The 272,722-nt window shown below is 37.0% G+C and overlaps 43 protein-coding genes, 1 long non-coding RNA gene and 9 pseudogenes across 60 annotated transcripts; 36 read left to right on the forward strand and 17 right to left on the reverse strand.

Annotated features, from left to right (window-relative positions):
- Positions 1 to 3,309: 3,309 nt before the first annotated feature.
- LOC147274684 (phenylacetaldehyde oxime monooxygenase CYP71AN24-like) lies at positions 3,310 to 5,275 on the forward strand. Its single transcript, XM_086256355.1, has 2 exons — positions 3,310 to 4,277; positions 4,517 to 5,275. Exons 1-2 carry the CDS (start codon positions 3,342 to 3,344, stop codon positions 5,132 to 5,134), a joined length of 1,554 nt encoding a protein of 517 aa, XP_086112481.1. The 5' UTR covers positions 3,310 to 3,341; the 3' UTR covers positions 5,135 to 5,275.
- An 884-nt stretch (positions 5,276 to 6,159) lies between these two features.
- LOC147274685 (phenylacetaldehyde oxime monooxygenase CYP71AN24 pseudogene) lies at positions 6,160 to 7,294 on the forward strand (annotated as a pseudogene).
- Positions 7,295 to 7,710: 416 nt separating this feature from the next.
- LOC147274686 (phenylacetaldehyde oxime monooxygenase CYP71AN24 pseudogene) lies at positions 7,711 to 8,328 on the forward strand (annotated as a pseudogene).
- A 268-nt stretch (positions 8,329 to 8,596) lies between these two features.
- Positions 8,597 to 11,175, forward strand: LOC147274687 (phenylacetaldehyde oxime monooxygenase CYP71AN24 pseudogene; annotated as a pseudogene).
- A 2,906-nt stretch (positions 11,176 to 14,081) lies between these two features.
- On the forward strand, positions 14,082 to 16,014 carry LOC147274688 (phenylacetaldehyde oxime monooxygenase CYP71AN24-like). Its single transcript, XM_086256945.1, has 2 exons — positions 14,082 to 15,163; positions 15,362 to 16,014. Exons 1-2 carry the CDS (start codon positions 14,222 to 14,224, stop codon positions 15,977 to 15,979), a joined length of 1,560 nt encoding a protein of 519 aa, XP_086113071.1. The 5' UTR covers positions 14,082 to 14,221; the 3' UTR covers positions 15,980 to 16,014.
- A 3,739-nt stretch (positions 16,015 to 19,753) lies between these two features.
- LOC147274689 (phenylacetaldehyde oxime monooxygenase CYP71AN24 pseudogene) lies at positions 19,754 to 20,408 on the forward strand (annotated as a pseudogene).
- Positions 20,409 to 24,154: 3,746 nt separating this feature from the next.
- On the forward strand, positions 24,155 to 25,231 carry LOC147274690 (quinolinate synthase, chloroplastic-like). Its single transcript, XM_086256780.1, has 2 exons — positions 24,155 to 25,020; positions 25,099 to 25,231. Exons 1-2 carry the CDS (start codon positions 24,223 to 24,225, stop codon positions 25,213 to 25,215), a joined length of 915 nt encoding a protein of 304 aa, XP_086112906.1. The 5' UTR covers positions 24,155 to 24,222; the 3' UTR covers positions 25,216 to 25,231.
- A 103-nt stretch (positions 25,232 to 25,334) lies between these two features.
- On the forward strand, positions 25,335 to 25,973 carry LOC147274691 (phenylacetaldehyde oxime monooxygenase CYP71AN24 pseudogene; annotated as a pseudogene).
- Positions 25,974 to 27,143: 1,170 nt separating this feature from the next.
- Positions 27,144 to 29,101, forward strand: LOC147274692 (phenylacetaldehyde oxime monooxygenase CYP71AN24-like). Its single transcript, XM_086257096.1, has 2 exons — positions 27,144 to 28,103; positions 28,358 to 29,101. Exons 1-2 carry the CDS (start codon positions 27,171 to 27,173, stop codon positions 28,973 to 28,975), a joined length of 1,551 nt encoding a protein of 516 aa, XP_086113222.1. The 5' UTR covers positions 27,144 to 27,170; the 3' UTR covers positions 28,976 to 29,101.
- Positions 29,102 to 36,137: 7,036 nt separating this feature from the next.
- LOC147274693 (phenylacetaldehyde oxime monooxygenase CYP71AN24 pseudogene) lies at positions 36,138 to 37,621 on the forward strand (annotated as a pseudogene).
- A 3,578-nt stretch (positions 37,622 to 41,199) lies between these two features.
- Positions 41,200 to 44,924, forward strand: QS (quinolinate synthase). The gene is made up of 7 exons (XM_086227998.1): positions 41,200 to 42,112; positions 42,191 to 42,475; positions 42,707 to 42,925; positions 43,065 to 43,244; positions 43,461 to 43,967; positions 44,364 to 44,528; positions 44,620 to 44,924. Exons 1-7 carry the CDS (start codon positions 41,315 to 41,317, stop codon positions 44,701 to 44,703), a joined length of 2,238 nt encoding a protein of 745 aa, XP_086084124.1. The 5' UTR covers positions 41,200 to 41,314; the 3' UTR covers positions 44,704 to 44,924.
- A 987-nt stretch (positions 44,925 to 45,911) lies between these two features.
- LOC147274695 (manganese-dependent ADP-ribose/CDP-alcohol diphosphatase-like protein) lies at positions 45,912 to 47,756 on the forward strand. The gene has a single exon (XM_086257544.1). It carries the CDS (start codon positions 46,455 to 46,457, stop codon positions 47,415 to 47,417), a length of 963 nt encoding a protein of 320 aa, XP_086113670.1. The 5' UTR covers positions 45,912 to 46,454; the 3' UTR covers positions 47,418 to 47,756.
- A 720-nt stretch (positions 47,757 to 48,476) lies between these two features.
- LOC147274696 (high-affinity nitrate transporter-like protein) lies at positions 48,477 to 49,985 on the reverse strand. The gene is made up of 2 exons (XM_086227972.1): positions 49,448 to 49,985; positions 48,477 to 49,301 (listed from the first exon to the last, which is right to left on the reverse strand). Exons 1-2 carry the CDS (start codon positions 49,575 to 49,577, stop codon positions 48,820 to 48,822), a joined length of 612 nt encoding a protein of 203 aa, XP_086084098.1. The 5' UTR covers positions 49,578 to 49,985; the 3' UTR covers positions 48,477 to 48,819.
- Positions 49,986 to 51,441: 1,456 nt separating this feature from the next.
- LOC147274697 (uncharacterized) lies at positions 51,442 to 54,712 on the forward strand. Its single transcript, XM_086228356.1, has 7 exons — positions 51,442 to 52,501; positions 52,939 to 53,153; positions 53,331 to 53,498; positions 53,624 to 53,756; positions 53,845 to 53,916; positions 54,083 to 54,226; positions 54,317 to 54,712. The coding sequence occupies exons 1-7, from the start codon at positions 51,442 to 51,444 to the stop codon at positions 54,436 to 54,438; spliced, it is 1,914 nt and encodes a 637-aa protein (XP_086084482.1). The 3' UTR covers positions 54,439 to 54,712.
- A 781-nt stretch (positions 54,713 to 55,493) lies between these two features.
- On the reverse strand, positions 55,494 to 57,471 carry LOC147274698 (uncharacterized). Its single transcript, XM_086227970.1, has one exon. It carries the CDS (start codon positions 57,129 to 57,131, stop codon positions 56,145 to 56,147), a length of 987 nt encoding a protein of 328 aa, XP_086084096.1. The 5' UTR covers positions 57,132 to 57,471; the 3' UTR covers positions 55,494 to 56,144.
- A 1,691-nt stretch (positions 57,472 to 59,162) lies between these two features.
- On the forward strand, positions 59,163 to 61,777 carry LOC147274699 (uncharacterized). The gene is made up of 5 exons (XM_086257219.1): positions 59,163 to 59,577; positions 60,044 to 60,220; positions 60,307 to 60,393; positions 60,510 to 60,643; positions 61,402 to 61,777. The coding sequence occupies exons 1-5, from the start codon at positions 59,317 to 59,319 to the stop codon at positions 61,505 to 61,507; spliced, it is 765 nt and encodes a 254-aa protein (XP_086113345.1). The 5' UTR covers positions 59,163 to 59,316; the 3' UTR covers positions 61,508 to 61,777.
- Positions 61,778 to 63,353: 1,576 nt separating this feature from the next.
- WNK3 (WNK family serine/threonine-protein kinase 3) lies at positions 63,354 to 67,597 on the forward strand. 6 transcript variants are annotated; one of them, XM_086257217.1, is made up of 8 exons: positions 63,358 to 63,691; positions 63,872 to 63,909; positions 64,077 to 64,304; positions 64,397 to 64,620; positions 64,723 to 64,880; positions 65,731 to 65,914; positions 65,994 to 66,125; positions 66,238 to 67,595. In XM_086257217.1, the coding sequence occupies exons 1-8, from the start codon at positions 63,605 to 63,607 to the stop codon at positions 66,984 to 66,986; spliced, it is 1,800 nt and encodes a 599-aa protein (XP_086113343.1). In that variant the 5' UTR covers positions 63,358 to 63,604; the 3' UTR covers positions 66,987 to 67,595. The 6 variants fall into 6 exon arrangements, with proteins under 6 accessions (XP_086113340.1, XP_086113339.1, XP_086113338.1 ...); XM_086257216.1 differs by having other exon boundaries at positions 63,359 to 63,691; positions 65,991 to 66,125; positions 66,238 to 67,594; XM_086257215.1 differs by having other exon boundaries at positions 63,360 to 63,691; positions 65,985 to 66,125; positions 66,238 to 67,594.
- A 1,684-nt stretch (positions 67,598 to 69,281) lies between these two features.
- On the forward strand, positions 69,282 to 70,998 carry LOC147274701 (elongation factor Tu, chloroplastic). The gene has a single exon (XM_086257218.1). It carries the CDS (start codon positions 69,401 to 69,403, stop codon positions 70,850 to 70,852), a length of 1,452 nt encoding a protein of 483 aa, XP_086113344.1. The 5' UTR covers positions 69,282 to 69,400; the 3' UTR covers positions 70,853 to 70,998.
- Positions 70,999 to 72,612: 1,614 nt separating this feature from the next.
- LOC147274702 (protein DEHYDRATION-INDUCED 19 homolog 5-like) lies at positions 72,613 to 77,870 on the reverse strand. Its single transcript, XM_086257084.1, has 5 exons — positions 77,655 to 77,870; positions 74,997 to 75,139; positions 74,594 to 74,671; positions 74,283 to 74,497; positions 72,613 to 72,994 (listed from the first exon to the last, which is right to left on the reverse strand). Exons 1-5 carry the CDS (start codon positions 77,731 to 77,733, stop codon positions 72,883 to 72,885), a joined length of 627 nt encoding a protein of 208 aa, XP_086113210.1. The 5' UTR covers positions 77,734 to 77,870; the 3' UTR covers positions 72,613 to 72,882.
- Positions 77,871 to 83,228: 5,358 nt separating this feature from the next.
- BIR6 (Pentatricopeptide repeat (PPR) superfamily protein) lies at positions 83,229 to 85,336 on the forward strand. Its single transcript, XM_086227535.1, has one exon. It carries the CDS (start codon positions 83,247 to 83,249, stop codon positions 85,137 to 85,139), a length of 1,893 nt encoding a protein of 630 aa, XP_086083661.1. The 5' UTR covers positions 83,229 to 83,246; the 3' UTR covers positions 85,140 to 85,336.
- A 221-nt stretch (positions 85,337 to 85,557) lies between these two features.
- On the reverse strand, positions 85,558 to 89,210 carry LOC147274704 (pachytene checkpoint-like protein). Its single transcript, XM_086227488.1, has 14 exons — positions 88,965 to 89,210; positions 88,764 to 88,827; positions 88,521 to 88,627; positions 88,206 to 88,273; positions 87,925 to 88,028; positions 87,736 to 87,840; positions 87,541 to 87,630; positions 87,375 to 87,450; positions 87,195 to 87,264; positions 87,029 to 87,099; positions 86,827 to 86,917; positions 86,189 to 86,316; positions 85,928 to 86,056; positions 85,558 to 85,841 (listed from the first exon to the last, which is right to left on the reverse strand). Exons 1-14 carry the CDS (start codon positions 89,089 to 89,091, stop codon positions 85,701 to 85,703), a joined length of 1,371 nt encoding a protein of 456 aa, XP_086083614.1. The 5' UTR covers positions 89,092 to 89,210; the 3' UTR covers positions 85,558 to 85,700.
- A 1,808-nt stretch (positions 89,211 to 91,018) lies between these two features.
- On the forward strand, positions 91,019 to 91,981 carry LOC147274705 (uncharacterized). Its single transcript, XM_086228607.1, has one exon. The coding sequence runs from the start codon at positions 91,247 to 91,249 to the stop codon at positions 91,679 to 91,681; it is 435 nt and encodes a 144-aa protein (XP_086084733.1). The 5' UTR covers positions 91,019 to 91,246; the 3' UTR covers positions 91,682 to 91,981.
- A 937-nt stretch (positions 91,982 to 92,918) lies between these two features.
- LOC147274706 (uncharacterized) lies at positions 92,919 to 93,497 on the reverse strand. Its single transcript, XM_086228608.1, has one exon. The coding sequence runs from the start codon at positions 93,475 to 93,477 to the stop codon at positions 93,112 to 93,114; it is 366 nt and encodes a 121-aa protein (XP_086084734.1). The 5' UTR covers positions 93,478 to 93,497; the 3' UTR covers positions 92,919 to 93,111.
- Positions 93,498 to 95,441: 1,944 nt separating this feature from the next.
- LOC147274707 (pentatricopeptide repeat-containing protein At5g66520 pseudogene) lies at positions 95,442 to 97,763 on the forward strand (annotated as a pseudogene).
- Positions 97,764 to 98,025: 262 nt separating this feature from the next.
- LOC147274708 (Protein kinase superfamily protein) lies at positions 98,026 to 102,135 on the reverse strand. 6 transcript variants are annotated; one of them, XM_086255949.1, is made up of 7 exons: positions 101,376 to 101,830; positions 100,969 to 101,104; positions 100,355 to 100,445; positions 99,951 to 100,146; positions 99,115 to 99,239; positions 98,850 to 99,008; positions 98,026 to 98,741 (listed from the first exon to the last, which is right to left on the reverse strand). In XM_086255949.1, exons 2-7 carry the CDS (start codon positions 101,097 to 101,099, stop codon positions 98,433 to 98,435), a joined length of 1,011 nt encoding a protein of 336 aa, XP_086112075.1. In that variant the 5' UTR covers positions 101,100 to 101,104; positions 101,376 to 101,830; the 3' UTR covers positions 98,026 to 98,432. The 6 variants fall into 6 exon arrangements, with proteins under 6 accessions (XP_086112075.1, XP_086112073.1, XP_086112072.1 ...); XM_086255947.1 differs by lacking the exon at positions 101,376 to 101,830 and adding an exon at positions 101,912 to 102,135 and having other exon boundaries at positions 98,029 to 98,741; positions 100,313 to 100,445; positions 100,969 to 101,099; XM_086255946.1 differs by lacking the exon at positions 101,376 to 101,830 and adding an exon at positions 101,912 to 102,135 and having other exon boundaries at positions 98,030 to 98,741; positions 100,313 to 100,445.
- Positions 102,136 to 102,791: 656 nt separating this feature from the next.
- NBR1 (ubiquitin-associated (UBA)/TS-N domain-containing protein / octicosapeptide/Phox/Bemp1 (PB1) domain-containing protein) lies at positions 102,792 to 107,166 on the reverse strand. The gene is made up of 7 exons (XM_086255943.1): positions 106,941 to 107,166; positions 104,871 to 105,991; positions 104,645 to 104,774; positions 104,298 to 104,549; positions 103,976 to 104,125; positions 103,233 to 103,856; positions 102,792 to 103,096 (listed from the first exon to the last, which is right to left on the reverse strand). The coding sequence occupies exons 1-7, from the start codon at positions 106,962 to 106,964 to the stop codon at positions 102,986 to 102,988; spliced, it is 2,412 nt and encodes an 803-aa protein (XP_086112069.1). The 5' UTR covers positions 106,965 to 107,166; the 3' UTR covers positions 102,792 to 102,985.
- A 615-nt stretch (positions 107,167 to 107,781) lies between these two features.
- LOC147274710 (protein NBR1 homolog) lies at positions 107,782 to 108,875 on the reverse strand. Its single transcript, XM_086256220.1, has 2 exons — positions 108,737 to 108,875; positions 107,782 to 108,488 (listed from the first exon to the last, which is right to left on the reverse strand). Exons 1-2 carry the CDS (start codon positions 108,782 to 108,784, stop codon positions 108,114 to 108,116), a joined length of 423 nt encoding a protein of 140 aa, XP_086112346.1. The 5' UTR covers positions 108,785 to 108,875; the 3' UTR covers positions 107,782 to 108,113.
- A 682-nt stretch (positions 108,876 to 109,557) lies between these two features.
- LOC147274711 (C2 calcium/lipid-binding and GRAM domain containing protein) lies at positions 109,558 to 114,670 on the reverse strand. Its single transcript, XM_086256217.1, has 9 exons — positions 114,012 to 114,670; positions 112,004 to 113,206; positions 111,698 to 111,880; positions 111,340 to 111,623; positions 111,019 to 111,135; positions 110,592 to 110,854; positions 110,297 to 110,471; positions 109,913 to 110,185; positions 109,558 to 109,822 (listed from the first exon to the last, which is right to left on the reverse strand). The coding sequence occupies exons 1-9, from the start codon at positions 114,355 to 114,357 to the stop codon at positions 109,610 to 109,612; spliced, it is 3,057 nt and encodes a 1,018-aa protein (XP_086112343.1). The 5' UTR covers positions 114,358 to 114,670; the 3' UTR covers positions 109,558 to 109,609.
- Positions 114,671 to 117,424: 2,754 nt separating this feature from the next.
- On the forward strand, positions 117,425 to 119,327 carry LOC147274712 (uncharacterized). 4 transcript variants are annotated; one of them, XR_015124181.1, is made up of 3 exons: positions 117,425 to 117,574; positions 118,928 to 118,978; positions 119,112 to 119,327. XR_015124181.1 is itself a non-coding variant. In XM_086256218.1 (3 exons), the coding sequence occupies exons 1-3, from the start codon at positions 117,608 to 117,610 to the stop codon at positions 119,150 to 119,152; spliced, it is 1,212 nt and encodes a 403-aa protein (XP_086112344.1). In that variant the 5' UTR covers positions 117,585 to 117,607; the 3' UTR covers positions 119,153 to 119,327. The 4 variants fall into 4 exon arrangements, 1 of the variants encoding a protein (XP_086112344.1); XR_015124183.1 differs by having other exon boundaries at positions 117,446 to 117,574; positions 118,938 to 118,978; XR_015124182.1 differs by lacking the exon at positions 117,425 to 117,574 and adding an exon at positions 117,585 to 118,737.
- Positions 119,328 to 122,341: 3,014 nt separating this feature from the next.
- Positions 122,342 to 123,168, forward strand: LOC147274713 (uncharacterized). Its single transcript, XR_015124185.1, has 3 exons — positions 122,342 to 122,583; positions 122,687 to 122,758; positions 122,891 to 123,168. It is a non-coding gene; the product is annotated as an uncharacterized LOC147274713 (long non-coding RNA).
- Positions 123,169 to 127,094: 3,926 nt separating this feature from the next.
- Positions 127,095 to 132,789, forward strand: LOC147274714 (protein argonaute 1B-like; annotated as a pseudogene).
- A 3,089-nt stretch (positions 132,790 to 135,878) lies between these two features.
- On the reverse strand, positions 135,879 to 138,014 carry LOC147274715 (C2 and GRAM domain-containing protein At5g50170-like). Of its 2 annotated transcripts, XR_015124184.1 has the most exons (5): positions 137,411 to 138,014; positions 137,138 to 137,320; positions 136,727 to 137,063; positions 136,344 to 136,646; positions 135,879 to 136,238 (listed from the first exon to the last, which is right to left on the reverse strand). XR_015124184.1 is itself a non-coding variant. In XM_086256219.1 (3 exons), exons 1-3 carry the CDS (start codon positions 137,754 to 137,756, stop codon positions 136,840 to 136,842), a joined length of 753 nt encoding a protein of 250 aa, XP_086112345.1. In that variant the 5' UTR covers positions 137,757 to 138,014; the 3' UTR covers positions 136,679 to 136,839. The 2 variants fall into 2 exon arrangements, 1 of the variants encoding a protein (XP_086112345.1); XM_086256219.1 differs by lacking the exons at positions 135,879 to 136,238; positions 136,344 to 136,646 and having other exon boundaries at positions 136,679 to 137,063.
- A 3,354-nt stretch (positions 138,015 to 141,368) lies between these two features.
- LOC147274716 (transcription termination factor) lies at positions 141,369 to 143,827 on the forward strand. Its single transcript, XM_086227852.1, has 2 exons — positions 141,369 to 141,678; positions 143,628 to 143,827. Exons 1-2 carry the CDS (start codon positions 141,535 to 141,537, stop codon positions 143,781 to 143,783), a joined length of 300 nt encoding a protein of 99 aa, XP_086083978.1. The 5' UTR covers positions 141,369 to 141,534; the 3' UTR covers positions 143,784 to 143,827.
- Positions 143,828 to 144,877: 1,050 nt separating this feature from the next.
- Positions 144,878 to 146,208, reverse strand: LOC147274717 (Octicosapeptide/Phox/Bem1p family protein). Its single transcript, XM_086227851.1, has 2 exons — positions 145,989 to 146,208; positions 144,878 to 145,845 (listed from the first exon to the last, which is right to left on the reverse strand). Exons 1-2 carry the CDS (start codon positions 146,131 to 146,133, stop codon positions 145,364 to 145,366), a joined length of 627 nt encoding a protein of 208 aa, XP_086083977.1. The 5' UTR covers positions 146,134 to 146,208; the 3' UTR covers positions 144,878 to 145,363.
- Positions 146,209 to 152,557: 6,349 nt separating this feature from the next.
- On the forward strand, positions 152,558 to 154,785 carry LOC147274718 (Concanavalin A-like lectin protein kinase family protein). The gene has a single exon (XM_086257125.1). It carries the CDS (start codon positions 152,710 to 152,712, stop codon positions 154,726 to 154,728), a length of 2,019 nt encoding a protein of 672 aa, XP_086113251.1. The 5' UTR covers positions 152,558 to 152,709; the 3' UTR covers positions 154,729 to 154,785.
- Positions 154,786 to 155,118: 333 nt separating this feature from the next.
- Positions 155,119 to 158,559, reverse strand: FRO8 (ferric reduction oxidase 8). The gene is made up of 8 exons (XM_086257316.1): positions 158,194 to 158,559; positions 157,903 to 157,996; positions 157,630 to 157,815; positions 157,305 to 157,542; positions 156,780 to 157,107; positions 156,427 to 156,685; positions 155,664 to 156,340; positions 155,119 to 155,555 (listed from the first exon to the last, which is right to left on the reverse strand). The coding sequence occupies exons 1-8, from the start codon at positions 158,348 to 158,350 to the stop codon at positions 155,374 to 155,376; spliced, it is 2,121 nt and encodes a 706-aa protein (XP_086113442.1). The 5' UTR covers positions 158,351 to 158,559; the 3' UTR covers positions 155,119 to 155,373.
- Positions 158,560 to 160,611: 2,052 nt separating this feature from the next.
- Positions 160,612 to 163,062, forward strand: LOC147274720 (U-box domain-containing protein 52-like). Its single transcript, XM_086227636.1, has 5 exons — positions 160,612 to 161,117; positions 161,463 to 161,581; positions 161,736 to 161,854; positions 162,095 to 162,276; positions 162,570 to 163,062. The coding sequence occupies exons 1-5, from the start codon at positions 160,826 to 160,828 to the stop codon at positions 162,593 to 162,595; spliced, it is 738 nt and encodes a 245-aa protein (XP_086083762.1). The 5' UTR covers positions 160,612 to 160,825; the 3' UTR covers positions 162,596 to 163,062.
- Positions 163,063 to 163,852: 790 nt separating this feature from the next.
- On the forward strand, positions 163,853 to 167,996 carry LOC147274721 (P-loop containing nucleoside triphosphate hydrolases superfamily protein). The gene is made up of 10 exons (XM_086256814.1): positions 163,853 to 164,187; positions 164,310 to 164,890; positions 164,990 to 165,169; positions 165,262 to 165,423; positions 165,510 to 165,664; positions 165,977 to 166,069; positions 166,184 to 166,269; positions 166,355 to 166,581; positions 167,327 to 167,554; positions 167,634 to 167,996. The coding sequence occupies exons 1-10, from the start codon at positions 164,132 to 164,134 to the stop codon at positions 167,732 to 167,734; spliced, it is 1,869 nt and encodes a 622-aa protein (XP_086112940.1). The 5' UTR covers positions 163,853 to 164,131; the 3' UTR covers positions 167,735 to 167,996.
- A 6,347-nt stretch (positions 167,997 to 174,343) lies between these two features.
- LOC147274722 (spermidine copper dependent amine oxidase 2-like) lies at positions 174,344 to 180,298 on the forward strand. The gene is made up of 12 exons (XM_086256584.1): positions 174,344 to 174,889; positions 175,366 to 175,475; positions 175,575 to 175,880; positions 176,309 to 176,421; positions 176,504 to 176,834; positions 176,914 to 177,129; positions 177,249 to 177,485; positions 177,861 to 178,046; positions 178,883 to 179,023; positions 179,271 to 179,539; positions 179,679 to 179,760; positions 179,901 to 180,298. Exons 1-12 carry the CDS (start codon positions 174,646 to 174,648, stop codon positions 180,033 to 180,035), a joined length of 2,370 nt encoding a protein of 789 aa, XP_086112710.1. The 5' UTR covers positions 174,344 to 174,645; the 3' UTR covers positions 180,036 to 180,298.
- Positions 180,299 to 180,710: 412 nt separating this feature from the next.
- Positions 180,711 to 182,787, forward strand: LOC147274723 (uncharacterized). The gene has a single exon (XM_086227431.1). The coding sequence runs from the start codon at positions 180,758 to 180,760 to the stop codon at positions 182,570 to 182,572; it is 1,815 nt and encodes a 604-aa protein (XP_086083557.1). The 5' UTR covers positions 180,711 to 180,757; the 3' UTR covers positions 182,573 to 182,787.
- A 1,175-nt stretch (positions 182,788 to 183,962) lies between these two features.
- On the forward strand, positions 183,963 to 186,300 carry LOC147274724 (uncharacterized). The gene has a single exon (XM_086257067.1). The coding sequence runs from the start codon at positions 184,101 to 184,103 to the stop codon at positions 185,937 to 185,939; it is 1,839 nt and encodes a 612-aa protein (XP_086113193.1). The 5' UTR covers positions 183,963 to 184,100; the 3' UTR covers positions 185,940 to 186,300.
- Positions 186,301 to 190,797: 4,497 nt separating this feature from the next.
- On the reverse strand, positions 190,798 to 192,754 carry LOC147274725 (uncharacterized). Of its 2 annotated transcripts, none has more exons than XM_086255921.1 (3): positions 192,254 to 192,754; positions 192,029 to 192,158; positions 190,798 to 191,889 (listed from the first exon to the last, which is right to left on the reverse strand). In XM_086255921.1, the coding sequence occupies exons 1-3, from the start codon at positions 192,384 to 192,386 to the stop codon at positions 190,983 to 190,985; spliced, it is 1,170 nt and encodes a 389-aa protein (XP_086112047.1). In that variant the 5' UTR covers positions 192,387 to 192,754; the 3' UTR covers positions 190,798 to 190,982. The 2 variants fall into 2 exon arrangements, with proteins under 2 accessions (XP_086112047.1, XP_086112046.1); XM_086255920.1 differs by having other exon boundaries at positions 192,029 to 192,199; positions 192,250 to 192,754.
- A 15,150-nt stretch (positions 192,755 to 207,904) lies between these two features.
- On the forward strand, positions 207,905 to 211,344 carry HDA6 (histone deacetylase 6). Its single transcript, XM_086256490.1, has 6 exons — positions 207,905 to 208,492; positions 208,953 to 209,393; positions 209,520 to 209,662; positions 210,473 to 210,563; positions 210,661 to 210,794; positions 211,076 to 211,344. The coding sequence occupies exons 1-6, from the start codon at positions 207,956 to 207,958 to the stop codon at positions 211,131 to 211,133; spliced, it is 1,404 nt and encodes a 467-aa protein (XP_086112616.1). The 5' UTR covers positions 207,905 to 207,955; the 3' UTR covers positions 211,134 to 211,344.
- Positions 211,345 to 213,242: 1,898 nt separating this feature from the next.
- LOC147274727 (S-adenosyl-L-methionine-dependent methyltransferases superfamily protein) lies at positions 213,243 to 215,646 on the forward strand. Its single transcript, XM_086227534.1, has 2 exons — positions 213,243 to 214,296; positions 215,507 to 215,646. Exon 1 carries the CDS (start codon positions 213,288 to 213,290, stop codon positions 214,290 to 214,292), a length of 1,005 nt encoding a protein of 334 aa, XP_086083660.1. The 5' UTR covers positions 213,243 to 213,287; the 3' UTR covers positions 214,293 to 214,296; positions 215,507 to 215,646.
- Positions 215,647 to 223,196: 7,550 nt separating this feature from the next.
- LOC147274728 (Tetratricopeptide repeat (TPR)-like superfamily protein) lies at positions 223,197 to 225,643 on the forward strand. The gene is made up of 2 exons (XM_086257567.1): positions 223,197 to 224,969; positions 225,514 to 225,643. Exons 1-2 carry the CDS (start codon positions 223,319 to 223,321, stop codon positions 225,531 to 225,533), a joined length of 1,671 nt encoding a protein of 556 aa, XP_086113693.1. The 5' UTR covers positions 223,197 to 223,318; the 3' UTR covers positions 225,534 to 225,643.
- On the reverse strand, positions 225,534 to 227,068 carry LOC147274729 (disease resistance protein RPM1-like). Its single transcript, XM_086228357.1, has 2 exons — positions 225,675 to 227,068; positions 225,534 to 225,588 (listed from the first exon to the last, which is right to left on the reverse strand). The coding sequence occupies exons 1-2, from the start codon at positions 227,066 to 227,068 to the stop codon at positions 225,534 to 225,536; spliced, it is 1,449 nt and encodes a 482-aa protein (XP_086084483.1).
- Positions 227,069 to 232,344: 5,276 nt separating this feature from the next.
- Positions 232,345 to 233,541, forward strand: LOC147274730 (protein LATERAL ORGAN BOUNDARIES pseudogene; annotated as a pseudogene).
- A 6,722-nt stretch (positions 233,542 to 240,263) lies between these two features.
- Positions 240,264 to 240,893, forward strand: LOC147274731 (oleosin H2-like). The gene has a single exon (XM_086228359.1). It carries the CDS (start codon positions 240,264 to 240,266, stop codon positions 240,891 to 240,893), a length of 630 nt encoding a protein of 209 aa, XP_086084485.1.
- An 840-nt stretch (positions 240,894 to 241,733) lies between these two features.
- On the forward strand, positions 241,734 to 245,292 carry LOC147274732 (lysM domain receptor-like kinase 3). The gene is made up of 10 exons (XM_086256148.1): positions 241,734 to 242,403; positions 243,236 to 243,421; positions 243,525 to 243,658; positions 243,766 to 243,855; positions 243,932 to 244,037; positions 244,162 to 244,313; positions 244,437 to 244,534; positions 244,660 to 244,798; positions 244,896 to 244,994; positions 245,101 to 245,292. Exons 1-10 carry the CDS (start codon positions 241,734 to 241,736, stop codon positions 245,263 to 245,265), a joined length of 1,839 nt encoding a protein of 612 aa, XP_086112274.1. The 3' UTR covers positions 245,266 to 245,292.
- An 801-nt stretch (positions 245,293 to 246,093) lies between these two features.
- On the forward strand, positions 246,094 to 249,620 carry LOC147274733 (AP-1 complex subunit mu-2-like). 2 transcript variants are annotated; one of them, XM_086256741.1, is made up of 12 exons: positions 246,094 to 246,200; positions 246,345 to 246,568; positions 246,759 to 246,905; positions 247,029 to 247,091; positions 247,180 to 247,356; positions 247,443 to 247,546; positions 247,923 to 248,030; positions 248,191 to 248,287; positions 248,466 to 248,563; positions 248,819 to 248,960; positions 249,076 to 249,198; positions 249,289 to 249,620. In XM_086256741.1, the coding sequence occupies exons 2-12, from the start codon at positions 246,440 to 246,442 to the stop codon at positions 249,385 to 249,387; spliced, it is 1,287 nt and encodes a 428-aa protein (XP_086112867.1). In that variant the 5' UTR covers positions 246,094 to 246,200; positions 246,345 to 246,439; the 3' UTR covers positions 249,388 to 249,620. The 2 variants fall into 2 exon arrangements, with proteins under 2 accessions (XP_086112867.1, XP_086112868.1); XM_086256742.1 differs by lacking the exon at positions 246,094 to 246,200 and having other exon boundaries at positions 246,230 to 246,568.
- Positions 249,621 to 251,473: 1,853 nt separating this feature from the next.
- Positions 251,474 to 257,040, reverse strand: TAR2 (tryptophan aminotransferase related 2). Its single transcript, XM_086257313.1, has 6 exons — positions 256,945 to 257,040; positions 255,760 to 256,821; positions 253,899 to 254,202; positions 252,431 to 252,711; positions 252,002 to 252,306; positions 251,474 to 251,905 (listed from the first exon to the last, which is right to left on the reverse strand). Exons 2-6 carry the CDS (start codon positions 256,050 to 256,052, stop codon positions 251,718 to 251,720), a joined length of 1,371 nt encoding a protein of 456 aa, XP_086113439.1. The 5' UTR covers positions 256,053 to 256,821; positions 256,945 to 257,040; the 3' UTR covers positions 251,474 to 251,717.
- Positions 257,041 to 262,569: 5,529 nt separating this feature from the next.
- Positions 262,570 to 266,549, reverse strand: LOC147274735 (uncharacterized). Its single transcript, XM_086257118.1, has 3 exons — positions 266,243 to 266,549; positions 265,550 to 265,780; positions 262,570 to 263,876 (listed from the first exon to the last, which is right to left on the reverse strand). Exons 1-3 carry the CDS (start codon positions 266,396 to 266,398, stop codon positions 262,764 to 262,766), a joined length of 1,500 nt encoding a protein of 499 aa, XP_086113244.1. The 5' UTR covers positions 266,399 to 266,549; the 3' UTR covers positions 262,570 to 262,763.
- Positions 266,550 to 267,670: 1,121 nt separating this feature from the next.
- LOC147274736 (galactinol--sucrose galactosyltransferase-like) lies at positions 267,671 to 271,181 on the reverse strand. The gene is made up of 4 exons (XM_086227725.1): positions 269,906 to 271,181; positions 269,162 to 269,339; positions 268,535 to 268,902; positions 267,671 to 268,321 (listed from the first exon to the last, which is right to left on the reverse strand). Exons 1-4 carry the CDS (start codon positions 271,139 to 271,141, stop codon positions 267,755 to 267,757), a joined length of 2,349 nt encoding a protein of 782 aa, XP_086083851.1. The 5' UTR covers positions 271,142 to 271,181; the 3' UTR covers positions 267,671 to 267,754.
- Positions 271,182 to 272,722: the final 1,541 nt, after the last annotated feature.

The following is a 272,722-nucleotide window of genomic DNA, read 5'->3' on the forward strand; positions in this document are numbered from 1 at the left end:
TAAGGATAATCTTTGACTATCAACATATAAAATGAACGGTTCAAATTATTAAATTAATGAACAATCATGGTTTAATAACTTTAATTATAGTTGTATTATAAAAGTTGTATATATACATATACATTTATGTTTTATTATAGTTGTAAATTTGTAATGTTGTATATAATTTTCAAAGTTTATTATTTATGGTATTACATAGTATAGTTTACACTTTACACTATTACTATTTACTAATATTATAGAATTATATAATAACTTAATAAGCATATTAATAATTTATTAGAGTAAACAAACGAAAAACCTATTAAATATGTTATGATTCACAAATTAGACAAATAAACTAGTCAGCTCAGTTGGTTGAGAGTTGAAATTTGTTCTATGAGGTCTCAAGTTCAATTCATAACATAGCCAAAATCCTATATTTTTTTTTATTGAAGATATTAAACGGGCTTTGGGCTTTGGGCCGGGCTTTGGGCGGGCCTAAGCGGGCCGGGCTTTGGGCGGGCCGTGGGCTTCAAGGGGATGGCCCAAGCCCAACCTAAGAAATTTTCGGGCCGGGCCGAGCCGGCCCAAATGTCGGGCCAAATCGGGCTTCGGGCCCAATGGGCCGGGCGGGCTTCGGGTGGGCTTCGGGCCCTGGGCTATTTGGTGAGCCCTAAAAGGCGGTTTGGATCCTATAGTTCAGGATAAGTATCAGGTGCAAGGCAAAGCAATCAAGCTGCAGAAATGATGGCCACAGGTTTTGCTTTCCGGAGCTTGGCTACTTGTATTTGGGAGGATAGGCCATACTGCCTGACTGGTTGTTTGTTTGTTAGATATTGAAGGGACTGAAATGTGACCCTATTTTGTTCTTTCATTGAATTTTCTTTGGATTGAAATTGAAATGGAAACAAATAAAGTTGGTGTCAACATCACAATCTCTGTAAGCAATTATTGTATGTAACTATGTAACCATGAATAATTGTTTAGAACATGCAGAATTGCTCTATAAGAAAGACTCAGATTTCAAATTAAATCTTGACAGGTCCACTACTAGAGTATATATTTCCACCATCAAATGTGATTGTATGTCATAAGACCAATAGACGAACTCGTTTCTTGATTAACTTGATCACAAGCATTACACGGCTCTGGTCATATACCACCAAAATTCTTCGTTATTATATAATCGTGGGCCATTTAGAAAACTGAACTACAAGGGCTCAGATTTCAGGTGTCCTGCAAAAACTATGGCAATGGCTCTATCACCACTGTTGAATCAAGCGTGTCAAGAGATACAAAGGAGCACTCTCTTCAATCCTTTCCTGGTTTCTCTTCTTTTTCTTTCTATTTTCCTCTTGTTTTCACTCACTAGATCAGGTGGGAAACTCAAATTACTCAAGGTTACCAATAATTGGAAACCTTCACCAGCTAGGTACACTCCCACACCGCTCTCTTCATGCTCTCTCTAACAAGTATGGCCCACTAATGCTACTACACTTAGGCCAAGTTCCAACACTGGTAGTTTCATCTGCAGAAATGGCCAAGGAAATCATGAAGACTCATGATACTGTTTTCTGCAGCCGGTCCCAGTCTACGGCTGCAAAGATATTGCTCTATGGATGCCAAGACGTGGGGTTTTCTCCTTATGGAGAGTACTGGAGACAAGTTCGGAAAATTTGTGTTCTTGAACTTCTGAGCCTTAAAAGGGTGCAAGAATTTCAGTATGAAAGGGAAGAAGAAGTTTCTGGACTCACTGTTCATAAGAAATCTCCTCTTTATTTGGTGCCAATACCATACTCCGCATAATCCCCTTCATCCAGAGGTTTCATGTTTATATATTCTCTTAAACTATTTGTTCTTTGTTTTTTGTGATATTGTCCATTATGATTGAATTAAAAGAGAGACTTTTTCTTTTTGAGATTAAAAGTTAAAAACTATAAAGTACAATTCATAAAAATCAACATTGCAAATTTACAACAGCTCACAACTGACTACTGGGCATTATATTGCATGCAACCAAAAATATAAGCTTTATATTTTTAACACTTGAGCATTTTAAGTTTTAACACTTGAGTTTAAAATGGAATACTCAGTAACTCAAATACAAGCCTACAACAACAAATGAAGTCAAGTCTCAAAGTGATAAATCGTGGGTGAGTGTGTATTGCTAAAAAAAACCAAAGAACAAACCCAGAAAATGAGATTGAGAATTCCTTTTCAATCTCAGAATCCAAAGAGAAAAGAAAGGATTGCTTATTATTCTTACCTCCACTCCTTCGCAGCTGCACAGGGTAAAGCTCATAGTTAGAGAACAAAGAAGGAGATCTGTTTTTTTTTTTTTTTTTTTTGCCTAGAATAAAGGAGATTAGAGAGAGAGAGAGTACCTAATTAAAATTGGACTTGTTTTTGGTCAAATTAAATTTGGACTTTCATTTTGTTTTTATTTGTTTGGGCCTTTACTCTAAAGAGAGCCCAAGGCAAGCGTTCTACTTACCTTAGGTTTGGGCCCATCCTGATCTAGGCTTATTTGGTTTTTTTTTTTTTTTTTTTTTAAGTCAAAAATTAAGTTATAGGGTAATTTTGCATCACACTCGGTCATCCACACTTGTCCGGACTAATTTTATATTACGAATTATTTATGTGTAAGAATTTTTATTTGAATATACTTCTAGTGGCATAAAGAATTCTTATATGCAATCTTATTCAAACCAAGTGTGAATGCGAGAATCACTCTTAAATTATATTTATAAGTATGCAAAATGCTAAGATTCCATCTTTTTCTAATGTGACAATTGGAATAAATAAATAAATGATGAGAAACAAGTTGAATTCTATATGTGCTGTCTTGCGCATTGGATGGCAGGTTTTGCTTTCCCTAGTTTGTCTTCATGTACAAAAATAATTGCTGCTATTATAATCATAAGGTATACATCAATTAGTTAATGTTTAGAATCCATCTTTTTATAATGTAACAGAGTTGGAATAAATAAATGATGAGAAACAAGTTGACTTCTACGCTGTCTTGTGCATTGGATGGCAGGTTATCCTTACCCTAGTTTGTCTTCATGTACAAAAATAATTGCTGATTTTATAATCATAAGGTATACATCAATTAGGTAATGTGATTTTTCTGCATGATATGTACATGTTAACTTGCTGGGAATGGGATTGGTGAGAATTATTATATATATATGGTGAGAGTTTCTATAGAAGCATCAGTGTGCATCCGAGAAGACACTGTGTATTGTTGTGTGATGTGATTTCTTATTTGAATCTCAGTTTTTAATTGCACCTATAAATCCTAACTAGAACTGCTCTATAATTAAGAAGACTAAGATTTCAAGTGGCCTGTCAAAAATATGGGAATGGCTCTATTACCACTGTTGAGTCAATTGTGGCAAGAGCTACAACGGAGCACTCTCTTCAATCTTTTCCTGGTTTCTCTTTTCTTTCTTTCTATACTCATTTTGTTTTCACTGACTAGATCAGGTGGGAAACTCAAATTACCTCCATCCCCAACAAGGTTACCTATAATTGGAAACCTTCATCAACTAGGCACACTCCCACATCGCTCTCTTCGTGCTCTCTCTAACAAGTATGGCCCTCTAATGCTACTACATCTAGGCCAAGTTCCAACCCTGGTAGTTTCATCTACAGAAATGACCAAGGAAATTATGAAGACTCATGACACTGTTTTCTGCAGCCGGCCCCAGTCTACGGCAGCAAAGATGTTACTCTATGGATGCCAAGATGTGGGGTTTGCTCCTTATGGGGAGTACTGGAGACAAGTTCGGAAAATCTGTGTTCTCGAACTTCTGAGCCTTAAAAGGGTGCAACAATTTCAGTATGCAAGGGAAGAAGAGGCCGCAGAATTGGTCAGCAGGATACGCAAAGCGTGCCTCAGTGAGTCTCCCGTTAATCTAAGTGAGATGCTGATAGGAACCTCCAACAACATAATGTCTAGGTGTATTATTGGACAGAAATTTGGGGAAGAAGATGGTAATAGCAGGTTTGGAGAGTTATCAAGAAGGCTCATGATGCAATTAGGGGCTTTCAGTGTTGGAGATTTCTTCCCTTATTTGAGATGGGTTGACAGTCTTAGAGGCTTCATCGCAGGTTTGAAAGCAACTGCTACAGGATTAGATGGATTCTTTGATCAGTTGATTGAAGAACATAAGACATCAAAGAGAGATGGTGATCAGCCTAAGGATTTTGTGGATATTCTCCTCCAACTTGGAAATGATGGCATGGCTGAATTTGAGCTCGCTTCAGACAACCTGAAAGCAATCCTACAGGTCTCTCTCTCTCTCTCTCTCTCTCTCTCTCTCTCTCTCTCTCTCTCTCTCTCTCTCTCTCTCTCTCTCTCTCTCTCTCTCTCTCTCTATATATATATATATATATACATATATATATGTATCTGTCACTCACATACTCACTTAATGCCTGTTTGTGCTTCTATACAAAGCACTTTTTTGTTGGTCATGTTTCATTGGTATATTGGCTGAAATACTTGTGGTCTTTATGGTGATTTTAGGACATGTTTGTGGGAGGAAGTGATACAACTTCAACAGGGTTGGAATGGTTAATGACAGAACTTGTGAGGAATCCAAGTGTGATGGAGAAAGTCCAAGAAGAAGTAAGAAGAGTGGTGGGGAAACAAACAAAGGTGGAAATGAGTGATACCAATGAAATGGAGTACATGAAATGTGTCATCAAAGAAAATCTAAGACTTCATCCTCCAGTTCCACTTTTACTTCCTCGAGAAACAACTGCTGGTGTAGAATTGGGAGGTTACTATATCCCTGCGAAAACAAGAGTGTTTGTCAATGCATTTGCAATCCAAAGGGACCCCAGATTCTGGGACAGGCCAGAGGAGTTTGTCCCAGAGAGGTTTGAGGACAACCCAATTGATTTCAAAGGCCAGGACTTCCAGTTCATTCCATTTGGTGGAGGGAGAAGAGGGTGTCCTGGACTCACCTTTGCAGTTGCTTCAGCTGAATATGTGGTTGCCAACCTTCTATATTGGTTTGATTGGAAGTTGCCTAGTGGTGGTAGTGAATTGGCTGAGGCCTTGGATATGACTGAAGTGTCTGGACTCACTGTCCATAAGAAATCACCTCTTTATTTGGTGCCAATACCATACTCCACATAATCCCCTTCATCCAGAGGTTTCATGTTGTTCCTTATTTTTCAATAAGAAGCAGTTGTTGTGATAATGTATGATTCTGATTGAAATAAAAAATAAATAAATAAAACTCAGAATGACTGTGGTTTTCCACTGGTGGCATGAGAAGTACAAGAAATAGCATAATTGATGCATGTAAGTGTAGTATCTGTTGAACAGTAAGAATAAATGGGTATATAGAAATGGAAGGAGAGATGAAGCAGTACAAATTACATCACTCTTATCTTGTGTTGATTGGTCCCTTTAATTGGTCATAGGCTATGAATGATCCATGAACTCTTCCAAAAGTTCATTTTCATATTTAATTACTTGTAATTAATTAATTTGTTGGGAGTTTTAGAGAATAATAATGGTCATACCTTCAGTAACCCTTTAATTGAACCTTTTTCTTTGTCTTTTCTTTTTTGGGTTCTAAGTTGTACCTCTTGAAACTCTCCTAATAAGCTAATTTTGTTGATTGATAGTTCTTATGTATTTCAGTATTCTCTGATGTCAATTGCTTGTCTCATGGCCAAAGTTTAATTAATATTGTAGCAGGCACTTTAAGCATTTCTATATTCAGATAACAATACAATACCTCTAATAGCTGTTTAAAGGTCAGACATATATACATACCTCCATACATAAACGCAAGCATCCAATACTTCAAAGGTTAGCTGCTGCTATATATGACTGAGGAGCAGAGGGTGTTGATAATTTTATGTACTTAATTTCAAGCAGAGGAAATGGGCGTACTACCACATTTGCACCAACTGTGGCTAGAGCTACACAGAAGCTTAACCTTCAACACCTTCCTCCTCCTCCTCCTTTTTTATTTTTTTCATTTTTCTCATGTTCATCAGCTACCAATAATTGGTAACCTTCATCAGCTAGGCACACAGCCACACCGCACTCTTCGAGCTCTCTCAGATAAATATGGTCCTCTGCTTCTCATGCAATTAGGCCATGCCCCAACTTTAGTGGTCTCATCTGCAAAATTTGCCAAAGAAATTATGAGGAACCATGACATTGTTTTCTCCAACTGGTCGAAAACTACCGCTGAAGACATTTTGTATTATGGCTGCACAGACATTGGGTTTGCACCCTATGGTGACTACTGGAGACAAGCTAGGAAAATATGTGTTCTTGAGCTTTTGAGCCAGAAGAGAGTGCAGGCATTTCAGTTTGTGAGGGAAGAAGAAGTTGCAGTGTTGGTCAGTAAGATAAGAAAGGCAAGGCTTGCTGGGGCTCATGTCAATCTGAGTGAGATGCTGGTTGCAACCTCAAACAACATAGTTCTTAGATGTGTGATTAGGAGAAAGTTTGAGGAGAAAAATGGTAAGAGCAGATTTGGAGAACTCTCAAGGAAGGTGATGGAACAACTCACAGCTTTCAGTTTGGGAGATTATTTCAGGATTAATTGTGCGCCTTAAAGCAACCTTTAGAGCATTGGACTGTTTTTTGAATCAGGTGGTTGAAGAACATAGGGCAGTGAAAGCAAAAGGGCATAACCACCAGTACTCTTTCAAGAAAGACTTTGTGGATATTCTCCTCCAACCCCAAAAGCATGGCATGGATGGTTTTGAGCTCACTCAAGAAAACCTCAAAGCAATTCTGATGGTCCCTCTCTCTTTCCCTCTCTATCTCTATATATCTAGATAAAGAAATTATTTTTTTTGTCAAATATCCGGCACGTTGCAAGCTAGACTGTAAATTTGGACTATGTATTCAAACCAAAATCTACTCAAATTGTCGGTCTGGGAACATAACATAACGTACCAAAGTGTTTGATAGAACATTCCCTCTATCTAGAGAATCATCAAAGAAACTCTAAGACTTCACCCACCCGCTCCTCTTTTGTTACCTAGAGAATCATCTGTCTCTGTAAAATTGCAAGGTTATGACATTCTTCCAAAAACTAGAGTTTATGTCAATGCATGGGCAATCCAAAGAGACCCCAAGTTTTGGGAGAGGCCAGAGGAGTTTGTTCCAGAGGAGTTTGTTCCAGAGAGGTTTGTGAACAGCCTGATTGATTTCAAAGGACAAGACCAGTTCCAGTATATCCCATTTGGTGGAGGAAGAAGGGCTTGTCCTGGTTTGACATTTAGGATTGGAATATGTGATTGCCAACCTCTTGTACTGGTTTGATTGGAAGGTCCCAGATGGCAAAATGGGGAGAGAGTTGGACATGAGTGAAGTCAATGGCCTTACTTTTTATAAGAAAGTTCCTCTTCTTCTTGTTCCAGTACCATATTCATTGATTCATCACTTGAGAGAATGATGATGGGCATATATTAGGGATTGGTAGGCATGAGTAGAGTAGGACTTGTTATCCAGAAAATTATGGTACTACTTAACCAAAGCTATATACATTAGAGAAATTAAAATAAGTTGGAGATTCTGCAAATATCTACTACATAAATCAACATGTAACTATGTAAGGATGTTGATCCTGATTTGTGCTTCTATACAAAGCACTTTTTTGGTGGTCATGTTTCTATACACACACGCGCACACAACGATGTATATTGGCTGAAATACTTGTGGTCTTATGCTGATTTTAGGACATGTTTGTGGGAGGAAGTGATACAACTTCAACAGGGTTGGAATGGTTAATGACAGAACTTGTAAGGAATCCAAGTGTGATGGAGAAAGTCCAAGAAGAAGTAAGAAGAGTGGTGGGGAAACAAACAAAGGTGGAAATGAGTGATACCAATGAAATGGGGTACATGAAATGTGTCATCAAAGAAAATCTAAGACTTCATCCTCCAGGTCCACTTTTGATTCCTCGAGAAACAACTGCTGGTGTAGAATTGGGAGGTTACTATATCCCTGCGAAAACAAGAGTGTTTGTCAATGCATTTGCAATCCAAAGGGACCCCAGATTCTGGGACAGGCCAGAGGAGTTTGTCCCAGAGAGGTTTGAGGGCAACCCAATTGATTTCGAAGGCCAGGACTTCCAGTTCATTCCATTTGGTGGAGGGAGAAGAGGGTGTCCTGGACTCACCTTTGCAGTTGCTTCAGCTGAATATGTGGTTGCCAACCTTCTATATTGGTTTGATTGGAAGTTGCCTAGTGGTGGTAGTGAATTGGCTGAGGCCTTGGATATGACTCAAGTTTCTGGACTCACTGTCCGTAAGAAATCTCCTCTTCATCTTGTGCCAATACCATACTCCCCTTGATCCCACTCCATCCAGAGGTTTCATGTTTATATATTCTCTTAAACTAGTTCTTTGTTTTTTGTGATTGTATTGTCCATTATGATTGCAATATAAAATTAATCTTCAATTATCAATCTATAAAATTGTTTAAATAAAAGAGAGAATTTTTCTTTTTGAGATTAAAAGTTAAAAACTATAAAGTACTATTCATACAAATCAACATTACAACAGCTCACAAGTCACAACTGACTAGTGACATCTGGGCATTATATTGCATGCAACCAAAAATTTAAGATTTATATTTTTAACACTAGAGCATTGTAAGTGTTAACTTTTAACACTTGAGCATTGTTAGCTTCCTAGCTTGTTTATTCTTCTTCAATCCAAGGAAAACCAATCAAGCTGCACATGTGATGGCCGCAGGCTGTGCTTTCCGTAGCTTGTCTTCTTTTATTTGGGAGGATAGCCCCACTGACTGGTTATTTGAAGGGACCCCAATTTTGTTTCTATGGTTTGAAATTGAAATGTTAACAAATAAATTTTGTGTCAACATCACAGTCTCCGAAAGTAGTAATTGTACATAAACAATAAATATGTAACCATGAATAATTGTTTAGAACCTGGGGAATTGCTCTATAAGAAAGGCTCAGATTTCAAGTGGCCTGCCAAAGTTATGGCAATGGCTCTATTACAACTGTTGAACCAGTTATGGCAAGAGCTACAAATGAACACTCTCTTCAATCTTTCCCTGGTTTCTCTTCTCTTTTTTTCCGTTTTCATTTTGTTTTCACTGCCCAGATCAGGTGGGAAACTCAAATTACCTCCATCCCCAACAAGGTTACCTATAATTGGAAACCTTCACCAGCTAGGCACATTCCCACACCACTCTCTTCAAGCTCTCTCTAAAAAGTATGGCCCTCTAATGCTATTACAGTTGGGCCAAGTTCAAGCCCTGGAAGTTTCATCTGCAGAAATGGCCAATGAAATCATGAAGACTCATGATACTATTTTCTCCAGCCGGCCCCATTCTACGGCTGCAAAGATATTGCTCTATGGATGCCAAAACGTGGTTTTTTCTCCTTATGGAGAGTACTGAAGACAGGTTCGGAAAATTTGTGTTCTTGAACTGCTGAGCCTTAAAAGAGTGCAGCAATTTCAGTATGCAAGGGAAGAAGTAGTTGCAGAATTGGTCAGCAGGATACACAAAGCGTGCGTCAGTGAATCCCCTATTAATCTAAGTGAGATTCTGACAATAACCTCCTACAACCTTATGTGTAGGTGTATTCTGGGACAAAAGTTTGTGGAAGAAGATGGTATTACCAGGTTTGGAGAGTTATCAAGAAGGTTGTCTATGCACCTTGCGGCTTTCAGTTTTGGAGATTTCTTCCCTTCTCTGAGATGGATTGACCATCTTAGAGGCTTCATTGCAAGTTTAAAAGCAACGACTACGGAATTAGATGGATTCTTTGATCAGTGGATTGAAGAACATATGACAGCAAAGAGAGAAGGTGAGCCTGATATGAAGGACTTTGTGGATATTCTCCTCCAACTTCTAAAGGATGGCATGCTTGAATTTGAGCTCACTTCAGACAACCTGAAAGCAATCCTCCAGGTCTCTCTCTTCATCTCTTTCAATCAAATGGACTACTTAAAATGTGTCATCACTCATCAAAGAAACACTAAGACTACATCCTCTCTTAGTTCCTCAAGAAACATTTGGAGTTGTAAATTTGGGAGAACACTATACTCTCATCCATACGTGGGACATCCACACCTGGTCTGGACGGGATCCTATACGGGGTGCCAATCCTATTCAGGAAGCTTGTCAAGACTTGATCCTATATGGTAAGCCGGGAACCTATATGAAGTTGGCATAACGGAATCCATATATAGGATCCCGTCCAAACTAGGTGTGAATGACCCAAGTGTGTAATTGTGTATGCAAGAATCACCCACTATATCCCCAGCGAAGAACAACAGTATCTGTGAAAGCATTTGCAATCTAAAGGGACCCCAAATTGTGGGACAGGCCAGAGGACTTTGTCCGAGAGAGGTTTCGGGAAACTTCAATGATTTCAAATGCTAGGACTTTGTCAAAAGAAATTATACGACTATATGACCCATGTACCATTTTTATACTACATAAAAATCACTGAAAGAAAGTTGCTGGACCGCATACATATGCATAGTACATCCAGCAAAGGCGGTTTGGATCCTATAGTTCAGGATAAGTATCAGGTGCAAGGCAAAGCAATCAAGCTGCAGAAATGATGGCCACAGGTTTTGCTTTCCGGAGCTTCGCTACTTGTATTTGGGAGGATAGGCCATACTGCCTGACTGGTTGTTTGTTTGTTAGATATTGAAGGGACTGAAATGTGACCCTATTTTGTTCTTTCATTGAATTTTCTTTGGATTGAAATTGAAATGGAAACAAATAAAGTTGGTGTCAACATCACAATCTCTGTAAGCAATTATTGTATGTAACTATGTAACCATGAATAATTGTTTAGAACATGCAGAATTGCTCTATAAGAAAGACTCAGATTTCAAATTAAATCTTGACAGGTCCACTACTAGAGTATATATTTCCACCATCAAATGTGATTGTATGTCATAAGACCAATAGACGAACTCGTTTCTTGATTAACTTGATCACAAGCATTACACGGCTCTGGTCATATACCACCAAAATTCTTCGTTATTATATAATCGTGGGCCATTTAGAAAACTGAACTACAAGGGCTCAGATTTCAGGTGTCCTGCAAAAACTATGGCAATGGCTCTATCACCACTGTTGAATCAAGCGTGTCAAGAGATACAAAGGAGCACTCTCTTCAATCCTTTCCTGGTTTCTCTTCTTTTTCTTTCTATTTTCGTCTTGTTTTCACTCACTAGATCAGGTGGGAAACTCAAATTACTCAAGGTTACCAATAATTGGAAACCTTCACCAGCTAGGTACACTCCCACACCGCTCTCTTCATGCTCTCTCTAACAAGTATGGCCCACTAATGCTACTACACTTAGGCCAAGTTCCAACACTGGTAGTTTCATCTGCAGAAATGGCCAAGGAAATCATGAAGACTCATGATACTGTTTTCTGCAGCCGGTCCCAGTCTACGGCTGCAAAGATATTGCTCTATATATGGATGCCAAGACGTGGGGTTTTTTCCTTATGGAGAGTACTGGAGACAAGTTCGGAAAATTTGTGTTCTTGAACTTCTGAGCCTTAAAAGGGTGCAAGAATTTCAGTATGAAAGGGAAGAAGAAGTTTCTGGACTCACTGTTCATAAGAAATCTCCTCTTTATTTGGTGCCAATACCATACTCCGCATAATCCCCTTCATCCAGAGGTTTCATGTTTATTTATTCTCTTAAACTATTTGTTCTTTGTTTTTTGTGATTGTATTGTCCATTATGATTGAATTAAAAGAGAGACTTTTTCTTTTTGAGATTAAAAGTTAAAAACTATAAAGTACAATTCATAAAAATCAACATTGCAAATTTACAACAGCTCACAACTGACTACTGGGCATTATATTGCATGCAACCAAAAATATAAGCTTTATATTTTTAACACTTGAGCATTTTAAGTTTTAACACTTGAGTTTAAAATGGAATACTCAGTAACTCAAATACAGTCAATTTAGGGTTTTAGAATCCGGAAATAATTCTGTCCAATTCAAAGCTTCCATAGTGCTCTCCCTCGGAAGCAAGGAATGGGATAGCGGAGAAGCAAAAAACATCTCATGTTCAGAAAAAACAACATCCATGGTAACATAGTACTTACCAGTAGAAGGATGCATGAAAACATCTGTATCCCTTTTGTAAGGGATGATAACCCACAAAAACACACTTGAGAGCACATGGATCAAGCTTAGTACGCATATGCTTCTGTAAATGCACAAACACGACGCAACCAAAAACCCGGGGTGGAAGTGTAAAATGTGAAGGAAGAGGTACAGAGGATGCCAGTGTATCTAACAGCGTCTGAAATTCCAAAACTCGAGTAGGCACACGGTTGAGAAGATAAACAGCCGTGGTAATGGCTTCCTCCCAAAACTGTGGCCCCATATGTGCGCCAATAAGGGCAGCCCGCGTAATTTCAAGAATCTGTCTATTTCGCCGTTCAGCCACACCATTTTGTTGTGGGGTGTAAGGACACGTGGTTTCATGCAAAATACCATGAGTCTGAAAATAAGTGCGTAACTCCTGATTAACGAATTCCCCACCATTATCAGACCGAAGCACTTGTAAATTTGCAGAAAATTGTGTCTTAATCATTTGGTGAAAAGTGCGAAATATTGCAGCTACATCACTCTTATGTCGCATCAAATAGAGCCACATCATTCGAGTGCAATCATCAACAAACAAAACAAACCAACGAAAACCAGAAGAAGTAGTAACAGGAGCAGGTCCCCAAACATCTTTCCACCCATTACCAATTGGTTTTGGATTGGATGCTCTAATTCTATCATGGTCTTGAGCCTACAACAACAAATGAAGTCAAGTCTCAAAGTGATAAATCGTGGGTGAGTGTGTATTGCTAAAAAAAACCAAAGAACAAACCCAGAAAATGAGATTGAGAATTCCTTTTCAATCTCAGAATCCAAAGAGAAAAGAAAGGATTGCTTATTATTCTTACCTCCACTCCTTCGCAGCTGCACAGGGTAAAGCTCATAGTTAGAGAACAAAGAAGGAGATCTGTTTTTTTTTTTTTGCCTAGAATAAAGGAGATTAGAGAGAGAGAGAGAGTACCTAATTAAAATTGGACTTGTTTTTGGTCAAATTAAATTTGGACTTTCATTTTGTTTTTATTTGTTTGGGCCTTTACTCTAAAGAGAGCCCAAGGCAAGCGTTCTACTTACCTTCGGTTTGGGCCCATCCTGATCTAGGCTTATTTGGTTTTTTTTTTTTTTTTTTTTAAGTCAAAAATTAAGTTATAGGGTAATTTTGCATCACACTCGGTCATCCACACTTGTCCGGACTAATTTTATATTACGAATTATTTATGTGTAAGAATTTTTATCCGAATATACTTCTATTGGCATAAAGAATTCTTGTATACAATCTCATGCAAACCAAGTGTGAATGCGAGAATCTTTTTTTTTAAGTCAAAAATTAAGTTATAGGGTAATTTTGCATCACACTCGGTCATCCACACTTGTCCGGACTAATTTTATATTACGAATTATTTATGTGTAAGAATTTTTATCCGAATATACTTCTATTGGCATAAAGAATTCTTGTATACAATCTCATGCAAACCAAGTGTGAATGCGAGAATCACTCTTAAATTATATTTATAACTATGCAAAATGCAAAGATTCCATTTTTTTTCTAATGTGACAATTGGAATAAATAAATAAATGATGAGAAACAAGTTGAATGGCATTGGATGGCAGGTTTTGCTTTCCCTAGTTTGTCTTCATGTACAAAATAATTGCTGCTATTATAATCATAAGGTATACATCAATTAGTTAATGTTTAGAATCCATCTTTTTATAATGTAACAGAGGTGGAATAAATAAATAAATAAATAAATAAATAAATGATGAGAAACAAGTTGACTTCTATGCTGTCTTGTGCATTGGATGGCAGGTTATCCTTACCCTAGTTTGTCTTCATGTACAAAAATAATTGCTGATTTTATAATCATAAGGTATACATCAATTAGGTAATGTGATTTTTCTGCACGATATGTACATGTTAACTTGCTGGGAATGGGATTGATGAGAATTATTATATATATGGTGAGAGTTTCTATAGAAGCATCAGTGTGCATCCGAGAAGACACTGTGTATTGTTGTGTGGTGTGATTTCTTATTTGAATCTCAGTTTTTAATTGCACCTATAAATCCTAACTAGAACTGCTCTATAATTAAGAAGACTCAGATTTCAACTGGCCTGTCAAAAATATGGCAATGGCTCTATTTCTATTACCACCAATGAATCAAATGTGGCAAGAGCTACAAAGGAGCACTCTCTTCAATCTTTTCCTGGTTTCTCTTCTCTTTCTTTCCATACTCATTTTGTTTTCACTGACTAGATCAGGTGGGAAACTCAAATTACCTCCATCCCCAACAAGGTTACCTATAATTGGAAACCTTCATCAACTAGGCACACTCCCACATCGCTCTCTTCGTGCTCTCTCTAACAAGTATGGCCCTCTAATGCTACTACATTTAGGCCAAGTTCCAACCCTGGTAGTTTCATCTGCAGAAATGACCAAGGAAATTATGAAGACTCATGACATTGTTTTCTGCAGCCGGGCCCAGTCTACGGCAGCAAAGATGTTATTCTACGGATGCCAAGATGTGGCGTTTGCTCCTTTTGGGGAGTACTGGAGACAAGTTCGGAAAATCTGTGTTCTCGAACTTCTGAGCCTTAAAAGGGTGCAACAATTTCAGTATGCAAGGGAAGAAGAGACTGCAGAATTGGTCAGCAGGATACGCAAAGCGTGCCTCAGTGAGTCTCCCGTTAATCTAAGTGAGATGCTGATAGGAACCTCCAACAACATAATGTCTAGGTGTATTATTGGACAGAAATTTGAGGAAGAAGAAGGTAATAGCAGGTTTGGAGAGTTATCAAGAAGGTTGGCAATGCAATTAGGGGCTTTCTGTGTTGGAGATTTCTTCCCTTATTTGAGATGGGTTGACAGTCTTAGAGGCTTCATTGCAGGTTTGACAGCAACTGCTACAGAATTAGATGGATTCTTTGATCAGTTGATTGAAGAACATAAGACATCAAAGAGAGATAGTGATCAGCCTAAGGATTTTGTGGATATTCTCCTCCAACTTGGAAATGATGGCATGGCTGAATTTGAGCTCACTTCACACAACCTGAAAGCAATCCTACAGGTCTCTCTCTCTCTCTCTCTCTCTCTCTCTCTCTCTCTCTATATATATATATATATATATGTATCTGTCACTCACATATTCAATGCCTGTTTGTGCTTCTATACAAAGCACTTTTTTGTTGGTCATGTTTCTATACACACGCGCGCACACAATGATGTATATTGGCTGAAATATTTGTGGTCTTTATGGTGATTTTAGGACATGTTTGCGGGAGGAAGTGAAACAACTTCATCAGGGTTGGAATGGTTAATGACAGAACTTGTGAGGAATCCATGTGTGATGGAGAAAGTCCAAGAAGAAGTAAGAAGAGTGGTGGGGAAACAAACAAAGGTGGAAATGAGTGATACCAATGAAATGGAGTACATGAAATGTGTCATCAAAGAAAATCTAAGACTTCATCCTCCAGTTCCACTTTTAGTTCCTCGAGAAACAACTGCTGGTGTAGAATTGGGAGGTTACTATATCCCTGCGAAAACAAGAGTGTTTGTCAATGCATTTGCAATCCAAAGGGACCCCAGATTCTGGGACAGGCCAGAGGAGTTTGTCCCAGAGAGGTTTGAGGGCAACCCAATTGATTTCAAAGGCCAGGACTTCCAGTTCATTCCATTTGGTGGAGGGAGAAGAGGGTGTCCTGGACTCACCTTTGCAGTTGCTTCAGCTGAATATGTGCTTGCCAATCTTTTATATTGGTTTGATTGGAAGTTGCCTAGTGGTGGTAGTGAATTGGCTGAGGCCTTGGATATGACTGAAGCGTCTGGAATCAGTGTCCATAAGAAATCTCCTCTTTATTTGGTGCCAATACCATATTCCGCATGATCCCCTTCATCCAGAGGTTTCATGTTGTTCTTTATTTTTCAATAAGTAGCAGTTGTTGTGATAATGTATGATTCTGATTGACTGTGGTTTTCCACTGGTGGCATGAGAAGTACAAGAAAATGCATAATTGATGCACGTAAGTGTAGTATCTATTGAACACTAAGAATAAATGGGTATATAGAAATGGAAGGAGAGATGAAGCAGTACAAATTACATCACTCTTATCTTGTGTTGATTGGTCCCTTTAATTGGTCATAGGCTATGAATGATCCATGAAATCTTCCAAAAGTTCATTTTGATATTTAATTACTTGTAATTAATTAATTTGTTGGGAGTTTTAGAGAATAATAATGGTCATACCCATGGAGTGTAATTTCGATTTCGAGGAAATTTTCATGAAAATTTCGATTTCGAGGAAATTTTCGTGAAAATTTCGATTAAAATTTCGATAAAATTAGACAAAAACGACGGAAATTACTATCAAAATACAGAAATTTTGAATGAAACTTGACCATATATATGTTTATTTAACATATTATCTACTACATAGATAAAAAAATATTTAAAAAACCAAATTATATAGTAGGTTTCATGTGATATAAGATAAATATAATGCGCGCTGGATGCAAATACTATTAGAAAAATGGGTCACTGATTAATAATTATATAAATAACACCTCATACCCTAAACCCTAAACTATATACCCTTTATATACCATATATCATGTAAGGCTATAACCCTTCATATACCCTATACCATGTAAGGTTATACCCTCTATATACCTTATAAGGCTATACTCTTTATATACCATATACCATATATTATTAAATTTACTCAACTCTACCTTCTAAACCATAAACCATCAACAATAAATCACTCCCTAAACCCTAAATTATATTAAACTTATATACTTACAAACTTATATAAAATTATAAACTTAAATACTCCATAGTGATATTTAGTTTATAAACTTATATAAAATTACTAAACCCATATTATAGTTTTTCTAAAAAAAAAAAAAAATTTATAGTTTAAATTGTTTTAAACTTTTAATTAGGTTTTATTACATTTTTAATACCCTAGTGTCTAACAAAAAAACATATTTATAGGTAGGCACAAAAACGAAAGAACTGGTTCTTTTTCCTCCAAACTTAAATTTTTTTTTTGGTGCCACTTAATACCCATTTCTTAGCATCCAAATTTTTAAAAACTTCTCATTTATAAAGCACAAGTATTAATCCAGATTTTTTATTATTTGTTTGTGGAAGAGAGTGCACACTCCACACAGGCACACATGCAATTTTGGCTTGGAGATGATCAATATATGAAATTAAAGAAAAGAAGTTTAATTAAACAATTTAAACTAGCTAGCTAGGTCGTGGCCGAAAAAACAAAAACTAGCTAGCTAGGTGTGGTGAGTAATCTTAGGCATGAATTATGAGCCTGACATTTGATCACCGGCAAGGCAACATGAAAATGACACGTTCGACTTGAAAGTGACTAGCTAGCTTAGCTAAGGATGCAGACACAGGAGTTTGTGGTTGTGTATGGCCCAAATACAAGCCCTCTTTTACGTGTTCTTCAATCTTGCAATTATTCAAAGTCCTCACAAGTGTGTACCCTCAGTCCCTCACTCACTCACCTTCAGCCTTTAGACCCGAGCTCTCTCTCACTTTCCTCACCGTGCCTCCTCACCAATCGAACTGCCACCGTCCGGCGGCGATGGTAGGCGAGACCACCGGCCATCTCTTCCTTCTTCTTTCCTTTCCCGACCCCAACCTAACCCAGGCAGAGCCGAAGGTCTACTCATGCGATCTCCTAATCCCAGCGGCTTCGCGGCCCAACTCCGAGCTCAATGGGTTCCTCTCTTCGAGCTGAGTTGATCCATGGCCTCCCTTTGCCTCGAAAACCACGCAAGTGGAGTTTTGAAGCTGGAAAACCCGCGACCTTCTCTGTCCGATTCCAGAAACTTTAGCGGCGGGATGAATTCGAAATTTCTACGAAATTTGGGTGAAATTTCGCCAAATTTCGCTGAAATTTAGGTGAAATTTCGTCGAAAGTTTACAAAAATTCACGTGTGGCAGCTTCGAAATTTCGGCCGAAATTTAAGCAAAATTTCGCAGAAAAATTATCGAAAATTAATGGGTATGTTATAAAATTTCAGGGCTCCCCAAAATCGAAAATTTCGGCAAAATTTTCGAAATTTCATTCCTTGGTCATACCTTCAGCAACTCTTTAATTTAACCTTTTTCTTTGTCTTTTCTTTTTTGGGTTCTAAGTTGTACCTCTTGAAACTCTCCTAATAAGCTAATTTTGTTGATTGATAGTTCTATGTATTTCAGTATTCTCTTATGTCAATTGCTTGTCTCATGGCCAAAGTTTAATTAATATGGCTCAAGTACATTTACATTCACCAACTATAGGGTCCATTTCAAATTGGTCTACGAACTATAAAATATTTTAAATTTTCTCATTAACTATAGGGTTCATTTCAAGTTAGTCCATGAACTATAAAATATTTCAAATTTCCCCATTAACTATAGAGTTCATTTCAAGTTGGTCCACGAACTAACAAAAACATACAGAATGGTAGATAAAATCGGGTTGACAAAAAAACTGAACCGAACCAGATTATTTATATATATTTATATATTTTATATTATATAAAAGTTATATATATTGAATAAAAAAGATGTAAGTTTTTTTTTGCACATGTTAGAATTTGAACCCATGACCTTATTAAGAGAGTCAAAGTATGAATTCCCACTACACCACTTAAACACTTATGAAATTCAAGTACATGCAATATATTTATAGGCATACTGATACTTGAAATATAATAATTTATAAAATTAAATATAGTTTATATATCATTCCTTTTTTTTAAGATATTAATTTAGATCTCTATTTAAATATTATCATTGCAAAAAGTCTAAAAATTTTACTAGTTTATATTTTATATAATTTATAGTTTCTATATTGTAAACATATTACTAAAAGTCCAAAACTATAATTTATAATTTATATACTAAAATTATTAGAGTATAGGGTTAATTTTTAAGGTATAAGGTTTCAGACTTTATGGTTTAGTGTATAAGGTTATGGTATAGAATACGAAGTATAATTTTATAAATTATTATATTTCAAGTATCAGTATGCCTATAAATATATTGCATATACTTAAATATCATAAGTGATTAAATGATGTAGTGAGAATTCACACTTTCACTCTCATCAAGTGGTCATGGTTCGAACCCAGCATGTTCCAAAAACACCTTATACCTTTTTTATTCAAAATATATAACTTTTATTTAATAAATAAATAAATATATATAAATAATCCGGTTCAGTTCGGTTGTTTTGTCAATCCGTTTTTGTCTACCATTTTGTATGTTTTTTGTTAATTCGTGAACCAACTTGAAATGAACCCTATAGTTAATGGGAAAATTTGAAATGTTTTATAGTTCGTGGACCAACTTGAAATGAACCCTATAGTTAATGGGGAAATTTGAAATATTTTATAGTTCGTGAACCAACTTAAAATTGACCCTATAATTGGTGGATATAAATGCACTCGTTGCAACAGGCACTTTAAGCATTTCTATATTCAGATAACAATACAATACCTCTAATAGCTGTTTAAAGGTCAGACATATATACATACCTCCATACATAAACGCATGCATCCAATACTTCAAAGGTGAGCTGCTGCTTTATATGACTGAGGAGCAGAGGGTGTTGAACATTTTATGTACTTAATTTCAAGCAGAGGAATGGGCGTACTACCACATTTGCACCAACTGTGGCTAGAGCTACACAGAAGCTTAACCTTCAACACCTTCCTCCTCCTCCTCCTTTTTTATTTTTTCATTTTTCTCATGTTCACTAAATCAAGTGCCAAACTTAACTTAATTACCAAAGCTACCAATAATTGGTAACCTTCACCAGCTAGGCACACAGCCAAACCGCACTCTTCGAGCTCTCTCAGATAAATACGGTCCTCTGCTGCTCATGCAATTAGGCCATGCCCCAACTTTAGTGGTCTCATCTGCAAAATTTGCCAAAGAAATTATGAGGACCCATGACATTGTTTTCTCCAACCGGCCGAAAACTACCGCTGAAGACATTTTGTATTATGGCTGCACAGACATTGGGTTTGCACCCTATGGTGACTACTGGAGACAAGCTAGGAAAATATGTGTTCTTGAGCTTTTGAGCCAGAAGAGAGTGCAGGCATTTCAGTTTGTGAGGGAAGAAGAAGTTGCAGTGTTGGTCAGTAAGATAAGAAAGGCAAGGCTTGCTGGGGCTCATGTCAATCTGAGTGAGATGCTGGTTGCAACCTCAAACAACATAGTTTTTAGAAGTGTGATTGGGAGAAAGTTTTGAGAATATGAGAATAAGTTACAATTTTGGGTGGTAAATCAATAATTAATCTATTTATTTATTCACATTTTCTTCAAATAAAGTTGAGAATTGGCCCATAGTCATTAGTCAGACCTATGATCCTACTATATATCTTCCTATTTTTCTGCTTTTTAGACTAAGAGGGAAGAACCCAAATGGCAAAATCTACCCACCACTATCTCAATAAAGTCTTCCATGCTTCTTTCACTCAGTCTCCTAGACTGCCATTAGTGCAAAGGGTAGACTTGACCCCTTTTTTAAATGCAAAGGGTAAGAATCAAAGAAAAGTGCATGTTCGAAGTGCATGAACATATACTCGTTCATGCACTTCTGTTATGGAAGGCACGAGGAGACTTTCAGAACGTCTACATGATCAACTTTTCTTCTTCCACCTCTAGGCTACGTATGCACTGCTCTTTCATTGTCTCATGTGCTAAGAAATTGCATGCAAGCCACAAAATTGAAAATTCTATATTTAGGGGAAATAAGATGATGACATAAATCAACATTCAATTCTAAAATGTTTGGTGGAAATGATTCATGATTTGGTGGTCAATGATAGCAAACGTTGCACCCATTACAATGCGACAATTGTGCATATATAGTGCCCCATTTTTATTTTATTTTTTGACTGTTCTCTCCTTTTTGTGGCTATAGTTTCCTTTAAGTTTGTCCCGGCTCATATAAATAATTGATGGACCAATTACTTATTCGGTGTAATGGTAAATTCGAATTTTTCTTTCTTCAACAATAAAACAGAAAGAAAAGAAAACAAGATTAACGTAAACCCCACAATACATATATGTCATACCAATTGATTGTTCGTGTACTAGTCATGCATGTTGTCTAAACTTCCAAAGCTTTCCCTCCATGTTACCAAACCACATGTGGACTAGGTATCCCAACAAGTATCTATCAAAGCCCCCAACTTCTAAACTATTTTTATGCTCTTCACTATATATACCTTCGTTGTAGACTTGTAGTTGAGCTAAATCTATTCCGGATTCTAGTACAAATTAGTAGAAACAAAATTAGCAAAGAATTTAAATTCAATTTGACTTGGTAATATCAGAACGCTTAATCCATTTAGAACCATTGTACATTAATATGCACAAAAGTGTTCACCTAAAAAACTTAGGAGCAAGTGAGAAACAAAATACCAAATGGTTGAATTTAGTTCCAAGTGAAAAACAATGCATCAATAATGGCTGAATTTAATTCCAAGTTTATCAAGTAAGTGCATATGCACATCATTAATTAATTTATTAATTACCAAACTGAATGGTTAATGTCGAGAGATGATTTTTGCATCTATATTTGATCTTGAACGAATTTTATATAGGAATCTTTTATGTTAATTTTATATAATTAAGAATCTTTTTATATGTAGAGAATTCTCCTATAAAATTCTGTTAAGATAAATATTTTGTATAAAATTAATATAAAAAATTTTCATATATAATTTCGGCTGGTTTAGAATCTTTAGATGTGGATGACCAAGTGTATCGGCAGGAATCTCTGGGATATGGATAGTCACATCTAGGGCTGGGTTGGTTTGACCGAAAAACCGAGACTGCACCCGAAACCGCTCCAACCGATGCCGAGAATAACCGTACCGGAAAAGAACCGTACCAAGTTATCGGTTTGCCAACCGAACCGGTATATTCGGTTTCGGTTCCGATTCTCAGATCCTAGAACTGTCGATTTACCGAACCAAACCGAACCGAATATATATAACATTTAATTTAAATATTACATTTTTATACATTTCTATACCCTAAAATACCTTTCTATAATACATTTTTATAATTTATATAACAAATAAATAAATTTATAAACCCTAAACCCTATAATTAATAATTTCTATGTTTTTTAATTTATATAATACATTTCTATATAAAAACTAATTAAAAATACCCTAAACCCTACTATTATATCATATCCTAAACAATTTATACCATATAAGTATAAACTAAATACTAAACCCTATATCATATTCATATATCTCATACCCTAAACCCTAAACCCTATTGTGTATTTTAAAAATTTTAAATCTTATACCTTATAAGGCTTATTATATCCTATACCAATATACCATATACAAAATAGTTTAAACTAGTATTAGGTTTTCAATTAAAATAGTTTATATGTGTTTTAACTTTTAATTTGTGTAATTAAAATTTTCATACTCTAAATTGCTAAAAGCCTAAAACTCTACAAACTAAAAATAAAAGTAAAAAAATGAAATTTGGCTTAGTGATGGTTCGACCTCAAGACCACAAGGGAAATGCTGGTGCCTTATCCACCAGACCACAAACTTTTTATACTTATGTTCTTCCAATATATTTATTTATACATATGTTAGATAATAAAATTAAGGCTTTTTTACTCAAATACCACCTGAACTATAAAGGGTGTGCTCAAATACCACCCAAACTTTTTTTCTTGCCAATTTACCACCTGAACTTTCACATATTGGCCAATTTACCACCTACCGTCATTTTAGTTAAATTTTCTGTTTATTTCAAGGGTATTTTCGTCATTTATATTAAAAAAAAAAGCATTTTAAATATTAAAAAAAAAATCTAATTAAACCCCCTAAAAAAAAAAAGGGTATTTCCATTTTCTATTTTTTTAGTTTTTAATTTTTTTTCTAATTATATTTTAAAAAAAGTTTTTAAAATAATAATATTTTTTTATTGTATTCAAGGGCAAAATGGGAAGTTTGAGAAATTTTTTGATGATTTAACAGAAAAATGGATGTTAGGTGGCAAATTAGCACATATTAATAATTTCAAGTGGTAAATTGGCAAGAAAAAAAGTATGAGTGGTATTTGAGCACACCCCCTATAGTTCAGGTGCTATTTAGGTAAAAAAGCCTAAAATTAATATACAATTCACACATTATGTATAAGTCAGTAAGTGTTTAACCTACTAATGTCTTCTTCTTTTTCACATTTGCGCCGCCGCCACTATTATTCTCTCTCTCTCTCTCTCTCTCTCTCTCTCTCTCTCTCTCTCTCTCTCTCTCTCTCTCTCTCTCTCTTTCCTCTCCTCTCCTCTCCTCTCCTCTCCTCTGCAAACCCTCAACTTCCCCAATCTCCAAACACTCTCTCAACTCTCAAGTCTCAACCCATTTGCAGGTACTCAAACCCAAATCCATTCCCCATCCCACCCGACACAAAACTCACGAAAATGCTGTCTTCAATGATCGGTTTGGCCATGGACGACGTCTTGCTGGGAAATTTTTAGGAAATTTTGTTGTTTGGGCTGAATGTGAAATTATGTTGTTTGGGAAATATTTCATCTTTGTGGTTTAATTTTGCTTCTTTTAATTGCCCTTCTGTCTCGCCACCTTCTTGCTCAACCCACCACCGGTCAAGGCCCATTCTGAGCCGAGCCGAGCCGAGCCAAAATGCCGGTCTACCCGAGTGCCGGTTTACCGGCAATCCAGTCCCGGTCCCGATAGACAAAAGGGCCAACCGAGAGGGTTTGGTCCGGTCTTCGGTTTGGGCTTTTCGGCTCGGTAACTGGACCGAATCCACCCCTAGTCACATCACACTACAACATGCTAAAGAGAGAGAGGGAAGTGGGTCCAAAATGCCCAAATATTCCAAATATTGGGACTTTTGGTTTATTTTTATAAAATTGGCGCGCAGTTTGGTATGGGTGGCTGGCTAATGCCTTCGGGTGTTCGGGGCCATACCTTCAATTTCGATTTTATGCCCACCTCGGAAACCCACACATATACATATATAAATGCTCTGCTTCTTTGCTTCTGCCTCCCCCACTCAAAGCCTCGCACTTTAAGGCTCCCCATACTCTCTCTCTCTCTCTGATGGATTCTTCTTCTGCAACAACCATGGCCTTGAGAGCCACCTCCTCTTCTTCATCGTCTTCATCTTCTTCTTCTTCATTTTTCTCCATCTCCCCAAACCATAACAAGCCCAAGTCACTCCCTTTCAAGCTCCAATCTTTCAAACCCCGCCAACCACCCTTTTACAAATCCCTCAAATGTGTGCAGTCCCCACCGCCCGACCCAAACCCATTAACCCACCCGCCCAAAAACCCTAACTCCCCCTTCTCCTGCTCTGCCGCCACCCTCTCACCCTCCTCACAAACCACCGAGCTCGTCCCACTCAAGCTCCACCTCCTCATCTCCGAGTTCCAGTCCCTACCCGACCCGGTCGACAGAGTCAAGCGCCTATTACACTACGCGGCTCTACTCCCTCCGTTTCCCGATTCGGGTCGGGTCGACTCCAACCGCGTCATGGGCTGCACGGCCCAGGTGTGGCTGGAGACCCATATGGACAAAGAGGGCAAGATGAGGTTCTCGGCGGACAGCGATTCCGAGATCACCAAAGGGTTCTGCTCGTGCTTGATTTCGGTGCTCGACGGCGCGACGCCGGAGGAGGTATTGACGGTCAAGACTGACGACTTGGGGTCGCTCAATGTGGGCTTGCCCGGTGCGCAGAGGTCTAGGGTTAACACTTGGCATAATGTGTTGCTCAGTATGCAGAAAAAGACTAAGGCTTTGGTCTCCGAGCGACTGGGGAGGCCGCCGTTCGAACCGTTCCCTTCGCTTGTTATCACCGCCGATGGGATTCAAGCAAAGGGTAGCTTCGCCGAAGCCCAGGTCAGCATGTGGTTCTTTTTGGGTCCTAAAATTTCATTTCTTCTTTGTGCTATTGTTTGAACTCTGTTTTCATTGCAGGCGAGGTATTTGAACCCAGATGAGTCTAAGGTTGAGGAGCTTGTTAATGTGTTGAAGGAGAAGAAAATTGGGGTTGTTGCACATTTTTACATGGACCCAGAAGTTCAGGGTATTTAAACTGCTGCACAGAAGCATTGGCCTCACATTCATATATCGGATTCGTTAGTAATGGCGGATTCAGCTGTGAAGATGGCTAAAGATGGATGCCAATTCATCACAGTTTTGGGTGTTGATTTTAGGACATGTTTGCGGGAGGAAGTGATACAACTTCAACAGGGTTGGAATGGTTAATGACAGAATTTGTGAGGAATCCAAGTGTGATGGAGAAAGTCCAAGAAGAAGTAAGAAGAGTGGTGGGGAAACAAACAAAGGTGGAAATGAGTGATACCAATGAAATGGGGTACATGAAATGTGTCATCAAAGAAAATCTAAGACTTCATCCTCCAGGTCCACTTTTGATTCCTCGAGAAACAACTGCTGGTGTAGAATTGGGAGGTTACTATATCCCTGTGAAAACAAGAGTGTTTGTCAATGCATTTGCAATCCAAAGGGACCCCAGATTCTGGGACAGGCCAGAGGAGTTTGTCCCAGAGAGGTTTGAGGGCAACCCAATTGATTTCGAAGGCCAGGACTTCCAGTTCATTCCATTTGGTGGAGGGAGAAGAGGGTGTCCTGGACTCACCTTTGCAGTTGCTTCAGCTGAATATGTGCTTGCCAACGTTCTATATTGGTTTGATTGGAAGGTGCCTAGTGGTGGTAGTGAATTGGCTGAGGCCTTGGATATGACTGAAGTTTCTGGACTCACTGTTCATAAGAAATCTCCTCTTTATTTGGTGCCAATACTATACTCCGCATAATCCCCTTCATCCAGAGAACAAACCCAGAAAATGAGATTGAGAATTCCTTTTCAATCTCAGAATCCAAAGAGAAAAGAAAGGATTGCTTATTATTCTTACCTCCACTCCTTCGCAGCTGCACAGGGTAAAGCTCATAGTTAGAGAACAAAGAAGGAGATCTGTTTTTTTTTTTTTTTTTTTGCCCAGAATAGAGGAGATTAGAGAGAGAGAGAGAGAGAGAGAGTACCTAATTAAAATTGGACTTGTTTTTGGTCAAATTAAATTTGGACTTTCATTTTGTTTTTATTTGTTTGGGCCTTTACTCTAAAGAGAGCCCAAGGCAAGCGTTGTACTTACCTTAGGTTTGGGCCCATCCTGATCTAGGCTTATTTGGTTTTCTTTTTTTTTTTTTTAAGTCAAAAATTAAGTTATAGGGTAATTTTGCATCACACTCGGTCATCCACACTTGTCCGAACTAATTTTATCATCCACACTTGTCCGGACTAATTTTATATTACGAATTATTTATGTGTAAGAATTTTTATCCCAATATACTTCTATTGGCATAAAGAATTTTTGTATGCAATCTCATACAAACCAAGTGTGAATGCGAGAATCACTTTTAAATTATATTTATAAGTATGCAAAATGCTAAGATTCCATTTTTTTTCTAATGTGACAATTGGAATAAATAAATAAATGATGAGAAACAAGTTGAATGGCATTGGATGGCAGGTTTTGCTTTCCCTAGTTTGTCTTCATGTACAAAATAATTGCTGCTATTATAATCATAAGGTATACATCAATTAGTTAATGTTTAGAATCCATCTTTTTATAATGTAACAGAGTTGGAATAAATAAATAAATAAATGATGAGAAACAAGTTGACTTCTATGCTGTCTTGTGCATTGGATGGCAGGTTATCCTTACCCTAGTTTGTCTTCATGTACAAAAATAATTGCTGATTTTATAATCATAAGGTATACATCAATTAGGTAATGTGATTTTTCTGCACGATATGTACATGTTAACTTGCTGGGAATGGGATTGGTGAGAATTATTATATATATGGTGAGAGTTTCTATAGAAGCATCAGTGTGCATCCGAGAAGACACTGTGTATTGTTGTGTGGTGTGATTTCTTATTTGAATCTCAGTTTTTAATTGCACCTATAAATCCTAACTAGAACTGCTCTATAATTAAGAAGACTAAGATTTCAAGTGGCCTGTCAAAAATATGGGAATGGCTCTATTACCACTGTTGAGTCAATTGTGGCAAGAGCTACAACGGAGCACTCTCTTCAATCTTTTCCTGGTTTCTCTTCTCTTTCTTTCCATACTCATTTTGTTTTCACTGACTAGATCAGGTGGGAAACTCAAATTACCTCCATCCCCAACAAGGTTACCTATAATTGGAAACCTTCATCAACTAGGCACACTCCCACATCGCTCTCTTCGTGCTCTCTCTAACAAGTATGGCCCTCTAATGCTACTACATTTAGGCCAAGTTCCAACCCTGGTAGTTTCATCTGCAGAAATGACCAAGGAAATTATGAAGACTCATGACATTGTTTTCTCCAGCCGGGCCCAGTCTACGGCAGCAAAGATGTTATTCTACGGATGCCAAGATGTGGGGTTTGCTCCTTATGGGGAGTACTGGAGACAAGTTCGGAAAATCTGTGTTCTCGAACTTCTGACCCTTAAAAGGGTGCAACAATTTCAGTATGCAAGGGAAGAAGAGGTGCAACAATTGGTCAGCAGGATACGCAAAGCGTGCCTCAGTGAGTCTCCCGTTAATCTAAGTGAGATGCTGATAGGAACCACCAACAACATACTGTCTAGGTGTATTATTGGACAGAAATTTGAGGAAGAAGATGGTAATAGCAGGTTTGGAGAGTTATCAAGAAGGTTGGCAATGCAATTAGGGGCTTTCTGTGTTGGAGATTTCTTCCCTTATTTGAGATGGGTTGACAGTCTTAGAGGCTTCATTGCAGGTTTGAAAGCAACTGCTACAGAATTAGATGGATTCTTTGATCAGTTGATTGAAGAACATAAGACATCAAAGGGAGATGGTGATCAGCCTAAGGATTTTATGGATATTCTCCTCCAACTTGTTGATGGCATGCCTGAATTTGAGCTCACTTCAGACGACCTGAAAGCAATCCTACAGGTCTCTCTCTCTCTCTCTCTCTCTCTCTCTCTCTCTCTCTCTCTCTCTCTCTCTCTCTCTCTCTCTCTCTCTCTCTCTCTCTCTCTCTCTCTCTCTCTCTCTATATATATATATATGTATCTGTCACTCACATATTCAATGCCTGTTCGTGCTTCTATACAAAGCACTTTTTTGTTGGTCATGTTTCTATACACACGCGCGCACACAATGATGTATATTAGCTGAAATATTTGTGGTCTTTATGGTGATTTTAGGACTTGTTTGTGGGAGGAAGTGATACAACTTCAACAGTGATGGAATGGTTAATGACAGAACTTGTGAGGAATCCAAGTGTGATGGAGAAAGTCCAAGAAGAAGTAAGAAGAGTGGTGGGGAAACAAACAAAGGTGGAAATGAGTGATACCAATGAAATGGGGTACATGAAATGTGTCATCAAAGAAAATCTAAGACTTCATCCTCCTGGTCCACTTTTGATTCCTCGAGAAACAACTGCTGGTGTAGAATTGGGAGGTTACTATATCCCTGCGAAAACAAGAGTGTTTGTCAATGCATTTGCAATCCAAAGGGACCCCAGATTCTGGGACAGGCCAGAGGAGTTTGTCCCAGAGAGGTTTGAGGGCAACCCAATTGATTTCAAAGGCCAGGACTTCCAGTTCATTCCATTTGGTGGAGGGAGAAGAGGGTGTCCTGGAATCACCTTTGCACTTGCTTCAGCTGAATATTTGGTTGCCAACCTTCTATATTGGTTTGATTGGAAGTTGCCTAGTGGTGGTAGTGAATTGGCTGAGGCCTTGGATATGACTGAAGCGTCTGGACTCACTGTCCGTAAGAAATCTCCTCTTTATTTGGTGCCAATACCATACTCCGCATAATCCCCTTCATCCAGAGGTTTCATGTTGTTCTTTATTTTTCAATAAGAAGCAGTTGTTGTGATAATGTATGATTCTGATTGAAATAAAAAATAAATAAATAAAACTCAGAATGACTGTGGTTTTCCACTGGTGGCATGAGAAGTACAAGAAATAGCATAATTGATGCATGTAAGTGTAGTATCTGTTGAACACTAAGAATAAATGGGTATATAGAAATGGAAGGAGAGATGAAGTAGTACAAATTACATCACTCTTATCTTGTGTTGATTGGTCCCTTTAATTGGTCATAGGCTATGAATGATCCATGAAATCTTCCAAAAGTTCATTTTGATATTTAATTACCTGTAATTAATTAATTTGTTGGGAGTTTTAGAGAATAATAATGGTCATACCTTCAGTAACTAGGGGTGGACGTTTAAACCGGAAACCGAGTGCACCGAATCGAACCGGGGGGAAAAAACCGTAAAAAACCGCTTTGACCAAAACTGGTCAACACCGGGTCAAAACTGGACTGGACCGGTCCAATCCAGTTCCGGTCCGGTTTTTCACTTCCCAGAATATATTTTGACCGTTTAATTAATATGTATTTTTTATTTTTATATATATTTAATTTTTATACACATTTTTACACGCATTTTTACATACATTTTTACACATATTTTACACATTTTAGATAATAAAATTAATATTAACTTAGCTATATTTTAGACCCTAAAATATATTTTATATAACCATATGGCATATTATTCTATATATATAATAATGTTTTAGTATATAATTTTAGTTATACTTTTTATAATAAAATTAGTATATTTTTTATACTCTATAATCTATATACTAAACCATATATAGTATATACTAAAATTATTATAGTTATAGGATATAGTATATAGTTAATTAGTTATAAACTTCTAATAGAGGAAATTATGTATTATGGTTTAGGGTTTAAAGTTTAAAAGAAACCCTATAATCTAATAATATATACCGTAAACTCTAAAAGTAATGAGTATATAACATTAATAACTAGGGGTGGGCGCGGTGCAGTTCAACTCACTTTTCCCCAGGAACCGTGCGCCGCGCCAGACATTAATACACGGTGCGGTTCGGTGCTTAAACCCGTGAAAGAAATAAAAAAACCAAACCATTCAAGGTGCAGTGCGGTGCAGTTCTCCACCGCGGTTCTGGGCCTAATGGGCTATTATTCAGATTAGCACTTTTGGGCCTCACATTTATTTTTTTAAGCCTAAGCCCAATTATTTAATGATGCAAACTCATCCTAATTAACAAGTTTTGGCAACAAAAAAACAAATTTACAAGTTAATTCAATGAACTTAACCAAAAAGACTCACACACTAAACTTTGCTTAACCTGCTTAGTACTTAAAACTTAAAAGTTAAAAACAAAATCAATTATATAAGTATACAACCAATGACTACAACTACAAGTTAAGAACCTGTTTAAAACAAAGTTACTAACTAAAATTATATACTAAAACATTATTAATTTATTATTATATTATATATCTAGAAAATAGGTCATACGGTTATATAAAATATATTTTAGGGTCTAAACCCAAAATATAGCTATGTTAATATTAATTATAATATTTTATTAGGGTTTAGGGTTTATGGTCTAAAATGTATAAAAATGTGTACAAAAAGTGTATAAAAAGTATATAATAATGGTATAAATATATATAAAATGGTGTATATATATATATATAAATATATTTTTTGCAAGTATGCGGTGCGGTTCGGTTCGGTGCGGTTAAATAAGGTGTAGAACCGGAACCGGAGAGAACCGGTGCGGTTCGGTTTTTTTTTGCGGTGTTCACTTTTTTTGTCAATGCAGTTTTTTGGCGGTGCGGTTCGGCCAGTTTTGGCGGTGCGCGGTTAAAATGCCCACCCCTACTAATAACTATATAAGTATATAAACCCAATTAGACTCATAGTCAACTATAAGTCTATAACCCTATACCCTAATACAATTATAACCATATACCGTAAACTATATTAATTAGTTAATTACTCTATACATATATTATATATAAGTAATAAGTATATAAGTATATAACATATATAACTATATACCCAATTGAAATCTCAATTAGACTCATAGTCAACTATAACCCTATATCCTAATACATTATAACCAAGGAATGAAATTTCGAAAATTTCGGCGAAATTTCGCCGAAATTTTCGTTTTTTTGGGATACCGAAATTTTATCACATATCCCTTATTTTTCGTAAAAATTTCGACGAAATTTTGGTAATTTCGCCAAAATTTCGCTTAAATTTTGCCCGAAATTTCGATTATAGAACTGGTATGTTTTTGTAAAATTTCTCCAAATTTCATCGAAATTTCGCCGAAATTTGACGAAATTTGGGCGAAATTTAGCGAAATTTCGCTGTAACTTACCGAAGTCACAAAGCCCAATCTTCACTAACAGTCTAACACTCTAGCAGCAGCCACCAGAGGAAGAGAGGAGAGGAAAGGCGAGCTGGCCTCGTCGCCAAATGTCGTCGGAGGCGGCAGATCGGAGGGTGATTGAGGAGGGAAGAGAGAGAAGAGATTGGGGAAGGAGAGGATATCGGGGAGGGAGAGGAGGAAGGAGGAAGGAAGAAATCATGGAGGGAAAGGGAGGAGAGAAGACTGCGCAGGTCTGGGAGAGAGAAATGAGGGAAGAGGAAGTCACTGCAACTCTGCAAGGTGGAAAAAGTCACGGGCAAGGAGGGAAGGAAAGAAAGAAGAAAAAAGAAAAGGAAAGGAAAGGAAAGAGAAAAAAAGAAAGAAAAAAAAAAAAAAAAAAAAAAGGAATTCATGGCCGAAAAAAAACATTTTGATTACGCACTACTGCACTAGATAAAGATCATAAGTCTAAGACTAGTCAATGTTATACATTATAGCTTTTTGTTTTTTTATTTTTTGACCAAATACATTATAGCTTTTGACTACACAATAGTAGGCACTCTAGTTTATCATTGACTATTCAAAATATATGTAACTTAAATTATGTTTCTCAATCAAGATGAATGACACATTCATACTTGTATCTATTTGATCACGCTGGATTTTAAAAAAAAAAACAAAAATTACTCATCTTCATGAAGGAAAGAAAAAAAAAAAAAGGAAAAAGAAAGAAAGAAAAGGCTTTAGGTTTGATTGGGGTTTGAAGCCTTTGGGCAATTGGAAAGAAAAAAAAAAGTTTGAGATTTCGTTTGAGGTTTGGTTTGGCTCTTTTGAAGTTTCTCTTAGTTGTTTTTAAATCCTAAACCCCAATACATTTTTATATAAAAAATAATTAAAAATGCCCTAAAAGGCTTAAATTATAATATCTTATATCATATCATAAATAATATAGAGTATATAAGGTTTAGTGCATAGATAATATAGAATATACTAATTTCATTTATTCATTATACTAATTTCATATAACAATATTTACTTCCAGCGCGTATTATATTCATCCTATATCACATGAAATCTATTATATAATTTGATTTCTTCAATATTTTTTATCAATATATTAGATAATATGTTAAATAAACATATGGTCAAGTTTCATTCAAAATTTCCGTATTTTGATAGAAATTTTCGTCGTTTTTGTCTAATTTTGTCGAAATCGAAATTTTTATCGAAATTTCCACGAAAATTTCCGTCGAAATTTCCATCGAAAATTTCCTCGAAACCGAAATTTTACTCCTTGATATACCCTAAACTATATTAATTAGTTAATTACTCTATATATATATATATATATTATATAAGTAATAAGTATATAACATATATAATTATATAAGTATATAAAACCAATTGAAACCCCAATTAGACTCATAGTCAACTATAACCCTATACCCTAATAAAATTATAACTATATACCCTAAACTATATTAATTAGTTAATTACTCTATAGTCTCTATACATATATTATATATAAGTAATAAGTATATAAGTATATAACATATATAATTATATAAGTATATAAACCCAATTGAAACCCCAATTAGACTTATAGTCAACTATAACCATATACCCTAAATTATATTAATTACTCTATACATATATAACATATATAACTAATTAACTATATAAGTATAACTATATAACCACAATTGAAACCCCAATGAAAATTAAAACCCCAATTTAATTACAAAACTCAAACAGACTGAAGTCACTAAACAAGTAAACGGTCAAACTGTTTCATTTTGACTGACTCGAAAACTTCAAACTCAATTCAAAGACTCGAAGTCTGAAAGAGTGAAAGACTGAAACCCTCAGGTCCCTCACGCCGCAGCCCGAGCCCGCAGTCACTCACTCACTCAAACCCCCAACTCGGCGACTCAGACTTCAGACAGCAGCCTGCAAGCCCGCATACATCACGCCGCAGCCCACAGTCACGCAGACCGCAGTCACCCCTCAGTCACGCCGTCGCGGTCTTCCTCACGCAGTCACGCCGTCGCGATCTTCCTCTTGCAGACAGCCCTTACCTCTTTTCCCGTCGCCGTCGCCGTCGCCGTGGCGATCTTCCTCTCACGACCAGTCCGTCGACTCGTCTCTTGATCTCGCCTCTCGACCCGTGGGTAAGTTCTCTCATCACTCATCACTCATATCTCAGTATCTCGGGTTAGATTTTGGGTTAGATTTAGGGTTAGGTTTAGGGTTTGATTTGGGGATTTCGGGTTTGATTTTCTGATTTACTAGATTTACTGATTTTTCTTCTGTTTTCTTATTTGGGGTTTAAGAATCTGAGCATTGTAGCTCAAAATTAAGTTAAACAAACTTTGGGTCAAGCTTTTATAGTGTATTTGATGGTTAACTGAGATATTAAGCCTATGATTATTACTCTAAGAGGAAAAAAAACGAAATGCTCATCTGGGTTGATCGATCTTTCAGAGGAAATGTGTTCTTAACGCTTAGACTGAAATGATTCTTTTTCCTTTTCAAAATGATGGCCATTATGTTCTTTAAGGGTTTAGGCTGAACTCTGTATTAAAGTGGTAATATCTGTATCTTTCTATCACCTTCCTGGTTACTGGCTAGCATGTCTTAGTATGGTAATATTCTAAACATGGTATGTGTTTTTGTGATATTGCAGAAAGCAATCTTTGTAATTTCGACGACGAGTCTGATTTGGACAATGGATTGAACCCAAAAGATGGGAGCGTAGAGGGTTGCCTTTGGGCCGGTGAATGCAAGGACAGAGAGGAGTGTGGCCCAATGTGTGCTACCATGTTGATGGGGATTTTAAAATTTTTTTTGGCCCAATAGTGAGGCCCAGTCCCAAACAGTAAACTGGACTGAACTGGAACTGTTCCAGTTCAGTTTGGTCCAGTTCTGAGCCAAAATTTTCAATTCTATAGTACTGGACTGGACTGGATTAGTTATACAGTCCAATGTACAGTTTGGGGTGAGCACTAGACTGTACTGGACTGTGCCCACCCCTATCAGTAACTCTTTAATTTAACCTTTTTCTTTGTCTTTTCTTTTTTGGGTTCTAAGTTGTACCTCTTGAAACTCTCCTAATAAGCTAATTTTGTTGATTGATAGTTCTATGTATTTTAGTATTCTCTGATGTCAATTGCTTGTCTCATGGCCAAAGTTTAATTAATATGGCTTAAGTACATTTACATCCACCAACTATAAGGTCCATTTCAAATTGGTCCACGAACTATAAAATATTTCAAATTTTCTCATTAACTATAGAGTTCATTTCAAGTTGCTCCACGAACTATAAAACATTTCAAATTTCCCCATTAACTATAGAGTTCATTTTAAGTTGGTCCACGAAGTAACAAAAAACATACAGAATGGTAGACAAAATCGGGTTGACAAAAAAACTGAACCGAACCAGATTATTTATATATATTTATATATTTTATATTATATAAAAGTTATATATATTGAATAAAAAAGATGTAAGTTGTTTTTTGCACATGTTGGGATTTGAACCCATGACCTTGTGAGGAGAGTCAAAGTATGAATTCCCACTACACCACTTAACCACTTATGAAATTCAAGTACATGCAATATATTTATAGGCATACTGATACTTGAAATATAATAATTTATAAAATTAAATATAGTTTATATATCATTCCTTTTTTTAAAGATATTATTTTAGATCTCTATTTAAATATTATCATTGCAAAAAGTCTAAAAATTTTAATAGTTTATATTTTATATAATTTATAGTTTCTATATTGTAAACATATTACTAAAAGTCCAAAACTATAATTTATAATTTATATACTAAAATTATTCCCGTTCGGGAGGATTGAACATACTTTCTGCACCCGCGACACCTCTATCTCTAAAGAGAGACAAGCTGGCTTGTTCTGCAACGGGACAGTGTTAAAAAACAGCGTTATCCCGAGAAGCGTCGTCAGAGTATAGGGTTAATTTTTAGGGTATAAGGTTTCAGACTTTATGGTTTAGTGTATAAGGTTATGGTATAGAATACGAATTATAATTTTATAAATTATTATATTTCAAGTATCAGTATGTCTATAAATATATTGCATATACTTAAACATCATAAGTGACTAAATGGTGTAGTGAGAATTCACATTTTCACTCTTCTCAAGTGGTCATGGGTTCGAACCCAGCATGTTCCAAAAACACCTTATACCTTTTTTATTCAAAATATATAACTTTTATTTAATAAATAAAAAAATATATATAAATAATCCGGTTCGGTTCAGTTTTTTTGTCAATCCGGTTTTGTCTACCATTCTGTATTTTTTTTGTTAGTTCGTGGACCAACTTGAAATGAACTCTATAGTTAATGGGGAAATTTGAAATATTTTATAATTCGTGGACCAACATGAAATTGACCCTATGCTTGATGGATATAAATGTACTTGTTGTAGCAGGCACTTTAAGCATTTCTATATTCAGATAACAATACAATACCTCTAATAGCTGTTTAAAGGTCAGACATATATACATACCTCCATACATAAACGCATGCATCCAATACTTCAAAGGTTAGCTGCTGCTATATATGACTGAGGAGCAGAGGGTGTTGATAATTTTATGTACTTAATTTCAAGCAGAGGAAATGGGCGTACTACCACATTTGCACCAACTGTGGCTAGAGCTACACAGAAGCTTAACCTTCAACACCTTCCACCTCCTCCTTTTTTATTTTTTCATTTTTCTCATGTTCACTAAATCAAGTGCCAAACTTAACTTACCACCATCCCCACCAAACTTACCAATAATTAGTAACCTTCACCAGCTAGGCACACAGCCACACCGCACTCTTCGAGCTCTCTCAGATAAATATGGTCCTCTGCTTCTCATGCAATTAGGCCATGCCCCAACTTTAGTGGTCTCATCTGCAAAATTTGCCAAAGAAATTATGAGGACCCATGACATTGTTTTCTCCAACTGGCCGAAAACTACCGCTGAAGACATTTTGTATTATGGCTGCACAGACATTGGGTTTGCACCCTATGGTGACTACTGGAGACAAGCTAGGAAAATATGTGTTCTTGAGCTTTTGAGCCAGAAGAGAGTGCAGGCATTTCAGTTTGTGAGGGAGGAAGAAGTTGCAGTGTTGGTCAGTAAGATAAGAAAGGCAAGGCTTGCTGGAGCTCATGTCAATCTGAGTGAGATGCTGGTTGCAACCTCAAACAACATAGTTTTTAGATGTGTGATTGGGAGAAAGTTTTGAGGAGAAAAATGGTAAGAGCAGATTTGGAGAACTCTCAAGGAAGGTGATGGAACAACTCACAGCTTTCAGTTTGGGAGATTATTTCCCTTATCTGGGATGGCTTGACCTCCTTACAGGATTAATTGTGCGCCTTAACGCAACCTTTAGAGCATTGGACTGTTTTTTGAATCAGGTGGTTGAAGAACATAGGGCAGTGAAAGCAAAAGGGCATAACCACCAGTACTCTTTCAAGAAAGACTTTGTGGATATTCTCCTCCAACCCCAAAAGCATGGCATGGATGGTTTTGAGCTCACTCAAGAAAACCTCAAAGCAATTCTGATGGTCCCTCTCTCTTTCCCTCTCTATCTCTATATATCTAGATAAAGAAATTATTTTTTTTGTCAAATATCCGGCACGTTGCAAGCTAGACTGTAAATTTGGACTATGTATTCAAACCAAAATCTACTCAAATTGTCGGTCTGGGAACATAACATAACGTACCAAAGTGTTTGATAGAACATTCCCTCTATCTAGAGAATCATCAAAGAAACTCTAAGACTTCACCCACCCGCTCCTCTTTTGTTACCTAGAGAATCATCTGTCTCTGTAAAATTGCAAGGTTATGACATTCTTCCAAAAACTAGAGTTTATGTCAATGCATGGGCAATCCAAAGAGACCCCAAGTTTTGGGAGAGGCCAGAGGAGTTTGTTCCAGAGAGGTTTGTGAACAGCCTGATTGATTTCAAAGGACAAGACCAGTTCCAGTATATCCCATTTGGTGGAGGAAGAAGGGCTTGTCCTGGTTTGACATTTAGGATTGGAATATGTGATTGCCAACCTCTTGTACTGGTTTGATTGGAAGGTCCCAGATGGCAAAATGGGGAGAGAGTTGGACATGAGTGAAGTCAATGGCCTTACTGTTCATAAGAAAGTTCCTCTTCTTCTTGTTCCAGTACCATACTCATTGATTCATCACTTGAGAGAATGATGATGGGCGCCATATATGAGGGATTGGTAGGCATGAGTAGAGTAGGACTTGTTATCCAGAAAATTATGGGACTAATTAACCAAAGCTATATACATTAGAGAAATTAAAATAAGTTGGAGATTCTGCAAATATCTACTACATAAATCAACATGTAACTATGTAAGGATGTTGATCCTGATTTGCTATATCAAAGATGTTGAACCAAGATCTCTATGTGACAATTTCTTATTTGCTGTAAATTAATATAAAAGGTCTAGATTTTAGTTTAACTATTAACAAATAAAATAGTGTCCCTCATAAGTCGAGTTATAAGAAATTAGGATAATAGTTTTTTAGGGTATAGCCGTATAGGGTATAGCTGCTAATATTTTAGGGCAAAATAAATTAATTTTGACCTTGGTTTCTTATTTTCAAAAGAGAAGACAATCTATTTTGGGTCATTACGGAAAGTTATACTTGGGCTTGAAGCGAATTTAGATGGGCCTTAAGCAGTAACATATAGTTGCCCCGGCCCACGAGTCCTAGTTGGTACAAGGCCCATGTGAAAAGGAATTCCAATACTACAATCCTCCAAAAAGACATATAGAATGGATTGATGCCATAAATCACAGTTCGATTAAAGCCAATACAGACAATGAGTCCAATTGGATGCAAGTTTTCTACAACAGGGATTTGATTTGAGGGTTTAGTGTAAATTTTTTAAAATTAAAATTTTTAAAGTTACAATGAAGCAATCTAGATTTTGTTTTTCTGAAATTATGAAGTAATTTAGATTAAAAGCTCAAATATGAAATAGCACATCTTAAATTTTTCGACACCAATTCATTATTGATTTAATATTATTTCTTTCAATAATATTAGAGAGATTACAAATTTGGATTCCCCTCCATTAAGATATAAGAAAATCAAAATATCCTTCAGCCGACATTATAATAAACATCACAATCTTCTTTTTTTTTTTTTTTTTTGAAATCATAGCATTACACGTAATATCTCATTTTCTTTTGGGCCAAACAAGTAATGTGTCCCATTGTACTGTCATGACTCACACATACTTACATAGACTAAATCAAAAGCTTTGAGGGTTATCCATGCATCTTGTCTAGCACTATAATGCCAATTACAAACTACTCAATAAAAGTAGATAACTAACTTTGTCCATCCACAATTGTGAACAAAATATATCATGTAGCCTATATTGTGAACAAAATATATCCCAACAAAGCATGTCGTCATGATTCGCAACCACAAACCATGCGAGCAAGAAGAAACCACTTGCTAGAAAACAATGGACTCGATATCTTCCAATATTTTATTAAATAATTTATTAGTATATATATTTTGGGTCAGCTTCATACGCCACACTATTTTACATACCATTTTTACACCCCTTTGATAGGGCGACAACACAGTGCAAGCACGATGTTAGCACACGAAATTCCAACAAATATCAATTTTCAATCATCATGCCGGCACTGTGTGGATTCCAATTGACTGCAGCAAATATCGACTGCAACATTGTTTCATCATCATGCCGAATAAATGTAAAAATAATATGTAAAATGGTGTGGTTCATGAACCTGATCCATATATTTTAATATCTTATTTGTTAGAAAATAAGATTCCGAGTGAGTTCAAATTTTCATAAATTATTTACATTATTTCTAAAGATAAATTTAAGTAAAGGCGAATGGTCTATGTCATATAATATAATTTTTTTTTTTGTTAATTTATCAATTATCCCTCAACAACTTAATTTATTTGTTCATATTTTCTTCAAATAAAGTTGAGAATTGGCCCATAGTCATTAGTCAGACCTATGTTCCTGCTATATATCTCCTTTTTAGACTAAGAGGGAAGAACCAAAATGGCAAAATCTACCCACCACTATCTCAATAAAGTCTTCTATGCTTCTCTCACTCAGTCTCCTAGACTGCTATTAGTGTAGTAGACTTTACCCCTTTTTTAAATGCAAAGGGTAAGAATCAAAGAAGAGTGCATGAACATATACTCGTTCATGCACTTTTGTTATGGAAGGCACGAGGAGACTTTCAGAACTTCTACGTGATCAACTTTTCTTCTTCCAACTCTAGGCTACGTATGCACTGCTCTTTCATTGTCTCATGTGCTAGGAAATTGCATGCAAGCCACAAAATTGAAAATTCTATATTTAGTGGAAATAAGATGATGACATAAATCAACATTCAATTGTAAAATGTTTGGTGGAAATGATTCATGATTTGGTGGTCAATGATAGCAAACGTTGCACCCATTACAATGCGACAATTGTGCATATGTAGTGCCCCATTTTATTTTATTTTTCAACTGTTCTCTCCTTTTTGTGGCTATAGTTTCCTTTTAAGTTTGTCCCGGCTCATATAAATAATTGATAGACCAATTACTTATTTGGTGTAATGGTAAATTCGAATTTTTCTTTCTTCAACAATAAAACAGAAAGAAAAGAAAACAAGATTAACGTAAACCTCACAATACATGTCATACCAATTGACTGTTCGTGTACTAGTCATGCATGTTGTCTAAACTTCCAAAGCTTTCCCTCCACGTTACCAAACCACATGTGGACTAGGTATCCCAACAAGTATCTATCAAAGCCCCCAACTTTTAAACTGTTTTCATGCTCTTTACTATACCTTCCTTGTAGTTAAGGATAAGTTATTTTGTATAACCGATATATTGACACGTGGTATAACCAATTTATGTGTTATAATATGAATGAATGTTATTAATACTATACCCTACTAATATAAACACATCATCCAATAATACCCTTACACGTTGGATTAGTTATACTACATGGCGATATATCAGTTATACCTTATAATTTTTTGTAGTTGAGCTATATCTATTCCAAATTCTAGTATAAATTAGTAGAAACAAAATTAGCAAAGAATTTAAATTCAATTTGACTTGTTGATATCAGAACGCTTAATCCATTTAGAACCATTTTATATTAATATGCACAAAAGTGCACCTAAAAAACTTAGGAGCAAGTGAGAAACAAAATACCAAATGGTTGAATTTAGTTCGAAGTGAAAAACAATGCATCAATGGCTGAATTTAATTCCAAGTTTGTCAAGTACTATGCACATCATTAATTAATTTATTAATTACCAAACTGAATGGTTAATGTCGAGAGATGATTTTTGATTTTTTGCATTTATACTTGATCTTGAAGGAATTTTATACAGAAATCTTTTATGTTAATTTTATATAAGAATCTTTTTATATGTAGAGAATTCTCCTATAAGATTCTGTTTAGAAAAAATTTTTGTATAAAATTAATATAAAAAATTTTCATATATAATTTCGGCTGGTTTAGAATCTTTAGATGTGGATGACCAAGTGTATCGGCAGGAATCTCTAGGAAATGGATTGTCACATCACACTACAACATGCTAAAGAGAGAAAGGGAAGTGGGTCCAAAATGCCCAAATATTCCAAATATTGGGACTTTTGGTTTATTTTAATAAAATTGGCGCGCAGTTTGGTATGGGTGGCTGGCTAATGCCTTCGGGAGTTCGGGGCCATACCTTCAATTTCGATTTTATGCCCAGTTGCCCACCTCGTAAAACCACACATATACATATATAAATGCTCTGCTTCTTTGCTTCTGCCTCCCCCACTCAAAGCCTCGCACTTTAAGGCTCCCCATACTCTCGCTCTCTCTCTCTCATGGATTCTTCTTCTGCAACAACCATGGCCTTGAGAGCCACCTCCTCTTCTTCATCGTCTTCATCTTCTTCTTCTTCATTTTTCTCCATCTCCCCAAACCATAACAAGCCCAAGTCACTCCCTTTCAAGCTCCAATCTTTCAAACCCCGCCAACCACGCTTTTACAAATCCCTCAAATGTGTGCAGTCCCCACCGCCCGACCCGAACCCATTAACCCACCCGCCCAAAAAACCTAACTCCCCCTTCTCCTGCTCCGCCGCCACCCTCTCACCCTCCTCACAAACCACCGAGCTCGTCCCACTCAAGCTCCACCTCCTCATCTCCGAGTTCCAGTCCCTACCCGACCCGGTCGACAGAGTCAAGCGCCTATTACACTACGCGGCTCTACTCCCTCCGTTTCCCGATTCGGGTCGGGTCGACTCCAACCGCGTCATGGGCTGCACGGCCCAGGTGTGGCTGGAGACCCATATGGACAAAGAGGGCAAGATGAGGTTCTCGGCGGACAGCGATTCCGAGATCACCAAAGGGTTCTGCTCGTGCTTGATTTCGGTGCTCGACGGCGCGACGCCGGAGGAGGTATTGACGGTCAAGACTGACGACTTGGGGTCGCTCAATGTGGGCTTGCCCGGTGCGCAGAGGTCTAGGGTTAACACTTGGCATAATGTGTTGCTCAGTATGCAGAAAAAGACTAAGGCTTTGGTCTCCGAGCGACAGGGGAGGCCGCCGTTCGAACCGTTCCCTTCGCTTGTTATCACCGCCGATGGGATTCAAGCAAAGGGTAGCTTCGCCGAAGCCCAGGTCAGCATGTGGTTCTTTTTGGGTCCTAAAATTTCATTTCTTCTTTGTGCTATTGTTTGAACTCTGTTTTCATTGCAGGCGAGGTATTTGAACCCAGATGAGTCTAAGGTTGAGGAGCTTGTTAATGTGTTGAAGGAGAAGAAAATTGGGGTTGTTGCACATTTTTACATGGACCCAGAAGTTCAGGGTATTTTAACTGCTGCACAGAAGCATTGGCCTCACATTCATATATCGGATTCGTTAGTAATGGCGGATTCAGCTGTGAAGATGGCTAAAGATGGATGCCAATTCATTACAGTTTTGGGTGTTGATTTTATGTCAGAAAATGTCCGGGCAATACTTGATCAGGCTGGCTTTGGAAAGGTACTTCCTTGTTTTTGTTCATGTGTTAGTCATTAGGAAATGCAAAGCATGTACTGTACTTGTTAAGTTTTTATGGACTGAAAGGTTCAATGGGTCTTCAGTTTACTGCTGTATATTTATCTTACTGCATGGACCAGATGTGGTGTGCTTTATTTATTGTAGAGTTAACTGGACCTTGAATTGGTGCTGCATATTAGTGAAGCAGTTAATGAGTTTGTTCCTTTGATGCAGGTTGGTGTGTACAGGATGTCAAATGAACGCATTGGTTGTTCGTTGGCCGATGCTGCATCTTCCCCTTCTTATATGAGTTATCTTGAGGCAGCTTCTAGGTCCCCTCATTCTTTGCATGTTGTCTACATTAATACTTCTCTAGAGACAAAAGCATATGCTCATGAGCTTGTGCCAACAATTACCTGTACTTCTTCAAATGTGGTCCAGACCATTTTGCAGGTTGGTGGTATTACAACCTTCATCTCAAATCTCAATCATATTTGAATTCTGTAATGTTTCTTATTAGTAGATTAAATAATGCTCATTTTCAATTCTTGCTATTGTACTTTCTGTAATACCAAGTCACTTCTCTCTGTAGGCTTTTGCTCAAGTGCCAGATTTAAGCGTATGGTACGGGCCTGATTCTTACATGGGTGCAAATATTAGAGAATTACTCCAGCAGATGACTAAGATGACTGATGAAGAAATTGCTGAGATTCACCCAGAACACAATAAAGACTCAATCAGATCTTTGCTATCTCGCCTGCATTATTTTCAGGTATGTATATTTTCATGGGCTGTTGCAGAGCTATGCATAATACATTTCAATTTTGACTTGAGGGAATGTTTTTAAGATGTTATATATGGTTTGATGCTTGAGTCCTGCCTCTGCATTTTGACTTTGTGCAGAACTGTTTACCTTGCATTTTCTGATTATGGTTCTCTTCTCTTACCATTTATATAATCTGCTGACAAAGCGATTTTCTTGTGTTAGGATGGGACATGCATAGTACATCATCTATTTGGAAATGAAGTTGTGGACAGGATAAACGAAATGTACTGTGATGCATTTCTAACTGCTCATTTTGAGGTCCCTGGAGAAATGTTTTCTTTGGCAATGGAAGCAAAGAGAAGAGGAATGGGGGTCGTGGGTTCCACCCAAAACATACTAGATTTCATAAAACAGAGGGTTCAAGAGTCTTTAGATAGAAATGTCAATGACCACCTTCAGTTTGTGTTAGGAACGGAATCTGGAATGGTGACTTCAATTGTTGCCGTAGTTCGCAATTTGTTAGGTTCTGCAGAGTCTGCGGGAGCAAAACTTAAAGTTGAAATTGTATTTCCAGTTTCATCAGACTCGATGACAAGAACATCATCAAATTCTTCCCCAGGCCTTAACCCCATTAAAGTGGGTGATGTCATACTACCTGTTATACCGGGAGTTGCTAGTGGGGAGGGATGTTCAATTAATGGTGGATGTGCATCCTGTCCATACATGAAGGTTAGCATTTTCTTTTTTAAAATTTGTTTTATTAATAAGTTCTTGAAGGTCAACACGTTACCTTTTTGAAAATAACTAGTCTACACTGTCTCATACTCTCATATCTGTGTGCATGCATGCATGTATGTTAAATGGGATATGGTATCTGCAGACTGCATTTCATCTCAAAGTAACACCTTAACACCTGCCCTAGCATGTTTTTCAGATCCCACATAGCGGGACATGGTTCAAGTCAGGGTCTCTTTTCCTTGAGATGCATGCTTGGTTTGTTGTAGAATGACATGACCTGTAAATGATTTGATTGGAAGATATCCCAAAACATTTTTGAAAATTATGCGTAGGATGTTTTCAAGAAAATGCCCTCCTAAGTTTAGTGTTTGTAATGTGATCTGCCAGATGAATTCTCTCAGCTCCCTCCTGAAAGTTTGCCACCAGCTGCCTGATGAGGCAAATAATATCCTTTCCGCATACGAAGCTGGGCGATTCAAACTGCAAACTCCCAATGGAAAATCAGTTGCGGATGTTGGGTGTGAACCAATTTTGCACATGAGACACTTCCAAGTTAGTTTCTCTGGACTTTAAATACCTTACATTTATATATAAGGACCTTCTTGAGTTCTTAGATTCACCTCCTTGATCTCTTCTTTTGCAGGCCTCTAAAAAACTGCCAGAGAAGCTTGTTTTTGAGATCCTTCATCCGTCTAGTAATGGGAAGTCATTGTCGTCGTTAAATTGAGTGAAGCTAGCCCACATGGCACATAAGAACAGCCTGAATTGCAAGCTTTTTCTGAATAAGAGGAAGGTTTCCTTCAAGCAAAGTTTCTTTGTTGTATTGTTTTTTTTTTCTCTTCTTTTTCATACAAGGGTCATGTAGTTTATCCAATTCAATTGCTCACAGCATAGTTCTGTTTCCACCTAAAAAAAAAGTTATAATAACAGTGATATTTATTTATATTTGCAAGTGTATGGCTCTCAGAACAGTGACATTCTTTATTGATTGAGTTTCTAGTATTTACCAAACTCGTCACTTTGCTTGAGAACCCAATTCAATATTCCTTTTTAGTTTTTGATTGACATTCTTTGTTGTTGAAACACCTCCTAACATTTAGCAAAGGGGCCCATGGGCCATGGTCCAATAACGCAAAGGAGGCCTATGGGCCCAATCTCTGTCAAAGGTCGGGCCCTCACCTCCCCAAAAAGATGGGTAATAATATGAGCCAAGCCCATGATATTGAAGTATTAATCCGTATCAAATATACAGATTCCTTTTTCATCTACAGTAGTTAGTTGACTTTAAATAAAACAACAAATAATTGGTTAACTATCTGATTCAACTCAAGTAATCTGTGCTCCGTACAAACTATATAATTGGTTTTTGTTGGATTGGCTCACCAGAAGAACAGCAATAAGGGGCTCATATTGCGCCACGTCACATCTCCCCAACGGCTAAACCAAAAATTGTCGGTGAGATCGAAATGGCAATCTGGTAAATTCCACCGCGGTTTGCCGCGCTTGACCCTCGTGAGTCGTGGCCGTCAATGAATAAATGAAAAATAAATATTGAGTGTACAAAGAGAAAAGTGGGGTGTGAATGTGTGATTGTCAATTGCGTAGGCGACAACAAAGTTTGAGTCCGACTCCAATTTAATTTCTTATTCGAACTTGCTTTCCTCGTGTCGTCTGGATCAACACGGCGTCGTACTGGCCCTGTCGTTAACTTACAGCCTCTAAGTTTTATACATCATCTCTTAGATTCTGAGACTACGATAATCGCTTTCCTTCCTCGTCTCTCAAACAAACGAAGAAGACACCACCTTTTCACACAGCACACAGTCGCTCGCACGTGGTACGCTCCTACATCTCTATTATTATTATTTTTTTTTATTGTAAATTTTTTCAAATTTTTAAAGGAGCTGTTGTGGGCAATGTATAAAGGGCTTGGGTTTGTTTTGGGTTGTAGTTGTTGGCAATGTGTGTATGTTGATAGTTTCTGTTATTTTTCTGTGGTTATGTAATTTTGGTCTGAATTGTTCTTGGTTTTTTCTGAAAACTATATATTTTGTCATGGGTACATCCAAATTCTGGAAATTGAACAACAAAGAGAATGAATTTTGAATTCAAGAGAAATTCTGAGGTTTATTATAGTAAGGTTTAACTCACATGCTTGATTTTGCAAAGATAATATCTAGTTTTCAAATTCTTTAGTGGGATACTAAATAATAATTCAGTATGTTCTGCTATATGTTTTTAGAAGAAAACATTAAAACTTGCCTGGTAGATGTTTCCTGCATATTTTGATTCTGCTGATGATTGTGGCCCCATAAAATAACTTGAAACAATGATGGTTGATACTGAATTTAGTCATTAGTTGGCAGGATAATAGCTAGTTAATCTCGTATATTGTATGCACATCCGAAGTACTCACACTGCAACGAGCTTGAACAATTTGTTCATGATGTCTCATAGGATTGTGCTGCAAGCTACACAATGGGCCCTTCAAATGGTTTAGCTAGTGCACAGGGGAAGCAACCTCTATTTTCTTTTGGGGTAATCTCGGACGTCCAGTATGCGGATATTCCTGATGGCCGTTCTTTTCTTGGTGTTCCACGATACTATCGAAATAGCATTGTTTTACTGCAAAGGGCAGTCCAAAGATGGAATGATCACAAGAAGCATAAGTTTGTGATCAATTTTGGGGATATTGTTGATGGGTTTTGCCCAAAAGACCAATCCTTGAATGCTGTAAGGAAAGTTATTGAAGAATTTGGGAACTTCAGTGGCCCCATCTATCATATGATTGGTAATCACTGCCTCTATAATCTTCCCCGCGACAAATTACTTCCATTGTTGAAGATCCCAAGTAGTGATGGTCGTGCCTACTATGACTTTTCACCAATCCCAGAATTCAGATTTGTGGTTTTGGATGGCTATGATATCAGTGCCATTGGTTGGCCGCATAATCATCCAAAGACAACTGAGGCTTTGAAATTCCTTCAAGAGAGGAATCCGAATTCAGAAAAGAACAGTCCAGCAGGACTGGTAGGCCTTGAGAGAAGGTTCCTTATGTTCAATGGAGCTGTTGGAAAGGAACAATTGGAATGGTTAGATGGCATCCTTCAAGAAGCAACGAAGTTGAAACAGAAAGTAGTGATTTGTTGCCATCTGCCTTTAGATCCTGGGGCATCATCCAAAGAAGCACTTTTGTGGAATTATGATGAAGTCATGAGTGTGATACACAGGTACAATTGTGTGAAGGCTTGCATTTCTGGGCACGATCACAAAGGTGGCCACTCAATCGATTCCCATGGAATACACCATAGAGTTCTTGAAGCTGCCCTTGAGTCCCCTCCTGGGACAGATGCATTTGGATGCATAGATGTTTATGATGATAGGCTATCACTTACTGGTATTGACCGAATGGCGAGCACTGATATGCGATTCAATCCCTGAGAAGACTTATGTGAGAAACAGCATCAATAAGTTTGTAATTAATTCTCTTGGTGCAGAGTGTATGTTTAGCATAAGGCTGCTAAGGGCGTGGGATTAAATGGTTGCCTGCATATATTTGGGAGAGTAGACAAGATTCCCGTGTTCTGTATTTGACTGCCATCACCAGTTTGCATGTGTGTTTTGCAAGATTTAGTCTGCTCTCTGAACACCACAATCCATGAGCATTTGTGATTGAACATTTATGCGCCTGAAAGGTGCTAAAATAAAATTTGCGCCCATGAGCCATGTAATGTAACTTTTTGTACTTTATATATACACATATACTTTTTTTGGTCTTAATACTGATTCCCGTAAGAGGTTCTGTATGTTTGCTACTTTCAGAAGATATAACTCTAAGTCTCTAAGCAATCATCAAGTTGTGAAAAGGCAATTGCAGCTTGAACAGCACGTGAACAAGTAATTATAGAACTGTCTTTCAGGTTCAATTTAGAACCTTTTTTAATTACCACTTGGATGAATGCTTGCACTGAAGGTTAACCCTTGCTTGATGTGGAAGATGTTGATTAACCATTTAAGTTATTCACTTCCTTTTTGTGAATGAGGAAGTAATTAATGTTCTCAGATTCTTTGCAAGTGAGAGTGACAAATACAATGGTGGCTACTAAATGAGCTGACCGTTAATTTGGTAAAAAAAAAAGCCTCATTTAGCATAAAGCTTTGGTGACCAATTTGGTTTTTGTTGCAGTTTCTGAAGTTCCCGTCTAAGAAGCAAATTTATCTTCATGAAATGTTTCTGAAACCATTTTGCGACAGAAGAGAAGTCCCATACAAGTGGGGAGCTGACATTTGACTTAATGGTTTCATATAGATTTATATACTCTTCATGGAATACTAAATATAAAGAAAATGCAAGTTTAATCGGCCGATTTAATTTTATATGCTCATTATGTTATTCACGATTTTATAATATTTACTTATGCGCGTAAATGACTGTTATTTTAAATAATCGTCAATTTTTTATGAATGCGAAACCCACACTAACAATGACATTCACCAACATTGCAAATTTGACAAAAGGCTTTATTGATATTATCTTTGTTTTTTCGAAAGACCAATTTCACCATACCCGGTGACCGGTGTAATCTTTTCCTCATTACCATCTCTGGTCAATCACTTTCTTAACTAGTAGGTCAACAATCCAAACCACATTCAGACCCCACCATTTGATCACTCTTTTATATAACAAGGACAAGATATAAATTCAGTCAAAAAAAAAAAAAAAAAGGACAAAATATAAATCATGCAAGCCTCTACAAGTAACAACCTAAAGTCTTTTTTTTGGCCATCACTACAACCCAAAGTTTGAAGTCTGAACATTGACCATTACATATACTTTTCCTTTTCACTTGGACGACTTTGTCCTTCTCTTCTCAGCAACAAAGAACCCAACCAAGGACACAACGGAGAAAGCACTGAAGCAAACCGACGCAATATCCAGAGACACGTGGCGTCCGGTGATTGCCTGGACCTCAAACAAGTTGGAGTCTATGCCAGCGCTCGTTGTTTGACCGTAAGCCACCTCAGCACCCGCGGCGTCGAAGGCGTAGGCGCGTATGAAGTACGTGGCGGAGGGCACGTCGCGCTCGATGGTCCACTCGAAGCTCTCGTTGGAGGCGCCGCTGTACGGCCTGTCGACGATCTTGAACTGGCAGGTCTTGTCCTTGGAGAGGTTGTCCACCGTCTTCCTCCACGCGCGGTCGACTTGGCTCTTGGGCGCGTAGCAAAACTTGACCTTGATGGTCTTGTAGGCCGAGTCTGTTCCAGCTGGGAAGCTCTGGTTTAGACCCCATGAAACGCTGAGTTTGTCTTCCCCTGTTTTCAGAACTGCAAAAATTCATGAATTACAATTAAATTTAGTAAAAGAATCAAAATTTAAGGAAACCCAGTAGAAAAATATGGTTTAGGGTCAGAAAGTTGGAGAATTTTCATGTGGGTGTTATATACATATACATATTTATATATATATATACCTTGTCCTTCAAAGTGTGAAGCAGTGACTATGAGAGTTTGTTTCAGAGTAGTTAAGAGAACCCCATGAGAGGTTTCTGCTAAGCAAGAGAGAAGAAGAAGTGAAGCCAAGAGAACCCCAGGTGCTGCCATCTCAGACTTCGCTGGTTTTTAATTGCTTTCAGCTCTCTAGCAAATCACCAAAGGTAGAGAGAGAAAGAGTACAGAATATGATCCTAAAAGTGATGATGATCAACTGGTACTTGGGGTTCTATTTATACGAAAGTACAATTAAGGCCCAAAAATGAAATATTAGAAAAATCTGACAATTGGGTTTCTCCAACGTATGCAGAAAAGGTCAAAACGCCCAAAGTATGTGCTAGATCATGTGAGATTAAGGAGCAAAACATAATATTATAATATGCTGAAAGTGGCTCTAAAGTGCACTGAAGGGTTGGGTTATGAAGGGTTTGGTCTATTAGATTAGAGTTTTAATGACACAAGGTTTTTGGGTTGGATGTGTTTGGGTTTTTGTTTATAGATTGACTTGGAGTACTTTCAATTTGTTTAATGTGTTCAAATTATGCGGTGGATGAGAAGACATGTACATGGTGGCCTGGCCTCATATTCATTCTTGTTTGTTCAATATATTGATGTCAATGCTTATTAAATTTCTATTTTTGTCCTCTAATGTCTTGGAAAGGGCAAACAAACGAGAAGCCAAGGATTTGGGGGACCAAGAAGGTTTACAATTATAGAAAGCCTTGGCTGATATAATGTTGAGCAGATATTAAAAAGTCATACTAAGCAGAGTTGTCAAGTGAACAGCAACTTGAGTGACCAAACGCGAACTCCAAATTAATTTTAAGAGCGAAAGAAAAACAAAGAAGTAGTACACTGAATTTTATAAACAAGTGGTCAAGGCAAGATGAATTTCCTAAAGTAAACTAAGAAAAAAATATCTTTGCTCCAATTTTATCATAGCATCAGATCAGAACACCCACTTGGGATTTGAGAAATCTTATGCAATTGGGATATGTTTAGGTGTTTGTGAGAGTCAAACTTTTTAGCTAACGCGATGTCTTTGATAAATGTTATGGGTGTTGAGATGGGTGGTTTTGTTTGGAGGTTGGGCTTTATTTGGGTTTTGTATCATGTGTTTTGTTGGGTATTAAATGTGGATTATGAAACTGGGCTGTGTTCTCTTGGGGAAATGCTAAAAGGACGTTGTTTGCTTTTTAAACCCCACGTAAGAAGTTTTAGAAAGAAAACTATAGTGCATATATATGGGATTTTGAATGCTCATTTAGAATTTCTCGTTCTCTTGGGTCAGTTTTCCACTATCATTCTAATGCTCAATCTAATGATCGGGTGTTCAAAAATCCAATAAAATTGTTGGACAGTTGCAAGCACATGTGAACTGACCAATAATTTCAATCGTATTTTTGATTTTTCAAGATACCCTTTTGAGCTGGAGTTGTATATACATGTCTTTGGAATTGGACCTACCAAAATAAGAATAGTGGACTCGAGTCTTTTTGGGCTAAACCCAAATCATGCAGGTCCCTACGTTGTCATTATGCATGAGTTTCAAGTAAAGCCCCTAAGAATGATTAAGACTAAAACCCAAAGGCCCATAACTCATAAGAAACACCATGTTCAATTGTTCAGTACAAGCATTGTTTTGATAACTACTCATATCTATTGTATTTACGGAGCAAATCAATATCACCAATTTTTGTTTTGGTCCGTAATCAATATCACCATTGAAAGACGAGAATGAAATTAATCATTAATATAATGTACGAAAAGCGAAGTGCAGACGAAATACATGTTATCTTTGCCCGCATGGTTTTGGCATAGTAACGATATATACAGTCACAAACACACACAGAAAAAGACACCCGCCGAAAAATGCCGGCCAAAGTTCCCAGCTTTCCTAAGTACTCTCTCTCTCTCTCTCTATCCACGTAATATATATCTGAAACTCGGAATTCTATTGCGGACTGAGCTAACAATGGAAAGGAGATTCAGCAGAGAAAGCAAAGGGGGGCCCACACTACTCACCATGCAGCCAGAGCTCCGTCGTACTAATAAACCGCAGCAACACGTCGCCCCGCCAGTGGCCGACCTCACAGACTTTATGAACGACATGTTCTTCGGCACCGTCAGCACCGAGAGTAAAGCTTATAACTTAACGGGCAGCGCCGTAAACGACGAAGACTTTGACGTCGTCGACGACGACAGTCCTCGGACTAGTAGTCTCCCCACAAACAGCAAAATGACTCAGGAGTGGTTAGAAGAGGCTCGCCGCATTGTGGCCTCGTCCCCTACGCGCGGCGGCGGCTGTGACTCACCCTCGCGCCTAGCTGCTGGCTCACCGCGGTTCGCGGTTCCGCCTCACAGCCAGGGGAGACTATCAGTCTCCTCGTCCAGCGCGCTCGATCGGAGGGACCCACTCTCTCGCTCCGCCAGAAGGTACAGAGCAGCCGAGAGCTTCAGCGGAGAGATTCTATCCAAGTCAGCCAATAAGCACAGCCGGAACAATTCCCAAGTACTCGAGTCCACGCCAAGCTCTGGATCGCCCGCATCGGATTCTTCCCCTGCTTCCGCGGTCCACAAGTGGTTCTCTAACATCCTCAAGCCCTCCAATCCCTCTCAGCCAAACCACCAAAATTCCGATTCTACCCCCCAAACTTTGGTTCCTCCTCGCCAACCGGTGCAGCGCAGGTCGCGATTCCAGAACGATCCTTCGTCGCCTCGCCCGCAGGGGATTCCTGTCCCTTCACGACGGTCGTTTCAAAGCCCAAAAACGTCGGCCGACATGCAGGTGCTTTCTCCGCCCAAAAACCTCGTACCCTCGGCCCAGCGAAGGTCCATATTGTCGTCTACTTGTTCGGTTGAGAAGGTTGGGTTAAAGCCCGATGTAATTGGGTGGCCTAAGGATGAAGCCCAGGCCCAAGACCAAGGGCTTGATCCTAATGGGTTTCTCAAACAGCAAAGGGACAAAATTGAGAAGGTTTTGGATGGCCAAGCGAATGCCAAGGCTAGAATCGTACTTTCCGACCCCTCCAATAGTAAGTAGTTTTTTTAATATCACAAATCTTTATAAAATGGGTAACACACTAGAGGATAAGAGAAGCAACATCATATTCTTTAAGTTTAGACCACATTCATTGACTATACAATTTAATATTAACGTGTTAATTAACAATTTGTCATAATAATCAGCATACGGTTAAACAAATTATGTGTTCAAATCAAATTAACTAATTAGATTATGTGTTAAGTGGAGTCTACTTGGTACATAAATTATTATGACCAGTTGTTAATAGACACATCAATTGCCAATTTTTAACTAAAATGTGATCCCTCCTCTAATATTACTCTAATTCATGTAATAAGTACATATGTCACATTAAGTGGTGAATCAATGTAGTCATAAATCAAATGTGGGTACATAAATCAACATTACAGGAATAATGTGTTACTATATGTTGTATTGGAAATGCAGGTACGAGTACAATGGTGGCAGCAATATGCTATGCATGGCTACTGGAGAACAGGGTGAGGAGGGAGAATAAGAGCAAAGGGAACGGAGAGGATGAGGAGTATGTGGTGGTTCCTGTGATGAATGTGAAGAGAGGGAGGATGTGGAAGCAAAGAGAGGCTGCTTGGCTGTTTTACCATGTTGGCCTTGATGCCACTTCATTGCTCTTTGCTGATGAGGTACTCTTCTATGTATGCTTTGCTTTACAATGCCACATACACACAACATAGCCAATTGACAAAATATTATGCATACTCTTTTGGGCTTCATTCTGGCTATATATGTTTTATCTTCTTTTGGCATTGTTGCTAAATGCAATGAGAATAGTTGATTTTGTTGATGCAATTTGGTTGCAGGTGGACTTGGACAGTCTAATGATGGTTGGGAAGTTAAACATCCTTGTCGTCGGGCAAGACGTCCTAAGAAACAATGGCGAGGTTGGATCTCAGTGCACCATTTTGACAGATAATTACTGTGAAGATGCCTATGATCTACTTCAAAACCCTCTGCTCAAGAAGCTTTTGGTAACTTAGATAAGCTCTTTCTTAAAAAAGAAGCATTTTTCTTTTTATTTCCCTTTTCTAATGCAATCACAAAGGACTGGTCTCCATTTGATTAGGGGTTTCATGAGTGAGTTCCTGTGTTGCAGCTTGCAGGTATATTGTTAGACACTCAGAATTTGAATGCATCTACTCATTCGTCTATGACAAGAGACGCAGAGGCAGTTCAGTTGCTATTAGTTGGCTTAGCCTCCAATTACAGGAATTCCCTTTTTGATCAATGTAAGCTTTGTTTGCTTCTCTATAGATCATCAATTAAAAATGTGTATCTTGAAATTACTACAATCCAATTTCTGTGTTTCTCTATCAGTGACACAAATACAAAGAGGCAATTCCTTTCTTGAAGCTTTGCGGCAAAACTATGGGAAGCCTCCTAATGAAAGTAAGCTATTGATAATTTTATACGTACAGCTCCTGAACTGTTATGGGACTCTTTTACTTGCATGATAAAATGAGCATGGTCATTGAAACCCCTTGCTTGTTCGCTTGTTCTTGCATTGTTGGATGTTTGATCCTTTTTTTTTCTTTATATTTTTGGATGACTACAGGTGGCAGTGACAGCAGGGAACAAGTGGAGAAGAAGGTTTCAGAGGGGAAAACAGTCCCTATTTCTCACCATGAAGCCATCATCCAAAATTCAGACAAGAATTCTAATGATGCAAGAAATGCAAAAAGGGTTTCACCAAAATCAGGTTACACTACATTTAAATGCTCATTTACTATACTTTCTTAACTGTTATTTTTCCTTTCATCCCCAAGGCTTTGACATCTTTCCCTTGTAGCTAAACCAAGTTCTGCACCAACCCAATCCCCTTCAGCTGCACCTGCACAAGCAGCACCTGACGCCTCCCGTGGAAAGAACAAGTTCTTCCTTGCAAAGTGGTTTGGTTTTGGATCAAAATGAGGACAAACATCAGTGGCATTTTGTTAATTGTAAATTTCATAGAAGAACATGAATTTTGATCACACCAGAAGAAAAGATGAAAATGATTTCTTAGGTATCTGCTAGTTTTCATCAAAAGGGAAAGTTATAATTTGGTCCTATATTGTTTGTTCTAGGAAGAGGAAGATTTGAAACTACATCACAGAGTTTAGCAAGTGAGAATGTAAAATGTCTTTGTAGCTGTGCCTATTCTGTTATTATTTTTGTATCAGACAATAATGGTGGGAGTTGTTAAAAGTTTTAATATGTATTATTGGTAACATCAGCTTGTGCTATTATTCAACCCTGCTTAACTAATTTTGATGTCATTGTTGTTCTTGTTCATGATGATGCTGACATGCATCTTGTGTTATCTTGTTTTCTTCGAACAAATGCTTTGCTTGTCCCTACACAAAGAATATATCTACTGTCGATGTTTGGTTAAAGTGGATATTGATGTTGAGTCCAATGAATTGTCATTCTAAATTCTCCAAGTAAAAGGGAAAATCATTATTTGCTCTCAGTCTTGTTTTGTAATAGTGCCATTTGAAAGTTGAGTGTGAATATGCTCCTTCATATGCTATGAAAAGCAATGAAATGATATCTTCTTTGATAAAAAGCAAATATTTCTAATGGAAGGCAAGACAGTCAAAATAGCATAACTTGAATAGTTGATGAAGTCCAATCATTTCCCAGGGTGGAAAGTAAGTTTTTGTCTTTTAACTTCATTTCTTTTCCTCTTCAATCTAAATGTGTCCTCCTCCCTAGCCTAGTAGCCTCAATGAGTTGGGCATCTTTGTGTTTATTCCATTTTTTGTCTTTTTTTTTTTTTTGGGGTAATGGGAAAGGGGAGGTGTTAACTAGTTCAGGTCAAAAACATTAATATCAAGCGTAAGGACAGTGGAAAAAGAAAAAGAAAGAAATAGATAAAACTATATATATATATATATATGTATATATGTGTATACGGATATATATACATATCCATAGACGGTGCAGATAAGCAAACTCTTGCAATTAGTGATTCAATCATCATTCATCATCAACAGCCACACTTCTGTCAAATGTATCAGCGTTCTATGCCAGATGCAGACATTCAGTAACCTTTGAACATATTATTTACATTTCTTTATATAAAACTTTGGAGACATACATGTTGGTAGAAAAAAGTTTGAATGAAATATTGCTCAATTATCAAGATCAGATCAAGAGAGAGAGAGAGGAAAGAGAATTTGCATAAAAATAGGTGGAGATGCCTCTAGATGGGGAATTATTGGGCATGTGTGTGATACAATCTGTCTTAGCCAGTTATGCCCATTTGCTCAATCCCAGCTGGAACTGACTCCCAACTCCTATCTTGGTCCCCACCTCTTCCTTCTCAATCCAATCCTGCCACTCACAATCCAATCTGCATCTTCACCTTTCCATGTTGTCCCGTGTCCTTGAGAAAACTTCAATGGAACGGTCGTATTTGTTTTATGCGTCCATCTCTCTGATCATGACAAGTTGAGAGAGATAGACACATTGGGCATATAGGATGGTCCTATAGAAGTTTTTCTCATGTCCCTTTGCTTGAAGACCCTTTTAATTTCCCAGCCTCATTCTTCTGGTGGTGGTGAAGAAGATAATGATACTATCAATCTACCATAAGGCCCATAAGGGTGATAACTGAAAATGATATATTCCTTTTATTCAACCTTCCAGGCATAAAGAAACAAGGAAAACTCAGATGACCCACTTGCACTAAGCCCTTCTACTGACCCAGAGCTCCCTTTCTGAGATGACAGTGGAGTTGATGCCAAGGAAGAGAAAGGTGGGGATGACGATGAGGACCTGGACAGTGGTGACAGAGATGTGGAAGACAAAACTGGCTTGAAAATAAACAATGCATGCCTTAAACCAGGACTAAAGAGCCAGTCATGGACATCCCAATACACTTCTATTCTTAACTTATTGATATGAATGGACTCATTACCTCTGAATTTCCATTGAAGGTGCTTAACATGAACCACCAAATGCCCATCTACTCTAATCTCCAATTCTGGCTCAACCCCATTTAAGCAATTGCCATTGTTGCTCATGTTCACACCAGCAGCTGCTCTGTTCTTGCATTCAATTGAGATTTCATGGAACCTACCCTTCTCATAAAACTTAGCTTTTGTGGAGAACTTTTTCTTGCCAAAGATGTGTTCTTTCTTGGAAACCAAAATGGGATCAACCAGAGCAGGCCTATAACCTGTTTTCCTATATGCATCTTTTTTGAGATCACCAAGAAGCAACACAACCTCTTCATCACAAACCACTGCAACATAGTACTCTGACTTTGGCTCTGTCCCACCATTGAATTTTGCAGCCTTGAGGTCCCAGAAGATGTCAACTGCTTTGTCATCCACTACAAAGCGCTTGGAGCCTTGCTTCCTCCAGAAGTACCATGGCTTGAGCTCAACTTTGCAGCTATGCTGGCTTTCTCCATCTGGGCCTTCCACAGATACTGACAGGCCATGGAGCAACAAGTTCTTGCACCAGGTGATTGTGATCAAGCGGCACTGATCAGCAACCTTGGCTCTGTACACAGACATGTAGACACTGTGGCCTGACCTGGTCACAGCTGATGCATCATCAATCAGCTTCTCACTTGATGAAAAGCAAGCAGGAATGCCAATATGGTCTTGCATAGTTGTTGCAGATGATCAAAATATCAGTAGCTGGTTGCAAAGGCCAATTTGGAACAACAAGATGAGAGGAACAAATTGGAGAGAGTTGAATTGTGAAAGGGGCGAATTTTAACATGGGGGGGAGAGAGAGAGAGAGAGAGAGAGAGAGAGAGAGAGAGAGAGAGAGAGAGAGATCTTAGTCACAAGATGAATGACTCACAGATGCTGCCAGAGGTGTTGTTTGGCTGCATTAATGGGATAAAAAAATGAATTCCAAACTGGCAGATGGACTGGCAATGAGTGAGAGTGAGTGTAGAACCAACCCTTTTTATATATTCAATTATCTGCACCTCTCCTAACCCCTGTTACCTGGACTCTATATTTTATTTGTCTTTAAAAAACATAAACTTTATTGAATCCGAGGTGGTTTTGCTTCTGCTTCACTTAAAAGTACTTATTTCCATGCATGGTTAAAAGCAGAAAGGCCACTTAATCACCAGATTTGGGGTTCAGATGACCAGTCAAAACTATAATAATATGGTGAATTGGGTTTTCCCATGTGGGTGTTGATTGTTTATTGTTTGAATATGTTGGTAAAGTTTGGATGTGGGAGATGTGTAACTTTTCAACTTTCTTCCTTCCCTTTGTGTACAAAGATGTGTAGGGAGAGGAATCTAGGGGGTGGCGACAATTGCTGAGGAGGAAAAAGTCTTTAGGAATCTATTGCTTGTAGCTGTAGATCTGGTCCAGCCTCTCTCTGTGTCATGCAGCACCATAGGTGCCCACTAATGCTTGCATATATAAATGCTGGATAATGAGAAAAAAATAAAATCAAACAAACATACAAGATTTATGGGGCAAGAATTTATGTGCTGTTATTCTATCAACTTGCTACAACCTATGATTGATGTTGATCATTCACCTTTAAGTTTCATGTGTCTATTTCTTCTCTTCTTCTTTTTCTTTCACATTCACATCAATAATTGAAGAAATTCCCCCAACAATGGATAATAATAAATAAGTAAAATGGGGATTCTTTTATTTTCATCTTCAACATTATGATGGACTCTAACTTAGTTCAACATTTTGATGGGATTTTTACTTTTTGTTACTATTGGTTTAATACACGGACTTCTAATATATTAAAATTCAGACGCATTGTTATGTGAGATTTATACTTCAAATTTCAAGTGCAGAGATAAATTCTCGTAAGAGTTAATTACACTTACACCCCCTGAGGTTTATCGTCTTTTCACATACACCCCCTAGGGTTTCAATAATTACACATACACCCCCTGAGGTTTCAAAACTATTGCATATAACCCCCTACAAGAGAAAAAAATAAATAAACAAAAAAGAAAATATTTGTATTGAGGTTGAACCTTACACCTTGAGTAATCTTATTAGGTCATTTTATCCCTTAGTATGCCTTTTTGTATAATTTTTCATCATTTTTTATCTCACTATAGGGGGTTATATGCAACAGTTTTGAAACCTCAGGGGGTGTATGTGTAATTATTGAAACCCCAGGGGGTGTATGTGAAAAGACGATAAACCTCAGGGGGTGTAAGTGTAATTAACTCATTCTCGTAACTATTAGAGTTATAAGCCTCGGTAGAAGAATTACTCTCACTCTTTTGATGTTAAGGAAAGTGTATATTGCTAGACCTTCTAATAACACAATATATTAAATCATCTCAGTAAAATCGGCAAAACTTAACTATTAATAAATTAAAAGTACAAACAAAAACAATAAATAGAAATAAGGAATGGAAGAAATTTTACTATTAACATTTAATTTGGTATGGGTTATAAAAAAAAAACATTTACTTTGGTATGTATATGTAAAAAAAAAAACATTTAATTTGGTATGTAATTAAAAGGGCAAAAAGAAAAGGGTTTAGGCCCAGAGTCTTGTACTGGGGCAGATCAAATTGTTGATCCAAATTTTACAGAGGCATTATACAACCATTGGGCTCAAATGGGAGGCCTTAGGTCGTTGAAAATACTGAGGGCATTTTCGTCCATCTACCCTGAACATAAACCCCAATTCCAAACGACCGCGGGTTTTTGGTATTGCTACTGAGGACGAACTCGGTAAGGATCATCCCTCTCCGTTTGGATCCCTAGGAACCCAAAAGAAAATTTTGACCCTATTTTCTTGTCCCCTCACTTCATTTTCTTAGTAACCAAACAGAACATTTGAATGCAGACTCACTTTGTAAAAATGCAATCTTTAAGTGCGAGCATCCGATTGGTCCAAAGGCAGAGAATCGACAGCTCTAGAATTGCCCATTTCAGATCAATTATGGCTAATCCACCTAGCGGTGGTGCTGGGTTTAGCTCGTTGGCTTCTGATGGTTCGGTCTCTGCCAAGATATTTGGGAATTCATTGGGGTTTGGGTCTTCCAAGGGTTCCTTATTTCAGTCTCTCTCCAAGTTTGCTTATCGATCTTCGGCCGAATTCGTATGTTTTCGACTCATTTTAGCCTCTCTAATTGCATTTTAACATGTTTAGGAGTTATTTACTTTGAAGAATACAGTATAGTTGTGAATTTTAGCTTAGTTTTCTGTTTAAAAACACTTAATGTTCCTTGTGTTCTATTGAGCATAGTTATAGTGGGTTGCATTTGAATATTAGAACCATTGTATATGAATGAGTAGTTGGGTGCTGGTTCAATAAAGAAAAAAGGTTTTTATTTTTATTTTTATTTTGAGGTATTACATAATTTGCATTATCACTCGTCAATGTACACCGAGATCATAAGTAATAACCTTTTTCATGTAATATAGTTGAATTCATTTGAAGAGCAATATGTTTTTTTCCCCCAAACGTAGAAACTTTTTATGATGCTTTTAGTAGTACTCTACCAGACAAAATGGGCTCTCAAACTGAGACATTAACATCCTCTAGTAATTCCTTGTTATTCAAGAGCCCTCGACCAGGCTTTCAACGGGCAGCAGTTTCGCCTCCTTTCCCAAGCAGGTGCATTACAACAGCGAGAAATCCTGTTGAATCGGCTACTCAAGATTCAACACAGTCTGAGTCTGATGTAGCTCCCCGCATCAAATTCAAGAGGCTCGATAAAACTGCCAAGCACATAATGCAGGCATGCATCTATCAGTTGCTATTGATAATAACAAATAACACATGTTCTCTTCCTGCTGCTATATTTGTTGATTTTATACTTCACAGATTCTAGATAAGGAAGCTCTAGAGGAAGTGAAAGTGAAAAGAGAAATACCAGATATAAAGCCTGGTTATATTGTGCAACTCAGAGTGGTACGATGTGTTCTTGTTGAAGAGATAGTGCTATAATGTTCTTTTTGTTGTAGAGGGAGTTTTTTAGGAGATTAAGTCGACTTTATTCTATTCAATGATCCTCCATATGTGAACAGGAAGTACCTGAGAATAAGCGACGTGTTTCAGTCTTGAAAGGCATTGTGATAGCACGGCGTAATGCTGGTCTAAACTCTACATTTAGAATCAGGAGGCTAGTGGCTGGTGTCGGGGTTGAATCTCTCTTTCCACTGTAAGAATTCTGGTGTTTTTTTTTCTTAACTATATATGGCCCCTAATCTGTATTATCTTTGACTTGCTGCCTTGAAAACTTGTGATTTTTGTTAACTGGATGTCCTGGAAGTGTATCGAATTGTTAACCTAATAAGTTGTTAATTCTCAACTCGGATTATACGGTTATTGGATGCTTGTACGACATTATGCATACAATTTTGATTATATTTTGTTGGAACCATTCTCTTTATCACTTTCCAATTTTCCATTGTGGATTTATAGCTTAAATAAATAAAGAATAGTTTTTTGTTGATTGTTTAACAAAATGGTTCTTAAAAAGTTTGGAGCTTGTAGAAAGGTAATAGTATAGAATTATCTAATTAAAATTGTGTATCATTTAAAATTTTGTTCCACATTAGGATTATCTTCCTGCTGATTAATGTACTCACATCGAAAAATAAGAACTAAACATGGTCAGTAGTAGATGCAAATTTTGTTCTGGTGTTCAAGAAAAACATTGCTAATTACAAGCTCTGGTGTTCAAGCCTGTGACATTGATTTGTGAAAGACTTCAACTCAAATTCTAGATTTTAAGACATGATTATTTTGTATGCTTACTGGGTACTATTTTTTTTTTTTTTCCTTTTTTCTTTTATTTATACTAATTTCTGGTTATTTTAGAGGAGTTGGCACATGAGATGTGCTGGGCTGCCTGTTCTTATCATCGGTTTCATAGTAAGTATATAATGCTCTAAGTCTCTACACAATGCATGATAGGTATTCACCTAACATAAAGGAAATAAAGGTGCTGGACAAGAAGAAAGTGCGGAGGGCCAAGCTTTATTATCTTAGGGACAAAATGAATGCACTCAAGAAGCAATAGCGATCTCTATGGCTTAGTTGGAGATAAAAAAGATGTTCCCTGGCAAAGATGGTCTCCATGTATGACTTATAGGTCAGAAATGTAGCAAAGTTTTGGTGTTTTTGTTTTCCTCATATTGTTCTTTCTTTTGAGACAAGTTACTAGAATTGTTTACTTTGCGATGTTAAAACTCTGTACTCAGGTTGAAGATTATGTTTTCAAGTTGGCATAAATGTGATTGTTACACAAGTTGATGTATTTCCTTCAATATGGACCTTATCTCTTTGCACATGTTTGGTTTATAGGTTGGCTAACATCTGGTTGTATTATACAGAATTTTCCTTGATTAACTCTTAGTCTTAACTCTCAACTATTTATTATTTGACATATTAATCAACGTCACATTCCCACTTTAATATCCTCTGTTTTAATACTATATCCACTTGGGTCATATCCTACTTAAGTATGGTAGGTCCCTTTTTGGTGTGGCCAGAAGTCAAAGGAACTCGCTCTTTGAGCAGTGTTGTTCAAACATGCTATAAGAAACCACTTTAATTAGGTTCATGTAGTTAACAAACAATATTTATTTCGATAAATTTTGTGATTTGTTTTTTTGAAAAAAAAAATTAGATCCCTTCATTAATAGTTTTATTGGGTTGAGTGTATAACTATCCAATCAACCCAAGAAAACCATATAAATATTTTTTGGTTGAGAAACCATACACGTAATGAATAAGATATATAGTAGAGAAACGTCTAACGTATGCAACACGAACGTGTATGATGCCTTTCGTTAGATCTTTTGCTAAGAAATTGAAGTGTTCTATCTTGGAGCATCATACTATTTGGTAATAATATTCCATACAAATATTCCCCAATGTTGATCAAAATTGATCTTTTGGGAAATAAAAAAGAGAGATTTCTATTTAGATTTTTTAGTTTTATAATATACTCACTAAAGTCTTATGACTTTTAAATTTTTAATTAAAGCCCAATAATATTGTAACGATTTTATGTTACATAATATTTGTGTATTAGTTTCTAATTTTTTCACACATATTAGACGGTGAGTGTTCGGCAATGCATTTTTACTTATTCCTCAAGCTCTGGTTTGTCGGTTTTATATTAGGTTTTAACTTTAAGATTTTGGGCTCCGCCCAAAATTCCAGAGTTAAAACCTAATATGCAGCCTCCACAAACTATATTCTATATCCTAAGAATGTATAAGGTAAACTCGTACCCTATACCCTAAAAAAAAAACAAAAGACATATTTATTTGACAAGACAATGGTCAAAGAGCTTTATTTAGAAAAAAAAAAAAAAAAGCCATAAATTTTTTTTTCTAAATCAGAAATATTGGAAGGACTAAAGTCTAATTTTTCCAATAAAAAATTGTAATTATTAGTAGTGATTCTAGTGAATCACCCAATAGGAACATGTTCAGTATACTTATTTAAGCATGCGTTTTATCTTTAAGAGACCTCGATGTTATTAATAATAAATCATTCAATTATACATTGTAAATTGTTGGTCACATTTTCGATATAAAAATTAACTTCATTCACACTCATAATTTATACTGAGCAACACAACTCTAACGATTGGTGTGTAACATATACAAATTAAAAATAAAATTTTGTTAGCCCGGATTAAAATCCCTCTAAGAAAATAAAAGGCGCGTAAAGAAGGCGCGTAGGCGTAGCACATTGGTGGCACAGTAGTCGCACATGACCACAAAGCCGACCTTTACATCAAAAATCAGAGATCCAATTTCCAAATAAACAAAGAAATAAACAGAGGATTTAAAAGGATTGAAGGGTGACACAGTCAGTTGTTGTTGGTTCATTCGCTCTCTCTCTCTCTGCCCATCCAAAGGCTTCTCTTTCTCACCCCCACGCTTCTTCGTCTTCTTCTTCTTCTTCTTCTTCTTCTTCGTATTCCATTCGGGTCGTTGTACTTCAACCGCTGACTCCGGCTTTTTTTTTTTTTTTTTTTCTCGGGTTCGAATTCGGTTCGGCTTAGAATTTGATTCCGACCCCAACAACGAAATTGAGGTGTTTCGGGTTCGATCTAAATCCATTCGTTTTGTGTTTTGAGTTTGATTCGAAAGGCGAAACAATGCCACAGGATTTGTCTTCGGACCAAGACACGGACGATGCGGATGCTGAGTTCGTTGAGGTCGATCCCACTGGTCGCTATGGTCGGGTCAGTACTCGCCACTCATTTACTTTCCATTTTCATTATTTGATTTAGCTGCTTCACTTATCACGTATTTGGAAATGACTCAATGCTTTCAAGTCTAATACTTTAATAAAGTTGTGATTTGGGTTGATTTAATTTGACGCTGTGAGCACTGGTTTCTCTGTTATTTTGCTGATTTTGCAGTATAAAGAGGTTCTAGGAAAAGGGGCTTTCAAGAAAGTGTATCCTGATGCTCTTTTTTAATATTGGTTACTTTTTGTTAATGTGAATTTGTTGATTTTTAGTTGGATATTTAATGCTGTATGCACCATTGTTACATTAATATCATTTTGAGGCCCAATTCTTTGTAGAATTTTTGTGTGTCCTTGATCGGTATGTGGGAATTTAGATATCGAGCATTTGATGAATTGGAAGGAATAGAAGTAGCTTGGAACCAGGTTAAGGTGGCAGATCTATTACGCAACTCCGAAGATTTAGAGCGCCTTTATTCCGAAGTCCATTTGCTTAAGACGTTAAAGCACAAGAGCATAATCAAGTTTTACAATTCCTGGGTTGATACCAAGCATGAGAATATTAACTTTATTACGGAGATTTTCACTTCAGGAACATTAAGGCAGTGAGTTCTCTATGATCTATTGGCCTTTAGTTTTTGATGTCTGTAATTTCTTCTAGCTTTTATTCAGTGTGTTAGCGTTGAATATTATGTAGATACCGGAGGAAACATAAGCATGTTGATTTAAGGGCGTTGAAGAAATGGTCTAGGCAGATCTTAGAAGGCCTTTGGTATCTTCATAGTCATGACCCGCCAGTTATTCACCGAGATTTGAAGTGTGACAACATTTTTGTCAATGGGAACCAAGGTGAGGTGAAAATTGGTGACTTAGGATTGGCTGCTATCCTTCGCCAGGCTCGTTCAGCTCACAGTGTTATTGGTGAGGATTATAAATATCATCATTATCTGTTTCCTTACGCAATGGTACTAGTGCACAATCTTTGGTATCAGAACCAACAATGTAATTGTTTCTGTACTTTAGGTACTCCAGAGTTTATGGCGCCAGAGCTTTATGAAGAGGAGTACAATGAGCTTGTAGACATTTATGCCTTTGGCATGTGCTTGTTAGAGTTGGTAACCTTTGAGTACCCATATGTTGAATGCACCAATGCTGCTCAAATATTCAAGAAAGTGACATCAGTAAGCACTTTCTTGACCTCTACCCTATTTAAATTGATACACAGTTTGTATTGTTCTGTTAAATTTGTTTGTTTGTTTTCGTTATCATGATTGAGAGCATTTCTTGTCCTTGAAAGTTATATGATAAAGAAAGTGTCAACATGTCACTATCACCAGATCTGTTAGGCTTTCGAGTGCCTTAGATAATTTCATTTAGCCAAATGTGATGCATGATTCATTTATTTTGATTCTGATGCATGATTTATTTGTTTTGAATGTGATGCATGATTCATTTCTCCTGATTGTGATGCATGATCATTTCTTTTACTAATCTCGCTAGAGCTACTATTTTTTTTCCTCTTGCTTAAACTGTGGTGGATTTTGAAGGGCATGAGATTGAAAATTGTTGCAGTATTGGAAATTTCTAAATATTTAAAATATTGGTTAGCTTCTTCATACATGTACATTCAGTCTATGTCAATTTTTCTATACTAGTGCTTGTCAAATTTCAGCAACATTTCTGCTGAAATCATATGTAATTGCCTGTTAGGCTTTTGATATGAGTAATTCTGTTGACTTATCACTGTTCTCTAAAGTTTAAGATGTTAGGATGTTGGTCAACATTTAATTTATACTGTTAACACTTCCCCTCACATTTGTATCTTTTCCCACGACTTGAAAGCTTAATACTTAAAATTCTAGATAAATTAAGAGGTTACCGTTATAGGGATTCAAACTCAAGATCTATTATTCTGGTACCAAGATACAGTTTGTTAGTTTTCCACTGTTCCCTAAGCTTAAGTTGTTAGATGCTGGCTGACAATTATTTACATTCTAGCAATATATCAGTTTTTTTTTTTTTTTTGGGTAGGGAATAAAGCCAGCATCATTGGCAAAGGTGACAGATCCTGGAGTTAAAGCATTTATAGAAAAATGCATTGTGAAAGTCTCTGAACGTTTGCCTGCTAAGGCACTTTTAATGGATCCTTTTCTCCAATCAGATGAGGATCGTGAAAGTGTATCTCGCTCTCTACGACCCAAAACTCATTATTCAGGTAAACTTGAGTTGTTTCTCTAGAGCTCAAAGGATTTTTGTCTTATTCTCCTCACATTGGGACCTGTTAGATGCAGAAGGCAGTTCTGATCAGAATGATTTTGGAACAAAGGATGTGGATCCTTCTCCTGAGACGAATAGAGACTTCACGGTGCAAGGCCAGAGGAAAGACGACACAATATTTCTCAAACTACGAATAGCAGATTCTACAGGTTATCTTTTCTTTCTTTCTCAATTTTCTAGTTTATTTAATTTTCAGTCAAAAATAATATTTTTTATTATGATGTACTTCTCTTAAATTGAGAAAGTTTCCACATGGCCCAGGTCATTTTCGAAATATCCACTTCCCGTTTGATATTGGGGAAGACACTGCAATTGCTGTTGCTAGTGAAATGGTTGAAGAGTTAGACCTGACAGATCAAGATGTTTCAACAATTGCTGAAATTATTGAATCTGAAATTCGATCCCACATTCCAGATTGGCCAGAAATTTCTGGAGATAATATTGATGGTGATATCTCAACTTCTGATAGTCATGCTTCTGATTTTAAGGGTGATGCTTCTCCCTTGGTAAATGAGTCCATGCCTTTAAGTAGTCTTTTATTGGAAAGATTGCCTTCAGGCCGCAAGTACTGGTCTGACTCACCCAAGGCTGGAAACTCTCCAGTGAGGCCTGGCCTTTCTAACTTGTATTCTCCAGCAGATTCGGATTTGGCCACTGCTGGAGGTACTGAAGATAATGAAAATTCTCTTGGTAGCGATGGAGAGGAAGATGATCCGAATGGTGCTGGTGATTCTGATTCACCAAATGGTGGTATTCATGATGCTGCTACTGATCTACATCTTAGAAATGGAGCTTATCCATTTGAATCAGAAGAAGTCAAAATCATTGCCGAGAAACTTGAGAACCTATTGGTAGAACAGAAAAAGGAGCTCATTGAACTCAAGAGGAAACATGAATTAGCAATATCAGACGTCTTGAAGGAACTACCTCCAGTTTTGTATCAAAAGGTTTTAGATATATGTAAGAAGAAGATTCCAGACTTTAAAATGTGCAATGAGGCACCCTGCTAAGCCAAGCAATTTGCAGATTCAGCTTTTCTTTGCGGTGTCATGTCCCCAATTCCAGTGATTGGATATATGGATTATTCTCTAGTTTTGCCAGTAACAGATTGTAGAAATCTCACAGATGTTTTATACATCAGTAAAGTTGGGAAGCATGAGCTAGTAGCTGTAGTTTATGCTGCTGGGTGCGAATGAGAGACATTGGTGGTAATCTGGATCTAGCCAATTCATAGCCGGGAGGACAATCATTCTTGTTATCTAGGTCAGCTTTGAGAGCCACCCCTGAAGCCCTAAGGATTCAATTCCCACAAATTATGTGATTCGGCTGAGGTAAGACATCGGTCTGATAAGTCACATACCTGTGTAATACTAGTTTTCCTATGCCTAAAGATCAACATGCTGTCCTACTTAGTGTAATACGGCCGTACGGGTCATTAATATTTGGAGTGTATACTTGTACAGATAATTCATTTACTTTTTTTTTTTGTCTCACTGTTTGTTGAGCAAATGTGATTTTTAAATTTTAAACTTTTTGGTGTTACTCATTTGTGCTTCTTAAAAATTGTGAGGATTGATTAACTGGATGTTAAATTATTGTTGTGGGAAGCTTACTTTTGATGTGTCTTTGTCACTGTATCTTGTTGATAATCAGAATTGAATCTGGTAATTATCCTGCCTGGGTTATATTGTTGTATTGCATATTTCTCATGTATAATCATATCATAACATTCAAAATTGAGCTTTGTTTTCTCTGCATTCCAAATTTTTTTCACCGGCCAAATTTGAGGTAGGTTATAGGTGCTCATGACACATTTTCTGTCGTAGATTTTGACTCCGCGGTGTTCCCAAAAGTTGAGGTGTTTGAACCAATTACGTGGCATAAAGGGAGTCTGGCTTTTTGGGTTGCCACCATGAACATAAATCACCATCAGTCCATTTCTTTTGACTGCTACTATTTGTACACATTTTCCTTCTCATTTACACGGTTACACCCCTATTTCTTCTATATTTTCTCAACGCCCACCATAATATTTCCAAAAAACCCACACTGCATTAAAAAAAAAAAAAACCCAATACTATAACCTACCCCGTCTGTAGCCTCCCACACACTGCTGGACTCCGCCGTCCTCGTTGCCGGCACTGCTAAGCCTCTCTCTCTCTCTCTCTCTCTCTCTCTCTCTCTCTCTCTCTCTCTCTCTCTCTCTCTCTCTCTCTCTCTCTCTCTCTTCGCGCTCTCACTGGTAGACTGAAAGGATCGACGGCCTCCCTTTCCATTCAGTTAGGAGGGAAAGTGAAAGAGAGAGAGAGAGAGAGAGAGAGAGGAGGGTGCCGGCAGCATGGGGCTCGACCGGTGGCGATGAGGGCGGTGGTAGGAGGCCGGCAAGGGGGTGGTTGGTTCTTGCTTTTGAGTTTTTTTTTTTTTTTTTCATTCAAAAAAGTCTTTAAAAAAACAAAAAATTGTTGTCCTTTATTGTCTTTTGAAATTTGGTGAGATTGGTAATTTCACAAATTGAATAGAGAGGGTGTGTAAAGAGAAAGAAATAAGTGTGTATAATTGTATATAGCAGCACTTTTTCTTTTTTGTGAGCCACAACCCCACCAGATCCATACTTAACCTCTCGGAGATCTCGAGCCTCAAATGAGTTTTAGAGCCTCTATTGGGCTCTTTTGAGTTTTGACCAGTCTCTCACTAACATCGGAAAAATAGTGATTCCTTGGCTTGATGGACTCCTGAAAACCATTTGAAGCTGGCAGAGCAGAGCAAGGTTTTCAAGCAAGTTTCTTGACTTGTGCTGTTGTTATGTTATGAATTCTCACATAAATTAGTAGGCTTGAGTTTTAAATTTATCAGTCTTCATTGCTCAAATAAATGAAAGAAAACGTACAAGTGTACAACCTTCTTGTCCAATTTACGGAAAAGGATAATTTTCTTTAGAGGAAATGGGTTTTATTATAAATTTATACTCATATATATCAATACATGGCAAGATTGGTAATTCACGAAATTTTTACCAATTAGCTATTGAACTTAAGACCTACTGGAATAAAGGAAGACAAAGTGTCTATCTATTAAACCAAATGATCATTAACAAAGATTCCGGGTGAAATTTTTTGTCTTAAAAAAAATAAAAATCGCATCAAAGAAAAGAAAAATTAGGATCAGGGGTTTTACACGTGTGAGCATCTAGCCCTAGTTGCACAGAAGCAGTGAATTACCAGCAGTGACCCACAAGACTAATCCCTCCAAAACTGAGGCAGAGAAATGGATAGAACAGCCATATGAGGCCCTGTTTTGTCTTCCTAAAAGGATAACATATCACTCCCTCTTGAGCTCTCACTTCTCTCCTCCATCTTCAATATCCCAAAACCCCAAATCAACCAATTCCATCTCTCTCTCTCTTTCTGAGGACCCAAAATCCTCCATGGCAATCTCATCGGCAGCTGCAGCCTCAGCTTCCTCAAAGCTCACATACCCGCATGCCTCTCCACCACCACCCTCTTCAACCCCCACCTCTTTCTCCATCAGACCCTCTTCCAAACTAACCCACCTCTCCTCCTCCTTCATCAACCCCTCCACCATTCTCCACCTCACACCCACCACGCGCCACCACCAGCACCACCGCCGCCGCTCCTTCACAGTGAGAGCCGCTCGCGGCAAGTTCGAGCGCAAGAAGCCCCACGTGAACATCGGCACCATCGGCCACGTGGACCACGGAAAGACCACACTGACCGCCGCCCTAACCATGGCCCTCGCCTCCATCGGCAACAGCGTGTCCAAGAAGTACGACGAAATCGACGCCGCCCCGGAAGAGCGTGCACGTGGAATCACCATCAACACCGCCACCGTCGAGTACGAGACCGAGAACCGCCACTACGCCCACGTGGACTGCCCCGGCCACGCCGACTACGTCAAGAACATGATCACCGGCGCTGCCCAGATGGACGGAGCCATTCTTGTGGTCTCCGGCGCCGACGGGCCAATGCCGCAGACCAAAGAGCACATCTTGCTGGCTAAGCAAGTGGGTGTGCCCAACATGGTTGTGTTCTTGAACAAACAAGACCAGGTTGATGATGAGGAGCTTTTGCAGCTTGTGGAATTGGAGGTGCGTGAGTTACTTTCTTCCTATGAATTCCCTGGTGATGATGTGCCCATTATTTCTGGTTCTGCTTTGCTAGCTTTGGAGGCTTTAATGGCCAATCCGAGTATTTCTCGTGGTGAAAACCAATGGGTAGATAAGATTTATGAGCTTATGGACTCTGTTGATAGCTATATACCGATTCCCGTACGCCAAACTGAGTTGCCATTTTTGTTAGCTATTGAAGATGTGTTTTCGATTACTGGTCGTGGGACTGTGGCCACTGGCAGGGTTGAGAGGGGTACTATTAAGGTTGGAGATACCGTGGATATTGTTGGTTTGAAGGACACAAGGAGCACTACTGTGACTGGTGTCGAAATGTTTCAGAAAATTCTTGATGATGCCATGGCTGGGGATAATGTGGGGTTGTTGCTTAGAGGTATTCAGAAGATTGATATTCAGAGAGGGATGGTTTTGGCTAAGCCTGGCACCATTACCCCGCATACCAAGTTCGAAGCAATTGTGTATGTGTTGAAGAAGGAAGAGGGTGGTAGGCATTCGCCCTTTTTCTCAGGTTATAGGCCACAGTTTTACATGAGGACTACTGATGTCACTGGCAAGGTGACTTCGATTATGAATGATAAGGATGAAGAGTCCAAGATGGTCATGCCTGGCGACCGTGTCAAGATTGTTGTCGAACTCATAGTTCCTGTGGCTTGTGAGCAAGGAATGAGGTTTGCTATCAGAGAAGGAGGGAAGACTGTCGGAGCTGGTGTTATTCAATCCATAATTGAGTGATAAAAAGAAGGGCTGGCTTGGCAGTAATTGCTCTTCACTTTTTTTTAGTGGTGTCAAACTCGAATTCTCAACTTAATTTATTTAGTTTTGACATGTTCTGCAATTTGCACAATCAAATGTTATATATTTTGTAGGTTCATTCGCCATTCGCTCTGCTTTGGTTTCTACTCTAGTTGAATAATATTTTTGTGATGATTCAATGACTTTGATTAAACAAATTACCAGAAACTTTTTATTGGCATAAAAAATGAGATGGTGCACTGGCAGCAGACACAAGTCTCCTTTTAATCAAGTTGCTACATTCATTTGGTTTGTGCTCATGAAACAGAAGCTGCGATTCTTGGATTGGTTAATTTGAGGATCATCATTCAATACAGATACATTGCACTTGAGATGCTCTTCATTTACACAAGTCATTTCTTGTGAAATCAAGATATTGAGAAACAAACCTGGCATATGCCCTCAAATACGTATACTGATCTTTGTAGGTTCACCTACATTGGTAAAATGTTTTCCAAAGCTAACATATGACCACTTGTGTTATTTGAATTTTCATATCAGATTCCTGAAGTGCTCATATTTGGCTTGGTTTATCATTCTTTTATCTGTTTTCTTTTGGAGGTTTTCTTTGTACTTGCATCCTCTTCCAAGGTAAATATTTCCATTTGAAAAGAAAATATGCGCTGCAAATCTGTAGAGGTTGCAGTAAATAATAATTTTTCTTTTTCCAAATGAAAAGCTTAAGGAGCCATAGGACTCAATATGCCTGTAGTAGGTCTCAAGCAAGTGAAAGTACACATCCTGCATTGCATATGCATGAATATGACCCAATGAATAGTTGTCCAGTACACTGTAGGCCGGAAAATTTGGTGGCTGAAAGTAGTATAAGCATGTTGAGCTGGTAAAGCACAAAACTCAGGAGTGAGGGGGATGAAATGGCTTTTTCTTGTAATATGATGTATACGATAAATCTAAAGAATCATATTCGGTCCTGTATTATATGTCATATCCGTCAGCATATGTATTAATACAACAGAAGAGGAAGCATCTCATGAAGAACATAGGATATTTAAGACCATTAAGGCATTAGTCAATTGCCAGATGCTTAGGTGCCACTCTTCCCTTGGTGGTGAGATTGGTTGAAAACAAGACATTTTGAATTTGAAATTACGACATCGATCCATTCTTTTCTTTCAACTTATTAGTTTATGCTGGGTTTCAGCAGTGTCTGAAAAGCCTCGTCTCTTTCTGATCTTCTTTCCTCTATCTCTTAATTAATGGTAAACGTAGTGTATGCTTGCATATGGCAAGAGGGAACTGACCAAAATACAAGAGCTTTTATTACCAAAAAAAACCAAAAAATTAGATGAATTGCAACTCCCAGTTGGACTTGCTAGGAAAATATAAAAAAGATTTTGCATTCCATATTTGATCCCAAATTGTTCGCATTACTACTCCCAGCAATCATCAAGAGCTAGTTTAATTATGCAATACTTAGGTTCTCACCGGTCAGAACGTTATCATCTTTACATTTTGAGACGGCTCAATCAAATTATTACGTGTGTCAAAATAAAATTTTCTAGCAGATTTGGCATGCCATGTGTGTGTGAACTTAAAAGTTTGGCCATGCGATAGCCTAAAAGTAGGTCAACCAAAATTCGATGCACATGCATGGATAACGAATCCGCTAACCCTAGGTCAACCAAAATTTGATACTCATGCATAGAAATGAATCCACTAACCCTGTTGTACTCTGCTCATTATGGAAAGTTGGCCTTCAAGATAGGCCGAGGCTACCAAAATAAATAGACACAAGGATAGAGTACACAATGTATACATATTGTCTTATTGTAGACGAGCATTGTCCATCCAGAGACAACTTCTGTGTATTACCTAATATAGAAACTATATGACTTCCTAAAACCATGCTCCACTGTGTAAATTCAGTGCCTGATTATAGAGCATCCTTGGTGACTGATGAGAGACTCACTCTTCCGCATCTTCCAGAAAGTTTTGTACTCCGAAAGAATTCATAGATCCAAGAATATGGTGGATGCGATCAACTGTTGCACGAATGCCGCTCGCTGCCTTCTCTCTTCTTTATCCTTCCCACAACTTTCATCTAGTGAAGATGGCTCAGTGCTACACAGACAAAATGCATCAGCAAGAGGGCATCAACAGGCCTATTCTCATAAAGCATGTACTTTTGCATTACCCTCACCAAGATATTTTATTTGACATTATCACATATGTTGAGATTAGTTTGCTTCTGACAAAAAGAAAAGATTAGTTTGCTGAAACCGGTAGAACTTGCAGCTAGTTCATATCAGTTAGGACTCTACCCAACAAAACAAATCAATGGAAATGCAAGAGTAATAAAGGGAATGAATTACATAACACGTATGGTTCATTCACATTCCTTGTCCAACCAAAGGGGCATTAATAACAAATAGTATAATGAACCACTTAATGACAAACATCAAAGTGAAACAAGTGAAATGATTGTGGCTTAAACTAAACAACTTAATACTCCATTTATTTGAAACGGATGGGAAAGAGCACTCTTCAATCTATTGGATGACATGAGAGTTGACGGAAATCGACACATTTTTTGCATGTCATATCGGGGACAAAGATATGCAGATATTGGCAGGGTTTCCTATTTTTCTCTCTCCTGGAAAACTGCCTAACTGGTACAATGGCCTTCTGACTGTCCTTAACTCTTGAGGGAAAATGTGCAGTTAGAAGTTGGTTGGAAGAGAAGATAGCATCATAATTCATAAGTACAGAGCCGAGGTAACAAGAAGCACTATCCCATAATTCTCAGAAGATTAGGAAACTTTTCACATTTTTGCAGTTAAGAGGAATCAACCAAATATTTAGAATGACAGCAAATTCATAAGTAAATGTTCCAATGAGTGAAAATAAAAGATTAAATGAGAGGTTGAGGGACAAACGCAGGCAACAAACGAAAGAGATGCACTTATATTTTGGATAACTTAGCCCTAACATAAACAAATAATATAATACTCTACACGGGAAAAATAGATAACTTAACAAATTTGGAACTCTCAATGAAGAGCTGAGTTGGAAGCAATGTACGCCTTACTTAAATACTTGCAAACAGATATTAGGGTTAGGAAATCTGAGTAAACAACAAATCTTTAAATATTATATAAAAAAACCCTTTCGTATCATTGGAACATAAGAGTTATTAGGTATGATGTTCAAGCACTTCCTATATAGTTTCTGCCTCATAAAATCATGAAATCCCTGGGTTTTTCCCCATTTGCCTTTATATCACAACTTACTAATTTATAATATATGGTGGATGCTTATAAAAAGATTTCTTAAGTTTGCAATCCCAGTAAAATCTCACAACCACTAATATGCTATAAATTAATTCCATAAAAGAAAAAGAGGAGTATACCTTTTCATAGCAGAAGTGATAGGGGAATCGATATCGGAACAGACATCTTGCTGAATACCTTTAGGGTCTGAAAAGGACATATTGCAGATAAATGGTGAGAGGAGAGGATCGGGTGCGGATTCATGTGCGTATCCCCTTCCATTTTTTAGCAGCGCCTTCCCAAGCATTGCTGAACTACCAGTCCACAAGCCGGATTTTTGAGATTTTCTCCTATGCTGAAAAGCACAGATGAATCCTTTCAGGTTCCAACATTGCTCAGCAAGCTTATACACTAAAGCAACTATATTATGATCTAATATTGCTTATAATACCTTGAAGGAGCTTGCATGCTGCACCATAAAATGTCCAATTACATCTTTCCCTAGATTCGCTGCACAAAGTGGACAAACCTGGAATAGCGAGATTAAAGCAGCCATCAGCTTCAAATTCTCACCGAAACATTACAAAATGAATGCAGATATTTATAATGTTCACTTGCATCTTCCCTTGTTTGAAATTTTTATAAATGCTGGAAGCCTTTCCATTTTCCATTACAATAAATGATGCTATGTACTTTACCAATTAAGTCCATCAGTTCCAAGCAATATCTTGTTTGTAATTGAGATGTTCACCACTCTTCAGTAGATAGTTCATTAATGACTAAATAATTGATAACACTAAATCTCCTTTATAAAATCATACACAATAAAAGATCAGGTAAAGAAGAGCACATACTGCATTTTTAAAGTCAAAGCAGTGTTCTTCCTCCAAGTGGATGCAGAGCAATGGGACCTCAATATCCACATAACAGAAAGGGCACGGAAAACAAGACTTGGCATCGTCATCTCCTTCGGAATCATCCAAGGCCATATGATTATCTGTTTAACATATACATAGAAGACAGAAGATGGATAAATAGGAGAGGTGAGAGAGAGAGAGAGAGAGAGAGAGAGTTGTTATGTGGATCCAGCATTGAACAATTAAGTGACAACCGCATTCATGTTGAGTTTGAGTGCACCAGGGTTTTGAAGGGAGGAAAAAACCTCAATTTCACCAATACAAAACAATAACTTCAATAATCAAAGAAAATGGATTTAGCAGCAAGAGATCAAAAGCTTTGAAAAGATTGCTCTCCTCTCATATTTTTAGGGTATGTAGATGCACTTGGCAATCCTAATCTTTTATAAGCACAAAGACAGTAAACACTACTTAAGTCATACTCATTAAAACAATATCGCAAATGGTCAGGCATTTAATCAGAGGATCAAACACATGCAAACACACACATGCACAAACACAAGGACACATAGATAAATATGGAAATTCTAATTCTTAAAACAAACACTACTTGACTCTTCCCAAGGAGATATCGGGGCAGAGTATAAAGTGCATAAGCTATAAAGTGATGAATCAGTCTCAACTACCATCTGTAAATGGACTTTCATTTTCGTCTATGGGTTTGTTTAAATCAAACCTTAAATTTCTCACCTTCATTCCCAAGGAGACAAAGTGCAGAGCCTAATCAATATGCGTAAATCTCCTTATCTATAAACTGTAAAAGCTATGAAGTGATTAACCAGTCTCAACAACCATCCGTAAACAGATTTTCATTTAGTCTATGGTTTTTTTAATCAAACCTAAGTTTCTCAACATTCAACAATTAAACATGAACAGTCATGATAAGTGCACCAGGGCTTTTGAACGGAGGAAAAAGAAACTCAATTTCACCGGTACAAAACAATAACTTCAATAATAATAAAAAATGGGTTTACCAACAAGAGACCAAAAGCTTTGAAAAGATTGGTCTAATCACACATTTTTAGGGTATTAAGAGGCATTTCAGAATCCTAATATTTTATAAGCACAAAGACATTAAACACTACATAGGTCGTCCCAAAACAACAACATCTCAAATATTCAAGCATTTAATCACAGGATCAAACACATGCATACACGCACACATGCATGAACACTCACACAGACACGTAAATAAATATATTAGAACAATAGAACCCGAACTATCTCCAAAATGCAGATTTTACTCAGTCTAAAAGAAACTACTGAATCGAACACTTTCAGCTCACATTTGGTGATTAAATATGGCAATTCTTAAAACAAACACTACTTGACTCTTCCCAAGGAGACAACCGACAGAGCTAAACAAATATGCATGAATCTCCTTATCTATAAGCTGTATAAGCTTTAACCAGTCTAAACTACAATCTGTAAACGGATTTTCATTTTACTCAGTGGTTTATTGGTTTTTTCAATCAAACCTCCAATTTCTCACCTTCATTCAAACCAATTTTGGAAGTTGGGTCCTCAGCATCATCTTCACCTTCAAGAACAATAACCCTAGAAGCATCAACCCCAGGTTTTTCCTCACCCTCCCACTTACTATCAAGCATGAAGGAACTCGAATCTGATGTCTGGGATGGAATATTTTCTTGTTCCCTCATTAACTGCACTCTCAGCCTCTCAACAGCATTCAGAGAATGCTGAATTGCTAGCATTTTTAAATCCAAATCAAGAAGCCTTTCCTCCATATTAAGCTCTTCCTCCACCACTTCACCTTCCTCGTTGCTCATATCTTCTTCATCTCCAGTGTAATTTGTCATGCTGATAGATCCCCTTAATCTCTTTTTTGGGGGTCGATTAGCCTCTAATTATATAAGATTGGCAGCCCAAATTATTACTAGAGTCTTCTAATCTATGGCCGCTTGTTATAGGAAATACCATCTGGCCAACCCTATATCTCTTCTGTAATATTATATACATAGAAAGTTTTTAATTATATAACAAATATAGAAAATTAATAGGATTCCCTAAAAGATAGAATGAAATCTCAGATTTTTTGGTCCTTTCGATTTTTCAATAATAAAAACTGATAGATTTCCATCTAGTCCCACAAGAAAAATACCCATATATTCATGAATAAGTGAATAACATTGTTCTTGTGAAAATTCAAGCAAAGTAGTTCTTTCAAAACATTCTTTAACAAAACAATTAGTTAAAAAAAAATATATATATATATATATATCCAAACCCAATGCGCAAGTTAATGTAGGCGGTGCTTAAACAAGAAACTAAAGGGAAACTAAAAAAATTGAAATTTCCTAAATCCAACCAACCAGTAAATCATCATGTGAATAAAATCAACTAAAAAGTCTTCAACTTCAAGCCCAACCCAGTTCTTGATAACTCTCAAACAAGACATTACTTTATCAAACATGAACCAAACGAAGCTGCTGACATCAGCTAGCTAAGTACCCTACTTCAATTTCCGAAAAAGGAAACAAAGAAATCAAAAACAGAAATGTTGAAGAAGAAGAAGAAGAAGAAGAAGAAGAACCACATGGAAGCAAAAACAAAAATGAAGAAAATCCCAAGTACCATAGTGAAGCCTAGCAGCATGAGCAGCAGAGAGGCTCTTAGCAGCTTGAACCCTGGAAGCCCACGAGTCAACGTCCATGGAGTCGACTTCCCGGCGACCCAAGTCAGCTTTTTTCCGGCGAGAAAGTGTTGGAAACCGTCTTATGAGAAATGGGTTTTTGGATCAAAGCAACTTTTTTTATCCTTCAGATTTTGGGGTGTGGTGATGTTCTGCTTACTCACTCACTTCATATATAGCTCTGAGTACACTGAAAGCTTTCCTGACACAGAAAAGCTTGGCCATGGATATCTGACACGTGGAATATTATTCAGTAAATTAAATCAGGCTTTTCTTTGTTCAGTTAAATAATTGTACATGTTTAATTGCAGAGCTGCAGTACTTCTTTATCAAGTTGTCATCTTTTAGCATATAAAGTACTACACAGATTCAGTGAACACCATGATTTTATTCTATTTTTAGTTTTATTATTATATATTTATGTATAAATTGACATGTATTGAAGCAGCATATGAATATAAATAATTAATTAATGACATTTTTAATGACCACAGAAGAAGAAAAGAGAAAAAAGATTTGGTGTATATGACTCGTGTGAAATACTATTTTTCACATGGAACCTTTTGGCTCTCTTGAAGGAAGCTAAAGATGTGGATGTTAAAATATTTTTTTTGGGTACTTTATCTTAGTGTGAATGACACGAGTATTTTTGTTTGATTTGAGTTTTTGTATTTTTTTAATTAAAGAAGAAGCAAAGAAAGAAGTCTGCTGACTGTTGCCCTTCATTAATGTTTCTGTGTGCAAAGCCAATGTGCCTCTTAGACACCAATTCTGTCACCCAAGATTTAGAAAATGTTCATTAAAAGAAACTTTCATTAAGATATCAATTTATTTCATTTGTGACCTAATTTGACCATAACATATATGTTTATTAGGACCGTGTTTGATAACGTTTCGGACCCAGACGGGCATGTGCTTTCTTAAAAATAGCAGCGTAGATTACTTTCATCTTAATTAACTTCTAATTTTCCAGGTTTTTCGAACTCGTGCTCTAACAAAATATAGAAATTAATTAATTACATGATTAATTTTAATTACAAATCGGAGTGACGAGAAGTAGTTTGAGACCAGACAACCTAACAAGGTGTCAAGGACATAGGCAGGCATGCGCTAACATGTTGGACAAAAAGTTGCTTTGGTCTGGTGAGCGAGTGATGAGTGCATGGACTTGAACTTAGGGCAGTGCATTACACCTAGAAAAAGGGCCAAACAACAAAGGCTAAAAGATTGTGGTGGGACATTCTCTTATAAAGAGGACCTCAAGCTCAATATCATACTGAGTCTAATTTCTGAAAAGGGTTTAAAAAATAATCATTCTTAGAGACTAGTGTTACCATTAATTAATTTAGTTTTGGGTTCTGTTGCTTGCCATGAAAGGAACTTCCCCAAGAAGGCCAAACCTAAAGAGATGAAAGAAAAGGGACTGATGGAATCAGACTAGAAGTGGGTCCCATTAGTATTCTGGGCTATTGGGCTCCACATGATCCCTTTAGAGGTTAGCCACAACTAGTCCAAAAGAATGTTTGGCACTTAGGAAGGACTCACCCCAACATTTGAGAAATGGACAGGCCCAATCTTAGACTGGGCCAAAGGTGTTCATGGGCCATCAATAGCTTGAGAGAGAAGTAATGGACTTTTTGGCAACTATGTCTGTTTGAAATGGAATCAAAGGATCAGTAGGGACAACTGAAAAATCATGAAGGAGAAGTCACTGGCCTTTTGGCATTTATGTCTGTTGATTTGTTAACACTAAACAGTAAACACTATGCTTTCATAAAGATAAATTTTTGCATGGACCAATAAAGATGTATATATTGATTGTCCCTTGTTCTGCCTCCATGTTCAAACTTTAAGACAGAAAGAGAGTGGGAGCACTGACAGGGCTAAAGTCATTCTAACAATTGACCTTTGATGAGTTTAGACCCAGGTAGATATGTATGGCTTGAAATTTAAGGCTGGAAGCAAAGTGAAACTTTGCACTTTGTTTAATATTGGTAGGGAAGAAATGCAATAGCATTGGTGCCACATGTCATGTTATCATTGGCACTACTAAGTCTATATCATGAAGCAGAAGCACCCAATAGACAGACCATCATATATATGTATCCTTATTCCCTTGTACCTACTACTAGCTATGGCCCAAATTGGCACTTTATTTATCTATCATTTACCATCATCCAGTAAATAAAAAAAGTAGAGAAATATGAATGATTACAGTACCCAAGAAAAAGCTTTAATATGTTTTAAGCAATGCAGATCTCATAGCTGGAATAAATATATTATGTCCAGAGATCAGTAGGCACAACACAAACCCATAGTCAACCTATTTATGCTTTTCATGATCATTAAATACACTGAAAGAAAAGAAAAGAAAAATGTGCTCATCATCATATATAGGGATATGTCAGCCAGTCTTTGTGCAATAGTCAATCTGTTTGTGTTAAATTAAAGGAAAAATATTTCAACAGTTGGTCAAGCTTTCTGCAGAGACAGAAAACCAGCACCAAATATAAATATTGGTCCCCAAACTTAATCAGAGTAGCAGTTCCACCTAGCAATGGCAGAAAACCACAGCTCAGTGTCCCTTTCCTTTGGGAGGCTCTTTAATTTGAATCATAATTTGACCACTGATCAACAGAATAATAACAAAAACAATAAGAATAAGATCAAGAATGACAACATGGAGATCTATAAGTATAAGCTAGCTAGGCATGTTAATTTGTCAGAAATGTGAACTAACCCAATTCAAGTCTATCTAATTAAGTCAGAACTGCATGATACATATATATGAGTCATATATGCAAGCCATTCAAAACCAGACAGCTTCATAATTAATGGCTTATGGACTACTGGGTACTCTTCACTGTACAGTCTGTACTATTACAAATGTAAATGGAAATCAATGTCAGAACTACTATTGTAGGGTCTGGCAAATAAATTATTCCAATGCTTTGAGCCACAGACACTGAGAATTAATGTGCCAACTAATAAAAGGAACATTAATTATACTATCAACAACATTAATTTCGTTTCATATTTTTGGGATACATACATATTCACAGAAGCATTATGAATCCAAAAATTATGAACCTTGGAAGTACATTACAGTAGCCATAACAATATACTTGTTTGTAACATAAATATATATATATATATAGATAAACTACACCAATTATATAAGTTCAATCTCAATCCAACTCTAAATCTAATACATCAACTACAAGAAAACATGTAATTAATGGACTCTATTAATACACATACTACACCAAATCTTACAAAGCTGATAATGAGAGCAGGACAATCAGCAACATGATATTTGCTGCATATACTCAAAAACCAAAAAGATATAAAACTGAAAGGAACAAACAATAAAAAAGTGATCGGACCAGGCAAGCTTGATTCCCCATAAATGGATGCTATCCATCTATTATTCTTGGCTTGGAAGAGAGACCTCAGAGTTCTTCAAATGGAAGTTCCAAGAAAAACCCATATCAGGAAAGTGACAGAGAAGCCTGAATTGCTTCAACTGGACTGCCATAATGAACAGGTGCATGACTGCCATGCCAAATTCAAAATCAGCAACAAACATGGTGATTAACTGATGAGAAACAAAAGAGAGATGTGTTTGTGTAATAAAATTTAGTTGAGTGAGAGAAAGGGGAGGCTCATAGAAACAGAACAAGCAAACACATAAGTTTATACATGGGCAAAGCAAAATGTATATATATAGGAAAGCTTTAATGTGCAGACAGATGAAATATTGCAATACACGCATACTGTAGAGGGCTAATCTTATATTCCCGCATGCAGGTTTCTTCTCTTTAATGAACAGTGCAAAAGGGCACGTTTCCACAGGAAAAGGAAAGGCAACAAAGAAAGAGGCATTTGGATTCTGGGGGGTTGTTGTATATCTTTGAAGGCAAAGCATGGTGCCCCAAAGCTGGGCCTCCCTATAAAAAGCCAACCCCTTCAAAAGGGTCTTTATCTACGGCCTTTGAATTTTTGGCTCTTCTGCTCTCTTTTATCTTTTGGTCGGCTATATGGCTTGTGACAAAAGGGTTATAATTTTCTTTTTGTTGTGCTTTACATATGCTTTTGTGCACTGTTTGATTTTGGGTTTGCACTGTGATTTTCAAATTATAAATATCAGAAATGTTAGTGATGCATGTATATATATGTACCTGCATTATGTTAGTCATATGCGGGTACATGATATATGGAGGAGGACTTCAACTGCAACACAATCACGTACAGTAAAGGCTCCCTTTTCCCTGAAACATATATCATGGCCATGTAAATGGACTTGTGGATGAAAACACCTATTGAGGTCTAGAATCTACAAGCAGTGAATGTGTGGTAATTGCCTATTGGGTGAAGATGTACTTGTAGTCTAGATGTGGTCTAGATGTGTTATGTTTCACAATATATTGTGGTCTAAATGTTTTATGTTTCACAATAATACCACATCTTCAAGACCATCAAGACGACATCTAAACCCCATTAATTAAGAGACATTTAGACCGCAGCTACGTACTATGCAATATGTCAATGACATTTGTGGAAGCCCTTCCACCAAAAATGTATACATTTATCAACAAAATATATCCTCCTATCTAGGAAAATACTGCTTCAACCCACTAAATTATAATGTAGAGGCATGGGGTATATAAATTTCTCCACGCCATAAAAATTCTCATTAATTTGCCGTAGTAATTCAGTTTATTCATTCATATTTTATTTTAAAGAAAGATAATATGCTCAATAAAATGATTCAAAAAAACTAAGTTATGCAATTTGTTGTATTTTTCCAAGCTATGAAAAAAAATTCATGAATCCACAACTGCTTGTACAACTTCTTTTTTTTTTTTTTTAACAACTAATGTGGCATATCATTAGAAAAATAATAATATTGTAAGAATGTCACGTAGGTTAGGTTGGGAATGAAAATTTGGGATACACAGCATTGTCCCTCTATCCATGCTTTAGCTTAGGAATGTCAGAAGGAACAACAGCATGCTCATGCATGTCTCTATCTATCAAATGGCTAATCTCTTCCAATCCGACGGCCATTTTGTAAGTTTCCCATCGAAAGGGAATAAAGGACCACCGTTGTTACTTGTTATGTTGCGTAAGCTGTACTGAAGCGTTTCCATTCGTAAACTTTAGGACCGACCTACCTTCATCTCCTATAACAAACTGACACGTGTAGTAACATTTGCCTCGCACGCCGGTTTGGAAAAGGGGTGGCTTTCCGGTTCACTTGGATGCAACTTCGCGTGAAGGACAATCAAGGTGGAGCCCAGATCGCCCACCCCCACGGCCATGGTGGGCCGACCATAGTGTTTATTGGGCTATACTGAGTTTAGAGCCCCATTCAGAACAAAAGCCCAATTGATGTCCAAGGTTTACCCACATGTATTCGGGTCAGCCCAAACCACTCTGAACCCGAAAATCCAAGCCTCAGAGACTTAAACCCTCGAAATCCCCTAACTGAAATCACCGGCTCTATAGCTTCAGTGAAAAGTTGAGCAGCTATGAATCGAGCAAAGGCAGCATTTCTCACTACCCTCCGATTCACCAACTCGGTCGTGCTGAGTAGGTTCTACACCACAACTCGGCCTCTCTGTTCGCAGGTGACTCAGTTCTCTCACCTCTCTCACTTTCTTTCAAATCAATCTTGCGGTTCTCATTTCCTCAATTCCCATCAAAAGCTGTTCTTTTCCTCGACGCCTAACTCGGTTCTGCAACTCGTTTTGGCCAACCAGTGGTCCAGTGAGTTAGAGAACGAGTTATCCGAGTCCTACCCATCACTGACCCACGATGCAGTAATCTATGTTTTGAAGAAACTTGATAAAGACCCACAAAAGGCGTCGGATTTTTTTAGCTGGGTCTGTGAGAAAAATGGGTTCAGCCCAAGCTCTTCAGTGTTAAGCTTAATGCTTAGGATTTTAGTGCACAAGGATACAATCAAACAGTTTTGGATCACTGTGAGGGAAATGAAAGAGCAAGGCTTTTACATTGATGTGCAAACGTATTTGGCAATCTTGGAACAGTTTAAAAGGGAAAAGATGGATAGCGATGTTGTGACTTTTAAACATTTTTATGAAAGGATGGTTCAAGATAATGGTACGGATAACGTTGTGAAGAAGGTGGCAGATGTTGTTTTGGGGTCAGAGTGGAGTGAAGGGATTGAGAAAGAATTGGGGGAGCTCAATGTAGTGTTATCAGATAATTTTGTCATAAGGGTATTGAAGGAACTTAGAGTGTGTCCATCAAAAGCTTTGAGGTTTTTCCATTGGGTCTGTCAGTGTCCTGGTTACGAACACAATACTATTACATATAATGCAATTGCAAGGGTTATTGGACAGGCTGATTCAATTGAGGAGTTTTGGAGTGTGATTGAGGAAATGAAGGGTGCTGGTCATGAGTTGGATTTGGACACTTACATAAAGATTTCAAGGCGGTTTCAGAAGAGCAGGATGATGGAGGATGCGGTGAAGCTTTATGAGTTCATGATGGATGGCCCTTATAAGCCTTCTGTTCAGGATTGCAGCGCGCTTCTACGGAAAATCTCAGTAAGTAATAGCCCGGATTTGAATTTGGTGTTTAGAGTTGCAAATAAATTTGAGTCTACGGGGAATACACTCCCTAAAGCTGTTTATGATGGGATTCATAGGTCTTTGACAAGTGCAGGCAGTTTTGATGAAGCAGAGAATATTATGAAGGTTATGAGAAATGCAGGGTATGAGCCAGACAATATTACATACAGCCAACTGGTCTTTGGACTTTGTAAGGCCAAGCGACTAGAAGAAGCCTGTAAAGTGCTGGATGAGATGGAAGCAGATGGATGTGTTCCTGATATCAAGACTTGGACCATTTTGATACAAGGGCATTGTGCTGCCAATGAAGTCGACAAGGCACTGATATGTTTTGCAAAGATGATGGAAAAAGCCTGTGATGCTGATGCTGATCTGCTGGATGTCTTGGTAAAAGGATTTCTTAGTCAGAGGAAGATAGATGGCGCCTACAAATTGCTTGTCGAAATGGTGAAGAATGTTCGTTTGAGACCTTGGCAAGCAACATACAAAAATCTTATCGAACAACTTTTAGGAGTCAGAAAACTTGATGAAGCATTGGAAATTCTTCATTTAATGAAGAAACAGAACTATCCACCTTATCCGGAACCTTTCGTCCAATATATATCAAAGTTTGGTTCTGTGGAGGATGCTGCAGAATTTTTGAAGGCATTGTCTGTGAAGGAATATCCATCCTCTGCGGCTTATGTCCATTTATTTAAGTCATTCTTTAAGGAGGGTAGACACTCTGAGGCCAAAGATCTGCTTTATAAATGCCCTCATCATATTCGAAAGCATGGCGAAATTTGCAAACTTTTTGGTTCTACAGAAAGCAACCAGACTACCACTTGACTTGCAAATTTGTTGTAGTGTTCTTGGTCAATCACATGAAAGCTGTAACGTATGCTTATTATAGAACACAATTGGAAATTATTAGCCTTTATTCTTTTTCAGTGTTAGGCCACTTGGTACTTGGTAGTTGTTTACAGGAGAAATTCTAAATGTAACGCCCCTCATTTGTTCGTGTTATGAGAAGAGGACATGTTTCCTGTCTCTGTCTATGCCTAGCTTTCCATGACTTGTCTTATAGGGTCTTACGTTCAAAGGAAAATTATGATGCTTTAAATCTAATGGATCGACTAATTTTGCAGACAAGATTATCGAAGCTTGAATATTTGGATCCAAAAACTCAAGCGTGGTATAACCAATGGTGGCTCTGGCATAATGTAGCTACTCGACTGTTCTTATGACTATTTGACTATCCGACCAAAAAATAAATTATTTGCCTATATTCATCATCAATTCATCATCACAAAGGGAAGCTGCTAATGTACGACAATTAATTAGATTTAAAGTCTATCTTTTGCAGTTAGCATAAAAATACATTGTTTACAAGATATGAAATTAGTCGATTCAATCAGGTAGCTCAGAACGCTCCCTCCGAGCTGTATCTATCATTGTACACAAGAACTTGCTAGGGTCACAACTGTAAGGATTTGCAAGAGCCGCATGCGCTAGGAACGGAAGCTTTCTTAAAGATCGTCCACTCAATCCCTGAGTAAAGCAGAGAAGCAAAATTAACTATCAAAGAGACTAAAAAAGGACTTAACTTAGAAGGCATTGAAGAATAAGTTCCAGACCTCGCATGATTCTGCAGCTTGTAGCAATTGTTTGCACAGGTATAGTGGTGTCTGGGCATCCTGAATCTCCGGCATATTCAATTTCTCTTTCAAGCTAGCATAGTTAGGAAGCACGAGGCTTTGAAAATCCTAAAATTTACGATGTTCATTAGGCATGGCTTCAATTTGTAACTTTCCCACATTAGCACTCAATGAAGAAGATTGATATATTAAAGCTTTAATAAATATGCTATCTGAACAAGGTGAGACAGACATATGCACCTCAAAATTTGACAAAATTCCTGTTCGTACAAGTTCCTCCAAGCAGGACCTTAGGATTTCATACCGTGCTTGCAGAGTTGGGGGACCAACATATGCTTTTATATCAGCTCGATCGACAAATGCGATATCTGCAACCCAAGAAATGGTAAATCCATACATACTAGGAGTCCTAGGACAGTGAGTTTTTTTTTTTCTTTCCTTCCACATAGCAAATGAAATATATCAGCGGGGAAGGAGCAAGGAAGATACAAAGTGCTCTCAGCAAACAAATGAAGTGAGAAAGAACACCAACAATAATGAAGCTAAAAAATTCGAATCCATAAAATAGGTTGGCAACTTGAGATGAGGGGTCCACAATTTCGCGTGTCACATTCTTATTAATAAACCATATAAATCTGTTCCTATAGCTCCTTGGAACCATAGTGGACTGACAACTGATGAGGGATAGTATTGGCAAACCAGAAATAGACTAAACTGATTTATATAGGGGAAAAAAAAAGTACATTTATCTTTGCAAACTATACATGACCACTCCAAGTTAAAGATAGCAAATAGAAAGCAAACCCAAGGAGAAGTTAATTCACCATGCAAGGCTAAAAGGTAAAATTCATAGGGTAGGAAATTGATTGTAGGCTTACCAATAGCAGCGGTTATGTTGGATGTTGTCAGAATTATCACATTTGGTGCTGATTTCAATTTGTCCAGCTGAGTTAGTAGCGCATTCACTACCTGGCATGACAATTTTGGGGTGCTAGTGTGAACATTATCCAAAATGTTACTCTAAAAGTTCACAAAGCTTAGAGAGTTGACTGGAAGAAGAGAAAGGGGAGAGCATGGTACCCGAATAGAATCTGAAGGTTCAGAACCAGATAAAGCAGCTTTTCTAGCAGCAGCAAGGCTTTCAACTTCATCTGCAGCATGACCATATATTTATGATTATAAGCCAGATGGAAGAAAGATGATCTGAGCATTAAATCAAAAATCACAGTAAAATAATAAATCTCACCAATCAAAACAAATACCAGATTGTTTTCCTCCTCTACCATCTCCTGAATTTTTTGGAAAAGCTTTGCAACCTAAAATTGAGAATTTTTTTCATAAAAACAGTAAACCACATGTACCAAATCCAACTGCTGTTTACCAAGAGCAGAAGCATCTTTCAAGAATTATAGTATCACCTACATACCAACTTGCCACTTTCAGAGAACCATTTACTGAATAAAGAATGTGCATTAACTTCAACCAATTGGCACTGTGGATATCTGTTCAACATAAAATAATGAGTCTGGCAATCTACACACATCTATTTAAGTAATATATGTTCATTGGAACAAAACAATACATCGACAAACCTGGAGTTAAACCGAATAGATAATTTTTGAGCCAATGCTTTACATAAAGAAGTTTTCCCAGTGCCTGGAGGTCCATGTAAAAGAACAATGCTGCGAAGGTACAAAATCAATTATAGGTGCTAAAGAGAATTCCTCAGAAATCATAGGGTTATAAACATGTGTGTATATATATGAAATCAACAAACACTTCCTTACCGATTCCATGAGACAAGGAAAGGATTGACACCCTTTTCAGTAAAAAGCAATGCACTAGCTGCATACCGCAGCAACCTTTGCTTGAGACCAGATTCATATATTAAGCTGCAAAAGCAGATGACCATGCCACAACATCAGTTGATTTCAAACTACTAATAGGGGATAAAGTTAAAGAAGTTGCAAACTAACCTTTCCCACATGCCATCGAATTCCTTTGCAGGAAGAATCCACTCATTGAAGGTAGAAGGTTGTCCATCCCCACTTAATTCCTCACATGCTCCTTCTTCACTAAGCTGACGAAGCAAATACCAGCAAAAGAAAGTATGACTATTTAACACTCAAAACAGTTAAGAATGCATTAAAAGTAAGTACACCACAAAGAAAAACTAGTTGAAACTTGAAAATAAATAAATAAAGCAAAGAAAATTGATACACCTACTGCCATGCTATACATGAGCACTGCATTTCACCTGAAAAACATGCACCACGGGTTTCACTTGCCAGAACAAAAGGATATCATGGCTCTGCACCCACTCATCTACAAAAACAAACATTTCAAGCATCAGAACTGGTGAAAACCTGTAAACCAAATCCTCCTCCTCCTTTACATAGTTGGTAAAGAACTAAAGAACTAAAACTAATTCTTGCAGTCAGATTTCATTTGTCAGATGAAAAATTGCAAAATTGAATATGGTTTATCATCAAGTTTCAAAATTTCTTTCCTTTGCCTTTCCTTCAAGATTTTCTAACCTCAGGGACTAAATTCATAGGTGAAGAAAAGATACCTGTGTCGCAAACACAGATTCTCTGCACATTTTCTGTTAGGAACGGATCATCAAGTGGAACCGGAACAGGTCCATCAACATAGCTCAAACTCCTCTTTTCAAGCATTCTAACCATTTATGAAGAAAAGAAAAGCAAATTACATTAATCCTAAACAGTCATTGCAACAAACATGTATAAGGCACAATTAAGATACAAATGAAAATCATAATTCATAAATTGAATTAGTGAGTTTAACGGCACACCTCTCAACGGCTGACCGTACATCGTCGATCCGAGCTGTGCTGGAGGGCTTTAGGCAGACTTCAACTGAAAGTCACAATCATTTTTCTTTAAAAGGAACTAAATTTACAATTAAATCATCGAAAAAACCTTAAGTTGGAACAAGATGAAACTCAAAATTAAGAGCAATGAGGGAGTGAAGGTGAAGACGATGTCATACGGACCTGAAACGAGGAATTTGTCTGGGGGAGGAGTAGGAGAAGGAGCTGAGTCTACCGTGACGACGCCGTTCTGGTCGGAGATATCGGCGTCTGGGGGGTTTTGCAGAGAGATCTCCATGGGAACACTCATTTTTGGGATTACGAAGCTGAACGCATCAGACAGAGGATCGGTACCAGCTTTGGAAGAGACGAGCCAAACCCTAGGGCTCAAGAGAAATCCGGGAAATTTTCCTTCAAAATGAGCGGGAAAATTTGAACTAGTCTGTCTGTGTCTATCAAAATGCTATAAAAATATATTAATATACTTCTGATTGTATTAATACTTCATATAGGCATATACAGTCATACAGATATACTTCAAAAGTAAAGAGTGGTACTATTATTTGCATACTTTTTTTTTTAGTGCTGTTGTTTGCACACCCTCACCAACTTATTTTTATAAAATTACTTAATTGATACAAAGAAAAAATATCTAAAGGACAATTCACATTATTTGAAAAAAAAAAAAAAAAAAACTCTCTTTACACACCCCAAACCCAACACTCCTAAACCACAACTACACACCCCACCTCAATCTCAACTCCAACCACAACCAAAACACACCCCACCTGTGACCCCACCTCTATCCCAAAATTGTCGACACCCACCTCCTGCCGTCAACCTGCCTTCATTGCCTCCATGCATGTTCTCTCCACCATAACCATTGGAAGTTGGAGGCATGCCCTAACCTAAAATTTTGAATATGAATGTAAATCTAATGCTTTCTTATCTAATTTCAATTAATTAATTCATTCTAATACATTTTTCGTCAGTTTGCGATGATTTGGATTGAGGTTTTTTAGAGTGCAATAGTGAATTTTCTAGTTATTTATTTTTTGATTTGCAGGTTGTTCAGCACTGGTCTGCTGAATATTTCTGTTTCGTTCGGTAGTAAGATGTTGAACCTTTCAATTTCGTTTGATAGTAAGCTGCCGAGCGAAACTGAAAGGTTCGACAGCTTACTACCGAACGAAATCAAAATGTTCAGTAGACCAGTGTTGAACGACCTGAGAAATTCTATAACTCAAACCCGAAATTTCAATCTTGAAACCCAGAAAACTCGTACTCCAAATTATCTCAAAAAAAAAAAAAAAAAGGTCTTAAGATGGATTAACCAATTTAAATTTGATAAAAAAACCTAGATTTGCATATGAATCAAAATAATTTAGCTTAAGGCATACCTATGGGTTGACAACAATGGCTATGGTGTTGTAGTAAGGTAGTGAGACCACCAACGGCGGATTGACGGTGGCGAGTTGACAGCGACTTCAACGGTTGAGTTGACGGCAGTGGTGGCGGCTCCGATGACGATGTTGGTATATAGGGGTGTGTTTTTGGCTAGGATTGGGTGAGCGTGAGGTTGGGTATTGTCTGAAAGGGTTAAGTGAGTGTGTATTGTTTGAATGAATTGGGTAGGGTATGTAAGAGAAATTTGATAAGATTAATGAGATTGGGGGTATTTTGGTAATGAGAGAGGTGTGTTAAAGAAAAATTTTACATTTTAAAAGATGGTAGGAGATATGTAGAAGAAAAGTGTGTGCAAAAAGAAAAAAAAAAGTGTGCAAATAACATCTTTTTTTTTTTTTTCTTTTTAAGTTTTTGGATAATTTTTTTTATGGCAAGTTTTTGGATATATTTGCATCCATCACTTGAGACAACTGAAAATTATGAAATTTGTTTTGTTACATTATAATTCGCCTTTTTTTTTTTTGGGAAGGGGCTTAGGGTTTAGGGTATAATTAAATTATGCATTCATTTCTAATCCAGGTTAGTATCAAATCTTTACACTTATTTGGTTAATTTTTGTTACATGTTAATTGTGGTCCATAATTACAACTAAAGTTTGACTCTCATTATCTATTTTTTATTAAAAAAGAAAAGTATAACACCAAATGTTTTGGAAATCGGAAATTGCCCAGCCCATTTTGTAGTCCCAATGATATGTTTTCAGCTCACATTCATTTAATCAATATATATGAGAGATAGAGGGACATGTCATTGGCACCTTAGAATAACCTCTTGAAGTTTTGAACTTCTCATATGTGAGTGCATGAAGGTGTGCTACAAGCCTAGAAGCTTATCTTGAGGTGCATATATTATTTCCCAAGATAAAATCCTTGTGTCACAAAAAGGATATGGTTCCCAACTTTTATTCTCTCTAGTCTTTTCATAGCAGCAATGTGAGGCTCTAAGTTCCCCAAGATAACATGGCCCATACAAGACTTTGTTAGAGAAAAAGAATCATCATGAAGAAAAAGTTACTACAGCCTGAAGATGACCGAGAACTTGAAATCCTCAAGGCTGTGGCACAAGCTTGGCAGAGCCACTCCGGCAGCTCTAGGCCCATGACTGAATTCGACGCCCACCAGAGAAATTTCAAAGGCAAGCCATCTCGGTTCAAGCTTGAAGCAATGAGAAAATCATCATCAGCTAGTGAGAGTACTGGTTATGCAACATGGGACTTTGGACAATCACTATGGGATGCTTATGAAATTGTGACCGTGTCCAAAAGGTTAGAAACAGGGTTAGTCTTTGATAACCCATTTACTGAGCAATATGTTCCGGTTCGAGTTCAAAGGACGCGTAGGGATAGCAAGAACAGCCTTAGAAGCTTGTTCGATAAAATGTCTTCAAGGAGATTTAGTGAGGATGATATTCCACATACTGATGATGATACTTGATGCTGGTCCTTCTTGGGTTTTGTAGCCTAAGTATTCTTGTTAATGTGAATTCCATTTCAATTTTACTACTTTAACAGGAGGGAGGGGAGGGGAAACTTTTATTTGGGTGCACTGTGCACATAAATTTTGACACTAGGAGTACCTCAAAAGAAAGAAAAGTCTAATTGTACTTTTTTTCTTTTATTGTTGGACAAGCACATTTGGAGGTTGCCATCAATCTGCATATCTCTGAACTTATAGAAAAAGAAAATCATATATACTTGATATTGCCCTGCAAATTTAGGGTGTTTTGGGTAGAAATTTGTGTTGCAATGTTGCTTTGTTTTTTTTTGGCCACTGTGTTGCAATGTTGCTTAGATGTGTTGTAACATGCAAAAAATCAATCTGCATGTGAAACTAAAGTAGTGCTGCACATGGTAACTTTGGCAACCGTATCAATAATGCTTATAATGCCTTTTCCAAATTCCTCTATGTGTTCTTTATGGCCTTCTTATCTCTTTTTTACTCACAACTCTCGCTATATCTGTACGCAATCTGGTTGTTAGTTTTGTGTTTTTATTTTGTCTGTGCTCTACTGGGAATCATAGATGATGGGTTTTAAAATGACCAAAGTTACAAAACTATGTTCAGAGTTATATACCATCTTTTATCATTATCAAAATAAGGCCTAAACCACATCTTTTGGGAGGAATGAAATACCCAACAAGTGGAGAGCTATAATTTAATTAGATTCTCCTTATATGCATAGTCCTGCCTTGTTGATGTAGAAAATGATATGTTATTCCCAGCAACATTATGGTGGACCTGGAACCTGGGAGATTCAGATACCCTGCCATGGGCTTCAGTGCTCAAAACAAAGTATTAAGGAATTCGATCATTCACAGCTATTTGTTTTGATTCTGCCGGTGCAGTCTTGTTTTAATGATTCTAATGACATACATATGATTAATTCCAGATCCTCTTTCTATAAGCAGAGGGATGGCTCAATCAAGCCAGTTAATTTGTTGTACTTATGACCTACCAAATATAACACTCCTAAAGTCTGAAGGGTCCTGATTCTTTTTTGGAGTCCAATATTGTACTGCATTCACTTGTCTCTCTAGTGGTATGCTATTCATTTCTTTCAACAGCAGAAGTGAAATTAAATGGGAGACCACATCTCTGATGTTCATATGGAAATTTGGATTGTTTGAGGGCAACAGATCAAAACTATGAACAACAGCAGCAACAACAATAATAATAATAATTTACTTTTTATGTAATAAGTGAAATGCATTTAATATGGACATGGCATCCTATAAGAAGTTCCACATCATGTATTAAAGATCTAAAGACATGCAGGCACTTTATTTATAAAAGTGGGGGTGTAGGTAGCACTGGTTATGATGAGTAAATATGTGCCTGCCAATCAACCATGACCAACAGTAACCTCAACGTGCTTTGAAGGTTTTCCACTTGCACAACTCAAACCCCTTGTGCTTCTGCTCGATGTACTTATCTGCTTCCACATCAATAGTCTCTTCAAAAACCACACAATTACCATTTATGTCACACTGTGTGACTCTCTCAGTCACTTCAACTCGCTTATGAACCTCAGGCTGGTGCTGGTGGTACTGTTGGTACTGACCCCCTCGCTCTTCCTCTTCTAAAGTGACATCTTTGTGGAACATGGCCTGCCCACGTGGGTAGTGAGGGACCTCAGTGAGGACACTAGGTGCCCTTGCCACCCTCTGAATATGGGAGTAATAGTCTGACCCATTTTGGTGCTTGGCAGGGTACTCGTAGCTTCTCCTCATTGTTGTGCAACCACAAGTTGAAGTGTTGGGAGAAGCTTCAATTTATAGTTGGATATGGTTTTGCTTTATTCTAAAATGATAAGGCTAGCTTGCATCTAATTCTCTAGCTTTTTGTCCCTATCAAACTGTTGATTCAACTATTCAAGCATATGAATATGATATGGTGGAAAAGGAGGTGAGCCAGAAATTGGGTTCTTTTCAAGCTTTACAAATATCTTCAAGGCATATAACATAATGGGTCTCCGGATAATTTCCATTTTACTGATGCTGAATCCCAAACTTTTCTAGATGCTCAGGTAGCTATATGTCATGTATCTCAGCCAGTGTTTTCAGACGCAAAAACATGACGCGAGGCGTTTTAGTCGTAGAAGGCGAGGCGTAAGCCTCAACGCGTTAAGGCGTAAGCTTTTTGGGATATATTTTTTATAATAAAAAAAATTATAAATATATATAAACATATATAAATAGGTAAATATATATAAGTATATATATAGAACATAAGACCAAACCCATGCTATAAGTATATATATAGAATATAAGTATATATATAATGCTTCCATAGACATAACATTGTTCTTGTAATTGATGAATGCAGATAATGGATCATGCTCCCTAAATATAATCTTAATTAAGTGAGATTTCACTATTCTCCCTCAGTCCCTTGGTTGACAGAAGGAAGTGTTTACTTCTGTTACCAATTACAAGGCTGAACCCTCGCGTATATATGAGTAAACATATATATAAATAGTTATATATAGGTAAATAGGTAAGTATATATATATATAAGTATATATATAGAACATAAAAAAATTAATATTTTAAAATGTTTTTGAATTAAAAAATAAATAAAAATTCTTCTACCTCCCTTCCCCCCCACCCTGCGCATCCCCCACCCCAAGGTCCCCAACCCAGCAGTCCAGCACTATCCCCTCCTCGCCCCCACCCCGACCCCCACCCCCGCCCCACCCCATCACCCCTTCACCCTCACCCTCACCCAAGCCCAACCCAACCCCCTCCTCTTCACGCGTGGAACCAGGAGGCACTTCCAATCCTTCACGATCTCTTTGGGATGTCTTCTCCGATCTTCTTGGGGGAGAGACTGCGCGGACCGATTGGGGGGGGTGAGCGAACTGGCAGCGCCGACGTCGCCTCTGGTGACTCAGACGTAGACGTCCACCACCTGCGATGGGTTGAATTTTGGCGGCATGGGTTTTGCGCGACGGCGTACGCCTTCAACGCCTTGCCGTCGCGAGGCGTACGCCTTCAACGCCTTTCCGTCGCCTTTCAGTCATTTTACACAATCCGGCGATGTCGTGCGCAATCGGCCGCCGCCTCGCCACGACTCGCGCCTTGAGGCGCGCCTGAAGCTTGCCTTTAAAAACACTGATCTCAGCGACCTTCAAGCATGTGGTAAGAGGTTGAACAAGACCACAATAGATTTTCACATTAGAATAATACAAGAATTAATTATACTTATACCCCTGAGGTTTCAAAACTATTACATATAACATTATAATCCCCTACAAGAGAAAAAAATAAATAAACAAAAAAGAAAATATTTGTATTGAAGTTGGACCTTACACTTTGAGTAATCTTATTAGACCATTTAATCCTTTAACATGCCTTTTTACATAATTTCTCATCATTTTTCGTCTCACTATAGGGGTTATATGTAACAGTTTTGAAAACTCATGAGGTGTATGTGTAATTGTTGAAACTCCAAGGGATGTATGTGAAAAGACGATAAACTTCATGGGGTGTAAGTATAATTAACTCAATAATACAATATCAAATCACTTTTTAGTGCCCAACAATTATAATTGATGAGCATCTAAAAAGAATACGACGAATACTAAAATAATCAGAGGACCAACCTAAAAAAATAAACTTACAAAATAACCATTCAGATCATTGAACCATATTCTAGAATGACCCCAACTCATTGGTTTGGTGTGTGGTTTTTTTATGTCAGTGATATATTAGTCTTATGGAGAGAGTAACATTTAAGACCATAACTGCCAAAACTCAAAAGCATAACAAAATGGCATTGACAACACTCCCTGTCTCTCCCGCCAAAACCATAACTGCCATTCCCCAATTCCCACAAAATCCTAAAACCCTAATTCTTCAACAATGCAAAACCACCAGAGACCTCAACCAAGTCCATGCCCACCTTATCAAAACCCGCCTTCTCCTCAACCCCGCCATCACCGAAAACCTCCTCGAATCTGCCGCCATTCTTCTCCCCAACACCATGGACTATGCTCTCTCCATTTTTCACAATATCGACCAACCCGATTCGTCGGCTTATAACATCATGATAAGGAGCCTCACATACAAGCAAAACCCTCTTGAAGCCATTCTTTTGTTCAAGAAAATGCACGAAAACTCAGTCGAACCCGACGAATTCACTTTTTCTAGTGCATTGAAAGCTTGCTCTAAACTAAGAGCATTGAAAGAAGGAGAACAGATTCAAGCCCACATTGTGAAATGTGGTTTCAAGTCAAATGGGTTCGTGGAGAACACTTTGATTCATATGTATGCGATTTGTGGTGAACTTGAGGTTGCTCGCCGGGTGTTTGATGGATTGCCCGAAAGGGATCGTATGGCATGGAATTCCATGTTAGCAGGTTACGTGAAGAACGAGTGTTGGGATGAGGTCGTGAAGCTGTTTCTTAAAATATTGAAATTGGGTGTTGGGTTTGACGAGGTTACCTTGATTAGTGTTTTGACAGCATGTGGGAGATTGGCTAATTTGGAACTGGGAGAGTGGATTGGTGAGTATATAGAGGCAAATGGACTAAAGGGTAACCTTGCATTGGTGACTTCTCTGATTGATATGTATGCAAAATGTGGTCAGGTGGATACTGCAAGAAGATTGTTTCATCAAATGGATCGAAGAGATGTTGTTGCGTGGAGTGCCATGATTTCTGGTTATGGTCAAGCAAATAGGTGCAGGGAGGCGCTTGATCTGTTTCATGACATGCAAAAGGCAAATGTGGAACCCAATGAGGTTACCATGGTTAGTGTGCTTTACTCCTGTGCTGTACTTGGAGCTTTGGAAACCGGTAAATGGGTTGAATTTTATATAAAGAAGAAGAAGTTGAAGCTCACTGTTACCCTTGGAACTGCACTAATAGATTTCTATGCAAAATGTGGGTGCATAGATAGTTCAATTGAAGTATTTAATAGAATGCCTTCAACCAACGTCTTCTCCTGGACAGCAATAATTCAAGGTCTTGCTAGTAATGGACAGGGGAAAAGGGCTCTTGAATACTTCAAATTGATGCAGGAGAAGAATGTCAAACCAAATGATGTGACTTTCATTGCTGTTCTTTCTGCTTGTAGTCATGCAGGTCTGGTTAATGAGGGTCGAAATCTTTTTGTCAGCATGAGTAAAGATTTTGGAATTGAATCGAGAATCGAGCACTATGGTTCTATGGTTGATATACTGGGTCGAGCTGGGTTGATTGAAGAGGCATATCAGTTCATTAAAAACATGCCTATCCAACCCAATGCTGTTATTTGGAGGACATTATTGGCTTCATGCAGAGCACAGAAAAATGTTGAAATTGGTGAAGAATCATTAAAACACATAAGCAGTTTGGAGACCCCTCATAGTGGGGACTACATACTTCTATCAAATATCTATGCATCAGTAGGAAGGTCTGAGGATGCTCTTAGGGTGAGAAATCAAATGAAAGAGAAGAGAATAGAGAAGGCTCCCGGACGTAGCCTGATTGAGTTGGATGGAGTGATTTATGAGTTCCTTGCTGAAGACAATGCATGTCCACACTCAGAAGAGGTTTACAATGCAACTCATGAAATGATGAACCAGATCAAGGCAGCTGGTTATGTGCCCAACACAGCAGATGCAAGACTAGATGCAGAGGAAGATGATAAAGAAGCTTCAGTGTCCCACCACAGTGAGAAGCTGGCCATTGCCTTTGGTCTTATTAGGACAGCTCCTGGCACTACACTTAGAATATCCAAAAATCTTAGAGTCTGTACGGACTGCCACAATGCAACAAAGATAATATCGAAGGTATTTAGCAGAGAAATTGTTGTTAGGGATTGGAACCGCTTCCATCATTTCAAAGAAGGGTCTTGTTCCTGCAATGACTATTGGTAAACTGTACAACCTCTTGTATTTGAGATCTATTCTATATAGGATTATCTAGTTGATTCTTATTTGCAGACATGCAATTCCAACAGTATTTCAGATGTTTGTAAGTTAAAACCAATGTGCCAGTTAGTCTTTATTTAATTGATGTTTATGATATTGATTGAGCCAATTTTTGGCATTTGTCGGGATACTACTACATCCAATTTTTGTTCTTAGTTAAGATGTGAAAAATGCCCTCGAACTGTCTTAATCTACATTCTGAATGACTCAGGTGTATGAAAGTAGTTTCATGTCCATGTGTTCAAAAAGACAACGGGAGAAGAAAAAAAGTATCTATAAAATTAAAGGTGCAGTCAACCATGCCATGTCACTGTGGAAATAGCTTCTGTCTTGTTGGGTTGGGGCCTCAGTTTTGGTTGAATACTTGCTAATAAGTTATGACTAGAAACATTATTATTATTATTACATATAATTAAAACTGACAATCTACGAGAAACATCAGATGATAGAGAGACAGGGATGAGTCACTCGAATTGCAAGAGGCAGGTGTATGACAATATAAGTGTCATTCTTTCTCTCTTTACAAAAAGTTAAAGTCGGACATCACAAAGACACCCAACTCCAAACTATTAGCTACTAGATGTTAAAGATTATTGATGGGAGCTAAGTACCTACATATTGACTAGATCCAAAGTAGGGTATTCATCTGACAATTGGACTGAATGAAAATGAACATTGATCAACTTAAAACATTTACCATGTTATCGAAATGTACTTAATGGGACTACATTCTATTGTTTAGAAGATCTCCTCTTCAACTATTCAGCAGTCAATAACACTGGTTAAAGCAGAAGAAAAACCCTTTTGGCTCGTTTTCCATTTTCCCTTTGGGCGTCTCCCCGTCATCACGTACTGCCATCAAGGAGCTTGTCCCAGGAGACTCTGGTGGCAAGACAGTGTTCTCAGTGAAAATCCGAGAAGGAATCGCGGGTTCAGGAGGAGATATGGTGTAAAGATAATCGAGTAGCATTTGAATTATTTGGCTGAAATTAGGTCGAGCATTTGGGTCCTCCTGCCAGCACGAAGTTAAGATGGTATTCAATTCCTCTGGGAGGTTCTCAGCAGTAGGCCTCACATTCTGAAATGGAAAGTACCTTTACATCATCAGTAAAATTAAGCAGTACCAGGAAGAACTTAAGAGAATGATTAATGTAATCAATTATTAAGATGGGGAAGATATATTTACTTTAAAAGCAGCTGCATATGCTGCTTGGAGATTTGACATGCCTTCAAAAGGCAATTTGTTGTATAAGAGTTCCCACAAAACAATTGCAAAACTATAGGCATCCACTTTATGATTGTAATGCTTCTTCTCTCCCTGCCTTAATGTAACAGTACTGTACAACTGCCCCCAATAGCAACTCAAATAAGCAGGTAGGTTTAAGTGTGATACAGAGAGAGAGAGAGAGAGAGAGAGAGAGAGAGAGAGAGAGAGAGGTGGCAAGTATTACCTCTGGAGCCATCCAACGGTATGTCCCAGTTTCTGCAGTCATCATCTCTGTTAATGACTCTTCTCTTGCTAACCCAAAATCTGCCAGTTTAACTGTTTTGTGGTCTGCAGTCAAGAGTAAGTTTTCTGCACCCAAATTATAAAGAATAAGTAAGCAAATGAAGAGTGAAAACCCATCATCAATAATTAGCTTACTAGATATATTTTCCCAATTCATGTAAATAGGTAATTATCACGCAGAAAAATGTACAATTTGAAAACATAACATAGGAGGACATAACATACAATTTGAAAAAATATCTTCCATCCACATCTATCCATTAAACCCTGCTAATGTTAGGTCAGTCATTGCATAGGAGGACCTAAAGAGATATATACAGAGAAATCATTCACCAAGCCAGAAACTATCTAATAAATGGTTATCCTCAAAGGGCCATCTTAATAAAAGTACTATGAAATAGAATTTGGCAACTTAAATGTATGAGTATCTACTCTTAATTTGTCATATCATCTATGTTTCAGAATGAATTCCAGCTTGACAGTATTGGCAGTGATGAATTCTGGCATGGTAATGCAAACAAGGTCAATAGTAATTAATACCAAAAGAAAGTTGGGTGATTGAGCAGTTATGGCAGACAGAGGTCAGAAGATATTGAATAATAGCTTCAGTATAAAGAACCTATCTATAGAAGTCTGAACAAAGTCAGAAAACAATAAATTGTAAGACATTCAACTTTGATGTATAGAGAACTCTTATACAGTTTATGAATCCAGACCTTCTAAAACCTAACCATGTAGAATCCAAAGGGGTTAAGAAACTGGGAAAGGAAAAATTACCAGGCTTCAAATCACGGTGTATGATCCCATGAGAGTGCAAGCATTCCATTGCACGAGCAATATCTAGTGCAAAACCAACAGCAACACGTATGTCCAAACACCTTGGCCTCATGTCCAGACAATATCTACGTAATGTCCCTCCCAATAAAAGCTCAGTAACTATCACCATTACAGGCTCCTTGCAGGCACCAATAAACTGTTGAGAGACAAGGTAGCTATATTAATTGTCAGATGTTGACGCAACAATTTTGATATTCATGACTACATGGTATAACTACTGTCACCAGTCACCACAATGATTTACACACTGGACCTGAGGCAAATGACCACACAATCCTAATTATTTTCAAACGAAACCCAACCTTCACTAAATTTTTATGTTGAACTCTAGATAACATTGCAACCTCTCTGGCAAACCGTCCTTCTCTCTTGGCGATCTCTTCTGGAGTTTCTCCTTTATGAACAATTTTAATCGCGACAGTCTGGTTTTTGTATCTGAATGGAATCGAAAAAGCCGAAACCTAAAGGAGTGAGATAACTGCAGCATAACAGGATGCAAAATTGAACTATAATTACTTGCAATCTAATCACTCAAACCAAATTCATAAGCAATTACTAAACTACAATTCAGTGAAATCCTAACCATTTCCATGATCCTATCAAAATTTGAAAATGATCATAAAGCAGATTAAATGTACAGCAAAACACCAAGAACATAGCTTAGCATGCAAAACAAATAAACAAAAAAAAAAAAAAAGAGACAAGATTTTGATATTCCCACAAAGGAATGGGAAAAAAGAAATTGATAATTCCCAAAAGAAGAACTTTATGGTTTCCAGAATCTATAGAAAGATGAGCCAAAACTTGCAAATCTAAACAATATTCCTCTCAACCAAGAGAAATGGCAACTCGCAGAAATGGCATTACCCAGAAATCAAGACAAGCAAGGTTTTCACTTATACAGACCCAACAATTGAAGTGACAAAAATCGAAACTTGAGTAAACCAATACAACTTACTTGCCCTCATACACTTTGGCATGAGCTCCCTCTCCAATTCTTGGCCCAACAAACAGGTGCTTAGGATCAATCAGCCATTTTGCATCCAATCTGAACTCATCAGCTGAGTAAAACCTACTCCCAGATTCCATCTTTTCTACACAAGGAAAAAATTCAACATCTATATCTGGGAATGAACTCTAGCACCGGTCATCCATATCATAGCAAAATCATATATCAGAACCCAAAAGGGAAAAGCTTTGAAAAGCTCATTCATTAACTCAGTGAATGGATAAGCTGACATGAAAGAGAGAAACTACACAAAGACATGTCCTGCAGGTTGCAGTGTGTGTTGTGCTGCTAAACACATCTCAAGAATAAAAAGGGCTAGAGCTCAAAACTCACAAAGGAAATAGTGGATAACTTACATGTCCTTAGAGGAGGCAAAAGTATGCAACCCCACATGTTCTACCAGAGAGAGATTGTGACAGCAAACCCCAAAACAAAAGCTCAATGCCCAAAGAGATTTTCTTGAAAACTTTTTATGGGGAAAAGAGAAGGATCCCTCAGAAAGTGAAACAAGGGAAAGGGAACCAATAAGCAAGCTCTTCCCAGTGAAAGCTAGAGTATTTTCATTAAAATTCCATGACCCATCATTGAGATTAATTAAATGGGGTCGATGGGTTTATAAGTTTAATTAATCTTTGTGGGCACAGAACTTCAGTCTTGATCTGCAGACGGAATCGTGGGAAGGGATTGAGTCTATGTTTCAATTTAAGAATTTGGCGTGTGTGTGTGTGTGTGTGTTGTGAGAGAGAGAGAGAGAGAGAGAGAGTTGTGAATATTGTAATAAAGTCTGTGGGAGCCATAAACTAATCAAGAGCACATGGAAACTGATCTTGTCAACATGGGAGTAAAGCCGCTGATAAGAAATGCCTGAACTATAGTTTATTCTAGTTCCTACCTTTGTTTTACTTGTATTTCACTTCAATGAAAGCTAGGCTAGAGGTAGCCCCCTTTGGCCTTTGAAGAACTATCTCTTTACTGAAAACGAAGAAGAAATGGGACTTCAGCTTTGACCCTTCCAAACTGCACAAATGTTCTTATATAGATTCACAACATGTGTACAAACTACAAAGCGACTGTGGAAACGAAATAGAGACTATAGAGTTGTGAGAATTGTTTTTTTCCCTAAACACTTTCTCGGCATTCGTGAAATCACTTTAATAAATTCCCAAGATTTTCTGAGTGCGAACAAATCACATACATAAATTCGCAAGATTTTTTTAGTGCGAGCACAATTACATTAATAAATTTGCAAGATTTTATGAGTGAAAGCAAAATCTCATATTTCATAAATTCATCAATACTTTTGGAACAAGCGTAAAATTATATTCATAACACTTTTCGAGGGAGCATAAAATGACATTCATAAACTCATAATCCAAAAAATAAAATCAGGAATTCTAGTGAGGTCACCCTGGAAGGGAAAACACACAAGAGAGAATTGTGATGTCGCCCTCACAAAGAAGAAAAAACTGTGGCCCCTAACGCGAGGAATGGGGGCGGTTACAGACGAGAGAGAAGCGGTGGAAAAGAATAAAGGGAAACCTGGCCTGTTGCTAAAAGAGCAATCTAAGCAGAGCACAAGGCTTGCCCTTCCTGACAAATCACTAGAGCAACAGAGACTATTAAAAGGACAAGTGACTTGGACAGTTCGTATTGCCGTGCAAGACTGGTAACTCCACCTTTTTATTTACAAGGGCACCAGACACCTTTGCCTCAGCATTGCCTAGCCCAAAATTACAAAAACGCTGTGCAACATTCGTAAATATAGTAGTAAATAGAGCAATAGCCGTATGATTTAGATATTAAATCCATAACTTGGATATCAGTACCAATACTAATTACATACCAAGATAAAAGATGTACAGGTCCAAAACAAAACAAAGCATATCATAGTGCATGGCAAATGCCGGTCCATTTATTTCTGATATATACTACTATAGAATAACTAGATTTATTAGCTGTCATCCGTCTAAACCAGCTTCTTAGTTGCCTCCCCATTGATAAGATCCAGAACCACACGCTTGATACTCCCATTGTTCTTCACAAGCAGCTTCTTGTTCATTTCAGTATCCGAGAAACCCTGCACAAAACGATCATTTTCAGAAACAAGGGCTCTGTAATTCTCACATGCACCTAAAATTGTAAAAGGAAAGACAATGTCTAAATGCGAGGGGACGGTGGGGTGGGGGGCATCATGTTTGGCTTATACAACTTACCATTTCCTGCAGCTCTTCAAGGATAGGATCCCAGTCAGCAACCTCACAAAGATCATCCACAGACTGCTCCAGGTCGTACTCATTCCTACGCAGAATCTCCTTGTTCAGATTGACCTGCTTAAACCCCATCTCCTCAAGCTCCTTAAGGAGGGTGTCTTCCACGGCATTATTTGCACTGGTGCTTTCAGATGGTACTGGAACATTAACAACAGGGGATGATAAGACGGCATTATTTGCACTGGTGCTTTCAGATGGTGCTGGTGCATTGACAACAGGGGATGATTTAGGGGAGGGTGGAGCTGATTCAAAGACATCAACAGTGGGATATGACACCGTTGAAGAAGCCGCTGGCTCAGCAGGGGCAGGAACATTATGCCCAACCAGCAAGCTATCATTTATAGGAAAGTGGAGGTCCTGGTCATTTTCGGGCTGCTCATTTGGCATGGGCTTCACTGGCTCCTTGACTGAGCTAGAGCTGCTAGGCTGGAGAAAGTCACTGCCCACAGCTGGTTGAAGATTGACATCCATGTTTTCAGGTTCTTTAGAGCCACAGATCTCAGGGGGAAGATTCAGGTTCAAACCTTTAAAGCTCTCAGAGAATGAATCCTTCAGGGAAGGATCAACCTGCACAAGAGAATAAAAGATGAGTAAGACTTGTCTTCTGGAAAGTGTCCACCTGAATGGATAATAGAAGTAGAGGTCACAAAAGAACAGTCCTATCTGCTTTGTAATGAAGAAAATACCTGGATAAGAACCCAAACGCGTTGCCCAAACTTATGGCCAGATGGAGATGCCATCCTCCAATATGAGATGTATCGGCCTGGTGACTCGGGTGCAATAAAATCAACAGCAATATCAAGCTCACTGTCTGCAGGTAGACCATGCGCAGGAATCTGAAAATCATCGAGAAATTAGAAAAAGCCCACAAATAAAAAATCTAAAATGAAATTGAATAAAAATTAAAACCTACAACACAAAAATAAAAAATAAAAAATGTAAAGGCAAGAATAAGAAGCTAATAAACATGACTCAAACAATTCCAAAACAATGTCAAAGTTATGCCACCTCTATCTCAACTGAATCTGATTTGCTAAATCGGTCTCCGCCAATCCACATGAGTTGTGTTCCTTGAGGCCAGACCAAACCACCATTGTTGCGCATCCGCCATATTTTGGTAAATGGAGTAGATGGGGATATTAAGGTGCCATCCATTACGTTGACATCCAAAACGAAACGGCTTTCAAGCTTAGGTCGACCTGGCTTCATACTACAACCTCTCAAGATTTTCGGCAATACTGGGGGACCAACCCATGGAGGCTGTAATTAATGGTAAAAGGAACATCAAATACATGGCCCAAAAAATTGGCATAAAAATCTGAAGATAACAAATGATATGAGAGGGATCTACATACTTGCTCATACAACCCCTTGTAAGGCCGTGGATGGCGATAAGACACAGGATGATCAATTCTAATGTAATCCGCCAAATTACCCATACTTAAACTTGAGAAACAAATACGACAGAGGTCATAATCTTCTTTCCTGCAGAAAAGAAACCACAAATAGCATCAACAATGAGAGTTCAAAAACGTTTCTATACTGTTTTAAAATCAGAGATTTTATAAGTTCCTTTCTTACACTATGGACTTGAACCGAGGACCAATTATTGGATGACAACCACAGCCATCACAGCGAACGCCAGTGTGGAACATTCCACCCATTGATTCAGAGTGATTTCTTTTAGCAGAATGCATTCGTTGCATACATGGCTGATATGCAACAGGAGCAGCAGGGTCAGCAGCTGAGTCATTTTCCATAGGAATCCCTGTAAATGGGCATTTGTTGAAATGTTTAATACTCGAAACCTTAATATGACTTTCAGGGTCAGCAGAACTTGTGGACGCACCACAACCAAGAGACTTCCCATTGAGAAGATTATTGGTAACCTTCTTGGACTCCTTCCTTGATCCAACTGGTGCAAAATTCATGGGTGTGGGTCCAGATGGATTTGAATCAGCAGGAAGGAAATTGAGATCAACACTAGGGTACAGTGGAGCTGACACCCCCACAACCTTGGCCACATTTACAGCATCTGACACCTGACTTTTTTTGGAGCGTGATTCCTCAAATGTAGACTTCAAGATGGGTTCAGACATGCCATTATCTTTCGAATCATTTAAGCCAGCAGGAGCAGGTGGAGCCAAAGGACTCTTAGAGGAACCACTCTGCGTTGTTGAATCTCCACCAACCTGAACTTGGGAATCTGGAATCTGATTGGACAGTCCCATCTTTGAAAAGCAGTCAACAAGTTCCGCAAACACTGGACTAGAGGATGCAGCTTTTGAAGCCAAGTCAATCGGCAACTTCGAAAGTAATTCACGAAGTGGCTCTGGCAACGACTTCAAAACTTCAGCAGCTCCATTGTTCAAATTCAACAAAGGAGATGGGCCTTGGGGGGATCTTAACGGGGTAGAGCTTCCACTTGATTTGGCATAAGATAGAGCAGCTTTGTCATTTTTCATATGTACATCAATCCTCAAGAATTTCAGATGCTGCCTCATCGCATCACGCAGATCATCATCATCAACAAGAGTTACCAAATCACCATCTTCATCAATATATGTCATAGTAATGTCAGCATCAATGGGAAAATTAAAAAGAATGAAGATTTTAGCTCGCAATCCACTCATGTCAAGATCCAGTTGATCCTTTTCATCAAGGCAAGCATTGAAACGCCTCAGTGTATCCCCATATTTAACCTTTAGCACAACCAGTGACATGTTAGAAACATTCAAAAGTAAACAAATAAACATAGAATATAATTTGATTACATCACGCTTTTGAATGACTTGATGTAAGTAGCAAATTTATTGTTCATACATTGAGAAATTTACCCATGCAACATTCAGCTATTAGGCTAGAACATTTAGAACATCAAAAAAATCGTACATATTAAATTAAATACAATATTTATCACCTGTTAAGGGGGTTTGGCAAATTTATAATATTTTGTTATCATATAGTGGGAAAAGAGGCTCAATACTTAGCAATTACAGTGATTACACAAAAATAATACTTCGAAATACCAAAGCACCCAGAGTTAACCATTCAGAATTGAATTAAGGTTATTAAACACACACATCAAACAAGAACAGGAACACAGAGAGAGAGAGAGTGGATGAGAGAGATCAAAGTTGAATAACTCCTTTTACAAGTAATTTTATAAAACCTCATAACGAACAATAGTCATATTGACACAAATTTTGTGCAAATGGAAAAATTAAAAAATTGTCCATAGATCCTGAAAACCGAAAACAATTTTTTAAAAATTCAACCGACTTATACCAAAATAATCAGGGTGAGCTAGATTAACCATTTTCGCCATCAAAAGAAGACCCGTTATCACTCCGATCATTAAAAAAAAAAAAAAACAATCTTTCCCAGAACAAAAGAAAAAAGAAAAAGATTTAATCGAACAAAGATGCCATGCATCAGAAATTTTCATATTCAAAATTATCGTTTTATCGTCTCTTTCCAATTAGACAAGCCAAAACTAAAAGCTTCAAACTTCACAGTCACTCCAGCTCCCAGCTCCGTTTTATGTCAAAATTCCCAAATTCCCCATGCTTTTATCAGTAAGCAAACAGAACGTAACCAAACCCAAACAAAAAAATCAAATTGGAGCCATAACAGTTCCAAAAATCGCACCTTGATCACCATAGTAGACGCCATAGCTGCAGAAACACAGAGGTTGCAAGAAGAATAAGCGTCCAGTGAGCCGCAAATCCAAACTTAAACTAAAACCCTAACCCTAGAAAATTATATAGAACCGTTCAGAACGAGAAAGTCGGGAAAATCAATCAAACCCAAGCGTACCCGTAAGCCGCTATTATCTCCCTATAGCAGGCTGCCTCTCTCTCTCTCTCTCTCTCTCTCTCTCTCTCTCTAAAAAGCAATTGATACGGTGCGTATTTATATAATGCTTTTGGCTTAGGCGATAAGAAACTGATTGACTTTTGGTTTTCTTCGCCCGAAAGATAACTATGGATTTATCAAGGGGATGTCTTTATCTGCTGGTTGCGAGATCATCCTAAATATATGGAACCTCATACGTGGACTTATGCCTGCCACTTGTTCTGTATTATTTGTTTTTTAGTTGCCGCGTGGATGAACGCAAATGAAAAGTATATTAAAACTTGGATTGGAATTATTACGCAAACAGAACATGTCTTGGAGCTCACATAATATGGGCCTCACGTGAGTCCAAAAAATTAAAAACAATTGAGATTTTTTTTGGCCAAGGAAAAATAAAAAAACAATTGAGATTAATTGTATTATTTTTGTTATGTAATAGAGAATCCAAATCTAACCGGTTAAAATTAACTCAATTATGTTACCTTTTCTGAGTCCCCCTACCCCACCACTTATTTTGTGACTTAATTAATAGCATTTTTGTTACATAATGGATTAAAAGTAAATGAAATGTAAATTCTTATTATTTTATGATAATGAGAGAAACTCATTGACCCATTTCATTGATGTCCCTACAGAAAATTTAGAATGCAGACAATCACTTATTCACTTACAAACTACACAAAACTAGGTAATGAGTGTTTGACAAAATGCCAAATTGCTTTAGCAATATCAAAAGATGTGCTATTTAGCCTATTTGTGCTTTGCCTCTTCCCTTACCAAAATTTAAAAAAAGAAAAAAGAAAATTATGTATGATGATTATGAATTCGAATCATTAATTAGGCTGATTCGTGATCACAACACCAGAACAAACACCTGTGTGGCATATCATAAAACGTTACCACACATGGGTTAAGACTAACTGGGTAATCCTGAGTATGACTTGCAGGGACATCAGACCTTGTAGCCTACTTGGTCTCCTTGTTATCATCATCATCCTTCAAAAGAGGCTCTGGCTCATAACTTCCACTTGGCAATGGAAATTGGGCTTGGGGAGACCTTAAAGAAGCACGACTTCTACTAGGTTTACCATGGTCAACGTTCATCAGCACATCAATCCTGAAGCATCTCAGCCGTTGCCTCCATGCTTCGTGCAGATCATCGTCATCAACAAGAGTTACAACATCACCATCTTCATCTATATATACCATAGTAATGTCAGCACCAAGGGGAAGATTGCAAAGACTACAAATTTCCTTTTGCAATCTACCCATGTCAAGATCCAGTTGCCCATTCTCATCTACATGTGCTTTGAAATGCTTCATTCTATCCGCAGCTTTAACCTTTACAACAATTAGAAACATATTCAGAATTAACCAAATAAATATATATGGTACGTAAGCTTATAGTCTTAGAAAACCCAAGACCAAAGCTTCAATCTTTACACCCATTCAAACTTTTCTCAGCAACCAAACAATTACGGTCTTAGAAAACCCAAGACCAAATCTTCAATCTTTATACCCATTCAAGCTTTTCTCAGCAGCCAAACAGAGTATAACAAACCCAATAAAGAAAGAAATCAAATTCTTACCTTTGAAGTTCCAAAATATCGCACATTCATAACCACAGTAGACGCCATAGCTCCACATCAATCAGAATAATAAGCGTCCCAGTCGGCAACAAATCCAAACTAAAGTAAAAGGGAAACAAAACCCTAATCTAAGATTATAAAGAAGCCTTCAAAACCATCAAACATCAATCAGAGCTTATAAAGACTAAAGTCTAGTCTTTGAGCTTTTGATTTTTCCCTTGTAAATTTTTTACCACCATACTTGGCGGCAAGAAAATACTGGTTTTGGGAGAAAGAAAAAATGACAATGTATATCAGAAAGAATCAAAGTCTTCGTGGTTTTTATTTTTCTCATTTCATTATTACCAACCAAACGTGACGGCAAAAAGATATACTTCTTCATAGTTGGGCGGTGAGAAAGTATTGTTGGTCCCAGAGAAAATAATAATATTCGTTGATGCAAAGTGTGAAAATTATATTGATTATTAAAGAAAAAAAAGTGGGCAACATATTATGACAAAAATGTTTTGGACGTCAATGTCTGCTGTTTTGAGTCTTTTTTATATGTCTCCTATGTACCAACAGTTAAAAAGACTTTAATTTTCTTTCTTAAAGTCCTGCGAAAGAAAATTCAAGCTTTTTATTAAATGTCTTGCACAGTTGCAGTGTTGCACGTTCCGAAAGTTAAAGACTTCAAATTTCTTTTACGAGTTAAAAGAAGAATTATAGTGTCCAAAAGTTAACATGTTGTATTGTATATTTTTTTTCTTTTCTGAAATTGAACCATGTAAGAAAAAGAAAAGCAAAATTTCTTTTAACGAGTCCTGTTTTCAAAAATTCATTGCTAATCTGCTATGATCCAATTTATCTGAATGTTTGGAGCTGAAGTATGTGTCAAAGTGAAATGTCCGGCCGATCTGCAAAGAGAATCTCCCTCTCTACGAATTCAAACATTTCCTTCAGTCGATGAGCAAATTTCCCAGTAATGTTGTGTGTGATCCTTTCCTGAAACTTTGTGGTTTTAAGCCAGGTGACCCTGATAAAAACATTGCATTTACATGCATTGTGAGCCAGGGCAGATTTCTCAATCTGGTACCTAAAATGAACCTGCATGAAGAAAAAAGAAAATCTATTTTAGTACTCAAGGAATAAAACAAATGGAGCAGGGCTGGCAATTCTCATTTCCATGTCACATACACGAAAGTGATCCGCAAATGGAACACCATGCAGGGCCATAACTTCGTCCACGATCCATCCTTCTTCGTTTGCACTGGGAGACTTTTCTTGTCTGCATGTGACCTCTCCTCCAAAGATCGAGACATGGCGATTGAACCTGTACGACATACGTCGCTCAAAAACATCCGGCTTTGTAGGTTCCCATGGGGTAGTTGTATAGTTAAGGCATCCTGATTTCTCCATTATTTTTTGCTCAAACTTTCTTCCCTCGAACATTTCCATCAGCGATTTTGTCTGCACCATTGTCCACATGATCTCAATAACACTACAAGAAATTTAATAGGACTGTGGAAGAAGCTTAATTTCAACGCATTTTCATTATAACATATCATGTTGACAACTTACGTTAATAGGTAGTTCTGCAGTATAAAGTTTGGACATCTTTGCATCCTCAAGAACGAGTAAGGATTCAGTGTCTTCAAGCATTATGGGCATTTCTTCTTGATCATCCAGCTCTTCATCAAATTGTGCTTTCTGATCAGGACTTGGTGTTCTTGTTCTCCACAAGGCCATTATTGTCCTGCCAGGAAAATACAGTCAATTATCAAATGCCTTCTATTGCATAAATACTTTGGCAAAAGGGAAATCACCATGTCTTAAATGTTTTGTTGACTGTATATATAGTTTTCTAACACTGTACCTGCTGGCTGAACTGAATGACACAAATGATTGGAGATAAAATTTAAGCCTGCCTTCTTCATCTTGACACTTTGCGCCATGCCCTGCATCAAGACCTCGATCCTTTTTCAGAATAATGACCAGCAAAGGGCTACCCACAGATGATAGGGATGGGGGAAGCACTTGGATATCTTCAATATCCTCCCAAAGAAAGAAAAATTTTGTCTTGTGTCCAAACAAGTTTGAATAAAACCCAACTATTCTCGCAGATAGAAAGAGTCGTCCCTGCACCAAAAAGCCATCATAATATATCTCTATGTCCAAAAATACTCATTTCTTTCCACCTTGTGTATTTGTTGAGAGTCAAGAACTATGAATTGTGATTGTAAATTCTTTTTATTTTTTACAAGCAGTGGAATAGCATCATAGAACCAAAGCAAAGGCGGTACCTGTAAAGGCATTTTCCTCTTCAGGTAGCATGTAAAATCACTGATAAGAAATTCTTCTGGTGGCAGCCCAAACAATTTCTGAAATGTCGAATTCCTATGAGGTGATCGTAGATTCAACTGTCAAAAACCAAGAAAAGAGTTTGATCAGCATCTACAGTAGAAACTAGGCTCAATTGTAGGTTGAAGAGAATGCATAAGGCACCACAAAACAACCAAAATGTAACCTATAAGTGGGAAACTCCAGTGCATGAGAGTTCTGGACTACCATAAGTTAACTCAAGCATATAAAAGAAAGAAGAAATTGTGAGACAAAGTCCTCACCTTCTTTCCAACTTCCTTTTCCATTTTGCTCATGTACTCCCTAATTGTTTCGACTCCTTTGTTATTGTCCAAAAAGATTCTTATGTGCAACTTTGACTGAGAAGACTGAGCAAGCTTTCCCTCAAGGGAGACCCACATGTCCGCGAGTTCAGTGGCTGAGTGTTTTAGGAAATTGATCTCAGCATGCCCAAGTGGCATAGCTTGATCAAAAGGGCCATCAAAATCAAAAACTTCCACATCTAGAACTGATGGAGGTTCTTCCATAGCATCAAACTCAAGTATCTCTGCATCATTTTCCCGAGAGCCATAAGTAACGATAGAGGTGTAAAGAAATTTACAAAAGAAGAGAAGTCCTCACCATTCCATTGGGGATCAATAGTTTGAAGCTTAACAGAGCTTGTTCTTGTTTTACCATTGCAGCTGAAAACCACATAGGGATCAGAAAACCCTGATGAATCCAAGGACGCTAAGCTGTTCCCTTCAATCAAAGCAACAGTAAGAACCCAACCATCACCTTGGGATTTGACTCCACGATCACTTCCTGTTAAAATACATGGACAACATGAGTAAATTCTGGGACAATGTTGAAGATGTGGCATCAAGTGTGAGGGTGTTTTAGACTCAAATAGTTTAGTAAAGTTCAGATGTAAAATGATGTTCTTACCTCTTTGCAACCTAGCATGTACAAAGTGTAGAACCATGTAATAAATGCGCTCCAATTGAAGGACTAGAATTCCGCATGTGATAAGCTCTCCAACACTGTCTGGCAAATCAAGTCCATCAAATTCCAAGCCTTGGAGTTTACTGGGATCACAAAGTAGAATATGCACCAAGATATACAGAACCATAAAAGTAGTAGTAACTAGAGTGAGATTCCAGAAGTATTCAGTTGCCAATTCCCAATCTGATTGGTGTCCTGCCTGCATACTTGCGAGGACATGATCCTTGTCCGACAAGTCTGTCGAATCCATCATTTTAAAATTCTGAGCCAGCAAGCTGGAAAACTGATCGAAACTCTCCTTTAGTCCCTGTCGAACTCCTCCTTCAATCATACCTCTCATGAGTGTGTTCTGGATAAAGTTAATTCCCCAGGATACCACAAGATGGGAGGATTCTTCCCCTGAAGGTAGCTCTGGTCCAGGCATTATCTTGTAAAGCAACTCAAGCCTGAATGAATTTCCATACGGAACTTCAGGTGTATTCACACTTACCAATACAGCAAATTCCCTTCCATTTGCCATGATATACGTTTGCTCCTCTGTGGCTTTAACAGCCTTAACTAACTTTGATGCGGCCTTTATGTAGGTAACAACTCGTGTCAAACATGTCACCTCTCCTGATTTCCATGTCCAAGGCCCCTCCTGTACATCTGTTGTCCCCTGAAGTTCTGCTAGATCTCTCCTAAATTGTGAGTTTGGGGTAAAAAGAGATGCATTAAGATCATTTTGGGAGACAACATATGCCTGATCAATAAGAATGCCCCCTTGCAGATTCACTGGCATTTTTTGTTCACTTACTCTTGACTGCATCATCTCAAGAGACTCTTCAAAGCTACAACTAGAATGATGTTCCTCCTCATGATAGTCAGATACCATACTAGACAACTCTGAAGAATCATCTGCTCTTGAAGCTTCATCATTCTTATTGAAAAGCTTGTCCAAACGTCTAACAATAGCCTTCATTAATTGTTTCCCTTCTGGTATCTTTCCACATGGAGATTTGGAGCAAAATACACCATGATATGACACAAATGGACTGTCCAACTCTTTAGGCTCCTCAATGCTTATATTTGAATTGGAAGAAAGGACGTGATTAGTGGCAGCATCATGGCCTTTCTCATGCAGAGAAAGAGTGAGAAAAATTTTCCCTGCACACGCAGTGCAAAGATTCTAGGTAATCAACATAGAGATCTCTGTTGATGCTAAATATGCTAAATTGACAATAATGCACCACATAAATGGCTGAGCCAACAACTTCATTTCACAATGCCAGTCAACTCAAGAACCAAAGGTGATAAACTGCAGACTACCACTCAACATTTAAGAGGCAGAAAACTATACTTGCCGCACCGCTACTGAGATAGTACGGGAAAATGACACCATAACTTTTTAAAAAATAAATAACACATACTTTTATCACCTGATTGAATTGAGAACAACAAAGAGAATTCCAAAGCTTACATGATCATCACCCTTGAGACAAACTAATGTACATAAGAAAACTAATGTCTAAAAGCTATGAGAAGACAACAACCCCACTAAAAGGGTCAAACTGGCCCAATTTTCATGGGATCTTCAAATGCACCTGCATAAATAAATTCACCATAACTCATTGTGCAATTTGTGCTTATACTTTTTCCAAACCATTATCCACTAAAACATGTGAAACAGTTATTGGCAAGCAAACCAGCATCTCTCATCATGTTCATAGTAATTCCATGTTAATGGATGTGCATCTTATTGCATAAGAAAATGACCCTTCTAATCTTTTAATTGGAAGATTAATAAAATACAGAATGCAGAAACATCAATGTAAATCCAAGTTCTAGATTTCTAATTAATTGTATGAATCATCAACTAAAATATTAATCTACGACCAAAGCCAACAAAAACACAATCTTGAAAACCATTGTTGAAAGACAACTAAACAAAACAAGACATAGAAGCACTGACCACAATCTCTATTGATGAACTTGCCACTCTTGGGTTTTTCAAGAGAGTACCATGCGGGCGGCAAGGTGCAATTTTTCTCAGAAGCAACAGACCCGACCGGAATTCGAACCCGACCCATTAAGTCAGAGCCATTGAACAACCCGGAATCATCATCATGGTAAAAGACAGACACAGCAAGCTCCTCATTCATATCATGGACCCTGAAAACAAACTCTTCATTCCAAACTGGGTTGGTGGTATTCCTCAAAATCCTAGTCTTGGACTTGTGCTTCCCAACCTGAAGCTTCACATAGGACTCCTTCATAAGCAAATCCTGAGCTTCCATCACATACACATAAAGCCTCATAGCTAAAGCTACAGAACTAATCCTCTCCACAGTTTCTGAGCAAAAAGACAGAGAAGGGTCCTAAATAGAAGTGGGTTTGAGTGCGTTTAAGAGTTGGAGAAATGGGGTGTTGTTGTTGATGCTTAACAAGAAGAAAGTGTGACATGGAAGCCATTAGAAAACGTGGAAGCAAGAGAAGAAGGACACGAAGAAAGTGAGAAGAAAATATGGGCTAGTGGGAGTCACTGAGTCGGTTTTGGTTTGCGTTTGGAGAAGGGAAGGTCAAAAATGGCATGGGGCTCATTAATCAATTCTTCCAATCGGTTTGCTCTTATCAGCTTTTATTGTTCTTTTTGTAGGTGAAATTTGTGGCGCATTGTTTTATAATTTTATGCTTGTTTTCTTCAGTGAGGCTTTCATTCCCCCTATCTGTTTTTGAAGTTTTTATATCCTAGCTTAGTTGTGTGTATTATTGAGCTGTGAAAATATAAATTATATTCTTAAATGTATGGTAAGTGTAAAAAATATTTTTAGAGTGTTTGATAAATTTTAATATTAGAGTGATGTGGGTGTGTAAAATAACTAAAATAGACATGAAGCTGTTGTAAAAATATTTTTTTACACATTTGTTTGACAAAAGACACATTTTTACTTGTATTTATACATTTTTTTTAAATATTTTTACTAAGTTTCATTAAGCTTAAAAAAATATCAACCATAGTATAGATTTCATGTTCTTAACACAAATTTTAAAACTAATTCAACAATTGCATCCACCAGGACCACCACTACCAGTAGCACTAGTTCAATCTTCTTTATCTTTTTAAAAATATTTGAATGTTATTTAAATGTCATACAGTGGAAGAAGAATCCTCCAGTAAAAACAAAACAAACCTTGATCTAAAATTCTCTCTTCCTCATTGTCTATTGCAAATCTCTATCCTCTGCAAATATCTTTCTTCTTTCTTTCTTTTTGAACCGCTTTTTGAACCGTTTTTCTCTTGTATTCTTCCTTCTGCAAATTTCTTTCTCTATTCTTCTTCTTCTTCTCCACTTCAGTTCCATTGTGAAAAGGTTTTCTTTATTATTTATTAATTCTTTATAGCTTTACATAATCTATAAATTATGGAAGAACTTAAACAAAAATAAAGAAGAAGAATAGAAGGAGAAAAGATAGAAGAGAAGTATATGGGAAAAGAAGAAACGCTGAATTGAAAAGAACGAACATAAAGGATATATATTATGTGACTTATGTCAAATGTGAAAAACAACAGGAATATTCTGGATATTTGAAAAAATTCATTAAAGTAAATTCTAAAAGCAGCCGTCTAACTTCTTATTAAAATTGTTGTGGCTGGCCCATAGCTTTGAAAAAATCTAATATTGTCTCAATTACCAAACGGACTTTGAAATTAAAATTGTCAAAATAATTGATTTTAGCCCTAAATAAGCAGTACCAAACAGAATCTAAAAGGTGAGGAGATAGGGACAGAGGCACAGAGCCAAAGACCACTTTTCTTGTGGTTATGGGCCCTATGGCTTTGATGAGGAATCAAATGCCTTTTATTAAGGTTTTATTTGTTTAAGGCCCTGTCAACGTAGATTTTGTTTGACTTGGCTGTACATGTTAAAACTTAAAACACAGGTAAATATAATATGAAAAAGTAGATATTTTGCGTCAAGAACTATGATTCTTCAAGTGTTTCGAGTAAAAAAGTTAATTAGTAGTCTTATTACTCTTATCTTTAGCATTCAAATTGTTTACTTTATTTTTAATTGGAAATTTTCAAATGAAATTTTTTATGATTCATTTGGAATTTTGGAAACAATATAATCATTCCAAGATCAACAATTAATTATAAATTTAATTCAAAACATAATTATAAATTTATAATTAATTTTTAATACTATTTCTTTTATAGATATTATCCAAAACTGCAAAATTTAAAATGTTAAAGAAACCTGCATTTTAAATTTAATTCAAACTTATTCACTTTTTTTTTTTTTGTTACATTGGAGAGAATTGAATTATCGATAACACTACAAGAAATTTAATAAAATTGTGGAAGAAGCTTAATTTTAACGCATTTTTATTATAACATATCATGTTGACAACTTATGTTAATAGGTAGTTCTGCAGTATAAAGTTTGGACATCTTTGCATCCACAAGATTGAGTATGGATTCAGTGTCTTCAAGCATTATGGGCATTAATTTCTTCTTGATCATCAAGCTCTTCATCAAATTGTGATTTCTGATCAGGACTTAGTGTTCTTGTTCTGCACAAGGCCATTATTGTCCTGCCTGCAGGAAAATACAGTCAATTATCAAATGCCTTGTATTGCATAAATACTTTGGCAAAAGGGAAATCACCCTGTCTTAAATGTGGTTTGTTGACTGTATATATAGTTTTGTAACACTATATATACAAATGAGTGGAGATAAAATTTAAGCCTGCCTTCTTCATATTGACACTTTGCGCCATGCCTTGTATCAAGACCTCGATCCTTTTTCAGAATAATGACCAGCAAAGGGCTACCCACAGATGATAGGGATGGGGGAAGCACTTGGATATCTTCAACTAATTGTTTCAACTCGATCCTTTGTTATTGTCCAAAAAGATTCTCTTATGTAAAAATTATACCATTAATTTTATTTTAATGAGATTTTTAAGCAAATAACAATTCCCTAAAGGCCGAAAGACGTTTTTGGTTTCTATACTATAAATGAGTCGCACTTTGGTCCCGTCATTTCAATTTAAATTTTTTAAGGACCGTGTTTCTATTAATGTCACAATTAGGTCCAATCCGTCAAAATCATCTACTTGATAGCCAATCAGGTGGTGGCACGTCGGCATTTTTCGTCTCAATTTGAAAGATTGAATCTGTTTGTAATATTAATAGAAACACGGTTCTACAAATATGCAAATTGAAATGACGGGACTAAAATGCGACTTATCCCAAATGCAGGACCGAAAGTGACTTTACACCTTCTAAATGACAAGGCGCCCAACACATTTATCAGTAAGGTCAAATAGGCCAGGCCCGCCCAGAGGCCCGAATTTAACGGCCCGCACCTTTCCTCCGCAATAGAACCGCATTGGATAGAAATATCTCCTCAGACAAATAAAAAAAAAAAAGAGACTCCACAACCCTAACTCTTCAATCAGCCTCCACTACCTCTTTCAATCGCCTCTCTATTTTGGTCTCCTCTCAGTTCTCTTTGTTGCCGATCTACGGGTAAGCTTGCTTCAATTTGCCTGAAATTTTAGGATGAAAAAGTGTAATGTTAGTGGTGTTACTATGTTTGGGGGGAGGGTGGGTTCAAGCTCCGGCCTTGGGGATATGGATAATGAACCCTCTCAACCACCCAAGGATACTTTTTTATATATGCAGATTGATGATAAAATATGCCGTCTATATATTGGTAAAAGACTGGAAAGTAGAAAAAGAAAAATACTGGAAAGTAGTAAGTCTGAGTTTCAATTTCTAGATAATTGTCCCTTAACAAAAGGAGGTAAATCACTCTTTGGTTCGAGGCTTGTTGTACTAAATTCGAAGTTACATCTGTTGGGGGGTAGGTGGTGCTATGTAGATGCCAATGGCCTGAAAAGGATGGAGGATACAGATTGGGGTAACACTTGTGTTTTTGTATGTGAACCCAAGAAAGAATCAATCCACTGCTACCCATCTGAAACCCTGAATTTTTTGGGTCCGAAGATTGATCCCATTGTGGTCAATCTTGAGGGGAAAACATATGTGTTGTCCACCAAGCATTATGGGATTGTGAATGAAGAACAACCATTTCTTTTTGAGGTCCTCGAAAACGGGATATGGAAAACTCTCCCAAACCCACCTTTCCCATCAGATGATCGTTCAGCAAATAGGTACATATATGAATTCTGCAGTTGGGGCCATTTTCTGTTCGTTCACTTATGGCAGTGTCAATCCTTCTATTTGTTTGACACTCATAGAGAGGAATGGACGTGTGTAAATACCTCAGTGGGCTTGGACAAACCTTCAGTCTCCGGATTTGCAAAGTTTGATAACGAACATCTAATTGGCATGCCGATTGGGAGGGAAATACTTCAGGGATATAAGGTGGACAACACTGGCCTACCCACCTTTGATTCGATCCTATGCTTTTTGGCGAACATCTTCGATGAGCCCCTGCAAACAATACATTATCCAAGCTTCATTTTGCCTTTGGATGACCTTGGACTTATGTGCATACTCTACTCTGGATTTAATAGGTCTGGTGGGTGGGTACGAGTAGTAATTATTCGAGTACGCCTCTTATCCAAATTCAATTTTGATCCATACCTATCTGTAGAACATGTTACTAAGCGATCATATAGTTTCTTAAATGAGAATCGTGTGAGAATTCAATCTGCAGTCGTCATGTAAGCAGTCTCTTGAACCCTTAAATGCAAATATTTGCTTTCCTTCTTTTTTATACAAATGAGATGTGTGGAGAAATAAAAACAATATAATTATGTGAGTTGCCAATGTAATTCAATTCAACTCATTCTTAAAGAAAAACTTGTTCTTTGCTTCTTCATTTCAATATTAATGACAAAGTTGTACTTTTAGGGGAAGACAGGACAACGATTATGGTGAATTCTGAAGATGTGGTTGATGAAGGCAAGTGTTTCTTATAACAATGATTCATACAAAGCGTTCATACTCTGTTAACTACTTTATTTATTTATTTTTTCCAAGTAACCAAGAGTTCGACACATTCTTCAAAGTGATCTTCTTTTCTTTTGTTTTTCAGTTTTTGGGCTGATGTTAAGAAGAAGAGGAAGAAGAAGATGATGAACAAGCATAAGTATTATGAAGAAGAAGAGGGGAAGCTCAAGAATCGTCTTTGTTGCACGTCTAGAGCTACTAATAAAAAAATTGGATCCGAATAGCGGCACCCTAATACTAATTATATATTAATATACATTGCAATTTAATTAAATATGATGAATATATATTTGCACGAGTAGTATTGGTAGTTTAGTATAGTACTAGCATTTATAGCAATAATATTAATATTAGTATGTTAAAGAATATATACTAGTACAAGTAGTTTAATACTATATATTAGTACCTATCATATTAATTTAGTATGTATATGTACTGCTAAATATGAATATTATGTACGATGTATATATATATACATATGTATATGTATTACTTACATAATAATGGGGTTCTTATTTTCTTAAAAATGATAACATTTACTTTATTAGTGAATGACTATATATCTTAACTCATATTTTTGACAAAATTTATATGATAACCTTATACATTCATATTTTTTTATAATTGTTTATAATATTAGTAGTTTACTATTTATAATACTACTAACATAATAGTATTTTATAAGTATATATATAACTAAATTTTAGTAATTTTTTTGAATTTTTAATATATATTTCAAATTTTTCAATAATAATCAATTTATTTTTTTTTTTTATAATAATTATTGATAGTCGATGGGTTTGCCACACCCATGGTTCCAATAATTATTTTTTACAATTTCAATTTTGGTACTCTTATTTCCTTTTTTGCGTATGTGCTACACTTATTTATTGTTGGTTTAGGACTGGCCCTGAGATTTTGAACGTTTAATCATACTCGTCTTCTTCTTTTTTTGGGCATGTAATAGTGTAATATGGTAATACCTCCCTTTCATTGATCAGAAAAGGAGTCACGTGGGCTAATAATTACAAAGATAAGGACAAAGACAAAATAAGACAGATACATACATAGAGTAATAGAGTATCCTTAAACCAAAAAAACCCCTAAGGCCTTTTACTATGGTAAGACCCAGTTTTTGTGACTCAAAACCTATTTTGGATTACAAATAGTGTTATGATCCAATTCTCACTGTAATAGTGTTGTGATCCATTTTAAGTCATAGTATTTTATACATATTTAAAATATGACTAATATTAATTAAGTGATGTTTAATTTATAATTTAAAATTTAAATTATAATAAAAATTATTCTATTGGTCTTATTTAATGAGATTTTTAAAATAAAGTCAATATTGAATATATTTAAAATAAGAAAATTTCATAAATTAGACAACATAAGTCTTACAATATCAGGACTTCAACAACTATAACAATAAAAACAACACGATGATTTAAAGAAAAAACAAAAACAATTTAAACATGCTTGATAATTTGATAAAAACAAAAAATAATCATACAAATATATAAATGCATAAAAACTTACCACATTGGCATCATTTGCACCGCTTGCGTGCATTCGCTCAGCGTCCAATAGACAAGCATAAAATTTGTTGCAATTACGTGCAATATCTTTGAATCGTGCTTTAACACCGCCAACCTTATGAATGGTTTCACCCCCCATGTTACTCTTGAAAATTTGATAAATTTGTTCCCAAAGCACGGCAGCTCTATTTTGGGCACCAAGACAACCGTCGGGAAACCTCTCTAGGTATGCCATCACTAGAGCTTCATCTTCAGCTACCCCCCAAACATTTCCTCTAGGAATCATGACAAAGAAAAACAAAATTTGTGCAAATTTGGTAAACAAAGGTTGTAGTTGTGATGAAAAACTATGAGTGTTGTATGATATATATATATATAGACCCATTTGAGAATATAGATGTTGGAGAGTTTGGGAAATTTTTTGACAATTTTTCGGTTACTATTTCAATTTGAAATGATTTATTAATTATTTGTTAAAAAAAAAGCTTGGGCAATCATCAACGGTCCATTAATTTAGGTCCTTTAATTTCAAACCGGCCCATCTTTAAAAAAAAAAAAAAGGACAAACAATGGCAGTCATTGATCACCAATGGTCATTTAATCTGAATCGTTGGTGACCAGCCAGCAAAGCCACACGAGTCACACCAAGGGAGTGGCTGACAAGAATAGCAGGCGGGGCCCACCTTCTTTTCAACTATTGCAAACTCTCTCTCCTTACGTGGGTGGGCCTCTTTTGCAATTGAGTTACAGTCATTTTGGCTCACACTGAGACCCAGATTTGGGTTACACTTTGGATTACTCTTTCTTTTAAGTCACATTTTCTGGCCCATAGTGCTTGGGTGTGAGCCATTTATGACCCAAAATGAGTTTTGGGTAACATTTTCAGGTAGCATAGGGAAAGGCCTAACGCGACACCTTTCTTCTGCTGCCACTACCTCTCTCAATCTTTCATAGCTTGCTTTGTTGCCGATCTACAGGTAAGCTTGCTTAAGATTACAGGAAAATTTCCCGTTTTTCGTGGCTGTTGAAATTTTTGGACCAAGCATGAAAATATGACTTTATTCTTGGAATTGGCTTAGTAGCCCAATATGCGTTGATTTCAAATTCTTAGCAATCGCAATTTCTCCTTTTACTTTCCTTTGAGTACTTGCTCTTGCAAAATTAATTTTTTTTTTTTTCCTTTTGAGTACTTTTACCTTTGATCCACAGAGAATGGAAGAGGATTGTTCTTGTTTAATTTATTTACAGACTGATAAGAGTCTGTATTGTCTTGAGGCCCTTGATGTATGGACAATCTATCATCATATCCCCAACTGAGTTTCCAAGTATGTATGGGCCCAAAACTGATCCCATTGTTGTCACCCTTGAGGACAAAGTGTATGTTCTATCCACATCTTATCGCGGCCACGTGGAAGAACATAGGCCTGCGCTTTTTGAAGTGTATAATCCTGTCACCAAAGCGTGGAAGGTTTTACCGAATCCGCCCTTCCTTTATACTTCTGTGGGTTTTTTTCCTGATTTTGGTATTTATCATTATTTTTGGGGCAACAAGCTTGTTGTTTTCAGTTGTGTTCGGCTAAAAGCCTACATGTTTGACACTATTGAAGAAACATGGGAGGCTGCACCTAGCATTCTTGGTTTTGCTGGATTTATACCATTCGAAGAATATCTATTTGGAATCTCTACTCATGACTCCCTAGCCCTTGTTGCTTACAAGGACGTCGAGGACGTCGATCAGAATGGGATACCCAAGCACAAGCAGGTGCGCGCTCTTTGAGCTTAAAAATGTGGGGGATGAATTTTGTGACCCAATCTTAATTACCCCTATAGAGGACATATCTGCATATTGCTTGGTGGCTGTCTTGAATGGATAAAGCAACAAATAGGGGTTTGCGAACTGATTTTCAAATTGTCAACCCCAGGGGAAGGCATTTCAGGACTAAGTGCAAATTTGCTTTCTACGAAAAAGTACAGTGTCGAATTTGATAGCTCTCCAAAAATTTCTGCAATTGCAATGTAAGAAAATCTTTTCTAGTCTCTTGGAACACTTTTAATGCAAATATTAAATCTTGCTCTTTGCTTGTTCCTTTCAATCTTAATGGTAAAGTTGTACTTTTAGGGGAAGACGTGTATCAACTCAACCTGGCAAGGACAATGACTATGGTGAACTCTGAAGATGCGGTTGATGAAGGCAAGTGTTTCTCATAACAATGATTTCATACAAAGCGTTCATGCGCTGTTAACTACTTTATGTTTTTTTTTCCTAGTAAGTAACCAAGAGTCCGACGCATTCCTGGAAGTGATCTTTTCTTTTGTATTTCAGTTTTTCGGCTGACGTTAAGAAGAAGAGGAAGAAGAAGCTGAACAAGCATAAGTATAGGAAGCTTAAGAAGCATCTTTGTCGCAAGTTCAGAGCTTGATGTAGTAATGGAGGTTTAGGCTTAGTTTTTTGTGTTCTCATAAGTTTCTGAACTCTAATTTGTTTGTTTGTGCTGACTGCTGACAGTGAGAAGTATTATGCATTTTGCTTAGAAATTTGAATGGATTTATCGAGGTTTTGATTAAATTATATTATTATAGAGTATGGAAACCATTGAGTTCAGAATGAGATGCATTGCACTTTTGGATTAACAATCTTGTTCTATTAATTAAAGTTGCTTCCTATTTTTTCGGTTTGCATAATTGTGTATAATGTGTATACACTCATATTTATATAAAAGTGATAGTTATCATCCATTTATACTCCTATGAAGAAGGGTCTTATTTTGTGCATTAAAGATGAGAAGAATGCAGGCTTCCTTCTTATGCATACAGATGATTGTGCATATGGTTAGTAAGGGCTACATTGTTATTTGTTAACCATATATATGGACATATCTTCCCCCCAATTTTCATGTTAATTTCAATGTAGGCAACAGTGAAAATAAGTGCTAATTATTTTCATATTCTCTGATGTTCAGTTTAGGCTTCATTAGGTTACATGAAAGATATATGACATCAATTGGGATTTGTCTTTTTGCTTGCATCCAAATGTTCTACTAGGTTTCTTGATTTTGTGTCATTCAGTTTTCATTTGCATGAACCTTATGATGTGCAACATTTAGGGATTGTTTTGAGATGTAAGTTGTATATTAAAATCAGTTTTGTAGAAATTTTGCATAACAAATACCAGCCAGACTATAATGTGGAGAGTCCTGAATCTGATCCTATATATCCTCTTCTCTAAGTAAAGGCTAAGGGGTAATTCTCATATGGGTGATATATGCTAGGGTGCCTTAATTTTGTGCCTCAAATTTGTGCCTCAATGACATAGAATGCCATGTCAATTAAAATATTATTTAAGTTAAATATATATCATTATTCATTTTATTACATTATTTTTTATCAATACCATTTTAACCTTTCTTATTAATTTTAAAAAATTTAAATCATAAAGTAAGTAAAGAAATAATATACACCATGTGTTCCCTCTTCATATCACCATAACCACCATCCACCATAGCTACTCTCTCTCTCTCTCTCTCTCTCTCTCTCTCTCTCTCTCTCTCTCTCATTCATTGTAATTTGATCAGGATTAGCATGGAGGCTAAGAAATAAGCAAAATAAAAAAGTTAAAATCTAAGGAATTAAAAGAGATGACGAAAGATGAATTAGAAATATGAGATTGGAAGAGAAAATTGGATAAGATAAATTAAGATAGTCTTTCAATGAAAATGATTTTAATTTGATAATAGAAATAAAATAATGATGTGTATAAATTATATATTAGAAAAAAAAGTGACATGTACCATTTAATTTTGCTACATAAGATTGAGTGACATATTAAGACACAAAAGTTGAGGCACAAAAGTTGAGGCGACAAATCTTTTCACTACAAAAAATATGAGTAAAGCACACCCTCATTGGTGGCATAGAATGGGGTGGCAATTAGGCAATAGGGATTGAAGTGTCTCGATTTTAACAAAAATGGGTGTCAATTGGGTAATAGGGACTGAAGTTTCCAATTGACACCCCATTTTGTGCCACCAATGAGGGGTGTGCTTTGCTCACATTTCTTGTAGTGTTTCCCTTCTCATATATGTATTCAATTTTTTTTAGTTCTTAACTTCTTATTTAATCAATTTAAGCTTTAAGGTTAATCAGGGGATTAAGATTAAATAATTAGCTTATTTATAGGATTTAATGAAGAATATTCAGGTCAGTGTGGGATCAGTAAAAATTATAGGGTATAACCGATATACCGCCACGTGGTATAACCAATTTAACGTGTAAGGGTATTACTGGACGATGTGTTTATATTAATAAGGTATAATATTAATAATATCCACTCATATTATAACAAATAAACTAATTATATCACGTTTCAATATAACGATTATACATAATAAATTTTCTTAAAAAAAAAAGAGAAGGAAGAGAAAATTATTGATTTATTGGTTTTTTTAATATATAGACACGTACACGCTTGGGTGGGGTGATTATTGTTATGTGTGTGTGCGAGAACAATATGCTAGGGAGTGAACGGTCGGTTTTAGGCTTGTCTTTTTACGCTTTTCGCGATTTGTCTGCCATTTTTTGTCTCACTTTCTCGCTCAGGTTCTGCAGAGCAACAATCTCTGATGCCTCTGCAGTATGTTTGCATGCTGAGCGTTCATTTTCCTCCTCCTCGTACTATTTTACTCCATATATTATACTATTAGTCTACAAAAATCACACTAACACAGTAACACTTCACTGAAACGCATTCTTTGAGTCTGACAAATTAAAAATTAAAGTCTTATTTGCTTTTCTGGTGATATATTGTTTGTTCAACAAGCTAGCTGGCTCTAGAGTAGCCTGATCAGCTAGCTAGTCCTCACCTGCTGCCCCACGCACCTTTCTGATTTTGATTTGAACACGATAAATATATACCAGACGAAACCGGTTGCGTGAGTCATAAGTTAGCAAAAAGAGAAGGGCTTATTCACACCATTGCCTCCTGTAAGATACACTTTTTTTTACTTTGTTCCCTGAAACTTAAATCCTCTCAGTTTGCCACCTAAACTTCACACAGTTATTGCAAAAGACCCTATGCCGTCAACTCTGTCAATTTTTCTGTTAAAAAAGCTGACGTGGCACCTATATGGCATGAGTAATACCCTTTTCTAGTTATGTAAGATCCATGTGGACAAAAAAAATTATAAAAAATTGACATGGATCTTATTATTGTTGAGTTTAAAAATTATTTTTTATTATTTTTTTGTCCACATGGATCTTACATAACTAAAAAAGGGTCCCACTCATGCCATATAGGTGACACGTCAGCTATTTTAACGGAAAAATTAACAGAGTTGACGGTATAGTGTATTTTGCAATAACTGTGTGAAGTTCAGGTGGCAAACTGAGAGGATTTAAGTTTTAGAGAGTAAACTGAAAAAAAGTGTATCTTACAGGACCAATGGTGTAAATAAGCCAAAGAGAAGATGGCAAACAAAAACAAAGCCCCCCAAGCTTTGTGATGTACTTTAAGTCCTGAAGATTGAAGACCAGTACCACCACTGCACTCTGTTCCCGCCTGGTTGGCTCCCATTGTTTAGTGTTTTTCAACTGCTCCAACAATTATTAAGAATCTTATTCTTGGGTAGGTAACTGAACTTGCTTACAGTAAATACCATACTGGGTCATTGATTCCCAGTGTTATAAACTCATTGATTCCCTCAACCTCTCTCCCAAGTCTCAACTCAGTCACTCTCTCCATTTGTAAACGCAGAGTCGTTTAGCTTAGAGTCTGAGTCGCAGGACATTCCAAGGCGGTCTAGGCTCCGAGTTCCGACTCACTCCATTCTTTCTCTCTCGCGCAAACATGTACGGATCTTCATTTATTTTCCCAAAAGTGCCTTTATTTTTTTCCAGAAAAATATACTCCTTACTTTTTTAGCCTGACTGAAGATTTTTATCTACCTTTTTTTAAAGAAAAAATTCAAATATAAAGTTGGTGTTTTGTGATTTCTACTAGAGAAGAGCAGATGTGAATATAGTCGTTGTTTGCTTGTTATTTATAGACTTATAGTGACCAATAACTTGGCAATAAGTAGATTTGGGTTCTGGGTATGTAGGTGGTTGATGAAGAAGATGAGAACTGAAGTTGCTAGTGGGGTTGAAAGTTCCGAGTCTCCTGGTGACCCATCAAGACCACAAGTCCACCACCTGCACCAAGACAACCCATCCACTTGAGCCTTGAGAAGAGAATGCCAAGCAGCATCATCATCCTAATCCTGAAGCAGTAGTACCCTCAAGTAAGTCAATGAGGTTCCCTTGTCGCCCTGGTATGTGTAGCACTGGCTCAAGCTGTTTTCTTTGTTGAATTAGCGGAGGTCAAATGCATGCACCACTATGATGTGAGCTCTCTTTCTCTTTCGCTTGCGTCTGTATGTGTCCTTTTATGATGATATTCATGTTTGTTTCTTGATAGTATTCTTTTTTCTTCTTATTATATATGTTTTAGGTTGCCATTACGCCAGAGGTTGTAAACAAAATCACACTTATTGATGACGGTGGACTGGGTGGACAGAGGTACGTACATACTCATCACTTCTCTTTTTATTAGTAGAAAATCAAATCCCCATGTATTTGATTTCATTATGATTTTCTTCTTAACGAGGGAGTTCAGAGTTGTGATCAAATTTGCTGCACATTCTGACCTTTGATATTGTTCTGCAACAATATCCTTCTTATAGGTACACAATGTTTTTTCTCTATGTTTGTGTTATGGCATGTCTCATAAACAAAAATATGTGTCCATGATATGTCTTATAAAAAAAATGTGTTCATGACATGTAAAAACACATCCTTGGTTAATACGTTTGAGAGCTAATTGATTTGCCCTGTTTCGTTTTTGGCTGTAGCCACTATCCTGTGGGCCGTTCATTTTATTCCCGTTATGAAGGAAGACTATTGGTATATCGTGATGGTGTGGAAAGTTGCCGTGGTTTCTATCAAAGTGTCCATCCAACTCAGTTGGGACTTTCTCTTAATATTGGTACCAAATTTTTGTGCTATCTTTATACACAATTATTTATGCTTACAACAGCTTTTCTATACTTTCATGAGTTTGATTGTTGTGTTAGTGCTATATTTTATACACAATCATTTAATTAGTTGATTTCTGTGGTAATCTTGCTTGACCTTTTGGTTTTTAACTTTATTTGTTGTGCCATATAATTTAATTACAGATTCACATCCCCTGAAGTTCTATTGGCAATGTTAATGGTGATATACTAAGTTCTTCCTCCACCACGGGTAAGATACCTGTAATTGTTTTTTTGACTTAAAAGGTGCATTGCTAGTGTGCACTTGTATTGATTCTTGTGTCATGCAGCTTAAATATCATGATACTGGAAGGGAAGATAATTGCCTGCCAGAAGTTGGACAGTGGAACATGATGAATAAGGTATTCCTCTGCATCAATCTTATAATATCCTCTAGCCTACCTTTAACCTGTATGATGTGGATATGTGGCGTCTCTGAACACCACTGATTACTTTGACTTAATTGTGTGTTCAATGTGATCAATGATGGCTTGCTGTTATTAGTGATGTCGATCCAGACAATTGGAAATTCCCGTTTAATTATTTATGCATTAAAATTTTAATTCCTTTATAAAATGCTGTATTTTATTGTCTTCCTTATTACATGTGAACTTGTAAATCTAGATGTTTGTGTATGTATGTACCTAGGACGCTTTCTATATCTGCAATTTTGACCTTTTACCTGCTTTATGGTTGAAGCACCTGTATTTCCCTCTGATTGGAATGGTTGCAATATTCTGTTCATGCTGTACTATTGCTCTGGCTGTTAATGTTAGAGCAATAGGTCTGCCACAAAAGGAAATATGTCTCTTGAATAATTTTGAATTACTTTGATATTGCTGCAGAAAATGGTAAATATGGGAGAAGTAAACAATTGGGTTTGCATAATTTTTTCCCCGAATGTGCAAGACAGCGTGTCCCGTGAATTCTGTAATGAACTTGCTCCAGCGTGTCGCATTTCTGGCATGGTATGGGGCATTTTTATTCTCTTACAATTCCGTTGGCTTTAATTATGTTGTGCATCTTTTATATTTTTAATTCCCTGATTGTTGAATTGTTGCTTTATTCAGTCATTTAATGCCGAACCAGTACTTCCACCACTCAGTGCTCGACCTTGTGAGGTGGAGAGTGTCTTAAAACATCGGTACGAAAATGTGATGACTAAGCTCCAGCCCCAGAGCAAGAAGCTTGACTTGCTTCTTGTTATTTTGCCAAATAATAATGGCTCTCTTTATGGTATGTATTTGAGTTCAGGCTTCAGCTGACCCCATTATCTCATTCTTCATTCGATTTCTCTAGCAAAAGTTCTAGATTCATGTATTTATGATTTCCATCCAGGTGATGTGAAACGGATTTGTGAGTTGGCCTAGTATCCCAGTGCTGTTTGACCAAACATGTGGTTAGAATGAGTAGACAATATTGTCTAAATGTGGCTTTGAAGATAAATGTGAAGGTTGGGGGAAGGAACACAGTGCTTGCTGATGCACTGTCAGGATGTATTCCCTTGGTCAGAGACAAGCCTACTATAATCTTTGGTGCAGATGTTGCCCATCCTCAGCCAGGGGATGACACAAGCCCATCAATTGCAGCTGTATGTTATCAAATATATGTCTATGCGCCTTATCTAGTATATATGTATATCGTTTTTTGTCTGAATTCATGTAGAGTAAGGCTTTAACTGTTTCAATGTTGTATACAATGCAGGTTGTTGCTTCTATAGACTGGCCTGACTTTACCAAGTATGCTGCTTCGGTTTGTGCTCAAGCCCATCGCCAGGAGCTCATCCAAGATCTGTTCAAAATGGGGACAGTATCAGATGGAATGATAAGGTCTCTCCCTCTCTCTCTCTCTCTCTCGCTCTCCCTCTCTATCCCGTCCCCCTGTGTATGCGTTTGTGATTGTTTTTTCTTTGTTTGGAGTTATGACTCTAATGGTATGTTGATGTTATGTGTGCATATACGAGCTCAGTAATCATATTTGTGTTTTTTTTTTTTTACACTACAGATGTTTATGACTTGTAGAATTAAATTATATATGTTTGTCTTTTGCGAATGCAGTGAACTGCTTATATCGTTTTATAAAGCAAATGGTCGAAAGCCAGCACGCATCATATTTTACAGGCATATTTTAAGCTCCTTTGCTTTGTTTCTATGACCTATGTAATCCTGTCTTCCCGTCTTATGGTGTGTGTGCCTGTGCGTATATCTTTGTTTTGCAGGGATGGAGTCAGTGAGGGGCAATTCTCCCAAGTTCTACAATATGAAGTTGGTGCAATTCGTAAGGTAAATCTACATTGTGGGATCAATCTTCAGTTGGCTATTGTTATATCTTTGTGTTTTATGTTGTAATTGATTAACGTTTGTCATTCCTCCTTTCATCCTTTTTTTTTTTTTTTTTAATGTTTGTTTTCCTTCAGGCCTGTGCTTCATTGGATCCAAACTATCAACCTCGTGTGACATTTGTTGTGATTCAGAAGCGTCATCATACAAGGTTGTTTGCCAACAACCATTACAATTGCAGTACAATTGACGAGAGTGGGAATATATTACCTGGTAGTTAATGTTTTTAAGTACGGAATTTGCTGATTATGTCTTTCAACTTTCATATGCATGATATGGAACTCTCCCTCCATTATTCTTTAGGTACGGTTGTGGACTCCAATAACTGTCATCCAACTGAGTTTGACTTCTACCTATGCAGCCATGCCGGAATTCAGGCAATGATCTTTTCCTTGTGTGTATGAGTTTCTGTTTGTGATGCATAATGTTTTATAAACCTGTAGCCAACATGTTATGACAGGGTACAAGCAGTCCAGCTCATTGCCATGTGTTGTTGGATGAGAACAAATTTACTGCAGATGCACTCCATGTAATCTCTGCTATTCGTAAGTTGGTTGATTTATCCCTATGCATGGTAATTTCTAGAATCATATACCATTTCCCATTGGCATGATCTATGATATTCATTGCACAACTTAACAAAACAGTAATATCAAAATTATCTGAAAAAAAAAATGCATTGCATAACTTGAATAAATTCATCCAAAATATGCATTTCCTTGAATATCACATGCAAAATATCCAACTCCACAAGATTCATCCAAAATACCATATCCAAAATGTTAAATCCAAAATACATCATTAACTTCATATCCAAAATACATAAAGTCCTAATAAACCTAATGGTTAACATCCAAAATATGTCCAAAATTCATAGGGTTAGCATCACAACTCCATGCACCTCCTCCTAATTCCTTGCATCACTAAGTCTTTTGTGCTGCTGGGTTGGTCTTCTTTGTTGCATCTAAGCTTGATGGGATTGAGCTTGAATGCAGCCATCCATGGAATCATTTAATAAATAATTGTCATCACCTAGACATTTATTAGGATTTTATGAATACTACATGTAGTGGAGTCCACTTTAAGTCTACCAATCTTAGACAATAGGACCACTAGTCATAACTTTCTCAGACAACAATATTCGTTCTACACATCAACCAATAACCAACAAATACAGTGAAACCCACTATAAAATTCGACAAAGAAAAGAACAAAGCACACTAAAAATTTGTTCTTTTCTTTTGAATATTTAACATCAAATGTAAGGGAAAAAAAACAAAGGCGAAGAGAGGGATTTTATTCATGATTATTTGCAGTGTTTTTTTTTTAAACGAGAGAAGTGGCATTGCACAACCGAATCTTTCAACTTCACGCTCGGATTCTTCCTGGCCCTTCAAATCTCGTACAATATATAAGCATTTCATATTGTAGGTTTATATCTGAAATCACCTTAATGTTCTTGATATCGTTTATTGCATGCTTTAGTTTTAGAGATAAAATAATAAACAAAAATCTCCCCCAATGAGTATTACATGAATCTGATCATGACTTTTGTTCATTGCATTCTTTTAAATGGTGGTTTTTTTGGAAGAATGTTTAGAAAACCGTAGATGCTTGTTGATTGAAAGTCATCAGTTCGTGTGGATGTTTTTTATTCATCCTTTTTTGTGTGACAACTATGATGGTTACAAAAAATATCTTTTTTAGTTTGTAGTGAAGTGTACGCTTCAATAACATATTTTTCTTTTGTGTTTAGTATTTTGGTTATAGACTTAAGCTAACTTTTACAAGTAGATTCTCTCTACCTGCACAAACAAAATGTCAAAAATGATATTTAATTAGATAGTGTTGATGCTGGTTTGCTTGGTGGCAAATCATATTTTAAGACTTAAAAAATACACGACTCACGTAACCTATACCCAGGATTTATTGATAGGGTAGGTTGTATGACCTATTACATATACCCCAGATTGTACAACACAGACGATTGGCTCAAATTTAATGATGATCATCCAAATTATAACTTCTTTCGTATTTACGGTATAATTTATCAGGGGAAATATAAGATCGTATTCACACAAAAAGTGACCTCATTATACGCTGGGAAATGGGAAAGTATCTTAGGGATGTTGGTGCAATTAAACATTTGGTTTCAAATGAGTTACAAGCATCATTTACGGTTGAATTTAGGAAAATACTTAGGAAAGTTTATTTATTTTATAAGTTTTCCTAATATTTTATTTTATATGCTTTTGTCCTTGTATTATATATATATTTTATGTCTAGGAATATGATAGATGCTTGACTATTTTTAGAGCCATTCTACTTCAATTATTTTATAACTTTTGCTAATATTTTATTTTATATGTTTTTGCCCTAATATTTTTATGTTTAGGAAAATGATAGATGCTGGACTATTTTTAGACTCATTCCCTTTTAAACATGACAATATATCTGTTTACATGTTATATATTGATGATGTTGCTGGACGAGCTTATCTTGAAAAAAATTTTTTGGGAACTCTTGAAAGTCTTGTTGGGGTTGAGGATTTCAGTAATATTGGCCGAGAAATAAGTGCGGTGTTCCCAAAGGTGCCAGATAAACTTTCTTATTTGTTTTTGTGTCTTTTCAAACGGTTCTTTGTTGGCACTGTTAAAGGTTCGTTGAGCACAAAGTGTCGCAACCATCCCGTTTTACAGACTACATATCAAAGGAACAATATTAGTAAAACTCTTGGGTCACACATTATTGATGTCAAGCTCTCTAATCAGCTTCCTCAAGCGTCTCATGGCAAACTCTTTGAGGAGGCTGATTAGGGAGCTTGCCATGAACAATGTGTGACCCAAGAGTTTTCCTAATATTATTTCTTTGATCTGTAGTCTGTAAAAGGGGATGGCTGTGACACTTTGTGGTCGATTGACCTTTAACAGTGTCAGGAAAAAATCGTTTGGAGAGACACAAAAATAAATTGAAAAGTTCATCTGGCACCTTTGGGAACACCGTACTTATTGCCCGGCCAATATCACTAAAATTCTTTAACTCCAAAAGGACTTTTAGGAGTTTCGAAAAAGTCTTCAAGATAAGCTCTTCCAGCAACATCATCAATATATATCGTGTAAACAGATATATTGTCATATTTAAAAGGGAATAGCTCTAAAAATAGTCCAGCATCTATCATGTTCTTAGACATAAATATATTAGGGCAAAAACATGTAAAATAAAATATTAGCAACTTATAAAATGATTGAAATAAAATGGCTCTAAAAATAGTCCAGCATCTATCATGTTCTCAGACAAAAAAAAATATATATATATAATATTAGGACAAAAACATATAAATAAAATATTAGCAAAACTTGTAAAATAAACTTACCCAAGCATTTTCCTAAATTCAGCCGTCAAAAATGGTGCTTGTAACTTGCTCCTTTGTAAGCCAAATGTTTAACCGCACCAAAATCTCTAATATCATTTCCCATTCCCAAAGCATATAATGAGGTCACTTTTTACGTGACCTTATATTTTCCTTGATAACTTATACCGTCAATACAGAAGAAGTTATCGTTTGAGTGGTCATCATTAAATTTTAGTCAATCGTCTGTGTTGTACAGTCTGAGATATATGTGATAAGTCATACAATCCACTCCATTCTATTAATAAATCCCGCGTACAGGTTACGTGAGTCGGTTATTTTTTAAGCCTTAGAAAATGGTTTGCCATCAAGAAAACCAGCATCAAAACTATTTGGATAGACATCATTTTCAACATTTTGTTTGTGCAGCTCGAGAAGATCCATTTGTTTAAGTTTGTAAACCAAAATAATAAACACAAAAGAAAAATCTGTTATTAAAGCTTACACTTCATTACAAACTAAAAATGCTCATCCTAAACACAACCCGTTAAATATCTAAAATGTGTATAAATATATACATTTGGAAGAATAAGTTCACAAGAATTTTTTAGTCTGGTGGGTAAGGCATTGCTTAAGGCTTATATTTTTAATATTAAGACATGTTATACAACTAAACGGGTTATTCGTGTTTGGCGGGCTGACCTGAATTTGACCCACACTCATTTATGCCCAACCCAAACTTGAAATTGCCACCCTTGTGTGGTATTCAAGGAACTGCATATTTTGGATGAATTTTTTCAAGTAATGCATTTTTTTTTGAATATTTTCATATTACTGTTTTGTTAAGTTGTGCAACGAATTTCACAGATCAAGCCAATGATATATGATTCTAGAAATTACCATGATTCTAGAAATTACCATGGGATATGACCACAGTGATCCATAGCTGGACATAGCTTTACCAATTTCACTCAAACTTTTGAATGTCATGTTACATCAAACGAAACTTTGGAATGATATTTGTTAATCTACATTTATTGAGTAAAAGTTAAGCAATCTGATGTCTTTTATTCACAATATAATTTTTCTATTCATAGTTTTTTATTTAAACAATATTTCACGTCTTTGTAATCACCCTAATAACAAGCAAGACAACATGTAAGGCCAACAGGGTATTTCTACCCTGACCTCATCCAGCAGGTTGGTGATGTTGTAGAGCACCCAAAGAAGTGCAAGAGTAACCACAAACAACAGTAAACCACTGTTATCATTGAAGCTTCACCAATCATTGCAACCCTGCAGCCAAGCCACCCAGACCAAGGCCCACAATGACTCTCCTTTCTCATTTAGCATCCTGTCAATTTGGTTCAAAGCTGGCACTAATAGTATACATGGAATCATGGGTATGGTAGGAGTGCCAGGGTTATTGCCTTCCACAACTTTTTCAGAAACATAAATTGGAATAATTAGCAAGCAAATAGGACAACAAAATCCTTTAAGGTAAATGCCACCAGCTGCTTCTACCTGTTTGCAATACATTTACCAGGCATATTCAATTACAATACAGTTATGTTACAGAGTATGAACAGTATTAACTCATATTCAATTGAATATATTAAGGAAGAAAACTGCCCTGGAAGAAGATTTTAAGTTGCAAACTCCTTATATTTAAGAGGCCATGTCCAAAGTGGCCAAAAAAAAAAAAAAAAAGAGGCCATGTCCAATGTATGACTAGAAATCACTGACCATTGAACTAGCGGCAACACTTCGTGTGTATGCAAGTCTCTTTTCAAACCAGTGCTCCAAGAAAAAATGATGCATGACAGGCCTGCATGGATCCCTACATTGAGGTTTTACCAAGTTTAAAATAAAATTGCTTGCTTCTATTTTTTCTGCTAATCTTGCATATTGTAATGAATTATGAATTATGATGAATTAATTGTTCAGATCTAAGGGGATTGTGTCGGTAAACTAGAAACTAATATTGCTTTACTCAATTAGTGGTATGGAGAAGATAAAGCATTCCCACACAGGTATACATGCACAAACTTTAATTAGGAGCAGATAACATCAATTACTGGATTCAAATAATATTGACATTATAAGAAGCTCTCAATATCCAATGATTTCAAATGAAACTAGAAGATCTCAAGCTCTCAATATAGACTGCTCAATGTCTATACAGAGACAGTTCTGCATCAACTCACCTCATTACAAAACAGAAAGGAGGGGAGAAGGCTATCTTGAGCTGAAATAATGATTAATGACCATAATATATTGACTAACCTTATGTGACTGGATGATCCCATATAAGCTGTCGGGTTCATTGATCTAACTGTTTTGAGTCTTATATATATATATATATATATATATATATATATATATATATAAGACTCAAAACAGTTAAAAAGACTTTAATTTCTTTTCTAAGTTAAAAACCCAATAATAGAAGTCTGAGAATGAAAAAATAATTCAAGTCCTATGAAAGAAGAAATGCCTTTTATACAAGTTAGTCTTTTTACAAATGTATTGCATGTATACCGAAAGTTAAAGAATTCAAATTTCTTTTACAAGTTCAAAAGAAGAATTATAGCGTCCAAAAGTTAACATGTTGTGTTGTATATTTTTTTTCTTTTCTTTTCAAAATTTCATTGCTAGCTATCATCCAATTTATCTGTTGAATGTTTGGAGCTGAAGTATGTGTCAAAGTGAAATGTCCTGCCGAGGTGCCAAGAGAATCTCTTTCTCTACAAATTCAAACCTTTCCTTCAGCCGATGAGCAAACTTCTCAGTAATGTTGTGTGTGATCCTTTCCTGAAACTTTGTGGTTTTAAGCTAGGTGACCCTGACAAAAACATTGCATTTACATGCATTGTGAACCAGGGCAGATTTCTCAATCTGGTACCTAAAATGAACCTGCATGAAGAAAAAAGAAAATCTATTTTAGTACTCAAGGAATAAAACAAATGGAAGATTAAAAGATGATAGGGTGCTGGCAATTCTCATTTCCATGTCACATACACGAAAGTGATCCGCAAATAGAACACCGTGCAGGGCCATAACTTCGTCCACGATCCATCCTTCACCGTTTGCAATGGGAGACTTTTCTTGTCTGCATGTGACCTCTCCTCCAAAGATCGAGACATTGTGATTGAATCTGTACGTCGCTCAAAAACATCCAGCTTTGTAGGTTCCCATGGCATCCTGATTTCTCCATTATTTTTTGCTCAAACTTTCTTCCCTCATACATTTCCATCAGCGATTTTGTGTGCACCATTTCCATCAGCGATCATGTACATTCCCTCGTACATGATCTCAATAACACTACAAGAAATTTAATAGGTCTGTGGAAAAAGCTTAATTTCAACGCATTTTCATTACAACATATCATGTTGACAACTTACATTAATAGGTAGTTCTGCAATATAAAGTCTGGACATCTTTGCATCCTCAAGATCGAGTATGGATTCCGTGTCTTCCAGAATTATGGGCATTTCTTCTTGATCGAGTATGGATTTCAAGTCGTCACCTTCTTTCCAACTTCCTTTTCCATTTTGCTCATGTACTCCCTAATTGTTTCAACTCCTTTATTATTGTCCAAATAGATTCTTATGTGCAACTTTGACTGAGAAGACTGAGCAAGCCCAAGTGGCATAGCTTGGTCAAAAGGGCCATCAAAATAAAAAACTTCCGCATCTAGAACAGATGGAGGTTCTTCCATAGCATCAAACTCAAGTATCTCTGCATCATTTTCCCGAGAGCCATAAGTAACGATATGGGTGTAAAGAAATTGACAAAAGAAGAGAAGTCCTCACCATTCCATTGGGGATCACTAGTTTGAAGCTTAACAGAGCTTGTTCTTGTTTTACCATTGCAGCTGAAAACCACATAGGGATCAGAAAACCCTGATGAATCCAAGGACGCTAAGCTGTTCCCTTCAATCAAAGCAACAGTAAGAACCCATCCATCACCTTGGGATTTGACTCCATGATCACTTCCTGTTGAAATACATGGGCAACATAACACAATTTGAAAACCATTGTTGAAAGACAACTAAACAAAACAAGACAAGACATAGAAGCACTGACCACAATCTCTATTGATGAACTTGCCACTCTTGGGTTTTTCAAGAGAGTACCATGCGGGCGGCAAGGTGCAATTTTTCTTAGAAGAAACAGACCCGACCGGAATTCGAACCCGACCCATTAAGTCAGAGCCATTGAACAACCCGGAATCATCATCATGGTGAAAGACAGACACAGCAAGCTCCTCATTCATATCATGGACCCTGAAAACAAACTCTTCATTCCAAACTGGGTTGGTGGTATTCCTCAAAATCCTAGTCTTGGACTTGTGCTTCCCAACCTGAAGCTTCACATAGGACTCCTTCACAAGCAAGTCCTGAGCATCCATCACATACACATAAAGCCTCATAGCTAAAGCTACTGAACTAATCCTCTCTACAGTTTCTGAGCAAAAAGACAGAGAAGGGTCCTAAATAGAAGTGGGTTTGAGTGCGTTTAAGAGTTGGAGAAATGAGGTGTTGTTGTTGATGCTTAACAAGAAGAAAGTGTGACATGGACGCCATTAGAAAACGTGGAAGCAAGAGAAGAAGGACACGAAGGAAGTGAGAAAATATGGGATAGTGGGAGTCACTGAGTCGGTTTTGGTTTGCGTTTGGAGAAGGGAAGGTCAAAAATGGCATGGGGCTCATTAATCAATTCTTCCAAACGGTTTGCTCTTATCAGCTTTTATTGTTCTTTTTGTTGGTGAAATTTGTGGCGCATTGTTTTATTCTTGTTGTGTTCAGTGACTCAGTGAGGCTTTCATTCTGTTTTTGAAGCTTTTTATACTAAAAAACGGGTAAGGAGATAGGGACAGAGGCACAGAGCCAAAGACCACTTTTCTTGTGGTTATAGCTTTGATAAGGAATCGAATGCCTTTTGTTTGACTTGGCTATACATGTTAAAACACAGGTAATATAATATGAAAAAGTAGATATTTTGCATCAACAACGACCACGATCCTTCAAGTGTTTCGAGTAAGAAGTTAATTAGTAGTCTTATGACTCTTATCTTTAGCATTCAAATTTCTTTTTTTATTTCTAATTGGACATTTTCAAATGAAGTTTTTTATGATTCATTTGGAAACAAGATAATCATTCCAAGATAAACAATTAATTATAAATTTATATTAAATTTAATACTATTTGTTTTATAGAGATCATCCAAAATTGAAAATTTTAAAATGTTAAATAAACCTGCATTTTAAATTTAATTCAAACTTATTCACTTTTTTTTTTGTTACATGGATAGCATTGTATGTTCCATCTAGCCAAATCATAACTTTTACTCCACCCACTTTCACCATTTGAGCTAATCTCAAAAGCTTAACTAATTCATATTTTAAATTGACTTCAACAACATTCTAGATAAATACTTATAAACAAATTGACTTATGCAGTATGTAACTCTTATAAAATTACAGTTTATAATTTTGTAGAATTACACTTTGTTAAATAATATAGTATTGCATGTTTTAAAGTTTAAGCATTTAGAGTTTAGGTTTTTAGGGCTTTAATCCTAAATTTTAAAAAGTATATCATAAATTCTAAGCTCTCAAAAGAATTCAATAATTAATTTAACTAAAACTTAGATATACTTAAGTTTAAATAATATTTGATTTTTCTTGAATTGTGGCTTGGAAATATATTGTGCCTGAAAAATAAATAAATTAAAAGTTTGAGTTTATGACTAAAAATTATTAAAGTTGTGACTTATTAATAAAGAACTCTTTTTTTAAAAAAAAAAATTAAGAATAAAGGGATAAAGTTGGGTGCAAACCACACAATTCTACAACTCTTATAATTACCCCCATCAACTTCTTGGACCTGGATCCTCTGCCAGGCAAAATATACCAGACTGGTACCCAATTTTTAATCTCAGCCCTTGATTCAAGTTTGATGGCTGAGATCTTGACATATCAAAAAAATCCTCTTTTTTCATAAAATAATATTGAAAGATGTAAAAAAAAAAAAACAAACCACCATTAGCCCACCGTACCCACTGCACCACCCACTCCTCCGGCTTTCCCGACCACCCTCCCTAGTCCCTACCTCCTACCATTTTTTTCTCTATCTCTATTCTTTTCTCTCCCTCTGCACTCTCTTTCCTTCTCTCTCTCTCTCTTCCCTCCAGATCGGAGTCCTGAAGTCCGACGGAGAGGCGATGGTGCAGGTGGCTAGAGCTTCTTTCTTGTTGAAGTTCACCATCACACCATGCCCACAAAAATTCAGAACTTTGAACAGCAAATTCTGGATGTGATTCAAGAGGGTGAGTATGGGAAGAAGTGAGTTTCAGACTCTGAGTATCCCACGTGTACGGTGGATCTGTAGCACTTCAATCCTTCATTGCATTATAAATAGCAGTTAAGGCACTCCCAAAAAACTCATCCCAGACTTACAGAGATAGAGAAAAAAATGGTAGGAGGAAGGGACTAGGGAGGGTGGTCGGGAAAGTCGGAGGAGTGGGTGGTGCAATGGGTACGGTGGGCTGATGGTGGTTTGTTTTTGTTTTTTTTTTACATCTTTCAATATTATTTTATGAAAAAAGAGGATTTTTTTGACATGGCAAGATCTCAGCCATCAAACTTGAATCAAGGGCTGAGATTAAAAATTGGGTACCAGTCTGGTGTATTTTGCCTGGCAGAGGATCCAGGTCCCAACTGCTTATCCAAATATGAGTGAAGAATATTTTGGATTATTAAAAAAATAATTAAAAGAATTAATTAAGAGGGCTGCTATTTGCACACCCCTTTTTTTCTTTTTGCACACCCTTTTTCCCTTTTTTTCTCCTACACACCCCACACACTTACCTCAAATTCAAAACCTCTCAACACACACCCAACCCATTACCAAAATACCCTCATTTCATTACACACCCTCCCCTCTATCCCTCTCTTTTTTCTCACGTTCACACCCCCCTCCCCCTGTTTTTTTTTTTTTTTTTTTCTTCTTCTTCTCCAGCCAACCACCATTCTCCCTCTCTCTACCATCCTCTCTCTCTTCCCCAGCCCACCACAACCCAGCTCCGACCACCCCTCACAGCCCACCCCAGCCCCGACCCACCCACTCAGCCCCTCACCGGACCACCTCATTCCCTCCCGCACCCCAGCCCTGTAGCAGCAGCACCTCCTCCTCTCTCTCTCTCCTCCCGCGCGCAGCTGCGCATCCGTTCGACACTGGCCCGCCGAAAATGTCACACTCGTTCGGCAGGCATCCGCCGAACGATGTGAGTGTTGTTCGGTAGGTACCCACCGAACATCAAGGACCCGTTCGGCAAGTGCCCGCCGAACCAGCTACTCGGAGAGAGAGAGAGAGAGAGAGAGAGAGAGAGAGAGAGAGAGAGAGAGAGAGAAGGGCACGCCGGTCGGGGCTGGGTTGGGGTGAGAAGGGGCGGGGCTGGGGTGGTCGGGCCTGGGTTGGGGTGAGAAGGGGCGGGGCTGGGGTGGTCGGGCCTGGGTTGGGGTGGGCTGGGGCGGGGCTGGGGTGGTCGGCAGAGATGGTAGAGAGAGGGAGAATGGTGGTTGGCTGGAGAAGAAGAAGAAAAAAAAAAAAAAACAGGGGGAGGGGGCTGGCTGGCTGGAGAAGAAGAAGAAAAAAAAAAAAAACAGGGGGAGGGGGCTGGCTGGCTGGAGAAGAAGAAAAAAAAAAAAAAAAAACAGGGGGAGGGGGATGGCTGGCTGGAGAAGAAGAAGAAAAAAAAAAAAAAAACAGGGGGAGGGGGCTGGCCGGCTGGAGAAGAAGAAGAAAAAAAAAAAAAAACAGGGGGAGGGGGGTGTGAACGTGAGAAAAAATAGAGGGGGGGGGGGATGGGAATGGGGTGTGTGGGTGTGTGGGTGAGGGGAGGGTTAAAGTGGTATTTTTCTTGAGGCTTTTTTTTTTTTTTTCAAAAGGGGTGTGCAAAAAGAAAAAAGAGGGTGTGCAAATAGCAGCCCTCTTAATTAATCATTGTGGGTGCCACTGCCACATAATTCTATTCATTTTCATCTAGCCGATGACTGGGTTACAGCGAGCGACTCAGTCAGCAAACCGAGCCAATCGAGCAGTTCCTCTCTCTACGGTGACTGAGGTTTCTACTGCGTTTGTTCGCCGGCGAGCCTAGAGAGAGAGAGAGAGAGAGAGAGAGAGAGAGAGAGAGAGAGAGAGAAAACAATGTTACAGTTTCCGGGGTTCATGAAACAGTACCCATGGTCAACAAGGACAATTCCGACGTCGTTTTTGCTGCCGTCTCAATGGCCCCAACCCCACAGCGAAGAGCTCCTCCTCGCCATGGAAGAGTCCGATTTCGAAGAAAAGGTACTTTTTGGAGATTTCACTTCACCTAATTTTCATTTTCATTTACCCGTCTGAATTCTTCAACATGTATCTTAATTTCCCCTGTCTTTTTAGCTAATTGAGGTTTCAGGCCAGATGAAACCTAATTTGAAGCCTAATAAGACCTAATCTTGTTGCATGTGGTTTGGTATTTGTAGAAGTGTAAATAAAGTAGGAATCTTTATCCTATTGGTCATTCGAATTGTCTAAAAATTATGGCCATAATGTCTCCTAGAGAATGGAGATGATTATTTGGTGGTTTCAATTTTTAATTGAAATATTTGATTTTGGAGGATTTAGTTCCTAGTCTCTTATCTGTTTCACAAGTGTTTGTGGATGGAAATAGATATGCTTGTGAAGCTTGTGAAGTTTTGTTTGGTTACTTAGGCTACACCTTTTTGAAGTTTCCTCTTGATTTTCCAAAAAGAAGAATAGTTTAGGGTTTTGGATCCTATAAGCTTTGGTGAGCTCCTATCAAGAAATATATATATATATATATTTATATGCATACATATACATTCTGTTGGTTTAATAACTAGCTGAAGTTACAAAAGATTCAAATTTTTGGATTATCTTGAGATTTAGTAGCCATAAAAGACAAGTGTATTATATTCTTGCGGGTCTCCTGGGAGTGTAGAGTTCTTCATTTTGATGCCAAATTTGATGATAAGGGGTAATTGACTCATGTGCATGAATGTCTATATAATGGACTCAGTTTCTATAACATATCTATATAATGGAACAGCTACACTATTCCATGATATTTGATGATAAGAGGGGTGAATTCGCTCATTTGGGTGAAGAAAAGTCTGTTTAACATATCTACGTAATGGAACAGCTGGAAGGATGGACACTACTCCATGATTTTTGCCTTCATTACCAGGACAAGGGAGTCTTGGTCCTTTTAATTCAAGTTCTGGATATAGAGATTAGTGACCAATATCACTATGAATGGATGGTTAAAAGGAGCTCATGGTTTCAGGATTTCCAGTAATAGTAGTTAGATTTTGTTTAACATAACACATGTGCCTTTTGTAAGTTGCATGAATGTCTGACTGTAGGAATTCACAGAAAAAACTTATGTTTAAATGTGCGTAATTTTTAGCCATAAGATGCTATTATTTGGAATCTTGTGAGTTAGAGCCTGAACGATTGTGGGTTAAAGAGTGTAACAAGCTAAAGGGTGGGGTATGCTTTTGGAATTTTTTTGAGTTCAAAGGTTTGTTGTCTGTGAATAAGCACCTGCAGAGGGTTCTTTGATGCCTATCTTAGAACAAAGCCTCGTGGAGGACTATATTTGTTGAATAGTTTGGAGTTTGTACCTTAGAGGACATTAGGAGACCTTGATGGTTTGGACTATCAGTTCCCCATGGCCTGCCGGGGTTCTCACCCAGGTTGTCAAAAAGAAAATAGAAAAAGTAAAGGTCCGAAGTTATACAAGCTCATTATGAATAGTTAATTGAAAAAAATTATTAAAAAAAAAAAAGTGCAACTCCATTAAGATATATTAAATAGGTAGCTGTGCAAGGCCATAACAGACACTAAATGGGTAGTTCTGTATCTTTTGGGACATAGGGGTACCTCGACATTCATATAAACATAATGATTGTAAATGATAAAAGCATTGCTAATTATCAAGATGTATTGGAAGAAAGATGTTGCTTGAATCTCAAGATAGCTAATGTTTGAATCAAGTAGGAGACGACACATGTCTCCATGGGGATAGCCTAGTTCATCTTCTGGTAGTCTCACTTGGGTTCGATCCCAGACGATGTCCTTTAAGGTTCCTAGAGGAAAGACACTTTGTTTGCATTTTATTGGATCTGTGCATCTTTTTTTAGGTGTGTTGAAATTATAATTTTAGGATTATACTCTTGTGTTTGAGAAGTTATTTTTCTTGCTGTTAGCATTCTTATGAATAATTTTTGCAGTGCAATGAAATCAGAAAAAGCCATAGCAACACGGTTATGATTGGGAAACCCACTGTTGATAACGATAAAGAAGACTATGATAATGATGCAGACGACGACGACGTTGACAATGCAGAGGACTCTGAGGGTGAAGAGTTTGAGCAGGAAACTGGATGAAAATGCTGACACCCCTGTTCTTTTTTGTTTCAACGATTGTAAACCTGCATATGATGTGGCTTCAGGTTTTCAACATGTATGTAAACCTGCATATGATGTGGCTTCAAGTTTTCAACATGTATGCTTTGCTTTAATGCCTAAACAAATCTGTTGAATTGTGCCAATTCTATATGGATATGCAGCTTGTGCCGCTACCTTTTTTTGTTCCCTTCTTTTCGTTCCTTAATTAGTATTATATATCCTTCATCTATGGATAGCTTCATATGAGAGACACCTTGCATAAGGAATTGTGAGGGATAGGTAACCATTGTTGGGTCCATCCGCAAGGTGATCCAATAATTTGATATCACCAATAATTTGAACTGTTCATCTTTTATGTTCTCATTTAATGCTTTAATGGGGACTTTAAAAAATGACGGTTCATATTATTGACCATATTGTAAGCTGAGCTCCGCAACGTTGTCCCTGACAATGCCTTAAGTATTTGCTTGTATGAAGCTATGTGAAGTGATATTCCATTGTAAACCTATTGTCTCCCACCATTAAGTGCATTCATAAAACATAATTAAGTAATTAAATAGCGGCTTTTGAATTTTGATGATTAAAAAGAAAGGAAATTAGTCTCTTGAAGCCCACCAAAGGTTACTCAAATGGTATGACTTGTCTCGGAAGCATCCAGTGTATTGAGTGTATCTTTTGTCAACTGGCCAACCCTGATATTCGGTCCGCTCTTGGCATCTTTCTTTCCTAGTAGCAACTAGCAACCAAGAGGGTCCATTCCTTGTCATTATTATTTTTAATATTCGAAAACTTCTTATTAACTTGTTTTAACGCGATAAATAATAGTTGCTTATTTTTCTCATTCCCATTAATTTGTCTTAAGCATTCCTTAATTTCAGACCAATTAAGCTGGTCTTCAGGCTTTAGTCTTAAGAGAGAAGGTTCATTGGTTCAAAGTTCAACGCAAAAGCGTCCTAGAATATTTCTCACGGGCCCGCAGCCAAACCCAATGGCATATGATTCTCAAGCCACAATCAAACTCAACCACCTGCAAACATGGAAAATTAAAAAATCATTAGGCCAACAACAAAAAGTCCAACAAAGTAGCTAATTAAATTAAAATCAGACAAAAAAAAAAGCTAATTAAATTAAGAAATTAAAAAAACAAAAAGAAATTACACGTGTGTAACGGAACAGTACGTGTCAGCGACGAAACGGCTAGTAGTTGGACTACTTTGTCCGCTAGCGAGCAGAGACACTAACACACACAAAACGCGTTACGTGGCAAGCATGCTGGACAGAACTGAATTAACGGCGATTAACGGAAACCCTGACGATAAAAGTTGTAACAGAGTTCACGGCGCCACAAATTCAGCCACTGTAATTTTCGTCTTATACCAACTCGAAAAATAGGAAAAGGAAAAAAAATAAAAGAATAAAAGAAAGAAATAAAATCTTTCTCAATTCACAACCCAATCACAAAATTCCACCCTATATTTGTTTTAAAGATTTGGATTAAATTTTCTTTTTTGATCATCATCGTCGTCTAGCTAGTTTCTTTGTGTGAAGCTATCCGAATCTCAACGCCAGTAGTCATTGGAGTGAAGAACATGTTGATGATAACGGTGATGATGGTACGGAATCTCGCAGGGGCTTCGCTGTACATGGCAGGGATAGTAGCAGACTCTTCCAGTTACAGAAGGCCCTCTCTGAAATCCGACGGGGTGTTTAAACGGCGGCGAGAGGTACCGTTTTGGAGGCGAATCGACGGTTGAGAAGACCGATTTCGAAGAGAAGACCGATTTCGAAGGGGACGAATTGCTGCTGCTCGCAGCCATGGACGGAGTAGGCGAGATTTGCTTCATCGATGTTGGCGGCGAAAGAATGGCTCTGATCTTGAGGGGACGAGGCGAAGACGAAGAAGCGCTGTCGTACTCTTCTAGAATGTTCGCCAAATCCTCGTCTGACTTGATCGAAATCAAGGTCTCCAAGTCGCCGTCCGGCAATTGACACCTCAAAGTCACGGAGTAGCCACAGAACTCAGCGAGCTTCACCATTAACTCTGCATAACATAAAAATAAAAGACAAAAAAAAAATTAGCACCAAAATTCAATAGCGTAATTAAAATCGACTCCAAATTTGATTAAATTAAGCAAAAACTTGAAGAAAAGTGAAAACGAGCAAATGAAAGAGCAATAAACAAACCTCCAAAGGAAATAGAGGCATCGACGGCGAGGACACGCGTGAGGCCACCAACGTAGCGGAGGTTGCCATCGGAGTGGCGAAGGAGAATCTTCCCGCCATAGCTACAGAGAAACTTCACTGTTTCAGTGGCTTTGTTTTGGTCCATAGCGAACCTTCACAGTGTTTGGTTGTGCTTTCGAAGTTGAGAGAGAGAGAGAGAGAGAGAGAGAGAGAGAGAGAGAGGAGGGTTTGAAGTTGGAGAAGAGAGAGAGTTGGGGGCTTGAGGCTTCAAACCTCAGGTTGCGGTTTTGTCGAATACTTATAGGAGAGGGAGAGAAGAGTGACGTAAGCAAAAGACCCACACGCAAAGAAAGGAAGGAGGGATTTTAATAATCAGGAAGCAACCGTTTCCTACTTGCGTTCTGATTTCTGAATAATACGTGCCCTTTGATTATTATTCGGATATTCTTTTCTTTTGTAAACGAAAGGGTGCTTGAATGGGCCTCGCTGGCCCATTTAGGGGGCGAGACCCTGAAGCATTAGGAAAACAAATAATATGGAAAATTAGAAAAAGGAAAGTGTTATAAATAAAATAAAAAATTTATTCAGGCCAGGTCATTCCTAAGTCCACCTGGAATCATTAAATGGAATAATGGATTACCTTTTGTTTTGTTCACCTGATTACAGCTGTTATTTTACAAAGTTGGGTTTCAATCTTTTCTACCGAAAGACTCCCACTGGGACCATCAGAATTATGACTTTTGCTAATTTCTTCACTCTTGATGTTGACTAACGTGAGGATTAATATTCTTGTGATTGTTCTTTAAACATGGATCATTTTTGTAGAGGTAGAGCTAGATATATCATATTTTTATATCATAATTTTATACCATTTTATGTTGTAATTTATATAGCATTCATACATTGGATACTAAAAAATAAAAATAAAAACTCAAAAAGGAAAAGAAAAACTATATCCAATAAAGTAATGACACGTGAGATAGTATAAAAATATGGTAAGTATAGCATTATTTTTTTTCAGTAGTACCCGTCAAAAATCAGTAGTGCTAAACATCTCACATTTTTATACCATAATTTCATATCACCTTATGTGGCAACTTACATGACATTCATGTATTGAACACTAAAAAATAAAAACAAAAATAAAAAAAAAACAAAAAAACTTTGTCCAGTAAAATAATGACACGAGAGATGGTATAAAAATATGGTATAAGAATGTAGCATTATAGCTGATTTTATACCAATAGCATGATTTAAATTGTTACAACGATTACCAACTAGTAAAAATATATTAGGTATGACTAAAAAAGTCACTTTCAACTTATTCGACCAAAAAAAAAAAAAAACTTATTGACATACGAATACCAAATTCAATATATCATGTGGTCATATATAATTGTGCGTACATCCATAATTAAGGTAATTCTAATTTAATAATCTCTTTAAAATGTAGATAAATTTTCTTAAACTAATAATTATAAATATCATAATTTACGAATTTCAATTCAAGCTGTATAAGATGAGTGAGATAAATATAAATATCTTACGTTTAAATCTTTGTGTGATCAAATAAAAATCATGTTGCCTTTTACGACTACAAATTCTCATCTTGATATGAAACCAAACATCAGAGGATTTCATCCCTTAAGGACCCTCTAATCATGTTGCAATAGGTACCTCCAATCACACGAACCTTCATTCTTTGCTTGTGTATGAAGAAATTAATTAATTTTCATGAATATCTTATAACTAATTGTGCTTCCAAAATAATGCTGCTAATTGGTTCCAGCTAAGTCTGATGTCCTTACCACATAAAGATGTGCATGCATGAACAATTACAAATTAAAAAAAACTAATTTTGTTTTGCAAATTAAGAAACTCAATGAATAAGGCCAGCTCAATAATTGTGCTTCTTTGTTTTCCCCTCAACTCCTCAAGCAATATATAACCCCACTGCAATTGTGAATAACAAGTAATTAGATGGTCATTCAATTTCAGAGTTGGCACTCCACGAAAGGTCCCATAAATGGAAACGGAGTATTCTGGAAAATCACTATATATGTACTGGATTTGGATGGATTGCTTCCACTAATACATAGAAATTTAGGTGAAATGTCCAAGAATCTATATAATTTTCGGGTTTGCACTTTTAACATTCAATAGGCAACTTTAGTTGAAATATCAAACGTCATATCAACTGTCATGCTTTTTTGTCTAAAACTAAAGTGAATAAAAATGTCGAGAAGAAAGGGGAAGGATTAACTTCATTTCTTACTCTCACGTAGGGTGGGCATATTAACCGCGGACCGTCAAAATCGGCCGAATCGCACCGTAAAAAAATTGTAAAAAACTGTGTTGACTAAAAAAGGTTAACACCGCCAAAAAAACCGAACCGCACCGCTTCTCTCCGGTTCCAGTTCCGGTTCTACACCTTATTTAACCGCATCGAACCAAACCGCACCGCATACTTGCAAAAAATATATTTTTTTATATTTCTATACACATATTGTCATATACACCATTTTTTATATTTTTTATATATATTTATACCATTTTTATATACTTTTTATACACTTTTTGTACACATTTTTGTACATTTTTATATACTTTTTAATTAGGATAAGTTTGCATCATTAAATAATTGGGCTTAGGCTTAAAAAAACAAATGTGAGGCCCCATTAAGCTCAGAATCGCGGTGAGAACCGCACCGCATTCAAGATGGTTTGGTTTGGTTTGGTTCGGTTTTTTTATTTTTTTCACGGTTTTAAGCACCGAACCGCACCGTCTATTCATGTCTGGCGCGGTACACGGTTCCGAGAGAAAAGTGAGTCGAACCGCACCGCGCCCACCCCTACTCTCATGCACGATAATAAAAATAGGCATAAATTTAATTTAGACACATAATTATATATACTATTTTAACAGGGTTCATGAACTTTTAAATATTTCAAATATTTCAAATATAGACCTGATTTATTATGTAAATTGAAAAATAAAATTCCGTCCATCAATTTATTGAGAGATCAGTTAAATGTTAGCTTGGCTTTTGCTAACAGGGATTAATTGGCGACGTGACACCAACTCAGCATACATTTCCAACCAAATGAGTAACACATGTCCACTTGACACGGGCCCACACACCCATCACCTCTTTTCCGCTCGTCGAACGCTCTCCTGACCATCTAGTCTCCAAAAAACATCACGTTTCTCCCAAATTCGAATATAAATCTCTCACTTATGTTCAACGAGCGAGAAAGAGATGATGACTTTGTGGACCCGTGTCAGGGATTAGGTGGACCTGTGTCGTTCATTTGGCGGGAAATGAGCGACACGGGTCCACCTAACCCCTGGCATGGGCTCACAAACTCTCACTCTCTCTATTATTATTAAATTGTGGGCTCGTGTCGCTCATTTAGCAGGAAATGTTTGCTGAGATAGCGTCACGTCGTCAAGTAATCCCGGTCAGCAAAAGCCAAGCTGTCATTGAACTGATCTCTCAACGAATCAATGGACAAAAATTCATTTTTCAATTTAGATAATAGATCAGGTGTATATTTGAAATATTTTAAAGTTCATGGACCCCGTTGAAATAGCTTATATAGTTATGTATCTAAATTGAATTTATGCCATAAAAATACCATTATCATTGTAGCAGTGTTATTCACACTCTTACGTAACAGTACATTGAAGAAAGGCATATAAGGCCAAAATAAATAAGTTCAATAAACATGATGAACATCATTGCCCATTTGCCCATTTCGTTAGAGAATATAGCATGAAGCATGAAGCATGGCTATCGACATCATTTCAGTTATACAAAAAATTATGAAATAATTACTATGTGCTATACTTTATTTATTATTTGTAACATGTAATACACATATTTAAAATATTTAACAATCAGATCATTTTGAGAGTAGATTGGTTACTCATTTCTTGGTACCAGTTTAGTACATACTTTTTATCTTAGTCATCCAAGCAATCTAATTGTTGCTAATTTTTTAATTTTTTTCAAAACTCTCTTAAACTCTCTCACGTGTCTCTCTCTTCCTCATTTCTGAAATTTATCTTCTCTTTCATCATTCTTTTTCTCTCTCTCCGAGCACTCTCTCTTTGTTCTCTCTTGCTATCCCTTGCTGCAACTTTCCTCGACAACGTATGTGCGCGTCTGGCCATGGATGGCAATGAGAGGACCACCCATGTGTTCCTCTTTCTTCCCTCCTCATCCATGTGAGCTCGGAACACCTAGCAACCCCCAAACCCGATCGGAGCCCCGACGTTGACTCTGATCCCGTCCTTGTCGTGACGTTATCGAAGAACAAGCCAATTTCTTCACTATAACAACACCTAGAGAGTTATTGGGGAAGCCAACTCTATCCTCATGCCTTCCTTATCAGTAATATGTTTTTGATTTTTTTTGTTTAGTTCAGTTTCTAAAACTGCAGAAACTGTACGGAACTTAAAGTGCAGAAACTGCAAGTGAACTTAAAATGCAGTTTATTAGAGTTGTAGACTTGCAGTTTTAGTTTCCGTTCTTTTGGTGATGCGTTGATGCTAGTCTTTTAGAAGGTATCCGCATGCTAATAGAAATAGATTAGGTGTTCGCATGCTAATAGAAAAGTGTTCGCAAGTTAATAGAAATAGATTAGGTGTTTTTGGTTAATATTTTATTTTGTTAGTACCTTATAATTAAAGAACTCAAAAATTATTGGGTATAACTGATGTACTATTATGTGATATAAATAATTTAACATATAAAGATATTATTGTACGATATATTTATATTTTGAGGGTCTAGTATTAATAATATTTACTTATATTATAACATATAATTTAATTATATTACGTAACAGTGTATCAGTTATACAGAATAATTTATCTAATTATATATGTTATTTTTTTTTCAAATTTGAGCCAAATATTTTGAACAGGGCATTACCCAAAAAATCAGTATTACTATGTGGATTGTGGTGTTGCGATTTCTTTGTATTTTAGTGGTGATGTGGAAATTGAAATTGATGTCCGACCCTCATCTATGCTATAAATTTGTAATCTCAATTTACATGAAATTTTGAGGTGGTTATATACTTATATTTTAGACTTTTAGTTGCTGTAGATTGGAGTTTTCTTCTTTTATTAGAAAAAAGAAAAGTCCATTCCCGACAAGGCGAGTCATCAAATCGAGTGAAGTTTTGCTTCCACATAGCTACACACGCGGAAGGTAAACAACCTATAATGTTGACACGTGGAGGGACAGTACTGGCACAGGTGGCATTATAGCAGGCTGGCATCAGTTACTTCAGAGTTGAGAAACAACGTCATCCACTGGATTATTGTGGTGGCCAATTGAGGCCAAGGGTAGGCATGATTCTATCTGTTTGGCCAGGTGGATGGTGGTTATGGTGAATCCATAAGCAGTTTTTAGATATTATATATCATGTAAGATTCAAAATTGTTGATTCAATATGGTGTCTTATGCTGTTATGCATAAACAAATTGAGCTAAATACTTAAATAAATTATATCAAATGACATAAAAAACGTGTAGTCGTTGAGTATGTACGAATTGATGCAATATTAATTATAAAATCAAACCGAAAACAATTATCAATGTATAGAGATAAATTTGAGACATTAAATTATCATACAAGGTTTAGAATTTCTTAAATGAAGATATTATATTCTCATCACTCATGAAAGGGGTATGCTATCCCAAACTCATAAGTAGATTTTGTTTTGCACAATGAGTGTATTGAGATGGGGGTTATGTAATCATTCAAAATTATTATAAACTCATTCTAGATAATGAGATGGCATATTCAAGGAGGTTCATAAGTCTCACATTTTATGTAAAAGTGAACTCATTCCAAAGCATATGCATAATCAAACAAGGGAAAAGAACTGTATTTTCATTTTTATTATCAAATTTTGATTGTCTTAAAATAAGCGTTATTATAGAATTTTAGTTGAGACTTAATAACTTTGTTAGCATAACAAACTTCAACTTTTGCCTCTCTTTTAGAAAAAAGAAAAAAGAAAAAAAGTAGAGTTTGAATTAATGTATTGGAAATTGATCTAGCATGTAGAAAAACAATTTCAATGTGATCGGAAATTGTCATATAGCATTTCTAATTCATAATTTATTCGGCATATAAGCAAATCTCAAACTGTAATCGGGCCTTATATTAGGCATTCGACCTGTGATCGGTACTTGGTAGGATAGACACTGAGCAGGCCGCCCAAGAAAAACCCAGAACTGTTGCTCAGTGCTGGTTGGACTTGGAGCCAATCTGGAAGGTGTGGAGTAGACTTAGGAAACCATTGACCTCTTAAAATTCAAAAGCTTGAATTTGACTCTCACATGGTACCGAAAGTCGGCTACGGCGATGCCTTATCTAGATGTACCTCTCTGCTTTGAACAACTTTCTCGGTCTTTTATTTCCACATTGAACGAGACCTAAATTTTAACTCATTTCAGACTTGTGATTATGATTTTAATCACTCAAAAAGCTCCAAAAATAAGTTAATTTGAATTTATAAATGACAAGTATATGTATAATAATATTCTATTTCTAGCTAAATGAATAGTCAACGACTACGAGGTACGAACCCACAACTATAATGACTAATGAGTTCTATTGTTTATCAAACAAGGAGACACTTTACACGTAAATTTTTGCGACCAATTCCCATCTCGCCGGCGGTGGCCGGAAACTGTACGGATGAGACCCATTACAGTACCCCTCCTCCTCCTCCTCCTCCTCCTCCTCCTTTCCCTCTCTTCCACTTTTGCCCTCGACTTTCTCTTCAATTCCTTCACGAACATCTCCAATGCCACCGAGCTCACTCTCATCAACGACGCTCGAGTCGACGCCGCCGTCGTCCGCCTCACCAACGATTCCATCCAGTTCTCCGTAGGCCGGGCCTTCCACTCCACCAAACTCACCATGCGACCCCCCACATCGAATAACTCCACCTCAATCGCCTCCTTCTCGACCTCCTTCGTCTTCTCTGTTCTCCCTGAGATCGCTTCCAGTCCCGGCTTCGGCCTTTGTTTCGTACTCTCCAACTCTACCTCTCCCCCCAACGCTCTCGCCAGCCAATACTTCGGCCTCTTCAGCAACGCCACCGTCCCCTTCATCGCTCCGCTGCTCGCCGTCGAGTTCGACACCGGTCAAAACCCAGAGTTCAACGACCCAGATGGAAACCACATCGGAATCGACCTCAACAATATTGAATCGGCCATTACAAGGTCAGCTGGGTACTATAATTCAACTGGGGGTTTTGTTCCGGTTCAGATGCGTACGGGTCAGAACGTTCGGGCTTGGATCGAATTCGACGGTGCCAATTTCGAAATTAATGTCACTGTTGCGCCTGCTAATGTGTCTAAGCCTTCTCTGCCTACGCTTAGTTACAGAGATCCGAAGATAGCGAACTACGTCTCGGCCGAGATGTTTGTTGGGTTTTCAGCTTCCAAAACGCAGTGGATTGAGGCGCAGAGAGTTTTAGCTTGGAGTTTCAGTGACACTGGGGTTGCAAGAGAGATTAACATAACCAATTTGCCTGTTTTTCAGCTACAGTCTTCGTCGTCTTCGTTGTCTGCTGGAGCTATTGCTGGGATCACAATCGGTTGCTTCGTTTTCGTGTTGGTTTTAGCATCTGGGTTTTACTGGCTCTGGCGAAAGAAGAAGTTGGAATCTGAAGAAACGGACGAGATCGAAGATTGGGAGTTGGAGTATTGGCCGCATAGATTCTCCTACGAAGAGCTGAGTGAAGCTACTGGTGGTTTTTCGCAAGATCAGCTTCTGGGTTCTGGTGGGTTTGGGAAGGTTTACAAGGGGACTCTAGCAAACAACACCGAAATCGCAGTCAAATGCGTGAACCACGATTCGAAGCAAGGAATGAGAGAGTTCATGGCGGAGATTTCGAGCATGGGGAGGCTGCAACACAAGAACTTGGTCCAAATGCGAGGATGGTGTAGAAAAGGCAACGAGCTCATGCTTGTGTATGACTACATGCCCAATGGAAGCCTCAACAGGTGGGTTTTCGACAAGTCCGAGAAAGTTATGGATTGGCCGAAACGACGCAGTGTCCTGGCCGACGTGGCGGAAGGCCTGAACTACCTCCACCATGGTTGGGACCAAATGGTGGTGCATAGAGATATAAAGTCTAGCAACATTTTGTTGGACTCCGAAATGAGAGGCAGGCTTGGCGATTTTGGGTTGGCCAAATTGTACGGACATGGGGAAGTGCCTAATACCACACGTGTGGTTGGCACGTTGGGGTACTTGGCGCCGGAGCTGGCGACCGTGGCGGCGCCCACGGCGGCGAGCGATGTGTATAGCTTTGGGGTGGTGTTGTTGGAAGTGGCGTGCGGGCGGAGGCCGATAGAGATGGAGGCGGCGGAGGAGGAGGCGGTGCTGATTGATTGGGTGAGGGAGTTGTATGCGAACGGGAGGGTGGGGGAGGCGGCGGACCTGAGAATAAAGGGGCAGTATGAGGAGGAGGAGATGGAGGCTGCTTTGAAGCTTGGGCTGGCTTGTTGCCATCCTAATCCCCAAAGAAGGCCTAGTATGAAAGAAATTGTCGCGGTTTTGATGGGCGGGACTGCGGTGGAGGTGGCCACGCCTGCCGCGGTGTTGTCGGAGTTGGCGCGCGGTGATAGTAACGTCTTTGATGGTAGCGGCAGCGACGGTGGCGAGGAGGAAGTAGCACCACTCCAACCCCAGCCTCCAGTGTGAATACGCATGTTTTTTTTATTTTTTTTTATGAAGAAATAAAAAATTGTGACTTGTACTAAATTACTAATTGAGTAATTGATATTTGTTTTTTCAAATGGATTAAGTTTTGACGAATATATTTGAGCTCCAGATAGACATGGTCCAACCACTCAAGATGCTTACAAAAATAATTGGATTTGGTTCCTCTTGAAAAAATTCCTCTTTACTTATATGAGAAATTCAAAAAGAAAAAAAAAAATCATTCATAGTGATCATTTTTTTTTTCTTTTATTGATGGGGTTAGCCACTAACCAATATGATATTATGATAATTATTTGATTATTTTGTTGACAACTAAATTTTAATCTTAATTCCATTCTATAAATAAACTATATGCAGTGGAAGAGCAACTAACAAAAGCACACTCCAATAATTGAAGTTCAGAATTATACTACAAAGAGACATTATCATGTACATGCTGAAATTCATTATTTTGGATGCCTAGAAGCAATCATAAGTGACCAATCTGTATACTATTTACCAACATAAGTGACCAATATATAAAGACACACATCTATTTAATATCTAGAGTTGATGAATGCACACTTTTATGGATGCAAATCTAACTATTATCTTAACATTGTTTATTGGGTATTTATAATATGACTATAGTGTGAAATTGAGAGAGTGGAAGCTGAAACTGGCTTTCTGCTTCTTAGCACCCATCTTGAAACCTACACACTTCTGCTGGCATATTGCTGCCACTGATTCTTTCATAGTCTCTGGTCCACAGACCAGGACTCCAACATCAGATCCACCAGTCTCATTTGGAAACTTTGCAAAGATATCTGTTCAGTTCACCACATGTTATAACATATCCTAGTCTTGTATGGGAAACAATAACATTTAAGATTTGGTATTTGGAGAAGATTACTTGGGAAAAGGAATATAAGTACCTTCAAAGTTAGGCCTTTCCCCAAAATGGATTTCATGTTCCCCAAGAGCATCCCTTGCTTCTGTTGAACTTGTTTCGAAGTCTTTGCCTTGTTTTTGGAGGATAGGAGGATTCTGTTTCTTTAGCCTTCTCCATCTTATAATAAGTGCTACAAAGATGCTGCAAATTACCGATGTGACGAAAGAAGATATAATAAGCAGATCTGCAACCCAAGATGGAGTCTTTTCTTTGGTGGCCATTTTCTGGGAGGGAACAAAAATGTGGTTGAAAATAATGAGAAAGATGAGAAATAGGATAGAGGAAATTCCAGCTATGGCAGCCATCCAAATAGAACTTTCCAGTCCATTTATTGCATATTTCGAACAGTTTATACCAAAGTGTACTGTTTGCACTTGAGAAAGCTCGTTTAGTAGTTCTCTTACTGTTGCACCAGATTGCTCTTCTTGGGTCACAAATATTTTTACTTTCAGATGGCATTTTTGAGTTGGCTGGTTGAAGATTAGAGGTGATATTGAGTTCAATAGACATATGTCTTGGGACTTCTTCACAGCAAATATAAGTTGCATTCTTGGCATGAATCTGTTTCTGCCACTATTTTGGGATGAAGAAAGTTCTTGTAAGATGCTCAGAAATGGGGTTATCCCAATTCCTCCAGCAACAAGAAGTAGACTGTCATATCTGCACAAGATTTCAAATTCAGGTTGACCAAATTTTGAGAATGTAAAGCCTAACTGAGCTGTTTAACAATGTATGCTATGGCACACCTTAGGAAGTCCATGGAGACGGGTCCATAAGGGCCCTCAACTGCAATAGGTATGCACTTCATCTGATCAGTATCTGACTTTTGATCAGTTTGAATCATATGGCAGAGAGAACTTGTCCATGATCCTTCAGATTTGATTATCAAAGACATTGTGTTTTCATCAACACTAGAGCTGGAAGTAATGCTGAATGAGTGCCACTGATATTTGGAAATACTTGGTATCTTCACAAAGATAACACTTGTTGGGGTATACTTGAGTCCTGCAATTAGTGGCATGTGATGTTTCATAGAGGACTTCCCAATTCTTTCTTATGTAAGATATGTTCAGATGATAGGGACTAAAAAAATAATTACCCGGATCTTTTGGCAGAATAAGCTCTATAGCTTTGCAGGGGAAGATTCGTGCAGAAAGAATGCAAGTTTCGGGTCTAGATTGTATGATCCTAAGTAGCTTGTCAAGGCCAAACAGAAAAATTCCGGGGAAAACCATATAGAAGTGCCGGTCTCCAGCATGAAACAAGAAGAATACTAGGAAAACCATGTACAGGTGGTGTGTGTAATAAAATATCTCAAACTTTTTCCTCCTCATTTGAGGAAGTGCTGTGATCCAAATTACTAACCCTGTAACTAGACAGATCTCCCCAGCAAGGTATATCCGCCCGGTGTTCTGCCATTGCCACATCTGTGGTTGAATGAATGACACCAAAATGTCAGTCAACTCAAAAATCCAATACCAAAACAAATTAAAAATTTACTTTGAGTAAAAAACCAAATGATTGAAATGGTCTGAACTCTGGACATTTCTACATGCAAGGCACAAGAAGAGTGAGAGAGAGAGAGAGAGAGAGAGAGAGAGAGAGAGAGAGGACTAGGATTTACCTCCTCCTGAATATGGTGGCTGACCCCCCAAATGAACAAGGTGCTTGCACCATGGAAAGTGGCAAAAAATATCATTGCAGTCCCAAGCCAGATATGGTATCTGACTGAAGCTTCAAATTGGATGCCAAGCAACCGAAATAAGGTCAGCCCTCTTAATATAGGGAGAAGAAGCAAAGCCAGGCAGACTTCTGCTAACAAACCAAACCGAGTGGCCACCCTTAGGTACTTGAGTTGCCATCTGATCAGATACAGTTAAAGCATCAATTATATGATGAAAATCCTATTTTCTCAAGTGTTCAAAATAGACAGTTTTCGATTCACTCACAGACTCAGAATTAGTGATTTAGAAGCCTTCAACTTCTTGAAATCGTTTGAGATGCGGGCATAAAAATTCCAAGCTAAGAAGAGGATGAAGAGGAACACTGCTACAATTTCTATACTTGATATAATACCCAGAAGACTGTTCACTACCAATGGATTTGAGAAACCAGCAACCAATCTCCTCCCTTTTCTGTTAATCCAAATTAAGCACACAAGTTAAACTTAAATTGGCATCTGAGTGATGATAATAATCTAATGGCATAACAATATGCACTACCTCCTATTTGGCTCCCTGGGCTTCAAATTCAAGTACAGAGATCCAACAATAGCCAAAGCAATAGGAGGGAATGTATACACAGCAAAATTAAGACCTGCAAAACACCCATCAAAGGGTTTGTACCATTATTATATTTGTGATTGTTTATCTTTCCCCAATTGGGTAAAGAGAGCTCAAATAACAAATCTTTCATGCAATCAAGTGAGCTTTAGATACCCAGATATATGAAAATGGAGGTTTTTAGCAGAAAGCAAAACCAATACAAATTAAATTTCTCAGTTATGTGTGTACCATAATATCCAAACACAGTAGTCCTTGCTCTGTCTTCAGCTCCATGCCACTTCTTTGTCCATAGCTGCGTTGGCTTTAGAAGCCAAACAGAAACCCAAGCAGCGCATATTAAAGCCATGAGCACTTTAAGAAGAGCCAGAAGAGTGGTTTTTGCCATGTCAGTTCCGAGTGTTTTTGCCAGGCAGTACTAGTTTTTGAATTCACCCAGTACTAAAAGGACTTCTATATAAAGAGATAAAAAAGAAAGCTTGACTCCACTTGGAGCTTTAAGAGAAGCCCACCACCTTGGAGTGCCTGTTGTCAAATAAACCATCTTGTAACGTACAGGTGGAGAGGTAAATAGTAAAGGTGCAGCCCACCATGCATGAAATAAATGGAAATAATAAGTGGGGGTTGGAGATTTCAAACCCTGAACTAGAGTTTTGATACCATGTCAGACAATTCTTAGACTTAAAAACTTAACACATGCCACTTACATAGAGGAACTTATAGTTGGCAATCCATATAGGACCTGTTTACATTATGAGCTGCAAGATATGAATGAGACATGCATTATAATTAAATCTCCAATTATATGATTTATGCTTCCTCCCTTGAACAGTGCAAGAAGTTGACACAATTGGCTTTTGATAGGATCAATGCTATATGAATTAATGATGAGGCATATTATATGTCATGCATATGATATAAAAGGGCCATATTCTGTTGTTAATTAACTGAAAGCTAGCTTTTGGTTCTGTTATAACCATCTTTCTGTGAAAGGGTACCCTTTATTATATTGTGGATTGTTGGTCCAAGAATTGTTTGTTTTCCTTCTTATCTTATATTCTCTTTGTCTTACTCTTGGAAAATGAGATTTAGTACATTTTGCTGAGGCCATTTTCTGCATTTGAGTGTAAAACATGCCAACTGGCTATCCGACTAGTAAATGGTAATGTGAAAAGTCAATTGAATTCTATCTCCCAAAGGCGATTCTACCCTCATTCTCTGTGGTCATTGTCTGATAATCCTCCCACTACAAAATATGGTAATTTGCATATAATATACTAATTAAGCATTTGAATCTGTTTATGCACATGTACAAACATGTAACTATCATTAGTGCAAGCTTAGCAAAGAAAGCACAAAATGAAATCATGGTGTTTGTCTCAAAGAAAATGATGACATAGCACAGCATGCCTGTGCTGTACTATATATATGTTCATATCACTTATAATGGGAACCAATCTTTTATATTCACATATCATGCCAGTTGGCAGAGCCTGGGGCCTGGGCAGTATTATGGGCTTTGAAAAAATATAGGTTGACAAGAAGCAGAACTAGGTCTGTGGGCTCCAGGCCCAAATTCATTTATGTTTTCTTTTGTAAAGGCTTTTTGCCCTCTCTTTGTTTTAAAGTTACAGGGCCACCAAGATACTAGCCTTGGCCCAGGAAAAAGCACATGTTATTTATTTACTTATTTTTAAAACCCCCAATTTTCAAATTAAAAATTAGCAATAAACTAAAAGATTGGTAGATAGGAAACCCCAATGTAAACTCATTTCAATTATTCATAGCAGTACAAAACAAAGTCCATTTGTTGCACCAGTTGGTCCTGGTGCGTACCTAAATTCACAAATAATAATATTTTCTATGGTAATTAAATAGTCTCTAAATTCCAAATTCTGATTCATCGAGGACTTAATATACCTAAACTAATGTTCATCCGAGGACTTAATATACCTAAACTAATGTGCCAACGCCTTTCTGGCAACCTATGACTAGGAAAGGTGTAAACCATTACAATACTATTTAATGTGGTACAAATAATTTTATCTTATTCAAAGTTTTATTGGTTTCATTGTTCGGTGTATGTTTGGAACCAATTGGTCCAATTGGACAGTTGCACAACTGTTCTTAGCATTCAACTGATTTTAATATTTCTTTGTACACACATATAGGTTTCTAGTGTAGAACAATATTATATTTTATATATATATCACATGAAGTTTGAAAGGGTGCATATACACCAAATCTGCTTGTATGCACACCATTTAGATGATAAAAAGTCTCTGTGTAACGACAAAGAGTTGGGAAAACATAGGCATTGAATTCTCTGCATGCAAGTACCTACCACTTTGGCACTTTGAATGGAATGGAATAGAATATAATGCCAGCTACTCTGCTTTGCCTTGTTGTTCTAGCAAAGATTACACTGTACAAGTGCTTATGCCTAACTCTCTGTAATCTGTATAGGGTCATCATTCATCAGCTAGTACGCTTTCTTTTTAAACATGATCCACACACATATTGCAGCCTTCCCATAATGCAAGGTCAATCCCAAAGGGCCTAGGACCAGAACCTGTGGAGGAGATAAAATCAAAAAGTTGGTTTCTTTGACACCTAAAGTCACCTAAATTGCAAAAGGGGAAGGTGGTAGCTACATGACATATCCAAAGAGCCTGCAAAGCTTGACAAAAAAGAGAATCTCTCCCCTTTTCTTTTCTCTCTTTTTTTTAGTGGCTTTGAGGCCAACGACTCTTTCACTATAAAAATGCCAAGAGACTAACATCCAATCTTGTTATTTTCGCTCCCTATCAACATCATCTCTTTCTTCTCACTCTAGTACTTCTTGATTATTCTTGACGCGTCTATGGAAGACGATGACTATGTCCCGGTGGTAGCCATGGATTTTTTTAAGGACTATAGTGCACCAAGGATGCCATCGCCTGAGATTGTGGAGATAGGAGAGGATTGGAGGAGGAGTACTAGTATCACTGCAGGCAGCACTAGCAGAGATGAAGTTGTAGTCAATGATGTTTATGTTGCTGTTGGTAAAGATGACACAGATGTCCTCAAATGGGCGCTTGATAATGCTGTTTCCCCTGGTTCTCGGGTTTTTCTTGTCCATGTTTTCCCTCCTATCACCCACATCCCTACACCTGGTAACACCAATGTCTAACCTGTTGTTGTTTATTGGTAGTCTGCTATGTTTGTGCAGGTATTATACTCATAGATTTTGATCAAACACATCATGCATATATACATCAAATTGTTCTTCTACCAAGTTTTTGCTTCTGGATGGTTGTATTTAGGCAAGCTTTGTCAGATGTGAAGCTTGTTGAGTCAGTGTTTGCTTTATCATTGCTGATCTGTTATAAGAATGAATTGGATATCTCAAAGAGATTGGGTGGGGGGAGAATATTTTAATATCTTCAATTTTGTCACTGTTATTGGTTCTAACTCGAGAAGCTTTTTCAAATCCTGTCGAAAAATGTGTTGATATGTAGTTGGAAAATTGTCAAAGAGCCAACTAAGTGAAGATCAAGTGAGATTTTATATAAATGAAGAGAATAACAAGAGGAGGAACCTCTTGCAGAAATATGTCTCCTTGTGCAATGATGCTAAGGTGTGGATTTTGTTCTTTCCCCTATATATATATATATATATATATATATATATATATACACACACACACATAGTCACCAAGCAAGAGTCCATATATATGATGATGATGATGATGATGATGATGAAGACTTCTGGTCTCAACCTGAGTACTGCAGGTAACAGTGGACACAATGCTCCTGGAGAGCAATGGGACAGCAAAAGCAATTCTTGAACTTGTTCCTGTTCTTAGAATTACCCATCTTGTTGTAGGAACCAAAAGACCACCTCAATCAAGGTATGCTGCCTGGTTTTTCTTTTCCAACTTGGTTTTTGGAGATACAATAAAACTATTTGTACCACATTACTCATTACATTGTTGATCACATCCCTAACCGAGATGGGACTTATGTGAAACTGAAAGTAGGATCTCAAAAATCTGTAAGAGATATGATCAGCAATGTGTTTGATGAATGTGTTACATCCAAAGTTAGTGAAATTTGGGATTTGACAGGTTAAAGTTTTTGTTACTCATCAGGAAAATGAGGAAAAAGTTGTCCATAGGAGAGTTTGTTAGGAAGAACGCACCAGAGTTTTGTGAGGTTAGCATTGTTCATGAAGGCAATAAGGTAGTGGAGGGTGAACAAGTAAATAGTCCCAAGATGCCAGAAAACACTCGCCATTCTCGAAGAAGCTTCTTCAACTGGTCATGCTTTCCAGGCAAGTTTCTTTCAGACAGATTAACATCTACTTATACATTACAGTAACATTTTGCATAAGAATATTCGTACATCAACTACATTTATCAAATTTTGTTCACTACATGATGTGATAGTATTTCATTTATTCAAATTTAAGTTCACTTTGAACCTCACTTATTTCTAAAAAGTATGAAACTTACATATACCTATAAACACGTGATTTGGTGAACAAATTTTAATGCGCCTAGCCTTATCAATGTTTCCAAATGAGTCCCCTTCTCTCACTTGATCTCTACTTTTTCTGATAAACAGTGCGCGGAAAGGCCAATATTTCTTAAGTAGCAACATCGAAAGCGATGACAGTGGTTATATGAAACAAACTCAGCGATGGATTATGGAAATGGAAAGTCCATACACTGATGAAATTTATGGAAGAGATGCGATCACAGAAGCTAGCAATCTGGCAACTGAGGATGCACTACTCCTGCAGTCATGTTGGTTAATAATGACCTCATATTTTGATTGTTATACAAGAAATTGAGGTTACAATGAAGAGATGGAAGGAAAGCAAAGGAAAATGTCAAGTTTATGAAACAATCCCAAGTCCTAACCTCTCAATGGACATAGGACTTTGCTAAATAAATGAAACCAGACAGAAATTGTTGAAGTAATAAAAAATTCAAACCATATTTCCGATCCTCAAGTTATTCTCTATTTTTATTGATATTTAGGATCAAAAGTCATTTTAAATAATTGTTTTGAGTAAACTTTTCATGTAATGGGTATATATACTTATTGTCTTTTATCTCTTGCATCATGTGACCTAAGATGTGATGAGAGATGGACACCCGAATGTACAAGTTTTTCTCAATTCTCTAACATAAGCATGGTTCCAAACCCTAAACCTACATAATATTGACCATGAACAATCTTATGCAAAAACAAAATGGTATATTGATAATTGGCATGGTAAGAAATAAGTTAAGTAGAAGTTTTATCAATTGTTCAAAACCCCAAATATTAATAAGTTTAAGGATTCTACTTGGGTCACCCCCTGGGGGTATCCCAAGGTCACCCCTTCTTCCAAAATCGTAATTTTGATAATACCGGTATATGATTGAAATCGTTCACTTTTAAAATAATTTATCATAGATCATCTCTGCAAAAAAATCAACTCAATCAGAAATCGTTTGATTATCTAATTGTTGTTAATTAAATATAAAAAATCAATGATTTGGTCAAAAAATTACTCTTTAATTGAAAATCATTAATTTTTTCTACTTAATTGACAAAAGTTATATAACTAAACGATTTCCGATTGATTTAATTTTTTACAGAGATAATTTTTAATTAATTATCTAAAAAGTGAACGGTTTCGATCATATACCAATATTATCGAAATCAAAATTAGAAAATAGGGTCACCTTGAAATATCACCGAGAGTGACCCAAATATTGTCTTGAGTTTAATTCTAATAGATGAACCCGGGAATTCCTACTAACCGTGCGAGGCATATCAACGGTTTCTAGAGCGCCACGTGTGATGCGCGCACATAAAAAGGCGGTTGGAAATAGTATAAAAAATTTCACAAACAAGACAACGATAAATAGCTACTCAGAGCGTCAGAAGAAACTTAAAATTCAATATTAAATCCTATTTCGATTTCGATATTTGGATTTTCACCGAGCGTTATTTCGATATTAAAATCTCCGGCGACCAAAGCCAGAGGAAACTTCAAATTCAAATCAAATCCTAACCCGACCCCTTTTTTCTTTTTCTGCTTTTCTTTTATTTTATTTCTGGTTTTGTTTTATCAAACCCTAACAGATCACAAACCCTAGTACTGTAGCAGACTTTCTCCGATTCTTTTATTGATGTACGCCTACGACAACAGATACTCAGACGTCAACTCCTACCGTGAGCGTCGAAGGTACCCAAACTTAAATTCCATTCTGATTCAGATCCAAGCTTCGTGTTTTATGTGAAAATTTGATTCAATTATTTGAATTTTTGATTGTTGTTTGTTGGTTATGTAATTGTGTGTGTGTGCAGTGACCTAATGGGTCCAGCGCCTGCGGTGGCGCCGCCAACAGGCCCAACCTATGGCCGTGGCGGCGGGGGAGCACCGTATGGAGGCCCACCGCCTCCGGTTGCCCCGTATTCCGGAAGAGTGGCTGGGCCGGTACATGGTCCAGGAGACTTTAATGGGTACCCGCCGTTCCAGCCCCCGGCGGGACGGTTCAATATCGGCCGAGGTGGTGGTAATGGGAGTTTTGGTGGGAGAGGCCGTGCTGGCGGTAGAGTTGGTGGTGGTAGTAGGGGTTTTGATGGAGGCCGTGGTGGTGGCGGTAGGAGTTCCGGTTTTAGTCGTGGTGGAAGTGCAGGTTTTGGCGGTGGAAGAGGAGGAGGTAGACATGGCGGGTCATCAAGAGGAGACTTGGATAACATTGTTCTTCCTAAGCAAAATTTTGGGAACTTGGTACCTTTTGAGAAGAATTTCTACATTGAGAGCCCTTCAGTGAGGGCAATGTCAGAGCATGATGTTAGGGAGTATCGAGCAAGGCGAGAGATTACTGTTGAAGGGAGTGATATCCCAAAGCCGATTCGGATGTTTGAGGATGCTAATTTCCCTGGTATGTCTTTGCTGATAAATGCCATAGGGTCTTTGTTGTTGCTAATGTACAAATTTTCTGTTTATCTTAGTAGCTTATTGATGTAACTTTATATGTTAGATTACTGCCTTGAGGTGATTGCGAAATTGGGTTTTGTTGAACCAACACCAATTCAGGCTCAAGGATGGCCAATGGCACTAAAGGGTAGAGATTTAGTTGGCATTGCTGAGACTGGTTCTGGTAAGACTTTGTCATATCTGCTGCCAGCTTTGGTACATATAAGTGCGCAGCCTCGGTTAGGTCAGTATTGGTTACCGTTTCTGTTTAGGTTGTCCCTCTGTTTCCCAGAAATCTATTCTGAGTTTGGTTATTCTTTTGTTATAAACACTCAGCATATGGTGAAGGTCCTATTGTGTTAGTATTAGCGCCTACTCGAGAATTGGCAGTTCAAATTCAAGAAGAAGCTTCAAAATTTGGTTCACATACCAATATTAGGAGTACTTGCATTTATGGAGGTGCTCCAAAAGGACCCCAAATACGCGATCTTAAAAGAGGTACTTTTTTAACGTATTATATCCTTTTGGCAGTTCATAAATTGGGGCCTACATATAGTAAAGGCCTAACTTCTTTCACGTGGCAGGTGTTGAGATTGTCATAGCTACACCTGGTCGTCTGATAGATATGTTGGAAGCTCAGCACACAAATTTGCGAAGAGTGACTTATCTAGTTTTGGATGAGGCTGATAGGATGTTGGACATGGGATTTGAGCCTCAGATAAGGAAGATTGTATCCCAAGTATGCCACTTTTCCATCATATCTTCTACTTGGCTGATAATCAGCAAAAAATAATCCTAATAGTTCAATACAGCACATAACAGCTTTTAAAAATTTTTTATCACCATTAATGGTCAGAGATGGCCATCCATCCATCCTCAATTGCTTAGTAACTTGGTAACATGACTTTTGTTACATGAGGGACCTTTCAGTGCAAACAAGTTTCTTTTTTAATATATAAATACAAATTTGGCCATTAATGTTGATGTATGTAGTCCTGTTAGCAAGAAGAGCTTAGGAACTGCATTTTGATTAAGTTCAATTTTCTTACAGACCCGACCGGATCGGCAGACATTGTATTGGAGTGCCACATGGCCAAGGGAGGTTGAAACCCTAGCAAGGCAGTTTTTACGTAACCCGTATAAGGTTTGTTTTGTAGATTTTCCTCCTATCAATAAGATATGTCAGCTTGCTTGTGCAGGTATGTGTATATGTGAATGAGGTATAATGATTTGTCCTATGAATTGTTTTATTTTTCAGGTTATCATTGGATCAGCAAGTCTTAAAGCAAACCAATCTATAAACCAAATTGTTGAAGTTGTGACAGAGGTTGAGAAATATAATAGGTCTGTCTCTTGAGGTTGACATCGGGCAACAAATTGATGATGTTTTTGGTTTCTCACTTAATGCTTCAAATTGTTTTGATGGCAGGCTGATCAAACTGCTCAAAGAAGCAATTGTTGGGAGCCGAATTCTGATATTTGTGGAGACGAAAAAGGGATGTGACCATGTTACTAAGCAATTGAGGATGGATGGATGGCCAGCTCTGTCCATTCATGGTGATAAAAACCAGGCCGAGAGGGACTGGGTCTTGGCTGAGTTTAAAAGTGGCAGGAGTCCTATAATGACTGCCACTGATGTGGCTGCGCGGGGTCTTGGTAGGATCACTGTGTGCTAGACTACTAGGAGTCTTAGGTGTCTAATAAATTTAGATCTTGAATTTTAGAGATGGCGAGTCGGCCGGCTGCTGTCCAGTTCCTGAGAATATAATTTGTGGTTTGGGTGCGAAGGCGGGTGCCATCATGCTTTCTACTTCACCAAGGGGCTTAAAGTTGGATTGAGGGGCAATATTGGTTTCTCCTATTTGCACAATGTCCCCTATGATAACTCTTTGGGTACTACCTTTTTTTGAAAGCTCATGTTACATGGACACCAGGAGCAAGGTTTCACTGGTATGGCTGGGGTACTTCCTAACATTGTTTGGGTGGTCTGCCATTATCTTATGCAAGCCAGTATATTCCATCTGGCTATCTCTATAAGGATAGTTCTCAATTATGTGTACTAGATGTGCCTGAAACTGAAATTGCACGGCTCCTTCTTTCAAGTGTCTAAGTAACATAGATGAAGTTATCGTTGCCCATCCACGATTATGGAGCTGGTTATCCTCACAGCCCGGTTGACTCACACATGCTTAATCATTTGATTGGATATGGGAAGTGGAGGTGGTGAATCTGCTCCTTATCCCTGCTAGGTTAAGGTGGGCACATTTACATGATGAATGTGTGTTGTCTTCAATTTGATCTTCAGATCTTTAGGGGTGCAGGGATAAGGTTGTTTGCAGTTTTCTCCAGGTTTTGTCCCTGTGTATTTTATTTGTCTAACTTTTGCTTTTGTTGGTTGTAGATGTGAAGGACATAAAATGTGTGATCAATTACGATTTTCCATCAAGCCTTGAGGATTATGTCCACAGGATTGGACGAACTGGGCGTGCAGGGGCGACAGGAAATGCTCTAACTTTTTTTACACATGGAAATGCAAAATACGCTAGGGAGTTGATTAAGATCCTGCAAGAAGCAGGGCAGGTTGTGAGTCCCGCATTGGCTGCAATGGCCCGGTCATCTGGTTTTGGAGGTAAGCTCAGTTTCTCTTTTGGATACAGTGGCATATTTTTTGGGATGGGTGTATAATTTGGCTTTTGGTTTTCAAGCAGGCTCTGGGGGGAACTTCCGCTCTAGAGGACGAGGAGGCGGCTTTGGAAACCGGATTTCTGGTTCAAATACTGTTCCTATTGGTTACAAGAGACCTTGGTAGTTTGTCAAATGTGGCAGCTGTGCTGACTATGTACCTTAAGTTTGAAACAAGAAAGAAAGTGTATTGGAAATATGCTATGTTCTATGTTTAGAATCACCTAAGAATATGATTGATTAAGATTTGATTGGAAATTTGCTGCATTCCTTATTTGAGCAAAACTTTGTCCGCTATGCACTAGGGAAGAAGTACAATTATTTGTATCATCCTATTAGAAATTTAGAAATGAAATTATATATAAAACACAGATGGGTTTCGATGGTCATTTGAGATTCAATGCATCATTAATGAATTTAATGAAGTTGGTCTTCTGGCCAATGGGCCTCTACGGGCCCAAAACATAGCTTCTCGGTTTTTGTGGTCTCACAAGATGTCAGATCCAATAGACTGCCCAACCCTTAAACTGTAAATCCGGACCCATTACGGCTCCCTGATTAATTAATTTCATATGGACCTGTTACTTGATTGATTATTACTCTATGGTATGGAAAATGTTATACATTTTGAATATGGTACGCATTGCTGTGTGGGTTCTTGATTGAATTATTGAAACTAGAATAATGGGACATGAGTCCTTGGAGAAGTCTAGTTCTAATCTGGTGTTACGTGCACGATGTGGGTTCCAGTTTTCAATTGCAACACAAAAGTTGGCATGCTTGACTGATGTGTGGTTAGGATCAAACTATAAGTCAGTACCTGCATATTATTCGTATTTTCCAGGATCGAGTAGGTGGTCTGGTCTGGTTTCACTTTTCAACTTTGTGGAATGGTGTTAAATGAAAGACAACGACAACAGTAGTAGATCACTTTTGTTTGATTGATACATACAAATTACAACACGTACACCTCTGGACTCTGGTGGACCAATGTATATGTCTCCATCCAAGCATGGTGGAGCTTTTTTTCTGAGGAAGATGGAGATGGGTGGGCTTTCTTTTTTTTCTTTACAAGGACTTCAATTTTGTATGTAATCAAGTTGTTCCTGTGAAATTCAAATCTTGCTTTACTCTTCTTTTGGGCCAGTTCTTAATAAATTTAATTACTTCATTTTTCAGTTAGTTAATTAAATTTGATAATCTTCTCTAAACCCCATGATAACCACAACTTGCTTTTGAAAAGATACCTATATATCAGACCAACTTACGAGAAATCTGAATCCACTATAATATATGAAGCAAATTACGTACATTGAAATTCTTAAGTACAAACTTGAGTATATGATATATGAATTCAACTCACTTTAGCTTCAGGTTCACCCAAATATATATGGTTTTAAATTGTAATGGATTTTGTTTTTAGAGAAAAAGAAAAAAGTAAAAATTAAGCATGGATTAATATTGTTGGTTGCTGCGTAGTACGTCATCAACTTTTCCTTTGGCTGAGGACTGGTGTCTCCCTAGTGAGTGAGTAGTGCATATATGATGTATGCATGTGGCTTTGACCTTGCTGCTTAATTCTAGTGCCTACTCATCCATATTATAAAGGAAAGATGCTAACATACGCATGGTACATGCATAACATGCAAACGCTTTGATGTAGACAAGTTCATTAATTATTTCCATTTTAAAGTATAGATTATTGTAAAGTTCCTGCATTTCTGTACATTATATATTTTATCATATTCGCATTCGCACCATGTCTGATTTCATTTAAAAAGGAGGCGATTCATAATTTATAAGAAAATTTTCATTGTGCATATACCACATGTTATATAGATATATTTTTAATCCTTAAATATTAATTAATGAATATAAATTCTTAAACCATTAATCTGTTGCATGAAATGTGATGTCCGAAGTTGTCGATCTATCTTTTCCTTCTGATCTACGGTCTATAGTACATTGTGATAATGGTAGGGTCCATAGTGGATAATCATGAGCTGGACAGCTTTTCATATATATTGTTTATCAAATTATATATGACCAATGTGCGGTGCAGTGGACAGCATACATATATCATATATGCATGAATCAATGAATAATAAATAAATATATGAAAACCCATCTGGATGTCATTGCCTGATAATGGAAGTGATAATTAAGCTAGCTAATGCTCATTTGGAGTCATTACCTAGATTGTTAAATATCAAATCCAGTACGTGGTATAAATTCTAACAAATATGAGATATCCACATCATAAATACATGACCCTTCTTATTCATCAAAAAAGAAGACATGACCATCTTAGTGGAAGCAAAACACTGTTATGCGAAAGTGGGTAGACCCAGTTCCAGTTTCAATATTCATTTTGGATCTGTTTCCAGAATTCCACTACTACTCTCTCTCTCTCTCTCTCTCTCTCTCTCTCTCTCTCTCTCTCTCTCTCTCTCTCTCTCTCTCTCTCTCTCTCTCTCTTGATTCCATTATATACATACAGATTAACTTTTACATGGCTAGCTAATAATTATATAATTAATTTATAAATCTTGTTTTATATGGAACGTATCTAGCCAACTCTTCTTTCTGTCTAAAGGGGTTACTGAGGTCCTGATGTGATGCTCTTAAACTCATTGGGGGTAAAGGACAAGGTTAGGGTAATTCTATTATATTTTTTTGTGTTGATTACTAATGAACAATAAAATATAACATATAAGTTACTGTGACTCTGTGAGTACTCTGTGAGGCTCACAAATGTCACACAGAAGTACAGAACTGAGGGTGGTTCAAATAATAGAATTGAAAATAAGAAAAATGTGGGAGAAAGTAGAAAAATAAATATGTATAAACAATTAATAATGGATTAAATGTTTGACAGTGAGTCTGTGAGACTTTGAGTGGTGAATCCACCTTTTCTTATTACTGGCCCAGTTAGCTAGGGTTAAAACTAAAATACAATAATACTATAATATAATAGCATTGAGTTATTGACTAGTATTATTGTTTTTGTAAAATATAGAAGTTTGTGGAGTGGAGGTAGGTGTGAAACTAAGCTGACTCAGGCCAGCATGTATGTCACATCATATTATCAAGTGGATGTCCATTAGGATTTCGGCACTACTACCAACTCACCAAGAATATACCTCCAATTCTAGAGAAGTTCATATTGATAAGAAAGGATTCAAGGAATTAACAAGCATAATCACCAAAGAAAAGATTTTATTATTAGATAATTATTTAATTATAAATTCTATAAAATGATACGTTAATTTATTGGATTTTTCTCTAGGTATATGCATCTGGATTTTTTTTTTTTAGCGAATTTTCTTCGTTGAACCTTCGATCAGTAATGAGTTTTTTATAATAGTCGAGTGCTTTTTACGATGCTCAACACTACTTTTTCCGCCTAGTTGAAAGATACATTCGTGATGGGTTTACCCCATATCCTCATAAGGTGTAGAATGAGGTTCACTCCATTTTCTCCCATAGTTAAAATCTAAATAAAGGTGACAAACCAAATGTCGAGTTCTCGAAAGAAGAAGAAAAATAAAAACACTGTCAAGCACTCTGTAGTTCGCTATCGAGCACTCGACTCTGAAAAATCCGTTGAAAATAAAATGTGGGCATCTGCCTAAAAGAAGTATTGTATGTTTACTTATACATAAACAAATTGTTTTATAGAATTTGGCGTTGGTGCGGTGGATGTATGACATAAAATCTCTTATTAATTTTTTAAGTTTGACGTGAATTGTCTATCTTTAATTGGACTAAGAGATTAGTCTGGTGTACAAAAACTGACTTAAAACACCCTTTACTACAAAAAATAAAAATAAAAATAAATAAATAAATCCGTCAAAAACCAATTGTGTATATGGTTAGAAAAATTATTATATATGATTTTGGTCACTCAACTAATAGAAAAAACCTAATAGGACAATAATTATTGGCCAAATAGAAAAAGAAAAAACTTGAGGACAATAATAATTGGGAAGGTAAGGATCAGTCCCATCTTCTCCAGAGTGGACTTGGAGCCTTGGGCCCTCCTCAACTTAAAATCCAATTCCTTCTCATCAATCATGTCCTTGATTTTGTACCATATACAACACGATGTGCATCCAAAAAGGGAAGGCACTTATATAAAACAAGAAATGGACGGCTGACTGGGCTTCTAACCCTTACCAAGTCACCATCAATTAAAAAATATGATTCTTTTTTTTTTAGGTAAATTCCAGAATATCATGGCCAGTTTTATCATTGCTTGAATTGAACAAATTAAATAATGGTGCAAATTTTGGTTAAGTAGCTATTTGACACTTCTCTTACTATGTTCTTCATTCTAATGATCTCATTGTAGAAAACAAAAAATGGGCTATATATTGCATGTACCTCTCCAGTTTTATAGCATCTCATCTTCCTATTAAAGGAAGGACATAAAAAATGTAGAGTAGAGGTACACTTAATTTCATAACCATAACTCTCTGCCCAATTTCAAATTTGGTAGCCTTTCATTTTTGCATTATTGTTGCAGGTGTTCAAACTTTATAAGGTCATTTTGTTGATTAAAGCCTCGTTTGGGATTGCGATGGAAGACCCAAAAGCTGCTGTGAATGACAATTCTCAATCACCTACAGCAGTTTTGTTGTTTGGTAAAAAAATTAAAAACTGCTTTTTCCCACAATTCTCAACTCACCACAACAAAAACAGAAAGCAAGTTTCTAGGTGTTTTTGAAAGCTGCAGTAAATTACAGCAACAATGGATATTTTATTTTACCCATAATATCCTAATTGATTTCTATATTTTAAATTTGTTTATTTTAAATTAAAAAATATGTCAATTGTTAGTTATATTTTATATTGTGATAATTAATTATAATATTTTATTTGCACGATTAAAATTATAATATACCTAAAAAAATAATAGACATACTTATTTAATAATGTTGTTCTTAGAAAAATTAATGCTAATAAAAATTTATAGCCAAAAATTTAAAAAACAAGTAAAACACATGTTATTTTTACCAAACAAATAAGTGAAAAACACTTTTATCATCATGTCTATTTTAGTAATTATTCACAGTCACAGCACTTTTACATTAACATTTACCAAACACTTTGATACTGTTTTTTGCACTCACAACACTTTTGAAAACATATTTTACCAAACAATCAGCTGCTTTACTTTACAGCTGACTTTACTTCACAGCTGTTTTACCTCACAGCTGTTTTTTCACACAGCAATACCAAACTGGCCCTAACAATCATGATTTGACCAAGAAAGCAAAGTTTAATATACATTTCATCATATTCTTTTTATTAAGGGATTTCTTTAAATAAATAAGGGATCTCTTGTGGGTCCACTACATATTGTATTTCGGCGATTGAAGCCGTCTATTTAGGGATCAATCTTGCAAAAAATAAGATAAATCGAAAACTATTTAATCATCATTTTAAGTGTTTGTCGAAATATTATGTTCGTCTATTTATTTGATCAAAATTAGATATCTTAATCATTTCCGATTTGTCTAATTTGGTTCAAATTGTTGGAATACAAGTATACAACGAGAGATCTTTTATTTATTCTTAAATAAAAGATCTCTCAATAAAATGGCATAGATTGCATAATGTATAACTTTGATTCTTATTTATCTGATCCATTTCCCCTTTTTTTTTTGGTTGAGTTTGGGTCTTCATTTATTTGATCCATTTTCAAGTTACAAAAGAGAAAGCCATATGTATGTATAGATAGACAAGGTTTTTTCAATTGGACTTCAGCCAATATGAATATGTTGGAACTATATATTTTGTAATGAAAATAGATTAACTATAATCCCATAAAGGACTCTACTGAATCATTAATTCTTTTGCCCAACCATGACCCCTAGTGAAGGTTGGATAGTACATTCAATTTTAAATCAAATGTATTAGGTAAATTTAGATATTGGTAAATCACATCATTAGTTGAAAATTATGTGTATTAAGAAAATTCAGATATTTGTAAATTGCTTTTTAAATAAAAAATCTAGTATTTTTGCTTTTGGAATAGATAAAATTATGACATACAGACTATACAGTTTACCATATATGACAACAACTCATTTTTTAATTCTTAAATCTTAACAAGTTCATTTTTTCATCATTATATATAATTGTATTTCATAGCATCAATGTTTCAATAACGAACTTTTGAGATGATTCAATCTATGAGGTAAGATTATTAATTATGAGAATACTCAAAAAATATGGAAATCTTAATTTTGTCCCTCACAGCCCAAATTCATACTAGTCACTAAGTAGTTAGCCAAAATTGTGAAAAGTATGGGTCATCTTGGATACATTCCAAAAAAAGAAGTCCTTATACCAAAAGATGCTAATCCTTGTGGCCTTATCAAGCTAAATATCAAAATATATAGAGTTGGCCCTAATCGATGTCCAATTGTCCATTAACAGCAGATCCCCCTATCACGACCGCACCACGCACTTATCTTATTGAGTTATTGGTCCCCTTGATAAGCCCCTCTCCAATATATCATATAAAAACGTTAAAAGTTAAAACTGAATCTCTCACACTCGCCCACTCGCACTACTATTATCCAGAAAAAGAAAAACAAAATTAATAATAACACAAAATTAGAAAACAAAAAACAAAAAATACAAGCACAGCACGTGGTGGCTTCCTATATATACCCTCCCTCTACCTCTCTCCTCCATATCAGCTCTGTTTCTCAGATCACTCCTCCCTGTCTCTTTCTCTGAGCTTAAAATTCATGATCAAATACTCACATTTTGTCCCGAGAATAAACCCTAGCTTCTTGAACCTTCTCTGAGTTTTATAACCAAAACCTAAATTGATTTTCTTCTTCTTCTCCTCTGTTCTCTCTCTCTCTCTCTCTGAGTTTTGCTTCGGCGCTGGTGCGGTTCGGAAGAGGAGGCGGCGGCACCGAGCATTCAGCATCGTCGTAGAGACTTCTGCTGTATGTCAGTAGATTGCATAGAGACGACCTACTGTGGTGGAATTGGCGAGCTCGCGAATCCCTTGCAATGGCCTCAGCTGCGAAAAAAACGACGCCTTCTTCTTCTTGCTGCTTCCCCTCCTCCGTTTCCTCCTCCGCTCCCATTCATCGCAAGGCCTCCAACGCCGTCGTTTCTGCCTCCGCCGTCGTTTCAGATTGGACCGTCGCTTCCGCTGCCTCTGCCTCCGAGGATCGCCGCGATGATCAGCGCCCCAAGAAGATCGCCATGGCGTCCTTGATTCCTGAACCTTCCGTCAATGCCTCCACCACAGGTATATATGTTTACATTTTCTGTAAATTTTCATTCATTAATTCATTGCTTCCAACATGTATTCACGAGATTTGAAAATTTGGAATTTCTGGAATCAATTCGCCTATAATGTGATTTTCTTTTTCTTTTTCTTGTTTTCTTAATTTTTTGCAAGATTTCTGATATGCCTTTTTCATATCTAAATTCGGTGAGACTCGTATTTCTGGTATTCCTGTTCTCTGTTTGTCTTGTTGAGCTAAACTAAAAGAGAAATGACAAAATAAAAAAGGCAGGGAGGGAATGCTGAAGATCAAGACAGATTCAAGCTAATCTGTTTTTTTTTTTTTTTTTTCCGAGTATGAACTATTAAATTTTATGCTGCCTGATTATCTCGGTTTATTTGAAGTACTTTTTGATACTCTAAGTGAGAAAGTGTTTTCTGTTTCACTTGAACTTTTAAATTTTATGCTGCTTGAGTCTATTACACTGCTTGTGTAGGCATCCCAATCATGCTCAGGCCTCAATCAAGGCATCCTTTGGACCCTTTATTTGCTGCTGAAATCTCCGTGGCAGTAGCAACCGTCAGGGCAGCTGGAGCTACGCCAGAGGTTGTTAATTTCACTATTGACTTGTTTGTTAATACTTTTCTTAAACAAAATTCTTATTTGGTTGAGACGGTTGGCTGAGTAATAATTTTGCCATTCCAGGTCAGAGATAGTATGCGTTTTGTTGAAGTGGTTCTAGTGGAACCAGATAAACACGTGGTCGCATTAGCAGATGCGTATTTTTTCCCCCCTTTCCAACCATCATTACTTCCCAGAACCAAAGGTGGACCTATAATCCCAAGCAAACTTCCTCCAAGGCGAGCTAGACTTGTTGTTTATAACAAGAAGTCAAATGAGACAAGCATATGGATTGTTGAGCTGTCAGAAGTACATGCTGCTACTCGAGGTGGACATCACAGAGGAAAAGTAATATCATCACAAGTTGTTCCGGATGTTCAGCCTCCCATGGTATACTATTTTTTTCCTTTTTATTTTCTGACACATGAACTTGTTTTTTTGTTTTTGGTAAATAACAGTTGGACTTGTTTTGGAAACCCAGGTCATACTAGGGTACAAAAAAAAAAAAAAATTGAACTTGTTTTGTTCGCTTGTATGACGTCAGTTTTTATGTTAATCGAAGATTAATGCTTGATGCTCTTCACTAATGATGGTTTTTCAACTTCACTAAGCTTGATGCTTTATGCTCTTCACTAAGCTGAAGAAAAACACCAGTAATGATAGAATAAATTCTACAAATTTATTATTATTGATACATGCAGTGTTTGCTTTTCCCAAACTGGAATTTTTTAAAAGGTTCTCAATATATGATAAATTTCAAATAGTTGCATAGTTATATGATATTTTTTGAAATCCCCCCCCCCCCTCCAAAACTCCAGGATGCTGTGGAATATGCTGAATGTGAAGCTGTTGTGAAAGATTTTCCTCCTTTTAGTGAGGCAATGAAGAAGAGGGGTATTGAAGATATGGACCTTGTGATGGTTGATGCGTGGTATGTAATCTACATTCAGTGATCCTGTGCAGGTTTGTCAGCAGGTTAATCAATAACATCTGGTGTACATAATGTGCTGCAGGTGTGTTGGTTATCATAGTGATGCTGATGCTCCTAGTCAAAGACTTGCCAAACCACTGATATTCTGTAGAACTGAGAGCGACTGCCCAATGGAAAATGGTTATGCACGCCCAGTTGAGGGCATCCATGTTCTTGTTGATATGCAAAACATGGTGGTGATAGAGTTTGAAGACCGTAAGCTTATTCCCCTACCTCCAGCTGATCCATTGAGGAACTATACTCCTGGTGAAACAAGAGGTGGCGTTGATCGAAGTGATGTAAAGCCTTTACAGATTGTTCAGCCTGAAGGTCCAAGCTTTCGTGTCAATGGCTACTTTGTGGAGTGGCAGAAGGTAAATTTTGAATTGGTTTCTTAACTTGTATTCTTTTTTATTAAATTCAGAAAGTCAACTAAACATTCTGGTTTGGCAGTGGAATTTTCGTATTGGATTCACTCCCAGGGAGGGACTGGTTATATATTCTGTTGCATATGTTGATGGTAGTAGGGGGCGAAGGCCTGTAGCCCACAGGTTGAGTTTTGTGGAAATGGTGGTGCCATATGGAGATCCAAATGACCCACATTACAGAAAAAATGCTTTTGATGCTGGGGAAGATGGCCTTGGTAAAAATGCTCATTCTCTAAAGAAGGTTTGAAGACTAACTCTTGGCTCAATTTTGGTCATATATGTTTTCTTTTTTAATATACTGTATTCCCTCTGATTTAATTTATTAATCCATGATGGGCTTAAATTAAACTTCCATCACAGGGGTGTGATTGTTTGGGCTATATCAAATACTTTGATGCCCATTTTACAAATTTCACTGGAGGTGTTGAAACAATTGAAAATTGTGTGTGTTTGCACGAAGAGGATCATGGAATTCTGTGGAAGCATCAGGACTGGAGAACAGGCTTAGCAGAAGTGCGCAGATCAAGACGACTAACAGTGTCTTTTATATGTACTGTGGCTAACTATGAGTATGGATTCTTCTGGCACTTTTATCAGGCAAGTTTAACACTATATTATTTGTTTGAATAATTTGTTTACTTTTGTTTCTATAATTATTAACTTTCCCAGTGTCCCTTACTTCTCTTTTTGATAATTAATTTAGCTTCCCATTAGAATTCTTGTGTGATTCTTTGCACTGATTGAATTGTATAGCTTAGGATACCGTGAGAATTTTGAATTATCTCCCAACTGTATAATGTGAACATTTTCTTACTTTACTTTAAATGTTAGTTCCAGCTCCATTACGGGGTTTTCATGTATTTTTCACTTGCTTATCTTTTAGAAGTTATCTGCGTTTGTTTCTCACTGTTCTTTAGCCTACTGGTGAAGCCAATGTCAGCTTCATTGATATGCAAGTCATGCTGTTTGCAGGATGGTAAAATTGAAGCTGAAGTTAAACTTACAGGAATACTCAGCTTAGGAGCACTGCAACCTGGGGAAGTTCGAAAATATGGTACTGTGATTGCACCAGGGCTATATGCACCAGTTCATCAACACTTTTTTGTTGCCCGTATGGATATGGCTGTTGATTGCAAACCTGGGGAAACTTACAATCAGGTATGCTGCTTAAAGTCTTACAATCAACTATTGTGCTTTAGACTTGAGAGTTCTCTTTTTAAATTTTTTTTTTTCCACTTTTCTCTTTGTTTGGCTTATATACAAGTGCATGAAAAATCTTTCCCCAGTGAATTTCTGGCAAAGTGCATGCAAAAGCACATTGCAACTCGGATTATAAGAGTAACCCATAGATGTTTGAGGACCACACCTGCACCCATTAGATCACTAGTTAGAAGATAGATGTGGTTTAAATTTAAAATATCTTACATTACACCAGTTATACCAGCTGCTCTTTTTCCATATAGAAGCAGGTATTCCCTCTATAGAAACTGAGAAGCCCTCCTCTAGAAGTCTAAGATGTGAAGTAGGAAGAGACTATCCTTCCTCCACTTTTTTTGACTGCTTAATCTTTATTACTACTCAAGAATTATCCAAGATATTTATTTATGGGAATGGAGAATGAATAAGAAATTCTGAACTTGTCTTAGCGCCTGGTCATAACATTTTCGTGAGAGCTGCAAGTCTGTAACCATAGAATTTTTTTGGTGCGTTGTAACCATAGAACTTTATTCCATACTGCGGTGACCTTAACTCCATTGTTGATTCATATATTGACCAATATTTGAATTCCCATAAACATAACTATTGATGCTTAATTACTTCCTAGTTAGATGACTTCAGATTTTTTTGGTAATAAATGACTTTGGATTTTACTTAGTGTTATATGTAGTTATGATTAAGCATGCGATTTAGTCATTATTGATTTAAACAAATTGCTTTTCTTCTATTGTATAGGTAATAAAATCATATTTTTTTCCCCTAATTATATACTGTAGGTTGTGGAGCTGGATGTTAAAGTTGAGCAACCTGGGGAGAATAACGTCCACAACAATGCATTTTATGCTGAAGAGACACTTCTCAGAACTGAATTGCAGGCAATGCGTGACTGTAATCCATTGACTGCTCGCCATTGGATTGTAAGGCATCCTTACCATGGTTTTTCAGCTGGTCCTGTTCAATGATTTACTATTGTTGCTTAAGATACGAATATGTGACCTAATTCTGGTCTCCGATCACACTGTCCCGTGCTGATTGAAATTTGTCATTTGTTACTTTTTTTTGGGGCGTGTGGTCAGCGTGGGGTCTACATGTTCTCCTTTATTCTAGTACTTTGAGAGAAAGCAACTTGGGTTGTTATTGATTGACTGCCTTCTTATGGTACAGGTGAGGAACACACGAAATGTTAATAGGACTGGACAGTTAACAGGCTATAAGCTCGTACCTGGTTCAAACTGTTTGCCATTAGCTGGTTCTGAGGCCAAGTTTTTAAGAAGAGCTGCTTTCTTGAAACACAACCTTTGGGTGACACCATATTCACGTGATGAGATGTTTCCTGGAGGAGAGTTTCCTAATCAAAATCCACGCGTTGGAGAAGGATTGGCTACATGGGTTAAGCAGAATCGATCTCTGGAAGAAACTGATATTGTTCTCTGGTTGGTTTCCCTCTCTGATGAGTTTTCCTTGTGTGTACACACATTACAGAAGCAATTATCTATATTTCATCTAAAATGATAATTTCCATAATGACTGTTTAAGGCAGTAGATGTTACTAAGTAACCTTGATAATTGCAGGTATGTGTTTGGAATAACACATGTTCCTCGGTTAGAAGACTGGCCTGTCATGCCGGTGGAGCGCATTGGGTTTATGCTTATGGTATTATTCACCCCATTAATCATTTAATCTTGTTATGCATCTTTTATGATCTGCAATGCCTGATCCTGCTACTTTTATTAATCAAGTTTAGCATCTGATACTGCTGGTTTTGTTGATGTTAATTGTGATTGTGGGTGCAGCCTCATGGATTCTTCAACTGCTCTCCTGCAGTGGATGTTCCACCAAGTACTTGTGAATTGGATGCCAAAGACAATGATGTCAAAGACAATGGGGTTGCCAAGCCAATTCAGAGCGGCTTGCTAGCAAAGCTTTGAAAACATTTTAGCTGTTAATATGATGTTTGCTTACTTCCAGTTCATTTGGGCTTTAGGAAAGAAGTTACCCTGTCACTTCCAATTCAATTGGTCTAATGAAAGAAGCTCGTAGAACACACATTCTTTTTTATTTTTTATCAGTCTTTGCTTTGTAGATAAGCAATGAGTTCATTATTTTCTGATATTTAGACATTAAATCGAGCTGTGTCCCTTTTGTCTGATCATTAAAAAAGAATATAAACGATTACTAAATCTATCTTTTAAAAATGAAACTATATTCTATTGTGCGTGTGATCTAGATATCTATCTTTTATGAATGAAACTTTATTCCATTTAATTGTGGATGTGATTTTGATTTGTACTTGTTGGGTTGGTCAATTGAATGAATCGCTGACTATTAATTTATTAATAAATTATTCTGTATTTGGACTTTGCTTTGCTAGACTTGGTTGGCAAGTCTTTCAACAATCCCGCGTCCGGGGCTGGAAATTGTCCGGGTCATGACTGGTAAGGTCTAGGTAATGGACTAAAAGCCCTCCTTTATGCTTTCCTAGTTCCTACGCTTTCGCGGTAACTCTCCCGTTGAACTTTAAACTCAATATACCAACGAACTCTTTCATGCTCCATTTTATAAGTCCGAATTTCACAACTCTTCCATCATCAAAACACTTGAATTTCATGAAACACTTAATTTTACTTACTTCTACTACTCCCCAAACCCGATGGCTATTCCAGACTATGAGGAAAACAAACTCCAAGAGGAGCTTTCACTTCCTCTTGTAGTAGCGGCTCGGGTCATTAAATCGGCCCGAGATGCGGAGTCATCAGTGCTGGATTGCGCTGAGCTAGCCAAGCAAGTAGACTGCCTCTCCCGGATGCTCCGATCTCTGGTCCGAATCGCCGCCACAACCCGGTCCCTTTACCAACGACCCGCCCGCCGAATCGTCGCCGACGTATCCAGAAACCTCGCACGAGCATTAGCCCTGGTCCGCAAATGCAGTCACAGTGGGGTCCTCCGCCGAATCTTCTCCGGAGTTTTATCCATAACCACCACCGCTGACTTCAGAAAGGTCTCGAACCTTCTGGAGTCTTCCATTGCAGACATGAAATGGCTTTTCTCGATCGTGGAGTCCGACGGAGCAGCCAACCTCTCTCTACCTCCCATTGCTAGCAACGACCCGATTCTCAGCTGGGTTTGGTCGTACTTAGCTACCATCCAAATGGGTCAGCTCAGGGACCGAGTTGACGCGGCCAACTCGCTCCTCTCGCTGGCTCGCGACAATGATCGCAACAAGAAGATAGTCGTCGACGAAGGTGGGGTAGCTCCGCTGCTAAAGCTTTTGAAAGAAGGGTCTTCTTCCGCTGATGCCCAAACTGCCGCGGCGAATACCCTGTTCAGTATCGCCGCAGACAAAAAAAGGGTCAGGATGATCGTCAACTTAATCGGAATTCCGATTATTGTCTCTGTTCTCGGCGACTCGCCGATGCGGGTTCGAGTCTCGGTGGTGAAATTGGTATCGAAAATGGCCGAGCTTGACCCGGTTGCGCAGGAAGAGTTTGCCAGAGAGAATGTAACGAGGCCGTTGCTTTCTTCGTTGTTGATGAATTCGGTTCTGGATGATCCATCGAAGCTTCACAGCATTCCTTCCCTTGTTCAGATTAACAAGGAGTTAGCCGAAAAGGGAGGCCCGCATTACTGGAAAGAGAGAGACACAGAGGTCGAGGTTGAGTCCCCTCAAGTAAAGCTTGAGCTCAATGTTGGTTGTGCTGAAGCTTTATTGAAATTGTCTAAAGGGTGTTTGTTGAATTGTCAAAAACTCACCGAGGCTAAAGGGTTGGTTTGTCTTGCTAAGATGATTGAGAATGAAGCAGGGGATTTGCAGCTCAATTGCTTGATGACTGTGATGGAAATAGCCAAAGTGGCTGAATCCAATCCTGAATTTAGACGAGTGGCTTTTAAGCCCAACTCACCGGCTGCAAAACCGATTGTGGATCGGCTTCTGAGAGTGATTCAGGAAGAGACTCATCCGGAGCTGCAAATTCCGGCGATCAAAGTAATTGGGTTGTTGGCAAAAACTTTTTCCGCAAGGCAAACGTGGATAGTTGGTCCCTTGGTTGCCCAGCTTGGTAGTAGTAGGAATGTGGATGTGGCAACTGAGGCCGCGATTGCATTGCACAAGTTTGTGTGTAATGAGAATTTCAACTGCGTGGAGCATTCAAAGACGGTGATTGAGTTGGATGGGGTTGCTTGTGTGATGAGATTGTTGAGGATGAGCACTGAATTGGGTACCAGTACCACCATTAATGAAAGGGGTCACCTGCACAGCCTGGTACTTCTGTGTTACTTGGCATTGCATGTTGGGAGTAGCAAGGCTCTTGAACAAGCTCAGGCATTGAGTACTCTTGAGGGAGGAGCTGGTTTTGGTTCTGTTGTTGTGTCTCAATACCCTAATTTGAGGGACTTGGTTTTCAAAGCCATACACCATCTCACTCTTTATCAGGATGGAAACCTACATACCATGAATGCCATAAAATAGAGAAAAAAAATTGATATTTGTTTATAAAAAAAATTATATACAGTTCGTCTGTTTCATTAACAAAAGGATTGTAGACTTTGTAGTTACTTCTCAAACAAAATGTACTGCTTGCAAATTCAAAAGGAATTGTCATGAGCTCAATGGAATGGCAAGGAAATTAACATTAATTATATAAAGTTTATGAAGAGATCAATATATTTAGGGTTTTTTTCAAATATAGTACCTAAACTTTGGGTTATGTTCAAATTTGTTACTTGAACTTTAATTTGTTTCAATGTTCAAATTTGTTACTTGAACTTTAATTTGTTTCAATTGCATATCTATTTATTTATTTTGTCACAAATTGATACTAATTCCAGTGAAGCGCATTGGGTTTATGCTTATGGTATTATTCTTTTATGACTAGCAAGTCTAGCAATGTCTGATTCTGGAGTAATTTTCAATGTAACTATAAGGTGTTATTAATTTACTAATATTATAAAACGTGGGTTGATAACACATTATTTGTTGCAACAAGCCTCTACAATTGCAATCTGCGAGTAACTTTTTCTTAATCATAAATTTGTTGTCGATTCATCCATAAACTAATAATAATAAACAAAAATAAAAAAATAATTCATTTACTTAGCATAATTATGTGTAATATTTAAAGAAGGTGTCCCAAATTCAAATTTTAAAAGATTTTAATAAATTTTAAAATTCATAGAATTCATTAAAATTTAAAGAAATTGACTGAAATTCTCATAAAATTTGTTATGTGTAAAAAATGCATTCAAATTTATCCAAATCTATTAAAATTATTCACTTAATAAAATTAATAATTTTTTTAGAATACTTGGATTTCATTAGAATTTGACTAAAATCTGAGTTTGAAATGCCTTAATTTTTTTGGATTCTATTACAATCTAAGTTGAAAATACCAAAATTTCATTAAATGTTTTAAATTTAATAAAATATAAATTGGAGACACTTCTTAATTTTTTTTGTAGACGAATTATATCTAACATATAACCATCGTAACCTAAACATTTTATAACTTAATATATATGTAAAAACTTTCAGTAAATAAAAAAGGCCTAGAAGGCTAAAATCATCACAAGCTTTATAAGTGGAATATATTAAAACTCTAACTTAACTTGTTTCATAATGACTTGAATTTACTTATTTCTTTTACGAGTCAAACTAAAACGAACCAAATTTAAACCGAATTTGATACGAGTTTAAACGGTATCCAGCAGATTTACAGTCCTATCTGGCAGAAAACAAATCGAATTTTTTTTTTTCGGCCACAAAACAAATCGAATTTAAAAAAGAAAAATAGTGACATTCTCAACCATCCATGGCGTGAGGTCCGTTAATTGTATTTTGAGAGAATCTACGTGGTCGGCTTGGAGACACTTGTACAGTTGTACCGAACAAAGACTGCATTTAGCAGTCGTCTTAGATTTTGGTTTGGTGTTTTGGTCTGGTCTGGTCTGGTCTGCAAAGTCTTCACTGTTCACTGAGTCCTACACTGAAACTCATAGTCATGGCTGCTAACCCTGACCCTGAGGAGAAGACCCTCCATGAGGAACTCTCACTCCCAATCCTACTCGCGGATCGGGTCATCAAATCCGCCCAAGAGTCCGAGTCTTCGAAGCAGGACTGCGCAGACCTCGCCAAGCAAGTCGACCGCCTCTCCCAAATGCTCCGATCCGCCGTCCGAATCGCCGCCACGACTCAGTCCCTCTACGAGCGACCCGTCCGCCGAATCGTCGCCGAGGTGGCCCGAAACCTCGACCGGGCGCTGACTCTGGTCCGCAAGTGCAAGCACAGTGGGGTCCTCCGCCAAGTCTTCTCCATAACCACCACTGCCGACTTCCGAAAGGTCTCGAGCCTTCTCGAGTCTTCCATCGGTGACATGAAGTGGCTCCTCTCGATCTTCGAGTCCGACGGCGCCAACCTCTCTCTGCCTCCGATCGCCAGCAACGACCCGATTCTCAGTTGGGTCTGGTCGTATATATCCACTATCCATATGGGTCAACTCAGGGACCGAGTTGAGGCTGCGAACGCGCTCATCTCGCTGGCTCGCGACAACGAGCGGAACAAGAAGATAATATTCGACGAAGGTGGGGTGACGCCGCTGCTAAAGCTTTTGAAAGAAGGGTCTTCTCCCGATGCCCAAGTCGCGGCGGCCAATGCTTTGTTCGAAATCGCTACGGACCAAGAAAGGGTCCGAATTGTCATTGACTTGAATGGAATTCCGGTTATGGTTTCGGTTTTGGGCGATTCGCCGATGCGGGTTCAGGCCTCGGTGGTAAAATTGGTGTCGGAGATGGCAGAGCTTGACCCTGTTGCGCAGGAAGAGTTTTCTAGAGCAAATGTGACGAGGCCTTTGGTTACTTTGTTGTCAATAGATACGGTTCTGGATGATCCGAAGCTTCAACCGGGTAAGCCTAGCATTCATTCCCTTGTTCAGATTAATAAGGAGTTAGCTGTAAAGGGTTCAAACCCGAATAGCCGTTCGTCTTCCTTTTCAAATCATTCTGATGGTAGTAGTAGAGGAGGTGCACATTACAGGAAAGAGAGGGAGAGGGAGGCTGAGTCCCCTGAGGTAAAGCTTGAGCTCAAGGTTGGTTGTGCTGAGGCTTTATGGAAATTGTGTAGAGGGTGTTTGTTGAATAGTCGAAAAGTTACGGAGACTAAAGGGTTGATTTGTTTGGCAAAGATGATTGAGAAGGAAGTAGGAGAATTGCAGCTCAATTGCTTGATGACTGTGATGGAAATAGCCGCAGTGGCTGAATCCAATCCCGAACTTAGACGAGTGGCTTTTAAGCCTAGTTCTCCAGCTGCAAAGGCAGTTTTGGATCAGCTTTTGAGAGTTATTCAAGAAGTGACTAGCCCGGAATTGCAAATTCCTGCGATTAAAGCAATTGGGTCATTGGCAAGAACTTTTCCTGCAAGGGAAACGCGGATAGTTGGTCCCTTGGTTTCCCAGCTTGGTAAAGAGAATGTGGATGTAGCAACCGAGGCTGCTATTGCATTAGGGAAGTTTGTGGCTATGGAGAATTTCAATTGCGTGGAGCATTCGAAGACAATTATTGAGTTTGAGGGGGTTCCTTCTCTGATGAGATTGTTGAAGACCACCGATCGTACCAACGAACGAGCTCACATGCACTGCCTGGTACTGCTATGTTACCTGGCATTGCATGTTGGCAATAGCAAGGCTCTTGAACAAGCACGGGCATTGAATACTCTCGAGGGGGGAGCTCGTTCTGTTGTAGCTCAATATCCTGATTTGAGGGATTTGTTTGCCAAAGCCATACACCATCTTACTCTTTATCAGGCTGGTGGAGCTCACCCCCACAGGCAAACCTACATACCATAATGTCTCAGTTTTGGCCATGTGAGTTTATCCTGTATTTGGAACATAGAGAGAAACATATTGATACATTGCCAACAAAACTAATCCAAAATTCAATGATTTGAGAAATAGTAATTTGTAATATAGATTGATTGTCCAAGAACTGTGCCAGCTGATCTCTCTGACTAGGTGAGTGGATGTATAGGCATGTATCTGCAATCTGTTGCACATAATTTGAAGGAACTTGCTGTTTTGATAAAGCACCAAATTTTTGTTTCTCTATCTTCTAATCCTTGGTATGTATGTGTATTAAGATATCGGTTTTTGCCTTATTTCTCTGAACAAACAATTATCATTCAGTATTATAGAAAAGCCCCTTGCAGTGATATTGATTCTATTTAGCAGATTGCCACTTGTTAATGAGGTTCTAGCTTACTACTACTTCGTTACCTTTGTATTTCTCATTTTGATGAGCATAATCAATCTTCTGGAAATAGAGAACAGCTGTTGAGTCTGTTGGGTCAGTTCACAGCATTGTGCTGATCTGATTTAGAGTTTTTCTAATATTACCTTTGATTCAGTGATTCACATAGAAACTAAGTGAGCAATTATTGTACAGCAAATTTGCTGCATACCTTCGGCTTGTTGGCAAAACAATTGTTTGGTCTGCGTCGAGGTAGATAGTCTTATTGTAGTCATTCCTCTAATCAATGTATATGGTTTTAATGCATTTCCTTGCCTACTTTCTTATACTGTACCGTGACTGCCTCGTCTTTGCATAGGCTGTGCTCCATAATGGTTTGGCGTAGGTGGAAATGGAACGACACGTTTCAAGTATTTCTCTTCTAATATAGTTTGGACATATTCTTGAGCTTCTAAAAAGCTTCCAATATATTTTATAAAATCTTCAACAGTACATAGATGTTCTCAATAAGTCTTAAGTGTCCCCCTCGTTTATGTCCAACATGTTGTATGATAATGTTTTACCCATACAAAGCTTTTCCCTATGTACACCATTATACTCTGTTGTCCATGCAATATGCCTATGCCATTGTTCTCTCCAGACTTCATCTGTATATTGAGTCTATAGTTGCTAGTTCTTGGCCTATTGCTTTCATTGGCCTTCACTTAGGTCGAGGACTTATTTGCTTGCACTAAATCTGTAAATCCCTACTTTTTTGTTTCATATTTGCATCATCTCTCAGTCTCACTAGTATAAGCCAAACTTTACTAGCTTGATAGCCTTGATTTTGTTACTTCTGGGTTTTCCATCCAATAGGACCTCCTCTTTCTGATCATCCCTGGAAGGAACCTGGTTTAATTGCCCAAGTCACAATTTTTTTTTTTTCAAGTAATCTGCTCCCTCTGCCAAGAGCTAGTAGGGAACAGTAAAACCCAAAACGATGAATAAGAAGAATAAGAAGAAATATAGCATGGTGGAGTTGCTTTAGTTTTAGGAAGTTTACTGTGGGAATTGGAAATATAGAATGAAGTTTCCAAAGATTCCATGTTTTTGTGGCTTTCTAGATCAGCAAGAATATCTTGTCTGCTACTTACCATACCTGCTGGAGTTAGTTTTGTTAACATTATACTCTAGACGTGTCGTTTTTTCATCAATAACATAATTAAAACATGAAGTAGACAATAACGATATGTCATTTTACACACTTAAGAATGTTTAAACAAGCAACATGCCCTTAAAACTGTTTAAAACTGTATTCAAGACCCACCCCAGCAATAACTAATTGAAAATTACCAAGGAAATTAAAGTTGCAGTTCCAGTCTCCCACCTACCTTCTCTAAAGTCTAAACTAAGCCATGAACCCAAATTCCAACTGAGAGGGACAGCTATTCTAACCTTCCCCTATGCAGAGCAGACAATCATTAAACATGTCATTAGTTGTTCCTTGATTCAAACCACGAAAGAGGCAACCAATAGAGACATCAAACCACCTTCTCAGAGTCCTCAGTTTGTAGCTTAATTATCTTTGATGAGAAGCTATGATGAAACTTTAGAAATAAGCAAACACTTTATGCTCTTTAAGTTTCTTACCCTTTCATATTTAAAGTCGTTATGATTACTAAGCTACACTGCAACTTAGGTAGTGTATGTAATTGCAGCCTTCAACAACATGTCTGTACAAGAGCCTATGATTTTGTCGTATTTAATTTTGTTTTTGGGTTTGTAGCTTTAGCTTACATCAGTAAAACTGCCTAAACCAGTATCATAAATTAGACCAAGACTATCATAAGCATGCCTTCTTTAACCTGTAACTTAATTTTAAGCATCATTAATTAGTGTCTAATTAGCTCTGCCATGGGTGAAATTTGAGCTCAGAAGTGAATATAGTATATAACTATGTATATATGCTGTATGTATGCATAACTGGCCAGACTGGCTTGGTCAAGCAGATTACATTTTCAGATCCTCAAAGATTTTGTGTGCCAGATTCATAGGTTAGTCCTCAAAATTTATCTTAGGTAGGCATCATTAATGTGTGCCAAAACAGGCAAATCAAGTGGAGGACCTCAAAAAAGTTGGATGCAGGTGCATCCTCTCATGGATCATTGGGTCACCTTTTTGCTCTGCAGAAATCAAACCCACCTGAATGTAACATGTTACGTGTAAGGCTATTGACTCAAATAACTAGAATGAATTAGACCAGCCACTATGTCGGTGTGGTTTGTACATTTGGTTTTTCTTAAAGAGCTCTCATTAGCTAAAGCATGCCAAGAAAGACCACATGCCTAACACCCCTGTTTGACCAAAGAAAGGGGTACCCTACATAATTAGTACTTCACATCTTTGATTTTTACCCTTTTCAACTTTACTTCATGAGAAAAAAAGTACACTGCGGGGCAGACCATATATCTTTATTTGGATTCATGAATTTCCTTTTGACCCCCCTCTAGTACAGTAATGTCGGTTCACTTGAGCTTTGTGTTTTGCATGTAAATGTAATAAAAAACATGCAGCAGGGACTTGATTTAATTTAATTTCAAATTATACCCTAACTTGCCTACATTAATTATATTCTTCCATCTGAGTGTGAGGGTGAGAAAACATCTTTTCTTAAGTGGATTTGATTTGATTGGTTAATCACATTCACTGCTGGTGTAACAGTTCATTAATGTTCGGACCCAATTTGAACCTGAAGGAAGAGTAAGAAGCAAGCAACTTCTGTGAATTCTAAACCATAAGAGAAATTAAATTATTGAAGATAACTGATGTTAATTTGCATTTAATTAATGTCACCACAATGGGGGTGAATTCTTCCCTGTTGTTTGAAATTATGGGGCATGCAGGACCACCAGAGTCTGTTGATGTTAAGACTTTAACACACCACTATACCATAGTCTTGTACTCTTGTGTAATTTATTGGTCATCAATAACTATCGCATTAATTCAACTACATTTGATAACACTTCTAGAATTACACATGTGGATTTGTATGAGGTTTTAGTAACTCGCAAAGTCTCTCTAAGTAGTTTTCATCCATATATTATTCAACGATATTTCTTGCACATCTGCAAAGCGAAATGAAAATGACTGGCCTTACCATACAGTCTTTCGGATAAGGCCATGTTAGCATGCATGGGGTTTACAAGTATTGGAAGATTGTTAAAAACATGCATATAATTAAGCAACTAAATATTATAAGCTGCCATATTGGGATCACCTGAAGGCATATTGCAAACTTGCATGTGAGAGCTTAATCAAGACTCATTGTCCTTGCCATATTGGGACTAAGGCATATTGGCATATAGACTTTGGCATATGGGGTCGTCTTCGTCTTTGCCTTTTGATTTTGTCATTTTGGGTGACGCAAAAATATGTGTGGCTCATGTGACCTTATATTATGTTATGCAAGACGTTATTTTTTAAATGTGGCCGGGATAGTATGCTATTCTCCAGAGCTAAGCTTTTGCTGATGTAGCAGGCATATATATATATATATATATCTCTTGGTCAGCAATTCAGCATATATACAAAGTCAGAAGTTCATGCATGGACTCCAATGCATGACTTTTGAAGTCATATATATATGGCGCTGACTACAAAGTAATTATAGAGCGCCCTCGAAATTACACTATATGAAATCAATCAGTCAAATGTGATTAAACAATTTGGACCATTTCTATTTGTCTTTATGAAATGCTCTCTCTGCTCTCTCTCCAATAATGCAGATGAGATGGAGGAGGATGCTAGCTAGGCCAGCCAATTTTAGCCTTTTGGAAGGACGCGACTGAATGCATGAAGGGTCTGGACCCTAGACTCTGGAGCCCTCACATCACACACACACATATATATATATATATATATTCGCTACAGAATCAGCATCTCTCTAATGACATACTATATATAGGCCCCCCTACCCTAATCTTCTTCAAAAACTCTGCCAGCTCTTCAATTATATATCACAATCTAGACTAACCCCACATCCCATATATTAATTTCTATAAATGTATGTTACAGTATGTATGTATAATTGTATATGGCACGTTCAATGTATAATGCTTCATACAATTTAATTAACAACAATAATGAGCTTGGTATGGTCCTGGAGTTCATAATACGTATCATAATTACTTAATAGCTTGTTTGGTCCTGCAGTTTAATTTGTGGGTTCACAACAATTTTGGCCTAATTAAGCAGGAAAAAGACAGACAGGAACTTGTAAACAGAAATATTATAATCAATGATAATTAGTTAACCCACATGGAAAGATTAGGACCACAAGAAGAAGTAATTACACTCTTGATATTATTATTATTTCAACTTTTTTTCTGAAAACAGAATACAGAATATTATGCTGCTGCAAAATAAAGTTTAAAAACTTAGAAAAATCATCTAAGATCATACTTATTACAGCCTGGTCGATAAAAAACAAAAAAAAATCAGAAAAAGAAAATATAAAAAAAAAATCAGAAAATATCTCAAGCCTTTTTCATCAGTAGGAATTCCCCTGTTACTATCAACATCTATGTGTATTTGTTTAAAATCCCAACCCAAAAAAAAAAAAAAATGGAAGAAAAAATTAAAATTGAATTTACAATTTTCAGTTTTCAAATATGCTGGAAGCAGCTGACATCAAAGTTTGCACCTGTTAGATCTTCTGATAGCGACGTTAATGGAAAGCTACTGAAATCTACTGAATTTTGATGCCCTTCTTCTTGCCATGATGAACTGGTCTTCATTATCAGCTCCTCGGATTTTGGCCCATGGGCCTGAAACTGAAACAAGGAGTCCAATTTGTGATCACTGGGGTCCCATGAAAATGCTGCATTATTTTCCACTAAGTTGTTGTTGTTGTTGTTCATGTGGAAGTGCCCAACTGCAGCATAGCTGCTAACGTTTGAGCTGTTGCTCGAACTCTCCTTCACCTCATTATTCATGAAAAATGAGCTCAGCCTCGAACCTGAATTATCAGAAAAGTCTGTGCTGGACATGGTCCCGTGGTCCGAATTCGCCAAGCTTGGCATTGAAGCAAACCCAAAGTTGGAGCTTGTCTCATAACTATTTTGGTTTTGGTTGAAATGGGGTCTAATATTGTGGTATTGGGTGGTGACAATATCTGAATTGTACCCAGATGGATCCATACCTGTTTGGAACTCAAAATAAGACAGAGAATCAAAGGCTGATGATGATATTCTTGAAGCTTGTGTAGTACTTAGTACTCCACCATCAAAGTAATTCGAATCGTTGACAAGAAATGTTGGCCCTTGTGATGAGGTTGCCATGGTTGACACATGTTGTGGTGGCATTGGCAAAGTGGACTCTTTCAATTCTGAAGTACAATTCTTATGATCAGCATCATCTTTGAGTTGTTGTTGTTGTTGATCATGGGTTAGTGGCTTGTGAGTAGTTGGGTCAATGCCTTGCTTCATTAGCTTCTTCTTCAAACATGAATTCCAAAAGTTCTTTATCTCATTGTCTGTTCTGCCTGGCAATTGTGCAGCAATTTGAGCCCACCTGAAGAACCAAATCAAATAGTCAAATACCAAAACTAATGACTACCCATTTCTGTTTTCATATCAGAATTCATAAATTCAAGCATGTTATTGCAATTTGCTCCATAATCCTATAATTAATTAGTTAATTAATTAACCACCTGTTGCCAAGAACTTCATGGAGACTGATAATGAGATCCTCCTCCTGTTGTGAGAACATCCCTCTCTTCAAATCAGGTCTCAAATAGTTTATCCATCTCAGCCTGCAACTCTTCCCACACCTCTGCAAACCTGAATTAGAAAAAATATCAAACATTTGATAATCAATATTACTTGTTTCAGATACCAAATTTAACTGTGCTAGTGGCAGTGCTGTAATTACTTACCAGCAAGCTTTGGTACTGAACTCCAGCACCCAACACCAAATCTGGTGATGTAATTGAAGAGCTTCTCATCTTCTTCTGGTGACCAGAGGCCTTTCCTCAGCTTCTGCTTCAGACAACAGGAATGGCGTCCCATTTTTGGGCTGTGAAGGACAGACAATGATATGTGTGTGGTTTGTATGGTGAAGGAAAAAGCAGAAGGCTTAAAGTATTATAGCCGCTAGCAGCTAAAAAATCCAGACATGGGGTTGAGAATATATGTCTCTCTCTCTAGCTAGCCATGACTCTAAGACTCTCTCTCTAGCTATCCCTGTGTGTTGTAATAAGAGTGGGAAAATTAAGAGTAATTTTTCATGATTTAAAGAAAAGTGGCATAAATCATACTTAGAATTCAAGTCATGGAGAGAGAGAGAGAGAGAGAGAGAGAGAGAGAGAGAGAGAGAGAGAGAGAGAGAGAGAGAGAGGAGGAATTGTTGAATTAGCAATCAAGTGGGTTTTACGCAAATCTGGTGCTGCTTTTGCATTGGACTGGATTGGGTTTTAAGATATCTCTCTATTTCTAGAAATATAGAAAAGAAAAAAGTAAAAGTGTTATAAATGAGAACAGCTCTATAAACGTGTACTAAATAATATTAGTAGTGTGTGAAATACAGCTCTAATATGTATAGGAAATGGGACTCATAATGAAAATGTATAATGGGGTTGGGAAGAAAATATAGCTAGCTGCTTATGTTTAAAAACTCATAAACCCAAAAGGGGGTACCCTTTAATTTTCTGTTGCTTGCACAATTGGAAGACCTTTAGCACCTTAACTTAATTGAGCATGTGCAATATTATTAGTACCCATCCTCAATACTGCTCTTAATTAATCTCACCTACTTCGTATTAGTATGGTTTGGAATTTGGATACCATTTGTATCAAAAGATTTCGTAGACTACTTAATTGTATGTACAAATATAAAGAGTACAAGTCAATTACTTTCTTTAGAAGAAAAATTACTAGAACAAAGATCAATCAAGTTTTTTTTTTTTTTTTTTTCAAAAGAGGTTTAATCATACACATGAAGAGGCAAATAGATAAAAAGTAGACAATATATAATATGTAAGTGTTGTCTCACTCTACAAACTTAGAAAAAAGTAGACAATATTTAAGTGCCGCCTTCTATAAATAAAACATGATATCATATTAGACAACACTAGATCTCAAAAGCAAACTTAATTTGTTAAAGAATGAGCATATAGTTAGCTCCTACAAATATAGATTGAGTTGAGAATTTTGATTTTTCTTTTTTCACTTAATTGCTTAATTTAACTTGGAACACAGACATTCATGATAAATTTGCATAAAACAGTGTTTCAGCCATGCTTGTCAGCTTATGTATACAGTACTATGCATTTGAGGACATGAAAAATAATTAATATTCTTATAAATATTACAAAGATAATTATAAAGTCAGCCGACAGTACCAATGCATCATCAAGTGTGGGTCCCATAAGCCATTCGTATATTTGACTCATACGAAGAAAATTATTACATAAGTCAGACTAGATCAATCTTGGCCGTGCATCATGTATGCTACACAAAAAACACAAAAGCAAAAACGAAAGATTCCATTAGAAACTTATGTAACATACATAAAGAAAAAATCGGAAGAATAGACAATTTCCCTTTTTCCCCTTTTTCCTTATTCTTCTTTATATTTTCCCCCCCTTTTTGAATTATATTATTAGTAAGTATTTATTAATATAATCTTATATTAATACACATTAATCATGGTGTAACATCATCATTCACTCAATATGGGTCATGTGCTATATAATTTTAATAGTCTTAAGTAGCCATAATTAGCATTATATGATTGTCGTTGTTACAAAATGTTAACTAAGTTAGAGTCATATTATTTTACTAGACAGACTAACACCAAAAAATCACATGTTGTTAGACAATAAATATAAACTTCATATTTAGATAAAAATTACCATAATCAATGAAATTCAGATTCATAATTTGATAATACAAATATCTTATATTGTTTAGCTAAAGAGTCTTTCTAACTATATATAGTTAAAATATATACACTTATATTTGGATTCTCTGTTAATTTCTTATGTGCTAATCACATTATAATCAATCAAAACTATATGTTATATTATGTGGTTTAAATTTTTAGTCTAACAAAAGAATTTCATCTTATATAACACGCAACACGCATAAATAAATAACGGTGAAGAAAATTATTTCCGTAACCAAACTACTTAAAATAGATGAGAGTTGAAAGATAATTATTGTCCTTGATCCTTAAGCATAGACAAATCAAGAAATAATTAATGAGTTTTGTGGGGGTAAAAGTAGTAATTAATTTGCACAATTAATGGTTTCATGAATGAAATCAAATAAAGTAAGGGAAAGCCTCAAGAAGCTACCACTCCTCTAATTATTCCATGAATTAAAAAGAAGAGAATTGCCCCCACCCCTGCTACCAAGTACCCAACTGAACTTAAAGAAATGAGCAATCAAAGATCTCCCTATCTTTCATGGATTAACATAATTATGAAAGCTTCTGATCAACTAATGGTGGGGCCCGATCCTCTAGATGGCTGCCACGTAGTCACACACCATCAATGATACCGTATGAGTGACCACACTGTATAAATCTTCAACTTGAATGAAACCTCAATGATTGGAGCCTTGGAGGCTCTTCCATGACCGACAGTTACACGTGTGATGATATAAATGCCGTATAATCTTGGAAAATACGCTGCCAGCTCGACACACCCAAATACGAATAATTTGTACACTTATTGCCCCTACCTCCTTTTGTCGTTTTTTTCGGTCATAGTCGTATTGTCACAACATGTTTTTTGTTAATTTGTTAACTAATTAAGATTACAATCTCAATTATTGAAAATTTAAGCATGGAGCTTGAGAAAAATTATAAATAATATTAAAGGGGAGATTGTATTATCATATTGGGCCATGAAGATTTTGGATCACACGTGAAAAATAACTTGTTGGGATATGAAAGCTAAATAAATTTGTTAATTACATCATACATAATTGATGTTGTTAATTATTAACTGGTTTTTAAGAAAAAGAATGGTGGATTTTTGGTACATAAATTAAAGACTACTAAAGCAAATACATGATTAGTCAATTTTTTTAATTTAAATAATTTAATTAATTGAACCACCCGCGTGAGAAATACTTTTGGTGACACTACACTCATGGATCTTGCTCCTCTACCTTTTGAGGGTGTGCTCTTGCATGCCTTTCATAAAATCATGTGCATTAATATAATCCAATGGTCTAAAATATGCCACATCACCTCTCTTTTAACATAAAAAAATAAAAAATTAATTAATTAATAAATAAATAAAATAAAACCCAACCCCTACCCTTTTCCGTTGCAACACCTCCATCTCCACCCTCTTTTTGGCGACCACCTCCTACTATTTCTCTTTCATGCATTCTCTTTTTCTTTTTTTCTATAGAAAATTAGGAAAATTCCCATCAAATTTATATCTCTTTCATTAAAACCTACAAATTTCTTTTTTCTTGTATTAACCCCTTTGACTAGTTGCCAACTCACATACTTTCCATATTTATATTTTCTAGTCAGCGTTTTTTAAAATTTAGATTTTGTAAATTTCTTTTATGCCCTCAACCCTTTGTCAAACTTTTTTTTTATTTGACTATTTATTGTTAGTAACTGATGTTATTGCTTCCTAAATCTTTGGTGCTTTTAATGCTCATAATTCATTGTTTGGACTTTTGTTATTTTTAAATTTCAAATATGAATTTTTCATAAATTTCTAAACAACCTACACTAATAAAATTAGAATTATGCAATGCGTAGGAATCTACATAATATACTTTAACGCACCTACAATAAGTAAAGAATTAATTACCCTAAACTACCTTTTACTTATTGTTTTTACTCTCTAGTGCACCAATTAATTTTTTTTAATAACAAGGTAAGTTGCTATCTTGAAATATGGTCAATTGTCATTTTATTTCCTTTTGTCATTCTCTTTCTTCTCTTTTCACGTTCATCTGCTCTCTTTATCCCCCCTCCCACTATGTCTTTTTTCTCTTTCTTCTTCTTCATCTTCTTGTTCTTCTTCTTCGCAGAGCAAGCACCTCCAGGACGAACACCACCACCACGAGCAGCTCCGCGATCTGTTCGTCATCCAGCTTTGCCATTTTGCCGCTGCCCGCCACCGATTTCGATCCAATTTATCAATTAATCAAATAATTCAGATCCCGACTTTTCTCTCTGCTTATCAAGGTCTGTGCATGAGTATGTTTATGTTCTTGATTTTTTTGTTTAGTTCAGTTTCTGAAACTGCAGGTGAACTGAAACTGCATAAACCTGAAACTGCAAGTGAACTTTATGTAGTTTCTGGAACTGCAAGTGAACTGAAACTGCAATTTATTAGAGTTGAAACTGCAGTTTATTGGAGTTGCGGACTTGCAGTTTCAGTTTCTGCAAGTGAACTTTCTGCAGTTTCTGGAACTGCAAGTGAACTGAAAGTGCAGAAACTGCAATTTATTAGAGTTGAAACTGTAGTTTATTGGAGTTGCGGACTTGCAGTTTCAGTTTCAGTTTTAGTTTTTTGGGTTTACCCTAAATTGCAACTTCTGGAACTGTAAGTGAACTGAAACTGCATGAACTGAAACTGTAAGTGAACTGAAAATGCAGAAACTGCAATTTATTAGAGTTGAAACTGCAGTTTATTGGAGTTGCGGACTTACAGTTTCTGTTTCTGTTTTTTGGTGATGCATTGATGCTGGTATTTTGGAAGATGTCTGCATGTTATGTCTATTTTCGGATGGTATTTTGGGATCTAGTGGTGGTGTGGTGTCTACATGGTATTTTGGGATTTAGTGAGTGTGGTGTCCGCAAATGAATAATAGGATTGTGGTAGTTGGCCCGCAAAGAAAGAATGAGGCTTTAGGTGGTTTTGGTTAATAAATTTAGGTACCAATACCTGTATGTTAACGGACCCATAAGTAAATATAATGAATCTAGGTAAAATTATCATAAACAAATAAATAACCTACAACAAAAAGAACAAACATTTGTATAAAAAAGAAAAAATCTAAGGAACCTATATGAATTATTCAATAAGAACTTACGTTACCATAATTCAATAAAGAACCCACATTGAATAAAAATACTATAAAGAACCTACATCAAAATCATTAACTAAGAAACTTACATTATAATTATTTAATAAGGAGCCTACATTTAATAAAAATACAATAGCTAATACACCTGCACCAACAAACAAAAATAAAATCCTACAACATAAAAACTCACATATCTCAAATAAAATGAAAAACTCACATATCTCTAATTAAAAAAAAACTCATATATCTATTAATTTCTATATTTAAATATGAACAACCATAATTCTGGCATTTAATTAATGATTCGCTATAGGTTAGTGATTTAAATTTGAAATCAACATTAATTACATTGGCAAAACTCGTAAATAATAGGAAAATAATGAATTATTGTTATCCTACGTGGCGTAAGATTTTGAATATAGGTTTTAGCTATTTAAAAAAAAAAAGTGATGGTGTTAGACCCTATAAAAAATTAGTTTAAAGGGCTAATATCCAAATATCCCTTATTTCTATCTAATTTTTTTTTTTCGACAACTTCAGATCGTCGCCGTCAGACCTCGGTGAATCTGATTCTCTACTTACGAAACATCGATGACAAACGAGAGCGAGTAGGTGGGGATGAGAGCATCTGGGAAGAAGGTTCTCAAAAAGCTTATTCAGGTGAGGAGAAAAATAGGAGGCCGCCGACATTCGGGGAGGCTACCGGAAAGAATGGAGGCGCTGAGGCTGGGGCTGGGGTGCTGCAACGGGTGAAGGTGAGGGTTGGTTTTCTTTATTTTTATTTTTCTAATTTTATTGAAAGAGAGATGATGTGGCATATCTTAGACTATTAGATTGTTTTAATGCACATAATTTTATGAAAGGCATGCAACATCACACCCTCTAAAGGCAGAGAAGCATCTTGTTACATGTTACATGATTTTACACTCATGATGTGATTATACTTAAAATGAGTTTAAGTCTCCCTATATTTTATCCACATTATGATCATGTATGAATCTCATGCCTTATGTGCTTGTGCTAATTATTAACTCAATAAGCATGCAAATTTGTTATATAAAAATTGTTATACAAAAATCCAACTAACATTAAATTATAATCCCCACTATGTATTTACTATTTTAGCTAGGATATTCCATATCTTATCATATGTCAAGACTCAAGGTAGACAAATTTGTACTTTAGGTTTTTTTTGGGGTGGTAATGTACTAATAGTTTGCTTTTCAATATTCCATATTTAATATTAAGGGCATGGAAGAGCGGCTACCCAATTAGTGGTTTAATTAATTAAAGCAATACTTAAAACTAGGGGTGTGATTTGGATTGGAAAATCCGAATCCGACCGATTCCAATCCGAAAATTTCAAATTTTGAAACGTCCTAATCAAATCCAAAATCCGAAAATACCGAATTCTGAAAATTCCGAAAAAAATTGGATTGAAATTGAAATGTATCTATAAATTCCGATCCAATTCTAATTCCGATCCGAAATTTTCCAAAGGCATTCTGATTCGATATTTTTGAAATTATGCTAATTTATTCCGTATTTATATTAATATTATATCATTTATTTAGTTTTTTACTATATGTTTCATTAATTTGTTATTTGTTTCAAACATACACATACATATATATTAAAAAAAAAAACTAATACTATTAATATAAATATATGTATATGTATATTATAAATATATGTGTATCATAATAACATAAATGCTAACAAAAGCACCCACATTTTTTGTACGTGTAATTACTAATTTTTTTTTTTTACTAATAACAAAAAGTAACATGAAGATCTGATTTTTTATCTGAAAATTTCAAATTTTTATCCGAAAGTTCCGAAAATGTGATATTTCGAAAAAATCAGAAAATTCCGAATTGGAATGAGATGTTGAAATTCCGATTTTTTGAAATGGAAATTGAAATAGAAATTTCATTCCAAAATTTTTTGAATTGAAATTGAAACACCCTATTTTCGATCTCGTCTGAAACACATCTCTACTTCGAACCGACGAAAGAGTCAAAAAGGAATAAATTGGCTACCATAAGCATTAATTAATTTGACAGTACTTCTAATAGGCCAGTCCTTTTTAAATGATTTTAGAAAATACCGTACCATATATCAACTCTCACTTCATTTGGGTCCCCCAAAGATTTTTATTTTATTTTTTCTGTTAGAGAATAGAATAGACAACTTCTTCAAGAAAGCTTTTGATTGGTTAAGACTTAAGATCCCTCTCGATCTTTATCTCAAGTACATTTAGGCCCAGTTTGGTATTGCTGTGACTTTTAAAATAATCACTTTTAGCTGTGTTGTGAAAATAATCAGCTGTGCAATAAATCAGTTGAGCGTTTGGTAAACTTTATTTTTAAAAGTGTTGTGAGTATAAAAACAGTGTATGAGTGTTTGGTAAATTTTAGTATTGAAGTGCTGTGATTGTGTATAATGACCAAAATAAACTTAATAGAAAAGTGTCTTTTTTTACTCAATTATTTAGTAAAGAGTCACATGTATTTATATTTTCATGATTCTAGAACATTATAAACAAAAAAGAAATATTGCTTTTACTGAAACTTAGCATCTTCCTGTACTCAGAATTGTATGAAAAACTATGATTATACTTACCCAATATAATATGTCAAATAACCATGCTTTGAGCTTTCTAACCATTATTTTTTCGTTTTCCCATTAACAAATTCAACTATAAATTCAATAAAGAAAACACATATATATGTATATATAATAAGTTTATTTTCTGTAGGGTGGATCTGCCTTTGAAGGGAATGAAATCAAGAACCTGTCTATGCAATCTGCAGATTCGTCCTAACAACTAGATAATTCCCATTCTTTTCTTTTTTCTGGATAATCCCCATTCTCACATAACACCGCATTACAACTTTTTTTTTTCATTGAAAATAAAAACCCACAAGGTGATTGTTGAAATAAGAAATTACTAGGTAAAACAACCTGGGAACCTTTTTCTTGCAAGCATGGAGCACCCAAGTACTGTGGTTGGTGGTGATTTATGCCTGCCATCAATGACAGAGATTGTAGAGAACATTTTTGATTTGGGATTTTCTGGGTCTTAAGGAAGAAATGGAAGAAAGAGTTGGATTGAGAGAATTGGTAGCTTCAGGATGAGGGTCTTGGGAGGATTTTTCTCTTGGAGTCTCAGGGATGAAGTTGAGATTCTGAAAGAGAACAGTGATCTAGTACGCTGAAAGTGAGAGAAAGAAGTGATCGAGATGAAATGTTCAGGATAGACGAAGGACAAGTCGTGTCATTAAGACAAAATATTAAGGGCATTTGCGGTATTGTAAACTTTTCATTAAAGGAACCGGTAGTTTCTCTTAGCAGCAGTTTAGAGAAGCTGCCTCTTAGTTGCTTCTCAAAATCACTGTCAAAACCTTGTCACTGTCAAAATAAGCTGATTTTGTATAAGTTACCAAACACATTTTGGGCACAAAAGTTTTTTAAAAAGTGATTTTAGCTCCAAATAAGCAATACCAAACGGGGCCTTAGTCATTTAGCTGCTTTAGCTAATCTCATGCTTTAAGTGAGGAATTAATTAAGTGATGATTTAACTATATTTTCTTTTAACTTTTTTAATTTGGTAATTAAGAATATTCAAACTTTGTATATACTATATAGTGGTCACAATCCCACCACACCCTTATCAGTACTTAGAGACAATTAAAGCTCTAAGTTAAGTCAACTGGTCCATCTAGTCCCAAGATAGAGGAGAAAAAAACTTAGTTAGTGATTGAAAGGCACATGGTGGAGCATATTAGCTCATATCCCATCAAATAAACCAACATTAATTAGGACTTATGAGTTGGGTGATAATCACTTTGTACGAGAGGGCCCTCCTATTTAATTAACTTGCCAAGATCAGTCTTTCATTGTGAGAATCTAATGAGCATGCAGGAATATATAAAATGAGTTATAAATTAATTAACATCTGAAATTTGAATAATTACAAGTCTAGAAGGGAAATTGGAGCATGTGGGCATCGTATGTAACGTGGACGATTTCTAACTACTTGATGGTTTTACTTTTCAGTAGTGTTAGATATTCTATATTTTTATACCATAATTTCATACCATCTTATGTGTCAACTTATATGATATTCATATATTAGACACAAAAAAAAAAACTTCTGTTCAATAAAATAATAACATGTAAAATAGTATAAAAATGTGGTATAAGAATATAATAAATATAGCATTATTCTTTACTTTTATCATCCCTAATGCATATATGTAATTAACGTATAATTGCATATATTTAAAATGTCATGTTGAAAATGTTTTTCCCAGAAAATGAGTAAACAGGGAAAGTTTTTGGATCCTCAATCATCAGCAAAACCCCACCAAAGAAAAATGGAGCAATAATGGGGTTGTGTATGACATTTGACAAGGCATATAAACGTACATATATGATATATGTACAAGTGATGTGTTGATTGAAGGTGTACGGTCTTGTAGTGTTGTATGTGCATTATGCATATATGCAGTGTACACCGCAATTGTTTGATAAGATTGAACTCTACTCTCTACAATATATATATATATATATATATATATATATGGTTCGCAAGCGTGTAAATGGTCTTTTTCGATTTTCTGTATACCTGAAGCTACACAACAAGTCCTCCTATGGTAACGTCACGTTCATGCTTCCGACATGATCTATATTCTATCTCTCTCTCCCGGATCTCTCTCTCTCTCTCTCTCTCTCTCTCTCTCTCTCGGGCTAGTTAGTTTGTGTGCTTGTACTGGTTCATAGAAAATCTCACATTCCAAAAAATTAAACTGTATATAATAATTTATGAAATGTCGAATCTCTTTATATGTGTCCATTTCAATAACCATATGTTAATCACTCCAAGATTATTTACTTATTTAACTTAAATAACGTCACACATAAAGGAGTTGTTAGACTGCCCAATAAGTCGGCAAGTCCTCACTCGTGTGGCTACGTCACCATGATGTCCTCAACATCATCCAACTCAGTCATGGTCCACCTCATGTCCCCTCTTTCTTTTTCTAAATTCTCCACCCCACGATATAACAGAGTTTTTAATTAATAAGTCATACATACAATATTTTTTAGTTATAGACTCAAACTTCTAATTTATTTATTTTTAAATCACAAAATATTTTTTTAAGCCACAAAATAAACTCAAACTTCTAATCTATTTAGAATATATATATCTGGCTTAAAAATAAATAGATCTTTTATATGCATATATAAATGAAACTTATCATTTTTTATGTTTTTTTGCTAATTTACTTAACATAATATTGCAGCCCACAAAATTGCATTATTATATAAAACTAACATTCATTTTCATTAGTTTAAGACACTTAAGTTTCTTTACATGAAGAAAGAGACCGATATATATTATATAATATATATTTTGCATTAGTGGAGATGAAGTCAGTTGAGATAAATTGAGATGATCGACAGTATATATAATACAAAAGGTATAAGTTTTTAAACTTGTGAACAAAAATGAGTCTTCTCTAATTTTGCATGGAGATTTTTACTTTTTAAGTCATATGATTATAAAACTGAAAAGGAAAAAAAAAAGAAAATACGAATAATGCAAAAATACAATTGCCTGTATAGAAAGAGTTTGGACAGTGACTGGAGGTGGAAAAGTGCATGTATGAATCATGATGTATAGAAATCACAATGGAATGAAATTGAGGATGATATGATGTAGAAGATAGTTTTTTTTTTTTGGGTCAAAATAGATGATAGCTTTTGATTGACAACCTACACATTCAACTGATATATTATATATATAATAATTATGAGTGATCCCTTCTATGAGATACGTCAACATATAGTGACAAAAATGACCAGCTTAATATTATTATTAATAATAATAGTACAATGTATTTTGCTAGCTAGGACGAATAAATACAATCTATATAATTAAGATGGGTCCCAGGCTCCCAGCAGTACTCTGCCAAGCAAAAGATGGTTCTTATTATCTTATATGAGTTTTTTTCAACACCGACTATGATGCTTTCACACATTTATGTAAAATTCAAATTCTACACTAAAGATAGCCAATTTTAATTGACATCTGTTTGCTAAAATTTTCTTTTGATTGACATGTTACAGTTAATGAAAAAATCAAATTACTATCGTCTCATTCACTACGATCAATTAAATAAATTAAATAAAAGTTAATTAGCCTTTGACACATGATAAATATGCGCGGCCCGCAACATACACAAATTACTAATAAGAAATATAAAAAACTAACCTATTTGTTTTTATTAAAAATTTTAACTTCTTTTTAAAACAATTTGAATTTTGACTCTCGAGTAGTACTCGATCCTCTTTTGAAAAGTGCTCGAACCCTTTTTGAGTAGAACTTGAACCCTATCGAGTAGTCTTCGAGGAGTGTTCAAGCACTTATTGAGGAGAGCTTGAGCACTACTCGAATATCAAATTTTTAAAATTTTTAAAAAATATATTAAAAGTCTTTAATTGACTTATATTTGAGTTAGTTTTCCAAATTTCTCATTATTTTTTGCCTTCTTTTTCTAAATACACACATTTTCCCATTGTAATTCACATTTGATTGCTCTTTCTCGAGAATATTATTTGTTGTGAACCTGGCCTATCTAACTGCCAAAATAAACACTTCAATGAATGTTGTATTAATTAGGATAACCACATTTATAAATTTCATGCTCATACATAGTTTGCACCTGCGTATCACACGTGTTTAATTGTATGGTATATATGAATGATGTGGACTTCATTTTGCAGGTCAGATGCATTAACCATGATGATGGCTACATATATAGTTATAAATCATCGGACTTGGGCCACTTGGCCATATATTGGAGTACTATATATATCTAGGGTTAAATATATTTTTGATCCACGAATTTTGGACGGTTTCTTAATTTGGTCCACCAATTTTAAAGCGTAATAAAAATAACCTCGAATTATCCAATTTGTGTCAATTCAGGATCTTCCGTCCAAATATCTAACGGAGGTTGACGTGGTCGTTAAACGCTGATGTGGCGCACTCAATGTGTGCCACGTGTCACTTCTTTTATTTTATTTTCGGATTTTTTCTATTTTCCTATTTTTAGAAACTTTAAAAATTAATTAAAAATAACTCCGGACTCATAAAAATACACGAAAAATTTCTACGACCTCGTCTTGACTAGTACTAATTTATTATGGGACCAAATTACCAATTTTCCCTTTGAGAGTTTCCGAAAAATTTGGGAAGTTCAAATTTATTTCTAAAAAATTAAAATAAAAAATTTATTTTATAGAGGAAAATTTATTTTCCTCTAAGACCGAGAGGTCTTTTGGGTAGCAAGTGTTCATGAGAAATGTAGTGTTAGTTTTTTGAAGACCAACAGTGCAAACCTCGTATTTTTTGGAGCTTGGGAGATTATTCTATGAATTTCCAAAAAGTCTAGAGTATTTTAAGTTTTTAGAAATAAATTTGGACTTCCCAAATTTCTTGGAAACTCTCAGAGGGAAAATTGATAATTTGGCCCCATAATAAATTAGTACTAGTTAAGACGAGGTCGTAGAAATTTTCCGTGTATTTTTATGAGTCTGAAGCTATTTTTAATTCATTTTTAAAGTTTATAAAAATAGAAAAATAAAAAAATCAGAAAATAAAATAAAAGAGGTGACACGTGGCGCACTGAATGTGCGCCACGTCAGCCTCCATTAGATATTTAGACGGAAAATCTTGAATTGACACAAATTGGATAATTCGGGGTTATTTTTGTCACGTTTTAAAATTGGTGCACCAAATTGAGAAATCGTTCAAAGTTCGTGGACCAAAAATGTATTTAACCCTATCTATGACATATAGGGCCTTTCAAATGATAGAGGTACACTTTATTTTAGCATTAATAAGATATTACATGTGTGATTTAATTACTCTGTATTGTAGTTCGATAATTATAATTGTCTATTTTGTAATTCTTGCAAAAAAAATCCTTTAATTGAGATTTAAAAATAGACAATTCATTTCATAGAACTACAATGCAGTGTATGTTCTACCAGCCATATTTCCTTATAATTAACTAAGTTAGATAAGTCTCATTTCAAGCTTCCTCTTATCATATATATATATATATATATATGTATGTGTATGTGTGTGTGTGTGTGTGTGTGAATAATATGATAGGATACATATTGAAATTGTAGTAGTGTAGCTCTCATCTCAAGTCTCATATTGGAAACGTATTAGTGGTATTTTCCTATAAAGGCAGTGTCCTTTTCAAAGAGTCTCCATCGACCAACAAGAAAGCTTCCTTTTCAAGAGATGATGATCACAAAATGATAGTGAAAGTAAAGCCATGGAAACCCATTTCTTTCCCTTCATCCTTCCCCTAAATGATTAGGTCCTTTGCCTGGCTCTCAAACTTTTTCAATTGTCTCCCTAAAAATATATATATGAAATTAAGAATAATATTATTTCTTGTCGCCAAGGAACCACTTCTCTTCCCATCGAGGGCATCAAATTTTCATGTCACTAGTCTCTTGTGATCACACATTCACACCCATTCTTTTGGAACATTTAACTTAATCATACATATAACATAAGGAAACAATGAAAAATATTAGTGTTCGTGTGCATCATTAACTGATTAATTAACAATTATTCATGCGTAAGTGATTGACGTTAGCAAAATTTGAAAACATAATTTAAAAATATTAAGAACACTCAATAACAATTTAGGGTTATCAATTAACTATTAATTTATTGGTATTTCTCTCAATTTTGTTGAAATGATTCTTAAAGTCAAATATCTCCTCTTCATAATTAAAAAGAAAAAAAACAATTGAGGTCCATAAGGGAAACAAATTTATGAGAAGCAATTGAGGTGCTGGTATATCATATATATGATGGTCCTTTTAGTACCTCTTGTGCCAGGTTGTTTTAGTGGGTTATATCTTATCACATAATTATTGTCATAGTTAAACTTTAATTTGGGGTTATTAATTTGCTTATTCAACTTGTATCTGTATTGAGGTGTATGGTTTTAAGATTCCTTGGTCCCCCTTGAGCCCATCCATGCACCCGAACCACTGCAAAATGAAGTCAAAAGTTGCAATTAGAGTGCCTTGAGAAGAAAAACCCTTCAATGTCTAATCACAAAACAAAGCTAAGGAGATAACCCTGCTGATTAAAGTTTCATGTCTCCAATTGATAACCAAATTTTGATTTGACACCATTAAAAATTCTAATTAACACCTAACTACTGTTCAATTCGGTCCTCTTACATGCTTCTGCTCTAATTATAATAAATTAATATCCAATTTACCCTTAATTAGAGGATTGGCTAAGCTGGTTCATGGCATGTATAAAGCTAGTTATAATACTTAATTGGAAATTAGGGTACCAAGTTTCATGGTTTAAAGTAAGACTAAAACGGCTAAGTTACTAGATTCATTTTCATAACGTCTATAAACTTAGAACAAAGTGATACCTATAGTCAAGGTCAATACACACCGACAATGCTTTGCATAAAAATTTATCTGGTGGTGATCAATTACATTCTTTTAAATGATTGTCTGAGAAAACCTTAAGCTGAGGTGCTTTATACAGACCAAAAAGACATGCTTTATGCAGTTTAATAAAGTAATTTTTCTTTTTCCAAACAGTCTAATATTAATATATTATGTTATTATCACTCAAAACTACACTCCTCACCTTAGTTCATTTTCTTCTCATTCCTGATTCCCATCATGCTCATTCTCAATTAACCATAAGGCATGCAATTCTTTTCTCTTTTATTTTTTTTTTGTTCCAATTAAACATTTTCGTAGAAAAATGTACATCAACAATCTGTACATCCCACCATAATCAAGCTTAATTTAAGTTCTATAAATACAAAAGGACGATGGGGCGGCTGCCCAATTTAAACAAAGGGGTCCTCCACATTTCAACTCTGATGTGACATAATATGAGAGAAAATGTACTGAGAGCCAAGACCTATACAAACAACCACATCTGCCTTGTCCATGTATAATTGGTGTGTCATGTTATGCTACTCAGCTACTTGAAACACAAGTGGAAGACATATCAAATCCTTTTCCTTTTGAGGTTTCTTATAATTCTTATTTTCCATTACCTTACCCACATTTACCATTAGACTAATCTTAAAATCGATGCAATTTATCTCGTTAAACAGTCTGAGGTGTTATGTTTCGATAGTTATCATAGTTTGTCAATCTAAATCTTTGAAATTGCTATGCCTACCCCGCTACTAATGGGCTTCATCTCCTATGAATTGCAACAATATTGGGCCAATACCAACTAAGAGGATTTGCAAATTCAAGCATGACAAAAGGCCAGGCCTAAATCGTTTCTTGGTTGGACTTCTTTTTCTTAAGTGGGCCTCGTTGGGCTTATTTCTTCTCTTACGAGTTATGACTTGTGGGTTTTCTGTAAATAACTAATTGAATAAAAAAACGACTCGTCGTTCGTAGTAGCACACTGACAATTCAGAACCATTTTTCGCTTTCAACTGCGAACGAGAGCGAGACCGAGAGAGAGAGCGATGGAGTTTGAAGGCGGGGCGTCACTGCCATCAGGCCCCGACGCGAAGAAGCGGCGCGTGAGCTACTTCTACGAGCCGACGGTGGGCGACTACTACTACGGGCAAGGGCACCCGATGAAGCCGCACCGCATCCGCATGGCCCACAACCTAATCGTCCATTACGGCCTCCACCGCCGCATGGAGATCAACCGCCCCTTTCCCGCCGGCCCCGCCGACATCCGCCGCTTCCACTCCGACGACTACGTCGATTTCCTCGCCTCCGTCGCCCCCGAGACCCTCGCCGAGTCCGCCTTCTCCCGCCACCTCAAGCGCTTCAACGTCGGCGAGGACTGTCCCGTCTTCGACGGCCTCTTCGGCTTCTGCCAGGCCTCCGCCGGCGGCTCCATCGGCGCCGCCGTCAAGCTCAACCGCGGGGACGCCGATATCGCCCTCAACTGGGCCGGTGGCCTCCACCACGCCAAGAAGGCCGAGGCCTCCGGCTTCTGCTATGTCAATGATATTGTTCTGGGCATTCTTGAGCTCCTCAAGGTTCACAGGGTAATATAACCACCACCTTCTTTTTCTTGTTTAAATATTTAAACTATTTATTCATATTTAATATTTATATTATTTTTTCTAATTTTAAAGGTCATTGATGTTTCTTGCTGAATAGTTTACTTGCATTTAGTGATTTTTAGTTACTAAGGTGTATATGTTCTTGTGGTGTCCTTTGGTTTGTGCTAAATGCTAATATGCACGTAATAATGGTTATGCGCTTCATGCTAAGGTACATAAGAAGAACAAGCAATGCGGGGGTTATGAAAGTTGAATATGATAAAATTTTGAAGGAACTAATATTTACTTGTGAAAATTTCTATTTCTTTCTTTGATATTGATTATTATACACGTAGTCTAAAGTGTCAATTCTTTGTTTTGTTCATTTATTGTATCATGTATGTCAACAATATTCCACTGTTGAATAAATTACTTGTGTAATCGGGTCATTGTTGCCGCGCAGCGTGTGCTTTATGTAGACATTGATGTCCACCATGGAGATGGAGTTGAGGAAGCATTTTACACCACTGACAGAGTCATGACTGTGTCTTTCCATAAATTTGGGGATTTCTTTCCGGGGACTGGGCACATTAAGGATGTTGGGGCGGGGACTGGGAAGGATTATGCCCTGAATGTTCCACTAAATGATGGATTGGATGATGAGAGTTTTCGTGGTCTGTTTCGGCCCATCATCCAAAAAGTTATGGAGATGTACCAGCCTAACGCAGTTGTTCTTCAGTGTGGAGCGGATTCATTGTCTGGTGATAGATTGGGGTGCTTCAACTTGTCTGTCAAAGGCCATGCAGATTGTCTTCATTTCCTCAGATCTTTTAATGTTCCCCTGATGGTCTTGGGTGGGGGAGGCTATACGATCCGGAATGTTGCTCGCTGTTGGTGTTATGAGGTTTCTCTCTACTTTGGCAATCGCCATGGCATCCCTTATTTGTGTATTTATTTTGCTTTTAATGCCTTTGCAATAGCACTTATGTGATGGAATGTTCTTATGATTGCATTTGATACTTTGTAACAGACAGCAGTGGCGGTTGGGGTGGAACCTGATAATAAGTTGCCTTACAATGAATACTATGAGTACTTTGGGCCAGATTACACTCTTCATATTGACACATGCAACATGGAGAACCTAAACTCACCCAAAGATATGGAGAAAATAAGGTGAGTTTGTTGCTGCGTTACTTATAACAGTTGGTGCTAGTGATTGTATAATTTTAAGCTAGATTTTAAATGGTGATTCCTGATGCTGATAGCATGAAATTCAATATACTTTTCCCCAAGTATTCTTGAGAACTATGAAAAATACTTAGAAATCTACATAACAATATGCATGGTTTTATGTCATTTTGGTTAATAAAGCAGTGATTCTGAACTTTAGAGAACTCATAATATATTATAAACAAGAAATAAGTGATCCTAAGTAATTTGCTTCTCTATTGGCTGTGTATAGCAGTGATTTAGTTAATTTTTGTGTTCAAAGGTTCTCAGCCTTTGAAATTATTCTGCAATGGAACCTTGAATTCTCTTCAAGTTTGGCCATTACTAATTTCCCACATGTGGTCCTAGTTTTCCCATTGAAAAAGTACTAATTTTCATCCCCGTGCTGTGGATGTCTTAACATACCTTTCAATTCTTGGCTTTCTTGATTCCTCACCTTCAAGCTTGCCTTCTCTGTCCAGAAATATTCAAAATTTCACACAATTGCTTTGACTCAGTTGATATTAGATTTTAAATTTGCCATGTTGACTCTTTTTTATATATGGTGTTTGCACCTTCTTTAGTAATTCAACATTTGAGCTTTTGTCCCTTTTCTCCCTGAATTTGCAACTTTTTGCATGGTGAAAGGATACTATAGTTAGGAAACATTTTTTGATAATGCTGGACTGTTTATACTCAATAAGCCGTAGACACCGTCTCTCTCTATCTCTCTCATGCATTGTACATGTTTTTTTGCTTTTTTTTTTTCCCCAGGAATACGCTACTAGAGCAACTTTCAAGAATACCTCATACACCCAGTGTTCCTTTCCAGACAACACCGCCCACTACACAAGTTCCAGAGGAGGTACGCAACCAGTGACATTTTATTTGATAATGTTCCAGGATTTCATGTTTTCATCTTCCTTGTGTCTCAATCATACTAATGGTTTGGTGGATGGTAGGCCGAAGAGAAGATGGACCAAAGACCAAAGCCTCGCATTTGGAACGGCGAGGATTATGATTCTGATCCTGATGATGAGAAGCATTGGAAATTTTCCAATCTTGCTGGTCAGCCTGTGGTTAAGACTGAGATGAGGTAATGCTTTTATATTTCATACTCTATAAATTGGGGTTGTTTTTTCGTTTCCTGCCAATTTAAACATTACCTTTTTTGGAGGTTGAGTTTTGGTGATCCATTAGAAAAGTAATCTGACCTCAAAGTTGTCATGGCATTGAAACCTGTATCCATGAAAGGGTATCCGAGTCTATTTAGGATACTTCTTCTGATAAAAATGCGATTTAATTTCACAGTTGGATAATGAGCATTTTGATTTGTTACCCCTGATCTAATGTCAAGAGTTGCGATTGTTAATATAGGGATGATGCAGATGATGAGATGGACGAAGAGAAAGCAGAAGATCATCCTCCTTGCTGACACAGATGGATATTTGTAGCTTCTAGTGTTAATTTCCCTGTATCACCTAGACTGTCTTAGTATATCCCCGTATCACCTGCAGGGGCGGAACATAGAAGGATTAAGAGGGGCATGGCCCTAGCAAACTTTTGAAAAAAAAAAAAAAAAATCAATATGAGTTGTAGAATACTAATGTGTTGACACTTGTAAATGCTGTTTTTTTTCTCTTCTATTCTATTCTTCTCATCAACATTAACTCAAACCTCACATTATCATTTGAATACTTGATCTTTATAGTTATAGGTAATATGAGTTTTTTGCTTTTGGTATTTAATTGATTAATATTGTTTTTGTTTATTTGTTAAGGCGCGAGTTTATTTGAATTCAATTATTTTGCATATTATTCTTGACTCAATTTTTTTATATAGTTTAATTTCTCTCATTTACATCTTCAAAGCCTAATCTGTTAGTTACATACCCTTTTAACCTAATTACTAATGTAATACAATCATCTCATGAACAATTGAATATTAGTTAAAAAAATAATATAAATAAGAAAATCAATATTTAAGAACCAGGTGTTAGACAAATAATAATGTTATACTTATTACATTTTTATATTATATTATATTATATTATCTTACGTGTCATTATTTTATTGGATATGATTTTTTTTTTTAAGTTTTTATTTTTATTTGGTAATATCTAATATATGAATGACATGTAAGTTGTCATATAAAGTGGTATAAAATTGTGGTATAAAAATATGAAATGTTTAGCACTACTGATTATACAAAGTGTGAAAGACATTACAAGTAATGGAGGTGACGTGAGATTAAAGTTGATATACTGAAATGAAACTTTTTTAACATCAGGTATTAATAGGGGTGGGCATATTAATCGCGGACCGCCAAAACCGGCCGAACCGCACCGAAAAAAACCGCTGAAAATCGTGTTGACAAAAAAAAGTTAACACCGCTAAAAAAACCGAACCGCACCGCTTCTCTCCGATTCCGGTTCTACACCTTATTTAACCGCACCGAACCGAACCGCACCGCATACTTGCAAAAAATATATTTTTTTATATTTTTATACACATATTGCCATATACACCATTTTATATATTTTTTTATATATATTTATACCATTTTTATATACTTTTTATACACTTTTTGCACACATTTTTATACACTTTAGACCCTAAACCTTAAACCCTAATAAAATATTAAAATTAATATTAACCTAGCTATATTTTATATAACCCTATGACCTATTTTATAGATATATAATATAATAATAAATTAATAATGTTTTAGTATATAATTTTAGTTATACCCATTACCCTATATAATAAAATTAGTATATTCTTTATATTCTATATAAAAAAAATTAGTATATTATTTATAGTTTATACTCTATATACTAAAATTTTTAATTGTTTATAGTTCTAGGGTATAATATATAGTTATATACTATATAAGTGTATATAGGGTATATACCATATAAGGTAATAAGGTATAGGATTTAAAATTTATGGTATAAGATTTAGGATATTAGGGTTTATAGTATAAGGATTTAAAACTTATGGTATAGGGTTTTGTTGCAACTCATCTCTCATTCTCTAAACTCTAAACCATAAAGTTTAAAATTTTATATATTCTATATACTCTATATAGTCTAGTTACATAAACTAGTTTGCCCAACCAAACCCCAAAGTCCCAAAACTTGTTAATTAGGATGGGTTTGCATCATTAAATAATTGGGCTTAGGCTTAAAAAAACAAGTGTGAGGCCCCATTAGGCCCAGAACCGTGGTGAGAACCGCACCGCACCGCATTCAAGATGGTTTGGTTTGGTTCGGTTCGGTTTTTTTATTTTTTTCACGGTTTTAAGCACCGAACCGCACCATCTATTCATGTCTGGCGCGTGCACGGTTCCGAGGGAAAAGTGAGTCGAACCGCACCGCGCCCACCCCTAGGTATTAAGTTGAAAACAAAAATATGATTAAAAGTAAAAATAAATAAAATGAAACGGTAAATTCTTCAATTTTGTTTTTAGATAACCAAAAAATAAAGTTCCAAGTTAAAACTTAAAAGCGCTTCCTTCCTATGTATACCTTACTTACGCGCCCTTTTCATCTTGTACACAGTGACAGAGAAGATAGAGCAAATCAGGCATGTCACTCCTGCAAAATCCCCACCAAATTCGACCGTTAATCCCCTACCCAATTCAAAATTTTCCCAACTCTTTCCAACCCAAGTCTCCAAACCTCCATTTCTCTCCCAAAACACCTCCAAAGCCCATCCATTTCCACCCATTAACGCCTAAATGCCAACAACAGAGCCACCACCATTCCAGCCCCCAAACCCAGACCCAAGACGACGGCATCCCCGCCGAGGACGTCAAGGTCCTCGCCAAGTTCAAGTCCCGCCACAACTACATTCGTGTTCTCGAAGTTTCGCGAAGAGCCGACCACCCATTTGCCGGCTCAAGACTCCTCCTCCTCGATGTCCCCGGAAACATCCACAGCATTTCTTTCCTCTTCAAGTCCCTCACCAACACTTACTTCGACGTCTTCGCCACCTTGCCGCCCCTTTTGCCTCCCGGACCCATCGCCATTCTCGGGTTCGGAGCGGGTTCAGCTGCCCGGTCCATTCTTGAGCTGTACCCACAAGTGGTGGTTCATGGGTGGGAGCTTGACCCGTCTGTGATTGCTGTGGGTAGAGAGTACTTTGGCCTTTCAAAGCTTGAAAGACAGTACCCAGATAGGCTCATCATTCATATTAGAGACGCATTCAAAGCTACTGCTAGAGACGGGTTTGCAGGGATTTTAGTGGATTTGTTTTGTGAAGGTAGTTTGGTTCCTGAGCTGCAGGACTCAAATACTTGGGAGATGCTCAGAAGGTGTTTGAGAAAAGGCGGGAGAATAATGGTCAATGTAGGAGGTAGTTGTGTAGAGGCTGAGGACTCGCGGAGAGATGGGAAAGTAGTTATGGAAGACACTTTGAAGGCTATGCATCGGGTTTTTGGCGACAAGCTCTTCGTATTGAGCCTTGGGAATCGACAGGAAGATAGCTCTATTGCTCTTACGGGCGATATGCCTGATCTTGACGCTTGGAAGAAGACGCTGCCGCATTCTTTAGCTGGTTATGTTGATATGTGGATGCCATTTAGCCGTTAAATTGGTATGTTTTACTTCCTTGATTGAATGAAATGGAGTTATGGTGTTTGCTCAAGTAATCACTAGGCAGTGTATTGATGCTAATCCATGTAGTTGTCATATTTTTCTTGGTTGAATTTGGCCTATTTCTTAACTATTTGAGTTTTAGACATCAACCATAGCGGCATGGTCTACATGTACATCCCGAACTTAACAATGCTCTTATACCCAATTATGGCACTACCTACTTTGGAATTCATCAATCTTCATATTGAGTACTGATCCATCTTCACACAACTTTTTTTTTTTTTTTTTCCCACTGAAAAACAGATCGAGAGTGGTAAAATTGTGAAAACCAGCTGCTCAGTTCATCACTAGGTTTCAGACTTTTAGATGCTAAGATTTCCGCCCACTTTGAAAAAATCCTTTATTTTAAGCTCCATTGGCAAGTGGTCTTCTTTTTAGCAGTGCATTGCTCACTACTCACTAACTCTACATTTTGTATGGGGTCATACTCACGACTCACTAACTCATAGTCGTGGATATATAAGTCAAAATTGTGTGGCTATAAGGTAGCAGTGTCTTCCATGAAAGCAAGGGAAGTAACATACTAACGTGTGAATACAAGGTCAACTGCATAATTCCTTAAACCTAATCAAATACAGTCCTTCTACCTAATCCTATAGAATCCTTTTTCTACCTAGTCCTAATTAAATTATTTTCCAAAAAACCCCAAATTAAATAAAACAAAAAAACTTTAATTATAATATTATTTTGAAGACAAAGAGCATCTATAAATATTGCTCTCAGTGTTTTCAATATTCTAGGATTATGACAAAGAATTCACTCTGAAAGGCTTCGACAAGTTCTTGTTTCTGCTTTCTATGATGAGCAGTTTTCCAGCACAGTTGGTTGTAGCTGTAGTAGCTGTATGTCTTCTCTTGGGTGTTTTTCCAGTAAATTCTACATTACTTTCTCGTGGTAATAATATCTTCCATTTGATGAGATCTGTTCTAGTTACATTGAATTTGATCATCTGGACTAAGCCCCAAACCATACGTCAAAGTACTTAATTTGATTGATTCTATGCTTTACCATTTATTGACAATTGTATTCTGCATCTAACATATGGTGATATGGTTTTACTTTTTGCCTTTAACACATAAAAGTTTTCAAGGATCCAACTTTCTGGCTATTAACATTTCTTGCTTGCTGTGATTTTCTAATGGCTGAAGGTGCTGAGAAGAGTTCATTGCATGTTGACTGTAGAGATGGCTTGATGAGAAAGATAATTGGAAGAAAAGAAGGTAGCTTTGGATGTCAAAGTGACATTGTTAGCAGGAAAACAGTGCCCATCCGCAGTCTAAGAACAATCGTTGCATCCCCGCCACCTTCACCCAAAAAAAATCAACAAAAATCACATTATGTTTCACCTCCTCCATTTATGATATGATGGCTATATATGTTTATGTCTCCTATGGAGGTTGATCATTGCCTGTGGAAGTTAGAGTTTCAACTTGTTGCCTCATTTGCAAGTCCATTTGGCTTTGGAGTCTTTCTACAAGCTACTTGAGTCAAAGTATGTAATAATGTAAACGTGTCTGAACATTTTGTTCAGTATATTATTTGTGGAAACGAAATTGGAACATAAATGGAATAATGAATACAAACTGTTATGTGTAGCTATTTTTTGTATCAGTTTATGATATTTGGAGAGGAGATTTAAACTTTGAGACATCACTTTTGAAGGAGAAATGTGTGCAGAAATTTTTCCATCACTTTTAGATGTGCCTACATATTGTCATAAACAATGAAGTCCAAGTTTGAGAAAGACTCAAAAGAAACCTCTCCAGAGGAACAAAAATTTGTGAACTCTTAATTGAATTTAACAGAAAAGTGAAATCCACATATGCCAATATAAAAGAACAGCTGAGCAGCAGCATATGAACTCAATCTAAGATTATATATATGGAATAGTTAATGCTGGTTTTGCATCTGTGAGTTATGACTTATCTTTTTCACTTTTGCATAATGTGGTTGGTGGTTTGCAAATTTGAATGGGAAAGACTATTGTAGAAAATGTAAACACAGTTTGTGTATTGATTGTATTGATTGATTACAAGGGAACCTGACTAAATACATGAAGACACAGCAGGTAACGGGAAAAAAGGGGAGCCCATACTTAAGGCCATACAGCTATGACTGATTTACAATACAAACAGTAGAACACAACTACCTAACCAGTAAGGTACCTTCCAATACTCCCCCTCAAGCGGGATCAAGTATATTGATTGATCCAAGCTTGGAAAGAAGTCGTTGAAACTGAGATGAGGCTAAAGACTTTGTGAAGATATCTGCCAGCTGATCATGACTGCGAGTATAAGCAGTTTGAATTACTTTTGATTGAACCTGCTCACGAACATAATGACAGTCAACTTCGATGTGCTTTGTTCTTTCATGGAACACTGGATTGGAAGCAATGTGCATAGCTGCTTGATTGTCACAATAGAGATACATAGGCTGAGACTCTAGGAACCCTAAATCAGAAAGGAGACCTTTTAGCCATATAAGTTCACAGGCAGTGGAAGCCATCGCCCTGTACTCAGCTTCAGCACTTGAGCGAGCAATGACATTTTGCTTCTTGCTTTTCCAAGTGACAAGGTTTCCTCCAACGAAAGTGCAGTAGCCTGTGGTTGATTTTCTATCAAGATGGTTTCCTGCCCAATCAGCATCAGTGAAACCCATAATTTGAGTGTGACCATTTCTCTTCAAGAGAATTCCTCGCCCAATAGAACCCTTGAGATACCTGAGAATTCTTTTGACAGTCTGTAAGTGTCTCACAGTGGGGGCATGCATAAATTGACTTACGAGGCTCACTGCATATGTAATATCAGGTCTTGTAATAGTCAAATAAATAAGCTTGCCAACTAATCTTTGATAATAACTGATGTCGCTGACTGGCTGTCCTTCCAAGGTTAATTTGAGCTTACTGTCAAGAGGAGTTCTAACTGGTTTGCTATCCATCATCTCAGCTTCTTGAAGCAGATCAATGATATATTTCCTTTGATTCAAAAACAATCCCTTACTAGATGCTGCCATCTCAATCCCAAGAAAATACTTCAACACTCCTAAGTCTTTAATTGCAAACTTTTGATGAAGAGAATGCTTAAGAGTGACAATTTCATCAACATTATCACCTGTGATGATAAGATCATCTACATAGATGAGAACAACCAATCTTCCAGCTGTGCCATTACGAACAAAGAGAGATGAATCAGCATTGCTTCTTTTGAAACCAACAGCTTCTAGGACTGAGCTTAACTTAGCATACCAGGCACGAGGAGATTGTTTCAATCCATAAATGGACTTGTGGAGTTTGCACACCATGGTAGAATCAGTTTCTTGTGGATGACCCGGAGGAAGTTGCATGTATACTTCTTCTTCCAGATCCCCTTGCAAAAACGCATTTTTTACATCCATTTGATACAAGGACCACTTATGATTAACAGCAATAGACAAGAGAACCCTCACTGTGTTCATTTTGGCAACTGGAGCAAATGTCTCCTTATAATCAACTCCAAATGTTTGAGTAAAACCGCGAGCCACCAATCTTGCCTTGTGTCTTTCAATCGAACCATCAGAGTTAAACTTTATTTTATAAACCCACTTGCTGCCGACCACCTTTTTTCCTTTTGGAAGACTGACAATACTCCAAGTTTTATTTGCATCTAATGCTTGTAGTTCTTCTTGCATAGCGTTTCGCCATACATCTTGAAGTTTAGCCTCGTGAAAGTTTTTTGGCTCACTTTCATTTGATATCTTACTAAGGAAAGCTGCATGAGAGGATGACACTTTGCTGTAATTTATGAAATTGGCAACTGGATACCTGGTAGTGTAAGTCACATACTCTTGCATCCTCAATGGTGGACGTCGATCACGAGGAGGATTTCTTCTAGGTGGAGCTGAAGGTATGTCAGGTTCAGCAACTTCAGTTGAGATGGAGGCGTCATTGGTTTGCACTTGTGCATCTGAAGCTTCTACCTCTTCTTCAGCTATCAGATCATCATTGTTAGGAACAGAGACATTGGTGTTGATAGACACTGAAGGAATATCATCATGGCTTGCAGCTGGATTTGGCAAAGGGAAAAAATCAAAGAAATTCTCCCCCTGAATGGTTGACTCTGATGGCTTGTTGAAATATGGTGTGGTTTCATCAAACCTGACATCTCTTGAAACAAGTAGCTTCCTAGTACTGGGATTGTAGCATTTGTATCCCTTTTGAGTTGAAGAATACCCCATAAAAACACACTTAACAGACTTAGGATCCAGCTTGTCTCGGTGAAGTGCTTGTATGTGAACAAAACATGTACATCCAAAAATCCTTAGATGAGACAGATTGACTTTCCTACCCTTCATGACCTCATAAGGTGTTTTTGACTGCAGAACACGACTTGGCAGTCTGTTTATGAGATAGGTGGCAGTAAGTACCCCTTGAGACCAAAAATTTTTTGGAACATTCATTTGGAACATAAGGGCTCTGGTTTTTTCAAGTAGATCCCTATTTTTCCTCTCAGCTATCCCATTTTGTTGGGGGGTACCTACACAACTTGTTTGATGCATAATGCCATGTGTGCTCAGGTATTGTGACATGATATTGGACATGTATTCAGTGCCATTATCTGATCTTAGAGTATGAATTTGAGATGAGAATTGATTCATGACAATATTATGAAAATCTTTGAAAACAGTCATAACTTCACTTTTGAATTTCAATAGATACAACCAGGTGATTCTAGAAAAATCATCAACAAAAGTCACAAAATACTTGTAACCATCAAAGGATTCTAGAGGTGCAGGACCCCAAACATCAGAGTGTACAACTTCAAAAAGTTTACTAGCTCTAGACATAGAAGAATCAAAAGGGAGTCTAGCAAATTTGGACAAATGACAAGTTTCACAGTTGAGAGATGTTTTACATAAACTGGGAAATAAAGTGGACAAAACAGGTTTAGATGGACGTGCTAGACGTTGATGCCACAACTGATGATCTTGAGCTAAACTGGAACTGACTTGAAACTCTTTTGGAGCTTTAAAATCTTTTGACAAGTAATACAATCCATTTAGGTAGAAACCTTCACCAATCAGCTTCTTGGTGACTAGATCCTGAAAAGCAACATTATGAGGAGAGAAAATTGCAAGGCAATTTAGAGAGTTTGTAATTTTTCCAACAGACAGCAGTTGAAAGGGAAAAGATGGAACATATAAAGCTGTGGACTCAACATTTTCAGAGATAAGTTTTATCTTCCCTCGACCTATAACTGGAACATCTCTACCATTGGCAACAGAAACTTGAGATGGTTGGGATAATGTCTCAAAATCATGTAAATTTGTGGTTTGATTTGTCATGTGATCAGTGGCACCTGAATCTATAATCCAAAAATCATGCATGAGACTAACATTAAGAGCAGTTGAGAAAGCATTCAAGATACCTGGAATCTCATCATGAGATATACCTTCAGCTTCTGCTAAGAATCCTGTAAATTTACCAAGAAGTGCAGTGGAATTGTCATTATTCATGCAAGCACCAGTCATCCCTTCAATTTTAGAATCTCCTTTTTTCTTTTGTTGGAGATAAGCTGCAAACTCATTGATTAAGGTAGCAGGGTTTGCAGTGAAATTTAACAATCCATCAGTAGAAATAGCAGCAGCATGATTGGCTTTGTGAATGTGATTTTGAGGACCTTTCTGGAAACCCTTATAGTCTTTTGAAAACTTGGGTTTCAATTCAGGATGTAGATTCCAGCATCGATCTTTTACATGGCCAACAGAGTTACAATATGTGCATTTCAGATCTGGTCTTTTGCCCCTGTACACCTTGTCTTCAGGCTGCTTGGTGTTGATCAAAAAAGCTCTAGCTTCAGAGACACTGGCCCTAGTTTCCATATTCATAACCTTTTTACGCACCTCTTCACGCTGAATAGTAGTGCAGACATTTGAAAGTGATGGAAGATCAGTGCTCATCAAGATGTGACTGCGAAGGTCCTCATATTCAGAACCTAAGCTTGCCAATAGTTGAAAAATCTTATCTTCTTCACCTCTTTTTAACAACTCAGTTGAATCAGCAGTGTGTGGTCGATACATATCAAGCTCGTTCCACATACTTTTCATGCTACCAAGATGCTGGACAAAAGGTTTTCCTGCTTGTTGGAGACTAGCAATATCCCTCTTAAGCTGAAATACACGAGCTGAGTTGTTTTGATTACCATACATTTCTTTAACTGCTTCCCAGAGATGACGAGATGACTCAGAGAAACTGAAAATTTCAGCAACCTTGGATTCCATGGAGTTGAGAAGCCATGACATCACAAGTTGATCCTTACACAACCAGACTTCATATAAAGGAGAAGAAGTTTCAGGAACCTTTAAATTTCCATTGACATACCCAAGCTTGGACCTTCCTCCAAGAGCAAGAGTAATAGCTCTGGACCATGGAAGATAGTTGAATTCATTCAGCAGCACAGAACACAATCGCTGGTTTGGGTTGACATCAGCTTCATGAACACTTGTAGAAGGAACGAGAGAGATCTCGGCCTCAGAACCGAAGGGATTACCCTCTGCCTCTGCCATTCAAGAATAGAATGAAGAGAGGAAAAAGAAATAAGGACAGGCCTATTATGGATCAGGCTCTGATACCATGTAGAAAATGTAAACACAGTTTGTGTATTGATTGTATTGATTGATTACAAGGGAACCTGACTAAATACATGAAGACACAGCAGGTAACGGGAAAAAAGGGGAGCCCATACTTAAGGCCATACAGCTATGACTGATTTACAATACAAACAGTAGAACACAACTACCTAACCAGTAAGGTACCTTCCAATAACTATCACTTAAAGTTTAAACAGTATCATAGAGAAGTAAAACTGTCAAAATCAGCTGCTCTATTCATCACAAGGTCTTAGAATTTTTAGCTGCCAGAATTTCCGCCCACTTGCTAAATAAAAAAACTTTATTTTAAGCCACATTCTCAAACTTGGTTTTCTTTTTGTGGCTTTTGGTTTCCGGAAGCAACTTGTTGGAATGGTTGACTGCAGATCAAACAGCTCTGTTTCCTGGCCAAAAAAAAAAAACAGCTCTGTCTGAAAATTATATAAATATTCTGGCTTTTATTCAACATCCTAAATATAAATGAATTAACTTGTGCCAATTTCAGTTACAAAATTGAGGTATTCCTAAAGACTAATAGTCAAGCATGTGTTGAGCACCATAAGGCACCAACTTTTATAATCTAATGTTATGTGTTTGGTCATTTATTAAATAGGACGGCCACATGTGACTTATTTCTTACAACGTGTATGTAAAATTCGACCCACATGCATATAGTGAGAAATCATATGTGATCGTCACGCAGGAAAGCTCCTCCACTGATTGCCGGTATTAAATCACTGGGTTTAATTTGTGGGATCCTACTGTAGCTAGCTTATTCAGTCATGATAAGAATTTTTTTTTTTTTTTTTTTGTCAAAGCAATCCTCAATAGTCAACTACCCACTAACTCTACATTTTGTAGGGGTTCCAAAGTCAAATTGTGTCACTACATGGTAAAATTACATGCCTGTCCTTTCTCTGAAAGCAACTTCTACATTGCTAGCTTCCTCATGGTAATAATATATATCTTCCTTTGATGACATCTGTAATAGTTAAATAGAACTTGCATGATCATATATCTTGGACACTTTATTAACATTTCTTCTCTTGCTTGCTGTGATTTCCTTATGGCTGAAGGTGGTGAGAAGAGTAGACGTTCATGGCATGTTGGCTGCAGAGATGGGTTGAGGAAGATGAATATTGGAAGAAAACAAGGTCAGATTGGTGATGATAATATTGATGTTAGCAGCAATAAAATAGTTCCTATTTTCAGCTTAAGAACAATCGTTATATTACCACCTTCACCTTTAAGAAATCGACCGAAATAACAGCGTTCTGAATCTCCTCCTCCACTTATGATATGATGCATGCTTGGGAGGCTATTGGATTTTAGTTTACTTTTCAACTAATTAAGTGTTGCAATTAGTCCATTAATGGGCTTTGGGGTCTTAATTAATTTCTAGCTACAAGCTCTACATTGAATGGATCAAAGTATGTATATGTGTGATCCATTGTCTGATTAATATTTTCTTCTTGATTCGGTACATAATTTCAGCAATTTTCACACTATTAAGAAAACCAAATTAAAGACCTTATCAAATTAATTTCCTGAGCAGCATATAATATTTGTTATTGAGAGCATTTAGGCAGATAAATGTGTGAAGTGTGAATTTAACTAGAGAAGTGTCACGCCCATCGCACTGTTTTTGTCGGTGTAGTTTGTACGATAGTTATCTAAAAAAAAAAAGAAAAAAAGCAAGAGTGTTGTGCCGTTGATGAGTCCAACCACACACTTTTGTAGATCCACACACACCACACATACTGATAATTTTTCTAATTTAGTTGTTTGAATTGATAGGTAAGAGATTTTACAGTGTCTGGTCTATTTTCTTATATACAATTGATGATTTTACATTCTCATCTAATCAAAAAATTATAGGATATAATTATTAGAAGATATATTTATATTAATAAGATATAATATTAATAATATTCATTTATATTATAACACATAAACTGATTATACTACATAACAATATATCAATTATACATAATAATTTCTCTATCTAATCGTGCCAAATTTCTCTTCAGAACCTTGTGATCATATCATGCACAAAAAATTAGGGATTAAAAATAAAAACAAAAACCGGACTTTCTGAACTGCCTTTGGGCCGTCTGACGAACAACGAAAAGAACAGCCTTTGGGCCGAACCATGAGCAGACTTTGGTCTTGTAGTTTCGACAAGGACATTTTCAGAAGACATAGTTGCTTTGCTTTGGATGTCAAAGCATGAACATTAATAATGGTAGGCAAGTGCTGGCCTTGAGGAGCCTGCAACCAAGATTCATCAGAACCCATGTTCCTAATTGATGTTCCTAAATCTACTTACCACTTAAATGTTCTTTCAGTTCCAATTGCTCCACTTGAACCTCTCCAAAATTTACCAATCCTTATCAAGAAGTAAGCAATTGCATGCTTTGATTATAAGGACCCATCTCTTCCATGACCCATTTTATGCAACTAGAATTGTCAGATTCTATGCCATCAATGGTGACCTTCACTCTGCTTCTAAACTGTTCGAGAAAAGTCCCAGCCAAAGCGTCTACCTTTGGAATTCCATTATTCGAGCCCACGCTCAAGCCCACAAATTTGAGGATGCATTTTCTCTGTTTACAAAGATGGTTAGGACTGAAACTAAACCTGATAACTTCACTTATGCTTGTGTTATACGTGCCTGCTCTGAGAGCTTTGATTTGGATGGACTGAAACTTGTCCATTGTGGAGTAACAGTTTCTGGGTTAGGACTGGACTCCATTTGTAGTAGTGCACTTGTAACTGCTTATTCAAAACTCGGTCTTGCTGATGAAGCCGGTAGGGTGTTTTATGGGACACCACAGATGGATTTGGTTTTGTGGAATTCTATGATTTCAGGTTATGGAAGTTGTGGGTTTTGGGACAAAGGGTTACAATTATTTAGTGAGATGAGATGCATAGAGATGGTGCCGGATGGATATACATTTGTTGGGTTGCTTTCGGGTTTAATGGATTCGAGCTTGATATCTATTGGCCAAGGAATACATGGTCTTTGTTTGAAATGTAATTTAGATTCTAATGCTCATGTGAGTAGTGTACTTGTGAGCATGTATTCAAGATGTAAGTGTATGAACTCTGCACATAGAGTTTTTAGTGGTTTATTCCAGCCAGATTTAGTTACATGGTCTGCTTTGATAACTGGATATTCTCAGTCTGGAGATTATGATAAGGCATTGTTCTTCTTCAGGAGTTTGAGCATGGAAGGTAAGAAGGCAGATTCCATTTTGATTGCCAGTGTGTTGGCTGCTGCTTCTCAGATAGCAAATGTAGGGCCTGGTAGTGAGATACATGCTTATGTTCTTCGACATGGACTAGAATCGGATGTCATGATTTCCTCTGCTCTCATAGCCATGTATTCGAAGTGCGGTTTCTTGGGCATGGGAGCTTGTGTTTTTGAGATCATGCCAGAAAAGAACATTGTTTCATACAATTCATTAATACTGGGTCTTGGTTTGCATGGACTTGCCTCTGAGGCCTTTAGAGTGTTCGATGAGATACTAGAGAACAGATTAGTGCCTGATGAATCTACTTTTTCTGCTCTCCTTTGTGCTTGCTGCCATGCTGGCCTCGTCAAAGATGGCCGGGAAATTTTCAGAAGAATGAAAGATGAGTATTGCATTCAAGCTAGAGCAGAGCATTATGTTCATATGGTAAAACTTCTCGGGATGGAAGGAGAGTTGGAAGAGGCTTACAATCTTATCTTGTCTTTGCCAGAACCAGTGGACTCTGGCATTTGGGGGGCCCTTTTAATGTGCTGTGATGTCTGTGGAAATTCTGAGCTGGCAGAAATTGTAGCCCAGAGGCTCTTTGAAAAAAATTCTGAAAAAAGTGCTTATAGAGTCATGCTTTCTAATATATATGCTGGTGATGGGAGGTGGGATGATGCAAAGAAGTTGAGGGATTACATCACAGAAGGCAGACTGAGGAAGATGCCTGGGCTTAGCTGGATTAAAGGTGGTTAATTGCTGCTTGACCAAAATCTTCTTTGTATCAGGCTAGTCATCCATTGACAAGCTATCCGTGCTAGGAGAGTATTGGACTATGAAAAGACTCTTACTTTCTGAGATAATTTGAAATGCTTTTGAATCTTGGATTGTTTTTGCTTGTTTTACCTTCTGGTTTTATATGCATCTCTCTGGTGATGCATAAAGAAGCCCAGAAATAACTAACTTGTAAATTGTAATCAGTCTGTAATGAACTTTAAGAGATTGAAGGAATGCATAATATTGTAATTATTGAAAGATCAAGATAATTGGGTAAATGATAGATACATATAACACAAACAGATAGCTAACAACATCAACTCCTCTAATGGGACTCGACTGGGAAAAAAAAAAAAAAAAAAAAACCCTCTAATGGGGATCCCCAGTCAAACTTGATCCGAGTTCTATAACTCTTCATACTTCTGTAGCTCTAATCCTTTGTTGCAACATAGAGATGGTAATATATGATATCTCTGGAATGTGCCTAATTTTGTAATTTTCCTCTCCACCATCAGGTTTCAGCCGTTCTGCATGATCATCCAGCAATGGCAGCAAATCCAACTGCTGCAGTGTGGTGATAAACTGCAAACCTTCAGGTAACATCCTCAGCTTCAGACAGTTGTGCAAGTGGAGGTATTTCAAGTTAGGTAGTGCTCCCTCTTCAAGTTCTGTCCACTCCTCAAGAACATGAGAGGCAATGCTGAGAACCTCGAGCTTTGGAAACCCACCAGCAGCACAAAACTCTTTCCCTATTTTCTTTGCATCATAAGCATGCCAAAGGGTTAAGTTTTTCAAGTTGGGAAGGAGTTGAAGTACCAATGATGGGTTCTCAGACAGTTTAGAGTAACCTAATCTTAATTTTGTAAGCCTTTCCAAGGAACCAAACCAAGTAGGTAGCTTTTCTAAGAGTCCTTCCAGGCAAAGCTTTCGAAGAAATGGAGGGGGTGAGAATGACTCCAAGAGGACAAGTTTTCCCGGGTTGAAGGCGTGCTTTACTTCTAGAGACAAGGAAAGAAGGCCCTGCATCTTCATAATGGAGGCAAATAGCTCACTGATATTTTCTTCACCCACATCCATCACTCCTAGTCTTCTGAGCTGTATCAGGTTACCTAATTCTTCTGCAATGCCACCACCAGCATGAATACCTGTAAGGGTCAGAAGATCTGTGAATCTTCCTATTCCTTCTGGTAGCTTCATGCCGCGAACGTCCATGTTCATGAACATTTTGAGGTGCCTCAACCTTACAAGATTAAGTATCTCATCTGGCAAGGCTGTCAAGTACCCACACCACCTAATATCCAGAGTTTGTAAGGCTTTTAATCTAGCAAGTCCCTCTGGCAGCTCATTTATATCAGTGCTCTTCAAGCCAAGATACGTGAGGTGTATTAGTTCTCCCACTTCATCTGGTAACCTTTTGATTTTGGTATTTTCCAGATCTAGCACTCTCAAAGAGTGTGCACCATTAAACTGTAACCAATCACCATTATGTTGAGAAAGATTTTGATTCCCCAGCAGGAATAAACAAGTAGGTTGAAGATTGTTCAAGAGGGTTGAGAGTTTTGTGATGTCTGAACAAATGAAAACCCGGTGTGTACTCTGACGAATCACTGAATCTGAAGTGGAACGCAAGGTTATGAAATTTCCTTCCTCCATTTGGCGAAGACAGAATTCATGAAGAGGAGAGGGGACTCGCAATTGAGTCCCGGATCTACTAGGGTGCTCATCCTTTACTTGAAGCATTCCCTGGTTGATCAATTCATATATATTTTCTTCTGCTATGTCCCCCATTATCTCCCCTGCTGTCTCTTGTACCAGTCCTTGGGCCACAAGTAACCGGATAAGTTTCCCTTTAGGAATCCGGAAGTTCTCGGGGAAGATGGAACAATACATTAAGCAATGCTGAAGACAATCAGGTAAATCTTTGTAACATGATTCCAATGGGAAAGATGAAGAAGATGCTGATGTCTCACCTTCTTCATTTCCTTGATCAGAGTTTATTTTCTTCCATCTCTCCTTCAATGGTGTCTGAATTCTGAACTGGCTATAGAGTTGCACAAACTGTTTTGGCATATATAGAAGAGAAAGATAACAATATATATAGGTTAGAGCTTATGTAATAGGGTATGTTAAGTCATGGTTACAAGGGAATATGCTTTGCAGTTTGCAGTCGGCCTGTTGTAGTCTCTACTAATTAATTAAGCAAATATTTTGACGGATACTACAAAGCATGCATATCCAAATTTTAGTTTATAGATGAAGAGTCTAACGAGGGTACTTGATGTGACTTTATGATGGTAACAGATAACACATGATTTATGATCGTTGAGAGCTTTGTATGGCTAGCAGCCTGCTTTTCATGCTTTGTCACTGCAGTAAATACCAAGAGAAGTAATTGAAAAGGGTCTTATAAAATTAGATTTAATATAAATTTTGCATTTAATAAAAAAAAAAAAATGAAAGAAGATGAGAATCCATGTAGCCGACCTAGGCAACTAGGACAAGGATGAAGATTAGATGATGATGATGATGATAATGATATGCATGTAGTAGGGCCGAAATTACTCTTCGGTGGTTTATGCTTGGTTCATATGGAAATAGAACAGAAGGCCCAACAAGCGGTTCTTACTAAAGCCCACAATGTACTGACTTCAGAAAGCTCCTGCAGTCTTGGGCTTGTTAGAGTCTGTACTTCGTGGGCTTGTTGGACTGCTGAATTTGAGAGTAAAAAACTATTTTTTTTTTGTTTTTCCGTGCAACACTCAAATAATAATTATTTAACTAAACGTTAATAATTAATTTCATATACATTGCAATTTTTTTTTAACCTTCGAGAAAAGTAACAGAATTTTATAATTATATTAATCTTTGCCCGTGCTTCTAGCCTGAGGCTCATTGCCTGGCTACTACATTTTTGCCTAGAAAAGTTTCTGAAAAGGCTGGCCTGCCTTGCCTTGTTGCTAATACGCATAGATAGGGACTTATAGATATAGGTGAGTAGTCCCCCTTTGAATATTATAAATCAGAAATCATAATTTAGTGGATCATTTCAAAAGTTAATTACATTTATACTCCTGAGGTTTATCGTCTTTTTACATACACTCTCTGAGATTTTGAAAGGGCTTATTAATTACACTTACACCCATAAACCAACATTAATTCTCATTTCAATAGGGCTCTTTAATCAATGATGATCTTAATTTACTCTTTAGGATTCAAGTTCATCCTCATCTCCTCGATCAAAAGCTAAAACAATAAACCCATCAACTCGATCAACTCCATAAGGGTCATGTTCATGCAGCTGAACCTGAACCTGAACCTGAACCTAACCAAATCTAATGTAATATTTGTTTAGAATATATATGGCCATATTTGGTGTTATTTTATATCTCACCATCAGATAATGATGTCTTTTTTCCTTCTATATATCTTTGTCAACATAGATTGAGCATTACTAACTTTTTTTTTTTTTCAAAACATGTCACTTCCTATCCTAAAAGAAGCAATTAATTAAGCATAGTATTTGAACCTAATTTAATATCCAACCAATGATAAAGAAAAGAATTAGGTATTGACCAGTTAGCCATCTCTAATCATTATGATTCCATTTTTTTAACCTTAATTCTAATAATTGTATATCATGTATAATTAATATTCAAGTTAGGCATTGGCCCCATAAGGCTATAAGCCACATGGTTGTGTATAGGGAAACCCGGCAGGCTTTCAAAAACTGTAGTCGACCTCCCTTTTGAAAGGCTAATTAAGAAAGGAAAAAAAAAAAAAAGTGAATATTGAAAAACAAAAACATGTATAAGAAATTGGAAATTGCAACCCTTATCTTGAAAGAAGAAGAAGAATTCATGGTTGTGAGTGATAGGGACTAACAACAAAAATAGATAGTCCGAAAAACATTTCGGTACTCTCAAGGCCCCGCCAACTTGGAGGGCTATAGACCCTCTCTACGGGTCTAGGATACCTCCTAATTTTGGTAATTGCATATTAGACCAACTAAAAGTCTGGAAATGGTTTAGCAATATATAATAATATATGAGTTTTATTTTGTAAGAGCAAACGGAAAAATAATTAAGTCGACAAGTAAAGAGAATAGAAAATTATCGTTTTTTTTTTTTTTTCCTTTAAACATTTGAATGCTCGATCAATTTAATTGTTCGAATGCTCAAATGATCGATAACGTACTGTCGGTCATATTAAAATTCACAACACAATTATGATGTGAGAATTCTATGATACCGCTGAGTGCAGGACTAGAAGTCAGCAAATTAAGCAGTAACATTTCTTCTTTTAGAACGGCATTGGCATTCACTAATCATGAAAAATTACTAACTGTGTTATCATTTTGAACTACAATTTTTGTTTTTTGATAAAGCCGTTATATGGAACTTTATAACAGGTTAATTAACGACCACTAACTACCATCATAACCTAAAGCAGTCATTGATAGCGCTATCTGGGGGATATATCATATATGTTAATTAGCTATATATATATGGTTCTCTAGCAAATTCCATTGCACTAATTAGCTTGCATGTGTCACAATCATGTGGTCACGTCCATATATATATATTGTCTCAAATCTGGGTCGACCCGTGAAAGCAACCCTGCAAACTTTCAACCTTGGACCAGCAGGGCTAGCTGTCTCACTTTGAGTTGTAAATCATTATAAGGTAGTGCATGACTAGTGACATATATGTACATATGCATGGAGTCGTACCAGATCAAAAGGGCTGTAACTAGTCCATTGGGTACCCTCAAAACTCCTTCAGCTATTGATCACTAGGTGGGACTCTTATCATTGTCCAACACATAATAAGCTAATCAAATATTATTTAATCTCATGAAGAGCCATGAATGTACAAGAAGTAGTAATAAGGGAATTCAAACTTGGACTCAACGTACACCAGTAGTAATTAGGTAATCGATCCACATACTTTTAGATATATATAAGTGCGTGTAAGAATATATATAGGAACACAAAAAAAATCGATTAAGGAAACAAATACTTATGTGATATGACATGGATAGGACTGGGAGATGTGATATTCAACCAATGTTTACTTGGCAGTGACCTTGTTGCTTACTAGAAACCATTTTGTCGGCCTCCATTATTGTACTTGTTTGTGACCCTCGGATGTTCATACAAGAAATTACATGGGATTTTGATTAAAAACAAAAAACAAAAAAGTACATGGGATTATATATAGAAATGATCTCCAAAAACGTACCAGTAAGTAATTAGATTAATGATTCTTTTAAAGATCAAGATTGATGATCATATCAATCAAGAGTTTCTTAAAAAAAATCTTAATTTATATGTAGGACACTGCTATACATCCTTTGACTTCTTTTTGCACACATAAACACTTTTTCTTTTAGTTTATGAATTCAATGTGTAGTGGGATTAGGGCCGGATATTTCAAATTGATACAGGTATATATACAGTACATAATATTGGCAATACATGCAGTATATGACAAACCAAAAAAACTGAAACCATTTTCTTTGTCTAGTTTATGAAATATATTAATCATACAGTCCTGCATATATGTTGCAACTAGAAGTCTAGCTAGAAGCTAGCTAGGTCCAATATTTGCTTAATGCTAGCTCTTGATATGTTTATATTAAATCAATCTTTAATTTAGCTATAGCTGCAGTTTTGAAATAATGTGTGTATATATAAATATATATATATGTTGTCAGTCAATTTATGCAGGAGATAGAGAGAGATGGGAGACATACACACTCTGGTCCCTGATATTATTATTAGATAGAGAGAGAGAGATGGAGGGTCATAGTCATTCTTTTTTAGCTAGTGTAGTGTAGTAGTGTACCTCCCATTTATTACCTTTGTCTTTAATTTGCCTTCATTCCTTCTCCCTCCATCCACTAAATACTCTTTGCCTTACTACTAGACTTCTAGTCTCTCTCTCTCTCTCTCTCTCTCTCTCTCTCTCTCTCTCTCTCTCTCTCTCTCTCTCTCTCTCTCTCTCTCTCCCCCCCCCCATTATATTACCTGCTTTTTGTCACTGAATTTGCAGCTAGCTAATCTCTCTCGATCTCCCTCTCTCACAACTAGTCTCTCTTCTCTCTCCCTTCTCCCTCCAATTAGGGTTTCCTCTTTGAGGATATATCTCCTCTAGTTACAAATCAGTGAAGTTCACCCTCAATTTTCATTGGCTAAGGCTAGCTAGTAGTATTACTACATATATATCTTTCAAGGAACAAATTAAGAAGAGCTACCTCTAGCTCTCAACTTGCAAGAGCTCCACACCAAGGTAAAAGGTATATAATTTCCCTTTTTTTTCTATTCATTTCATCACAGAAAACATAGATCCTAAACAAGGTAATTAAACATATTGTGTGGCTTGTCGACCCTTTCTAATTATATGTTAAAATCCATTATAATTCTCTCTCTGTTTCTTTTTCCTTTAAAATCTCAAATGATATCTAGCTAGATCCCAGCTTGTTGTAATTGAAAGTTTAAATTAGGCCTTAATTCCATGTTCATGGACCCTAATTAACAAAAATGAGTAAACATATCTATAATGGGTGAGTTGCACTAGTCATCATCAGATCGATCCCTTGAAAAGGATGATATATATATATTATATATGATGATCCAATATATATACATGTAATTGCTATTAATTTGCTCATGCATTGATCAATTCTTCTGAGTGGCTGAGTGGGTGATGGGAGAGAGAAAGAGAAAGAGAAAGAGAGTGGATACAATTAAGAAAAGACAAAATTGGAAACCAGAATTAAGGAAACATGCACAAGACCTGACCTGCAGGGAAACGATCGATCCAGGCAGCTGTGAGAATTAATTAATAGCGCACATGTAAGAATTAATTAAACTGCCTTTTTAATATTAAAAGAATAAATTGGAGAAAGAATTAAAAGATGAGAGCAAGAATTTTCAAATTCGATTCAAGAGCTGATCACATGCATAAATTATGAATATATGTATATATGTATATACGAGAGAGAGAGAGAGAGAGATATATATATATATATGCGTGCGGAAAGAAGTGGTTGGATTGATCATGAGATGGAATTTTTTTCAATTAGTGTTTAATTAAACTCTATAGTAATTATAAGCATATATACATGTGTGTGTGGTTGTTCTGATCTAATTTCATCACGAATCAAATGAAATATATGCAAAAGTACTAGAAGAACATGCAGTAGAAACTAAGTAAAAAAGAAGAATTTGAGATCGAAATAGTTTGAAGTGAATTTTGGTTTTGTGAATTAAAAAAATGATAAAAAGAAGAAGAAAGAAATGTTTGAAATGCTTGATGTTTAATTATTTTAGATTACGTTGGTGGGTTGGAGCATATATGGCTTCATCCTCAAGCTCGGTGGCCTACAACTGTCCCTGCGCTGCGTGCAAGTTCCTGAGGAGGAAATGCATGCCAGGCTGCATTTTCGCACCTTACTTCCCGCCGGAGGAGCCCCAGAAGTTCGCCAACGTCCACAAGATCTTCGGCGCCAGCAACGTCACCAAGCTCCTCAACGAGCTCCTCCCTCACCAGCGGGAGGACGCTGTCAACTCCTTGGCCTATGAGGCGGAGGCACGTGTCAGGGATCCCGTGTACGGCTGCGTTGGAGCCATTTCATTCCTCCAGAGACAGGTCCAGAGGCTCCAGAAGGAACTCGATGCTGCCAATGCGGATCTCATCCGCTATGCCTGCAATGAATTAACAACTGCAACCACTGTCTTGCCCCCTGCTCCGCCTCCCGCGGTTGTTCATGTGGCTCACCCAATGGCGCGCCGGAGGTCAGTTGATCAGTTTCAGTTTGGTACTAGAAGGACATCAATTGGTCATGAAGGAGAAGGAGGAGGAGGAGGAGGAGGAGGAGGAGGAGAGTATTATCAACAAATCATGACGAGTACTACTACTAGTACTACTCCACCACCTGATGCAGGCTTCTCAGTTCCTTATTTTCCATGGAATGATCACAACCGTTCTGGAGGAGGAGGAGATGGAAGAATGTGATCGATGAATTGATCACAAAGGTAATTCAATTAATGTACCCTTTCACAATTGCAAGCTAGCTAGGGTTTCTCAATTGGTGGTGGTGTCAGTCCGGTGTGGTTTTATATATGTTTAGTAGAGTAGTCATCAAGGATCTCTAGCTAGCTAGCTAGCCTCACGTGTAGTAAGTACTCGATCTTCTATTAGCTAGCTAGCTAGTTTCATATATTGTTCCCAAATATAAGTATAATTTGGAGGGCCTCATGCTAAGCTAAATTATATCTTAATTCTTCTAAAACCAAAAATTAAGTATTGAGTGTCACTGTACGTGTTATAGCTAGCTAGCGTGGGATTTGGGACCTAAATAAGGCTCATGGAGCATATATAAATAAGTAGAGTCAGGCTGTCTACTAGAACAGTAGATCTCTTATTCTGTCATTAGTACTAAATACTAATACCGCAGCAACTCTGAAGATATGCGCATGCGCCTTCAGGGGTTCACATGCATTCTGTCATTAATATTGTTGATATATCATTTATGCTTGCACAACAATTAAAACTTATATTTATATATTTAAACAATATCAATATTTACCTTGTTCGTCATAAAGACTAAAGTCTAAAGAGGATTCTTGAGCCTAAGTATAGGGCTTATAGCTAGTCCTCTTTTAACCTATATTTATTCTCACCACCAGTATCTGAATTGTTTCTGCTTTAATTGCATGTTGCTGTTGTTGTTGAGGACCACTTAATTTGCATGTTAAATTTAAAGAATTTGATGAGCTGCTGATTGAAAGCAGCTGGTTTTCAATATATAAAAAGTTAACATACCTAATCATATATAAATAGGCGGTCCCGATCATAGAATTTTCCGTTCTATAATTATTAGGTGATTAGGTGAGCGTGGAATTTTCTGCTCTCTGGTAAGCGAGAGATCACTTCTGATATATATATATATATTCTTTTCACAATTTAATGAATTAAGTTTCATTAGTGGTATGTGTGGCGAAGCTAGCTTATTGAAACGTACTTCTTGATTTCATACAAATATGTATTTCATCAACTTTTATACATTAATTATAGGAAACCCCACAAATTATTAATTAAGAGAAACGTACCGGCCCATTTAAATAACAAATATAAAATAGGGTAATTTCAATTTGAAATGTTATAGCTAGCTAGATAGCAGATCGAAGGAGGAACAGTGTATGTTTCAACCTTTTGTGGTTGCATATATATTCTAACTTGTTTGAATTGTAGTGTTTATCATCTACTTGATAGTGTGAATCAGTAGCTTTCAAATTTCAGTTCATTTTTATGTGACACACAGCTCCACCTCCCATTATTAAATTCTATAGTCGCGCGCAGAGATCGATATCTGAAACAGTACATACCTATATATACTACAGATTCACAGTGTATCTCCCTCATTGGATCCGATAATTACATAAAGCAGTATATAGTAGTTGTTCATTGTACGTAAGAGATGTTTCTGTTTTTTACATTCCCAGCCCCAAACCTTTCTAGACAAAACTGTGAAACCTGGATATATTAGTCTTTTTTTGGTCAACATCACAGTATATGGATATATTACAGTCTCAACACATAGTAACTTCCTCATTCTCTATCTCTCTCTTAATTTTGTATCAATTTAAAGCCATTCTATAAATTAAGAAAGAAAAAAAATGTGTAATTTTATATAAACCCTTCAAAGGAACAATAATGCAAATGACACTAGCCAATATATAAAATGAACCCAGAAAAGGAAAAATTAGGGTTAGGTTTCATTATTATCCTTAAGCAAACAAATCCATATTTTCAAGGTCAGCGAGCAGCATATATATACATTCTCTCTTCTTTTTCAGAGCAAATTATAAATTAAGGGGTGCAGGCAATAATAAGAACATTTTTAAGCTGGTTACTTAAACGTAAAATTAAAGTACATGATTAGATTGTGTCTAAGATAGAGAGAGAGAGAGAGAGAGAGAGAGAGAGAGAGAGAGAGAGAGAGAGAGAGAGAGAGGTGACTTTGATTTGAATTTCCTTATATTCTTCGACTACTGTCTAATTCTTTACATTCCATCTCTCTCATACATTCATATATTTTTCTGTTGATCACTTTTGTCAGCCCTCTCAATCTGTCTCACAACAAAGATATTACACTCATACAAATCAAGAATAGTTAAAACTGTCTCTGCCTGTCTCTCAATTCTCACACGCACACACACGAACAGAGAGAGAGAGAGAGAGAGAGAGAATCAGAATCGTGTGTGGATCTGGGTCAGCAGTGGTTCCAGTGAGAGTCCCCTCCATTGTCCTCCAATCTGTCCGATGAGCCAACCACCTCGAGATCACCAAATTAAGCCCCAAAAGCGCGCCTCTCACCCTTTTCTTCCTTGGAATTTTTGGTGCACCAAATCCAATCTTCTCAATATCCCATTCCACACCATATCTTTATATTTTCCCTTGTATATATATACACTTTTAACTTTTCCAAATATCAATAAATATGATATTATTTGTACTGTCAACTAGCTAGCTGTGACTTGAAGCAAAGGGGCCCTCTGCCCCTGTGAGTGGGGAAGCAAGAACAGAAGTATGGCTTTCTGAAGTCTTGGCTTCTTTTCATTTGGAGGAGAGGGGGGTTGCAATGCAATAATTACTAATTCAGAATCCATCAACACATCAATCTTCTTCTCTGCAAAGACGTGAAAAAGAAGCAAGGTTAGGAAAGAGCTGGTGAAAAATAATATATGGCAGGAGACTCAAGATATATGTTTATTACAAAGGACAAACAAGACAACAGGACGTGGGGCTCCTATTTTGTGCCCCCACCATAAATTCTCTATGCTCCACCACCTTAATTAACAGCAGAAAAAAATTGTTTCTCATATATATACATCTACTCCGGCTTATATTTCTCTCATTAGGTAATCTAACACAAGAGATACATTTATTACAAGTCAAAACATACGTACGAGCCATTTTAAATATCTTTCTTTGATTCCAACAATATCTAAATTTAATCAGATACAATTTAAAAAGTTTTGTAAGTTCATTGATCAGGGATTAACAGAGAAATTATACATTTCTCTAATATGAGGGAAGGGGTTTCTGGCTGATGGCCAGAAATGGGGAGGGAGGTGGGTGGAGGGTGCTCGGTTTGTGGAGGGATGGAGGAGGGTTTGGGCTAGTTTGCACTACTACAAATTATCTAATAGAGGACAACTAAAAAGCGTCTTTATGATCATAAAAGACGCTTTTTAAACGTCCTCTATTCCTCTTACCAAAAAAGACATTTTTTAAGCATCCTTAAGAATTAGATTAAGCGTCCTCTAATTAACGCCAAAATACCAAAAAAACAATTTAATTATACGTCCTTAAAAGGTGGCATAGATGACGCATTTTTCACATAAACGGTCCTTAAGAAATGTTATACAAGGCATTCTTTAAGTTAAAACCGTCCTTGAAACTTGTATGGAGGACAGTTTATAAAAAATAAATATCTTAAATAGTTATCAACAAGGACAGTTTTAATTGAAAAGGTGTCTTGAAAGTATTAAAAACTGAAAAAAGAAATTATTTAATTTTAAAAAATCGTCTCTCAGCACACATTTTATTGTCCTCTTTGTATTAAACATTTTAGTAATAATTTACAGCTAGGGAAAGGGGGGCGCATGGGGTACTCCCCCGCAAGCGATTTTCCTTCAGAAAACCTTGAATGCAATGTCAAAACTATTGGTTGTTTACCCGGCTCGCCATTTCGATAAGGAATGGATAGTAAAATCTCAAATACAAGTTAATATCCAACGTAAATAAATCATATATCATAAGAAATTAAAGTTAAAGTACCATATATATATATACATTAATTTACATTAAAATTCCTTAATTTACATTTAAAAAGAAACTATATATATATATAAGTGCTCTAAAACTAACTGATTAGCAAGTTAATACGAAACTAACCATACTTTTAGGAGTACCACATAACTCATAATCCAAACTATCAATTATTTAGATCATACTTCAAATATCATTATTGCAAAAAATCAACTAAATCGGAAATCATTTAGTCATCTAATTGAGATCAAATAAATTGACGATCAATATTTTTGATAAAAGCATATAAATAGTTGTTGTTATAATCAAATGACTAAATGACTTCCGATTTTGAAGATTTTTTACAAGGATGATCTTTGAAGTAGTGCCTAAAAAATAGACAGTTCGGATTTTAAGATTACATTGTGCGGTGGGCCCAACAAGGTGGTTAGCTTTGTAGTAACTTACTAACCAATTAGTTTTAGAGCATTCTTGTATATATATATATATCTTCCAACAGGAGTTCATGATAGAGTATGATCATCTATTATCTCCCAAAAAAAGTTCATGATCGATCAAAATCTATCTCATGATCAAGAAGCTATATTGCTCACATATTCCATAATTGATAATTGTATGATAGAGTGCAAACTACTTTATAAGCAATATATATCATACAATTATTTCAATGAGAAACTATTAAAGCTAGCAAAAAACGTTAATTTGAGCACTTAGCTATTAACTCCCATCAAAAATGGGATCCATGAGAAACTATTCCATATATAGAGTCTTGAATAATTGCATCTTAACAATCTCAGCCCATTCTATTTGTACCACATCAATTTCTCCTTGAGTACGTGTATTTAATTATTTTGTTTGTATTTTATATAATTAATTTTAAAATGTTTTATTGGTGCTTAATGACTTAAATTTAGGTACAATGAGTATATATATTCCATCTCCATCTCTCATTGCGTACTGATGAAAAATAAGACATGCTGTATACACTTGTGAGACCTATGTTTTACTGAACTAGAGCCAGCTACTCAACATTTGTAATTTGTATTCACACTCGCTACAAGTTTTCGATTTTAGATATTTTTTACAGAGATGATCTTTTAAGTAGGGCCTAAAAAATAGGTGATTCAGATTTTAAGATTACGGTGGGCCCAATAGGGTGATTAGTTTTGTATTAACTTGCTAACTAGTTAGGTTTAGAGCATTTATGTATATATATTCTTTTCGTTGAGGTAATATCTCATTTTAGACATAGTAAGGTATCACTAGCTTGTAGAATTTATTTTGCATTATAGTTCTCGAAATCATCTATTTTTTTAAGTTTTTATACAATGACCATCTTTGCAAATAAAATATTAAATAAATAAACATATATTTGCATGCTTTTCCTTTCTTTCCCTTTCTCGGTAAGCATTCGATCGACTCATCCTTTACCTAATTTTGTAAACTTCCATCACTAATCAATTGCTTGAATCACTTTCTAAATTCTCCACTAGTTCAATTATTGGATGCATGCTTCGGTCAGAACAGAACCATATCCAATCTTTATGAACATATCTAACGAGGAAGCACAAAATGGGTTTGAGTTACAAAAAAAAACAAACTAATTGAATTATCAAAGAAAAGGTCAGATCCAAATACATGCAATCTAACAATCGATTGGCAATGATAAGACATCAAACAGATTTAGCGCCGCGAATGCATCATGACCTGAATCTAACGAATTATAGTAATATAAAAAAATAATAAACTTGAAGAAGCACATATATATATTTAGGATATGGAGCAATATTAATCTTCTTTTGTAGACAATCTGATATTTGGACTACATATGTAGGCAAAGCTCAATACAATCAATGATTCAAATGTGAGTGCCTACGTCTTTAGTACAATATTTATATATATAGCATATAAACAAGATAGAAAATATTTTCTTTAATAGTGAAAAGATGAACCCGTGAACATTTATAGGTCAAAAAAATATATACATATTATGAAATGGCTAAATTGTAGAAGTTTCATTCAAATTCATAATTTGACAATATAAATTTTTTTTGTTGCTAACTTCTCTTGACAAAGCAACATTCTCATTCTAAATTAATAATATATTAATAGTCATGTAGTGATTTATCACTTGGCGCCACGTGCACGAGTTCTAAAAAAGGGGTATATATGTGGCTAACAACCACTGAATTAATAACATATGCTTCTTTATATTATTCCCTCTACGATGCTGGTCTTGATATTATATGCTGAAAAGTGGTTCTTGTTTGAGATACCAATGATGGTAGCCATGATGGTGGTCATCAATGCGACTATAAACAAACACTAGATCGCTCGATTATGGGTTAAGGAATTGCACTTTCTCTTGGTACATATTCTGCCTTTGAGCAATCATTTATTAAGTCAAATTAATTCTATATATTTTACCAAGATATTAAACCATTAAGAATCCTAGCCGATAGATATCTTTGTGAGGAATATATATAAGTATATTTGCGTTATTCCAAAGTATATAACATATCGTGTAGTAGTGCTGACCCCTTTATAATTTTATTGTTCTGAGGGGAATTAGGAATAATACTCGCTCTTATCATATGTGCACAAAGTGTTCCATTCGAATATATATGCATGCCACAACTTTGACTTGAGCCCTTAGATTATTAGTCAATAGCTAGCCTTTGCCAACAGCTATTGAGCTGACATCGATGGCAGCGTAAGCAAACGCAGGCCCAACCAATATCTGTTTGGGTTCCCATAAGTTAGAATTGGACATATTGCCAAATGCAGCCCAATACTGATCACATGGGCCGAGCTAAAGCTTTAGGAAGAATGCGACCCAAATTGTTCCTTTTCCTTGTTCAGTTCTGGGCCTCTGGCCTTCTGGGTCTAGTCCTTATCCAACTGTCCATTATTTCATTCTTTTTAATTTTTATGCGCGCTTTGTTTTTTCTACTTTAGTTCTATTCTCCTCTTTTAACTCAAAATGCGTATGATAATCCTTATTATAGCGTATTACTATAGGTATAATTCAGTTGGTACTCAGTAATGGAGACCTCCTTGGTAAAACCATTGATTGCAAAACATGGTAATTATGAATATTTATCATATTGGATGAATGGATAAATGGATATACGTACGAAGCTGGAAGCACGCAAGTTCCAGAAATGCACTCTGCCATTTGCACCAAACCCAACCCAACCCATCACAATTTACAAAACACGTACACAACCCAACAAAACATAAAAATTGATGACAATGAACACCCTTCTAACCCCATGCAAACGCACCTCTCACCACGTATCAACATCTGTCCCAGCGCTCCACGTGTCCCCTCCCCCCTCCTCTTTAAACGGCCTCACCTCACCGCCACTCTCATCAATATAATCAGCAAACCAAGCAAAGCCAGAAACAAAGCATCTTCAACAATGGCTGACCTCCACCACTACCAACAACAACAACATCAAGAACAACAGCAAAACTACCCAAATGAGGGTTCGAAAAGCTTCCTTCCTCAAAATGGTCCCTCTGCCTCGCAAGTTGTGGCGGTGGCCACTCTGGTGCCCATTGGAGGCACTCTGCTCTTCCTTGCTGGTCTGACACTTGTCGGGACGATCATTGTGCTCGCTCTTTCGGCCCCGCTGTTTGTTATCTTCAGCCCGGTTTTGGTCCCGGCGGCTTTGGTTATAGGGCTGGCTGTCACCGGCATTTTGACTTCGGGGGCTTTCGGGATCACGGCGCTTTCGTCTTTCCATTGGTTGGCTAACTATCTGGGTCGGATTCGCTTCCCGGAGCAGATGGAGCTTGCCAAGCACCGCCTGCAGGAGACTGCGGGTGACTTGGGCCACAAGGCTAAGGAGACTGTGAGGGACTTGGGCCAGAAGACTAAGGAGACTGCGGGGGACTTGGGCCAGAAGACTAAGGAGACTGCGGGTGACTTGAGCCAGAAGACTAAGGAAACGGGCCAGAATGTCCAGCTCAAGGCCCAGGAAGGAGAAACCGGCAGGGCCCAAGTAAACGAAAAACGCGGAAGGGCCCATGAAGGTATAAAGACATGAATAGGTCATATAGATGTAACTGCCTTGAGGGCACTTTGCATAACTGTCGTCCATAAGTTTTGGAGTTGGTTTAAAGTCGATCGTTGTTCTTTCTTTTATGTATTTATTTATGTTGTAATAAATGGGTGTTGTAGAAACTTTGATAGCAATCAAAGGGCTGTCTATTGTATGTTGTCGGTTGAACAAATTTTAGCAATCAAATTGTCGTTGTTCTTTGCTTAACTCATACATTACAAGCCTGAATGAATGAATCATGGGAAATGAAATGTGAAATTTCTTCAAATAACCTCTTTTTTTCATTATGGCTAAGAGGGTTATTGGATGAAAATTTGCAAATGAAATCTTACAAGCAGCTGCATTGAAATGTCCATAATGGGGTTGGCCTTCAATGCATGGTTGATCATAAGCGTAATTGACACCTTAACTACTGCATGCTTTCAAAGGAATAAGAAAGGCAAACTGGGAAACAAAGGGAACGGACGAGGGATAAGATAGCAAGCACAAAGAAACAAGGCAGTCTCGTTCTTGCAGACGGAGGAAACAAGGTACAAACAATACTTGACTCTCCTTTTTTAATGACTTTCACAAGTCTATGTGGTCAGACTTTTACTGTTCACCAAATACACATGAAGATGTTGTCATATATCCCTGGACCTGCAGCTTCTAATATGTTAGATCATCTAAAGCTGATTTAGTCCATATTATAATAATTATCTTGGCCTCTTGAGGAACACAAATATAAATTTTTCATAGCAAACTAACAAACATGTAATGCCAAAACCAGAAGCTAGCTATTCTTACTCATCTTTATTTCCGTATGCCAATCATCATTATTTCACCATGGAAATGGCTTCTTTAAGCCTTCAATATTATCTTCTTCTCCTTCTTGTTCTCTTCACCACTGCCTATCCTAATGTTGTGTCCTCCAGTGTTGGCATAAAGTCAACCCGCATGTACCCTTTTACTTGTTCTGATTCTGATCACATTCAGAACTGCAGTTCCTATCTATATCACGTCTCTAAAGGCCATCACATAAAGGAAATAGCCACTTGGTACTCGGTCAATGAATCAAGCATCGAACCCAAAGTCCATGTTGACCAACAAGACTATCTTGTATCTGTTCCTTGCACTTGCAGAGACATCAATGGCACCCAAATTTATTTATATGACACCCTTTACAGAGTTAAAGCAGAGGACAATATTAGGAACGTTGTGAGTGAGTTTTACAGTGGGCAGGCTTTGGATGTTGGAGTAGAAGAGCCATTTGGTGTAGGCAATATGACCAAAATTCACCTTCTTTGTGGATGTGCTGGAAAAGAATCACAGAAGGTTGTGACATACACAGTTCAAGACCATGATACTTTATCAGAAATTGAAGGTCACCTATCTGCAAAAGAGAGTGAGATTGTGAATTTGAACCGGGATCTCACTGATAACCCAAGTTTTATAGATGTGGGTTGGGTATTGTTTGTGCCAATGGAGATGAATGGGCTTGGAGCCAACAATCAAGGTAGTGTTTTATTTTGCTCAAAATTCTATAAAGTTTAGTTTGCATTATAAGATTGGTATACTACCTCTTCTGATTAGGGATGACTATTTGACCCAGCGAGCAGATACCCATAAAACCAAACTTATTTAAGTGAAAAATTTATCAAATTCATACCCATGTAACCCACCTATAGTATAATGGGTATTACCCTTACCCGCCCCACCAAAGTAATGAGTTATCCGAACCCAACCCAAAAACCCACCATTCCTATTTTTTTGGTCCTGATTTCAGTTTTTTTTTTTTTTTTAAGAAATCATTTTTTGCAGAACATAATTTTTTTTTTCCACTCTTACAGTACATAGTTATATGTTATTATGAACAATTACAATTATATATAGCAAGTGCATTTGCAATATATCAAATATTGCAACAGTTTAATTGATCCATTAGTTTTCGACCAAAAACAAATTGATCAACTAATTTACGTTTTTCAGTTTAATTGCTCCATATGTTTTTTCTGTTTTCCTATTTTTTTTCATTCATTAGTTTAATTGCAATTGCAATTTAAATTTAAATTTTAGGTTCATTATACTTGAATTTAATGATAAAAAAAAAAATAAAAATAAAGAATTTAGATAAACCACGAGTATTATCCATACCCGTCTATTTTTTATACGGGTATTAACATGTATACCATACCTGTCCCATTACCCAATTACCCATACAGACACTGCCCTAATAGAGTAGTAGGTACCCGCGGGTATCCAAACCCACGGGTAAAATGGCCATCCCTATTTCTGAGTTCTGAAGTTGAAGTTCCATAAAACTAACCAAATTTTCTCACTGAAACCAGGAAAGAGACGCAGATTGACTATAATTATAAGCATATTGTCAACTGTGGGTTTGCTTTCAGTGGTCACATTGGTTGTATTCCTTTTTATAAGACACAGAAACAGGAAGAACATAGAAGAAGATCTACAGCAGCCTGTAAAGAAAGCTTTCTCAATGAAGCAACAGTTTTTCAAAAAGCAAATTGAAGGTAAGACAAATTATCAACTCCATCTTTATAAACCAGTAATGGGTTCACTTATATCAATTAATTTATAGACAAAAGAAATGTGATATAGTTGTGATTGTTGCAGAAACTTTTGAGAATGAAAGAGCAGTTATATATAGTATGGAGGACATCAATAAGGCTACAAGCAACTTTGATGAAACCAGGAAAATCGGGGAGGGTGGATATGGAAGCGTGTACTTTGGCATAATAGGAGAACTGGTATCATAAACCATACCATTCCTGAATTCTGTCAATGAATTAAGCAAACAATTTATATTTACTTTAAACTCAGGTCTACAACCATGCATGCCTTGTTTGAAAAACAGGAAGTTGCAATCAAGAAGATGAGGTCTAGCAGAACAAAAGAGTTCTTTGCTGAGCTCAAGGTTTTATGCAAGATACATCATAACAATGTGGTAAGAGGAAAACAAATTTATGAAAGAAAAAGCATAGAAAGAGATGAAATTTGTTGTGACCAAGTCTTATTCTCAGGTGGAGCTGCTGGGATATGCCAGTGGAGATGACCATCTGTGTTTGGTATATGAGTTTGTTCAAAATGGATCCCTCAATGACCATCTTCATGACCCATTGCTGAAAGGTACACACTCATGCTATGGATACACATGACACATCCCACTTACTAATGCTCAATTTCTAATGTGCATACATCTATTTAGCCAATTGGGTATTTTTGAGGCTCATGCACTAGAAGGGACCTGCAGGTAATCAACCTCTTTCATGGACTGCAAGAGCACAAATAGGATTGGATACCGCAAGAGGAATTGAATACATTCATGATCACACAAAGACGCGATATGTGCACCGTGATATAAAAACCAGTAACATTCTGCTTGATCAAGGACTCAGAGCAAAGGTACACACATTAACAATTGCTAGCTAAGACTACATTGTGAGTTTGTGTGTGATTCAGTTTGCAATTACCCCAATATTCTCTATAAACCATTCATGTTTATTTATGTGATGGCTGGTTACACAGGTAGCAGATTTTGGGCTAGCAAGGCTAGTGGAAAGGTCAAATGAAGAAGACATTGTGGCAACACACGTGGTTGGAACACCTGGTTACATTCCTCCTGAGTAAGTTTCAAGCTCATATATGCATAGTATTACTAGTTTTCTTGTGTACTTGTCAAAGAAAATAGAGGTTGAATTAGTTGTAACTTGTAAGCTTATGAATTTACCATTCACTACTGTTTTGCAAGATCTGTGCTTGAGCTGCAAATGACATCTAAAACTGATGTTTATGCATTCGGAGTGGTAGTAGCAGAGCTGATAACTGGTCTGCGTGCAATCGTTTGTGACAACAGAAAACCAACAAGGATGAAGTCACTCATTTCAGTTGTAAGCCCTCAACAAATTAGTTCAATAACAATTCTGTACTAAGCTGCTTAATGCTCATGAAAAAGATCAATTAGGGACAGTTTTCTCTTTTCTGCAGCTATATGCAGTGTTTGAAGAAAAAGATCCAGAAACTGCTTTGGAAGCTATAATAGATGGTAACCTGAGAGGAAGCTACCCCATAGAAGAAGTCTACAAGGTTTGCTGCTGAAACTGAAATTTTAATTAATTTATTAGCACTTATATTATACTTAATATATAATCTGTTGAACTTATGCATGTCACAAACCTCATGGACTTGGCAGATGGCAGAAGTAGCAAGGAGGTGTTCGAGGGAAGAGGCAGTTAATCGACCAGAGATGAGAGAAATTGTCCAAACACTCTCTCAAATATTGATGTCCTCAATTGACTGGGAAGCATCACTTGGAGGGAAGAGTCAGGTCTTCAGTGGGTTGTTCACTGGAAGATAAACTAAAGGCCAAAATCTTTCATGTAAAATTACAAGTCTTTCATGTTTAACCATCCCAAAATCTTCAATGTATTGCAATTACTATTCTTTAGTCCAAAAGAAAAAATGTGTAAGTAAATGTTGTCACACAGTGAGTGACACTGTTGCCACCCACTAGACTATGAATATGAAACCCATCTTCCATTAACCAAAACTAAAGCTAATTACAATTTTATTCTCTTATAAAATTACTTAAATGACAAAATTTTTTTTTTTTTTTAAATATAGGACCATATATTCAACCACTTAGCAAAGGGAGGTTGCCCCAGTTGTAAAGGAAAATGCCCCCAACAATAGAGCGGTGCTAGGGGCGTTGTGGTGATGATCATTTGAAATTAAAAGATTAAAGTTGTGGTTAATTAATTGGTTTAGAAGTATTTTAGGAATACTAATTTTAAGGTGATGGGTGTGTTAAGTAAATTTTTTTTTTGTAAGTGGTGGTGGGAAAAGAAGTGAATGGTGATGGATGGCAATAACATCACTTTTTATCAAAAAAAAAAATCATATAGAATTTTGTCAAATTTTTTTAGTGTGACTATAACACCACTACATAATGTAATATATTAATTTATATGTTATAATATAGTTAGATGACTGATTTATACTTTTAAGATATAATATTAATTTAATAAATATGCATGTATAAATGTTTTTTTTTTTTTTGGCCAAAGCATGTATAAATGTATTAATATAGGAGGATTGGTAAAAAAATTACTCCAATTTCACTGGCTCCGCATGAGCCCACTAATCAGGTCCATAGCAGGCAAAGTAGAAACATTTTGATTGGGCTCTATTTCGTGGTTGTGTGGAGTACTGCAACCCATTGTGATCATTTGACGAGAGACAGCACGTGCGTCGCAAAGCCAACACTCGAATCCACCCAGCCAGACCCAACAGGTACGAGAAGACCCAGCATTTTAATTCATTGAATTTCATCATCATCATCATCATCATCATCATCATCAACAGCTCAGTTTTGCTTGAAATTCATTAGCATTCGAGCTCGGAAGAAACCCATTTCATTTCAGTGCTCTTTTTTAGTTGTTATGACGTAGAAAGCAAAACCAGAGCGAGAGAGATACAGCAAGAGAGAGATTTGGATATTTGTTGGATCCAAATCTCGATCCTTGATTCAAATGGCCGGCGCCGCCTCGGCGCTTTTTCTGTTGGACATCAAAGGGAGAGTGTTGATTTGGCGCGACTACCGTGGCGATGTCTCTGCTGCTCAGGCCGAGCGATTCTTCACCAAGTTCATCGAGAAAGAGGTAATCTTTCATTCTTTCCTGCTTTTGTAATATGTGTGATAATATCTTATGCTTCAATGGCAATGAAGTTTGCATCAATTCCCCATTTGGAATCAACAAGTTTCAAGCTTTTCTTTGATACTATTTAAGGTTGCTTCGCTAAAAAGTAGCTGGGTCAATTACATTTACTGGGCCATTGTGTCTTTTTCAGGGCGAAATACAGTCCCAAGATCCCGTGGTTTATGACAATGGAGTCAGCTACATGTTCATACTGCACAACAATGTCTACTTGATGGCTGCATCAAGGCAGAACTGCAATGCTGCTAGCTTACTGCTCTTTCTGCACCGTGTGATTGATGTACGCACTCTCAAATTCTTGGGTAGAATACTTGTAGTTGTCATAATACCATTGCCATTCATCATCCATTATTGCCCACATTAAGATTTTCAAGTCTTTGTATTCGCTTGCTTCGGTATGCAGGTCTTTAAGCACTATTTTGAAGAGCTAGAAGAGGAATCTCTAAGAGACAACTTTGTCGTAGTGGTAATTAACTTGTAAGGTCTTTTATTAGCATAAGAAACAAACAACTTTGATGGTACGTTATACTAATAAGGCCTTGTGCTTTTGACAGTACGAGTTACTCGATGAAATTATGGACTTTGGTTTCCCACAATACACTGAAGCGAAGATTCTTAGTGAGTTTATCAAAACGGATGCCTACAGGATGGAGGTTACACAGCGTCCTCCCATGGCCGTCACAAATGCAGTGTCTTGGCGCAGTGAAGGGATACGATACAAGAAGAACGAAGTAGGTTGATCCTCTTAGCATTATTGTTGTTGATTAATTAAACCGGGGGGGTTTTGCATCATGACGCTCTGTTCATTTTCTATCAGGTGTTTTTGGATGTGGTGGAAAGTGTCAATATACTTGTCAACAGCAACGGACAAATAATACGGTCAGATGTTGTTGGGGCCCTAAAGATGAGAACGTATTTGAGGTCATAACTTCTCTTCTTGAATTTAGTATTAAGACAAATTCTAGGAAGTAGCAACTGCATTTGCTACAAAGGAATTACCCACCTAATTAATGGGCTTCGACCAACCCTATGATAAATGAGTTTTTGAATACAACTCCAGTATGATTATTAGCATGTTCACTTTTGAGTTAGGCGCCTGGTACTGATTAACCTAGATCCCACCCGATTATTTAAGCTTAGTTATGTTAATTTGAGCTTGGAAAATGAATATTTATTATCTTAATATTTGATAATTTAATTGGATTTTGACCTTAGATGGTTTGATGTTTACTCTTTCATTGATAAAAGTAACTTCATCTTAGACACTGACCGGATAAACTTGCTTAATTTGTTGCAGTGGTATGCCCGAGTGTAAGCTTGGACTAAATGATAGATTGCTTCTGGAGGCCCAAGGTCGAACAACAAAAGGGAAAGCCATTGATCTGGATGATATTAAGTTCCATCAGTATGTTGCCTTATGTAGCTAATTCATATATCTGGTGCTTCATAGATTTTTTTCTTCCTCATTATGATTGAATGCTATTATGTTTATAAGCCAAGTTACAAATCTTATCATGCTACTGCTGCTTCATATGCTAACAGCCTTTCTTATTTACTTTTTGTAGGTGTGTACGTTTGTCTCGATTTGAAAATGACCGGACTATATCCTTCATACCCCCTGATGGAGAATTTGATCTGATGACATATAGACACGCCACTCAGGTTCATTTCAAGTTATATACTTTTTCCCCCATGTTTATAAATTCTTGTTAATTTTTTTCGTAACTAAAGGGAGCATAAATTAATCAGTTGGTGGAGCTCCAACCTTGATTTACATTTATGTTTATTTTTGCACAAAATATAAAGCAGGAAAGACCATTTGTTTTTTGAATTGGTTTAGGTAAAGCCTCTTATCTGGGTGGAAGCACAAGTTGAAAAACATTCTAAAAGTCGTTTTGAAATCATGGTAAAAGCAAGGAGCCAGTTTAAGGAGCGCAGGTAAAAGCATTGATACATCTTCTGTATTGTAAAAATTCACTTTAAGGATTTCTATAGATTGCAATAGTTCTTTCTTTTTTGGGGTAGTATCCTCACTCTTGTTTTATGTTGAATCCATTAGAAAGAATGGTTTAGGCTCTAAATTACAACTGTTGACAGCTTAACGAAACCACTTAATTTTTTTACTCATTAACAGTCCATTCATGAGTGCCATTATCAGAATTTCTTACTGTAAGCTCCGGTTACTTGGTACAGCACGGCTACAAGTGTCGAAATAGATATTCCTGTGCCTGCTGATGCTACAAAGCCTAATGTCCGGACATCAATGGGATCTGCTGCATATGCTCCTGAGAATGATGCTCTGGTCTGGAAAATAAAATCTTTTCCTGGTAATAAGGTGAGACTTGGTCTATGGCTCCATATGCTTTATTTACATGCCATATGGTAAATTATTGATTGCAGAGACCTTCCCAAGATATTTTTTTATCTTGTTTGTAAATTAAATTGTGTAGGAGTATATGTTGAGGGCTGAATTTACGCTTCCTAGTATAACTGCTGAAGATGGAGCTCCTGAAAGAAAAGCTCCTATCCGTGTGAGGTTTGAGATACCGTATTTTACTGTCTCAGGCATTCAGGTGTGTTCTGAACGTCATTATTTGCTTGAATGAGACTCTAGCTGTGATTGGTTCACATTAATGTGCCTATTTGGCATTTGGTTCTTGTAGGTCCGATACCTAAAAATCATTGAGAAAAGTGGATACCAGGCTCTTCCATGGGTGAGATACATAACAATGGCTGGTGAATATGAACTGAGACTAATGTAAAGGAAACTTACATGTCTTGCTGCTTTCAATCACGTAAATAGAATACATTCCTCCTGAGAATTTTCCTTCAATACTTCTCCAGTGATCTTGCTTCCAATACGCCGCATTGATCTTTGTTTGAATGTAAAAATTGTTTGTAGTCGTGCAAATGGCTACCAAAGAAGTTTTTTCAATCAATTTTATGTTTTGTTTCTTACCTTGTGTTATAATCAACAGCAGATTATTTTACTTCAGGCCCAAGCTTGCCTTCTGAAAGTAGGTTATCGGAAATGGTGGATAGGAGTGTATGGCTCGGTACTTTATTGTTGTCGTGCATGAATTATAAATGATAAACGCTTTCTAGTTACAAATGATAAAACTTTTATCTGTCTTTCGTGTGAAGTCTGTTTTTTGAAATGGTTTTGCATGACTACTATTATAAGATATACATATGTTGAAATTTTACTGTCGCATTATGAGTTATCTAATCTTGATGATGGTGCGAAGCCATGACAGATTTGTCATGGCTAGATCCAGTGCCTTGGAAAAAAGGTGGGGCTGGGGCAAAAAGGTTAGATAGGCTTATGAGTAATTTACATATAGTTATTGTTATTTTGATAATAAAAATTGTATTTAATAGATATTGTAAAGAAAAATAGTAGGTGTAAAAAGAAGCATCCATCATACAAAATGAGTCGGGTCACATTAGTCTCTTAGGCCCAAGTCTGGTTCGCAAATTTGTTGAGGACATACAAGTCATATAAGAGTCCAGCTTAATAGGCCGATATTTCAAGCCCATATGTTAGAGAGAGAGAGAGAGAGAGAGAGAGAGAGAGAGAGAGAGAGAGAGAGAGAGAGAGAGAGAGAGAGTTCTAAACTCAGATCAACAATAGTAAATTCTAATTGTCAGGTTGTACAAATATGCAGGTTAATGGTTTGCTACATCATAGCAGTTATAACACCAAAAGACCTCCCCAAGGTACAGGAGGAAGATTCACGGAGGCTCAAACCCATCAAAAGAAATTGAATTAGATATTTAGATGTAACATGCCTGCCCAAAAAAGAAGAAAAACAATACAATTTTTTAAAAAATGTATATAAAATTTTTGGTAAATAAAAGTGACAACAGCTAAATTCTTTAAATAGATACCTAGACCAGGTATCGTTTGTGCTGACGGAATAAATAATCATGTCGTGTTCGTGCTGTATTGGACATCGTGTCATTCCATGTTCGTGTTTATTTCCAATAATGATAGTCTATTTTCATCAAACAAATTGGAAGAATTAAGCATGTGTACTCAAACGCTTATATGGTTCATCACCAACTAATTATTGATCTAGTGGTATTCCTCACCAACAGGATGTCTAAGATGCATTGGAGGGACCATGGCCATCTTTGGTCCCAATGACTCTCTACCCCTAGTTCACATGAAACTGTCTTCTTTATGTTCACCTGAAGCTGGTGATATTTGTGCCTACTATAAGATTCTTCACCTGAAACTATCTCCTTTATGTTCATGTGAAACTGATGATGTTTGTACTTCCTACAAGGTTCTTTGTATGTTCACATGAAACTGAAGATAGAGTAATACTTGTCTTTTATGTTCACGTAAAACCGCCAAAACGTTTATATATATATGTTTTCAAACACATCGGTTTTATCGCCCAAAGTTTCTACAAATACCTCCCAACCCTCATTAATCCAAAAACATGAAGTAATTCATATATGGTTGCCATTTTAGGATTGGAGAGCCTGTTTTTGGGTTTTAGGGGGAGGAGGAAGGGGAGAAAAAGGGAGAGGGGGAAAGGGGGAAGGAAAGGAAAACTTGAAAGAAAGTTACTCGGAGAAAATATTTACTCCATTAATGTGAAAATAAGTGGCATGGGAATATGGGATGGATTAGAGCATGGGGGAATGCTCATGTAATACAGAATATCTAAGGTATACTTCTTGTTGCTTTTTTCCACCACAAACGAAAATTCAATTGATTGGTTGCATGTGATTTGTATGTATTTTTTACAATCTCTTAAAATAATAAGCACATCTTGAATATTTAAGAATTCTTAGACTGAATAAAGGGAAAATCATTGCTGCTGCTTGCAATTTCGTAAGTGTCTGCAAATTTCATAGTAAAGTGGAGAGGGATAGTTGGATTTGAACCCTCGTAAACTTACTTTCATTGGGAAATTATATCATTTAGATAAGATGGAGAAGAGTACATACTATATTACTTTCTAAAACTATTCTAGATATAAACTACCAGATCACACTCCCCCTAATTCCTCTTCTATATTTCTTAGGCCGCAGCTTGCTGGTGCCAAAGATAGCACATGAGGGTGATGATCCATTGTTATGAATGGATCGTGGACAGTCGCTTCACAAATATGTTGAAGATTTCGTCCCGATCCAACATGCTAACTCGGACAGACTTTGGGCCAACCCCAAAGTTATTTCCCCCTCGGGTCAAAATCTTGTGCCCCCTGAGGAAGCTCTCGCAGTCCTTCACATCATCATCTTCACATTTTAACCATGCGAAAGCTGCAAAACAGGTAAACAATAATTTCAATTAAACTCCAAATAAATGTCACATAGTTATGCTACTCTTAATTAATATTTTGGTGGTTTTTCACTTACCAGGTTGAGGATGCGAGACCTGGTGAAGGAAGTGGCAGAATCCTGGCGTAAATTCCGGCAGGCTAAACATTCTGCCCTTGTTCACCGCTTCCCTAAGCAGCTGCCACCTCTCTGCCATCAGGTTGTAGCTAATCCTAAAGAAGGATTCACTAAAATCCGAGCTGCCAAGTTTTTCACTGCTGTTGCTCATCGCTTCTAAAATCTTGGCAGCCCGGAGTTGCGAATCCCTGGACACGCCAATGGTGCTGAGCTCTATGAATTTTATCATTTTTTTCGCAACTTCAGCATCTTTCACTAGAGCCCACCTGGAAGAAGATGCAGAAGAGAACAATTTAGTAAAACAGCAAGTAAAGGAGTGTTGCAGGAATAAAAATGCTGCAAATATATTCAAACCAAGACAAATGATTATTTTGAATGAAGAGAGCTTACCCAATGCGTGTCCCAGCATGACCCGTGGCTTTGGAGACGGTGAACAATGTCAGGTCATGGTCTGATGGTGAAGTTATGGGGGTATATTGTGGCCAGTAGTAAGCCAAGTCATGAATCGATATACCTCCACTTCGATTCACCATCGAATACCTGACACACCCATCCGGGTTGTTGGGGGAGGTGACTATCTCAATGTATGAACCCTCAGTGGTGAAGTTACGAGCATCACCAGCCCATTTATACAGCCCTGATTTTTGGTAGTCAGTCATGGAGGGGTAAGACTGCAAAGAAATTATGAAGATCCATGGTAAATCATTATTTTCTTAGACATGATATATGGTTGACTTGAAAGTAAAGAGAATATAGGCTTATTCACGCCAATGCCCCCTGAAAGTAACTTTGATTTTCAATTTATTCCTTGAAACTTCATTCCTCCCACTTTACCTCCCAAACTTTACAAAATATCATATTCCGTCAAGTCCGTTACAAGCTCCGTCAAATAAGCTGACGTGGCAGTTTATTACCCCTTCCACATAAGCGCCACGTAGGCTTTTTTGACGGACTCATAGACAGACTTAACGGAATATGATATTTTGTAAAGTTTGAGGGGAAAACTGGGAGAAATAAAGTTTCAGGGAGCAAATTGAAAATCGAAGTTACTTTTAGAGGACATTGACGTGAATAAGCCTTTGAGTTATAATATACACACACGTGTGTGTGTGTGTGTAAGAAAGCTAGATAGGCATGTTACTTATCTGATCTATCCAATTGGGCACATGCATGCACAGTGGTATATCACTGTGCAGAGGAGGATAAATGAGGACTCAGGACAGTGGGACAAAAGAAATAGTGAAAATTAAGGAGGGGGCCGGGACAAAAACCAAAAATAATTGAGTTTCCAAAGTCAAGTTCCAGATTAAGGCAGGCAAAATAAATGACATATTTATTAAATGGTTTTGCCTTTGTTCTTCTGAGAAAAAGATATTGTAGCTAAAAAACTTTGTTCCAAGAAAAGTCTTTACATTTTGATATGTACTTATCCAGGTCAAAAAGAAAAAGAAGTCTGAGAAATGGGCTTACAATGGTTTTTGCACTATGAGATGAAAATCAAATTTTGTTATACCAAAATCATGTTCTTTATTATGCATGAAAAGCCAAGCAAATGAGAAAAGCAGCCAACTTCACACAAATATCTTATAGTACTTATGGTAAGCAATTCTAAAGTAAAGTGGTCACAGCTTTCACAAAAGCATGTCCACCAAGCTAAGTGATGATATAAACAAATATAGAATTAGGGGAATAAACCATATGTCACTGATGCATTTGACTTTGCCTGGATTTGCTAGCAAGTAACAAGCAATACTAGTGAGTCGGTGAGTTCCATTAAAAAATTCAAGCTCTAGAAGTTGAAAGCATTCTATATTGAACCAACCAGCAAACAGAATCAAACACAAAATATCAAGCTCACCGAGTAGTATGGGGATGCAGACACCACGCTTATGGGCTCAGATCCATCTATAGGCGCAAGAGCAAAGAGTGCAGCTAAAAATAGCTGTGATGAACCTGTCCCAACCACAATGTGGCGACCTTCAGTGACAGCATTGCCCACCACCTTGTGTAGCCTGACAACTTGTTTGGCAAACTCTGGCTCCAAAAACCAGCAAAGGCTTTTAACATCTGAGAAATAGCTCATAGATTGCCATCCAGGGATCACAATCGTGGTTCTCTCACTCATCTGCTGCCAGTACTTTTCATACATAGTCGGGTCGCCGCTGCATTCACCAAAACACAAACACAGTAACATGTCATATATAAACACATAGTTGAACAAACATAGAATAAAGATGGAATTTTGATGTGGGATTCTTGGAAAGTTGAAAACTCTTCCTTCATATGGTCCAAATAGCATATGTTTGGCATGCAATTCACTTTCACATTTGTTAAAAGGTAGAAAAGCATATAATGAAAGTGAAAAGTGAAACAAAAAACATAATGACAGTCACATATAAAGGTAGTATAAAAGTGAAAAATGTGATTCAAAAAGAGGAGGAAACATGAAAATCTGTCACACAGAAACCAGATTCTAAATTGCATGGAGCATGGGAAGTAGGAATGGGGAAGACAGTAAATGGGAGGAAGGGTGGGGATGATGGGGGTGGGTCCCTCTCAAAGAGATCAATGATTAGATGTACACATATCTAACATCATATCAGTGTCCAGAGTGTAATGTCAATTGGTAGAGACCTAATTACATGATGGGTTGAATCTTTAATAGGTCCCACAGAGTGGTAAGATCCACAATTGCTGAAAAGCTAATTTGCATTTTGGGGCGGCCAAAGGTTTACAACCCACTGCGCACTTTAGTCTTGTTTACACTTTCCCAAAGGCCAAAGGTGGGTCTTTGTGCAGAAAAACAAAATGGGGCATATGGCACCCCACACAAACATGCATGTACTTTTAATTTTTTAAAGCCCTAATAGTGCCTTGTGCTAACATGCACTTTGGGTATTTTACCAAAAACAACATGCACCTAGGGGGCTCCAACTTTTGCAACTTGGCCACAAGCTGTAAAATTTTTGAGCAGTTTAATTTGTTGGCCAAAATTTCTTTAGTAGTTTGAGGTCCACAACTATGGTACAAAATGAATGATGATGTTGTGGTTGGTCAAAATGTCAATTTCTATTTTCCACCGTCCATGGTGCATGTTTAGACTCCAGTCCTACTACCACTACCACCACCACCACCACCACCCCAGTAACTTGGGAACAAGAAAATGACAAAACAAAAACAGTGACCCAGCAAAACATGCACCATGGAAAATTCAACCAAAACATGGACCCTCTGCCTCTGGGCCTGCCCTTTCTCTATCCTAGCTAACGTAAGCCCTAAGCCCACTTTAGAGGGAATCCCTGCAACAGTAAATAAAACTACGCAAGCAAATACAGAAAGCAAAGAAATATTTTTTTTAGTGAACAGAGTGAGTGAATACTCAAGGGTCTTTTTGCAAACTATCACTGACGTCAACTGAGGTTTCTGACATAATATTTTGACCTCCCTTTACATATGAGATGCCATCACCGGTTGCCTAACACTTCCCCCATGCCCATTTCTTCGGATTCAAAAAGACCATTTTGCCCCTGACTTTGACCAAAACTTTGGAGTGTGCTCAAAGATAAATCGCAAGGTCAGACTTCAGAGTCTGACACAGGGAGGTAAATGATATAGCAAGAAAACTCATGGGTAGGTTAGTGATAATTGAATAAATGTCAGTGGAGGAATTTGATAATAATCATAATATAATTGAAAGGCAGAAGAAAGTAGAAACTCACTGGTCGAGGTTGATAACTCTCTCTTCTTCTTCTTCTTCTTCTTCTTCCACGCCATTTTGACCCGAAGAAGAATCATTCAGTTGCAGAAGGGTCCTCTTGCTTGCGTGAGGGTCCTTCTCAACACCACCGTCAGCCATTGATGGTTCTCTCTGCTTTTCCACAGAGAACCCATGAGGGCCCTGTTGCTTCTCACCCTCCTCATAAACCACCACTCTCATAATCAAGCTCAGATTAAGAGCCAGAGAGAGCACAAGCAAGTTTCTCATTGTGAAAATTCTCAGAAAGTTGGTCATTTTTTTGAAAACAGAGGATTGAAAACAGAGTATTGAAAATAGAGTACTGAAAACAGAGTAATGAAAGCAAAGTGAGAGAGAGGGAGAGTAGAGTGTGCTGAGTGCTTCAGCGTGAATGTGTGAGGAGCTCAAAAACAGAAGGGGTGATTTATAGCAAAACCCAGAAGATGAAAACAAAAACTTCAATTTCCAAGTGGAAGGCAAAGAGGCGAACTATAACGCATGCAAAGCTTTGGTGGCGAGGATTACGGATGCTAAGGCAGACGGTCCAATTTCGACAAAATGAGTCAATTCAATCTTGACAAAACTTTGAAACGGATTCTTGGAGGAAATCTGGGGACGGTTTTGAGTCTTTGGATTTGACTGCAAAAAAAAATCCCAGATTTCAGGGTTTCTAGAGCTCTCTGTGCATGTGGGTTCAGAGGGGTAGTAAATTGCTCTGGCTTTGTTCAAAATTGTTTAAAAATAATGTTCAACTAAATCGGATAGGCATTAGAGAAACATAGCAAAGAAACAAAGAGTAATTAATAATAGTAGAATATCAAATATTTTGTTCATATTTTTCAAAGCTCTGTTTTGAGATTGAGAGAAATACCAAAAATTAATCACCAAAATGGAAAAAGAAAACGAAAATGGAACAAAATTGATGAGGTGGGAAGAGGTCAAAATGCAAGGAGGGAAAGTTGAAAACACTTGTTCCGACCGGGGATTTCCTCAGGAATCAAGAAATCCCAGTTCGATTTTCCAGGAAAATCGCAGCTTTCCGATGCTAGATCTCGAAAAAAATAAAAACCCAATAAAAGAGTAGAATAGATTCATTGTTCCATATTTATATAAATATATGGCAGGGATATTGATGCACGGGTTAACGAAATAGAAAAGCTGCTCTTACAGTCTTACTACATGCTCTGTCTCCGTCCCTCTGTTTGCTTTTTCCAATTTTCCTTGCCCTTCTCTTTCTATTTCCTTTTTATTTTTTTGTGGCTTTTTATTTTTTAATATGATTTTGAGGCTTTGAGCTTTGCTTTTCAATCTCTTTTAGTTAATAAATATGGCTGTTTTTGGCCCCAAAAAAAAAAATATATGGCTGTTTTTGAGTTGTAAACAAAATGGAGTTTTGATTTGGACTGGAAACTAGACAAGAAAGAGGATAGTGACTACTCAGAGAGACAGATGAAATTTGGTAAACCCATATTTTAGTCCGTAAAAGAGTTTTTGCTAATTCCGTTTGAAAATGAAACTTTCTGCGTTTTAGTGCTTGTTTTTCTTGTTTTTGTTTTATTTTATCTTTCTAATAAGTGAGATGTTGTTTTATCTTTCTATATGTTTGTCTCTGTTGATGTTGTTTCTTTTATCCCAATGTTTTATATTAAATTTCTTTTTATTAATATTTTTCTTTTGTGTCCAATTCTCTAAAAAAGTTTCACAGCAGTTATTTATCTGAAAACTCTTAAATTCTTATATTGTATAACATGTTGTACCATTTTCTATATAATGAATTAGGGCATCCCTTATAAAAAACATTTTTCTGAGTCTAATATTTCTACTACCAAAAGAACACAAAAACAAATGAATTCCTAGGTATGTTGATTATTTTATCAAACATCAAAAGGAAAAAAGTTGGTTTTCATCGTATTATGTTGTGTAATCATTTGAATTAACGATCGTATCCAAATCTAAAGAGAAAATATACGATGATAATAATATCTTCTATAACAAACAAAACAACTTTTAATGGTTTATTTGTCTATACTAATTTATAAATGAAATCAATAAAACATAATCATTTGGACTGGCGATCATATTCAAATCCAAAAAATAAAGTTATACGACAATGATGAGATCTTCTATAACGAACTATAACTAACTTATATAAATGAAATAGTACACCAAGTCTGGAATATATTTGCCAATTTCTATAACCGACTGTAGCAAAAAATTGTGCATTTTCTTTAACAAATTTATATAAATGAACCAAAAAATTATAGGGCTTTTAATTTATAGTCCCCGACTACTTTGGAGTTCTCTAGTAATCCCAACCTTTTCTCCAATTGTTTTCTCCTCTTGAGTCTTTTTTGTGTTTATTTTTCAGCCCTTACCATTTTTTCCTGCTTCTTTTTTGGTCTTATAACGACAATCAACTAGTGACATTTAACTACATTTATATATGCATATTGTGACACAATTACATCTTTTGGATTGCATTTTTACTTTTTTTTTCTTTTCATAATCAGGTAATCACTTATCATTAATCACTTATGATTTAAGGTTTAGTTTCTAATTTTGGCCGCTAAAGTAATTAACTCTAAGGTGGTGTATTCAATTAGGATTCTATGAATTTTAAAAGAATTTAAAAGTCTATAGAAATTTAGGTGTATTCAATGCATAATTTTAAAAATTCCATAGAAATTCAGATGTATTTAATTCAGAATTTAAAATATTTCATATAAATCTAGGTGTATTCAATTTCTCAAGGATTTTAAATGATTTCATTAAGTGATAGATTTTGGTGGATTTTTATGAATTTTGACCAAAAAACAAAGGTCATGAGAATATATTATAACAAGTTATTGTCAACAAATTTGTTATAATTCTTATGTCTTACCATAGTGGTACTACACTTATAAATCTACACTATTTGAAATATAAATAGAAATCTATTGGAAATTTTTAAGTGGGACTCAAACTTTTTCATATCCCTACTTGTTTTCTTTTTATTTATTTTCTAGCTTATGTAGGCAATTATAGTTTTACTTTTATTTTTAAAAAATTTATAAGAATTAGTAGGGGTTATAAGAGTTTATTAGTGTAGGATACAGTTTAGATGGTTTAGAATAAATAGTGTATTCAATTGAGATTTCAATGAATTTTAAAGGAGTTATAGACTTTTGCAAATTTTTCTAAGCATTTATGTATGTATGACACGTAAAAAGACAGGCCTAGATATTAGGCTTAATTGTGTTTTTACTACTCATAGTTTTAGTTGATTCTCAATTTATCATCAAGATATTTATTTGTCTTATTTTATCACCTACAATTATCTCTCGTGTCTCATTCTACCTTTTATCGTATTCCATCAGCTAATTCTTCAATATTGGTGACAAAAATGCTCTTATCACGTCAGCATTTTTTACAACTTGGCTGACAGAATGAACGGAAAAAGATAAAATAAGACCAAAGAATAGTTGTAGATAATAAAATGAGACAAATAAATATTTAGGTGGTAAAGTGAGAATCAACTGAAATTATGGGTGATAAAAAATAATTAATAGATAAAATTTAAAAAATAAGAGTATGCTTACTTGCGTAACGTCTCACATCCACAACGTGTGATGCATGATCAAAGCATCGACCGATGTTGATTCTCTTATACTTGGAGAGAGAGAGAGCTGGGATGGGAAAGTGGAAATTTGGTAGAAGATGCCCAAAACTTGATGTCCTACTACTCCTTACCGATCGAACGTAATCAAGCTTCCCATAGGTGATTTGGTGATTGATTTTTGTGTTTGGTTAGAAGAAGGTCCTTTGTGGCTCAAGGATTGTATTCACTATGATATTGTTATACCATTGATCTGTCTCGTCATGAAGATTGATAAAGTTTTTTTTTTTTAAGAAAAAAAATCCTTACAGCAACAAATTAACTTCGAATCCAATCAATAAGTATGTTTTAGGCCGGTTTAGTGATTAAATTAGAGAAAAAAAAATTGTCTCTTTGCACATAAACACAATTAATCAATACAAACTGAGGCCATTTGGGAAAAAAATCAACAAATTATTTCCAATGGATGAATATAGTTTTTATTAAGATCGATAGTGAAATGTGACATGAATGAATAAAATTAGGTAGCTTAATGATCTTTGATTCTAGAATATAGAAGTATGTTAATGATCTATATAGTTTTCCAATAATTATTGGTCTAATATTACATTGACAGTTCAAGATGGTATGGCCGTATGGGTAATAATAAAAAGATAAAACTTTGAAAGCTGAAAGTTGTTTTATACCAAAATTAGTTCAGGTGGTGATAGATTATCGAATTAAAAAAAAGGGTTAAAATTACGATATAATATGAATTTGATTTTGTTAAATATATTAAAAGAAAATTATTTACATATGTTGATTAAAAAAATCAATTAGGAGCATATATAAGAAAACCAACTATACATAAAAAGAGAAAGTTTGGTGATCGATGAAAGAAAGTCCATGAACTTGCAAGGCAGGTCTCCCCAAGGCCTAATTTATCCACTGGTAATATCATGAACGAATTAATAGACACGATAGCCCCCATTAATATGATGCTACCGGTGGTCATAAATCATAACTAATCAAATTCAATCCATTGTCGTATTAATAAAGCACTATCAGCACATGTATTAACTTATTAAGGTCTCGTCTCCACGTGGCATTGCCCACTTGCAATTTTATGACAATCTTGAGAAAGTACCAACTATGGATAATGGAAACACCATGTTTAGGTTAGTAACACTGGAAGACAGATATTCATAAGAAAGTATCAACTAACTATTAGCTATTAGTTAAGTGATATTTCTTTCCACTTTATTAGAAGAAATCCATTGTTCGAATTCCCCATCCAGCTTAAAGCTTACTTTTCTAGTTTTATTACACCATGCACTAATATTAGTTAAGTTAGAGTTTATGGGCCTATTTATGAGAAATTTAAATTAAACTTAATTTGCACTTGTAAGAATGCATCTTTAAAATGTTAGATCTAATCTTTAGTCATTTTTTGTTGTTGTTATACACTGTGGGGAATCAAGCACTTAATCTATCCTAATTTTTATCATTGGGGGTGTCAAATGTGTTGGGTCGAGCGTGTCATGCTTGTGTTGGTTCATTTAATAATCATGTAGTGTTCATACTGACTTAGATAACTAAGACCTAGGCCCGACATGACCCACGGCCTATGGCCCAATCGTACTCGTGTCTTATCTTAAATGAGCTAGTCTAGGAGTCCTTTTTTTTTGTTAGAAAACTTATCTGATATATATATATATATATACAGACTCCTTCTATTGAGGTATGCTTCAACTTATTTATGTTGAGGTATGACCTTGTTGGGGCCCACACGAGTCGTTTTGTATTGATCCGACCCGTTTGCAAGGATCATCTTCATTGATAGATCCTCCTTGTAAAAAATTAGCTAAATCGAAAATCATTGACCTATCTAAACATATTTTTGCTTGAAAAATTGAATTTTGTTGTTGAAAGTTCTTTAAAAAGAAAAAAAATTAAATTAAATGAATCATATATAGTTTGAGTCTATTTAGTGCTAGTGCTCATGCCTTGCTTGGGTCGTGTCTCTCTAATGGGTTAAAACTTCAATCCAACTCATTTACTTGTGTCATGCTTGCATGGATCCTACCCATTTCGTACCCCGTCGTGCTGGCCCTATTTTAATCTTTCTATACTAGTGTCGACTTATTATTTCACTCTTCCTTGCCACTTGGGTTTTTCATTGAACCCAAATGTTCCCTGAAGTTAAGAGCGAAAAAATAAAAATAAAAATGATATTAAGCATTTGGCTACAAAGCTGCTGGGAGATCAAGCAGATTTTCTTTGTTGTTTTGGACAAAGTGGATGAAATAGAGATGAAAGGGATAAGACACGTACATTCCTGGAGTACGAAAGGGCTGGACCTCTGGCTTATTTAGGGTCCACAAAATCAGCATTATGAATAAGAAAGGCTCAATTGGGTCTTCAAACCCTTGGGACCATATATTTATGTGATTGAGAGCTCAGTCATAGTAATCTCCTCCAAGGGATTCAAAACCAAGCCCCTCCTAAGGTTCACATGGTTTGATGCCCCAGCAGCCTCAGCTTGATGATTGATGCATTTAAGCACAAGGCAGATCACTATCTCCCCCTAGCAAAAGTGGTCCTATGCCTAGTGATGAAAACCTCTACATTTTCAAAGCTGCACCCATTAGGGAAATGGTCCTTCCTAATGATAGGGGGAAAAAAATTGTATTTGAAGCAACATAAAATAATTTGTGGTTTCACAAACATTATGGTTTGAAGTAAAAATACTAATTTGTTTTTGGCCAGGAAATTATAAATTTATTCATTGAAACAATATAATTATTATTTTATATAAGGGTATTTTTGCTTAAGAATATTATCATACATTCACACTTTTCTAGTATAGATAGAAGGAAGTACCAGCGTGCTTACCGTCATACACGGTACACCCAAGTATAAATTATAGCATTTGGATGTTGTAGCCTTGGCAACTACTGGTCTGGCAATTCCTCATTCTGTCACCATTCAGACCTTAATATCCAATTCAATCCGTCCAAATCAAATCAAATCAATTCAATCTAACATCCAATCAAACGGTATCACGTCTTCAAAATCCTACAGCCTTTTGCAACTCTAAAAGCCCAGCATATAAAATCACTAGGCTAGTTTCCTAGAAACTGTCCAAATATATTGTGTCAGAACAACCCAGCATACGCTTAAACGTTGATGCATCACCGAGATATAGAACACGAAAACTAAGTAGAACACACTCTGCAATTTACATTCACATACAAGTATACAACACACAACAAATGTCAATGTTACAAGTCTTTTTTTTTTTTTTGGCCAAATGTTACAAGTCGTTCAATATTTACATAGCGGCCATTAAAAAAAAAAAAAAAAAAAAAGGAAAGGACTATGGTAGTAGAAAACAAAAACAATACCACATATTACCGGCCAAATCCACCACTTTGGGGTTGAACTTCTCCATTGTTCATCAGTTTATCCAGCACAACGTTAAGGTCTACTGACTGCCCATTCTCAGTCATTTTCCTCACTGTTGCTGTGACCATGTCCCTCCGGAATCCCATTGCTACAACCTTATCAATGACATTACTGATTGGTACGCTGTTTCCAGTCCCACCAGAACCTGACTCCTTATCCACACTAGAGGCCATGGGTAATGCATATGGCAATACCTGGGCAGTTGGCAGTCTTGAAAAGTTGCTTCTATCATAAGGGGCTAAGGAGGACGGCAAGACTTGCGAGTGTTTCATTTTTGAACCACTGTAGTGAGAAGGAGATCCACTTTGGGAATAAAAGTCATCAAAACTTGAATGTTGAACTGGTTGCACATGCCCAGGGGAGAACTCAGGCCAGTTATTACTTCTAGATTGATCATGTGTACTCTGCAGGGAACTCACATACTGTTTTTGGGATGGGAGAGCCAAGTCAGGTGCATGAGAGGTTTCATGGATACTTGGGGGATAGCTTTGAGATAACATGTATGGGGTTTCTCCAGGATTGTGAATCAATGAACCTTGGGCTTGTGGATCAACAGCATTGAAAGGTGGGTGCATTTGAGGCAGCTGCAGGAATTGTGAGGTTTGTGAAAGATGTGGTACAGGTGGATAAGGTTGATATGGTGCTGTGGGTGGTGGTTGTGACTGCTGAACTTGAGACATATAGTACATCTGAGGAGTGGATTGTGGATTTAACAGAGGTGGCAAATAGTTAGAATCTGCCTGTTGAATAAAAGGGATTTGATTCTGAGTTGTTTGGGTAGGAATCTGTGCTGCAGGTGCTGGTGGCAAATGCTGATGGGGTAGGGTTGGGGGAAGATAAGGAGGAAGAGAAGGAAGTGGTAGACAAGAATGAGTTGAATGTGGTTGGTGGTTTTGTTGAGAGGCAGATGACAATACTTCTTCAGCTGAAATTGTTTGTACATTGCTCTTTTGGTTTTCCAATTGCTGGTGACCCTTTAACATTTGAAGCTTTGCAAGGTGCAGCTGAGCCTCTGATATCTCTTGTTTATCTCTCAAATCCTGCATACCACCTTCAACCTGCAGTTTATTTACAAGCAACATGAAGCATGTCAAGAAGCTGTTGGCGCCTTATAGAATCTCCTGCACACGACTCTTTATTGTTTTTTTCTCTTACAACAATACTTAAACCTAGTTTCTATGCCTTCAACATGAGTGTTAGTATTTAACAGATTGTGCTAATGGGACCTCTTCAACATTTTCTCATAGTTCAACAGATGGTGAACGTGCTGCTCCAGTAAATATGAACAGGGTCACTTACAACATTGTCAATAGTATCATGTTATAATACTAGAACTTACGGCATGCGAATTAAATTAGATAAATTCCCATGAAAAGCCTAATTGACTATGTGAAATAAAAGCTTCAAACTAATAAGGGATAATTTTAGCAAAAGGACTCACACTATACCCATTATCGCAGTTAAGGATGCGACATTCACTTTGTTTCAATTAAGGATCCCAAACTTTCTTTTTGGCTCAATTAAGGGTTTTCGGTCAAAAAATACCAATTTTGAGGGGCAAAAACGTCTCTTTACCTAAAAAATAAAACTAAACAATTAAAATAAAACAATTTAAAATGAAAAATAATTAAACGAAAAAAAACTGGGGGGGGGGGGGGGTTGCGACGAGGATGGGGGAGGGAGGAAAAGGCTGGGCTGGGTTGGGGCTTGAGGGGGAGAGGTGGGTCGGGGCTAGGGGGAGCTGGGTGGGTGGGCAGAGAGAGAGATGAGAGAGAAAGTGTGGCAAAGAGAGAAGAAGGGCGGGGCTAGGGCTGGGGCTGTGTTTGGGGGGAAAGGGATGGGTTAGGGTTGCGACGGGGATAGGGGAAGGGCGGAGCGGAGCGGGGAGGGGCTGGGGGGCGAGAGAGAAAGAGAGGAGAGGCAGAGAAAGATGAGAGAGTGAGGCAAAGAGAGAGGAGAGGGGTCGGCGGGCGAGCTGGGTGGGGGAAGGTGCGACGGGGATGGGGGAGGGGGAGCTAGCGAGGGGACACAGAGAGAGAGAAGAGAGGTAGAGAGAGATGAGAGAGAAAATGAGGCAGAGAGAAAAGAGAACGGTGGGGCTGGGTGGGGGAAGGGGGAGGGTCGGGGCTGGGTGGTGGGGGAAAGGGCGGGGGAGGGTGGTGGGGGGAATAGTGGGTGGGGCTTGGTGGGGGAAGGAGTTGTCCTCCTTTTTTTTTACTTTTTAAAATTCAATCAATTTTATTTTGTGGATTTTTTTTATTTTTTTGTTTCTTTTAGTTTTATTTTGCAAACTTTTTTTATGATTATTTTTAATTTTTAGTAATTTTTTATAATTAGTTATATTTTTGAAGTAAAAAGATGTTTTTGCCTCTCAAAATTAGTATTTTTGACCGAAAACCCTTAATTGAGCCAAACTGAAAGTTTGGAATCCTTAATTGGAACAAACTGAATGTGGTATCCTCAACTCCGACAAGGGGTATATTTAGAGTACTTTTGCTAAAATTATCCCAACTAATAAATATGACATCAACTTCTGTGCCTCTAGCACCAAATTTGTATCACCCAAATTCTCTGTCCTCTACGTTTGACACATGTAACAATGCAACCTAATTGACCAGTTAAATAAATTCAGCAAAAAGATACTGCTGATATCAATTTATTGTTAGCTCACTTTGTAAAACGATGAATGAAAAAAACCAGTAACTAAGGTAATGAGCAAAACTGACAATACCTTTCTTAGAATATTTTCTATTTCCCTCAGTTTCCCATCAGTCCTCCCATAGTTAATTTCAGTAGAATCCTTCAAGTCATCAATGGAATTCTCAAGCAAGCGGAATCGAGTCTCCAGTTGTGAAACTCGTGCGCTGAGACCCTCCACTGCATGCAGCAGATTGTCAGAATGCTGCTTCATCTTCCGATCAATCACCGAAATCAATGCTGAGTCCTCAGAAGAGCTACAATTCTGCGAGTCATAATAGAACAATCACTTGAACTTTACAGCAATCATGAACACCGCTTATTTTCTACAATATCTCAAATCAAACTAGATTTTATTTTTGGGTAACTCTCAGAAATTTCCATTGCAACAGAAAAAAACTATGCAGGCCACAATAATCAACTCGAACCAAGTCACTCTTGTCAATAACTATTTACAAACAAAATTACGAAATCAATTTGCATTGACACCCCAGATGATTATCTGTTCTCTGAATTTAATTTGATTTAATAATATAAACCAATTAATTAACTAAACAGAGTTTTAAAACACTTAGCAGCTACTTTTATTGTTGGAGTAAATTCAGAGAGTGACTAACTGACTACCAATTCCAGTTAAAACCCAATTTATATGCTAAGGCAGGAGGATTAAAATTTCAGTTAAAGAATCCATGAGTTCGAAAATTAAGTTGAAACTCGAAATGCATACCTCGACGCGTGACTGCTGCGAAGCGACATGTCGTACGGGGCGGAACTGGAAGCTGGAAGCGAAGTCGTCGTCGTCATATGAATCTTGAGATAAATCGTCGGAGTGGGATCGAGAAAGTTCCATGACCTGCTTGTCCATGAACTCCGACGCCTTCATCGTGCTCGGAGTTTGGTCTTCCCTTTCCCGCTATTTTCCCTCATGTTTTCTGAGCTTCCAAACAGAGGATTATGTTATGGTTGTTAGGCCAACGGAGATCGGAAAATTGACTTGCAGTTGAAGCAGAGCCGCAGAGGTTGCTGCTGTTCTGTTCTTGCAATTCTTCCTTTTTCTTCTTTTGGGTCGGCCCACACTCAATTACTATGAGTAGGCCCAGACTCGAGTATCAGACCAAGTGGACTGGAGTCCAAACCAATCTGTAGTTGTCCAATAATTTAGAAAAATTTGAAAAAATCAACAATTTTTTTGGTCTTATTTTAGACTTTTTAGTTGTTTTTAGAGTTTTATAAAGGCTCAATTACAAAATACACTTATTAACTTTAAAGGGTATTTCAGATTGATTCATGAACAAAAAAATATTTCAGATTGGTCCACTAACTAATAGAAAACTATAAAATAGCACATCCGTTATGAATTTCGTCAACAAAAATAGTTAAATGTTACTTTGGACAATGAAAATGTGAATTTTTTGAATCATGTGGACACCAAATTTGCTCCATTTGGATTAATAATGTCACATTGATTAAAAAATTCAAAAAAACTAAAAAAACTTTTTAACCTGTAAAAAAAATATATTAAATATGACATCATTAATCATTAATCCATGTGATTTAAATTTGGTATCCACATCATTCAAAAAATTCATGTCAGCACTGTCTACATTAGTATTTAATGTCCTTATTGACGGAATTTGTAACGAATGTACTATTTTGTAACTTTCTATTAGTTCGTGTCCTAATCTGAAACATTTTTTTGTTCATGAACTGATCTGAAATATCCCCTATAATTAGTGAGTGTATTTGTAATTAAGCTTTTTAAAAATATAATTATCTAGCATTTATTAGAGTTTCCCTATTTTCTCGAGTAATGCTTAAATTCTCTTCAACTAACACTCGAAGATAGTTTAAGCACTATTCAAAGGTTAGATTTCTAAAACACTTAAAAAAATATTAAAATTCTTTAATGAAATTGAAAAAAAAAGACTCATTTAAAATTTTCTAATAATTTAACATGTCATATTAATTTAAACTATGATAGATAATTTTAAGTATTATTTTGTCGGAGTAAGTTTTGATTTTAAAACTTAGAGACAATAATTATAAAAAGAAATATTCACATCAAAAGCCACTTTAATTACAAATTGATATTGCCATAAATTCTTACTACAATATTATATTCGCATTTTACTGGTAACAAATCAATATTCAACCATTTAAAAAAAAAAGGAATCACATTTCATTGGGTCAAGCTCAAATGTTTACAACATGGATTAACAACAAATCTTTCCTTTTACACTCAAAACAAGTACTCAACCACAGTTGATCTTGAAGAACCAGGCCAGGGCACTTGGACTGTGACCATCTTATCAACATAATCAAGCTTCACAACCTCTCCATCTATCTTACACTCACTTGGCTTTTCTGAAGCAAACACTCTCATTTCTCCACTACCCCTCACTCCAATTCTCACCAAATTTTCACCAGCATCCTCAAATTCTAGTGATTGAATTGCACCACCAGTGTTGAGCATGTTCACCAATCCAATTGGAGCAAATTGGATCAACTTCTTTGGCAAGACACTCACTGGAGAAACAGTGAGGAGCTCATAATTAAAAGGCTCAAGTGAGATCTCCACATTCTCTGATGGCTTCAAGAGCTTCAGCTTCTTTTCATGGAACATGTACACAGCAAATATCTTCATTCCTTTGATTGAAATTGGGCTCTTCCCATTGCTCCATTCCACATCTTTAGGGCTTGCCAAGCAGGTCACTGGCTTTGAGAACTCAGAGGTACTTTTGTTACGCCTGGATTGGGGGCACCACCCTCCTCCTTGGCAATTGAATAGCCCTAAGACTCCTGTGTACTGGTACATGCAGAAAAACACCAAATTAGCCCAATAGCTAAAAAGGGTATCTTAATTTTACTCTTACCTCATAATTTATGCATTTTGAAAAGAGAAAATTAAACTAGCGTTAGTCGTTGATGAGTCTGAACTTACATCCTATTATGAAATATCATGCGTGTACGACTAATGCTAGCGTTTTCCTTTTAATGAACATTTTAATTACTATCTTACTTTGTTGAGGTTCCAAATCTTGAGCATTGTTTTGCCATCATGCAAAGGGTCTTCAAATAGGGAATCCCTAGTGGGAAGTGCATAGTGTTGGCATCGTAATATGGACCCATCTGGCAACGCAAGGGTCTTAAGAAGCTTGAAGTTGTGCTTGCCAACAGAGTCACTGATGTAGATTGGTCCTCCAGATATAGCTCTTGAAGCAGCATGGAATTCAGCACAAGGGTGTGTGGATTGGAACATGTCCCAATCTGGGTGTATGAAGTTGCCCATCCACAAGCTGTTGTAGGCACAGTGCACCATGTGACACCCTTGTAGCCAGTATGTCCCATTTGGATCCCCGGATGGGTCTGTGCACCAAAAATCATCTCCTATACGAATGTGTGAACGTCAAGAAATTAAAATTAGCCCCTGCCTCTCATTTTTCGATCTTTTGTTTTTAATAGAGAAATTAAATATAAGATTTAAATTTTTTGTTAATCTTTCCGATGCTGTTTTGTGTTTATAATTAAAATGACCCAAAACCCTTAGTAAAACTGCGTGATTTTAAATATAAACACAAGATCAACACCAATCAGATTAACATTAGATCACTTTCCTTAAAAAGACATGTATATATGTGCTACATACCAACACGTCCAAGTGAAATGGCCTCTGTTCCAAGGAACATGAAGTCATTGCAGTGCTCCATGCTAGCAATCACTCCACTGCCTTTGAAATGTTTCCTAACAGAAGCAGTGAGTGCCTTGTAATAAGCTTTGGCCAGCTCAATCCGACCACCAAATTCCTCGGATAGCATCTCAAGCAACTGAACCATGACATAAATTAAAACTTCAAGTAGAAATCTCACAGTTATTCCCCAATAGACCAGAGTCCAAAGGGTTGATTTAACACTAATTCAGAAAATAAATCATTAAATATCATGCACTCCTAATAAAATTATATATTTATTTCTAGAATGAAAAACAATTCAATACAAAACAAAACAAAAAAGAAAGCTATCTAATTTACATGTCAAATAAACTCAACTTTAACCTTCCAATTTCTCATTGGATCCGCACCATTTTGTTTTGTAGTTTTAGTACGTACAAATGAGAATATTTTATGGCAAGAAAGTCTATATTTAATCTAAAACTTCTTACATTAAACTCATATTAAGTACATAAATTTATTTAAATGTTTGGTGCTAAATTAACAAAAAAGAATATGTTATGCTATTAAAGAAAAGTGAACTGGTTAATGGTTATAAAAAAAAAAACAATATTTTGTGAATGTGCTCTTTAATGAGGTGCACGTGACGTATTAGTATGCCGTTAAAACATTTGGTGACGTATTTGTTTTTAAAGCAAAAGCCAGAGACTTTGGAGAACTTACGTGTATGACGTCAACCTTGACACCGTCAACCCCCACCGCTTGAAGATGCGAGTGAAGCCCCTCGTACATCTTGTGGGCCAGCTCCGGCGGAACCAACCCCACGCCATTATTGACGATCTTATCCACCGCCAGATCCTCCATCGTCATCTGCAAACCCTGCGACAACTTAGGCCCAATCACGCTACACTTGGGCAGGCCCGGAGTATTGGGCCTGAGCCCACCCCAATAACCACAAAGCGCATGCCAAACATACACATGCTCTACGCTCCCGAACTCCTCTTTGAGGTCCCTAATAAAGGCACCCATGCCCTTATCAGGGACGCTACTACCCCTCCCTCTATAGTCCCTAAATTTGTAATTCTCTTCAAAATTTATGAGCCTGCATGGCATTTGCTCGCCAGCGGCCGTACGGGCCATGCTATGTGGGTCAGTAATTGGGTCATCATCGTGGCAAATGGATTGCCAGCCATCATCGATTAGGACCAGTCCTGGAGGGCACCCACCCTCCACTAGGCCCTTCACACCCTCCCAAACCCCATGAGGGTGCACCATAAGATAGAATGCATCCCATGTACACCAACCAAACTTGTCCACTATACCTGGTGGGTTTTTCTCCTCGAGCAGCTTGAAGGTCCCTAAGTGGAGCCTCACCACCTTCATGGCCTCCTTGACTAGACGGTACGGATCGTCACCCACGTGCATGTACAAGCAGCTCCTGAAGCTCGACCCGTGGACACGCGTGGACCCGCTCTCCACGCACATGTCCACGTAGTCATTGTTACGAGGGCCTGGTTGCATACACGCCCTGAACGAACCTTCTAGAAGCGGAAGGAGGAGAACGAAAGGGCGGCCGGAGTCGTCGTTTTTGTCGAGGATCATCATCTGGGTCTCGTGCTGCACGTCGTTTCCGGTGGTGCCGGTCCAGTGGGTGGTCCACCAGACCTTGAACCGGAAGATGCTCATGAACCGGATGCCGGTGAGCTTGCCGAGGGGGACCACGTGGCGAGATTTGGGGGCGTCGGAGTCGAAGCCCACGAAGCAGCCCACAGTGTTTTGGGCCTTTTCTGAGGAGATGAAAGGGGATGGGGTGGCTATGATGTTTGGGGGGACTTGGGTGAGGATTGGGTGGCCATTCGCAAGAAATTGGGCTCCTTCAAGAATGATTGAGAGTGGGGAGTTGACATCGACAAGGCCCATTACGTCTAGGGCAGCATTCTTACTTAAGCTTGGAGCCATGGTTAAGCTTAGGGAGATAATTAAGAGAGAGAGTGTGGTTGGTGTGCTGATGATTAAGGGAGGGAGTAGGGAGGGGTTTATATAGAGATTTGTAAAGGGGTAGTGTCGTGTGGAATCTAGAATGCCAAGTGTGGAGAAAGTGTGATTTGCTCAAGATGTACAAGTTGCATACTTTATTTGCATGGAGTGAAATTTTGCTTTAATTTAGAGATGATGGGACAACACCAGTGTCTAGTGAAAGTGACAAATATTTGTACACGTATTAAGGTCATGAAATTTCAGCTTGGTCTAGTTTTTACCCTTTTTTATTTTATTTATTTACATTACAAAATGGCTCAATTAGCTAGTCTCTTTTTGTTACAAGGTTTTAATTTTCTTGTCAGCTGATTTAAGACAGATTCGCAGTGTAAGCTAGCACCTTCATGTATTTCGCGAGACTGATGGACTTGCTTGTATTGGTCGTTTTTTAGCCTTGGCCTAACTGTTCAAAGGTCGTTTTGTGAATAGTTAGTAAAGTTTCGAGTTAGGCCTTTGCCCTCCACATATATATTCTACGAAAATTAGCCATATGTGTATATATATATATATATGCTTGAAATAATCCCACTGCTGCAATGACGACATACATAGTATCCAAGCAATTGGTCATAGTCATAGATGCTTTTGTATTGTGATGTGAAACAAAGTGAGTACGTGTTGGGAATTTGGGATCTAACCAATTACCAAGATATGCTTTGTGATGTGAAAGTGAAACAACTTGTAAGGGCAGGAATCATGGCTGTTTGTGCCTTGATTATCAAGTTTCTTCTTAATTAATTTGATAAAGTACAAGTTACAAGTTATAAACTTATAACTATGCCAATGAATTCCGAGTTGCCAAAGAAAAAAAGTTATAACAATGAAAGAGAAGTAGTGAATTACTTAATTATTGCATTGATAAAAAAAAAAAAAAAAAAAAAAAAGATGATCAATGGGAACCATTTGCTGTTAAAGTGGCTAGGCTTTAAACTTTAAAGTAAATTCATGCATGGGTCCACAATTGATGTAATTTGGATTGCTGAATCATCTTTTTCTTTTTGGCCACTGCTAAATCATATTTTATTTATTCCTCTTATTGTTGTAATTCTGCTTTATTCGAATTTTCTGGGTCTTTCAATGACTTTTCTAGATGTTTCTCCGAACCCGATTCCTCCAAAAGCTTCATAGACTCTTCTTAATTTCCAATGGTTTCCTCTTCACTTTTTCTTAAACTGCTTATATATGTGGCATATAATTAAAGCATGGATTTTTCTTCATGGACATGTACTAATATATTAAATCCACAAGAAAGAAAAAGAAAACCCTCATATATTGGTCCCCCCTACATAAACTCAGAATAATTCATTTGCAACAATGATGTTAAAAATAAAAAAACATTAGAGAAGCTAGGAGAAAATGAAAAGGTATGCATGCATGTAATTATGGTTGCGTTGACCTGACATGAAACATCGATCAATATCTTGTGGCTACTAGAAAATTCCATAGAGTAAGTACTTTATGGAAATTAATACATGAAATGCATGCAGAAGTACCGTAAACAAA

The sequence above is a fragment of the Dryas octopetala genome, chromosome 9, assembly GCF_963921425.1.
Source record: "Dryas octopetala chromosome 9, drDryOcto1.1, whole genome shotgun sequence".
Classification (NCBI taxonomy): domain Eukaryota; kingdom Viridiplantae; phylum Streptophyta; class Magnoliopsida; order Rosales; family Rosaceae; genus Dryas; species Dryas octopetala.

What these genes read in the sequence shown, in the direction of transcription:
- LOC147274717 (XM_086227851.1), bottom strand. Translation starts at nt 146,133, where the DNA reads ATGGACCAAAACAAAGCCACTGAAACAGTGAAGTTTCTCTGTAGCTAT. An exon ending in TGCCTCTATTTCCTTTGGAG is followed by an intron (nt 145,846 to 145,988) that starts GTTTGTTTATTG and finishes TATGTTATGCAG; the next exon opens with AGTTAATGGTGAAGCTCGCT.
- LOC147274725 (XM_086255920.1), bottom strand. Translation starts at nt 192,386, where the DNA reads ATGGGACGCCATTCCTGTTGTCTGAAGCAGAAGCTGAGGAAAGGCCTC. An exon ending in GTACCAAAGCTTGCTGGTAA is followed by an intron (nt 192,200 to 192,249) that starts GTAATTACAGCA and finishes ATCTGAAACAAG; the next exon opens with TAATATTGATTATCAAATGT. An exon ending in CATGAAGTTCTTGGCAACAG is followed by an intron (nt 191,890 to 192,028) that starts GTGGTTAATTAA and finishes TTGGTTCTTCAG; the next exon opens with GTGGGCTCAAATTGCTGCAC.
- HDA6 (XM_086256490.1), top strand. Translation starts at nt 207,956, where the DNA reads ATGGAGTTTGAAGGCGGGGCGTCACTGCCATCAGGCCCCGACGCGAAG. An exon ending in CTCGCTGTTGGTGTTATGAG is followed by an intron (nt 209,394 to 209,519) that starts GTTTCTCTCTAC and finishes ACTTTGTAACAG; the next exon opens with ACAGCAGTGGCGGTTGGGGT. An exon ending in GTGGTTAAGACTGAGATGAG is followed by an intron (nt 210,795 to 211,075) that starts GTAATGCTTTTA and finishes TTGTTAATATAG; the next exon opens with GGATGATGCAGATGATGAGA.
- FRO8 (XM_086257316.1), bottom strand. Translation starts at nt 158,350, where the DNA reads ATGGCAAAAACCACTCTTCTGGCTCTTCTTAAAGTGCTCATGGCTTTA. An exon ending in AAATCACTAATTCTGAGTCT is followed by an intron (nt 157,543 to 157,629) that starts GTGAGTGAATCG and finishes GTATCTGATCAG; the next exon opens with ATGGCAACTCAAGTACCTAA. An exon ending in GCCACCATATTCAGGAGGAG is followed by an intron (nt 157,108 to 157,304) that starts GTAAATCCTAGT and finishes ATTCAACCACAG; the next exon opens with ATGTGGCAATGGCAGAACAC.
- QS (XM_086227998.1), top strand. Translation starts at nt 41,315, where the DNA reads ATGGATTCTTCTTCTGCAACAACCATGGCCTTGAGAGCCACCTCCTCT. An exon ending in ATCAGGCTGGCTTTGGAAAG is followed by an intron (nt 42,476 to 42,706) that starts GTACTTCCTTGT and finishes CCTTTGATGCAG; the next exon opens with GTTGGTGTGTACAGGATGTC. An exon ending in CATCCTGTCCATACATGAAG is followed by an intron (nt 43,968 to 44,363) that starts GTTAGCATTTTC and finishes GTGATCTGCCAG; the next exon opens with ATGAATTCTCTCAGCTCCCT.
- LOC147274699 (XM_086257219.1), top strand. Translation starts at nt 59,317, where the DNA reads ATGCAGACTCACTTTGTAAAAATGCAATCTTTAAGTGCGAGCATCCGA. An exon ending in CTGCCAAGCACATAATGCAG is followed by an intron (nt 60,221 to 60,306) that starts GCATGCATCTAT and finishes TATACTTCACAG; the next exon opens with ATTCTAGATAAGGAAGCTCT. An exon ending in GTTGAATCTCTCTTTCCACT is followed by an intron (nt 60,644 to 61,401) that starts GTAAGAATTCTG and finishes AATGCATGATAG; the next exon opens with GTATTCACCTAACATAAAGG.
- LOC147274721 (XM_086256814.1), top strand. Translation starts at nt 164,132, where the DNA reads ATGTACGCCTACGACAACAGATACTCAGACGTCAACTCCTACCGTGAG. An exon ending in AATACGCGATCTTAAAAGAG is followed by an intron (nt 165,424 to 165,509) that starts GTACTTTTTTAA and finishes TTCACGTGGCAG; the next exon opens with GTGTTGAGATTGTCATAGCT. An exon ending in GAGGTTGAGAAATATAATAG is followed by an intron (nt 166,270 to 166,354) that starts GTCTGTCTCTTG and finishes TTTTGATGGCAG; the next exon opens with GCTGATCAAACTGCTCAAAG.
- LOC147274706 (XM_086228608.1), bottom strand. Translation starts at nt 93,477, where the DNA reads ATGAGGAGAAGCTACGAGTACCCTGCCAAGCACCAAAATGGGTCAGAC.
- LOC147274708 (XM_086255947.1), bottom strand. Translation starts at nt 101,099, where the DNA reads ATGGAATCTGGGAGTAGGTTTTACTCAGCTGATGAGTTCAGATTGGAT. An exon ending in ACACCGTGATTTGAAGCCTG is followed by an intron (nt 99,240 to 99,950) that starts GTAATTTTTCCT and finishes ATTTGGGTGCAG; the next exon opens with AAAACTTACTCTTGACTGCA. An exon ending in ACCGTTGGATGGCTCCAGAG is followed by an intron (nt 99,009 to 99,114) that starts GTAATACTTGCC and finishes TATTGGGGGCAG; the next exon opens with TTGTACAGTACTGTTACATT.
- LOC147274718 (XM_086257125.1), top strand. Translation starts at nt 152,710, where the DNA reads ATGAGACCCATTACAGTACCCCTCCTCCTCCTCCTCCTCCTCCTCCTC.
- LOC147274715 (XM_086256219.1), bottom strand. Translation starts at nt 137,756, where the DNA reads ATGAGGCTTTATGTGTATGTGATGGATGCTCAGGACTTGCTTGTGAAG. An exon ending in GTTCATCAATAGAGATTGTG is followed by an intron (nt 137,321 to 137,410) that starts GTCAGTGCTTCT and finishes GTATTTCAACAG; the next exon opens with GAAGTGATCATGGAGTCAAA. An exon ending in TAGTGATCCCCAATGGAATG is followed by an intron (nt 137,064 to 137,137) that starts GTGAGGACTTCT and finishes AAAATGATGCAG; the next exon opens with AGATACTTGAGTTTGATGCT.
- LOC147274733 (XM_086256741.1), top strand. Translation starts at nt 246,440, where the DNA reads ATGGCCGGCGCCGCCTCGGCGCTTTTTCTGTTGGACATCAAAGGGAGA. An exon ending in TACGATACAAGAAGAACGAA is followed by an intron (nt 247,357 to 247,442) that starts GTAGGTTGATCC and finishes ATTTTCTATCAG; the next exon opens with GTGTTTTTGGATGTGGTGGA. An exon ending in GATGATATTAAGTTCCATCA is followed by an intron (nt 248,031 to 248,190) that starts GTATGTTGCCTT and finishes TACTTTTTGTAG; the next exon opens with GTGTGTACGTTTGTCTCGAT.
- LOC147274702 (XM_086257084.1), bottom strand. Translation starts at nt 77,733, where the DNA reads ATGGACGTTGACTCGTGGGCTTCCAGGGTTCAAGCTGCTAAGAGCCTC. An exon ending in TGCTGCTAGGCTTCACTATG is followed by an intron (nt 75,140 to 77,654) that starts GTACTTGGGATT and finishes TATGTTAAACAG; the next exon opens with ATAATCATATGGCCTTGGAT. An exon ending in AGCATGCAAGCTCCTTCAAG is followed by an intron (nt 74,498 to 74,593) that starts GTATTATAAGCA and finishes TGTGCTTTTCAG; the next exon opens with CATAGGAGAAAATCTCAAAA.
- NBR1 (XM_086255943.1), bottom strand. Translation starts at nt 106,964, where the DNA reads ATGGCGTCTACTATGGTGATCAAG. An exon ending in CCTCGGTTCAAGTCCATAGT is followed by an intron (nt 104,775 to 104,870) that starts GTAAGAAAGGAA and finishes TCTTTTCTGCAG; the next exon opens with GAAAGAAGATTATGACCTCT. An exon ending in ACAAGGGGTTGTATGAGCAA is followed by an intron (nt 104,550 to 104,644) that starts GTATGTAGATCC and finishes CATTAATTACAG; the next exon opens with CCTCCATGGGTTGGTCCCCC.
- LOC147274736 (XM_086227725.1), bottom strand. Translation starts at nt 271,141, where the DNA reads ATGGCTCCAAGCTTAAGTAAGAATGCTGCCCTAGACGTAATGGGCCTT. An exon ending in TCAAGGTTGACGTCATACAC is followed by an intron (nt 269,340 to 269,905) that starts GTAAGTTCTCCA and finishes GTCATGGTTCAG; the next exon opens with TTGCTTGAGATGCTATCCGA. An exon ending in AGATTTGGAACCTCAACAAA is followed by an intron (nt 268,322 to 268,534) that starts GTAAGATAGTAA and finishes TGCATGTACCAG; the next exon opens with TACACAGGAGTCTTAGGGCT.
- LOC147274731 (XM_086228359.1), top strand. Translation starts at nt 240,264, where the DNA reads ATGGCTGACCTCCACCACTACCAACAACAACAACATCAAGAACAACAG.
- TAR2 (XM_086257313.1), bottom strand. Translation starts at nt 256,052, where the DNA reads ATGACCAACTTTCTGAGAATTTTCACAATGAGAAACTTGCTTGTGCTC. An exon ending in CATGCTGGGACACGCATTGG is followed by an intron (nt 252,307 to 252,430) that starts GTAAGCTCTCTT and finishes ATCTTCTTCCAG; the next exon opens with GTGGGCTCTAGTGAAAGATG. An exon ending in GGTCTCGCATCCTCAACCTG is followed by an intron (nt 251,906 to 252,001) that starts GTAAGTGAAAAA and finishes CCTGTTTTGCAG; the next exon opens with CTTTCGCATGGTTAAAATGT.
- LOC147274722 (XM_086256584.1), top strand. Translation starts at nt 174,646, where the DNA reads ATGGCCTCAGCTGCGAAAAAAACGACGCCTTCTTCTTCTTGCTGCTTC. An exon ending in CAGCTGGAGCTACGCCAGAG is followed by an intron (nt 175,476 to 175,574) that starts GTTGTTAATTTC and finishes TTGCCATTCCAG; the next exon opens with GTCAGAGATAGTATGCGTTT. An exon ending in CGGATGTTCAGCCTCCCATG is followed by an intron (nt 175,881 to 176,308) that starts GTATACTATTTT and finishes CCAAAACTCCAG; the next exon opens with GATGCTGTGGAATATGCTGA.
- LOC147274723 (XM_086227431.1), top strand. Translation starts at nt 180,758, where the DNA reads ATGGCTATTCCAGACTATGAGGAAAACAAACTCCAAGAGGAGCTTTCA.
- LOC147274688 (XM_086256945.1), top strand. Translation starts at nt 14,222, where the DNA reads ATGGCAATGGCTCTATTTCTATTACCACCAATGAATCAAATGTGGCAA. An exon ending in ACCTGAAAGCAATCCTACAG is followed by an intron (nt 15,164 to 15,361) that starts GTCTCTCTCTCT and finishes TGGTGATTTTAG; the next exon opens with GACATGTTTGCGGGAGGAAG.
- LOC147274701 (XM_086257218.1), top strand. Translation starts at nt 69,401, where the DNA reads ATGGCAATCTCATCGGCAGCTGCAGCCTCAGCTTCCTCAAAGCTCACA.
- LOC147274728 (XM_086257567.1), top strand. Translation starts at nt 223,319, where the DNA reads ATGTTCTTTCAGTTCCAATTGCTCCACTTGAACCTCTCCAAAATTTAC. An exon ending in TGGGCTTAGCTGGATTAAAG is followed by an intron (nt 224,970 to 225,513) that starts GTGGTTAATTGC and finishes CTCCACCATCAG; the next exon opens with GTTTCAGCCGTTCTGCATGA.
- LOC147274690 (XM_086256780.1), top strand. Translation starts at nt 24,223, where the DNA reads ATGGATTCTTCTTCTGCAACAACCATGGCCTTGAGAGCCACCTCCTCT. An exon ending in GTAGCTTCGCCGAAGCCCAG is followed by an intron (nt 25,021 to 25,098) that starts GTCAGCATGTGG and finishes TTTTCATTGCAG; the next exon opens with GCGAGGTATTTGAACCCAGA.
- LOC147274704 (XM_086227488.1), bottom strand. Translation starts at nt 89,091, where the DNA reads ATGAGTGTTCCCATGGAGATCTCTCTGCAAAACCCCCCAGACGCCGAT. An exon ending in TTCCTTGTCTCATGGAATCG is followed by an intron (nt 87,631 to 87,735) that starts GTAAGGAAGTGT and finishes GTACCTTCGCAG; the next exon opens with CATTGTTCTTTTACATGGAC. An exon ending in AAGCTGCAGAATCATGCGAG is followed by an intron (nt 85,842 to 85,927) that starts GTCTGGAACTTA and finishes TGCTTTACTCAG; the next exon opens with GGATTGAGTGGACGATCTTT.
- LOC147274705 (XM_086228607.1), top strand. Translation starts at nt 91,247, where the DNA reads ATGAAGAAAAAGTTACTACAGCCTGAAGATGACCGAGAACTTGAAATC.
- LOC147274724 (XM_086257067.1), top strand. Translation starts at nt 184,101, where the DNA reads ATGGCTGCTAACCCTGACCCTGAGGAGAAGACCCTCCATGAGGAACTC.
- LOC147274692 (XM_086257096.1), top strand. Translation starts at nt 27,171, where the DNA reads ATGGGAATGGCTCTATTACCACTGTTGAGTCAATTGTGGCAAGAGCTA. An exon ending in ACCTGAAAGCAATCCTACAG is followed by an intron (nt 28,104 to 28,357) that starts GTCTCTCTCTCT and finishes TGGTGATTTTAG; the next exon opens with GACTTGTTTGTGGGAGGAAG.
- LOC147274698 (XM_086227970.1), bottom strand. Translation starts at nt 57,131, where the DNA reads ATGCAAGACCATATTGGCATTCCTGCTTGCTTTTCATCAAGTGAGAAG.
- LOC147274720 (XM_086227636.1), top strand. Translation starts at nt 160,826, where the DNA reads ATGGAAGACGATGACTATGTCCCGGTGGTAGCCATGGATTTTTTTAAG. An exon ending in CACCCACATCCCTACACCTG is followed by an intron (nt 161,118 to 161,462) that starts GTAACACCAATG and finishes GTTGATATGTAG; the next exon opens with TTGGAAAATTGTCAAAGAGC. An exon ending in AAAAGACCACCTCAATCAAG is followed by an intron (nt 161,855 to 162,094) that starts GTATGCTGCCTG and finishes GTTACTCATCAG; the next exon opens with GAAAATGAGGAAAAAGTTGT.
- LOC147274696 (XM_086227972.1), bottom strand. Translation starts at nt 49,577, where the DNA reads ATGGCAGCACCTGGGGTTCTCTTGGCTTCACTTCTTCTTCTCTCTTGC. An exon ending in TTCACACTTTGAAGGACAAG is followed by an intron (nt 49,302 to 49,447) that starts GTATATATATAT and finishes GAATTTTTGCAG; the next exon opens with TTCTGAAAACAGGGGAAGAC.
- LOC147274695 (XM_086257544.1), top strand. Translation starts at nt 46,455, where the DNA reads ATGGGCCCTTCAAATGGTTTAGCTAGTGCACAGGGGAAGCAACCTCTA.
- LOC147274710 (XM_086256220.1), bottom strand. Translation starts at nt 108,784, where the DNA reads ATGGCGTCTACTGTGGTTATGAATGTGCGATATTTTGGAACTTCAAAG. An exon ending in GATATTTTGGAACTTCAAAG is followed by an intron (nt 108,489 to 108,736) that starts GTAAGAATTTGA and finishes ATTGTTGTAAAG; the next exon opens with GTTAAAGCTGCGGATAGAAT.
- LOC147274697 (XM_086228356.1), top strand. Translation starts at nt 51,442, where the DNA reads ATGGAAAGGAGATTCAGCAGAGAAAGCAAAGGGGGGCCCACACTACTC. An exon ending in CTCTGCTCAAGAAGCTTTTG is followed by an intron (nt 53,499 to 53,623) that starts GTAACTTAGATA and finishes CCTGTGTTGCAG; the next exon opens with CTTGCAGGTATATTGTTAGA. An exon ending in TGGGAAGCCTCCTAATGAAA is followed by an intron (nt 53,917 to 54,082) that starts GTAAGCTATTGA and finishes GGATGACTACAG; the next exon opens with GTGGCAGTGACAGCAGGGAA.
- LOC147274684 (XM_086256355.1), top strand. Translation starts at nt 3,342, where the DNA reads ATGGGAATGGCTCTATTACCACTGTTGAGTCAATTGTGGCAAGAGCTA. An exon ending in ACCTGAAAGCAATCCTACAG is followed by an intron (nt 4,278 to 4,516) that starts GTCTCTCTCTCT and finishes TGGTGATTTTAG; the next exon opens with GACATGTTTGTGGGAGGAAG.
- LOC147274727 (XM_086227534.1), top strand. Translation starts at nt 213,288, where the DNA reads ATGTCACTCCTGCAAAATCCCCACCAAATTCGACCGTTAATCCCCTAC.
- LOC147274716 (XM_086227852.1), top strand. Translation starts at nt 141,535, where the DNA reads ATGTTACAGTTTCCGGGGTTCATGAAACAGTACCCATGGTCAACAAGG. An exon ending in AGTCCGATTTCGAAGAAAAG is followed by an intron (nt 141,679 to 143,627) that starts GTACTTTTTGGA and finishes TAATTTTTGCAG; the next exon opens with TGCAATGAAATCAGAAAAAG.
- LOC147274729 (XM_086228357.1), bottom strand. Translation starts at nt 227,068, where the DNA reads ATGCCAAAACAGTTTGTGCAACTCTATAGCCAGTTCAGAATTCAGACA. An exon ending in GCCTCTCATGTTCTTGAGGA is followed by an intron (nt 225,589 to 225,674) that starts GTGGACAGAACT and finishes TGTTACCTGAAG; the next exon opens with GTTTGCAGTTTATCACCACA.
- LOC147274712 (XM_086256218.1), top strand. Translation starts at nt 117,608, where the DNA reads ATGAAAAAGTGTAATGTTAGTGGTGTTACTATGTTTGGGGGGAGGGTG. An exon ending in ATTCAATCTGCAGTCGTCAT is followed by an intron (nt 118,738 to 118,937) that starts GTAAGCAGTCTC and finishes AGGGGAAGACAG; the next exon opens with GACAACGATTATGGTGAATT. An exon ending in TGAAGATGTGGTTGATGAAG is followed by an intron (nt 118,979 to 119,111) that starts GCAAGTGTTTCT and finishes TTTGTTTTTCAG; the next exon opens with TTTTTGGGCTGATGTTAAGA.
- LOC147274732 (XM_086256148.1), top strand. Translation starts at nt 241,734, where the DNA reads ATGGAAATGGCTTCTTTAAGCCTTCAATATTATCTTCTTCTCCTTCTT. An exon ending in TCATGACCCATTGCTGAAAG is followed by an intron (nt 244,038 to 244,161) that starts GTACACACTCAT and finishes AGGGACCTGCAG; the next exon opens with GTAATCAACCTCTTTCATGG. An exon ending in CCATAGAAGAAGTCTACAAG is followed by an intron (nt 244,995 to 245,100) that starts GTTTGCTGCTGA and finishes TGGACTTGGCAG; the next exon opens with ATGGCAGAAGTAGCAAGGAG.
- WNK3 (XM_086257212.1), top strand. Translation starts at nt 63,605, where the DNA reads ATGCCACAGGATTTGTCTTCGGACCAAGACACGGACGATGCGGATGCT. An exon ending in TATTCAAGAAAGTGACATCA is followed by an intron (nt 64,881 to 65,730) that starts GTAAGCACTTTC and finishes TTTTTTGGGTAG; the next exon opens with GGAATAAAGCCAGCATCATT. An exon ending in ACGAATAGCAGATTCTACAG is followed by an intron (nt 66,126 to 66,237) that starts GTTATCTTTTCT and finishes CACATGGCCCAG; the next exon opens with GTCATTTTCGAAATATCCAC.
- LOC147274735 (XM_086257118.1), bottom strand. Translation starts at nt 266,398, where the DNA reads ATGAAGGCGTCGGAGTTCATGGACAAGCAGGTCATGGAACTTTCTCGA. An exon ending in CGCAGCAGTCACGCGTCGAG is followed by an intron (nt 265,781 to 266,242) that starts GTATGCATTTCG and finishes TATGACTCGCAG; the next exon opens with AATTGTAGCTCTTCTGAGGA. An exon ending in TAGAAAATATTCTAAGAAAG is followed by an intron (nt 263,877 to 265,549) that starts GTATTGTCAGTT and finishes AATAAACTGCAG; the next exon opens with GTTGAAGGTGGTATGCAGGA.
- LOC147274711 (XM_086256217.1), bottom strand. Translation starts at nt 114,357, where the DNA reads ATGAGGCTTTATGTGTATGTGATGGAAGCTCAGGATTTGCTTATGAAG. An exon ending in AAAAGGAAGTTGGAAAGAAG is followed by an intron (nt 111,136 to 111,339) that starts GTGAGGACTTTG and finishes GGTTTTTGACAG; the next exon opens with TTGAATCTACGATCACCTCA. An exon ending in AGAGGAAAATGCCTTTACAG is followed by an intron (nt 110,855 to 111,018) that starts GTACCGCCTTTG and finishes TTTTTGGTGCAG; the next exon opens with GGACGACTCTTTCTATCTGC.
- BIR6 (XM_086227535.1), top strand. Translation starts at nt 83,247, where the DNA reads ATGAATCGAGCAAAGGCAGCATTTCTCACTACCCTCCGATTCACCAAC.